The sequence below is a fragment of the Dipodomys merriami genome, unplaced genomic scaffold (assembly GCF_024711535.1).
Source record: "Dipodomys merriami isolate MVZ:Mamm:240054 unplaced genomic scaffold, mDipMer1.0.p SCAF_45, whole genome shotgun sequence".
Taxonomy (NCBI): domain Eukaryota; kingdom Metazoa; phylum Chordata; class Mammalia; order Rodentia; family Heteromyidae; genus Dipodomys; species Dipodomys merriami.
Genome location: NW_027206013.1, coordinates 12,017,873 through 12,306,230, shown reverse-complemented (window position 1 = coordinate 12,306,230; position 288,358 = coordinate 12,017,873). Strand labels below are relative to the sequence as shown.

The 288,358-nt window shown below is 44.2% G+C and overlaps 3 protein-coding genes across 4 annotated transcripts; 2 read left to right on the top strand and 1 right to left on the bottom strand.

The window, feature by feature from the left end:
- Positions 1-27,346: 27,346 nt before the first annotated feature.
- LOC138808258 (transmembrane protein 233-like) lies at positions 27,347-45,377 on the top strand. Its single transcript, XM_069994236.1, has 2 exons — positions 27,347-27,613; positions 45,237-45,377. Exons 1-2 carry the CDS (start codon positions 27,347-27,349, stop codon positions 45,375-45,377), a joined length of 408 nt encoding a protein of 135 aa, XP_069850337.1.
- A 19,882-nt stretch (positions 45,378-65,259) lies between these two features.
- On the top strand, positions 65,260-77,812 carry LOC138808476 (5'-AMP-activated protein kinase subunit beta-1). The gene is made up of 7 exons (XM_069994749.1): positions 65,260-65,607; positions 68,411-68,574; positions 69,870-69,963; positions 70,245-70,359; positions 72,548-72,681; positions 76,243-76,311; positions 76,566-77,812. The coding sequence occupies exons 1-7, from the start codon at positions 65,449-65,451 to the stop codon at positions 76,641-76,643; spliced, it is 813 nt and encodes a 270-aa protein (XP_069850850.1). The 5' UTR covers positions 65,260-65,448; the 3' UTR covers positions 76,644-77,812.
- Positions 77,813-82,327: 4,515 nt separating this feature from the next.
- LOC138808475 (citron Rho-interacting kinase) lies at positions 82,328-250,536 on the bottom strand. Of its 2 annotated transcripts, XM_069994746.1 has the most exons (47): positions 250,441-250,536; positions 245,484-245,625; positions 240,142-240,317; positions 233,113-233,214; positions 220,132-220,274; positions 218,178-218,268; positions 210,415-210,618; positions 208,050-208,203; positions 187,216-187,399; positions 171,244-171,349; positions 170,142-170,285; positions 168,602-168,721; positions 162,143-162,313; positions 161,864-161,914; positions 160,053-160,106; positions 158,325-158,465; positions 156,383-156,508; positions 152,858-152,953; positions 146,328-146,444; positions 145,484-145,593; positions 144,240-144,414; positions 139,382-139,579; positions 130,089-130,142; positions 122,552-122,749; positions 121,879-122,072; positions 119,250-119,385; positions 116,897-117,001; positions 109,799-109,939; positions 108,311-108,418; positions 106,509-106,671; positions 106,062-106,226; positions 103,702-103,839; positions 102,965-103,145; positions 101,972-102,063; positions 101,242-101,346; positions 100,841-101,010; positions 99,535-99,615; positions 99,251-99,386; positions 96,119-96,258; positions 94,841-94,933; positions 93,129-93,237; positions 92,912-93,040; positions 91,983-92,063; positions 89,142-89,220; positions 88,849-89,028; positions 86,387-86,696; positions 82,328-84,901 (listed from the first exon to the last, which is right to left on the bottom strand). In XM_069994746.1, the coding sequence occupies exons 1-47, from the start codon at positions 250,534-250,536 to the stop codon at positions 84,878-84,880; spliced, it is 6,213 nt and encodes a 2,070-aa protein (XP_069850847.1). In that variant the 3' UTR covers positions 82,328-84,877. The 2 variants fall into 2 exon arrangements, with proteins under 2 accessions (XP_069850847.1, XP_069850848.1); XM_069994747.1 differs by lacking the exon at positions 156,383-156,508.
- Positions 250,537-288,358: the final 37,822 nt, after the last annotated feature.

Genomic DNA, 288,358 nt, shown 5'->3' with positions numbered 1-288,358 from the left:
AAGAGCGTGGGTTTGCTGCTTTTAAAAACAAAACAAAACAACACCACAAAAAAAAAAAAAAAACTACTAGGCAAGCTAGTTTTCAGGGCACAAGAAAAGAATGAGGAAAAGGCCTTCCAGGCCTTACGCAGAAATGGGGAGTGCAACCAAGTTATAGGCCAGACCAGAATCATGGGAGGATGGAAAGCTCCCCAGTGAAAGCCAAGCAGATCCTATTTCTCCTCACCCTGGGCTACTTAGACACCTTGCTGCTGGTGGATGGAGGACAGATTTCACCGTGTCTCCTTGAGCAGGCCTTCCCTCTCATTGCCCACCTTCAACCAAGCTCTTATTCTCACAAAAGTGCTGCTATGATATTGGCTTTTAGGCATGTTATGCGGCAAGCCCTTGTTTAATGTAACCCTTGGGGTTATTTTTGTTTGGTTGGTGGGGTAGTTGATTTGGTTGATTTTTTTTTCAGCTCTGGAGTTGGAGCCCAGAGCATCTGGCACGCTAAGCAGGTTCTTCGCCTCAGAGCTCTGTCCCCAGCCACACAACTCCCAGTTTAGTGATCACATTGCCAAGGGCTGAGAGTCTCAGGAAGAACAATGGCCAAGCACACTGAAGAACAAGAAGCAATGTTCTAACCACATTCTGCTCATCTCCCCCAGCTGAGAGAATGAAGGACAGAACATGTGGGAATAAAAGGAAGCAGACTGTTGACCCCCAACCCACCATTCCTGGACACCGCCACCCAGTCCTTTCCAGACAGATGGCTTCCCTTGTAAGCAGTGCTGGCTGGGGAGCGAGGAAGCAAACTTGCAAAAAAATGATATATTCGACGCTCTGCATATAAACTTATTAGAGGATTCTTTTGGAAGGCAGCCTCGTTGGCAAAGATGTTCACTCATGAACCACCACTTGCATAAAACAGACCCCCTTTCCTTACCTCTCCTACAGGTTGGTCTTGTGCTGTTGTCTGCAGAGAACTCACTGATGAAGAGAAACCGAGAGGGACCAGACAGGCGGTGGGTCTCATGCTGACAGACTTAAATCCTCTTCTCTGCTGGGGTCCCAGTCTCCTCACCTGTAAATTGAGAGACCTAGGTGATGAGGGCTCCAAGCAGACACTTACCGAAGCCAAGTAAGGAATAAATAATGAAGTGGAGTGCAAATAAAATAATGGCATGGATTGACAAAGGCCCTATGAACTTCCGTTAGTCAGGAGTAATTAGTTCTGGTCTCTATTGAAAGCAGGGGTAGTCATCGTTAACCATATTATGTTGCCATAATTCAATACAACTAGGAGGATGGATATTCAATGTTCTCACCACAGAGAAGAGATAAATGTGTGAGGTGATGGATATGCTAAGCCTAGTGATTTGACCATTACACAGTATACTATGTACATCGATGCATATATGAATTGAAACATCACACTGTAATCCATACATGCATATTTAACTATTAAGTTCAATTAAAAACAAAACTTTAGAAATACACACACACTTGCGCACACACGCACACACACACACACACATTTTTTTGTTCCAGTACTGGAGCTTGAACTCAGAGATGGGCACTGTCTCTGAACATTTGTGCTCAAGGCTAGCGCTCTACCACTCGAGCCACAGATCTACATCTAGCTTTTCTGTGTTTAATTGGAGATAAGAGTCTCACTGGCTTTCCTGCCTGGGCTGGCTCTGAACCATATTCCTTAGAGTGCAGCCTCCTGAGCACAAGGATCACAGGTATGAGCTATCAGTGCCTGGCAACAGTGTATTTTTAAATAGTGCCTATTATTCACATTTATCAGGCAGATGCCACCTTAAAAACTTTATATTCATCATCTTTTTAAATGTCCACTACAATATGAGGAAGGGATCAGTTATCAACACTTCAAGATGAGGAAAACTCAGGCCTGGAGAAGTACTGCAATTGGGTTACAAGTAGCAGCGACATTTAGATTCATTTAGACTAAAGGAAGTAACGGTGAGTGAGAAGTGGCACCTCTTCATGGTTGTGGTTTTTACTTCCCTGCTAAGTCAGGGTAGTGAGCACCTTTTCACACAAGGCCTATTCAAGCCATGCTATCTTCTTGCTGCACAACCAAATCTCATGAGAAAGCTAAGACATTTGAGTTGGGTGGGGGAGGTAGGCAATAAAGAAGCAATTCTTTGAGGGTGACATGACCAGAAACATGCAGCCTAGGCAGAAGAGTGTGAGGTGGATCTGGAGAACCAGGTGAGAGCCTATTTCAATGGTCCTAGTAAGGGGTCATGCAAGCGTGAGCCCGGAAGGGGGCGGCGACATAAGACATAGTCCAGAGTCTTTCAACACCCAGGACGCCACTTCCCTCTAACCACTGCAGGCCCACTTTGCAAAGATGGTGCATCTTACAGAGTGACTTGCTCTGCATCCATAAATATAATGGTACAGAAGAATACATATGAAACATAATACTTTCAGTAGAAAATCTGGTTATAGAACAACATACATCATGATCCTTTTTTTTTTTTTTTTTGGTCAGTCATAGGGCTTGAACCCAGTGCCTAGGTGCTGTCCCTGAGCACTGAGCCCTTTTACTCAAGGTTAGTGCTCTACCACTTTGAGCCACAGCTCCACTTCTGGTTTTCTGGTGGTTAATTGGAGATAAAGAGTCTCATGGCCTTTCCTGGCTTTGAACCTCAGTCTTTAGATCTCAGCCTCCTGAGTAGCTAGGATTACAGGCATGAGCCACTGTTCTAGTGAAAAGAGGAGGACAGATATACAGAGGGAAAAGGATCTTGAAAAACACATACCTGCAAATGTAAATAATGATCCTCTCATGCTAAAATAACCTCCCTCAAAGTTACCAACTTCTTCCATTTTCTTCATTACCCTTCTGATTTGATTTGTTTTTTTGTTTGTTTGGTTGGTTTTTTTTTCCCTGTTGTGGGACCTGAACTCTGGGCCTGGGCGCTGTCCCTCAGTTCTTCAGCTCAAGGCTAGCGCTCTACCACTTGAGCCACAGCGCCACTTCCAGCTTTTTCTTTTTGCTTATATGGTGCTGAGGAATTGAACCCAGGGCCTCAGGCATGCAAGGCAAGCGCTCTACCACTGAGCCACCTTCCCAGCCCCTACCCTTCTGATTTGAAAACGTCAGATTTATTCTTTCATGTATTCATGAATTGCAGGAAGGAGAGCCTCTCTCTGCCCTTTTCTCCCTTTATTCTCAGGACTTACTACCCAGCCATGGAAGATGCCCTGCCCATATTCTTTGATGAAATCTCAGTGATAGGGTACAAACTGTCTTTTTGACTATATTTTTTTAACTGTGCAATATATTTGTGGCTCCTATAATATTAAAATAGCAAATAACAGAGACACAAATAGGTATTATTCTTAATCTCCACCTCCACCAGCATCATGGTTCTTTGGTTGTGACTTTTGCCCCTAGAAGAATCTTGAAGGCCAACACCGGACACCACTAGTACATCAAAGTGCATTTCTCATCCTGTGAGCCCACTTTGCCTGCCTCCAGCTTCCTGGGTGTCTACTTCCTTCAGCCGTGCCCAGTTGGCACAGGAAGGTGTCGGTAATACCATCACACCTCCATAGCCTCAGGATCCCAGAATAACCCACCCATGGTAGGGCTATGGTTGGAGGCCTTCTCCAAGAAGAGAAGGTCATCCATCAATACCCATACTTGGCTTTATCCTCACTCTTCGTCTCCCTTGTCCCTATTGTAGACTGTGAAGATCATCTTCAAACATCTGAGCTGGCTTACACTGGAGATTCCAATGTGGGGGGGGGGCGAAGGAGGGGAGATGGGAAGGGATGGGGAGGGGAAACAAAGGAGGAGGCAACAATGCTTGATAAGAAATGTACTCATTATCTTGCCCATGTAATTGTAACCCCTCTGTACGGTATTTCCACAATAAATTTTTTTTTAAATGAAGCCAAGTAGCCTACTCAAATCCTTCTGTAGCTTTGGGCTTTAGCACTTGGCTCTAAGATCAACAATTCTAAAGCAGAGAACCCTCAGCTCTGAATCACCCTGAGGCACATATAAAGTACCAACAGGTTCACATGATCTAATGTCCAAGAGTAACAACATATTACATATAGTAAATAAATTTTTCCTATGCTGTGCTATGTAAATATGTATTTAGATACTACATATTTATATGCTATATAAAATTATACAGATTATATTTTCCACATACACATGCACATGTGTGTATGAAAGAAATGTATTCAATCGTGCATGTAGGCTTTTGTGCTGTGAAATTGGACCCTGATGGTTTATGCCACTTTGCAGGCTCAAGTAGGGGACAAACACAGATTGTAAACTGCCAACATGTTTTTCCTCAGATCATGGTTGAGTTTGTCACAGGGAGTTCAAGAGAAAGACCTGTGCTTGGGTCTTAGAGGCCATCAAATTAAAAGAATAGCAAAGCCATCTTCTGGAAATTGCTTATGCTTTTTGTCACAAGGGGAAAAAATAGCCAAGAAGAGAGATTAAAAACAGGAGTTATTCTCACAACCACAATTACCCTTGGGAACAGAAATGCATCTCCCTAAGGAAGGTTTCTGTGTAACAGAGAGGAAAGAATTTTCCTCTCTCTTAAGCAAAGTAGGGGGTCAGAGGCACCCAACCCGACCTGGGGAGAAACAGTCCAAGAAGCCATTGAGATAGGAAGTGGGCAGATCCCACAACAGTGTAGCTGGAGAGGGCTCTCCAGTTAGGATTCCCATGAGCACAACATACAGCTCTGAAATACATGAAGCCCAGAATTCAGGGTCCAGGGTATTTTTTTCTATGATGCATTTTTCCTATGTAGACCACGAGTCCTTCAGTGAAAGGTCTGGAGCTGGGACAATGAGAGATGCCCAGCTAAGAGCTTAGGAGTGGGAGCCCACAGAAATACCCTCAGAGCAGATGTAAGCGGCTTGGAGGCATGCCACAGGGGGGCCCAGAAACAGCCCAGCACAAGACTACAATTCTACTGGTTCAAATTGGCAGCTCCAGCAATGATAATGTGATCATTCATGGCACATGACCACGAGAGCTAGAGGAGAATCTCAGACACCTGGGTTGTAAGGAACTCAACAGAACTTTGCTAAGTATCACTCCTGTATCCATCTTGGTGAGCAAGATGGACTTCACAGATCTGGAACTTTACAGACACAAGTACTGAACAAGGATGTACAGTGGATTGCAAGAAATGAGACAGTCAAGCAAGAGTGTTGGCGAATGGTTTTCTGTGAAGGGCCAGATAAATGTGTGTTCAAGGTTATAGGTCTCTGTTGGAACTACTTAACACTGCCCTTATACTGCAAAAGCAATCACAGACAACGCATGAGAAAGTAGACACTGTGTGTTCCAATATAACTTGCTTTATGGGTGCTGACATCTGGATTTATAGAATTTTTGCATGACAAAGAATGTTATTCTATTTGTCCCAACTACTTAAAAATGCAAAAACTATTCTTAGCTCAGAGGCTGTACAAAAACATGTGGCAGGCTAGATATGGGAATGTCATTTAGATAGCTCTGGTTGAAGCTTAAGCCTAATGTGTAAACAACAATAATTAAAAATAACCTATTTTGAGCACTTGCTGAGTGTCCACTGCTATGCTGTTGCTATGAGAATGATCTACAAAGAACAATTCGGCTTTCCAGTGGATTTTCTTGGGAGGGAAAGATGGGAGCCATATTGCCGCTAATGTTCCAAGAATTAAATACAAGTGAGGACAAGGTCACCTTGAGAGCACCATCCATCACACCTGTCTCTTTTGAAAGAAAGGGTTGATGTTCAGGTAACCTCACCAGAATTGCCTGGAACCTTGATCCTGGACTTCTAACCTCTAGAAACTTAAGACAATAAATTTCTGTTAAGATAAAGCAAGAAAGAGAAAGAGGAAAAGAGAGAGAGAGAGAGAGAGAGAGAGAGAGAGAGAGAGAGAGAGAGAGAGAGAAAGGAAGGAAGGGAGGAAGGGAGGGAGGGAAGAAGTAAGAGAGGAAGGGAAGAAGGAAGGAAGGAAGGAAGGAAGGAAGGAAGGAAGGAAGGAAGGAAGGAAGGAAGGAAGGAAGGGAGGGAGGGAGGGAGGGAGGGAGGGAAGAAGGAAGGAAGGAAGGAAGGAAGGAAGGAAGGAAGGAAGGAAGGAAGGAAGGAAGGAGGGAGGGAGGAAGGGAGGGAGGAAGGGAGGGAGGAAGGAGGGAGGGAGGGAAAGAGGGAGGAGGAGGAGAGGAAGGAAGATGCCAGAAAAGAGATCACAGTTCTATCTTGTCACTTGAAGAAAAAAAATGAGTCTTGGAGGGAGCCCTTAAAACATTGTCAGTGTCCTGCCACCTCTCCTGGCCCCTTTACCACCACTTCCCCACTTAGCATCCAATACTGCATCATCAACTAGCAACAGGGATTGCAGAAAACCAAGTGAGCGTCCCATCCAACATCTGGCTGAGGGACTCGATGTTGAGGGAAGACATAAATTTAACAGGCATCTGGGCAGCAAGACAGCCCTGTTTATTGATGCCCTGTTTGTTTACCAGAGTAAGGGCTCTTTGGGGACCTTTGAAGATTTTGGCAAGTCCCAGCCCCAAAGGCTGCTGTGTGCTAAGAAAGGACTCGTGGGGCTCTGGAAATGGCAGCTAAAAGGCTAGCTCCCCAGACTCATGTTACGGGAGCAGCTGGAGATGTTCTTCTTCTAAGGAGGGTACGCAGGGTGAGCTACCATATCTCTCTTTGAGAAACACCCTTCTTCGGTGTTACAGTTTGCATCTGGGATGTTTCCCCGTGGCTCGTGTGTGGTTCTGAGTGTGAAAATCCTCCCAAAGGCTTGGACCTCAGTTGATGGTGAGTTAGGAAGAAGAGCCCCCTTGGAGGAATGCCCTTGAAGGGTGTCTGAGGGCCCTGCCTCTTCTCCCCCTCTCTTTGCTTTCTATCCACCCTAGAGTGAGCACCACCCCCAGGCTCCCCGCCTTGATGTTTTGCCTGGCCACAGGCCTGGAATCAAAGAAGCCAGGTGATCATGGCCTGAAACCTTTGAACTGTGAGCTGAAACAAAGTTTGCCTCTTTTAAGCTGGTTTTCTTGGGTGTTTAGTCAGGTGATGGAAAGCATTCTAACAGCCCCTGGGAGAAGTCAAACCTTCCACCCCAACTTGTAACTTCTGCTTTTGTAGCAATAAGCACAACTGTTACCAACCCTTTGTGTGCGTGCTGTACCCACAAAGCTCCTCACTCGACAAGTGTGTGCTCTGTGTTTCCTAGCACTGTGCTAGGAAACATGATAAAAACGTATTCAACACAGAGAGGTATCATCAATGCTTAGGGATATTGTGAATAAAGAAAATGGAAAATGAAGCTGGGCTCATGCCTGTAATCCTAGCTCCTCAGGAGGCTGAGATCTGAGGATCACAGTTCAAAGCCAGCCTGGGCAGGAAAGTCCATGAGATTCATACATCCAATAAAAAAAACTATCCCCCCCAAAAAAAAAATTTTTTTTTTAAATTTAAAAATTAACTGGAAGTGGTGCTGTGGCTCAAAGGGGTAGAGCACTACCCATGAGCAGAAGAGCTCAAGGACAGCACCCAGGCCTTGAGTTCAAACCTCACAACCAACAACAACAAAAAAAAAATGAGAAAAAATAGTTTAAAACTGATTTTTTTTTTTTGGTCCGGTCGTGAGGCCTGAACTCTGGGCCTGGGCGCTGTCCCTCAGCTCTTCAGCTCAAGGCTAGCGCTCTACCACTTGAGACACAGCGCTACTTCCGGCTTTTTTCTTTTTGCTTATGTGGTGCTGAGGAATCGAACCCAGGGCCTCAGGCATGCAAGGCAAGCACTCTACCACTGAGCCACCTTCCCAGCCCCCTTAAACTGATTTTTTTAAAAAAAGGACGGAGAACTGTAGGTTAAAAAGAACAAATTCTAACCAGAACAAATTAAAATATTAGTATATGCATCAGAATAAATTATAAATAGCTAAACAAGGATCTTAAAGGTAGCAAGAAAGAAAACAAAAACACATCAGTTATAAGGAAATGTCCAACAGACTGCACACATCTAATAGCAACACTGAAAGCCAGCTGCAAGTAGAATCGTATTTATAAAATATGAAGCAAAAATAACGATCACAGGATTGTGTACTCAGAAAAGCCATCTTTCAAGAATATAGGCTACATAAAAATACTCTCCCCAAAGCAAAATATAGCATCATTTATTGCCCCTCTAACTTAACTTCTAAAAGGTGATTTCAAAAAGAAGAAAAATGCGTCCATAAACAAAATCTAAAATATGAGAAAAATAGTATCAAAGACATTGTAAACAGGTGAATACCAGCCAATTAAGAAAAACCCCACTAATAATGAGATCTATTTAAGGAACAGATAGACTTAAAATATCAAAAAGAAAAAATTGTATCCACTAGCAAGGCAAGAGGACATATCTGGAATCTCAGCACTTGGGAAGCATAGAAAGGAGGATCACAAGTTGAAGGCCAAACTGTGCTACATGACCCTGTGTGAAGGAAAAATTATATTTCCAAGAGAACTATTGCACAACAGAGTGACTGGGTAATAACAGTGTGCAGCAAGGTTACCTGGTTCAAGAATTTAGTATCCTCAAGCAGAGTCAAAAAAAATAGTAACAAATTCGACAGAAATTTTTAAAACAAAAAATTTAAGTTCATGCACACAGGAGGAAGCTGCCAGTCAGTCTGATGTATTGTTCGTTGTGTTTAAGACACGGTGTGATCTGCTGTTTCCCTGCCCTTAATTTTGTGAAAATAGCCCTCCTCGAAAGCACAGGTTTCCCAAGTATCAAGGTAAACGAGTGCTTAATTATGTGAGAAAGTGAAATTTTTAGATTTGTTGAAAAAATGACATGGCTTTAGCAGAACTTGGGGAATACTGTGGAAAAAAAAACCAATCAAGGACAGTGCCCAGCCCAGCATTCTGTGTGCTTCTGGGCTTTCCTTCAGGTGATATCCTTGGAACCACATATGGTGCTGCAGGCACCAACAGTCTACTGCACTGTATTGTTGAGGTCTACGTACTTTAAAACAAGCTGTACGTGATAAATGTACGCATCTTTGTCAATAAGGTTAAGTGTGTGTGTGTGTGTGTGTGTGTGTGTGTGTGTGTGTGTGTGTGTATGTGCCTGAAAGAAGTGACCAAAGTTAAATCATCCTGAGATCCCAGCATTGCTCAGGTAGAAGATAACAGCGAACTTTATAGTTTATTGAGCCAAACATAAAATAGAAAATTTGGAAATCAAAAATAACCAAAATAGTTCATAAAACTTCCAGCTTCGAAAGGGAAAAAAATACACAAATAAAAAATAATATGAGAGAGGAGGAGTGTGGGAAACATGAAAGGAAGATCAAGATAGAAATCAGAATTTCAATTATACCAGTAATCAAAACATGGAACTAGATTGGTCTCACTAGTAAAAAGACAGAGGCTGTTTTGAATCAGCCATCAGCAGAGAAGGAGGAAGAAGAAGATGAGGAAAGGGATGGGAAGGGGAGAAGAAAGGAAAGAAAGAGAAGGGTAGAAGCAGGGAGGAGGGAGAAGAAGGAGAGGAAAGAGAAGAAGGAGGTGGTGGTGTAGGGGGGCTAGGACCCCACCTGTAATCCCAGAACTCCAGAAGCTGAGGCAGGAGGAGCTGAGGCCAGCCTAGGATATATAATGAGTTTGAGGGCAGCCTGTACAATATTGAGATTCTGTTTAAAAAGAAAAAAGGAGAGAGAAAGAAACTGCAAGGAGAAAGGTCTACAAACACAGTAGAAGATCTCAACTCCTATCTCTAAGTAACTTGAATCTTCGAACAACACAATTTAAAAGCTTAATAGATATCCTATAGAGAAGCAGTATCCAACAATTAGATTCTTCTAAATTATGCATGAAATATTTATAAAAAATGACCACATTCCAGGCAGCAAAGTATATTTCAACAAATTTCAAACAATCAATATCATATAGACTATGATCCCTAATCACAAGGCTATTAAGTCAATAACAAAAAGAAAACAAAAAGGTTGATATTTGAGAGCTTGCTCCTATATAATTGATGAGCCAAAGGAAAATCATAATGGAGGTTTCAAAATACTTTTGAATACAATTGAAGAATAATAAAATGCTATGAAATAAAATTTATGGGGTGCAATTAATGAAGTCCTTCAAGCAAATGTATACCATTAAATCCTTACGCTAGTATAAATTATAAAAAAGAAAAAAATTACTGAAAAGAGTATCTAACTTAAGAAGTTATAAATACATCAAAAGTAAGCTCAGAGAAAGAAGAAAGCAGTAACAAAACATACCTTAGGGGGAAATTAAATTGTAAAACAATTTTTTAAAACCCACATATTGATTTTTGAGAAAAACTAATAATATATGCAGTTCTGTAGTGAGATTAACCTAGTAACAAAAGAAATTAAGACAAATGAAGAACATGTCTAAAAATCTAGACACAAAAGATTTTTTTAATAATGGGATAACATAAAAAATGTCCAGCAAAGTGGACATTTGAGCTTCAGGGAAAACTATGTATTTTACCAATACTGACACAGAAAGAAAGAGAACATTAGTAGGACTAAAACAATTAAAGAAAGTCAGTAATTCAAACTATTCCCTTAAAAGAAAAAACCCAGAAAGAATTATAGACAACTTAGATAAACTTTCAAGAAACAGATTTCAATTTTATACAAACTTTTGTAAAGAATAGATGACAGAAAATGCATCCCAATATTTTTTTTTTAATTTAATTTTATTTTATTTGTGAACATACTGTACAGAGGGGTTACAATTACATGGGCAGGATAATGCGTACATTTCTTACCAAGCATTGCACCCTCCTCCTTTGGTTTACCCTTCACATCCCTTCCCAGCCTCCCCCCTCCCCCCCAATCCCAATCCTTCTCCTTGCCCCCCCTTCCCCCCCCGGCACCGACGCATCCCAAATATTTTTAAAGATAATGTAATCCTGCTATCAAAATCAGACAAAAATAACAGCAAATTGAATCTTATAGTATAATCTTGCAAATAAACATAGCTACAAAAAAATCCTAAATATTGGAAAGAAAAACTTGCCTATATTTATATGAAATATTTATATGTACACACACATACACATTTATATATACACATACCAGCATCATCAAGTTCATTTTATACCAAGAATACAAGATTATTTTAACCTTCAAAAATCTCTTAATATAATTTTCCACATCATCAGATTAAGGAATAAAAATTATATGATCATGTCAATAAATGAAGAAAAATCTAACACTTTTAACCAACTAAGGAACAAAAATTTGGCAAAAACCAACAACACAATTCTATGCAAATTGAATATTTAGAATTTATAACATAACATGGAATATTGTATACTTTTTGTGTGTGTGTGTTTGTTTGTTTGCTGGTCGGGGGGACTGAACTCTGGACCTGGGCATTGCCCCTCAGCTCTTCAGCTCAAGGCTAGCACTCTACCACTTGAGTCACAGCGCCCTTCCAGCTTTTTCTGCTTATGTGGTGCTGAGGAATCAAACCCAGGGCCTCATGCATGCAAGGCAAGTGCTCTACCACTGAGCCACCTTCCCCACCCAAGAATATTGTATACTTTTAAAGATTCATAGACGGGTGCTGGTGGCTCATGCCTGTAATCCTAGCTACTCAGGAGGCTGAGATCTGAGGATTACAGTTCAAAGCCAGCCCCAGCAAGAAAGTCCGTGAGACTCTTATCTCCAATGAACCACCAGAAAACTGGAAGTGGTGCTGTGGCTCAAATGGTAGAGGACTAGCTCAGAGTTCAAGAGCCACAACTGACAAAAAAAAGCTGGACCTGGTGGCTCATGCCTGTAATCCTAGCAATTCAGGAGGCTGGGATCTCAGGATCACAGTTCAAAGCCAGCCTGGGCAGGAAGCTCCATGAGACTCTTATCTCCAATAAACCACTAGAAAACCGGAAGTGGTGCTGTGGCTCAAGCGGTAGAGCACTCGCCTTGAGCTGAAGAGCACAGAGAAAGCACCCAAGCCCAGAGTTCAAGCCCCACAACCGACAAAAAAAAAAAAAAAAGATTCATAAACTGAATGTGAACACATATAAGTTAGGAATTTAATAACTCTCCATTCTACCATCTAAGTAGCTGGGGTTAAGGGCATATACCACTATACCTGGCAAGTTTTTCAACTTTACAGTAGGTTTGTTAGAATATTAAATATATATTCAACTTGAGGCGTTTTCACCTATGAGCTTATTAGAACATAACCCCATCATAAGTCAAAAAGCATCTATATAAAGTAAAACTAGAACCACTAAAAAACTACACAGAAAAGATACACTTCATAGAAGTAAATCAAGATAGAATCTGAAAAAGTATCAAGTAACATACTGAAAGGCAATACAAAAAGAGAAATAGAAAACAAACAACAGAACTGTACATCTCGGCTCTAGCATAGCAATAATTACCTTAAATCCAAATAAGTTCATTACAAAGCAGAAACTGATACCTTAGCCAACAGGATTCAACCATATACTGCTTACAAGAAACTCTACAAACTTGACTACATAGGTCAATTAATAGTAAAAGGATAAAACACAGATAAATCATGTAAACATTACTTTTTAAGCAGAAAAGGCTACATTAATTTCAGATCAAAACTTCAGATCAAAGAAAATTACTAGGCATGTTATATAATGATCAAAAGGATTGGTTCAGTAGGTAGACATCAACATTTGTTACATGTGTTCCAGACAGCAACAGCCTCAGAACACGTCAGCAAGCCTTTAAACCGTGTGAACACCACAGTCAACCAATCAGCTATCACTGACATAAAGAACACTCTACCCAACAACAGTTAAGATATATCTTTTTTTTATCATTATTATTCTAGTGCCCATGGAATGTCTGCTAAGACAGATGGTGTCCTGGTCCATCTAACAAACTTCAACATAAATTTCAAAAATTAAAATCACAAACTACATAGGAGGTGGACCTTTGGAGGATCATACTTTGGGGCCAGCTCTGGAAAATCAGTTAGCTAGTTCTCATGTCAATCACAGGATTATCACCAGTCACATTGCTGTAGGCCTGTGATCACAACTGTATGCGAGACTATATGTAGGAGGATCATGGTCTGAACCAGCCTAGAGAGAAAAAAAAAAGTGAGATCTTACCTGAAAAATAGCTACAGGATAAAAAGGACTCTGCACTCACTTCAAATAGTAGACATACCCAATAAGTTCAAGGTCCCAAGTTCAAACACCAGCACTACAAAGGAAAAAAACCATAAAATCTCTAAAGAATAAGAAAACTAGGGACACACTGAAAAACTAGTGTTGATGTCCAGATTGAAGGAAACTAAAAAGACTTGTTGATAAAATGCAGTGTGTTTCCAGACAGAACCAGCAAGTGGGACCAATGATGGTGTATCAGTACTGGTTTCCTTCCTCCCTCCCTCCCTCTCTCTCTTTCTTTCTTTTTTTGTCAGTTATGGGGCTTGAATTCAAGGGCCTAGGCACTGTCCTTGAGCTCTTTTTGCTCAAGGCTAACACTCTACCACTTTGAGACACAGCACCACTTCTGGTTTTCTGGTGGTTCATTGGAGATAAAAGTCTCATGCACTTTCCTGCTGGGGTTGACTTCAAACCATGATCCTCAGATCTCAGCCTCCTGAGTAGCTTGGATTACAGGCATGAGTCACCAGCACCCAGCTCTTGATTTCCTTTCTGAAAGAGCTAAATGGTGGTATGTGGGAAAGGGTTCTTGTTTAGAGAAAATTTCCACCAGAGAGTTTAGAGATAAGGAAGGAACACATGTATCTTATGGCCCAGGGGTTAAAACCACTAACAACAGTGATATTACACACACACACACAATCACACAATCACACACATACACAGGTGCACTGTGCATGAGTAGGAAAAGAGGGTTGTGAATCAATGCAGTAAAACCATAGAAATTCAGAACTCCTAAGGGAGATAAGGATGTTGTCTCCACTTGTAACTCGAAATTATTTCAGAGTAAATTATTCAGAAGCCAGAGGAAATGTGCACATATTCCAGCTAGAAAAACCTAGAAGAATCCACACCAGGAGCCCCAACAGACTCTAACAGACACATCACAGAGATTCCATTTGAGGAAAAGACTATCAGGAAGTTACAGAAATCATGAGGATGCTGAACTTCTCCCAGAAGAGATAACTAGATCCACGAACGGAACAGACCTACTTGTGTGTGGACATGGAATGGGTGACACGAATCATGGTACACAGTTCAATTGGGATTCTACACAGGAGACAGGAAAGGCGTATTTACTCCTCTCTTGCCCTATAAACTAAAAGTCGTTTTTACAGGGGGCTGTATAACATACGGATACAAAACTGGGGGACAAAGCCTCATCCTCCCACTTACCAAGCTATAGATAAACCTGTAGCCCTTCAGCCACTGGATGGATGGAGAAACTGAATTATTGAGAAACTGAAATGGGGTTTCAGGGTAAAAAGCATCAAATGAGGTCTTTGCAAATGGCTCCAAGACAGGAAACAGCCATCCATAGCAGACATTACAGTGTTTAAACACAAGGAACTTGTCACAAGCTATCAGTAAGTGTCTGTGGCACACCACCAGGGACTGCCATGTGGTAATGGGGACCCCTCGTGGGAGGCTGAAGGTATGGACCAGCAGATGACGGTGAGGGACAGCCAGCTGATGCTGCAAAGTGGCGCCATCTGAACTCAAGAGAAACACCCTTTGATGCACTCCTAGTGCATTAGTCTAGTGTGCGTTAGTCTTATCGGCCTCCCTGCCCTGAAAGTCTGCAGTGAGGTAGGTGTGTGGATGGGCCAGGGCTGCCATGGCAATCCGCCACAGTCTGAGTGAGGTAATCAGCAGAAACTCAATTTCTCCTGGTGCTGGATTGAAGAGGAGAAGTCTGAGAGCCAGGTGAGGACAGGATGCGTCTCTCCTGAGACCTCTCCCTTGTCTGTCTTTTCTCTGTGTTGTCTTCCCTGCTCATCCCTCTAGCGCGCTCTTCATGCCCTTTTCTTCTAAGGACACCTGTCATCCTGGAGTAAGGTTCATCCCACTGACCTCATCTTAACCTGATTACTTCTTTCAAGTCACATTCAAAGGAGTTAGGATTCCAATCTGTGGATTTTGAGGAGACACAAGTCAGCCCATCGCCATAGATTTTTGATGATTCTTTGCTAAATGGATGAGTGAACAGTTCAAGTCTCCTGTTTTGTTTTGTTTTGTTTTGTTGAAGTCTCCATTTTAACCCAACTTTTACAAAAAGAAGGTTTCAATCGCAGAATGCCTGAGCTGAGGGTATGTGGCGCGTATGAGATCTGAGATCATCCCCTTCGGCCAGTGATCAAAGTGCAGAGTGCAGTCATCTTAGCCAGACAGCGGGGCGTCAAGCTAAGTGCTTATTATTGCTACTGCTCTGGTATCTTCAATTTTCCAGCACTAAACATCGAGGCTAATTCTCCAAGAAGGCTTGGTGCTAGTCAGCCTTCAGTTGCCATGGAAAAAAAAAAAAAACTTGGGAAAAACAAGTTCTAAGAAGGAAGGATTTCTGTTGGGTCACAGAGGCCGGAGCTCCAGGCCATGGTTCCTTGGCCTATGGTGAGGCAGAGTGTCATGGTGAGAGCATGCAGCAGAGCAAAACTTAGCCAAGAAAGAGAGAAGAAGGTGTGTGTTTTTGAAAAATCATACCCCCAGCCGATAGGCCCCACCTCTAGATCACCTTTAACCTATGAACTTGTCAATGGATTGGTCCATTGATGGGGGCAGAACCCCCGATCACCTTTGAATGCAAGCCCCTGGAATGCAGGGCTCCACGTGGCTCTTTGGAGGACATTTTATATCCAAGCCATCGCAGGCTCCTTGAATCCCATTCAGTCATCTTTGAAATAAAATAAATAAATACCTACATATAGTAAGCAAATGAATTCTTTGAAGTAAATCTCCCCAATCGTTCAAGTCCTAAGAACTGCTTCTCTGTAGACATAGTAATTTCTTATATAGGTGTGTGCATGTGCGTGCATGTATGTGTGTACACACGCACACACACACACATATATATAATGGCTTTAATATCCATGTCTATTTATTCATTCCTTCATTAAATCAATATTTACTGAAGATTTACTATATATCAGGTACTGTTCTAAGACAGTGTCTTAAGATAACGACATTTCTATTTCAATTAAGATTATACACTTATGAGGGAAACATTCTAAAAAATGATGATGATGATCATGATCATGATGATGACTGAAAAAAAGGATTTCAAAAAGTGTTTGGTCTGGGAAGGTGGCTCAGTGGTAGAGTGCTTGCCTTGCATGCATGAAGCCCTGGGTTTGATTCCTCAGCATCACATAAACAGAAAAAGCCAGAAGCGAGGCTGTGGCTCAAGTGGTAGAGCACTATCCTTGAGCTGAAGAGCTGAGGGACAGTGACCAGGTGCAGAATTCAGGCCCCACAACCAGCAAAAAAATATAAATAAATAAATAAGTAATAAAATTGTTAAGCTAAATAGCAACTTAGGGGCTACATTAGCTCATACGCCAATGCTAAGAGGCTTTTCTGAGAAGGAGCAACCATGTGAAGATCAGATGACGGTATTTCTGATGGAGAAGACAGCATTTGAAAAGGTCCTGAGGTAGCCAAGTGTCTTTACAGGAACAGAAAAGATGCAGGCATGGCTCTTAGTATACAAGTTTGGTTAAGTGTCCAGTGCCACGTGACCCATCTTATGGCTCCAGCTGAGTTCTTCTACGTGGGAATTAGAAACAGGACATCTACTCTTATAAACACATTGCATCTCCATTACCCTCCCAGGAGTTTAGATTCCAATCACAACCACTCTCAAGCTTCCATCCTCTGGCTTAAAGCATCCTGATGTTTTTAGTTGATTTCTTTCCTCTTCAAAGTCTCTTGATAAACATCATTTTGTCCTTTCTGAGTCCCTGTATGGAGCACCTACCACCATGTCCCAGGCACCCTGCTAAGCACTTTACATGCATGTAAAAGACTATTGTGGTTGGAAATTGTCCCTCTTTTACAGGCAAGACACCCAAACTCTTAGAGAATGGATGACTTGTCCAAGGTCACCCAAGCAAAAATACAAGGGAACAGGAATTCTGACATCGTTTGTACCCTGACATTTCTTTTTTTTTTTTTTAATTGTGAAAATACCATACAGAGGGGTTACAATTACATGGGCAAGGTAATGAGTACAATTCTTATCAAGCACTGTTGCCTCCTCCTTTGTTTCCCCTTCCCATCCCTTCCCATCTCCGCCCCCCCCCCCACCCGTCCCAGCCAAAGTTGTAAAGTTCGTTTTTCGACATAACGACTTGTACATCTCATTGGTGCAATGGGTCCACCTGTGTCCCTATTTAAATGGTTTGTTTTTGCCCTTCCCACACCCACAAATTATACCAACTTCAAATACAGCCCTGTCATTTCTGACTGTGCTCTTATTGGTTCTGTCACCCCTCAAAGGATGTCTATGTTTCTTGGCCTAAACCAGTCCTAGAAATCACGGAGGGTACCTGGGAGTCTTCGGGCCCCTCTACAGTGTGTTACTATTCTGATCATTTTCTGCTTTCCCCAAACCTATTTGGCCCAGACCCAGGTAGGTTCCATCTCCATCTCCACAGAGGGCTTTTAATGAATAGAGATGCCAAGATTTGAATCCAAGGATAAAAATAGATGCAGTGCTGGCCTCTTTTGGAAGTTCCCCCAGGTGATTCTGCTGATCAGGCAGGAAGAGGAATGGCTGGTGCAACCCGACCTGCAGAACACACACCGCCTCTCAGGAAGCCGGTCAGACCCCAGGTGTCCATTTCTTCCCATTTTAATCCTAATCGTGACTTCTTTTTTGTTGTTGTTCTTATTGCCTAAACCCTTCTTTTCCCAAACTTTGGCTGCCTGGAGAAATAGAAGTGATCCAAGGCTGTGGGGGTTGGAAGGTCTTATCACTGATAATTCCACACCCTACAGAGCACTTCAGAGTTCAGCTAGCAAAACAGAAAAAAAGCACGTGTCATTCCCCATCGTATCCACTTCACAGACGATGGAGGCGAGAGAAAGGAGAGCCTGTGAGGGGGAGTGGGGAAAGATGGGGAACGAATGAGGCGGTGAGTGCCTGTGAGTTTGGAAAACCCACTTCTGAGATTACTCAAAAGAGCAATAAAGAGATGCTTCTCCTATTGGGAGAATGTCGTATCTTCCTCGGCCAAAGAGATCCATGGAAGTTCATCCTTAATGCAGAAGAATTCCCTAGGAGCCCAGGAAGAGCTTTCTGGCTGGATGGTGATAGAAAGCCCACTCCTTCGTGGATAATTGAAGACATTTGGGATGGCATTATAACCCTTCCTGCTCATACACAGATCAGCCTCCAGACCCTGGCTAATGCTCAGCTCCCTCAGGAAGCTCTCGGTAGCAATTAATAGTGGTGAATTCCAAGTCTGAGCCCATCCTGGCCTCGGTGTAGACGCTGCCACCACACTCTTCAGTCTACAAAGTTTGCTCAACTCGTTCAGTACAGAGGTGAGGCTTACTGTCTTTTTTCACAACTGTGATACACAGAGTCTCCAAAACTATGGAGGGGAAGGGTTGTTTGATTAGGCTGTGAGTTTGAGAGCAGTGTTTGTTATTTAATGTCTGGTATAGGCCATCAGCAGCCAAGAACTCTGCTTCAGGTCAGTGACACCCAGCAAGTGTGACTGTGCCCCTCTGAAGCCTGGTGATGGGCACAAGTGGAGGTGAAGGTGTGAGTGATAGGGTGAACAGAGATGCCCCAAGTGCTGATTCACATTCTGCAGAGCACCAGGACAAGCCCCTCAACGGATTCTCCTGCCGAAATCCAAGAGCTCACACTGAGAAGCTCTAATGAAGAGGAGAGCAGATTGGCAATCATGGGGTAGAGGCAAAGAGAGTAAAAACAAAAAAAAAGGAAAAGAAATTGTTTTGGAGGGAAACAGAAGAAAAGAACAGTGCAGAGGCGGCTCAAGCCTGAATCCTAATTGGAAGGGAGATCGAGAGGATGGTGGGCAGATGACAGTTCAAGGCGGCTAGCCAGGGCAAGAAGTTCTCAAGACCCTCATCTCAACAGAAAAGGTGAGCTAAGTTTCTCATTGAGAGTGAGGGATGGGACTGGGGTAATACAGTAGACAGCCTCTATAATGTCCCTACATTCAAGCTTCCTCTCTTTTGTAATACTCTTTCCTTCTACACGAGCTGGACTTAGAGGCCCACTCGGAAGCAACAGCAGTGCAGGCCACATCTGAAAGTAGGTTATAAATGTCTCTCTCAGCAGAGCACAAGTGGCTCACACCTGTAATCTTAGCAACTTAGGAAGCTGAGATCTGAGGATCACAGTTGGAAGCCAGCCCAAGCAGGAAACTCTGTGAGACTCTTATCTCTAATAAACTACTCCAAAAGCCAGAAGTGCCACTGTGGCTTAAGTGGTAAAATGCAAAAGCATCCCTGAGCAAAAGCAGCTCAGGGACCAGCAAAAAAAAGTCTGTCTCTCCTTCTCCTCCTCCCCTTACTCCTCCCCCTTCCCCTCCTCCTCTTCCTCCTCCTCTTCTTCTTCTTCCTTTTCCTCCTCCTCCCTTCCGTCTCCCCTCCCCCTCTCTCTCTCTCACACTCCTTCCCTCTACCCCTTGACATCACCAAGCAATTTTGCACATCAAAGCCTGTGTTTGTTCTATTCCTCCTCCTCAGAGGACTTGATCTTTACCTGCCTCCTCTCAGCTTACTGAGGCCTTCCTGGACCATTCCATCAAGACCCGTCACTAGTACCAGCCACAGAGTGTCAGTCCACCAGTCTTAACAGTACGCCAGGCACTGTTCAGTCTCTGGACATACAACTGGGATCAGATAAAAGGTCTCACCTTGAAAATAATTCTGAAATGAGTTGTTAGTATATTGTGAAGCTTTAAAAAAAAACCTGGGGGGCTCATTTACCACTAAAAATTCCTTGAGAGCACAAACAAGGAAATAGCTTGTTGTTATGACAGAAATCTGCCCAACACAGCACTCCACTCCCCCAAGCACCACCCCATGATAGAAGAGCTTCCTCGCTAGATCTCTTGCCTCTCACTCCACCAGTGGCATCCAAACACAGTGCCTGGCACATGATAGACAAATACACACTCTTCTTTTCCTTTTTGTAGGTCATGGGGCTTGAACTCAGGGCCTGGGCACTGTCCCTGAGCTTTGTGCTCAAGGCTAGTGTTCTACCACTGCCAGCCACAGCATCGCTTCTCATTTTCTGGTGGTTAATTGGAGACAGGAGTCTCACAGACTTTTCTGCCTGGGCTAGCTTCAAACCACAATCCTCAGAACTCAGCCTCTTGAGTAACTAGGATTACAGCCTCTTGAGTAACCAGCACCCAGCCAAATAAATATTTTTGAATGAACAATAAGACTTCGTTAATAGAAGATTATGACATAGTACTGACCTGAGTGTACCAGAGATTCTCTCCATACACAGAGACATAACTCTTCTTCGCTTTGCCACACCTAGTGCAGGTTTTGTTTGTTTCATTTCCCTCTCCCAGGTTCCTCCTCCAAACAAAGCCTGCCCATCCCATACCACAGGCTCTCCACCATCCACAGCCATACCACAGTGTCTCCACTGCATGTTACAAATCCCTGGGCCAACTTTCAGCCCTTTAGGCTCTAAGTAGGTTGGCATCCAGATGCTGTGAAAATAATTGTGCTTCGTGAGACCTCCCCCAATCCTCCCAGTGTGGCCAGTGAGAGGAAACCAGCCTTTCCTGTCTCCACTTTGCTGAAGAGAGCCGAGGCATTCTCTCGGGTAGGATAGTAAGAGAAGGAAGGAAGGGAATGGTGCTTGTGCATCTGTTCTTGCTGACAACACAAAGGATAACAGATCCTCAGCATCATCCAACAGAAGAAAGACTTCCATTATGGTAAAATCATCGGAGTCAGAGAATCTGGGTAAGAAGGATTTAGTAGAGGGTATCAACTTTAAAAAGAAATCAAGACACAAAATTGTGCATCTGCTTTTACTGCAAGTGTTTGAAAACTCCCATCTGGGTATGAGGACTTCAGAGAGCGTGAGGAATGTCAATGGCTAGTAAATTGGGGGCATTGGGGGAGGGAAGATGTGCAATTTCTTTCTGATCAGACTCCATTTAATTCTCTGGCTAGCTAGACAAGCAACTTAGACCTCCTTCAAATCCTAGCATCTCTACTTAGCTATCCACCTCATACATGTCTCTTTACCCATCGAATCCTAGATTGTTTTCATTTGTTTAAAAAAAAAGACTATCAGAGACAGTGCCCAGGCCCTGAGTTCAAGCCTCACAACCAACATTTAAAAGAAAAAGATCAGCCATATCATAAGAGTCAGGATGGAGATGTACTTAAGGGCTAGAGTCGTGGCTCAGTGGGTAGAGTGCTAGCCAATGAGGGACCAAGTTCAAATTTTAAGGCTTGGACAAAAAAAAAAGGAAACAAAGGAAATGCACTTGTAAAAGGATACAAAAATTCATGACAGGTCATGTCACTTCATGACAGAGAGTAGTGTGGAGAGTGAGGAAGAGGAGGATCCGGCCAATAAAGGAGCCGGGGATTGCATAAAATTGCAATTCTTGATTTATAGTCTAAAAAGTACAACTCAAGTGTTAATGTCCTGGGTGGTAGAAATAAAGGTGTTAGGGAATCCCTCCCCACTTTTGGTCAAAAAATAAATATGAAACAACAAACACAAGCTTTAAAAAAAATGATAAAGGAAACCTACCTGTAATCCTAGCTACTCGGGAGGCTGAGATCTGAGGATCATGGTTTGAAGCCAGTCTGGGCAGAGAAGTCCATGAGACTCTTATCTCCAATAAACCACTCAAAAACCTGAAGTGGTACTGTGGCTCAAAGTGGTAGAGCACTATGCTTGAACAAAAGAGCTCAGGGACTGCACCCAGGCCCTGAGTTCAAGCCCCATGACTGAGCAGAACAAAAACAAAAACCATGAGCAGCTACCTGAGGAAAGTTGCTGGAGGAGTTACGGGAGAGGGAGGGAGCATGTAGGAAGCAGAGTATGCACAGTGGATTCTGGAGTGCTGGACCAGTGCTAGACAGATGAGAAATCCCTTACTACTACCACACTGTGTGTACTTAGCACAAGTGATTCATCCTGCGCTGAGGAGTTATGACCCCAGACACAGAATACTACAGCATCTGATCTGCAAGAACAACAACAAAATAAACCCTTACATTTTTCCAGTTTTTATTAGCATACATTAATTGTGTAGAAGTAATGGGTTTCATGGTGATATTTCTACACATGGTAAGTAGGAAAGTAATGGAAAGAAAGGACTGCACTTTAAAACCAGGTTTATTCATGTACCTCTATCTTGAACTGGTTTCACTAGAGTACATTGTTTTCTGTTTCTCCTTTCTATTCCCTTCCCTTTATTTTGCTTTTTTTTCCTTGCAAGAGGACCAAAAATGTTGGAAACTGGAAAGGTAAATGGTTTTCTAATAATATTAGCCAAAAAGACACTGTTCTCTTGGAGAAAACCCCTGAGACCACAGCAGTTACTTTATAACTACTAAAGGCTGTGGCACTTGAGACTAATGTGAAATTTGGCAGCAAAACCATTCGACCTCTCATACCATTTCCTAAAGATCTGGGCTCTTTCTCTTGGCATCTCATGAATCAGCAGCTTTATATTCATTCCTCTCTCTCTCTCTCTCTCTCTCTCTCTCTCTCTCTCTCTCTCTCTCTCTCTCTCTCTCTCTCTTCTCTCTCTCTCTCCCTCTCTCCCTCCCTCTCTGGAATCCCAGAACTAAGATCTAAAAGCACAGATTTCCAGCATTCATTTAGCCCCAGTTAAAAAAAAATGTAGCCAGGTGCCAATGGCCCATGCCTGTAATCCTAGCTACTCAGGATCATGGCACAAGGCTAGCCCAGGCAGGAATGTCCATGAGACTCTTATCTCCAGTTAACCACCAAAACAGCCAGAAGTGGAGCGGTGGCTCAAGTGGTAAAGCTCTAGTCTTGAGCACAAAAACAAGCACAAAAGCTAAGGGATAGGGGCTGGGAAGGTGGCTCAGTGGCAGAGTGCTTGCCTTGCATGCATGAGGCCCTGGGTTCGATTCCTCAGCACCACATAAGCAGAAAAAGCTGGAAGTTGCACTGTGGCTCAAGTGGTAGAGCGCTATCCTTGAGCTGAAGAGCTGAGGGACAGCGCCCAGGCTGAGTTCAGGCCCCACGACTGGCAAAAAACAAAACAAAACAAAACTAAGGCACAATACCCTGGCCCTGAGTTCAAGCCCCAGGACCAACACACACAGAAGAAATTTTTAATAACTCCTTTTCAACAACAAAAGAAAAAGAAACACTAAAAGTAATCTATATTCCAATGATCAAGGTGATGTAAAAAATAACCCATATTACCAATAGAAAACCACGCAGATTACAAAAACATCAGCAAAGAGTAGAAGAAAAAAGGGGAAACAAAGCTCTAAAATCTCATTTGAGTGAAGAAAAACCTACACATGTGAAAAGAGGGCTAGAAGGAAATAGGACCTGTGGCACCATTGGTTGATACATCTTATTGTTCATTCTTTTCTTCATTATCCCCACTTGACTGAAATGATAATACAGATAATGAAGATACTATACAACTTTTTGCAAAGATCCAAAGGGCCAGTTGCTACAGTGAGATCCAGAAGACCATCGTAAGCTTTTCCCTTCTAGACTAACAGAAGTTGCTTCCTCCTCTATATCATTTTAAAGAGGGAAGGGAAGAAGGTATTGCCACTTACTAAGCAATCAGCCAATATGGTTCATCCAAGAACAATAAACTGGCCTCCAGAGAAAACCAGTGAAGCTCAGGAAATTAAGACCTGGAAATCCCAACTGAGTGCCCTAATGCATCCCTCAAGAGTTAGTGCCATATACATTACACTTTCTGGTGTAGGCACTTTCTTTTCAATTTAATTTTAAATCTTTCAAGTGATTGCAATTTCACTGCTACATTCAGGACCAAGCCAACAAGCTATTAATCCACCTTCCCTAAGCAGAAGATGATGGCTCCAGCAAACTTGAAGGGTGGCCATCCAACTTTTCTTCAAGGGCCGGATGGCTAACCAAGAGTCTTAGACCTAGTTCAAATCCTTGAATCTCTACTTCACAACTCCCCTTACGTATCTGACCCTAGATTTCCTCACTGTAAAAGGGACCTTACCACCTAGCTCATAAAAGCTGTTGTAGGAATTAAATTATATGATTCATGTAAAGGATGCTTGAGTGCATACATAGTAGCTGATCATTGAAAGCCTGATGGTTGAATAATCTACGCGGAGGTAACAGCTCCTTCCTTTGTATTTTCCTCTATGAACCTACTGGGTTAGAGTGGGCAGTACAGTCCATGGCTTTGAAAGGCAGAATTCTAGTTGGTACTCAAACCTGGGGCTTAGTTATACCAACTAAACTAGCCAGGCTTAGATCAAATAAATATGGCTCAGGGAATACTCACTGAATTGTTGATAACAGCTAATTGGAACACTGGCCATGAGGATGGAAAATGAAGATGGAATGAGGAGTCACATTTGAGATAGAATCAATAGGATTCGATAATAGTTTCTGAGAGAGGCTGAAAGAGAAGAATCATGCCCCCAGTGTAAGACTGGGTTAGCTAAAGGTACAGCGTATTCATTCAATGAATCATTTATTGAGCGCCTCCTAAGGCGCAGGCACTGGTCTGTTTGGTGAAACAAACAGGGAAAACTGGGGAAATTCTTTCTAGTGATAGACAACAAATAAACAAAAAAAATGCCAGATTGTGACACAGGAAATACATGGGGCAGTGGAGTGAAGAACAAGATTTAGGGTGGCCAGGAAAGGCCTCTCTGATGCGGTAATACCTGAGGTGAAGGTGAGATGGGGCTGATAGATGGGAGGAAGGAAGTATTCTAAGAGGAAAGAAGAGACTCGGAGATGGAATGGGGCCATGACACTTACGTTCAAGAAGAGAGGAGAGGACTGGCAGAAGAGGAGGTTAAAAAAAGTGGGTAGGACCAGTTAGAGGAGGACGAGTAGGTTCTTGGGAAGAAAATCAGCTCACTTTCAATAGGTAGAATTTGAAGCACTCTCCAAACTAAATATCCCAGACTAGATCCTAAGAACTAGAGGCAGTATCATGGCTCCAGAAATTGTCTAGTTGAATAAGAATGGCCAGAGAATGTTCTGGACATACAGATTGCTTAGGCATTAAAAATATATGTTTCTTATATATAACCCTTTACCCTGTTGGTGAGAAGATAAATTCTTTTATCTACAATGGAAATCAGTATGAAGGTCCCTCAAAGATTGGGTGGGTAAATGTATGGATGGATGGACAGAGAGATGGACGGACAGACAGACAGATATCTGGGGTGTCTCCCTGGGAAATTCTAATACAATTAAATCTTTGTCAAGACCAGGAGATAATTTTTCAACACATCCTGATAATTCTTCCTGGTCCATTCGCTTAATAAATGAACTGTACCCATTTAATAAATGAACTGTGCCAGAACCAGGCTAAGTAGTAGCAATAAAGCTCTAACTGGTTAGGGAGCTTGCAGGAAACCAGTAAGTTTTAGATTGAAATTATGATTTATGCACACAAAAACAAGCTAGAAAAATATAGAACAGAGGCTGGGAAGGTGGCTCAGTGGTAGAGTGCTTGTCTTGCATGCATGAGGCCTGGGTTCAATTCCTCAGCACCAATAAGCAGAACGGGCCAAAAGTGATGCTGTGGCTCAAGTGGTAAAGCACTAGCCTTTGAGCTGAAGAGCTGAGGGACAGCGTCTAGTCCCAGAGTTCAGGCCCCACGAATGATAAAAAAAAAAAAAGAAAGAAAGAAAGAAAAATATAGAACAATTATAGGACCTATGCTAGATAAGGCTAGATAAGCCTAAAGACCTTCCTTTGAAGAAGTGAACCTAAACGGACAGATGAGGAATACAAAGGAAAAGCCATATGGCAGGCTGGGGGAACAGACAATGGAAAAGCTAAATCTAATCTTTTGCTTTATTCTAACTTGATTAAACCAACTGGAATGGGTAGGCATGCATGATAGGGAATACTGTTTCATCTTTCAGTGTTTACCCAGCAGTCTGAACATCCACAAACATGACTCACATGTCCCTGCTCTCAAGGAGTTTGCAGACAGATGTAGGAGACAGATAATCTAAGGACAGCCCCTGAGTAAATGAAAACCTATCAGAGCATCATTCATGGTCTGAGAAAGCCAAGCAGATAGTTAATACAAATGTGATGACGTGAGCAACTGGGCTTTGTTTTGTTGGTTGGTTGGTTTTTATGGTCCCACTATCTCAGTGAAAGTTTTCAGGGAAATATTTTCAACAGTGACTATCCAGTAGACACTGTGCAACTGACGGATACTGGAGAAAATAGCATGCTATTAACATCCACTGAGCACATAGATTTGACAGGCCTAATGGACAATCCTGCAGAGTTACTCACAATGGCCCAGGGAATAATGGACTATTATTATCCCCCCTTTTCAGAGGAAAAACTTGGGGCCCAGCATGGTGAAGAGGGTATTTTACTGAAGTCATTGGTCTCTGATGTGGTCATTTCCCAGCCTTGAATTCAGAGCCTCGGTTCTGGTCCTTCACCAACGGCTTAGCTACTAATGCAGTTGTTTATCTTGGCGCCCGTTCCCAACGTGGATGGCTCTCGCTTATCCCAGTGATACCCCCGCAGTGGTCAGCGCCAGGGCTCCGCCTGCGTGTCTCTCTGAGGTCCTGTAAGGTAGAAAAGCTGAAAGGAGCAGATTGCTCTTGTTCCCACGTTGAGGGGAAGTAGAAGGCTGCAGGGCAAAGCTGCGTGCTGCCTCCCGAGGACCGTGGGAAGAACAGGAAGTCCATGGCTAGCTGGACAGTGGATTCTTTCCCCTTGAATATATTTCAGTTCTGTGGGTTTTTTGTGGCTTCTTGTGACGGAGCTGACCCTCTTCAGCCTGCAGGCTGGCCGCTCTGGCAATGAAAGCGCTTCACATCCCCACTCCTGAACCTCTTCCCGCAGGCTGCGCTCTGGGCGGCTGGGCGCCTGTCCCTGTCCCGTAGTCTCTGGCTGGGCCACCCAGACGGCAGTGTCTGCTCTCTCTTTTCCTCCCTTCCTCTGGCTTTCTCTCTCTCTCTCTCTCTCTCTCTCTCTCTCTCCTCCCTTCCCTCTCTTCCCTCCCTCCCCCTCCTTCCCAGTGGGGAGGCTCTTGGCTGGGGTCCCTGAGCCTGGCCGGTGCTGCGGGTGGAGGACGCAGGACGGGGTGAGGTCACATCTCCCCTGAGCCCCGAGCGGCTAGCTTTTCAGAGCGTTGGTCGTCATGGACCGACAGCCGGAGGCAGGGAAGGCTCGGACAGCGCGATCGGCTTCCCTCCCCGCCTCCCCGACTGCGCCCATGTCCCAGTACGCCCCCGGCTCGGGCCTCGTCAAGGGGGCTCTGGGCGGCAGCAGTCCCGAGGCCAACACGGAGGATGACAAGACCGAGGAGGACCCTCCCATGCCCAAGAACTACCTGTGGCTCACCATCATCTCGTGCTTTTGCCCCGCGTACCCCATCAACATCGTGGCCCTGGTCTTCTCCATCATGGTAAGTGGGCTGGCGACCCTGGAGCCTGAGCTCCCTTTCCTGGGCCCCGCGCCGCGTCCTGGCTTTCTGGGGCTCTGAGGGCTCTCCCGCTAGCTAGCAGCACCTCCGCGGGCGCGGGCGCTCCTAGCGGGGCTCAGGGCGCTGGCCAAGCCTCCCGGCCGCTAACTTTCCCTTCATTTCAATAATCCGCCACCGTAAACTCAACTTCCAAAGTGCGGCCTTGGGCCTCCCCTGTCCTGGCGCGCGCGCCCTGGCAGGCAGCGGTGCGCCCCGCTCTCGGAGCGCCGCGCGGGCTCTCCCCGTCCCCCTGGTGCCCCTCGCCGCCGCCGGGCACTCTGCCCCACTGCCAGGGCATTCTTGGGAGGGTCCCCAGGAGACTCCCGGCACCCCCTCAGGCCGAAACGCAGCACGCTCCCTCCCGGGCGCTTTCCTTTCCTTCCCTCGCCTCCGTGCGCACCTGAGGCTGCGTCGCTCCTCCCCAGGACTTTCTTGGGCTCTCTGGCCTTTTCCTTTCTCCCGGTGGCTACCCCCCACCTTTACCCCCACCCCGTGTACAGCCTGGAAAGCCTGGCCCGTTCCTAGGCACCCCTTTGCCTGTCTGTCCTGTGCCCAGGCCGTCCAGGGCGCTCTGGTGACTGCGTCCCAGGGACGTCCCAGTGCGGGCCTCCGAGCTGCGCGCAGCCCCAGTAGGAAGGAGGTCCTGGCCTTACTGAGTGGAACAGCTGGTCGGGGTGGCTGGTGGGTCGCTGGGGTGAGCTTCGGACTGGCTCTGTCCCCGACAACCCTGGCAGCTGCGCCACCCCCGCCCCCACCAAGATCTACCTTGCCTGCAGGAAGAAGTCAGAACTTCCCACCAGAGACAGCAGGAATCCTGCTTGGTGATGGTGGTCAAGGTGGCGGCCACCTAACACGTGTCCAGGAGTAGAACCCAATTTGTCTCCTGGGTACCTATGGAGATTCATTTTTGCACCTGCAAATTGTCCTCCCCTCCCCGCTTTCACCAGCCTGGCTGTGTAAACTAACGTTCAAATGCACAGCAGCTGAAGTTCAGGCTGTGGTGAGCAGGAAATATTTGTAAAGCGCTTAGAACAGAACCCAGCAAGGCATCATCATTATCGCCATCACCATCACCATCACCACCATCATCATCATGTCTTCCTTTAAATATCACTACATGAGACCTGATCACTATTCAAAATCAAAGCCCCCTGCAAGCTCTCTCCTCCTTCCCTCTTGCTTTTGTTCCCAAACAATTCTCTCCTTGCCACATGCCTCTTTATTTAGTGTGTTCAAGATCTCTGAACCCTGTTAGAATGTAAGCCAAATGAGGACAGGGGATTTGGCGGTTCTGTTTGTGGATGTTTGTGCAGTGCCCAGAAGAGAAAGTGGCATGTGGTAGGACTTACTAGATACTGTGACACTTGCCTGCATGCAGGAAGGACAGAATGGTGTTAATGGCGCTCAGTCATGAGTGGCTCCTGTTATTTCCCCTCCTGGGTGCTGGAGTAGTGGAAAGCGGAAGCCACTGAATCAGGTTCCTTAGGACCAACTGGCCAACTTCCTCCCTTCCTTCCTCCCTCAGTATCTGGCCTTGGGTTTTCTGCAGAGGCTAGGAGACTTGTGGCAGCCAAGAAGCTCTGGCTGGCACTGGTGCTCACTCTCTGTCCTGGCTCATTCATGAAGCTTTAACCTCCATGTGGTAGGGGCAAGTTGGACATTAATATTGCCCACCCCATGCACCCTGGGATGAGGTTGGTACACTTTTCTCATAGAAACCTCTTTTTCTAATTCCTTCATCACCTAGTCTTTGTTCAATAGTTTCACAGAAAGAGACCCAAAACGGAAATAGAAAATTGACTCTGGAAAGTTTCAGACCCTTTTTTTCCCAGAGCTTTTGTGTCTTCATCTGTAAAGTGGAAATGGGAGTATTGTTTTGGTTTTGTTTTGTTGAGATAAGGTCTTACTATGTTACTTTGGCCTTGAACTCACTATGTCACCCAGATTGGCCTCAAATTCACAACCAACTTGCCTCGGCCTCCAGAGTATGACACAGCACCCTGTTTGTGAGCATTAGCAAAACAGTTACAAGATGCAGTACAAGATGCCCTGTGCTAGGCAGGTGCAATACCTGTCAGATACAGGGGTAGATTCAGAACCAGAAGACACCATCTGTCATGCATGAAAACAAGCAGAACAGTAGACAGCTGGAAACTACACTCTAAGCTTCACTCTCCTCAGTGAAGCAGTGCAGGGGGAAGGCTGTCTTCTCCATTTTCTGTTGCTAGTAGTCTAATAGCAGATCTGAAAACATTAATATTAAAAAGAAGGAGGTCTTATTTGGTCCAAAGTCAAGGGGTCACACCTAGTGATGAACTTGCTGGTGAAGTCCTGATAAAACAAAGCATTACATACCCAGAAATGGGAAGCATGCCAGAAACCTAGCCACTGCTGGGCATGGTGACACACACCTGTAATACCAGCACTTGGGAGGCTGAAACAGGAAGATCTTGAGGTTAAGGCTAGCTAGACTATACAATAAGACCCTGGGCAGGCAGGGCAGGGCGGGGGAGAAGAGAGAGAGAAAGAGAGAGACAGAGAGAGAGAGAGAGAGAGAGAGAGAGAGACAGAGAGAGACAGAGAGAGACAGAGAGAGACAGAGAGAGACAGAGAGAGAGACAGAGAGAGAGAAAGAGACAGAGAGAGAGACAGAGAGAGAAACAAACTAGCTTTATAATAGAGCTACTCTCAGAATAACTCATCAGTGCATAAATGGACTTATCTATTCATGAGGGCAGAGCACTGATCACCTCTTAAAGACCCTCCCCCAGCTCCAGTCCTACCTCTTAACGTCTCAGTGATATTCAACTTCAATTTGAGTGGGGAGGGTTCACTCTGTATTCAAACCAGACCAGCACCTGTCCAATCCCTAGGTATGCTCTTTTGCTAAAGTGTCTGTGATGTTCTGTCTTGGCTAATTGCAAATTTCAGGGCAAGTTCAGGTACAGCAATGATGATTGGGGGGGGGTCTTGAATGGGGGTAGCACTATTCCCTATGGAAAAGTTTGGAATGTCTGAGGAGCCAGTGGTAGCCTCAATGATCTGAGCCAGTCGTGGCATTTGGTCCAAAGAGCCAACATACTAACATCCTGTAGGGCTAAAGATTTCTCCCAATGAAGAACTGAAAATACCAGTTTAAAAATACTATAAGATAGGGGCTGGGAAGGTGGCTCAGTGGTACAGTGCTTGCCTTGCATGCATGAGGCCCTGGGTTCGATTCCTCAGTACCACATAAGCAAAAAGAAAAAAGCCAGAAGTGGTGCTGTGGCTCAAGTGGTAGAGCGCTAGCCTTGAGCTGAAGAGCTGAGGGACAGCGCCCAGGCCCAGAGTTCAGGCCCCATGACCGGACCAAAAAAAAAAATACTATAAGATAATGAAAACTGAGGGAAACATGGATGTGTTGAAAATATGGACAAGGCTGAAAATACTTCCCAGAATGGCAACAAAAAAAAAGAGGCAGCAGAAGCCCAAAGCTCCTTCTATAAACTTACAAAGTTGAAATCGATGCCACAGTATAAAACTACTTGGAAAAACACAATGAGAAGCATTGCTCATGCAGAGGAAATCTGTGTCCTTCCTGCTACCTCATGAAGAGCAAGGCATCCCAGGCCAATAGTGCAGCGCCCCACAGATAAGTTCCAGCGTACGCACATCAGTGAGTCCAGAATTCGACCCATGTTCACCCAGAGGGCTACATATCTCCCACACTGGGCGATTACTGACCCATATTGCACCTGCAAAGCAGAGCACAGGCTGGCTTTCAGAGGTCATCCCATCCTTTAGAAGCCAGCTAATGATCTCCTCCCTAACTGGACAGAGACAGACTTGCTCTCCGGTGAGGTTACGTAGAATGACCCCAGCCTGCACTGACAGACTGGAGTTGCAATGCTGGAAATGGGATCCATGGAAAGTCAACATGTGCTGAGCAGGAAGCTGATTGGATCCATTTCTCTAGAATTCAAACAGGAGATTGGGGAATTTCTCTCTGGCTGGTGACCAGTTCAAAAGAGTCCTCCAGAGAACTAAAGAAATACACATCCAATTGTCCTACGGCCTTGCCAGCAGTGACAAGCTCCATCCTCATGCGCAACGCTTTGCAGCATCCCACATCTGATATGAAGCAGCAACCAGCGATGATCAAACCTTTGAAAAGTTCTAAACTGAAGTGTAAAAAGAAAACAAGTTAATTCTAGATATTGAAGAGAGTTTAAGCAGAGATGATGGGCATGTTCAGAGAGACAGGAAACTAGCCATATCCACAAGATGGGACAATCAGAGAGGTAAAACAGAGTGCTCAGGAAATAAAAAACTACACAATAGATTTTTTAAAAATAGAGTTTAAGTTTAACTTGAGAGAACTTCACAAAGTCATGCAAAACTTGAAAATATGGAAACAATCTAAGTATCCATCACTTGGATGATGAATTTCTAAAATTGTGACATATACAGACAATGAAATATTATTCAGCCAATAAAAGGAAAGAAATTCCAACACAAGCTACAAACTGGATGTGTCTTAAATACATTATTCATAAGCCAAAGAAGTCAGTCATAAAATAGCAGATATTATATGGTTCCACTTGTATGAGTAGTCCAATTCACAGACAGAAAGCAAGACAGTCATCACCAGGGACTGGGGAGTGGAGGCATGGGGGATTGTTTAATGAAGAATTGTTTAATGAGTAAATTTCAATTCTGTATAGCTCTGGAGTGGATGGTGATAATGCATACAGTACCGTGAATGTACTTAATGCCACTGAATTAAACGCTTAGAAACTGTTTAAATGAGAAGTCTTTTGCTCCAGTTTTCTGTGTAGAAAATGGAAAATATTTCTATCTCTTCTCCCTTTCTCTCTACTCTAACCTATAATACTAAAATCCTTGCTAAAAACATGAAAACAAAAAAAATAACTTGCTTAAGTGATAAATTATATATTACCACAATGAAAAACAGAGAAAGGAAATGGGCTCCCCAGCAGATATAGTCAAGAAAATAAATTAAAATTTGAGACTAATCCCCAGAAATGTAACATTTCAGGATAGTTTCAGAAACAAAGGAAAAGAAGAAAAAATGTAGAAATTATCAAATAACTAATACCCAATAAAATGGAAGACACAAGATGGACACTAAGACATACCATGGAGACTTTCATATATTCAGGGATAAGATTTCTCCTAATCCTATAAACCTCCCAAGAAAAGAAATACACCACATAAAGGTTCAGGATTTCAGAATTCTTACCAGTAATGCGGGAAACTGAACAACAGTGGGAAGAAAACCACCTTGGAATCCTAAAGGGACATCATTTCCAACTTTGACCCATCCACATAATCATCAAAGAGACAGCAAAAAACAAAGACATATTTAGACATTCAAGATCTCAAAGAATTGTCTCCCACCTATCATTTCTCAGGCAGTTATAGGAGTGAACCAAGGTAGTGAGCCGAGACAGAGGAAGACATGGGCTCCAGAACATTTATCCAATATAGAAAAGAGGCATAGAGAAACACGCCTCAGAACAAGGCAATCACGCCCACAGACCCATGGAAGATTTGACTGACACTGGGTGGCTGGCCCAAAGACACTGTGTCATACTCCATTCTCTGGGCCAGGGCTGGCCTGGCAAGTCACAGACTGGCTCTGAGCCCGACCACACCTGCTCTGGAAGATATAGCTTAGGTCACATAGAAAGTAAATGCCCACAGGATGCAAGACAAACCAATCTAGGTGTCTTTCCATCAGACCCGCGCTCCATCAGGGACTGACCTTCCCTCAAAGCCAGATTTCAGGCAGCCCACAGCTAAGTTTAGAGGAGAGACTCTCCCTATCTTTGGTAGTGAGAGCAAAACATAGAAGGAACAGGTCTTGGCCCAGACAGCTGGCTCAGAGCTCCACGCTGTCTAGATAACCTGGGAGTCTGAGTGCTGAGAATTATTTGCCTGGTCTCTCCACGGAACTTCTCTCAACTATCCCTGGTTCTGGTAGTGAAAGTATGAATCATAATCCATGTGACTGACTTATTAATTTCTGCGCTTGAAGCGCTAAAGAACATTCAGATGATAAAGGCTTTGAGTGAAGGGTGGCCTCATTTCAAAACTCTCTTCTAAGTACCCAAGATCCAAGAGCTCCCCTTTCCCCCCACCCCCAGGGAGAACAGGCATTGGGTAACATGGGAGCCACAGAAGGAGTGGTGGGAGTCCTTTCAGTCCTATGCCACTAGAGGAACATCTCACCTCTACTTTGAGATGTTCGTCTAGGTGTTTGTATCAAAGAACATAACTGACAATCACATGTGGATTTGCTGATAGAATGCTACAGTGGCTGGATCTGTCATAACATAGGGTGGGTGGTTTTGAATAAATTAACAAGATTGCCACTAATGGATGTTTCATGAAGCTGGGTTATAGGAACATGGGAATCCATTATGTTACCCCATCCGTTTACATATTCCTTCAAAGTTTCTATAATGGAAAAGAGGAGGAAAGGAAAGGAGAGGAGAGAAGAGAGGAGAAGAGAGGAAAGGGGAAGGGAGGAGAAGAGAGGAGAGAGGAAAGAAATGAACACATAAAGCCTTTCTCCTAAAATCATTAAATGCTGCTCAGATAAATGACAAAAGGAAAAGAAAAGAAAAAGCAATTACCAAGCTGGGCACTGATGGTTCACACCTGTAATCCTAGCTACTCAGGCTGATATCTGAGGAGTGTAGTTCAAAGTCAGCCTGGGCAGAAACATCCCTGTGAGATTCTTACCTCCAAATAACCACTCAAAAACCAGAAATGGAGCTGTGGCTCAAGATGGATGAGCACTAGTCTTGAGCAAAAAGAGCTTAAGGACAGAACCCAGGCCCTGAGTTCAAGCCCCATAAATGACAAAAAAAATGCTTCCAAACTTTATAATCTCCTGAAAATCTTATTCAATATAAGATAAAATAGCAAAATTCAGGAACTTCTCTTTGTGTCCTTTACAGATCTCCTATTCATCAAACTGCAGGAGAGACTTCATACATTTAACTCCTTTTAATGTGTTTCCTTATTCTGTATATTTCTTAGAGTGATGTAGTATGGCTGTTAGAACAGTTACTGTTATTATAACTCATTACATGTGTTGTTAGAACACTTCCACATGGGCACAATTCTTACTTATTCCTCATAAAGTCTTTGTGAGGCACACAAGAAAGCTACTGTCTGTATGTACCCAGGAAAAGATGGAGACTAGGAAAGATGAAAGTAGTGGAGAAATCAAACATGACAGTCCTTCCTCCATGTAGCTTACAGTCTACACTCAGACAGCCTATGACAAACACACAGCTCCGAGGCTCCTCATATGCACACATACACTTAAAGTTTTTTTCTTTTAATATATTTGCCCATCTCTGTAGGAGGATCATGTAATGTCCTCAATCAAACCTGGCAGAATTCCTCCAAGCTCTCAGCTTTAATGATACAGGCAAAAGGACAGCTCTCATTTGTCCTTGATTATATTTATGGAAAGAAAACAACCAAAATGGAGCACTACAATTCAGGACACTAAAGACACTTGCACACCCATGTTCATTGCTGCACCATAGCCAAGTTATGGAAACTGCCCAGATGCCCTCCAATAGATGAACAGATCAAAAAAATGTGGTACATATACACAATGGAATTTTACTCATCCATTAGAAAGAATAATATTATGTCATTTGCATGAAAGGGACAGAGCTAGAGAAAATCAGCTTGAGTGAAGTAAGCCAGGGTCAGAGAGACAATGGTACATGTTCTCTCTCATATGGGGAAGCTAGTTATCTAAAATACAACTATGCATGATAATATACACAGAGCTCGATGCATTTACAAACAATTGAAAGGAGGGTATACTTAGGAGAGAGTCCAAAGTCAGAACTCCTCTGAACAAAATGAATACTGGGAAGTGGAAATCTGTTTTAGGGGTGTGGAGGGCCACACAGGAATGGAGGAGGAAAGGGTGAGCAAATACAGTCATTATATTCAATGTACACTATGTAAAGAAGTGAACTATGTTAACTTGAGAGTAAGGATGGGAGAGGGAAAAATGGGGGAGAATAAAGGAAAGAGTGACATTGACTAAGAAGCACTGTACACATCACCTGAATTATGGAATAGTAACCACTTTGTACAACTTCATTAATAATAGTAATGATAATAATAATGATGAAAGAATAGTCAAGTGAACCCAAAATAAGAAAACAACCAACAGCAATGGATGAGCACAAATGAGTTAATAGCAATGGAGAGGGAATGCACTCTGCCACCCGGAAGCCGCTGTCCAAATTCCCAGCAGTACCTTTTAGGCACAGAAACGTAGGAACAAGCAGAATCTAAACAAGAAATCTCCAAGTCATCTGAAAGTTTAGGCATTTTGTTGCTAAAAAAAGAAAAAAGGAAAAAAAAAGCACCAAGTGCTGACATACAGCAGCTATTTTGATAGGAGCTTGCTCTCCAGGAGTCTAGAATCTAAAACACAACTGAGCTATATAAAGAAATTGCACCTACACAAAAGGACCTCTGACTATGTTCAGGCACTGACATTGTTCTACAGGCTTGTGAGGAAGGAAGAAGGAGAAAGACAGAGGGAGAGAGACAAATGAGAAGATAGTCAGACAGACAGACAGACAGATGAAAAGAATAAATCTCACTTCTCTCTGAAGTAAAGGAATAAAGCAAATGAGGACATCTTGGGAAAGACAGAAGAAATGGAGTAGGTAAAAGGAGACACTTTCTAAAAATTAGGATTTCAGTACTGCAACTCAACAGATCAGAATATTGGCATATTCACAATAGCCAATAGAAGAATTTTAAATGCCAGTGACATATTTAGGACATGTAAGATCAATACAAAGAAGGTTTCGCCAAGAGATTAAAATAGAAAAATATCAGTTCTAAATGGACGGGCATAATATCACAGAATAGATGTTCGCTCCGGCATTAGTTCTGAAGTAATTTCTAAAGCAAAGCGAGTGAACATGACAGCATGGCGCTCAGCACTGAGCAACAGCTTAATTAACATTTGTTGTTGTCGTTAAAAACATGAAAAAAAATGGAGACAGCCATAAATATTGATTCCAATTTAGAAGATAGACTAAGTAAACTATAACACATCTGTGTACAACACAGAATGTTATACCACTCTCAGAACCATGCTTTTGGAGGACTTCATGATATCAGGAAATGCTCATTATAAAGGATCAATGGGAAAATAGGACACAAAGCCGAATCATAGACTCTGTGAATTTCTACTTGCTTATCAATCAAAAGTCTCCACATACCTGTATATAGATACTCATTACTTGAATATGCATGGAAGAAGTAATGGCTAGAAATATTCCAAAGGGCCTGTAGACCATGCATAAGTTAGCAAGTAAACAAGATCCTTTTGAGAAAGTGGTAAACAGTGAGAAGAGAATAAGCAGGAGGTATGAGAGGAAAGGACCAGGAGAGATGAGGAACAGAGCAAAAGAAATGTGATGTTCGAAAGGGTGGTGGGAGCTGGGCACCTGTGGCTCATGCCTGTAATCCTAGTTACTCAGGAGGCTGAGATCTGAGGATTGCAGTTCAAAGCCAGCCCAGGCAGGACAAGTCCGTGAGACTCTTATCTCCAATAAACCACAGGAAACGGGAAGTGGCCTTGTGGCTCAAGTGATGGAATACTTGCCTTGAGCTGAAGAGCTGAGGGACAGCACCCAGGCCCAGAGTTCAAGAAAAAGAAAGAAAGAAAAAGAAAAAAAGAAAGGGTGGTGGGTAAAGGCCAAGGAGGAGAAACCAGTCATAGGAAGGTCTGGGCAAAGCCAGTTAAGTGCAAAGGCCCTGGTGCAGCAAGAAGCTTTCCAGCATGTATGTTATGCCAGGTGATCTGCTTAAAATGAGTCAGGAAGCACAGGGTAGAGCAAGGCCACACAACCAAGAGCTAGGCCTTCTGTCACTCAGTGAGGCACAGACCTTCCTGCTCTGGTCTCAAACCAACCTGCTCCCACATCTAGTGCCAATTTACAATTTTCTCTTTCTCCCACCCTGGAACAATGTCTTAAGTTAGCTGAATCTTTGCAGAACGGGGGTTCTTTTTTGGCCTGGGTCCCAGCTTCTCTAGGCATTCATGATCTACTGGTTTAACCAGGGCTTAATCAACAATCACCCAGGTCTGGCTAGTTCTCATCTTTCATTGTAAATTTAGTTCCCTGACAAACGTCCAGCTATACTTCAAAGGGATGTGTTTCTCGGGTGCTCTCACAAAGCTTAATCTGCATGGCTGAGTGCTCCTTCCGGTGAATATGGGGTGACCATCAGACCTCCCCAGGGTGTATCTACCTCTTGTCACTCCGTCTTGCCAGGCACACAGATTTCTCTGGGAGCTACTATTTGTCCCCTGGGGCCCTCGAGGAGCAAAAGCTCCATCTCAACAAACAAATTATAACAATGTACCCCTCAATGTGGTTTGTTTCTGGGGTTTTGTTTAAAATTATACTCAGAAGGGTGTACAGCCGTCACCACTACTCAATTCTGGTAAATTTGTATCATTCCAAAAAGAGATTTTTACATTGTAAGAGCTAAGTGTGGTGACACACACCACTCAGGAAGCAGAGATACAGGTATCAAGGTCCAAGGCTCGCCTGGGGAAAAGCGAGAGGCCCCATCTGAAAAGCGTCACAGTTTAAGTGGTAGCGAGCTTGCCTAGCAAGTTTGAAGCCCTAGTTTCAATCCCCAGAACACCAAAGGAGGGGGAGCAAGAAATCTCATGCCTGCCAGCAGTCACTCTGCACCCCTCACCCAACCCTCTCCCCACTAGCAGCCAGTTTGCTCTGTGGTTTTACAGATTTTACTACTTTCGATATTCCATGTCAATAGAGCCAAACACTACAGAACCTTTCATGTCTCGCATGACGCTTTCAAGGATGACCCACGCTTTGCCAGGTATCAGCACTTCCTTCTGTCTCCTCCAGGGATGCACATACACAAATCAGGGCAAAGAAGAAAAGAGAGTCTGGGAGGAATCTATTCAGCATATAGTGGGTCACAACTTAGGGGTGTGAGAGAGGAAGGAGAAATCAAGAGAGACTTGAATCCTATCTGAAAAAAAAATCATGATAATACCAAAGCCAAAAGAGCTAAGGGCCTGGTTCAAGCAGGTGAATACCTGCCTGGCAAACACAAGACCCTGAGTTCAATCCACAGCACTGGCAAATAAACCAAAAAGAATGTCTCTCAGAAGCAATGAGGGGTCACTTGGGGGGGGGGGAGGTTCCCCTGCCCATCCCCCTACCCAAGTGGCCTATAACTCAGTTCCCACAGGGCATTATCAGATATCAAGAATGTTCCAGAAAAGCTACTTCACACTAAGGTGCCATTGCCTGCTCAGCCTTCACTCTGTCATCTGTCCCATGTCACAAAAAAGATGCCTGTTGTCTGTACCAAAGAAGAGAATTTAATGACAGAACTCTTAATTTTTTAAATTGAACTCTTTTGTTCTTTACACTGGGGAACGTCATTGGGGAACAACTGAGCAAGCAGGGTTTAGAAGACAAGAAGTATATTTAATAGCTATTTTGCTTTGGTCCCCAAAAAACAGCTATGTAGTAAAGTCAAGTAAGCACTAATTTTTCTTGCTGAGTTCACCAGCCGCTGCTCTAACTCATTTAACCCAGAATGACCAGGAGGTGGAAATAAAAACTCACTAGTAACATCTCCCATCAGGAGTATTTGACATCTGGAGGCCCATTTTGTGTGAGAGTGAGTGCAGGAATCTTGCCCAAAGGAATGAATGAACTGTCTGCAGTGACATTTGTTCCAATCCTCAGGGATACATTTCCTGGTTGTTGTTGGGTCTTTTTGGTTTTTTATTTTTGTCAATGGCCAAAATGTTACTGAGTTAGAATCATGCCAGCTATCTAGTGCTGGGCTATCAAATAGTACATGAAACCTAGTTCTGAGGTTCCTTTAGACCCATTCAAGCATTGCTTTTGTAAGGGCATTTGCTTATGTTTGTAACACCACAGCAAGTTGCCTTTGAAAGTGGTAACATTTGCTTCTGGCTAAGTCTCAGAGGGACTCAGAGTCTCTCAGAGAAAAAGAGAGTTCGCTGATTGTAACCTGGGGGACAAAGTTGCTGATAGTTCTACAAAGCAGCTATTCCAGTGCCTGCCACAGAATACATACTTGATAAACACTATTCCATTAGTACGATTACTACTGTAATATAGCTCCTGGCTCCTTTCTCTCCAGCCTCATGTCTGTCTGTCTGTCCATCTGTCTGTCTATCTGCCTCTGCATCCCTACCTCCCTTCTCCCTTTCTCTCTCTCTCTCATGTGGGTATAACTGTTATTCTCCCCTCTTCTCTAGCCCTGTTCAGGCCTTGCTCCTTCTGAGTTTTTCTTCTTTCCATTTTCCTTGTCTTAATAATATTCTGAAATCATCTTTTTTATGTGCATGTTTACTTCTTTATTTTCAGTCTTTAACAGAATTTGAGCTCCATGAGGGCAGCGAGCAGTGTCTGGCACATAGATGACAGTAAATAATGACTGAGTTAATTAATTATGAACAAGGGAGTAAATGGACGAGTGGATCGATGAATGTGTACAAATTAATGAATGGGTGTCTGGATGAATGAAGGTGTGAATGAAAGAACAAGTGAATGAATGAACAAATGCTTGGCCATCTAAGACAGCAGTTCTAAACCCAGCCACTCCTCAAACTCACCTGAGAAACTTGCAAACCAGAACTGGATCCTACCCACAAAGACCCTGATTAACTTGTTCTGGTATGAGCCTTGGGCATAGGAAGATTTTAAAACCCTGCCCCCAAGTGATTCAAAGGCATATCCAGGGTTAGAAGCTCCCAGCGCTGGGGTGTACACACTGCAGAGCTCCGGGGAGTCCCCCTCTGCCCCACACTAACAGCAACCTCTGGTCACACTTCCCCCCACCCCACCCCCAGGGTATCATGTGGGAATGTAGCAAGAGCTCTGTGCTAAAGAGCAGAGGCAGAGTACTTTCCACATTTTCCTGGCTCAGGACAGCCGTGTATCTTTGCCATTCGGTGTAACGTGTCACGAATGGCAATGATGTTGGATCCACCCTCTGGGCATTCAGATCCAGTTATCAGAACATACAGGATTACTGTGGTGTCTCTCTCTTTGGGCTGTGGGTTCCAGGAGCTTGCTGGACCCACCAGCAGGAAATGAGCCACTGCTTCCTGCTGCAGCCTTCTTGGGGCTCAGGTCAGAAAACTGCAGCTTCACACCTGGCTGCTGAACAACTTTCCTCCTGTGGGTATTGAGTATCATGTGTCCATCCAGGGAAGGTTGTATAAATAAGCTAAAAGGGATGCAGGGGCCATGGCGTCATGAGATTTCTATAGGAGAGGGCACTGGCCCACTTTCCTGTTGGAATGTGACCTTTACTGGCTGAAGACCTGACGCTCTTAGAGGGTTTGTGCTAACAGATCCATGTTGCCAACAGGAGCCCAGGGTTACAGCAAAGGGAAAAGGCGTTGCAGGTGAATCCTGGGTACCTCACAACAAATGTGCGATGGGAACTCATTTGCTGTATATTCTGGTAAAGGTTCGTTTCCATCGCAGAGGAAAACAGGAACTGAGAAGAAAGGAAAGGCCCTTCTCTTTAACATCCAACTAGCTGTTGGGTGTCTTGGAATACGAGTGTTTTATGAAGCTATGAGGTCAGAAAGAAACTCCAGGCCAGATCCAAGGGCCATCATTTCAGTTAAAGGACAGTGATGTGGAAGAAGGGTGACTCAGAAGGAACTTTGGAGGAGGGATGTCTTGGTGGTAATGGAGAACATATGAATCCAGTTGTAGTCTAGATACATAACCGGGTACTTCTGTGTGTCCATGATGGTCAAGGTTTCTCAGCGAAGACCGTCGACTTAAAAAGAGGAGAGGCTTGTTCCAGCTCGCGCTGGCGGAGGGTTCCAGCCATGGTGGTCTGAGTGTGTGGCGAGGCAGCGCACCACAGCATGCCATGTGGGAGTGCTGACGCTCCACTTGCAGAAGTGGGGGGCAGGGGCGCGTGAGTAAAAGTGAGGCCAAGAGCAGGGTCCCCTGCGCAGACACACCTCTGGCGGCCTGACTTCCTCACGCTAGGACCCACCTCTGTTTGTTTTAGCAGTACTTGGGTTTGAACTAAAGGCCTTGTGCTAACTAGACAGGCAGCTGTCACTGGACCCTGCACGCCCCCCCTCCACTAGCCCTTTCCAATTTCACTGTTTTTCGAACAGAGTTCCACTTTCATGCCCAGTGCGGACCACGAACTTCCTGTTTATGTAGCCCATGTGGCTCACACCACAGTGCCCAGCCTTTTATTTTATTGGTCACTAATCTTCGCCTGGACTGGCCTCAAACGTATCCTCCGTGTCTGCCACCCTCTCTGTTTCCCCATCTTTGTGCCCATTAAGACACCACCTCTCAAAGGTTCCAGCACGATCTAATAATGCCAAGGGATGTGGACCAGACATTTAAAACATGGGCCTCTGGGGAACATTCCAGATCCACATGATAACAGAGATCAAAATGTTTAGAAAAGGAAAGGAAAGGTTTTACTTGTAAGGTAACTTCAAAGGGGCCAGCTAGCTAAATGAAAAGCACAACGTGAGTATTTAAAGAAAAGAAAATGCAAATTTGTGAGGGTTACCAAGTTTTACATTGGTCTGCTTATGGCTAAGACACAAAGCAGGATCTTTCTCAAGAGTTTATCGCATCCCAAAGGAAGCAGCCTACCATGAAACATCAGCATCGCCCAAGCAGGGATGGCGCTGCCTTTGTGAGGATTTGTAGGAAGTACGTAGGTTTTAATGCATAAGGGATAAGGATTAGACGGGCTGACTCCATTATTCTTGATGTATCTCAGGTGCAAATGGTTTCTTTCTCCTAACCACGATGTGTGTGCTTGGTCATTACCAGGGAAGGTGTCTTTGCTTGGGATTCATAGAGGAAAGCGTGTAGAAGCAAATGCACTGAAGTGCTAAAACTGGGTAATAAGATTAAGGAAAGAGCTTTCCTATTTACTCTATATGTCTCTACAGCACTAAAAAAGGCTTTTCATGTTCACAAATTGTATGAGTATTTTTTTTAAAAATAAATAAGGTCACAACAACTTTGAATATCTAAAGCCAGCATAATTCTCCCCATGCCAGATGGGATAGCTTACATGCTAAGCCCTTCAGGGGGGAAAATTTAAAAAACAGATTTATACGACATGCATTTTTCCCTAAAACCCATGTCTACCACTTTAGTCTGTCCCATCTGCCAAATTCCCTTGGTGGTGTGACATCCCGATTAGAGAAGAAAAGAAATGGCAGTCAAGGTTGGAGCCTGTAGCTCAATGGTAGAGCACTTGCTGGCAGGCTGGAGGCCCGAGTGCCTGAGAAGAGAAAGGCATTTTCATTTTTTTTTTTTTTTTTGGGTCCGGTCGTGGGGCCTGAACTCTGGGCCTGGGCGCTGTCCCTCAGCTCTTCAGCTCAAGGCTAGCGCTCTACCACTTGAGCCACAGTGCCACTTCCGGCTTTTTTCTTTTTGCTTATGTGGTGCTGAGGAATCAAACCCAGGGCCTCGAGCATGCAAGGCAAGCGCTCTACCACTGAACCACCTTCCCAGCCCCGAGAAAGGCATTTTCATACCAGGGAATTGTCATGCAAATGTTCTGGACAGAGATGGTGGTGATGGCCACACAATGATTATGTCAATGTTCTTAGTGCCACTGAACTGTACACTCCAAATGGTGAAAGTGATTAGTTTTTATATGTAATCCATCACCACAATAAAACTGCCAACACACACACACACACACACACACACACACACACACACACACACACACACACACACACACACAGAAGGTGCCTTGTCCATACATCAGCCAAATCAAAATCTCTCCAGGGAGGAGCGGGCTGGGGAGGGGGGGAGATATCTTAATGTTTTTAGCTACCCAGATAGTTCTAATGGGTTCCAGGGTTGAGAACTCCAAGATCGGGGCCTCAGAATTCTAGATCTCGCCTTGTTATAAGTCCTGAATCTCATCTGTACACAAGACCCCTAAAATCGCATCCCCCTGGCTGCTGAGTCTCAAGACTATTGCCGACAAAGGCAGCCCAGCTCCAAGAATTCAGAAAGGGTTCCAGAAGCAGACGGCTCTGGCTTGAAGAAACAGACTGGCTGTTTCTCTGGCTTGAAGTCTATCTTCCTAATAGTCTGAGGACAGTTATTCCTGAAATGACATCAGAGTCAAGAACAGAGGCTCCTGATGAAATCCACAGTTCTCATCATTAGCGCAGTGTCTCTGCACACTGGGCAGCAGTACAATTTGGGGAGGGGGTGCGAGGGGTGTATTACAGAGAGGACTTACTATAAGGGAGATTGGCAGCTCCTGGTCTGCCCGTCAGCAGCAGGAATTCTGTGAACACTTGATGCTGCTATACCAGCTTGGGAAGCTACAAGAAGCCCTCAGCAAACCCATGTTTCATAGGGAACCAGGCACGGTCATTCACCCATTCAGTCTACGCATACCTCCTGAGTTCCTGCAATGTGCCAGACATGACTCAAAGCTCTAGCAACAAAGGCAACATGGAAATACTTGAGTTTGGCCTGGATGCAGAATCAGAAAGGACACTCTGCTGAGTCGAGTAATAGAGAAATGTGAGGGGAGAGAGAGGGAGAAACAGGATGGCTGGAGATGGAGGAGGGAAGAGGAGCCCTGGGGGTACCTGCTGTTATTCACCAGCGCCACATGTTGACAACTGAGAAAGCCATATCTGTGGGCACCAGATGACAGCCTGGGCTTGGGCAAGAGCCAGGCAAGCTGTACACTGTAAACACTGCCCCGACTCCCTTCAGTCTGTCACTATAGCATGAAAGTAGCCATAGTCAATAGTAAACTAACCACTGTGGCTATGTTCCAAGGGGACTTTACGAAAGCAGGTAAAGCCAGACACCAGTGGCTCAGACCTGTAATTGTAGCTACTCGGGAGGCTGAGATCTGGGGATCATGGTTTGAAGCCAGCCTGGGCAGGAAAGTAAGTCTGTGAGACGCTTTTATCTCCAGTTAACTACCAAAAACAATGTTGGAAGCAGAGCTGTGGCTTAAGTGGTAGAACGCTTGCCTTGAGCACAAAAGCTTAGGGAGAGCACCTAGCCCTGAGTTCAAGCCCCAGAAATAAAAAGGTAAGGGCTGAACTGGACTCATGGGTTATAGCTAGCAAAGCCTGCACAGCTTGTTCTACAGAAAAAGACAAATCCTTTCATTCTGCAAATGGGTTCTGAGCATCATCTATTGACTGCACTACTAAGCACTGTACCCTTCTTAATATGCTATGATAAACGATAAGGTAAAAAGAATCAGGAAATACACAGAAGGCAGGGTCAGCCTAGCACTTAGGGGACAGCCTCTCAGAGGTAAGAATACCCATGGCGCTTACCCAGTATCCTGGCACTGGGGTAAGCAGTTGCCTGAGTCCTCTTGGAGCCATTCTGTCGGGACAGCCAAATTCCTCACCCCTATCCTTAGGCATCGTCTGTGGTCACCAGCTCTTTCTTTGTGTCCCCTCCAGTCTCTGAACAGCTACAACGATGGGGATTACGAAGGAGCCAGGCGGCTGGGGCGGAACGCCAAGTGGGTGGCCGTGGCTTCCATCATCATCGGCCTCCTCATCATCACCATCTCCTGCGTAGTGCACTTCACAAGGAAGTAAGTCGCCAACACTCCAAAACCAAAGGGGCAGCGTGTCTCCCTCACACGGCGGTGGGCCACGTGGGCGGGTGGACATTCTCCCTCCACGGGATCCCAGGCTGTCCAACACTCTACCAAGCCTGCAGCTGTTCTAGGTGGAATAGGGGCGTGGGCTCAACTCGTGAGCGCAAACGTCTTGAGTTGTAACTACTATGATTTTGCCCAGAATAACCCTCATTGGCTTTTCTCAGCAAACTACAAATAGAAAAAAAAAACATTCAAGTACTATTTGGAGGCTTCACAGTGAGATGCTGGTCCAGAGTTCACCTGTCTCTTGGATGTTATCTTAAGTTAAATCAGGTACATGGCAGACAAAGTGTACTTATATCCTAATCCATAAATATATCCCTCTTTCTGATCCAAATTGTGGGGAATCCACTGCACTGATGTTGCTGCCACTTAAGAGGACACTTCTATTAGTAAGTCTCCAATAAATGTCTGTGCCTAGATGTCTGTTTCTAGTGTTCCAATAAAACTTTATTTACAAAAGGGTATCTCTGTCTGCAGGTAGTAATTTGCCAGCTTCTGATCTAGAATGGGAAGTATCTTCAGGCTAATTCTGGAAAATGGAAGATCAGATAATACCAGATGGGCTGAAGTCTCAAATGTCACTTACGCATGAAATTAAGTGACCAACACTGGTCACATAGTTCCATCTAAGTGCCAGAGGGTGGGTAAGACAGGAGAGTAAAGATGGTTAAAGTTGTGCTTTGTCCTACCCTGTATCTGCAAAATGATTTCCCGCGTGACTTTGCATTAAAGTAGCCTAACAGTTCTTAGTCTAAGGACAGAAAAGTCACCACATGCTTTTGGTATCACCATGATCTTTCATAAAGAGATGGATACTATTGATATTCCTCTCTGGACTTGGATACATTGCTTCTGACTCTCTAATTAGCTAAGATGAGCTCCGTCTGCTAGAATCAATGACACTTTGACAAAGGACAAGGCGACATGATGACAACCCAGCCCCGGAAATGTCAAGCCCACATCCATCACCATCTTGCTGTGTAAATCAGGCAAGAGAAGAATGCTAAGTAGTTCTTCAGCTTTTCTTCCAGAGCAGCACAGCATTTCCTATGCCCCTGACCCAAGCAGTGTGCTCACCAAACTGAGAGAGAGAATCCCTTTTGGGGCTTGGTTGACCAAAGAGGCTTACCTGGGTGGATGAGAGAAGCGGCAGGCATCCTGCATCCTCCCAGATCAGCCAGCCCCGCCTTGGCAACCAAGAGGGCAGCAGGTGTCACAGACCAACTTCCTGTTGGACAAGCCACACCCAGGAACAACCAGTAGCAGGTGAATGGAGCAGCTTATGTCCTGACAGGAAATGACCCAAGGGGAAAAACAGGCAGCTGTGTTCAAAGAAGGGAGGGAAGGACAGTGAAACATCAAAGGATCCCAGGGTTTCTTGCATGGATGATAGTGATATTAGCATCATCAAACTGATTAATATTTGATGATACTGTTCCATGAAGAGGAAGACAGGGGATTGATGTTCAACGCACCTGACTTCATCCTTTAAAAGAATTCATGATGTAGGCGTGGCTAGCAAGCACAAGGCCCTGAGTTCCAACTCCAGTGTTGCCAGGAAAAAAATGTATATGTGTGTGCACATAAGTGTGTATAGTTAATGCTAAAGTTTGGTAAGAGGTTGCCTGGGCCAGATACTCCATCCTTTAGGACTTACTCATCTTTAGCCAATTATTTAACCCAAATTTTGGTTTCCTCGGCTGAGAAGTGGAGACTGATTCCATAAAGCCAGTGTAAATAATAAGTGGAGGAGCACATCACACACACACAGTTTAGTGGCTGTCCCTTTGATACCCCTGAGGATGCATGGACCAAGCCTGTGATCATTCCTATTATCAGTATCACCAGGAGAGGATCCAAGTTCCTCCTCGAAAGATCCCAGCTCACTAAAATCAGAGGTGAGCCCTAGGAATCTGCACTTTTCAGCTTCCACTCTACGGACTCACATCCTGGTGCCAAGCAGAGTCCTCACCGTCCCACCCTGCTAAGTTGTCTCCCTCCCAAGTCCCAGAGGAAGAGGATATGGACGCTCACTGTGAGCAGAGTGGTCAGTTTTCATTTACATCAGCAAACAACTCATCCCAGTTTGGTGTGCCCAAGCCAGTGCCAAGGAGGGGAGTAGGGTTACTGCCCAGGAGATGTACCAGCCCAAGGCTATGTCCTAACAACCTAGAAGGCAGTGAGAACTTCTGCAGAGGGCCAGGCAAATCTGACTAGGAAGGACAGCAAGCTTGGAGATGGGACAGAAGCCAGGAATGTGAGACTTTTCTGGGTTTCATCCCCAAATGCAGTTTGAAGCAAACTATTGCCATTTAGAAAGGTTGTGAAGCCTGTCATTAAAAAATAAAGGCTGGGAATCGCTGAGCCAAAATGTCCAATAGCTTTGGATAGGATGCTGTGTTGAGTCAGGAGTTGTGTTCTGAGCCCAACAGTCTCCGTCTACAGGTGTGGCTCAGGTGGGAAGAGAGCCTGTCTGACAAGCACAAGGCAATGAATTCAAATGCCAGTATGAGAGAGAGAGAGAGGAGAGAGAGAGAGAGAGAGAGAGAGAGAGAGAGAGAGAGAGAGAGAGAGAGAGAGAGAGAGAGAGAGAGAGAATGAGTGAATAAGTGTACAATTTCCAAGTGCATATTTATGGATATTTATCTCTACATTTTTTGGCAATGCTGGGGTTTGAACTCAGAGCCTTGTGCTGGCAAGGCAGGCATTCTACCACTGAGCCACACCCCAGCCTATATTTATGGATTTAAATGCAGAAAGAAATGCCTGGAGAATGCATACAAGCTGTGCTAGCCTTATTGCTAAACATTGGGAAGGAAAATGAGATTTAGAAGTGCTCTGGGCATTTTGGTGCATCTGTGCTATTCTGGTTTTCTTATGGGCCACGTGTAGAATAAAATAGAGAATGTTTCTCAAAATAAGCCAGGCTTTGACTTAAAAGTGTTCAGGCCTACTAGCCATCCAGCCTTTGAGTCACCTCCAAAATCCAAGAAAAGCCACTGTGGGGCTGGGTCCCCCATCCTTCTCTTTCTCATTCTGTCTGTCTCTGTGCCACACAGCTCCTGAAGAACCAGCAGCCTACTGCAAACACTGGAGACAGGCTTCATTCGCACAACACTGCAAAGAAGTTTCTGAGGAACAGATACATTGACTTTAGACTATGAGACCTTTTCCTCCAGGACTCTCCAGAGGCAGGTCCCTGGCAAATGAGCAGCAGCAGCAACGAAGAGTCCCATCAGCCCCGTCAGCCCAAGTCACTGGACCATCACGATAGAAGAAGGCTCGCTGTCTCCTCCAAGTGAGGTTCTGCATCCATTCCTCTTCTCCAGAGACAAACTCCAGACACCGCATGACTCTTCCCAGGGCTGGAGGTCAGGATCTGGGGAAGCAGGAGGCTTCCCAGGGAAGCAGTGGATGCTGCTGTTTACAATGTCAAGTTCAAACCTCTGCAGCATGGTTAGAGTTGTATAATGCAGTTGAATCATGGATATTTCTTCTATTTTTTTTCATGTTGCAGGTGCATTTCAATCTTCGGTACCCCTAACTGCAACCTTCTATCAGCACCCCCAGAATTCACCAAAGACTGGAAGACTTTCTGGGCTTTTGTCTTGATCCTTGTTTTCTTCCATGAGCCTCCTTCTTTTGCTTGCTCTCTACCCAAGCAGAGCGAGGGCATGCTTGGTGGCTGCGCTCATGCACAGATGCACCGCACACCCTGTCCAGCCCAAACCTGGGAAGAAGCCCGCTGTGTTTATGGAATGCGTTTGCTTTCCTTGTTTTTTTGTTTGATTGTTTTTTTCTAGTCTCAGGCTAGAATTTTGACTTTCTGGGATGCCACACAGGAACCATCTCCGCACCACACTTCTGTATCAAATGCCAACTTAGGAGAGAGTGTCCTGGTTTCAGGACACGGCGGCTCTGCCATGAGGTCCCCAACGCACGGTCCTGCAGGTACAGCATCTGTGGCTAGAGACTTCTGAGCAGTTCCGCAGGCACAATGTGAAGTCATTCTGAGTCACCAAGAATGCTTTCCTTTTTCAATTCTTTTTCCCATTGTGATGACACAAAGGAGAAAGTCTCTGTTCAGAACTTTAGAACTCTGTTTAGAACCAGTGGGTCCTTCATACCTTTCTGTGGCTCTGCCCACTTTAACAAAGAAAGAACAGCCTGAGTTTGTGGTGGTCCGTGGAGACAGAATTCAGGGTTATGTTTTGTTTTCATGGTGTTATCTTGCTACATTCTACTGATGGCTTTCCACAAGTAGATGTGCTCCACCATTTCTGTTCAAATGAATTTTCGTATGTAAGTGGAGTTAGAAACAAATACCAAGTTACTAGCATAATGGGTGATATGTATATACAGATAGGGTGAAAAAGACTTCGCCAACTCATGTTAGAAACCCAGTGCTAAGGCATTCTCGTGAATGAGAGAGGTGGCTGCTTATTTTCACTGAACAAGAAGAGGCTGAGTCAAAAACACCTGTTCCAATGCCCTATTCCTTTTTCGCCAGTTACTAGCTATGCAAATTGATTGTAGGCAAGTTTTTTTTTAGGTTCTTTGTGCCTGTGGAAAATGGAGATAAGAATGCCTGCCTACTTACCTCACACTGTTAGGAAAATTAATTGCCATAATCGATGTGCCCCTGGAGGGAAATTCTAAGTGCTATTCAAACACAATGCATGGTTCTTGGATGACTGTGACTCTCAGGCATTTGTGAAAATACTGGACCTTCACCGAAAACGTATTTTAAAAGAAAGTTGATGGACACCAGACTGTACCTGTTATGTCACCCAGACATCCTTCATGAACCAGACATCCCAGGAGGACCCTGAGTCAGGGACACGAATGCTCGGCATTTAGGGATGCTGGTGCCATCCCAGTCTATCAGATCCTGACTTCCACCTTCTTGTCTGTCACTATGTATCTGGGTCCCTGGCCTTTTACTCAAACCAAGTGAAAAGTGTTGCTGAGCGGCAGAATAAAAATGGTTTTTGTAAGGTCCTCTCCTGGATGGCGAGCAGACTCCACCCTCCTCGCAGCAAAGTCTCCACCCAGTACCTGCGTTACCTAGGCAACTGGGACACCTGGAAGAGGTCACATCTGCATCCGCTGATGTCACATCTGAATTTGATGTGGCCACACCTTTCCCCACCCATACCCTACATAAGGGCTAGCCCAGGCCCAGACACTCTCTCTTTTTTCTCTCTCTGTTCGTTTCTAGCTCTTGCTGCTCTTTTCTTGCTCTCTTGCTCTCTCTCTTTCCCAGCCACGTGGAGTGCCAACCTTGCCTGGTCCCAGCAGGTCTACTACCCCTTAACCTGAATACCACGTGAGTGCTACATTTCTTACCCCTCTCTCTGCTCTTTTCTCTCTTTCCTCTCTTCCCAGCTCTCTCTCATTCCCAGGCCTTTCCCAGCCACGTGGAGTGCCACCCTTGCCTGGTCCCAGCAGGTCTACTGAATAAACCTACCCCTTACCTGAATACCACGTGCGTGCTGGTGCTGTTCTAACTCGGTCACCTCTTTTTAAAAACCTAACATAAATGGTGCCGTGACTCGGATAAAGGCTTAAAGTCAGGATAGCTGGGATTTCTCTGTTTTTTTTCCCTCGTTTTTCTTTTTTTTTTTTTTTGTTCTTCCCTTTTTGCTCTGAGGAATACCCGCAGTTCTTACGGCCTTTTGCGAACCAGTCTCTGCGGCGGAATCAACGCATCGATACCATTGCTGCCTTCACATCCACGTCCACACCACTTCTCTACTCTGGTGAGTGAAACTACTCTACGGCTCTCTGTCGCTCAGTCTCTGTCCAGACGTGGCGCCACGCCAGAGAGCTCCTACGGCCTTTAGCTGAAAGGCGGTCACCTCTGAAGCCGAGGACGCTTGGCTTTGGGGGCTTGGCCATTTCTCTCTAGAGGGCTCTGGGGGAATTCGGGACGCCGCTTCTGCCTGGTCAGCTCTCCTTCACTCACCAGACTGACTCTACTCATTTAATGGGGTGCTGTGAATCACGCCTGAGCCGTGAAACCCCTTTGAAATGTCTCCCGCGCTCCCTGGAAAGCCAGAGAGCCTCATTTTTATGCCATTCTCAGAAGTACACAGTTTTTGCTACTGCAATGGTAAATGATCAGAAGTCTGTTTACTTTCGGGCTCTCTTTGCTTCTCTCTCTGCCATTCATGTCCAACTTTCCCTATCTCTCCCTTTCTCTTTTCTACAACTTTTTGGCTTGTGCCTTGAAGAGTGCGACGCAGGCTGGGTCCCAGGGACCCCCCTCTAGGTTCCCTCTCAAAGGCTAGCCAATGTTGGCTTAAATCTATTCAGGCTTTCTTTGCATTCTTTCAGAAATTCTCCATCTTGAATCCGCCATCTTGGCCACGTGGTGGGTTAAGGGTTTGGCCCCATCTGACCCTTAACCTTCCACTAAGTTTACTACTCCATCTATTCTAAGGTGCCTTGCTAACAAGTTGCTGTTTTCACAGGCCCTAGTAACTGAGGCCCAACCATCTGATGTGCTTTGTTAGCAAAGATGTCTAAATGTTGTCAAAATTTTAGGTTTTGAGTTTTGCCTTTTTTGTTTTGTGTTGTGTATTCTACTACTGACTACATGGTTCTAAAATACTGGGCATATTTATGCTAAAATTTTCATCACATCTAATGAGTTTTGTCATTTCAGAATATTTGTTGGCAATTCTTGATAAGAACCAGGTAAGCTCTACTTATTCTACTTGATCTCCTTGTTGCTTTAATTGAAAATAATAAAGGGCTTTTGTGGCAAAGATTTCAGTTCAAAGCCAGCTCGGGCTAAAAAATCCCTAAGACTCCGTCTCCCAGCTAAACTCTGCAAGTGATACTATAACTCAGTGTGGTAGAGTGCTAGCCTTGAGCAGAAGTGCTCAAGGACAGTGCCCAAGCCTTGAGTTCAAACCTCCTTGAACACTGGAAGTGCTATTGTAACTCAACGTGGTTCAGTGCTAGCCTTGAGCGGAAGCGCTCAGGGACAGTGCCCAGGCCTTGAGTTCAAATCTTGAATACCAACTGGGACAAGCCATCCCAGCAACGAGCACCTAGACTCAGCCAGTCTAGGGAACAAGGGAACGTGGAAAGGAGTAAGGGGAGATGATGTCACATCAGCTACTTTGTGCCTGCCCTTTCAAAATTAACCTGAGCCGGGAGGTCAGTAGAAGTAAGAAGCCTGCCCATCCAATGTCTATACCTGTCTACCTATTAACTGAACAGGGATTTATATTCTTGCCTTTGTCACCTGAATTCTCTACCTAGTCGCCAGATGTCAGAAGTAACTAGGGACATTTCTACCAACATTTTTCAGCCCCAAGTCCTTCCTCTTGCCATTTATTTGCTCTCTAGTATTTTTTTTCCAGCCCCTCAATGCTCATGAGACTTCTCCAGATTTCATCTAAGGACTCACGCCACCAAGGGACAGCTGCTGCTCACTGCCTTCTCTGGGAGGAGACCAAATTCCAGCCTTTTACCCCTATTGTCGACGCCCCTTGTCAGCAGGAAGTAGCCAGAGAGAATCCTCGCCCTATTTCATGATTATTAAAAGGCTGGAATGTAAGGTCCTCTCCTGGATGGCGAGCAGACTCCACCCTCCTCGCAGCAAAGTCTCCACCCAGTACCTGCGTTACCTAGGCAACTGGGACACCTGGAAGAGGTCACATCTGCATCCGCTGATGTCACATCTGAATTTGATGTGGCCACACCTTTCCCCACCCATACCCTACATAAGGGCTAGCCCAGGCCCAGACACTCTCTCTTTTTTCTCTCTCTGTTCGTTTCTAGCTCTTGCTGCTCTTTTCTTGCTCTCTTGCTCTCTCTCTTTCCCAGCCACGTGGAGTGCCAACCTTGCCTGGTCCCAGCAGGTCTACTACCCCTTAACCTGAATACCACGTGAGTGCTACATTTCTTACCCCTCTCTCTGCTCTTTTCTCTCTTTCCTCTCTTCCCAGCTCTCTCTCATTCCCAGGCCTTTCCCAGCCACGTGGAGTGCCACCCTTGCCTGGTCCCAGCAGGTCTACTGAATAAACCTACCCCTTACCTGAATACCACGTGCGTGCTGGTGCTGTTCTTACTCGGCTACCTCCTTTTTAAAAACCTAACAGTTTTAAGCAATCCTGTCTATCATGGTATGTCAATCATCCATCCTTCTAGACACCCCCAGAACTAAATTGTGCTCAACTACCCCAGCCTCCTTCCATAGAGAAGACCACACAGAGGCCAGGCTTGGGGCCAAAGAGCCATCCACACTGCACTTACGATCTAAACTTCCCTTTTAGGGACATTTAAAATGTTGGTCCCACTAAAGTCAAAATAAAATAAGAAAAATCCTGTCACCATGTAGGGCCTACACAGCTAGGCAGGGGTTAAGGACCCATGGCTCTGACAGCAACCAAGGGAGCTGGCCCCAGGGCATTCTGAGCCGCTGAGACCACCCCATCTCCATTCCCATTTAGGAAAAGATCGAGTTGGCCCATAAGCCAAGAGACTCTTTCCTTCAGCCAGTAACTGGTTAGAGTCAAATAAGTGGAGATTTTATTGTCCATATAACTGAAAGCTCCAAGATAGCTTCAGGTATGACTGGATCTTGATGCTCAATATTGTAAAGAACTTACCCCTCTCCATTCCTCAGTCCCAACCTACTGGATTTGCTTTAGTTTCATAGTGGTAAGATGGCTTCTGACAGCTTTGAACTTCTTCCTACCAGCTTAAAAACACCTGGGAAAAGTCTTCCTTAATAGCTCCAAGGATAGAAGAAGGGGGGCGGGGGAGTAGAGAGGTTCGCTTCCAACTAATGCACAACTGATTGAAGATGGGAACCAGCCCATCAGAACGCATACTGGCCATTAACTCACAGGTCTGACCAATGACCACTGTACTGGAATAGATGGACGCTGTGGTCAGAGGTGGGTGTGGGCGAAGCCCTGAAGTCAGTATTCAAACACTGGAACTGAGTATGAAATGAACTCTATACAACTATTCTAGATTCAGGATGAGGGGAGGGTGGTTCCCCAAAGGAAAACCGGAGTGTTTTTTTTACCAGAAGGAAAGACAGATGTTGGGCAGAAAAGAAAAAAAAAATCACTGTCCATGTTAAGCATTCTTCATCTAACTCCACCTGAAGTAATCAAAGAGTTTTCCATTAGCTTCCGGGCCTGGCCACTGTTCATACAGCACCTGCACAACTGCAGACACCAGGCTGGGCTTTGGAAATTACAATGGGATTGAGGGACACCCTCAGGAAGGGTGCTCGCCGTCTAAGGGGAAACAGGTCCACATTTAAGAAAGAGCTAGAAGGAAGCCTGAGAGGACCCAGGCAGAGGCATGTACCAGAGGCCGCAGCAAATGACTTTGCCAGAGGCTGCGTGTGAGAAAGCAAGCAAATGTCCCTGATCCTGCCGCTCTTTGCCCGGCTCTGGCTGAAGTGACACAGCTCTTGAAGTCGCCGTCTTCACTACCGTTATGGGCAGAAGCAGTTGCGGACATTAAAAAAACTCGCTGGCCTCAGCTCCCGGATCAGCAAATTATCCAGCAGGACAGCTGCATTCAGCAAAACAGCACCATGCATGTATCTTGATACGTGTAACCCTAGACCCAGGCTTCTAAATATAAGAGACAGTTTTGGGCCAGTGGTTACAAAAGAAAAAAAGGAAAAGGAAAGGAAATCTCCTAAAATAGTATCCACCTTAATGTGGTTACTATAAATGCTGGGGGAAAAAAATACTCCTGGAGGTTGAATATTGGTCCATGGAAAGTTAATTTATTTAAAAAAAAGTCCTGAATCCAAATATTTTTAATTCCAGTTTTGACCAACACAAAATGAGGCATCAGTGCTACACAAACAATACCGTCATTCCTGGGAAAGCTACAGTAGAAAGGAATTCCCTTTCCAAATCGATGGCTAGAGGTCAGGATAGAGCAAGGCTTTCTTGGGGCTCTGTTTGGTTGACCCTCTGAGTTTCCTCTGGATCAGATCTTCAGGGGCTGGGCTGCAAGGGTCCCCTCTCTAGACTACCCAAGATGATGCTTTCCCAGTGTTCCCACACCCACACCCTGGTTCATGGTGTGTCCCTACCATTTCACTTTTCCCAAGTTGTTTGCACCTGACGCTGCCACCAAGACTGATTCCTCCAGACTGACATGGAATCCCTCGAATGGGAACTGGCTGTGCGCTGGTATGGGTCTGAGTACTGGGAAGAAGTTATAAAAGGTCAAATCCCACTTACAGAGAAGTAACAAAGAGCCTGCTGACTGGCACAAAAGGGGAGCTAACACGAACCCCACACTTAGAGAAGGTAAAGAAATATTTCTTGCTCCATTACCAATGTTCATCTAAGCCATTACAGGCGCCTCCTTATAGGCTCCTCTGTGTGTCTTAAGATTCTGGTGTGCCCTGTAACAAATATTCCAAAAACAGAGAAATTTACTGTTTTAACTTACCCATTATCTTAATGGCTCTGGAGGTCACAGCCTGAAATGGGTCTGAGTCAAAAATCAAGATGGTGCGGGGAAAGCTGGGAGGCCTAACCCAAGTGGTAAAGTGCCAGCCTACCAAGTTAAAACCCCGGGACTGCCAACAAACAAAAACAAATTTAAAATAAAAATAGCATAGGGTTGAGTTCCTTTCTAGGGGCTCTTAAGGAGACTCCCTTTGTTGTACGGGAATTCAGTCACAAGAAACAGAGAAGCCACATTTGAAGAGAAGCCACATTTAGACAGCCTGCAGCTGGAGGTGGAATCGTGTCACAAAGACCCACAGCATCTCGAATACACTGTTACAAAGCTGAGCCATGACAGTAGTAAAGCAAAGAAAGAGCAGAAAAATAAGACCAACAAACCAGATCAACTCAAGTGGGACGCCATGGTGACCGGAGGAGAGCCGGGAGACAAAGAGACACAAGGCATGGCATACTGGTGTCTGAGCTGGTCCAGGCCCAAACAGCATGAGAGTCAGGGGGCAGGGTCACAGGGAGCTCCCAAGTTCAAGGCACAGGACTGAAAGATCCAGGAACCTAGCATCCAAGTCCCCACCCCTGCCTCTAGGAATTCAGGCATACCTATCACCTGGGGGTGGAGCTTCCCTGCCACTTCCATGAAGACAGGATGGCACCAGTTAAACCCATTTCCCTATGATCCATCACATGGCCAAGACGGCGACAGTTAGACCACTATCTTGATTTCACCTTTTCTCGCCTTCCCACCTTCGCCATGCCCCTCAGGCTCCCTTCAATCTTCAGGGTCAGCAGTGACCACTCAGCTCTTCCTTACTGCATTTCTTGTTCTGGCTTCTTTCCTCATTGTCTCTATTCAAATGGGCCCTGATTGTCACATTGTGACCACTGGATAATGTGAGATAAACTCCATATTTTAAGGTCAGCCGATTATTGACAGTTCCAAAGGCTCCCTCAATCTTCCCTTGCCATGTGGCCTATTCATAGCTTCCAGAAATGGGTATGAGGACATCCTTGGGAGACCATTATTCTGCCTACCATCCTCTACTTTCACATCCTTGTGCGCACGCACGTGCGCACGCACACACGCACACAGGCATACACACACATACATCCAAGGTGACCATAGGACCTAAACTAAAATCCATCATTCCTTTGTTGAAATTCAACACACCAACTCAACAGAATAAAAACCCACACTTCCACTTTCAGCCTTCATGGCTTCCCCACAAGTCCCCCATCCCCTGTCCCCCACCTCCCCCCTTTCCCCCAATCCCCCTCCCCCTCCTCCCAGGCCCTCTAGCCACACCCTGGCCTTCTCCCTATGTCTCCAAACAAGTTGAGATGGTTCCTGCCTCACAGCCCTTGCATCTGCTGTGTCCTCCCGTCTCCAGACAGATCTTCACATAGCTGGCTCTTCCTCATGGCCCAGGTCTCCACTGCTCAGGGAGAGGCGGGACTGACTCTGCGTTCTTTCCTCCGTCTCATCACCTGTAATTTTCTTACTTGTTCAACGATTTATTTATTCTTTAGGTTGTTTTCTTGGTTGCCGTCTATGGATTCCCTGAGGATATCAACATGCTGAGCCCTGTTCGTGGCAGATACACGAGAGTGAGAAGTTCTTCCTCTCATCACCTCTTTTCCCAGCTATGATCCATTCCTCAGTCTTAGATTACATGCCTCTTATTGTCTTATATTGGACTATGCACGGGGCCACTACAGAATAGGCTGGAAACTTTAGGAGGTAGAAGCTGGCTGGAGGAAGTAGGTCACTGGGGGCGTGTCCTTGGGGGGCACATCCTGTCTGGATCCCCTCTGGCTGTCTCTGTGCCCGTCCGCAGTCAGGGGAGCTGCTCTGGCATGCATTCCCACGCCCATGATGTTCTGTCTCACCCCAAAGCCCAGAATCAACTGAACCAGAGACATGGAGGACTGAATCCATGAGCCAAAATAAATAATCCCTCCCCTAACTTGCTTCTCTCCGGTATCTGGCCACAATGATAAAAATCTGACCAATACACTTTTCTCCTTCAGAGAAGCCTTCAACTTCAACAACGTCGGGTCTCCCTTTTGCATACTCGATTAGCTATGTAATGAAACTTCAGGGTCTTGCCACAGTGGCAGATACAGTTGGTGTAATGGTCACTTCATGTCTATTTCCCCAACATATTCCAAGCCTTCATGAAGGCAGAGTTCATCTTGTTCGCCTCTGCTTCCTGGAGACTCACTCCATATACCCAATACACAGAACAGAAAAGATGAGTGGATGAGTGAATGAACAAAGGTTTAAAAGATTGAGAAATGGAAGAAGACAACAGAATTCAATGAGTTCTCTATCGTCTTGACTCGGTTTTTACATTTCTATGTGGCATTGCAACTGGAATTTTAAATCAAAATGAAGCTAAGCAAGGTATTAGGTGAAAAATCCATCCCAAGGCATCCTCATATGTTCCTTTTATCACTTATGATAGTCAAGCCGAAGGGAAAGATTAGCATGTGCCTATTATTCCAAGATAGGGACCCAAATGAAGCCCATGAGTTAAGGTTGTGGATCCCCCGAGCCTCTCTTGAGTCTAGGATGCCCTCTAGTGGGAACAATAGAGAAATGCACCCTAGGGTGTGGCCTTTCAGGAAGAGCACTGTTTTTTCTTTTTCGTTTTCTTTTTTTGCGTCAATCTTGGGGCTTGAAGTTAGGGCCTGGATGCTGTCCCTGAGCTTTTCTGATCAAGGCTGGTGCTCTTCTACTTTGAGCCACAGAGTCACTTCCAGTTTTCTGGTGGTTAGCTGGAGATGAGTGTCTCACTGAGTTTCCTACCTGAGCAAGTTTGCAATGTGATTCTCAGATCGTGAGTAGCTAGGATGACAGGCGTGAGCCACAGGCGCCTGGCAACAGCACTGTCTTTTGCTTTAAATGCCTTGTTTTTGGAATGAGATCTAGAAACAAATTTCTTTTCTCCAATAAAGAAAAGAAGCAAGTCAGGTGCCGGTGGCTCATGCCTGTCATCCTAGCTACTCAGGAGGCTGAGTAGCTAGCCCAGCCCAGGCAGGAAACTCCATGAGACTTATCTCCAAGTTAACCATCAAAACATCGATAGTGGAATTGTGGCTCAAGTGGTAGAGTACTTGCTTTGAGCTGAAGAGCTCAGGGACAGCACCCAGGCCCAGAGTTCAAGCCCCACGACCGACAAAAAAAGAAAAAAGAAAAGGAAAAGAAAAAGAAAAGGAACAGCTTCTGGAAATGATGGCCAATCATTAGAAACAGAGATAAAGGAGATGATAGTCAATCTATAATAATGGTTAAGAGTGTAGCCTTAGGAACAAAATGCTCCAAAGGATGGAAGATGTAAGCAAAGATGCTTACATTTTCATACACACACACACATACATACACACACACACACACATATGTACACATATATATATATATTTCCAAAAACTAGGAGAGATCAAGGGGAGGGGTGACATTGTCCAAAAAGAAATGTATACAACTTAATAATAACAATAAACAATTTAAAATTTGAAAAGAAAAACAAAGAAAATATACCTCCTCTACCTTCCTCCAGCCAGTTATACAAAGTTCTCAGTGAGTTATCTGGGGAGAATGGAATCTGAGGTGTAAGCGGTGGGAAAGAACCTGAAGGCTTTATTCCATATCTTCTACACTGCTTAAAATTTCCACCTTGTTCACTCATCCTTTGAAACACAAGCATATCATTTTCTGAAGACCATGAAAATATTTGCCATTGCTCTTTACCACCACCTAGAGGATGCTAGGAACATTGTCTGGTAATCATTGCTGATCACAACCCTTCAGCAAATGATCCCACCTTTTATGTTGCTGCTGTTGTGGTTGTTTGTGTTTTGAGACAGGGTCTCACTATGGCCCAGAATGCAGCACCCTCCTACCTCAACCTCCCCAGGTCTGAGATTACATCAGTGTACGGTTGCACTGAACCCACCTTTCTGATTTAGTATGTTACATCAAGCAATTTATAATCTCCAACTTTCAGGGCTTTATTCAATTTGGTAACAATAAGAAACAGTTAAGACACTGTAGGAAAGGAAATGTACTCATTACCTGACATATGTAACTGTAATCCTTCTGTACATCACCTTTAAAGTAGTAATGAAATAAATAAATTTAAAAAAAATTAAACAAGAAACAGAACCTGAATCCACCCTAAGGGACTACTTAGGTAGAGAATGGAGAAGGAAGTAGGGGAAAAAGAGAGATAGAGATTGAATAACTTTGTAATAAATTACAAGTATGTATGGAAATGGCATAAGCCCAATGAAAGCTATCGATTAACGAGGAGTTGGGGGTGTATAGCAGGAAGGGATTAGGCTAAAAAGGAAGAGGAAAGAGGTTGAGTATGGTTGAAATGGATTGTAACTATGAAAATAGAACAACGAAACTTGTTGAAATTGTTCTGGGCAGCTGTTTGGGAAGCAAGGAGTGACAGGGAGTTTGAGACTGATTGGAATATGTTATAAAAATGTGGAAAGGTAACAATGAAATCCTCCCCATAGCTAATGTAATTTTTTTTAATTTCATCTCATTCCAGTCACAGTGACTATCAAAGAAAGCAACAAATGCTGGTGGAAATGCAGGGGGAAAAGGAAGCCTTACATACTGCTAGATTGACTATAAATTAGTCCAGCCACCATGGAAATCAGTATGCAGCTTCCTCAAAAGTCCCAGGATGGAGTGATTGTACACTTACATCTGCAGAGAAGCAAAGAATAGGCAAGTCAGATGCTTGGAAGGATCCTGAACCCTTGTTACATGAAAATAAGGAATGCAGCCAGGCATGGTGGTACATGATTTGTCATCCCAGCAACTTGGGAGGTAGAAACAGGAATAATGAGGTCCAAGGCAAGCCTGGATAAAGCGAGTGAGATGCTATCTCAAAAGTGAAATAAGAGCCAGGTACCAAAGCTCACACCTCTAATTCTAGCTGCTTGGGAGGCTGAGATCTGAAGATCACAGTTTGAAGCCAGCCCAGGAAGTCCATGACACTCTTATTTCCAATTAATTATATGCACACACACACACACACACACACACACACACACACACACACACACACACACACACACACACACACACACACACACACACATCCCAGAAATAAAGATGTAGTTCAAGTGGTAGAACTCTAGCCTTGAATGAAAAAGTTCAAGGACACGGCTGACAAAAAAGAAAAGAAAGGAAAGCAAAAAGCTCAGGGACAGCACCTAGGCCTTGAGTTCAAGCCCCAGATTTGGCACCAATAAATAAATTAATAAACAAATGAAGCAATAAGTGAGACAAAAAGGCTGAGGGCCCTTTTGTTGTATGTTAGGGTGGTAGAGTTGGGAGGGTGGTAGTATTTGCCTAGCCAAGTATGAGGGTCAATGTTCATTTTAAAACACACACACACACACACACCACAGAAAAAAGAGACCTCAACAGAGACAAGACACTTGCAAATGGAAGTCCACCATGCCTGTGATTTTCAACCTATGTCTAGTACCTGATAATGATGCTATTTTCTCTGTCCAGAAGGCAAGATGCTCCCATCAGTAGTTACCCAGACCTCATCTTTATCACTCTGGTATCTTCTGAATGTTAGTCATGTTGAGGTATAATATACAATTACAAATCAGACAATCACAAATTCATCTACATTTGGTGAGAATCCATATCTGCCCCACATGATGCAATAGACAAAATATTTTTCAAAACTAAGATGCCTGAGCTCCACAAAGACTAAAATATCTGAAATTTCAGTGTGATTTTCCAAATCTGATTGTGTATAGTATGTATTCTATATGAAAGTCACCTCTGGTTCTTAGGATCCACTGTTTCCACTGGAAAGGAGCCAGGGCCATTGCCAGTCCCTGTGGTACATTTGTGCAAAGTAGCATGAGCTGTGTAGACAACACAGTCTGGTACTCAGGTGAAATCCCAGGACCTACCTGCTGTGGCAGGCATCCCTGTGCAGGGCATACCTGTACAGGTCCAGTGAGTGGAAATGATGCAGGACCTCTTCCAGATATTGAAACGGGAGTGAAATACCAGCCTCTGAGGCCCCAGAGGTCACAAAATGTCATCAAGCGAGGGTTTTTGAGTTTTCCACCCACATAAGGATAAAGGAAGGCTTTATTCTAGTCTAAGGTGGGTAAACAGATAGTTTTCAAAGCATGTTTAACTTGCCTACACAGGCCAGGGAAACCAACACCAAGAGCTCAAGTGTTAATTCAGTAAACCTCCCTCATCCCTGGGATGACGGCTTGCACCATTGGGACTTAATGCTCCTGAGCCATTCACTTTGCAGCCATCGAGGAAGCCAGTAAGGGCGGGACCACTGAACACCGGCCAGGTGTTAGGGATTCTTATTGCAGCAAAGCTCCTGACCAATCCTGAGATAACTGGACGATCAGACCATCTGCCTACCATCTGCCTCCACTTCTGAACCAGCCTATGACCTGGACTGTTTTAATTATGCAGGGCTTCTCTTGCCCTGCCAATCTCAGTAATCCCCCCCAAAGACAGTGTGAGATGCTTGAGAGTGGCCACGCTTCTTTTCTAACAAACTTTCCTATCATCTTGACTATATTCATGTCTTGCCTGGATTCTCCTCTTGCCAAATTCAAGGATCTATGGTCAACTTTGCAGTCTTAAACTTCTAGTAGCACTATCTCCAGTATTGTTTGGCATCAAAGAGTCATGCTTTTATTGTTATTTTATCTGAGTCAGAGCAGAAGTCTTGACATTTTTCTCACACAACAAAGCACCTGCAAAACCCAGATAGCATCCACAGTGTGTGAGTTTTTCCTTGTCTCTCAGTCTTTTGAAGACTTTTTTGTTATCTATTATGAGCAAGTCAGGCTACTATCAAAAAAACAATTCCAAGAATAGATTCTGAGTTGTCCAGAATCTATCATCTGCCTGTTATCCAGTTTGGCAAGGGCATTCAACATGTCTGATTATGTTGAGTAAACTCAGAATGTCAGTCATCAGTTCCAGGAAACCCTTCTTTGCTCTGATCCCGTTTCCTGGCCTGCCTCTAAGTCCCTTCTGGACTCCTGTGTGTACATGTTAGAATTAATGCATTAATTAGATTCTTGGAAAGAATCTCCCATATGCATATTTCTAGAAGAAATAAAAGAAGCAAAACTACCTATGAAAATAAAGGTTCATTTTTATATGGTGATAGAAAATGTCAGCTTCCCCCCCAGGTGAATGTGTTAGTCATCTGTGTTCCGCATTTACTTAGCATTGAGTTACCTGTTACATTGTAGGTATTAAATAAACATCCAGTGAATGATATGCATGATGTGGTCTAGCATATGTAATGTATTTTTGATGCACATATAAGCAAAACTAAACAAAACTATGCTAATGACCAACAGGGAGGAAGATTACAATATTTTGGTATCATAAGGGTATGTACTTCGTACAGAAGTACTGGCCAAAGTGAAGAAGAGTAGATAGATAAGGACTAAATGTATATATGTATATGTGTACATGTGTGTGTGTGTGTGTGTGTAATATATATAAATATATATATATATATATGCACTTTGGCACTGGCCAAAGTGAAGGACAGATGAGAAGATAAGGAAAAATATATATACATAATATATACATTTTTTTAACAAATATCAACAGCCAGAATAAAAAGTTAACACCAGGAAGCAACTAAAGAGTCTGTCAAGCTTCCCTCCTACTACACCTCCTCTTTTTTGTTTTCTTTTTTTCCAGTCCTGGGGCTTGAACTCTGGGCTTAGGCACTGTCCATGGGCTCCTTTTGCTCAAGGATAGCACTCTACCATTCGAGCCACATTCCAGCTTTTTCTGTGATTAATTGGAGATAAGAGTCTCAGAGACTTTTCCTGCCTGGGCTGGCTTCTAACAATGATCCTCAGATCTCAGCTAGGATTACAGGTGTGACTCTCAGGTACTCACCTCATTCTTCCTCTTTGATGTTAAGTTACAAGGATTAGCACATCTAAAAGGGACTACCTAAATCTTCCCTCTCCTTGGAAATGGCAAAAGCATGCCAACTTTGGGTAAAAGTGACAAGCCTATCTGGAAAAAGAAAACCCTAAAACTCACTTATTGTCCTTGTGCTTTGGTTAGACCCAGACACATCTCCATTTTTTAAAAATTCCATCAATTGCTTGGAGTTTATGAAAAGCAGTCTGTGAATCATTTTTTTTAGAATAATAAATAGCACTCTTCATAGCTGCCCAGAATCATAGTTTAAGATTTTGGAGTTGCTGTTTTCCCCCAGGTCAGAAAGATCAAAAGGCAGTAGTTAACAGCATGGAGAGCAGGAAATATTTCTCTCATTTCTATTTCTCTGTACTTTAACCCTGTTATACTAAAATAAAAATCCTCGTTCACCTATTCATCTCATTTGTGTGTGTGTGTGTGTGTGGGTGGGTGGGTGGGTGGGTGTGTTCATGAGAGAGAGATAGAGAGACTGAGATGCTTTTCACGTGGGAATCTCAAGGACCTGTAAGTCTGTATGGAGCTGGGAAGCTATAGGAAGCCCCCATGCACTCCTGGGTGACAAAAAGCAAAGCGCAAACGCTCATACATCTTTGCATAGAATTGCATGTCCAAAGTGATTCTGACATATCTTGAACTATAACCACCCACATGTGTGCTTGGTGTGCTTTAAAACACACACAAGTTAACTCCCGCGTTTAAAGTCCACCTGCACGTTACCTGAATTCTCCACCAATGCTCAGACTTGGGGATTCCACAGGTCCTGGAGTAGGGTTGCATTTTAAACAATGCATGGCAGGGTGGGGTTTTTCGTGGGTCCTTGTTTTTTAATGTGCTTTTTCCTTTTAATTTTTGTGGTTTCCTTTTGGTTTAGGTGGCACTGAGGACTGGAACCCAGGGCCTCACGCGTGCTAGGCAGGCGCTCTACCACCAGGCCGCCTTCCCAGCCCCACGACGGGGTTCCAAGGGGCCGTGCCGTCGACTTGCACCCGGCACTAAGGGGTCTCAGGCTGAACCTTGCACCGTCAGCTGGAGGCCGGTGGGCTGCGCTGACGTCATCACGTCGTCACCGCTCCCGGGTCCAGCGCGGGAAAAGCTGTCAAGATGGCCGGCGCGCGCGAGCGCCTCCTGCCGCTCAAGGCGCTCAAGGAATTTGGTCTTGGGCGCGGCCCCACTTCAACCGACTGCGACGGCGCCAACACCCAGACCAGACCGGAAACGGAAGTGACGGAAGTGGGGGGGGTGCCGCGGCTACCCCTCCGCTTCCTCCTCCGCTTCAGCTCCTCTCCCTACTCCTACCCTCCCCCGCCCCGCCCCGCTCCTCCGCCGGAGTCGCCGGAAGCGGAAGTTACCGAGGGGGTGGGGCGTGCCGGGAAAGTGTCAGGTTACCTTCCCGCTGCTTGAGTCCGAGCCGCGATCGCCTGGAGCAGGTAAAGTCGCCGCCGAAAGCGGCCTGCACCGGAGGGGCGTGGTACCCCGGGCTTCCTCCACGACCCCCCCCCCCCGCTAGCCGGTGTCCCCGCCGACAGACCCCCGCCATGGGCAACACGAGCAGCGAGCGCGCGGCGCTGGAGCGCCAGGGCGGGCACAAGGCGCACCGCCGGGACAGCTCGGGGGGCGCCAAGGACGGGGACCGGCCCAAGATCCTGATGGACAGCCCCGAGGACGCCGACCTCTTCCACTCGGAGGAGATCAAGGTACGAGGGCCGGCGGGGGAGGGGGACCGGGCTCCCCACGGGGAAGGGGGGGGTGCGGGACCCGTGCAGCAGATTCCCGCCACATCCCCTCCGACGGCCATCCCCATCCCAGCCAGCCCCGCGAGCGACCCCCCCCGCCCCCCCCCGCTCCCCTCCCGCCACCGGGGAACCCGAGTCTGGATTACCGATGGTGAGCGTGTCACCCAGAGGGAGCTGGAGCGCATCATTAACGAGAAAGGCAGTTCTGGGACCGAATTCCGAATGCTTAATTAATGATCAGGAGTCGCGCTAGCGGTAATTGAGCACCAGTGCCTTTGCCTTTCTCCTAGGCGTAATTAATTCCACAGCTTGGAGACAGTCTTCCCTCGGCTTAGTGCAGGCTGGTGTGTCTGTCTTTGTTTTTGTTTTTTAAAAGAAAAGGACTGTCCGTTTTGGAGTCCAAGTCAAAGTCGCTATGAATAGTTTGGACATCACAAGGGATTGGGGGTGCCTCCTTCTGATACTTTGGGTGCTCCCCCCCCTTTTCTTTTAGAGCACATCAGGGAAAAGTTAATGCTACTTGTGAAGGCCTGTTGGTGTCAAGTCTGAAGGAAGCAGCAAACAGCCACTCAGCTCCTCTTGTGTTAGTTAAAACAGGACTTAACTTTTTCAGTAGACCAAAGCACCTTATTTTCTACGAGTGGAGATCGGACTTCCTAATACACTCTGCTTTGTGAAACAGGAAGATGACTCCAGCTTTACCCACATTTACTCACCTTGTTTGTGCATATGTGTGTTTCCAGTTACAGGGCTCCTTATTCCTACAGGTGCAGAACTAAATCCTTGAACCTCACTGTCTCCCTTAGCTTTCTCACACCAAACTAGAGCACAACTTGAGCCACTCCTCCACTTCCAGCATTTTGCTGGTTAATTAGAGATGATTTGTTTGCCCAGGCTGGCTTCCAACTCCAATCCTCAGATCTCAGCTAGGCTTACAGGTCTGAGCCACTGGCACCCAGCAAAGAGCTAAGTCCTTAAAGGAATAAAGCAGGTTTAGGAGGAATGAAAGTATCTTCCCACCCCCCCCCCCAGTCTGTTACTATTCAATTACATGTTAATCATCATTGTTCAGATGGGCTAATTCCCTGACAACTCATTTCACCTTTACTCATACTTTTTTCCCCTTAGATATTAGACTAGGTGATTATAGTCTCACATTCTCACTTGTGTCTTGGTTCTAAGTCTAACTTTAAATTAGAGCCTGCTTTTACTTGGCCTTACAGCCAGTGATGTGAATTTGTTTTCTGAGCTCCTTCCATTCCTAGAGTGTGCCATGAACTTTGGAATCAGGCCTCCCCAATGATTTGACAGGCCTTCCCTCCCCTAAGTACTTTTGGCCCCAACACTGTTAAATAAAACACCATAAAAATGGGAATTACTTTCTTCAAGAAGCATACGTTGTTGCTGTTACAAAACTCCTACAGGTTTGGGGGGAAAGGGAAGGAAGGAGTGACATTGTCCCCCCCCAAAAAAAGAAATATACCTGATTTACGATGGTCACCCCTCCATACAATATTTTAATAACAACAATGTTATATATATATTTTTTAAAACTACAAGAAATATTTAACATGCAGAGGATCTGTGGAGATTAAATGTGAGTAACATCCATTCTCAATTCACCCAAAGTTACTGAGGTGACATACACACGCACGCACGCACGCACTGGGTTGAATGCCTAGATAGCAAACCCCTCAGTTCTTTTGACTATCCCACTTCACCATAGTTACCACACCCACCTAAAGCAACTCTGGGCTTTTATTCTTTATAATCTGTGGACCTTGTTAGAACTCTAGGAATGCAGGCATCTTTTAGATAAGTTCTGCTTAGTGTTTGAGAGGAAGGTGCCAGAAGCCTGCTGCACCCCTTTAAGGGTTCTCCCAACTCTAGAATTCCAGCTGTTAAAATACTCTACTTCTTACTAAGCAAGATGTGAAAGATCCACAACCAAATACATTTCACCTAGACAGGATTAAATGTGGTCCTGTTTCATGCTGGAGTACACGTTTAGTACAGACAGTCTTGTTTGTCCTCGGTAACCCACTCGGCAGCACTCAGAGTAGTATTCTTCCACACAGTATGGACTTGCCAATCGTCAAGTTGACAGCTCTGGAATTGTCCCTCATAACTGCTAATGTACTCTTGAATTTTTTGTGTGTGTTGATAGGACTTGAACTCAAGACCTTACACTCTTACTAGTCTTGGGTTCACTGTAGTCTTCCAAGCAAGTTTTTTTGGCTTCCTTTGGAATTTATGAAGCCCTCCTTTCTTTCTTTCTTTCCTTGTTTCTGTCTGTCTTTTTTTTTTTTTTGGTCAGTCCTGGGGCTTGAACTTAGGGCCCGGGCACTGTCCTTGAGCTTCTTTTGCTCAAGGCTAGCACTTTACCACTTAAGCCACAGTGCCACTTCCGGCTTTTTCTGTTTATATGGTACTGAGGAATTGAACCCAGGGCTTCACGCATGCTAAGCAAACACTCTGTCACTAAGCCACATTCCCCATAGCCCTCTTTATCACCACAATAAGAGCTAAGAATCATTAAGTACTCACTATGTATCAACAATGCTTCAGATCATTTCACAGAAACGCAGTCCTTGCATAAACCTTATAAAGTAGTTATTTTTATTACCCCACATTGTAATTGGGGAAACAAAACCAGCAAGGGCGGGCTGCCTCTTTAGAATGAACTGTCAATATTAGTTGAGTAGTCAGTTGTAGGGTGCTTACTTATGGCTTCCTGTTTCTGAGTAAACTGCTCTGTTTCTAGGCTCCAGAGAAGGAGGAGTTCCTGGCCTGGCAGCATGATCTTGAAGTGAATGATAAGGCTCCCACCCAGGCTCGGCCAACTGTATTTCGATGGACAGGTGGTGGAAAGGAAGTTTACTTATCTGGGTCCTTCAATAACTGGAGTAAACTTCCCCTCACAAGAAGGTAATTGCATGGGGAGTGCTCACATATTTATATTTGCCTAAACCCTTATAGAGTTCTTCTTTCTAAAAGATCTCTGTAGGTGAATAGAAACAAAGCATGCTTTTGGACAAGAGATGCTGAAATAATTTTGCTTAATAAGTGAAAGAGATTCAAATCTCACACCTGAGAAACTTCTGGGTTTAAAGCACACCTTTTTTTTTTTTTAAGACAGAAACAACATGTCTCAGTGGAAAGTATTTGTGGGTCATGGATATCTCCCAGTTCAGGTCCTTAGGTAGATGATTCGCCTGAGAAAGAGACTATTCCCAGGGCACTAGAGAGGGCACTGAGCTAAGAATCTTAAGACTACCTACACAGTCATTTTGCAGCTGAGCCTCAGTTTTCCCATCTGTTAAAAAGAGACTATCGGGGCTGGGAAGGTAGCTCAGTAGTAGAGTGCTTGCCTAGCGTGCATGAAGCCCTGGGTCCGATTCCTCAGTACCACATAAACAGAAAAAGCTGGAAGTAGCGCTGTGGCTTAAGTGGTAGAGCGCCAGCCTTGAGCACAGAGAGGCTCAGGGTCAGTGCCCAGGCCCTGAGTCCAAGCTCCAGGACTGGCAAAAAAAAAAGACAAGAGACTATTGAGGTTCGTTCTAATTTGTGCATCACTTCTATTCTGGAGATACTTGCTGTGTAGGTATCATTAGCAGGGTTGGAGTAAGACGTTTTATTAAAAATGCTGACAGGAACTCATGTCTCAAATTGTCCAGGAGAAAATGCCTTCGCCAGTTAAGTGCCTTGATGAAGCAAGAGACAGGGCCTGCATGCCAGGGGCTGCCTGCATCCCCAGCAGTAACACCGGAGAAGGAAGAAGCCAGTTGGCATAGTACTCAAAGTCAGTCCAAGTCAGAAGAACAAAACAACCAGATGAAAGCAGTTCCCGGAATAGTGGCACAAGTTTCTTTAGAGATAGTTTGTGCCTCCCGTTACATAGATCCCTGCCTCCGCCCAAAGTAAACTGACAAAAGGGGAAAACTAGGCAGCTGGTGTTTGTCTTGTATTGTTCTCCTTGGCACCCACGACTGCTAAGTGATATTTTGCATGCAGACTTGAAAAGCACCGATGCCCGTGTGGTGACCTTTCCATGTGAGGAGTGTAGATTCTTCGTATTTAAAACTCATGCACTTTGGTTTCCTTAGGTAGCTTTTCTGGGTTGAGATCATTCTCCCAGATTGTGTTTTGTTTTTCCCTGACTGGTTAGAGCTGAGCAGACAAGATCACCCAAAAGACATGCTCTCCTTCCTTTCTCCTTGCAGCCACAACAACTTTGTAGCCATCCTGGACCTGCCAGAAGGAGAGCATCAGTACAAGTTCTTCGTGGATGGTCAGTGGACACATGACCCTTCCGAGGTACTCTTCCTCTCGCCCTTAGTTCTCCACGTATCTGCAGAGTTCATGTCAATCATCTGACCTTCCCCTTGTGGCTTGTCGCCCTGCTGGTACAAATCCCCATGTGTGGCTGGGTGAGGTAGTACCAGTTGTCAGATCACTGGCATAACTCCACCAGAACAAAGTAGGGTAGCTTCCAGGGCCAGGAAGTGACACGTTCTAGCCAGGAATTCCAAGTCCTCTAAAGAATGCTCTCCCTAGACCTTCCATGTTATGATTTCTGCCTGTCTGTCTTTTCCCAGCCGATAGTAACCAGCCAGCTTGGCACAGTTAACAACATCATTCAAGTGAAGAAAACTGACTTTGAAGTGTTTGATGCTTTAATGGTGGATTCCCAAAAGTGCTCCGATGTGTCTGGTATGAACACAGTTCATTTTATCCCCATGTGTGCAGGCGGGGGCTGCGCAGTCCAGCAGTGCTCTCATTCTCTTGCCTCTCGCTTTTGAGCAAAAGCTGCCCAATAAGGTGGACACTGGTGTCTCCTCGAGGGGCTACAACATTCATTCCTTCCTCTGTCAGGCCCCCTGTGCCATCCTTGTCTTCTTCAGTACTCGGTAGTTCTGCTTGGCCATGGGGATAGAACCAGAGCTTGTCAAGCCAGAGTCAGGGCCAAAAAGGGCCCTCGAGGGCTCCGTTGGATTGGTAGTGAACCAGCGTGGGGGAAGCTGCCAGCTTGCTTCCCACTCATGTCTGAAGAACTGGAGGCAGAGAGGGGTAAACAGACACCTCAGTGACCTTGGCCAGCACTCGTGTCCCCTTAGGACCTTGTCACATTCCCTGACAAGGAGAGAAGGCAGCTGGCCATAAGCAGCGGGCTACACAGCACACCCTTCCTTTCTGGGAACCTGCTCAATGTAGTGCTAGCAAACTTGCCCATGAGTCCTTCCTCTTGTCAGGTCTGGTTGTTGATGCCCAGGATTCTTCTGATCACAGAAGCTTCCATTAATTGCCCGCCCCTGCTTCCCCCACCCCCAACCAAAGCCAGCAGAATGACATGTGTACAGTGCAGTGGGTAGGACATGTAATCTGGAGTGCCAGCTGTCTGTCTGCTCTTGCTGGCCTCAGCAGCGGTTTAAGCAGTTCCTGGCCCCATGGGACGTCCAGCAGTGTAACGACATGGCTTCTGTTGAATTTCCAGGTTGATGTTTTTCCTTCCTCACCTGGCTGGGCTGGAGGTTCCACCACCAGGGTTCTTTAGCTATTCTAAAATCACAATGGTGAACTGACAGGCTTGCTGTGACATCAGATCAGGTTGTTCAGTGGGACTTAGAAACCCCTAAGTAGTTTTCTTCTTCTGGGATGGCTAACTCTCCTTTAGAAATACCCTAAGGTAAGGGAACAGGAAAAACTACCCACATATCCGCCTCTGGTGGATAAATGTGTTTATTTGTTGAATACCAGAACTTTTAGTTAGGTTTCTACAGTACAGAGCATCCAGGAGAGAAAGTGAGCCTCTCACCGTTTGCTGATAATCTGACTTCAAGCTCTCCACTTCTCCAGCTTTCTTACAGTATCACCCGTTTGCCCTTCATGGCTGTCTTCTACCTTTAAGGCTTTTCTCAGTCCCCTGCTGCCATGTGCTTGAGTCCTCTGAAGGGAGTCTGCCCTTAGAGAATGGCACCAAGGGACTTGCCAGAGCTCGAGCCTGTCAGATGTGTTGGGGACTAGTGTGGGGACCAGGTGACCGGAGTTTGGATAGTGGCTCAGTACCTTCTGCAGCTCAGACATTGGCTGCTTCTGACATCAAGCACTGTGCTTCCAGACGCTTCCTAATATATCTCTTTGATCAAGGGACTCACGGAACCTGAGGGTGATGGAGTCCAACAAGTAGGTTTTTAACTTTTTGAAAAAATAACATGGGATGCCTTGTATAACCTGTTTCACGCTGGCTGGTCATGTTCACAGGACGCTTGTGCTCAGCCACTTAATCCTCACAGGAAGGCTTGAGCTCCTGTCTGGTTTTGGCCAGCTCAGCCCGCAGTGAGAAGGGAGCCTTGTTCTGCTGACACGTGAGGTTGGCTGATTGGGATCGGCCTGCTTGTTAGCCTGACCCATATTCCCTGGCTTTGCTGCAACTCCTGTCTTCCACCAGCACATCTGAGTTCAGCGCTGATTTTTATCCATGTACCCACCTTCCAAAAGGGCTTTCTCGGTGCTCTGCTCTGTTCCTTTGGAGCCTACACCTTTCCTTTTTTTTTTTTTTTTTTTGTGATCAGAACTGGGGCCTCACTCTCTCAGCTTTTTCACTCAAGTCTCTGGTGCTCTACCACTTGAGCCACACCTCCACTTTTGGCTTCTTGCTGATTAATTGGAGATACAAACTCTCACAATCTTTTCTGCCAAAGCTGACTTCAAACTATGATCCTCGGATCATAGTTGCTAGGATTATAGGCATGAGTCACAGGCGCCTGGCTCAGTACTCTATATGTCTTTTAAGAGACTATAAATCTGTATTGATGGAACAAGAGGCCAAAAAAAAAAAGCTAGAGAAGAGAGTACTCCTGAAGCTCATAATTTTCAGAATGTTGTCGCCATCTCCCAACAGAGCTGTCCAGTTCTCCCCCGGGACCCTACCACCAGGAGCCCTATGTCTCCAAACCGGAAGAGCGATTTAAGGCTCCGCCCATCCTCCCTCCACACCTGCTACAGGTCATCCTGAACAAGGACACAGGGATTTCGGTGAGTGCTGGCATCTGTCCAGACCTTCCTCCACAGTCCTGTCCACCTGCCCAGTCGCTAGTGGACAAGCGCAGTGTCCCCCATAGAAATCCTCAATATGCACGTGCTGTCTCCCCTCCCACAAAGCAGTTCTGAGCTTTCCCTCCTGCCCTGCCCCGTTCCATCATGATTCATGACCACCCCGTAAACCTTAGCCAGCCCCGAATTCCTCAATTCTTCCTCAGGCCCCCACATGTCAGACCCTCGTTTTAATCACTAAGTTGCTTTAGAAACATCAGTCAGTACTTGTCAATCAAGATTTGAAGTATCGCTCACACTCGTCCTCCAGGAAACTGGCTTTGCATCTAAGAAAGGAGTGTAGCCTGGATCCTGGAGCGTAGCCAGCTGTTCTTGTGGCTCCTTTTCTGTTCGGTTTACCCTGAATTGTTCCTCCTGCCTGCTTCTGGAATTAAGAGTTGGTCCCAGTCATCACCTAAAAGGCACATGTGTATGAGGAGCTGTCGTAGTCCATTCCTGCCGCTACAGTAGAATGCTGGAGACTGGAGCACTTAGACCAGAATATATTTAGTGTCTGGGTCTGCAGGCGGCACGTCTGAAACCTGTCCCCAGCATGTGGCAGGGGGCCTCCATGCTGAATTATCCCACAGGAGGAGGAGGAAAGGCTAGAGAGCTGAATTCGCTTTAGTAACGATCCACTTTTGAAATGGCTGGTCCTCTCCTGACTGTCCACACTCCATGCGCATGACCTGCTTCCCTCTTACTATCCCCCTCTACCTGTCATCGCTCATGGGGGTGGGGGGCACACTTCCAACACATGGACTTGGGAGTACACATTCGAACAATAGCAGGAGCTAACGTAACTGCCACCAAAGAGCCTCCCAGAGCTGGCGACCCGTGCCCGGATGAGCCACATGTCTGTGCGGAGCCATCAGGCAGAGGCCGGGCATTTGCTATCCGATCCAGGTTCCCCTCTCTGCCAAGAGTGCCCCGAGCACGTGGGCTGCAGAGGAGTTGGCCATTCTGTGAGCCAAAAAAGAGGGCAGAAGGTAAGGACCAGCATGGCTCAGAACCCCCAGGGCCAAGAGGTTTCCAGGCAGGTGGAGGACTGCAAGGACATTTTAACATCTGTCTTAAAAGCACTTGAATGGGGCTGCTTCCCATCCCTCCTTCCTTCCCCACCCCAGCCAGTCCCGGGGCTTGAACTCCGCCTGGGCTCTATCCCTGAGCTGCTTTTGCACTCTACAACTTGAGCCACAGTTCCACTACTGGCTTTCTTGCATAGTTTAAAGGACATTAGAATCTCTTGGACTTTCCTGCCTGGGCTGGCTTCTCAAACCACAATCCTTAGATCTTAGCCTCCTGAAAAGCTAGAATTACAGGCATGAGCCCACTCATGTGTCTCCCTGTCCTTTTACAAAACATTTTTAAGTTAGAAATTCAAGCCGAGGTAGAGACACACACTGTGGTCCCAGCCACTTGGGAGGAAAGGTTGGAAGGTCAGAGTTTTGGCTTGCCTGGATAAAAATAACAGAAGATAAGGTCTGTGGGGTAGCTCAAGAGGTAGTCTAGGTGTTTCTCGTGGGTTCTTACTGAAGCCTCACAACTTCCCTGTGACGTAGACACTGTAGTGGCCTATACTTGATGGAAGAGAAGTAGAGCATCATCTTGCTAACACTTAAAACACTAGCCCATGACGTCAGCATGCTGTACAGCCGCTCCTCCATGCACGCTCCCAAGCCAGCCTGTGGCAACCACCATTCTACTTCCTCCTGCCACAGCTCAGCGCTTTCAGAGTCTCAATAATAAGATGATGCAGTTTTGTCTTTCTGTGCCTGGCTTACTTATATTAAGTCCTCTGAATTTACCCATGTTGTTACAAATGACAGGATTTCTTAAGGCTAGTAGGGTTTTTTGTTGTTGTTTTGCAGGTACTGAGGTTTGAACTCAGGACCTAGTCGTTTCTCAGCTTGCTTGCTAAATCTGGCACTCTACTACTTGAGCCATGCCCCCAGCTTGGCCTTTTTGCCAGTTGATTTGAGATGGAATCTTAGACTTTTCAGCCTGGGCTGGCTTCAAACTGCAGTCCACCCCTCAGTCTCTCAAGTAGCTAGAATTATAAGCGTGAGCAGCTGGCACCTGGCTCCATTGTGTGTAGATTTGTTTTTAATCCATCCATCAGCAGACTCTCAGGTTGTTTATTCCCTGTCTTTGCTGGTGTACATAGTGTTGTGGTAAACACAAAGTCAGATGTTCCTTCCTCCAGACACACAACTAGCTTATGTTTTGAAGAACTTAATACCATTTTCCATCAGCCATACCAGTCTACACACCAAGCTTGTACACAGTGTATGTTAAGTTTTAACCACAAAATGTGATGTGTGTGAAGTAATGCATGTTAATGGCTTGGGGTGGCCATTCCACAGTATCCACATGTCATTTTTTAAAATTAATTCTTTTCAGCCCTTCCGGGTGGGGGCAGGAGGGGGGGAGTACGGGGGTCACACAGTAAGCTCCAGCATTCAGAGGAGCAGGTGGGGCCAGCGCTTCACACAGCCTCTGGTCAGACCCACTGAGCACTGGGAGCCTTTGCCATCCCAAGCCCAGAGTGAGGTCGAGTGTGTGGCCTGAAAACCCTGGCTGATCCTCATCGGCAGAGCTGAAACCAGGACCTGGCTTTCTCTGTACCCACCTACCTTTCTGAGAGAGCCAGCACACATGGCTTTTGTGGGACTGCAGACTCTTCTGTCCCATACATGCCTGAACTTGAACCCCCCGGCAGGGTTCCCCAGGTTTTGCGGCCTAGGCCAGAGCCTCTCAAGATAACCAGGCCTGTTTATGGTAAACGCACCATCTTCATCCAGGAGGATGTGGTCACACCTCAGCAGGGAACCACACCATCCACTTGGGGGGGGGGCCAGGAAGCCCCAGGCTTGTGAGGTCATGAGGCACTTCAGGATTGGGGTATCCCTAGCGTTGAAGGCCCCCCTTCTCTTAAAGCAAGCACAGAATATACCACCCACTGGTTACCTGGTTTGTTGTTGTTGTTTTAATTTGAATTAGCATTTATAAAAGGGGAGAGTGTCCAATGAAAAGGAGTCTTAATTTGAGGCTTCTGTTAAAAGACCAGGAGAGTCTAGCAGGTCTAAGTTCCAGTCCTGTGTGAACTCCTGCAGGGTTGCGCCATCTCTCACCCTTAGTCATTGCGCCCTGAGTGCCTGGCGTGAGTCTCAGAGACCTGAGTTTGAAATCCGGCCACTCATGAGTGCTGTATGTAAATCGGATCTTCTTGGTTTCTCTCAAAGTACTTGCAACCAATGTCTGTCTTCTTCCTGCCCCTTCTATGAGAACCCATCCATGGCCCATGCTTGGCAGGCGGGGTAAAAACCTGGCCAGAAACCACACCCCAGGGCACCCAGCGGCCTCATCTGTACCCTTGGCCTGACCTTGGAAGGGAGGGTGGCGGGAGAGCCCACCTCCTCGGCATTCATACCTGGGGCTGGAAGCGGGGAGAAGCAGCTTGCTTTCCATGTCCTCCATGCTCACATCTTCGTCTCTCCGCAGTGTGACCCGGCGCTGCTCCCGGAGCCCAATCACGTCATGCTGAACCACCTCTACGCACTGTCCATCAAGGTAACGGCCTCACCAGAGCACCCTTAGCGGTGCTCCAGGACCCCCAGCAGCAGTCCTGCCTGGGCCTGCTGGGTTTAGGGGCAGCTTCTAGGGTCTGAGGCCAACTTTGGCTCAGGTTCTTGGGGATTGAGGGGCTGGGGGGGCAGTGAACAGGAATTGATATCTTTCTTAAGTTCCATGAAGAGTCTCCTGCACTTTGAAGTCTGAGCCCCTAACCTAGCCCTGCTCCCCGTCATTTCTACCCTCTTCCTCAGGACGGAGTGATGGTGCTCAGCGCGACCCACCGGTACAAGAAGAAGTATGTCACCACCCTGCTCTACAAGCCCATATGAGGGCCCGGAGCCGCAAGGGCCCGGGACGGCCGCCCCCAGCGCCCTGCGTGCATGCTTTCCACTAGAGGAATGGACCGAGTCTCACATTTCACATTTCCTAAGATACTTCACCCCCGCCCAAGTCCTGCTCGAAAGTCTGTCCAGGCCCTGGAGCTCCGGACAGCCTGGTCTGCACCCGTCCAAGAGGCAGAAGGGAAGGCAGAGGTGCTGCAAGCCTGGAGGCTCACCATCTCCAGGGGTGCACGCTTCCCAGCCCGCATCCTCCCCGGCTGTGGGGGACATTCTTAAACCCCAGCTGAGGGCCAAGCCACCCTGCTAGTAAGACTCCAGGAAGCGGGGACAGAGGCCACCCGAAATGTCTCACCATCTGCGCGTCTCTCAGGCCAGCAGCCCCATCTCTCCTGTGGCCTGTCCCCGCTGAGGCCTGGCTATGGAGCCTGCCCTTCCAATCAAAGCAATAGATTTCCTCCCCTTCTCTACTTCAGCGAGGGCTAATTTCTGTCGAAATTAATAGCTGTCTGATTTCCAGGTGAAGTCTTGCAATAGTTTCCTACACTGTCTGCACTCCGTACTTTTCTGACCACAGGTGGCTGGCTCTCCAGCCTTCCAGCAATAAGTCACCACAACTAGAACACTCGCCCTGTGACTGTGCTCAGCAACGCATCTTAGCCTGTTCTTAGATCAGGCTGCAAAACCCACTGCCGATTTCTCCATGGAGCTGGACGATCCTGAGGACTGCCACTGCTAGCTCCTTATTCCAGACTTAATGAAGTGACGCCCGGGCTGCATCACCCACCCTCCTGCAGGGCACCTGTACCCTAGAAATCAAAGAGGACCCCAGCAATGACGGCTGCCTGTTCAGAAGGGAACCTTCAGTCCTGCAGCAGCCTGCCTGACAGCCGCTGCACGGAAGTCCTGTGCACCAGTGGACGGACAGCTCGCCTTCCAGAGGGCCACTGCACGCGTGTCCACCCACACTGCGGAAGGTGTCAGACCTTTCGTTCTGGCTGGGAGAGGCAGAAACAAGTTCGCTGGTGTCCAGTATTTATTTTGTAAACCTGAGTTTGGGTACTTTTTTTTTTTTTCCTTTTTTTTTACTGGTTTCAAAACACTGAATTGCTGTCACCTTGACATACAGGTTTCAATAAAGCTTTATAAAAATACCTGGACCCGCATCTGGAGGAAGTTCTGATTCTGTTCAGGTATTTGGATAGAACCACTCCCAGCTTAGAGACTAGACTGTTCTCCAGGAGACTAGACACTTGCCAGGCGGTTTGGGGTCGCCTTTGGGCAGTTGGAGTGGGCTGGACTCCACAGCCGCCTCAGGGGCATTGCCTTCATCAACCTCTCACCACAGTTTGGAATTTAACCACTCAGCCCCGGATGCAGCTTCCTGACTCAGACAGGTAGACAGCACCCTCACACCAAAGGATTTTCCTCCTACATGAGGCCGATGGAGCAGAGCCTGGGCTCAGGACTTGACGCCATTAAACGGACACCGTTATCAGCTAGAAGAGGCTCTGTCCTCCCAAAGGCATGGAAAAGTCCCAGTGTTCTAGAGTTTGGTTTTGTCCTCAGCTTTCTGCTAGCAAGAAGTCTCCAGCTTGAGCTATTCCCTTAGTCCCGGTTAGTTCTTCAGGTAGTCTCACTAACTTAGCCCAGGCTGGCCTTAAAACAGCAATCCTGTCAAAGCTAACCGAGCAGTTTGGATTACAGCCCTGCACCACAATGCCCAGCCCTGCTAGTGTTCTTTGAGCCTTTTCTTGGACATCATGAAACACTAAAGCTTAGGAAAGGGAAGCTCTTCCATGTTCTAGTCTGTGCTTCCTAGGCTGGATAATTAAACCATCTTATCCTGAAAGCCCTCTTGGGACTTCCGGGACTATTAAACAACCTGTTTCCAAAAGTGGATGTTTGAAAATAGTTTTGAGGGCTGGGAATATGGCTTAGTGGCAGAGTGCTTGCCTAGCATGCGTGAAGCCCTGGATTTGATTCCTCAGTACCACATAAACAGAAAAGGCCAGAAGTAGCACAGTGGTTCAAGTGGTAGAGTACTAGCCTTGAGCAAAAGAAGCTCAGGGACAGTGCCTAGGCCCTGAGCTTAAACCCCAAGACTGGGGGGGGGGGGGGAGTTTTGAAAATGCATAGCTAACCAAGCTCAATAATACCAAAAAATGTTCAGACACGGCACTAGCATTGAATTCCTATTGATGAGCTGAGCCCAGCACCTCTGCCCCTGGCAGCTGAAGGACAGGGCTCAATGGCTGGGGACCCAGCTCCGGACTCCAGGACACCCAGGGCCCGGGACAGGAGCTCCCTACCCGAGTAAGCACAGCACCACCACCCTTTCTGTAACCAACTGGAAGATCTGTCAGCTAGAGTCAGCTGCTCAGAGAGCTCCAAGAAAACACAGCATGCAAATGAGCTCTGCCCACAAAGGGGAGAAACATCCAAGGTGAAAGTGCAAGGTAAACACTCGCTTACAGCTAGTCACCCTAGAAATGTCTGGGCCCTGATACTCTGAGGACTCATGAAGTGGCCATGGAAGTGTGAAATAGCCCTCTACAGCATTCTCCACATCTACTTATAAAAGATCTCGTGGCTCTTAAAAAGCACATAAGGAAGACAGTTGTAGTGGAGAGGAAGGCTGCTTCAGATGTGCATGTTCCGGGTCAGCCTCATTTGCCCTGTTTTGTGGCTCTGAAAGAGCCAGAGTTACGTACAGTAGCAAAGTCATTTTCAAAGTCCTTTCCTCTACCTCCAATAACCCGTTCCAGGCAAACAGACTTTCATTAATCATTGACAGGCTCAAGGAAAATGCTACTCGCTGCTGAACAATTTCCACTACCCAACATTCCCCACCTTAAGGAATGTATCAACATCTGATTAAACAAATGACGGTTTTTTTTCTTCTAAATACTGTGCCTAGAGCCACAATCCCCATACTCCAGATAGCATCAGGAGTATGAAAACCACCAAGAAAGAAACGTGACTGGGACAAGTGCAATAGCACAAGACTCCTTTCTCAATCTTGGCACTGCTGACATTTGGGGCCTGGTCATTCTCTGTGATGAGGATGTTTAGCAGCATCCCTAGTTCCCATCCCCTGGGTACCAGTAGCTACCACCACCACCACCACAGTTATGAGAATCAAGACATCTCCAGACATCACCAAATAGTTTCTAAGGCAGCATACTCTCCCATGCTGAGAACCACAGGAACAAAGCACCTTAACTGCTTGGATTGGCAGAAAGTTCCCAGGCCTCAGCCCTGGAAGGCCAGCCTTAACCTAAATCCCCAGGAATGGCCTTCTAAAACCAACCATATTTAAAAGGCCCAATTCTGCAGATAGATTAGCTTGTCAGTCTTATTAAGCAAAACATCTCTTTGGGGCCGAATGGTTCAAGTTCCTGGTTATGCAGTTTGCTGTGGACTCCATCTTTAGTTTTGTGAAAATTAAGTTGGAAGCACAGAAAACCTGACACTGGATTTCAGGTTCATTAAGGAACAGGAGTAGCAGCAAAGAAGGACAGCCTCTTTCTATGGTGCAATTGGTAATTTGGTGGTCGTTTCTTTGTGGTTGATCTTTAGGATCCAAAGATCCTTTCTTGGCATATTCCTTTTGGAACTAACTCATGTTCACTTAGCTTTTGAAGTCATTCAGGCCATCAAGAATCCTAAGGAATCCAGGTGCTGGTGGCTCACACCTGTGATCCTAGCTACTCAGGAGGCTGAGATCTGAGAATCACAGTTCAAAGCCAGCCACGCAGGTAAGTCTGTGAGACTCATCTCCAACTAACCATCAGAAAATTGGAAGTGGCATTTTGGCTCAAGTAGTAAGTGCTTGCCTTGAGCTGAAGAGCTCAGCGACAGCGCCTAGGCCCAGAGTTCAAGCCCCACAACCGACCAAAAAAAAAAAAAAAAAAGAATCTAAGGACAATGGCCAAAATGACTGGTTGGAATTTTCTAATGTTCTAAGGAAAGAAAGGTTCTGACATTTCACTTCATCCCTGAATTCTTTTCATCCTTGTAATCCTACGTCAGGTTTTTATGGCCAACAGTCAAATACAAAAGAGGACTAGAATTCTCTTTGGCTCCCATCACAAGCCATGCCAGATAGAGGACCTTGCAGGCTAAATTTTGGTCACAGTCAGATTACCTTATTGAAAAACTTGAGTGAGGCCCTGGTGGTTGGTACTTGTAATCCTACTCTAGAGGCTGAGAACAGTGGATCATAGTTTGAGGCCAGCCTCAGCATACATACAAGACCCCTTCTCAACCAATAGCTAAGCACGTGGTGGGAACTTCTCATCCCAGTTTCCAAGTCTGAGAGGCTTGTGGTTCTGGGATAACCTAAGTAATAAAGTTTATGAGACTCCATCTCAATGGAAAGAAGCTAGGCATGGTGGCACATGCTTTGTCATTTCAGCTAGCACAGGAAGCCCAAAAGGGGCGGGGGGGGGGGGGGGGAAGCAGACCATGGTTCATGAAGAGGCCTGGGCAAAAAGCAAGACCTTGGCGCTGGGAATGTAGTTTAGTGGTAGAGTGCTTGCCTAGCATGCATGAAACACTGAGTTCAATTCCTCAGTATCACATAAACAGAAAAAACGCAAGTGGTGCTATGACTCAAGTGGTAGAGTGCTAGCCTTGAGCAAAAGAAGTCAGGGACAGTACCCAGGCCCTGAGTTCAAGACCCCAGGACTGGCCAAAAAAAGGAAAAAGCAAAACAAAACCTTTCCTAAAAGGGTAAGTGCAAAAGAAAGACCTGGAGGCAGCCAGGCACTGTTTGGCTCATGCCTGTGATCCTAGCTACTCAGGAGGCTGAGATCTGAGAATCGCATTTCAAATCCAGACCAAGCAGGTAGGTCCATGAAACTCTTATCTCCAATTAACCCCCAGAAAAATCAGAAGAGCTGTGGCTTAAAGAGGTAGAGCACTAGCCTTGAGCAAAAGAGCACAGGGACAGCACCCAGACCCTAACCTAACTTCAAGCTCCATGTCCAACATCAATAACAAAAAAAAAAAAAAAAAAAAACTGGAGGTATGGCTCAGCACTAAAGTGCCTACTAGCAATCACAAGGTCAAAGACCCAAGTATAGCTATAAATAAATAAACAATCCCACCATTTGCCAAAACTAATGTTTTATCTTGACCTAGCTAGTTAATATAACAAAATGGTAGTGAAAATTTAACTTGCAGGCTATAAAAATCCATCCACTTAAAAACAGAAGTGCTCACTTTTTTGGTTACCTTGAGCAGAGTGCTCTCTCTGAAGGAATGCATATTATTAAATTTTCAATGACCCCATCCTAAGGGGATGGGAGAAATCTTCCCTCAACCTGCTTTCCTGGGTAGCTGCAGCGTAGGTAATCTATTCTTGAGTAATCCTTTCTAAATGGCCTACTTGACTACTTTAAGCAGCTTTCCTGGTTCCAGACCTCTAAAATGGCCTTAATAACCCATTCATAGTTCCCTGGGAATATTTACCAGCCAAACCAATGGTGTCACACTTGTGGAAGTGAATGTCACCAAGCTCTTGATTTCAGGATAGTAGCATCATTGCATGCTGTAACCATGCCTCCCACAGAGTAAAGGTCTCGCCAGATTGTATGACCCCAGACCGACGCTCACGGCATGTTCTTCATGGTCTCTGCCAAGCAAAGAGATCACTGCACCAAAGCAAATGTTTTTAGATCATTGCTTTATTTCACTATTCTGCAACAACCAAGTGCATTCCTCTCAAGGTGGATCTTCAATTATTCCTTATGTTCTCTTTCTCACTCTGAATAAAAAAGGTAATGAAGAAAAAGCCTGTACTTTTGGAGACCTAGAATCTGATTTATGCTAATAAGCTTTTGACTGCAATTTTGTGTTTTCGGTATTTCCTGCTGGCATCTTGGTGGTCACACGGAGTTCACCACCCTCCAGTGAAGATGGCTGGCCACCACTACCACCATTGAAACCAAAAGTAAGTGTTGAAAAATGCACCTTGTACAATAAAAAAGTAGAAACCAATTCAATTTCCTTTTTTTTTTTACGAATATAAAGTTTCTTGTAAATATGTACAGTCTTTTGAGCTAGTTCTATATAGCAGGAAGCATTTCACAAATGAGACACACGATATACATTTTCAGGGCTCAAGACGCCCGTTTCTCATGGAGATCCTAAATGAAATGCCAAGACTGAAAGACCAATTATCAATGACCTTTCCAAATACTTATGGACCAAGAGACAAAAACTTCAGCAAACATTCAGTCAGATCTGCCCTGGGGGGTGGGGGGAAGAGCATAATGACCCCCCCAAAAATCCAAGCAACACATAAAACACAACAGCAGGACACGTTGCCAAAGGGGCTAAGACATGGAGGTGCATGGGCGTTTCAAACAAGAAAGCACTTAGGTTAAAGAGACGAGCAGGAAGGAGCCGGTATTTAGGCCAGGTTGCAATCTGGAAAGTGACCTGAACTGTGGACACATGGGTTTGAACACACAGTCACGGTCACCTGCTCCCAGGGGAACAAGTCTATCTACCTTTCAGCCTACCTAGGATGTGCCTCGGTGGTCAGGAGGTGCCTAAGAGTGGTGACGAATTCACAGCAGGAGAGGCCTCGAGGGAGATTGAAGGCAGAAATAAGGCCGCTAGTTAGCTTGCCAACTGCAAAGCCTCCAGGAACTCTACACTCGAGAGAGGGCAGAGAGAATGAGGGTGAGCCGCACCGCACCGGAGGGGGGACCTGCCAACCCCACAGAGTTGAGCTGGAAGAGCTGAGATGCGGCTTTCTCTCTCCAACATCCGGGTCTTAGGTCTAGCCCTAGGGAAAGGCTCTTTTGGGCAAAGTCACAGTTTCGTGGGATAGAACCGTGCTGGGTTTTGTGTGAACAGAGTCATCTCAAGGAAGTCGGCAGGGAAGCGTGAAGGTCAAGGGAAAAGAGAAAGAGAGAGAGAGAGAGAGAGAGAGAGGTGTGGTTTGCTGAAATCCTTCTCTGGTCGTAAGGCTTGAGCGTTTTGTGGTTGGTTGGTTTGTTTAGTGCTACAGGCTGTAGCTTGATGTTGCCATTAGTTGGCAAGTGGTCAGAGGGTCTCGATTCGGCGGGAGCTATGGGATGGCATCAATACATTGGCAGAGCAACCCAAGGGGTGGGGTGGGTGGGTGAGGCAGCCCGGTCAGGGGGCAGCACATGCAGTGAACCGCCATGCAGAGCTCCCGGACAGGTCTCTTCCCCATCCCAAAGTGGGGAGCAACACACCATGGGGGGACAGGAGGTGGGTGACCCCAGGCCCCTGCTCAACCCCAAGACCCATGAATGCTGGGCTCCGAGCAAGTCTATTGCATGCTTTCCTGGCCAAAGCTACAGGGAGAGCAGGGACAGCAGGCTGGGGGGGGAGATGAGACGCTGAGGGGCAGAGAGGGAAAGCTCAGTGAGGTCCCTTGGCCCCAGGTTACTGCCTCCAAGGAGGCCTGATGACCTCCGTACATTCTCAGCTGGTGGGAGGGGAAATCGTCAAGGCCATAAAAGGCAATGAGAACAGTAAACATTTGGCTACGATGTCACCCTGGATAAAACAGGGCCATCTATGAGAATGAATTGGGACAAAGAATGCAGCTACATGAAGGCGGGAGTTAGCCAACTGGCAGACGGACTTTTCTATACTATATTTCAGGGGCAAAGACCTGATGATGTGATCTAGCTAAAAATGACTACAACAGGAAATACATTGCTATTCAAATCTATTAAGAATTCCGTTCTCTTTAAAAAAAAAAAAAGAAGAGGAGGTGGAGAAGGAAGAGGAAGAAGAAGAGGAGGAAGAAGAGGAGGAAGAGAACACAAAAGAAACAAAGGAAGAAAAAACCAAAAACAACAACAAAAGAAAACCAACCAACCCTAAGATCTTCAATAGCTAAGTAGTATTCTAAGCACAGTTAGGGTCTGGGTTGGTTTCCGGTGATGAACTGGTACAGGCCACAGCTAGGTACCAAAGTCTGTGAATGCTGAGGGAGTAACAAAGTGCAAAGAGAAAGACTGCAGGAAGGTGCCTGGAGGAGGCGCCCAAGGGCCTCAGCCACCCTCATCCCCTGGAGACAGGGGTGTCTATGCGGGAATGGGGCTGGGCCTAGCTGGGCCAGGGGCTGGCCAGGCAGGCAGGCGCTAGGGTCCCCCACAGTGGGCATCCATAGTGTATTTGGTGTTTTCCTGCAGACTGAGATGAGTAGTTGTTGGTTTTCTGGCTGGGATTTATACTGAAGACTGGTCCCAGACCTAGGAAGCAAAGTACAAATAAGGAAGAAGTCAGATGAAGCTGGGAACTGCTGGTCTATAGCACAGAATCTGTCCTTTAGTGGTTGACAGGGATGCTGTGCAGGGCAGGGGCAAATCACAGCGCCAACCCTCAAAGCCTGGGGCAGTCTGAGAAGTAAAGTCACTGAAAATGCTCCAACCTGAATTCCTCCTTTGTATGTGCTCATGTATGCACACAAGCATGCATGTGCACGTAAGAGTTTTATGGGGAAAAAACCCACAACAATCTATATTGATCCCTTTCTTTGCAACAAAAGGGCTGACAGTAGGTAATTTTAGAAGGAAAATACCATGCAGAAAATCAGCCTCTGGGGGCTTAACAGAGGCCCATCAAAGATCAAGAAGCACCGGAGCCTAGCTGTCTCACTGAGCCAGCTGCCTCATTCCAGGCCAACACCCCCGTCCTCGATCTCAAACCTCTAATCTCTAAGAAATCTAACCTCTCTAATCTCTATATATTCACCCAGGTGAATATATGCACATGGTTAAAAACTTTCAAAAAGTTCTTCAAGTTCTTGCTGGGCACTAGTGGCTTATACCTGTAATCCTAGCTACTCAAGAGACTGAGAACTAAGGATTGCAATTTTGAAGCCAGCCGTGCAAGACAAATCCAAGAAATCCTTATCTCCAATTAAACACCAGCACCCCCCCCCCAAAAAAAAAGGAAGAAAGAAAGAAAAAAGAATAGCCACCAACTGTAAGTGTGGCTCAAGTAGTATGGAGTAACCAGCCTTGAGCAAAAAAGCTAAGCATGAGCTGGCTTTTCACAGACATACACATTAAAAAAGAAAAAAGTTCTTCTAAAAGGTGATGTCTTTCACAAGTTTTTGTAGCCTTTGTGGGGGGGGGGGGCGGAGGGGAAGGAATCCAACATGTACATGTGTATCTGTGGGAAAGCATGATGCTCACGGCACTGCATGGAAGAATTGGTGGTGTGTTTAAACTAGGGGATCACACATACTGTAATAACTGAGACAACCCAGACGCCGCTAACAGCGGCCTCTAGGCAGAAAACAACATTCCCCGTAGCTCTTCCGCAGTATGTCCACGTCATCACAAATACCTGCTCTTGTTTGTTCAGGAAGCCTTTCGGAAATAAAGGAAGCCTTTTCTTCCTAAACTCACATGTATTCCCCCTCAATCCCAGCTAGGCCTTGAATTTCAGCGACAGTGTCCTATTTCTTTTGTCGGTCGTGGGGCCTGAACTCTGGGCTTGGGTACTGTCCTTCAGCTCTTCAGCTCAAGGCTAGCACCCTACCACTTGAGACACAGTACCACTTCTGGCTTTTTCTGCTTACGGGGTGCTGAGGAATCGAACCCAGGGCCTCATGCATGCAAGGCAAGCACTCTACCATTGAACCACCTTCCCAACCCTTATTTATTTATTACACAACAGTGACCCCGAGGCCTCCTCCCGCCTCCACGAGGGTTGTGCACAGGCCTTACCTTGTTCACCTGGGACAGGGGGGTCCGCACGGCCCCCGCCGGCAGCCGGCCTCTGCTGCTGTCATCAAACAGCCTGCCCGGGGAGCGCTCCCGGCGCGTGCTGAGCATGCGGCCAGGGGACTTTTCCCGCTCCAGGGGCCGGCCAGGAGACTTGTCCCTGCGCAGCTCGGCCCGGCCCTCTCGGTCGCGGTAGCGGTGGGGTGTGCTTGGCTCACGGGGGTGGCTGGGGCCTTCAGGGGGTGCCGGGCTGGAGGCCACGCGCTTGGTGATGTGCTCGTTGTACGTGGGCGGGCCTCGCTTGTTGGGGCTACTGGCAAGGAGAGAGGGGCAGGCTGAGGAGGGTGGCTCCTTCTCATCCAAGGAAATGAGCAACACAATGAAGACTTAAGTGTATTTTACTCTGGGCATTGAGTCGCAAAGAGGGCAGGATGCTTGGCTTCCTTTTCCTGCTCTTAGTACCGGCTTTTAATCTATTGCAAGCTCACAGTACAAGAGTAGAGGCCTCGTAGGTGGGGTGGGGTGGTGTCTCTAGGCATCACCACAGACAAGAAGACAGGGATGGAGGGGTAGGGGCAAGCTGGGATTCCCATACAGTATCCTTCTGCCATTTTCCAGAGCTGAGAAGGGGCAGAAGGATGCCTTGCAGTTAAGTCTGCTACCCACCCAGGAGACAGAAGGCTCACCATGAGCCTGATGCCAGGGAGTGTTTCTGAGAAAGCCTGTATTCATCACAGGTGACACAGATGCCACAATCGTCACCTCTCCCGCTAGGTGACTTCCTCAGTCTTTGTGGCATTTGTGCATGGTCAGAAAGTTAACGGTCCTCAGCCATGGCTGAGATGATGAAAGCTACAGCTAGGAAACTGAGCAGGGCAACACAACAGTCCAGCTGGCTAAAAAGAAGAAGGAAAAAAAAGGTCCTGGTCCTAGAAGATGATGGTAAATAATGAATTGGGTGAAAATACTTGGGGCTCCTTTGCTCCCCACAACAGAGCTTCATGCATGTGAGGCAGGAACTCTACCACTGAGCTACCTGCCAGCTCCACTGGGGACTTTTTGTTGGTCTGAAACACCTGCCACCCAGTCCTGGTGAAGACTGTTCCAGACCCATGGCTCTAATCACCTCTCTGAAGAAGCTAGATCTAGAACACAGAGAGGACAGTGCCTGGAGACCATTCCGTGAGTGGTCAGTTCACTGAGGAGCTAAAGGCCCTTTCCACCCCCTTACCACATAGGCGAACTGTGGAGATTCAGGTTCCAGCTTGGAAGACAGCATTGAATATGGAAGACAAAACAAATCCAGCTAGGGGCTGGGAAGGTGGCTCAGCGGTACAGTGCTTGCCTTGCATGCATGAGGCCCTGGGTTCAATTCCTTAGTACCACATAAGCAGAAAAAGCTGGAAGTGGCACTATGGCTCAAGTGGTAGAGCACTACTAGCCTTGAGCTGAAGAGCTCAGGGACAGCGTCCAGCCCCATGACTGATAAAAAAACAAAACAACAACAAAACAAATCCAACTAAAACAGCACTTAGCCTCTTTGTAATGGAAGAGAAATGACAGCATGTGTCCACAGGGACAGATTAAGGCAGACAGGGGAGGAGGGAAGGGGTTCCCTGCCTGGGAAGCAGGCTGGCTCAGGATGTCAGTCCAGATGAACCAAAGGAAAGATAACAGTCCTCCTTCAAGGCCTTGAGGCCACGTGGCCAGCCTTCATCTCCATATCCCTTCACAATCAGTGATCTATCACCTCCATGTTATGGTTCTTGCAGAAAGATGAATTTGCTTCTCTGCTAAACTGCAGGAAAAGGAGGCCTGCGGTGAACCACACCCCAGGTGTCTCCGCTCTGCCAAAGATCATCCCCCAAGCCAAGCGAAAATGGAGGATGAACTGCTGATGTCAGACCCACCCAGCAGCGGCAGGAAAGCAAACCCATCGTCTCTGCCTCTATTCACTGAGACTGGAACCATGTTCCACCACAGGCAGTAAAAGCAGCTCCTCACAGTGAAGCCCTCCTTCCCAGCCATCCCAGCCTTATGGTCCTCTCTGGCCACCACATTCAGGCTGTGGGCCTCTGCTTCCTCCCCACTACCTTCAGCAGCTCTGGCGGGTCTGTGACCCCTAATCGCTCCTGTGTCTCTCACCTGGGGCTTCGAGCATCATTAGCATATGGGACTGCACTAGCATATCGTCTCCCCCCAGAAGCACACGCAACCCCTGCTCTGCTCCTATCAGAGCCACTGAAAATTCCTGAAAAGGGAGAGAACCTTCCACTTTTCCAAGTCTCCTCCCGTTCCCTCCCACAGGCACATACCACTCCACGGCCAAAGATCTCAAAATCCTAGTGGTTTGTACGTGATTATAAAGGAAAGAGAAACATCCTGCCTGTTTAGCCAGGTTTCCTTGTGCTCCTCAGCCCAGCCCTTGCCCCCGGGAAAGAGGGAGCGGTAGGGGGGTCCCATACCTGCGGGAGGTGGAGGGCACCCGGTGGTGGTCAGTGCCAGACTCCTTCACGAGGTTTCCTTTGCAGCAAATGACCCTTAGTTTATCCTGGTATGAGGAAGCCAGGTAAATGGCTCCCGAGGAAATCGCAGGGCCCAGGTAACGTGGGTTTGGGATTTCCAAATAGGCTCGGGCAGGGGTCCTGGGGAGGGACAGACAAAGAGTTATGTTCCCTGAAGGTCACTTCCATTGCTGGGCAGGCCCCAACACCTTGCTCTGTAGCCGCCCACCGAAGCAGGGCAGAGCAGTGCTTACCCCAGAGAGGAGCGCGCCTGGATCTCAATGACTTCAAGTGAGTTGAAGTGGGTCACAAACAAGTAGGGTTCTCGGTAGGCTGCGTGGCCACCATGGAGGAAGAGTGTGAGGCAAAGAAGGGTTGAGAGAGAGCAAATCAAAACCTGGCTGCATCACATTCTGTGACCCAGCACTCCCAGGTAGGTGGATTTATCCCACAAATATTTCCACACGCCAGGATAACCGCGCATGCCCGTGCTCAGGCATTGCTGGTTACAGCAGAAGATGGGAAATCAATTCAGTTGTACATTATACAGGGTCACCTATGGAGTTCTGCACAGCTGAAGAGATATGTGTAGGACCTCGAAGCAATGTGTAAAGTGCACGACTTTATTGGTAATAAAAACATTTTTTGTCAGTCACAGGCTTGAACTCTGGGCCTGGGCACTGTCCCTGCACTCCAGCTCAAGGCGAGCACTCTACCACTTGAGCCACAGCACCACTCCCTGGTAATAAAAACTTTTTAAAAGATGGTGATAAGAATCTAAATTTTTGTCGGGTGTAGGGGTGCAGGTTTGGAATCCCAGTACTCGGGAGGCTGAGGCAGGAAGGATCAGAAGTTCAAAGTCAGTCTGAGCTACACACTGAGACTCCCATTTCAATAAAAACAAAACAAGCAGGGTGCCGGTGGTTCATGCTTATAATCCTAGCTACTCAGGAAGCTGAGATCTGAGGATAGCAGTTCCGAGCTAGCCTGAGCAGGAAACCCCATGAGACTCTAATCTCTAGTAATACTCAAAAAAGCCAGAAGTAGCATTGCAGCTCAAGTGGTAGAGCAAAGGAAGCTCAGGGAGAGCATACAGGCCCAGAGTTCAAGCCCCAAGACCGGCAAAAAACAAACAAACAAACAGCAACAACAAATAATAGAACCAGAAAATAATATACTGTCTTATATCCCTGTATTTGCATAAAGTGCTAGAAGGATGAGGAGACAAGAGAATGCCCACCTATTTACCTCAGATGTATCCAGTGTAGCTTCAAAACCGTCAATTAAAAAAAGAGGCTGGTATCCAGGTGCCAGTGGCTCACGCCTATAATCCTAGCTACTCAGGAAACTGAGATCTGAGAATCACGGTTCAAAGCCAGCCTGGGCTAGAAAAGTCCGTGAGACTCTTATCTCCAACTAACCACCAGAAAACCAGAAGTGGCACTGTGGTTCAAGTTTCAGAGCACTCGCCTTGAGCTGAAGAGCTCTGGGACAGTGCCCAGGCCCAGAGTGCAAGCTCTATGAGAGAGAGAGAGAGAGAAAGAGAGAGAGAGAGAGAGAGAGAGAGAGAGAGAGAGAGAGAGAGAGAGAGAGAGAGAGAGAGAGAGAGAGAGAGAGAGAGAGAGAGAGAGAGGAGAGAATAGCACTGAAAACAACGGATTTTTTTTAATGTCAATTTTAACCAAAAAAGAAAAAAAGAAAGACTGATGGGCTGGGATGTAGCTCAGTGGCAAAGCACTTGCCTAGCAAGTACAACATCCTAGGTTTGATCCCCAAGACAAGGGGAAGATGACGGGCCAACTGGGGCCCCTAGAGGGAAAAGGCCATTGTCACTACATTCCTGGTGGCAAGTTATTACTTTGCTCCTCCTCTGTCACTCCAGGCTCCAGTGCTTGAGCCTCGGATAGGCTCCCTGCTTTGCATGTGGCCTGAGGGAGCCAACTGGACATGTGGAGGCAAGGACTCCTCCAGGAGGAAGCGTGGCCTCCTGACACCAGCCCCTACTGAGCTCCCAAGGGTTGCCTGCCTTGTGTTGAAGCTGTGTTGGCTTCTTCACTGTCCCGGTGCCCCTGCTCTCACCACACGGAGCAGGGCTGTCCAATCAAAACACAGGATCCTCAGCTGCAGTAAGTTGTACCAGTAGATAAATACATAAAATAGTCTTGAAGGGTATTTTGGCCATAGTAGTATTTTAGAATTTCCACATAGGTACAAGTTTATGTATTTGTGTACACATGCATATACATGTGCATTTGCATGTGTATGTGCGTGCATACATGTGTGTGTGTGTGTGTGTGTGTGTGTGTGTGTGTGTGTGTCTGTCCTTTGAACCAGAAGCTCTATATTTTTGGGATTTGTGATCAGAGGATACTACTTGACAAGTGTACAAAGATCAATATAGAGGTGTTCACTGCAGTGTAGTTTACAGTTACATAAAGAATCAGCATGGCCAGCCAGATGAAATGGGTGAAACAGGCCTATGATCCTAGTTATTTGGAGCTGGAGATTGGGAGGATTGTGGTTCAATACAGCCCATGGAAAAAAATGAGTGAGACCTCCATCTCAATAAATAAGCACACACCCATGGTCCCAGCTGAGGGAGGCATAGCTAGGAAGATCACAATTAGAAGCCAGCCCCATACAAAAAATGGGAAATCCTACCTGAAAAATAACTAAAGGCTAAGAGTTGGGGTGGCTCAACTGACAGCACATCTGCCTAGCAAACACAAGGCCAAACCCCAGCACAAAAGGCATGGCTTAACTGTCCTGCTTAATTAGAGTGAACGGGGTAAATTAATTCATGTTTAGTTATACAGATGGGTACTATGGGGCCTCTGAAAGTGACTTAAACCCACAGGGAACATTTCCCCTTCTCCTGCTTTGATCACGAAAATTTAACAGTCTTCGCAGTTGGCCTGGGGACTGGTAGCTGATCAACTTTTCAGCGAGCCTCAGAATCTTCTCGCAAATGTCTTTGGGGAACTATTATGCACGGCCCTTGGTCTCAGGGATTCCATGAGCACTGTGCTTAGGCCAACAAGAATTCCCAGGTCACCAGTGCTAGTGAAAGGAGCCCCCACCCATGACTCACGTACCAAAGGCCAAAGGTAAGCGACTCCACTTGAGATCATCTGTGCGGCTACGCCTTCCATAAGAATCCACGAACACCCCAAATTCTGCAAGGTGTAAAGAACACAGGGGTGTCAGCAGAGATGGAAGATGTGTATGTGTGTGTATGCGTGCATGTACATGTGTGTGTGTGTGTGTGAGAGAGAGAGAGAGAAAGAGAGAGAGAGAGATACACACTGTGACAACAGAACAAGGAAGAGCCTGGGGGACCACCTGCCAGATTGAACTGGATTGTGACAGCCCGAGGATCTCTGCAGAGCCATCTCCCAGTTTTATTAACTGAGGATTTTAAAATTAATTTTTAAATGTATTAAAGATGCTTCATGTGAAAAGGAGGGGAGCAGGAAAAGGAGGGGGAGGGGGAAGAAAGAAGAGACAAAACAGACAGGGAGGAAATAAGGCGACGAGGAAGAAAGGGGGAAAGAGAGCCAGAGAGCCAGAGATAGGGAAGGAGAGACTAAAAACTAAAAAATAAAAGAGGAAAGTATTAAGAAAAAACCTAAAGAGAAGGAGGGAGAGAGGGAGAGGGAGAGGGAGAGGGAGAGGGAGAGGGAGAGGGAGAGGGAGAGGGAGAGGGAGAGGGAGAGGGAGGAAGTCCATAATCCCAGCACTTGGTTGAGTTGAGGCAGGAAGATCATGAATTCAAGATCAGGAGGAGCTACATAGTAAGATGCAGGAGGGATGGGGGAAATGGAGGGTTGAGTATCTGTCCTTTGGAGAACATGTTAGCTGGGATAGGGTAGGGCTCTGGTTGGGGAGAGGACACCTACAGAGGGCCCTGGAGGTGAACTGATTGTCTCCATACCCCTGTGAAACTCACCCTGCCCCAGAGCCACGATGACCTGGCCAGGCCCCACCCCCCAGCCCCCACAGGACCGCAGCAGGGATTCCTCACCGTGGAAGCACAGCAGGTACTCCTCTCGCTGTCCCGCGCCATTCACCTGCACGATGGACACAGGGAAGCTGTTGGACGACGAGGCAAACACAGCCGGAGCCAAGGAGTGGTCATTCTTGTCCAGGAACTCTGTGAAGACAGGCAAGAAGCAGCTTTAGAAATGCCTTCCAAGCAGCCCCAAGCCTGACAGGGGGTGGGAGGAGGACCCCTGCCCTACCCTCGAGTGTGTACTGCTTCATGTCGATTTCGTAGAACTTGTTGGTTCCAATGAGGATACTGTAATTGGTGAAGTGGATACAGCTGCAGGGCTCGGAGGTCTCTATCTCCTGAGGATGAAGAAGAGGAGAGGACGTGAGAGGTGACATGGATGCACCATTCCCACTGCTGTCCTAGTCCTAGCCCCAAGCATCTCAACGAGCCTGGCAGATAGTCACCAGCAGACCCGCTCCTGCCTCTAATGATGACCTCCCAGGCCAGGCGCTGGTGGCTCATGCCTGTAATCCTAGATACTCAGGAGGCTGAGATCTAAGGATCATGGTTCAAAGCCAGCCTGGGCAGGAAAATCTGTGAGATTCTGATCTCCAATTAACCACCAGAAAGCCAGAAGTGGTGCTGTATCAAGTGGTAAAGCCTTGAGGTGAAGAGCTCAGGGACAGTGCCCAAGCCCAGATATCAAGCCCCACGACCAACACACAAACAAAAAAGATGACCTCTCGGGATGACCTCCCAGGTGACCTCTCAGGTGACCTGTCTGCTACCCTATTATGTTGTTTCACACAACCCCAGACTTTTAGGAAACAAGGCAAAACTATATCCAAAAAGGGTTAAGAAACACCAATTCAGCCAAAAGGCAGAACTTAATGCATTTTTATCAGGGAGGGAGACACCATGAAAAAATATACCAACTTATTGGTGCTTGGAATGCATGGCTTTAGTATATTTCCTGATAGCGTCTAAGTTTCTAATTTGAACTCTATTACACAATTATCGGCATCATCATTATTGCATTCCTGTCTTAATTACTTCCTAATTATTTGTACCCGCTTGTGGGCCAATCCTAATGCCATCAAACAAAACACAACAACCCCACAGGCAGGCTTATTCCGAGCTGCTACTCGGGCATCATAAAGATACAATGGTTTCTGGACTTTTCCAGAAGCAAACAGTTCAAACTTTAATCAGCAGCAGCAGCAGCACTGAATATGTATCAGTCACTTGCCAGGAGGGGGAAATTCTGAGGTCGTATGAAGTGAAAAGATCAGGAAAATCAAACTAAGGCCTCAATTTTGTCATTCCTAAGGATTGGGGAAGAATTATGAAGAGCGGGCAGGTCAGCTACTGCTTCCCCACTGGGTATTCAATAACACCCAAACTAGGCTAACAACTTCCTTCCCAGAAGCAGACTTTTTCTGTACTTAGCCACTATGCATCATTCATTTCCTCCTTTCACTTTTGGGACAATCCATAAAAACCTCTGAAATAAACCAGGCTAATGATGGCCGATATCTGGGGACAGCAGACACCTTCTCTGAAAGCAAGAAAAATTCCAAGGACTGAGCATACCTCGTCTGCCTTGCAGACAACCCTCACCGAACACTCTGCTCTTGGGAGACCCAACCTCCTAATCACAAGTCAAACAGAGGCAGCACTGGCTTGTCCCTTCACAGAAATCCTCTGGGTGCTGAGAAGATACTAGCTCATGATCCCTATAAGGACCACAAAAGGCTGAATTCCTTGGCTGGATGGAGAGGCCATTCCCAAACAGAAGTGAACCAAGAGCAGCTGCTAGGATCTCTAACAGCTCTGGGCTCTGTAGAGCTAGGGAGGTCACCCCAGGCTGAAGGACGGCAGAGGGGAGGGGGTCCCGGAGATGCTTCACACACTGGCTCCCCTTCCTGGGAGAGCAGAATGGCCCAGACCACGACACACCTTCCGAATGCAGTACTTGCTGAGGTTTTCGTTGTAGCGGAGGATGACGACTTTGCTGGGCATGGCTGCACAGATGCAGAGCCCATTCTCAATCTGAAAGGCATGAGGGAAAAGAAAGATAAGAGAGGGCTGGGAAGGTGGCTCAGTGGTAAAGTGTTTGCTTTTCATGCATGAGGCCCTGGGTTTGATTCCTCAGCACCACATAAGCAGAAAAAGCCGGAAGTGGCATTGTGGCTCAAGTGGTAGAGCGCTTGCCTTGAGCTGAAAAGCTGAGGGACAGTGCCCAGGCCCAGAGTTCAGGCCCCATAAGAGGGTCACCAGGGTAATCCTTAGTGACTCAGAGTGGATTCTCTCAACCTTGGCACTCCTGATGTCTGACAGACTACATGGTTCTTTGTGCTGAGGGACAGAGCATTACAGGGGGATAGGCAGCATTGTGGCCATGTCTCACTAAAGGCCAGCAACACCTTCAGTTGGATAATCTGAATGTCTCTAGACATTACCAAATGTCCCCAGAAAGGCAGAATCACCTGTGTGTGGCTCATGCCTGTAATCCAGGCTACCCAGGAGACTGAGACTTGGAGTATGACAATGTGTGAGAGACTCCATCTCCAAAATAATGAGCAAAAAGTGTAACTGGAGGCATGACTCAAGAGGGCCAGTTCAGTAAATGAAAGGCCCTGAATTCAAGACCCAAGTGCCAGCAAAAGAAAAAGAAAAAGGAGGAGGAGAAGAAAGGAGGAGAAAGAAAAAGAAGAAAGAAGGAAGGAAGGAAGAAAGGAAGGAAGGAAGGAAGGAAGGAAGGAAGGAAGGAAGGAAGGAAGGAAGGAAGGAAGGAAGGAAGGAAGGAAAGAAAGGAGGAAAGGAGGAAAGGAAGGAAGGAAAGAAGGAAAGAAGGAAAGAAGGAAAGAGAAGAAATTTTTTTTTTGTTGGTTGTGAGGCTTGAACTCAAGGTCTGAGTGTTGTGAGCCTCTTCCTGCTCAAAGCTAGAGCTCTTCCAATTGATCCACAGCACCACTTCCAGTTCTTGAATGGTTAATTGGAGATAAGGGTCTCATAGGGACTTTTTGCTGGGGCTGGCTTTGAACTGTGATCCTCAGATCTCAGCCTCCTAAGTAGCTAGGATTTCAGGCGTGAGCCACTGGCACCCAGAAGAAGAAATTTAAGCTAGTCTCATAACACCAAGTTTTCAAGGTTAAATCAGTAAGTTCGACAAGGGAGGAGGGGCTGTGCAACTTTCAAGAACATTCCACCAGCAGAGGCCAGAGGAGAACTTACCTTGCCTGCACCAAACAAGTGGCAGCCCTTGACAGCTTCGAACACATTGGGCGAGATGTCGGGCTGGGCAGGAAGGTGCGACTGCGCTAGGGACTGCTTTACCTTCTTCACGTCCACCAGACACAGGGCTCGCTCTTCACCTGGGGGCCACGCAGGGTCACAGAGAGAGCCATGGAGCCACGGGACAGACAGAATCCCTCACTATCCCCCTACAGCACGCTGAGCGTCCCCCATCCCCAGTGTGTGGGACTACGAGGGCTTTACTTTCAGGTTTTGGAATTTTTGTGTCTACATAAATGAGGTAGTGTGGGATGAAATCCAAGTCTAGGCACCAAAACGCATTTGTGCAGTGTAGATACTTCCTAGTGTTATTCACCTAGCCCAAAGGTAATTTTATCAGTATGTTTAGCACACCTGTGGTTTGAACTGTGCTCCAGCACATGAGGGCAGGTGTGGAAAGGTCCACCTGTGGCTTCACGTGGGCATTCAAAAAGGTTTAGGTTTTGGATCATTCTGTGTTTTCTACTTAGGGATGTTCAATCTGTGAGCATATTTTAGGCCTGTGCTTTAGATCTAAGATTTAAACATTTTTTTGACCTTTTAAACTCATTTGTGGATGCTTGATTTAAAGGACATGCATATTCATGGGCAAAGGAAGTATACACACACATGCATGATGCACATGCATGCATACATACATACATACATACATACATACATACATACATACATACATACATAGAATGTGATTCTAGCTATGCGTCTGTTGAGGGGAATGAGAGCAAGGGTAGAGGAAAAAAGAAAGATGGAGAATAATCGCCTCCTGTCTACTAATCCTAGCTACTCAGGAGGCTGAGAGCTAAAGCTCACAATTCAAAGCCAGCACAGACAGGATACTATAGCTCCAATTCACTAGCAAAATGCCAGACTGGAGGTGTGGCTCAAGTGGTAGAGTGCCAGCCCTTAGGGAAAAAGCTGAGCACATGCCCCTGAGTTCAAGTCCAGGAACCAGCACCCCCCAATAAAACAATCAATTAAAACACACACATGAAGAAGGAAGAAGGAAAAGAAGGAGAAGGAAGAAGGAAGAGGAGGAGGAAGAGGAAGAGGAGGAAAAGAAAAAGGAGAAGGAGAGTTGGACTTTTAGTCAAGATTCTGGGAGAAAGAACCTGCAGCTATAAAATTGGAGAATGTGAGCTGAACTTTCAAATATGCTCCTAGGCACAGGAACAAAAAAAATGAGGATACATGCTATAAAGCAACAGGCCTGAATTATGCAAATATGTGATGTAAAGGAAGAAAAGGATGGAACCATTCCATATTAAAGAATGCTTGCAATATATGTTTAAATGCAATTACTCTTAGGCCTAGATCATGAACTGGGGGGAGGGGCACTATAACAAAGCATTACTGGAGTCACAGGTAAAATCTGACAAGAGATAAAATAGCAGATAATTACATCAGAACAAGGGTTAAAGCTCCTGAATGCAAACACTGTACCATATGAAATTATTCTCTATGTTACAATATGACACACATCACCATACATTGGTCAGAACCCATACAATTTATGAGAGTAGACGTAGCGTAAGCTATGGACTTCGTGAGATAATGATGTGTCAGTGAAGTCCACAGATAGTAACAAATGCACCGCTGGATGGGCATGCTGACAGTGCAAAGGCCATGTGCAATGTGGAGGGCGGGGTGGAGGGGAAATCTCCAGACCTTCCTCTCGGTTTGCTGTGTATGTAAAACTGCTCTATAATTTGAGGGGATGAGTAAGGTTGGTAGAGGTGGAGAGAACGATGGAAGATGATATTGATCAAGACGCACCAATGTTGATCAAAACACATCGCATTTGTAAACTGCCTTGTTACATGGCAATTCCTTTGTCCAAGTACTTTAAAATAATTTAAAAAATAAAAGCTCTTAAAGATAAAAATTTTTAAACTTCTCTTAAACACAATCAGGGGAGGAGGGAAAGAGGGAGAAGTGGGAGAGAAGAGGAAGCAAAGAGCTGAGTGATTGAGAAAAGATACCTCCTGATCCTATTATTTCAGTCACTGAATCCAGCCATGCCTGAAACATAGTCTAACTAACAGATGTCTTAAATACTGAGGTGACAAATTATTGGTTGCTCTTAAAAGGAAAAAAAAAAAAAAAGTACTGCCAAAGAAGAGAAAAGCAGATTGTGTCATATTCATGTAAAAGAATGCCCTTACTCTTGGGTTGAAATGCTGAAGAACATTCCTAAAATTAACTCAAATAAGTCATGGGGGGGGGGGGGGGAGGAGGAGGAAGAGAGAGAAAAAACCCCGTAAAGTATTAGTGAGTGGTGAATCTGGACGAAAGGTCTAAGAGAGGTCCTAGACTAAGAGAGATCACATGTCATGGGGAAGCGCTCGTGGGGCATGATGTATCGTGGTACAGATGAAATCAGAACAAAGGGCTGGACTTCAATGAGTCTTTGAGGCCTGTCCCTTCCTGTGGTTAGACATGGTTGGGAAATGGTCCCTAGGGTGGTCCTTTTGGAAGACCCTGTGGAGTCTTTGAGAGGCAGGGCCAAGTACAGAGTTCATAGATCACAGGGTGATGCATTCTCAGAAGATGGTTGCCGAGAGTTAAAGGGAGAAATCCCCAGTCCCACCTGGCCATCCACCCAGCAATCCACCTAGCCATCCTGAATGGAGATGTGATCTGCTTGCTCCTGCCCACATTCCTGGACGTTCTATTTACATGGTGATGAAGCCACCAGGTGGCTCTCACCCAGCCGGCTGTGCCCTCTGCACTTTGAACCTCCAGAACTGTGAGCCAAATACACTTTTCTTCATCATTAGTAGCTTGCCTCTGGTATTTCATTCTAGAGAGGAAAGTGGACTAATACAACCTCCTCCACTTGGGAAAATGATGAGTTACTCCTTGGGGCTGTAAGGCTAGGCTAGATTGGATGCTACGAGGAAAGCAAATGTAGAGAGAGGCTTGGAATCAATAGACACACAGAGCAAAGAACCACCACTGAGCCAATGGCTGCCAGGAGGGCCAGCCTTCGACTATCACCAGCACGAAATACAGCCCTCAAACTGTTTCCTTCCAGACTAAACTAAAAGACCAAAGGCGTCCTGGACCTCAGACCTGCTATCATGAGTAGCTTCTCCAGGTCCTTGATGATGTAAATTTGGAAGACGGCTCCAATTCCTGGGACGTGGGTTAAGGAGTTTTTCAAGACATTCAGTGCATACAGCCCTTCCTCGGTGCCCACAAGCACCACCTGTGAAGGTAGAAGAATTCCAGAGACAGAACATAAGCACAGGAAGGTCTTCAGGACCATCCCAGAGCAGAAGCAACAAAGCCTTCTCAACCCTCTCTTTCTTAATATGAGAGGCTCGAACCCCCTGCCAGCTGACGGGACACATTACCTGGTCACTGAAGGGCAGGGTGCAGTTCATGTCTAGGCGGTCATCCCCTTCCAGTTTCAGCAGGGAGTTTCCAAGCAATTTCTTTCCATATGCAAAAGAAAAAGAAAATAATGACGACATAGATTCATCTGTTCATAATCAACCCATCCAGAGAAACAATAAGAAATTTAAAGTGAAGGTCAGAAACACACATCTGCTCTTAGATTGCACCTCTGCACACCACCACCACCCCAACCCATTTTGGTTTTTTGGCAGTGCTGGGGACTGAACCCAGAGCCTCACATATGCTAGGCAAGCACTCTACCATTGAGCCATATCCGAAATCTCTGGCTCCAAGAGGCTGCAAAGTAAGACATGGTATTAACTGGTATCTCTGGGACAGGTTCTAATGAGACGAGTTACAACTTGGAGGCAGAAGGCACTGAATGTCCCGGGCACAGGAAGTTCTTCTATGATAGGAAATAAGCTGAAACTACAGAGATGTCACCTGCAATAGATTAATAAGCCACATGGAAGGTTCTTCCCCACTAAGCTGCAGCAAAGGTGCAAAGCACAGCATCAGCAGCAAACAAGCCCTGGGCTCTCTTTACCTGAACCCATGCAGGCAGAAGCTTGTAGCAAGTACAGCCACGGGCCTATTGTGCACATATTAATGTGGATTTCAGTCAAAGGCTCACACAGTTCACCCAAACAAACCAGCAAAAGCTCTTTTCTGGATGCCCACGGTGAAGAATTCCCCCATTGCTAAGATTTGAAGCATTTATTAGAAGCTAAGTATCTGGTCTTTGGTGGGGCAAACGCCAATGAGAGACAAGTGATGTTTGCATCTTAGAATGTTTTAGGGGGAGTGATGTCAATCAAGGCACCTACACTTCTCACATCTTATGGAAAAGGAGGATTCCAAACCTGCCTACAGAAGGGTGAATAACTGTACTGCAAAAGCAGCCAGGAAGGTTTTGAAAACCCTCCTGAAGTGGACGTGGTTGTTGGGAAACTATTGTGCAGCCCTGTGGCTTACAATGCAAGCCTTCCAATCAAACGAATGAACCAGAGTAAACAGGAGGCAGGACCATAAGCACACTGGCATGGCTCACCGTGCCGCTCCTGAGCTGACTGCTGCCGCCCCACTGTGGCCTTGGAGTCTGTGCCTTCAACTCCACCACTAACTGACCAGGCCAGTCTGCAGCCATTGCCCCTCAGAGAGAGGGAAACTGAGCCAGCTAATGGCATCACCAGTGTTGGGATCGGTTACCCAAGGTCAACCCACTCAACAAAGCAAGCTCCAGGGCTCCAGGTTTATACTCACAGCATCAGCTTCTGCTTTTTCTCTTGAAACTCGCCCACCTGCGACCACTGATTCTAAGGCAGCAACCCAGCGCTGTTTGTCAGGAAAGCTGGGAGCCAGCAGGTAGAGGGATCTCCCTGGCCAGCAGGTGGTATGTGGGTGAGACTCCATCTTCAGTATGTATGGGACATCTAGGAGATTTCAGAAAGTATGGGATTGGGGGTGTGCATTGCCTCCAATCTACTGGCACAGATGGCCCTGAGATAGGAGAGACCCTGCTAGAGTCTTCATATTCCAGGGACAGCTAAGCCGCAGAGCAGAGGAAGGTGGGCCTCCTCCGCAAAGCCAACCCTCCGTGTCCCCTTCCTGATCTGCCACACCCAGCCCACCTCCACAATGGGGATCCTCCGGCTCTACCTCACCTGCTTTGGCTGTGTTTGCGAGTTCAGAAGCACCAACGGCACCATGAATAGATACGTCCCCGTCGGGAAGGCACAGCTCAAATTCTTCCACCGGCCTCTGTCCAGCTTGGTACAAAGAGGAAAGGCAGAAAGAAAAACAAAAGAACGGGAACAAGAAGAACAAGGGGAGAGAGAAGAGAAAAGAGAAGAGAAGAGAAGAGAAGAGAAGAGAAGAGAAGAGAAGAGAAGAGAAGAGAAGAGAAGAGAAGAGAAGAGAAGAGAAGAGAAGGAGGGAGAGAGACAGGGTACGCGTGTAGGAAGGTGCACGAGGACAAGGGTGGGGGAAAGGTGTGCAGAGGAGGCAGAGAGGGAAGATAAAAAAAATAAAGTGTGTCAGATGAGAGGCACCGTCAAATTTCTGATGACGATGCGGATTTATGGGTTAGTTGGCTGAGGCGGAAGTTCTCTGAAGGTGTATTAGCAGGTGGAATCTTCGGGACGGCACCCTGCGGGTCCTTCGGGGGGAAGACCTATAGATGTGAGTATCGCACCAATAACCTTTAGAGAAGTCATCTGGCTTTTTAACTTGCAAAATGGGAAAGCGCAGAAGGCTCGCGAGGCAGTCCAAAACAAAAAAAATCAATCAATAACCAAAAACAAAACAGAAAACGAAGCCTTCCAAGGCCAACACTGGGAGTCTCGGGTGAAGCCGCACGTGCAATGAAATTCCCCCCCTGAATTATTAATTTACCTTCTCGGGCTTCATTGTCATAAATGAGAACTTTGGATCCTTCCAGGACAATGTACTTCCTGTCCCAGCCTTGCTGTCCTCGTTTGTTATTCCTAGAAAAAAGAAAGAAGCCCAGGGAAATGCCTGGACTCAGAAACTGAGTCAGACTGCAGTTGGGGGTGAGAGGGTTAGTGAACCTCAAAAAGTTATTTCTTCAGCCAGGTACTGGTGGCTCAGGCTTGTGATCCTAGCTGTTAATGAGGCCTGGATCTGAGGATCATGGTTTAAAATCAGCCTGGACAGGAAAGTCCATGAGACTCTTATCTCCATCAGCCACCAGAAAACCAGAAGTGGTGCTATGGCTCAAAGCGGTAGAGCAGTATCCTTGAGCTCAGGGACAGAGCTTGGCCCTGAGTCCAAGCCCCACTATCAACACACACACACACACACACACACACACACACACACACACACACACACACACACACACACACACACACACACACACACACACACACACACACACACACACACACACACACACACACACACACACACACACTTTTCTAGAAACCATCAAGGAATGGACAGGGTCTGAGGCAGCACTTGCCCGAGCACACACGACCCTGTATTAGTACCTGGGCACTTTCATCCACCCCTCAAGGTGCAGGCTGCCACTAGGCTCCTTGCTCTGGAGGCCTGGGGAGTTCATTTTGTCCCGGCAGAAGGCCTCAGTGAAGTGCGTGGCGTACTCGGCAGGGACAGAGCTTGGCCCTGAGTCCAAGCCCCACTATCAACACACACACACACACACACACACACACACACACACACACACACACACACACACACACACACACACACACACACACACACACACACACACACACACACACACACACACACACACACACACACACACACACACACACACACACTTTTCTAGAAACCATCAAGGAATGGACAGGGTCTGAGGCAGCACTTGCCCGAGCACACACGACCCTGTATTAGTACCTGGGCACTTTCATCCACCCCTCAAGGTGCAGGCTGCCACTAGGCTCCTTGCTCTGGAGGCCTGGGGAGTTCATTTTGTCCCGGCAGAAGGCCTCAGTGAAGTGCGTGGCGTACTCGGCAGGCAGGCCGCAGGTGGCTGGCAAGCAGGTGGAGCACTTGGGATGACACATCACCTGACATTCTAGGGGAATGAAAACAAGCCCAACTGAGCTTGGATAGCTCCCTTCCTCTGCCTGCCAAACCCAGGTGTCCTCTATCCCCAGCCAGGCTCCTGTCAGTGAGGCTGGGCCTCCAGGCAACCACTCTGCTGTCCTGAGTACCAGGCTCCAGGGAAAAGAGGACTCAAGAGAGCCACACACTAGATTCAGTTTTCCTGGCTTCAATCCTGTCTGTTCAAGCCCCAAGACTAGGGAAAAAAAAATAGTTGGGTACTGGTGGCTTATGCCTGTAAATACTAGCTACTCAGGTGGCTGACATCTGAGGATCACAGCTCAAAGCCAGCCCAAGAAAGGAAGTCCACGAGACTCTTATTTCTAGAAAACCAGAAGTAGTGCTGTAGCTCAAAGTGGTAGAGCACTAGCCTTGAGCAAAAGAAGCTCAGAGACAGCATCCAGGCCCTGAATTCAAGCCCCACAACCAACCAAAAAGCAAACAAACAAATGTACACTTCCCTGATGGATTTTTTTCAGACGGAGGTATGCAGGTGCCCACCACAGATGTGTGACCACAACTCTTACCAAGACATTTGGATGCCTGGCGTCCAAAATGCACAGTGTCCAGACACACAGCACACTTGGTGGCTCGCATGTTCAGTCCCACATTAAATCGGTGAGGAATGTTGTGGTGCATGCGCTCCTTAAGACGCCGGCTGAATTCTGGAGGGGAAAAAAAATTAAGTGAAGACAACTCAGAGAATGGGAACATAAGCATTTGCAAATCACATCTCTGATTAGGGATTCACATCCTGAATGAATTAAAAACCCCAACAGCTGGGGACAGGTGGCTCACACTTGTAATCCTAGCTACTCAGGAGGCTGAGATCTGAGGATCGTGGGTCAAAGCTAGCCTGGGCAGATAAGTCCCCATGAGGCTCTTATCTCCAATTAACTTCTCAAAAACTAGAAGTGGCACTGTGGCACAAGTGGTAGAACACTAGCTTTGAGTACAAAGAGGTTCAGGGACAGTGCCCAGGCCTTGAGTTCAAGCCCCACAACTGAAAAAATAAAATAAAATAAAGCAAAAGCACCTGGCTATTAGGAATTAGCTTTTAATTAAGAACACATTCCCAGGGGAAGACTATCATGATGGCATGGATGTGTGTGAAGGCAAATATATAAGGTGTTAAATATTTTAGTCACAAAGTCTTTGCTTTCCAGATGAAATAGGATATCTAAGAGCTTGGCAGAACCCAATTTAAATTTATATTATTAAGGAATTTCTCATTATTACATGTAAAAACTAACTGGAGAATTCTTTAAAGGCATTTTTTTTTCATGATTAGCCTTTTGTCCAAAACTTAACTTTTTTAGTCTCAAAGTACTGATTTTGCTTTTAGATTCAAGTCTGTTAAAATTAAAAGGGCCGATCCCTTTGTTCCCACCATGGAGCAGGCTCTGCAGCCTGGGTGACCTAGCTAATTAGAGGCAACTTCGAAAAGAGGAAAGCTCAGGATGCAAACCTCTGAATCCCATTCTGGTAAGTTCTCCGTGTAACACCACCTGGTTCCCAACAGACACAATAAAATGCCATCAAGATTCACAACTGAAGTAGGGCAGGATAAAGACACCGTGATGCTCAAGCATAGTTCCACTCTTATTTTCCAGCCACTTTCTATGGCCTTTTTAAAGTTCACTTCATGTCTAGGTGACAGAGCACTTTTGAGACGACAAAGAAAACTCCTTAACCTGGTGGAAGTCATCTATACAGTGGCACATACTACCAAAACTTGACATGCACAGAACCTTTAACCCAATGGTCCATTTCCCCCAAGGATTTATGGCACAGCCATGAAACACACAGTGGTATAGGATGTTATTTATGTGCAATAAGAGACTGTAACCACATACAACCACAGTACCCACCGACAAAGGCCTGTTTCAGTATGCGAAGATAGGACCATAACATGAATTCTAAACATGAATAGGAAATGTTCTAAGGTAACTTTGAAAGGTTTTTGCAGTATATAGCATAGTATGCTATGATATTTAAACAGGGCTAAGAAAAATATTCTCATAGTCTTAGATTCATGTAACACTCATGAATTAATACAGATGTGGTTGCATGCATGAACCATCACTGGAAGACTGAAATGGCTGACCTCTGAGTAAGGAATGCAGAAGGAAGGCTTACTGTACTTCTTACTCTCTTATTTCTTTAGAATTACCTGCTATGTTTGTTTGTTTTTTTTAGCCAAAAGCTTGCATTTATTAGAAAGTTTAAAACAAAGTCTGGATGACTCCAACCCTTAAGCACAGATATGGTTTGAGTGAGTTCCGCAAAAGTTTTTTCTTTTCAGTCGGTCATGGGGCTTGAACTCAGAGCCTAGGCACTGTCCCTGAGCTTTTTCACTCAAGGCTAATGTTCTACCACTTTGAGCCACAGTAACGCTTCTGGTTTTTGTTGTTTTTTGTTGTTTTCTAACTTATTGGAGATAAGAGTCTCATGGACTTTCCTGTCCAGGCTGGCTTCAAACCATGATCCTAAGATCTCAGCTTCCTGAGTAGCTCTGATTAGAGCCACCAGCACCCAGCTTCTGCAAATTCCTGTGTTGAAAATATAACCTCCACATTGGCATGTTGATAGCTTAAGGTAAGTTTAAGGTAAGGCCCTGGGAACTAATTAGAGCTAAATGTGGTCATCACCCCCATAGGGGGAGGATATGTTTTCATATGAAGAAGGGACAGCTGAGCTAGGCACTTCTGTTCCTCATCCTTGCCATGCTGAAATGCAGTCCCAGGCCCCATCTGATGCTGGTGTACACACACACATGGACTTCCCAGCCTCTGGAACCAGGAGCCAAATAAACTTATTAGCCACCCAGTCTCAGAGAGTTTTGTCATAGCTAGCCACAGGAAACAGAGTTAAGACAAATACATACCCTCTGGAGTTGAAGACTCCTTCCTACGACTGGAGGGCGGGGCAAGCAGACTCATGGCACTGGGCTGATGCTCGGGTGACCGCACAATGGCAGACATGGCAATCTGCTGCCTTGCAGTGGCTGGCGTAGACGGGTGTGGGTGGTCCGTGGCTTTGCGGTGGGCAGCTGCGGAGACACCAGTACAACGCCTGTCGGTTAACCGAACTGCCAAAAGGGCCCAAACCAAGCAGATTGCCCCAGGTTGCCTTTCGAGTTACCCCAAGACCAAAAGGCCATGCACCACACCACCTTGGCCACCCCAGAGAGTAGAAATCTGTCTGATTTGGACTGTAAGCGCATAGACCGTAACCAAGTTGCAGAACTAGTCTTGACCAACCTCACTGAAAACAAACCATCTGATCTTGCCCATCATAGATTTAGAACATTTGACAGAAACAGAGCCCCTACCTTCCTCCCGGGCGGACCGGAGCTCAATGCGGGTCTTCTGAAGAGCTTCCTCTAGCTCTGCACAGCGAGCTTTCTCCTTCTCCAGGGCCAGCTTCAGCTCATTGTACTGCAGAGGAACCTGTGTGGGCAAAGCAGGGTCCTCTTTCCGTCGACTAAATAAACCCTAGCAATGGAAACAGAGATATCTCCTAACTCCTTGAAACTGGCACTGTGCGCTAGCTAGAGGAAAGCTGACTCGGGAGGAACAACCCACCAAGGCCAGGCGCATACTCACTGTAAGTGTGTTTAGTAAAAATGGCATGTGAAGGGGGGAAGGGGGAGGCTGAGCCTCAGCCCGTTCCTGACAGCTGAAAAAAAATGTAAGTGTGGGAGGGGGAGAGGGAGGGGAGGGTGGAAGTTTTCGCCAAGAGGTTTAAAGATGCTTGAACGGCCTCCACCTCTTCCTTTAGCATTCCCAGGACAGGAGAGTCATTTCCCGAGAGTCTTTCCCCCTCAAAAAAATGGAACCAGGAGAGATGGAGTATGGAGCCAGGAGGGCTGGTTCAGAGGTTACTCTTGCCTTTGAACTTGTCTCATGGTGCTTCGTTACAAGACACAGAGAAAGATGTTTGGGGGAGGGGAAAAAAATACAACACAAAAAATTTAAAATGATAATCAAAATAAGGGAGCTTACTAAAATAGACAAAATGAAAACATTGAATGGACATGGAAGGGAAAAAAATGCATGACAATAAAAATGGAAAGAAAAAGAAATGGACACCCCAACAACATTGAGTGACATGACCAGACAACAGTCCGCTGCTAAAATAAAGAAGATTAAATTATCGTGAGTATAAGATACGGCCACTCAAAACGCAAGAAAATCCTTCCGTGAGGTCCATACTCAGCAGGAGGCAACCCGTGAAATGCTGTGCTCACCCCTTACAGGACAGAGAGCACCAGAATCACGGGGACCAACCAGGGACACCCCCTCTCCCCACCCCCCAGCCTCTACACCTTTCTCCTAAGGATTCCAGGTATTCAAACCCTTTCCCATAGAAACAGTGGCAGCAGAATGGTACAGCACCAGAGAGGAGGGATCAGCTCTTAGGCCGGTCATTTCAACTTCTTGGGTCTTTGTTAGCCAATTAAAGGCATTAGACTAGCTAGGGTATGAGGTATACACCTGTGATCCCAGAACTCAGGAGGCTAAGGATGAAAGGTAGTGAGTTCCAGGGAAGCCAAGGCTACACAGTAAGTTACAAGCCAGCCTGGGCTTACACAACAAGACTGTCTTGAAATTAAACTAAATAACTAAATGAGACTAGATCATTCTAAGCCCATCCTCAAGTCCCACACAGATGACCTAAGAACTACACACAAGAGTCTCTGGCCTATGCCCTACTTGTCTCTTGGAAGCCTGTCTCTAGGAAGCCCTATACACATGACCTGCCAATCCCGTCAGAGTCCAGTACATATGACCTTCAAACCTGTTTGGAGTCGAGCATCTATCACTTGTGTATTAACCTCTCTCTGTGTACACCACTCCCACCATGCCCTAACCACTTCGTGGGAGGAAAAAACAAAAATCACTCCCTTAGAGAAAGGCAGGATGATTCTGATGGCATAAACCATTTGTTGGATGTGATCAGTGACACCCATTGATAAAGACTATTCTAATTACATCTATACCTATTTTCCCACCCACCCCCCAAAAAAAAGATGCAAATTTTTCTTCTATATACCTTTGATTAATATGTCTGCTGACTCATAATGGATGGAATTGAACTAACAATTGCCCTATGTCAAACACGTTGACCCACCTTTTTCTTTTTAGCAGGTTGGTCCATTTTGGCTTGGAGAAAATCAATGAGTTTGGTTTGTTGAGAAATAGTGCCTTCCATTTTCACCTTTTCGTGAGAATAGAGAACCTAAAATTCATGGGGGGAGGAAAAACACCTCAGAGTCTAGACAGAAGAAGGCTTTTAAATTTGGTACGTTTAAGAAAAAAGCTGGGGCTGTAGCTCAGTGGTAGAGTGCTTGCTTAGCATACACAAGGATCTGAGTTCAATCCCCAGTAACACACAGATAAAGATAGATACACACACACACACACACACACACACACAGATGGGGATGGGAACAATGATTCATGAGGGATCATGATTTGAGGCCAGCTATGGAAAAAAGTTAGTAAAACCCTATCTCAGCCAAATACTGGACATATTGGTTGATGGCAAGTGCCTGTCATCCCAGCTATACAAGAAATATAAAAAGGCAAATGGCAGCCCAGGCCAGACTGGGGAAAAAAAAATAAGACTCTGTTCAAAAAATAACAAGCAAAAAATGCTAGAGGTGTAGCTCAATGGTAGAGCATCTGACTAGAAAGAACAAGGCCCCGAGTTCAACCCCAGTACTGCTAAAACAAAGTAGGTTTCAAGCTACTAGGCAGAGGAAATTCAACACCAACAGCACTGGGCTAATACATATTTTGTCCTGATTTCATTACAAGGTTTTTTAAAAAAAAGGATAAATGAAAAGTTAGATGAAAAAGCAAAAAAAAAAAAAGTCAATGACTAATTTTAGGATCCAATGCTGGGGTAACAAAATGTGTCATACAACATTATACAACATGAAGATACTTACCATCATGTCTTGCCTCTGAACACAATTGTTTTGGAGGCAGAGGGTACAAGGTGAGCACGTTGCTCATGCTAAGCACATGCTCTATCACTGAGCTACTTCCCCAGCCCTTCATTCAGGTTTTTAAATATATATACTTGTTATTATCATTAAGTGGTTGTCCAAAGGAGCTGCCATTCAACATAGCAGTTTATGAATACAGTCCATTCTCCTCCCTCCCTCCCAACCCACTACTTTCCTTACTTTTCTTAATTTTGTAGGATATGTATTGAATTATTTTGCAATTTAACAAACGAGCTTGTGCATACAATGCATCTTGATCTGTATCACCCCTTCAACATTTTCACACCCATGATACACTCCTCCTCTTATTTCTCTTAATTTTGTGGCATATACAATGAATTCTTCATTACATCTTCCCCTTTCTCCCTTCATTCATCTACTCTCCTCTCACCCTCCTCCCTTTCCCACCTCCTTGCAAGTACCCATTTCCCAGTGCTTATTTTGTTGAGCTTTAACTTTGTCCTTCTAAAGAATTATACTATTTGAACTCTCCATAGACTCTTTTATACTTCAGTTAATTCATCTGAAATCACTTGCATATCATCCAGTGTGTTTACTTACAGCATTGCATTTTTTTAAAACAGATTTCCCCTGCCACTCCTCACCTGAATGTTTTCCAGCTGGTATTCCAGATCACTTCTTTCTGTCTTCAGCAGGTCAGCCCGATCAAGGGCTTCTTGTAGGCCTTGAGTCAGACGGAAAATGTGGTTCTTCTGCAGGTCCATCTGCTGCTGTAACTTGGCTTGCTAAGTGGGGAGAAGAGCCAGAGAAAGGTTTAATACCTCACAGAACACACATGGCTCCCTACTTGTCCTCTTCCCAGCTCATGTCCAGCATGATACCAGTTGCGCTTTTGAAAGCATCTCCTTCCAGAATTACCATTTGTCTGCTAAGATGAGATGTACCACAGCTAAAAAAGAATTTGAGAGCCAGGCATTATGAGTGGCTCACATCTATAATCCTAGCTACTCAAGAGGCTGAGATCTTGAGCCAGGCGCTGGTGGCTCACGCCTGTAATCCTAGCTACTCAGGAGGCTGAGATCTGAGGATCATGGTTCAAAGCCAGCCCAGGCAGGGATAAGTCTGTGAGACTCTTATCTCCAATAAACCACTCAGAAAACTGGAAGTGGCACTGTGGCTCAAGTGGTAGAGCACTAGCCTTGAGCTGAAGAGCTGACACAGCAACCAAGCACAGAGTTCAAGCCCCACGACCGACCCAAAAAAAAAAAGAGGCTGAGATCTGAAGACTGAGGTTCTGTTCAAAGTCAGCAAGGACAGGCAAATTGGAAAATTCTCATCTTCCAATTCACCAGCAAAAAAGAAAAGAAAAATCCAGAAGTGTAGCCAGGTTGGTGGCTCATGTCTGTAATTCAAGCTACTCAGGAGGCTGAGATTTAAGGTTAGCAGTTTGAAATCAGCATGGGCAGAAAAGTCTGTGAGGCTCTTATCTCCAATTAACTACCAAAAACTATGGCTCAAATGGTAGAGTGCCAGCCTTAGGTAAACAAACTCTCTCTCTCTCTCTCTCTTGCACGCGCATGTGCGTGCGCGCGCCTCCCCCCTCCCTTCTCAGAATTTGCAAAGAAAACTTGGATGGCCATAGCCACAGGATCTACAAGTCTGACTTCCCAATGGCTATGACCACTCAGTTCCATTTGTTCCTTTTTTTTTTCTCTCCTAGGATCTCAATGTTTGTTTGGAAAAATCACTGTACAGGCAGTGTGGGGTGCACAGAAGGGATCACACCACCCCGAACCTCACGACTGCCCACAGGAACAGAAAGCCACAATTCTAGGGCATATACCTGCAATGTGAGGAGAAAGGAAGAGCAAGATCCAGATTCAACACAGGAGTTGGCAATAATTGGGGGGGGGGGGGGGCGGCGGAATCAGTTACTTGTACTGGAAGTAGTTTTGTGCTGAAAATCTCTTGCAATTTTTACAATGGAAGTCAACCAGAAAATAGGGCAGACTATAGAGATACTGGTTTTATGGCTCACTTTCCTAAAATGTGTGTATCTTTTCCTAAATGTGTTCCATCTCAACGGGATACTGCTTGATTTCATCCAAAAACTGGGTTATCATCTAACCATCCTGGCTGGGACCCAAACAATCTCTTTCCTACTGCCTCAGACTCCCTGGAGATTTAGAGAAAGAGAGAGCCAGGAAAGAACGATTTACATCCTTAAGGGAATTTTCAAATGACCAGAATTTGCTGGTAGTCTTCCTCTTAATTCACTTCTCTCTGTCTGTGTTTTGCTTCCTATTTCTTCTTCTTTCTCTTAAGAGGTAACTGATTCCCTGGGACATTGTGTTGGAAGAAGAACCTGGACTCTGGAATCTTCCAGGCCCTAGTTTAAATCCTGGCAGAAATATGATCTTGGGCAGGCATCTCAGATTACCTCTTAGAGCTTCATTCTCTTCATCTGAGGGTTGGGTATACCCTGCCTTTCTGGAAGATAGACTGAACACAGTGCATAGCAGACAGTAGGTGCTTAATGAATGTTGGTATGCTCCATTACCTATATTCCTCTTTTTTCCTTCCACCCAATTCAATGTTCCCCTTATGTTCCCCACTGCCTCTTCCCAACAACTCATCTATAACAAGAGATACTAAAGATCACTGGGCCCGGGTGCATAAATTGGAACTTAATCAAACCCTTAAGAAAAAAATTAAAAAAAAAAAAAAAAACAGCTAAGATGCCCTCTGAAAAGGAGGTATCGCTCCCCACCCCCAGCACACGCATACACAAGTACAAGATGGTTTCTTCCATAAATTATCCTCTTTAGTTTCTTCCCACTATTTTAAGATAACATTAATTAGTAGTCAGGAACCAGACAAACAAGTGATAGGAACAAGGATCTATTTGGTGACAGCTGGGCTCCAAACATCTTTCTGGAATAAACACATCAACTGTCCATTGGCTTTCCAAGAAATAGGCTGGTTATTTACTATAATAAAAAGAAAGAGTGACATTTACATCTATGAAATAACCTTCCTGCCTGCCTTCCTCTCTCTCCCTTCTCGCCTCTCTCTAAGAAGAGCTGAGCAGGGTATGGAGGTGATCTTCAGGACAATGAGCCCTTCAAGGAGAATCAGACCATGATGAAATGCTTTTCAAAGTCATTTAAGCTGCTGTTCTGGGAGACAAATGAAGGCATGTTCATAGTCATTGTTAGACTGAGAGGTGGGTCCTACTGATGTGTTTAAACTTGTCCAACACTCTGTGTGTGTGTGTGTGTGTGTGTGTGTGTGTGTGTGTGTGTGTGTGTGTGTGTGTGTGTGTGTGTGTGTGTGTGTGTGTGTGTGCGCGCGCAACAAGAAACTAAGCAGGTGCACCAAGTTGCTGGGCGATGCCTGGAAACTTGTCCAACACTCTGTGTGTGTGTGTGTGTGTGTGTGTGTGTGTGTGTGTGTGTGTGTGTGTGTGTGTGTGTGTGTGTGTGTGTGTGTGTGTGTGTGTGTGTGTGTGTGTGTGTGTGTGTGTGTGTGTGTGTGTGTGTGTGTGTGTGTGTGTGTGTGTGTGTGTGTGTGTGCGCAACAAGAAACTAAGCAGGTGCACCAAGTTGCTGGGCGATGCCTGGTGCATGAAACCATTCCAGTGAGCAGGATGGATGAAGCAATCAACAAGAAGTTTAATAGGACAGATTTGTTTTTAAGCAACAGAGTAAATGTAGATCATAATTTTTTTAAATTTTGTGAAATAGATCAGATATAATAGGTCAATAACTGTCAATGGTATAATTAAACTACCTAACAAAGCCCAGGTAAAGCCAAGCTCCAGTGGCTCATGCTTGTAAACCTAGCTACTCAGGAGACTGAGATCTGAGGATCATGGTTTGAAGACCTACCAGGCAGAAAAATCTGTGACACTCTAATCTCCAATTAACCACCCCCCCAAAAAAAAGCTGGAAATGGCACTGTGGCAGAGTGCTAGCTTTGGGGAGGGGGGGGGAAGGTGACAGGGGAAGCTCAGGGACAGCAACTTGGCCCTGAGTTCAAGCCCTAGGACCCGCATTAAAAAAAAAAAATTCAGGTAATTGGCAGATGTATTTAGAGTCCAGTTGAGAAATGGAAATATCCCACTTGGACCACATACAGACTACACGGACTTTGAAAGATTCTCTTTGATTTGCCAGACAAGTTTGGGGGAGTGGGGAGGGATTCCACTTAGGAAAAAAAAAAAAAGTCATTTGAACTGGGAGAGATATTTGGTTATCTGACTCACAGAGATAAGAAAAATAAGTTATCTCACGGGATTGTTGGAAGAACAGTATTTAATTCATATAAAGTACACGGGTATCTTGCATATAGTAAGAGCTAATTAGGTATTATTTGGGATTTTTGTTTGTTGTGTTTTATTTTTGCGGTGCTGGGATTAGATCTTTATGTATGCTAGGGAGGTACTCTACCACTGAGCTACCTCCCTGTCCCTTATTTATTCTGATCATTAAACAAGGCACTTTTGGTTGTTTATTAATCAATATAAATCTCTGGTTTGGGTTAACTCTACCCATACTATTCTCCAATTTCATGGGTTTCAATATAATAGAATCAATGGGTAGAGGCTGTAGATTCTACCTCAAAATTAGAAAGAACTTCCTAAGAATTAGAGTTGCTAAAAAACAATGGGTTGTGATATCCATATTCACTGTAAATATTTGGTGGCTCAACAAGGCCTGCTTGGGAGAAATATTGGGGAAGGGATTTTCTACCTTGACTGGAGGCATTTGACACAAATTAGTAATGGATATTTTTTTCCTCTGGTGTTACTTCCAGTGGACCAGTAGTGATTCTAAAGTATGGTGTCAAAAGAGCTGCAAAGGCCACTTCAGGTCTCAGAGCACTGAGTTAGGAGAATGGCCCATTAGTAAAGTTTATCAGAGGCAGGTCTAAAGAGAAGAATGGTTGGAATTTGGACTAGATAACATAGCAGTTTCTCCTACTCTGAGAAGTTTAGGCCCAAAGGGTAAAGCACTTGCCTAGCAAGCACAGGCCCTGTGTTTACACGCCAGTTCTGCCGAAATAAAAGTCTCTGCACCTATGTTGAGGACATTTAGATTTGAGCTCTGGGTTGGTGTTTATCAAGTGTACACTATAACCAAAGGATCTCAAACACCACATACTTTCAACGGTCTGCAAATTCTGTCAACCAGATGTCTGTGCTCAAATATCTATCTGTGAGGTACAAACTGGGAAGCTGGAAATGTTCCTATGTAGGTTAGAAGTGAGAACAAGGGGACTGAGTCAGGCTCCTAGTGTTCTATTCCTGGCATGGGCACTGACTCACCATTTAACCTTGGACCAAATTAGTGAACTATCAGGGCCAGCTGCACCCCCTGGGTGGGGGAGAGAGACCAGGACAAGCAGGAACATGGATTATTTCTGTTCTGTTGCTAGAATAATGGGCAACAGCACTGATTATTTCTGTTCTGTTGCTAGCATGTGCCCAAAGTGGGAACATTGCTTATTCATTCCAGATAGAAGGCTGTCATTCTCCATTTGACCACATGGTACTTTGGAAAGTTCAATTACTGGTTGAGAATCTGTAATCCAAAACTCCCAAATCTGAAATGCTTCAAAACTTTTGGAGTGTCTCATGAGTACAAAATTCTATGCCCAAGTGGGTGCCGGTGGCTCATACCTGCAATCCAAGCTACTAAGGATGCTAAGATCTGAAGATTGTGGTTTGATGCCAGCTTAGGCAAAGAAGTCTTTTTTTTTTTTTTTTTTTGGGTCCAGTTGTGGGGCCTGAACTCTGGGCCTGGGCACTGTCCCTCAGCTCTTCAGCTCAAGGCTAGCGCTCTACCACTTGAGCTACAGCGCCACTTCCGGCTTTTTTCTTTTTGCATATGTGGAGCTGGGGAATCGAACCCAGGGCCTCAGGCATGCAAGGCAAGCACACTACCACTGAGCCACCTTCCCAGCCCGGCAAAGAAGTCTTAATCTCCAATTAACCACCAGAAATCTGGAAGTAGAGGTGTAGTTCAAGTGGTAGGACACCAGCCTTGAGTGAAAAAGGTTAAAGAACAGTTCCCAGGCCTTGGATTCAAGTACTGGAGCCAAAAGAAAAAGAAAAATTCCATATCCGATCTCACAGTCAAAATGCAGATGCACTGAAAAGGTATAAAATTATTTTCAGTTTGCACGTGTTTTTAGTCTAAGCTGTATACTGGAGTATAAATGAACTTTGTGTTGTGGGTTCTATCCCTGAGATGGCTCATTCTACACATGCAGATCTCTCAACTAAATAAAAATCTGAAATCCAAAATACTCTGACTCAACTATGTTGGATAAAGGACTCAATCTGAATGTTGTTCTTGGGGCAATTTGGTGGATTTCATTCATATGTGTTTGTGTGCACAAAACTTTCATTCATTTTTTTACCATGGCAAATAACATATAACATAAAATCAATCATTTTTACAATTTTTTTTCTCTCCTGCTTTTGTGTGTGTGTGTGTGTATGTGTGTGTGTGTGTGGTTCTAAGAATCAAGTCCAAGGCCTCCTGCATGCTAGGCCATCTTAACCATTTGTAAGTGTATAATTCAGTGATATTAAAAAATGTTGATTTTATTGTACAACCACCTCCAGAACTTTCTCAGACTCCCACCTAAGCTTCATGTTGTAAAGTATTTTATAAGACACTTTTACAATCACCTGCAATATGTTCACTACTTTGCCAACTTAACAGCATGGCAGTTACTTCTATCTGCAGAGCTTCTTAGGATCTATGAGTGGGATAAATATAACAGGGAATTCTGGGTAACTGAACTGCCAGGCTCACTAGATAGTTCAAACAGAACCCTCTTTGGAGTTCAACTTTTCATTAAATAGCTTCATGAAGTGCATTTGTAATTCAATGTATGGGTTTTAGGTTGGGGATGGGATCAATTTAATTAGTAATTTCCAGAGTTGTGGGAAAAGACACATGAAATAACATGGAGGGGGGGTAATTCAGAGATCACTTTGAACTTTTTATATGTCAAACACAGAGCATAATTTTTTTAATTGAATTGAGCACATGTTCAAAAGCCCTCATGAAATGGAGTGCTCAGCAAATCTGATCAAATCTCAGACCAATGTAGGAAGCTAATTGGCATAAATGTTCTAGCAGCATGAAAACTTAATATACTTTGAATATTAATTTCAAACAACAATTAAACTCAATATCTATTCAGCCATGTGCTTGATAAGCCTCTTTTCAACACAGCCTTACTGCCAGCTTGACACTTTGTTCAACACCATGGAGGATATAAACGACAGAGAGACCCGTTGCCTTTCAAGGCATATTATTTTCATGGGTTAAATATCTTCCAGAAAGCCGGGTGCCGGTGGCTCACGCCTATAATCCTAGCTCCTCAGGAGGCTGAGATCTGAGGGTCAAGGTTTAAAGCCAGTCTGGGCAGGAAAGTTCCTGAGACTCTTATCTCCAATAAACCACTAGAAAACCGGAAGTGGCGCTGTGGCTCATGCAGTAGAGCGCTCTCCTTGAACTGAAGAGTGCAAGGACAGCGCCCAAGCCCAGAGTTCAAGCCTCATGAAGGACCAAAACAACAACAACAACAAAAAAATATCTTCCAGAAAGTATTCTATGATCATCTGATTTTGCTTTTCAATTTCAAAATCTGACCACCTAAACAGACCAAATTTTCATGTTCAAGCTCTACCTGGCTCTAATTCCCAAGTGGGTTTCACTCACCTCTTCCAGAAGCCTTTGCTTGAGCTCTCGTTCAGTCTCGAGCTTCTGCTGTAAGCTTCGGGCGTTCATTTCTAGCATGGCATGCTTCTTCTCCAGGTCATTGAGCTGAGCATTCGAAAAAATTGGCCATGATGCCACAAGTGCATATGTGAGATTGGGGGGAGGGAAGGGGACGGTGTTAGTATGGATTTTTTTTTCTCAACATCCATAAACCTTCACATAGGAATGATAACCAAATTCAAAAGGTCAGAACATAAGCATCACATTTGGAAAAAATGCAAGTCCACATTGCAAGTTAAACCTCCCTCAGGAGAAGAGGAAGTCTCTATGGGACTGGCCAAATGTGTGCCTGTCACAAGGCTGAGTGCTCAACAATCTGTTCCTCCGACATGTTTTAACTGAATTTAATTAAATAACCATTTGCTGGGTGCTTACCACATGTATGGCATTATGGTGAGTAGAAAAAAAGGCTGGCCAAGGATTTTCAAGGATCTTTATATCAGGTCAAGAGGGCAGGGGGATGCCTATAACTACACAGGTACACTTATCACAATTGCTTGTCAGATGACCACTTGATAAGTGAAGTATGAAAAAGAGAAATTTATCCCAAATCCCATCAAGCAAGTACGGTATCAAAATGTCTGGAACCATGTAGGGCTTGGCTACTGAATACTTCAAGGATAGTCAACTAACAGGCACTGGTGGCTGACACCTGTAACTCTAGCTACTTAGGAAGCTGAGATCTGGTAAGACATACTTACTTCCAACTAACTAGCAAAAAGCAGCAAATGTGGCTCAAGTGGTAGAGCCAAAAAGCTAAATAAGTGCACCAGGTTCTGAGTTTAAGCTCTAGTACCAGCCTCCCAACTCACCCCGCCCCTCTCTGCATAAAAAGGAACCAACAAGAAAAAAATTTTCCCCATTAAACATATAAGAGTTTACTTATCTCCAAATAACAAATGTTCTCTCCTCATGGTTAAAAAAAAAACCAAAGCAAAACAAAAAAACATGAGGCCAATCTCAAAACTCAAGTGTTTCTAAAGGATGAGCTGTAGCCTTGAATCCTATAATTCTGTCTCTATGAATTTCCAGTAAGAAATAATCACAGATGTTTGAAAAGATTTATGTTCATCACAGTATTATTTATATGGCAAAAAAAAATTGGAAGAAACCCAAATTTCCACTATAAGACAAATGCTTAAATTAGGTACTTACATACAATTTTATTTTCTCAGAATTACATGTTCAAAAAATATTTAATAACTCAGGGAAAGCCTCCAGTTATATTATGTTTTTAAAAAATAGAGAGCTATAGATATAGTAAGTACCTAGGTTTATAAATATGTGTTACGCATATGTGCACAACTACAAATAAATTCGCCACATAAGAAGGGAATGGGTTTTTAGTCAATTTTTTTCTTCTACTCTTCTGTGATTTCTCTATTTCCCACAATGATACTAAACAATTCCTCTTGTAAACACACAATAACAAAATTACATGACATATTAAAATTCAAACTGCTACTTTATATGTGTATAACATTTCTCAGATCTTCACTTATGTCACCTATAACATGGAAGTTACCTGTTCTACATCTCTTTCGAGACTATTAGATAATATCTCCAAAACACTAGTACATCACTTTGTAAACTATAACATGGGATGGTTCATGGACAGAACACATGTATTTCTGGTGTGAAATTAAATTCCTTAAATTCACATGTTAATAGTATATGGAGGTGAAGTCTTCCGGATTAGGTTTAGATGAGGTCAGAAGAATGGGGGTCCCCACAATGGCATTCGGGGCTTCATAAGAAGAGACATTTGAGCAAACACACTTTGTCTCACCATGTTATGACACAGCATCAAGGTACTCCTCAGGTGCCTGCCCTGTGTTCCTGGACTGCCCAACTCCAGATAAACTCCCAGTTCTGCAGAAATCACCTTGTCCAAGTGTTTTGTTATAGTGACAGAACATGAACTAATACAGAATTATATCCCTGGTCTGTAACAGGTGGAAGCTGAGATGCCAACAACTGCCTCAGTAGAATTAGCGTTAGTCACAACTGCCATGTGCTTTCCCATGATGCTCAGCATCAGATCCATAAAGACTTGTAGAAATAAGATGCTGAAGACAACAGAGATATTCATCCAGATAAAAATTTAGACTTTTGGGGCACAGACAGATAGAACTGAAAACATTACTGACCAGCCATGATAATGCTCACCCACTATACCTATCTATGCTATGAGCTACCCAAATACATTTGCCACAGATTGCATGTGAGTTTCTGCATACCTTTAAAAGATGGAAACGTGTATTTTTAAAAGGCAGAAGGCATGGGTGCTGACCTTATCAGAGAGGCTCTCCGCTTTCAGCTTCTGTTCTTTGAGTGCCTGCTGCAGAGCAAGAATCTCAGCCTTGTGCTCCTTCACTGCCAACTCCACCACCTGGCGAGACTCAGTGATGCGCTGATCAGCTCTTGCCCTGCCAGGAAAACACAAGGCCTGCTTTCAGAAGCCCCACTACCACATGCCTGAAGGCCGGAGGCTCATCCATGTCTATGCCTGATGAGCAAGTAAACAGGCTGGACGTCAGACAGATGCCCAACCCCGAGTCTTACCTTCAAATTACATCTTCCTTTCTGACAGCTTACAGAGCAAAAATGTGACCCAGTTCAGACTCTGAGTAAAATTGCCTTTAAGCAGTAAAGTTGGATGAGTACTTCAGTCTGAAATCATTTCTAAATGCAACCAGGCTGAATAAAAGTATGTGGAGGGTGTCACACATTCCCATGGATGCAAAATGAGGCGCTCTCTCTCTCTCCTCTCTCTCTCTCTCTCTCTCTCTCTCTCTCTCTCTCTCTCTCTCTCTCTCTCTCTCTCTCTCTCCCCTCTCTCTCTCTCTCTCTCTCTCTCTCCCTCTCTCCCTCTCACTCTCCATTCAGGCGAATATTCACTGTCTTTAAGTCATCTGAAAGGGCTCTGGCTGCTCATCGGGAAAACAAACTGAAATGTGACTCTGGTGAATGTATATATAAACAACACCAGTTAATACAAAAATCAGCAGGCACTGGTAGCTGACACCTATTGTCCTAGCTACTTAGGAAGTGGAGATCTGAGGATTTGAAGCCAGTTCAGGTCCCAAATTAACTAGCAAAAATCTAGAACCAGAGACATGGCTTGAGTACCAGTAGTGAGATGGTCATGAGCTGGAGGCCTTCAATTCAAGCTCTAGTACTGGCAAACAAAAGAAAATATACCAAAATCAAAGCAAACAGGAAAAGCCACTTCCCTTCCCCAGATATGTATCATTTTTCCCTCTTCTACATGTTGACCTGTGTGCCTTCTCCACCTCTACTTCCTACTCTATAAACTTAAATCCCACAAGCCTTCAAGAATAAACTCAAACATAACCTCCATAAATGTGTCCCCAGTTCGCTCAAAAGCAATGTCTCCTCATCCTGTCACATAAGCATTGATGGGTTTTGCTTCCAGCATGTATCACAACCAACTTTAGGGGATAAGTAGTTAACTGCATGGTTTATCTTCACCACTAGACTCTTAGTCTCATAAGAACAAAAATTAAGAATTTTATATTTTATTCATCTCCGTATTCCACACAACACTAAAAAAGAAAAAAGTGTATGTGTGTAGTGGGGAGCCAAGGTCTTTCACGATGACTCCAAAAACAGACATGAAATGGAAGTAGGCTAATGTTAGTCTTTCTAAGTGCAGTCCATAATTACAATTTCCATGTGTGGCTGGTTATTCCTTGATGTGGAAGTCAGATCTGACCCACAAAATTTTCTCTAAGGGACCCAAGAAATAGCTCAAAGAGGGTTTGATTGTGGGTAGGAAGGAAAGGAACATGGCTACAGCTTGCAATGAGCTGGGAAGAACTCAAGGGTATGGAGAAAAAGCAGAGCCAGCATCTTAAATCAACAGCCCCTCATATCAGCAAACTTGCTGATAAAATCCAGAAAAGCATTATTTCTACCAGCTCCTCTTACAACTTTAAGGGTTCTTACCCTATACCTCCAATCTTTTTTCTCTTTCTCTTTTTCTTTTCTTTTTTTTTTTTTTAAATGCCATTACTGGGGCTTGAACTCAGGGCCTTATGTTCTCGCTTGGCTTTTTCAACTCAACGCTGACACTTACGACTTGAGTTACACCTCCACTTCCAGCTTTTTGGTTGTTAACTGGAGATAAGAGTCTCTTGGACTTTGCTGCCGGGGCTGGCTTTGAACTTTTGATCTTCAGATCTCAGCCTCTTGAGTAGCTAGGATTACAAGCAACTTTGCCCTACCTCAGAGGACATCAGACAATGTCTAGGGTCACTCTGGACTGTGACCATTGGAGAAGGGGATTGCTACTGGCACCTAATGAGTAGAGATTAAGGGTGATGCTCAAAATCCCACAATGCAGAACACAGCCCTCCACAACAAAGAATTACCCAGTCCAAAATGTCACAGGGCTGCAGATGGGGAGGCTTGGAGTAGTAGGAAGAACATGGCAAGTACAGGACAATAGGACTAAAAGGGCAATGGTCCTGTGACATGGCCACGTGGTCACGATGATAAACCTGATGGACATGTTTCTACAAAGAAAGCACTGTAGCACTGGAGGCATGACTCAAGTAGTAGAATGCCTGCCTACCTATCATCAGGCCCCAAAGTCCAAATCCCCAGCACTGCCTTATAAACAGATAAATAAAATACAAAGGAAGCACTGAGATATTTACCTTGACTACCAGGTGAATGGAAATCAGCCCCTGCACAGAATTCAAGTGATATATCACCAGGACAACCCATATACCATGGTCCACCTGAATCTCCTGGTCTTAACCCTGAAAGATTGGCATCCTGGGAAACTTTTTACTCCAGGGCAACTGGGAGCACTGGTCAACCTGCTCAACATTCTGACGGAACTCCAGTGGCAGTCACCTGCCCCCTAGCCTTCTGCAAACAGGAAATCCCACCTGCTCTGCTTCTCAGTGTCCAGCATCCTCTGTAACTCTCGAACCCGGCACTCAAACTGGGACTTCTCGTCACCAAGGACACTCCTCCAGGCCTCCCACTGGCGCTCTTTCTCCAGCAGCTCATCGTTGAGGGCCTCCAGATCCATGACCTGTTCTTCCAGCATTGTACACGTGGTCTTCAGAGCCTCCATCGTCTGCAAATCAGTACCACTCAGTTGTGCCTTGTATCAAACGAGGATTTCCTGGAGGTTACTTTTTGGGGATCAGTTTCAGAAAAGCACAAGTTCCTAACTACACAGTCTAAAATACAGCCTGTTTTTCATCTTACCGCTCAAGGGGGAAGGACAATGTAATGAATGGACGAAAGGCCATTTGTGCTGCCATCTTAAGAGGCAAACCCAGAGCCAAGAGGGAAGGAGAATGGGAGGGAGGAAAAGGGACCAAGTTTTAAAATCAAGTGGTTCACACTGGACTCCCAAAGCATTCAATATTATGCTTAGTTATTTTAAAACAAATGAAGAAGAACACTGTACACTTCTCAAAACATAGTTTTCAAAACCCCAAAGTCTTGGCAACAAGAGATTATTGAAAAGGAGCCCATTTACCAATGAGGGTTAAAGTCTCTGCAGAAGGCACATAAGCTTTCCTTTCCAACCCTGTGTGCCCTCCTTACTTGCTTCTGGCTGGTGAGCTGCATTTCCCTCTCCGTGATCTCCCGGCGCAGGTGATCCACTTCACTTCGCAGCTGTACTATCTCATCATTGGCCCCGGAGGCCTCATCGAGTTGTTTGGACAAGTAGAAGTTTTGGTTGTTGAGTTCGGCATTATCTTCGGTCAACTGGTTTAGCTGCTCTTCCAGGTCTGTGATTACCTAGAGGGAGAAGAGAGTCCAGCCACACATCAGACAAGTTCATTGTGAGCAAGGGGCAGTTTCTAGAAACGTCAAGCTACATGACAATGAGCAGCTGTCTAACATAGGAGTCAGATCTAAACCCTGACTTCAATTCAGTTCTAAGATGCATGCCTTAGGAGGAGGGAGGGGGGGAGAGAGAGAGAGAGAGAGAGAGAGAGAGAGAGAGAGAGAGAGAGAGAGAGGGAGGGAGAGGGAGAGGGAGAGGGAGAGGGAGAGAGAGAGAGAGAGAAGTCCTAGAGCCAGGCACTGGCTATTGAGGAAGCTGAGTGAGATGTGGAGGTACCCAGTTCAAAGCTAGCCCTCAAGATTCCATCCGCAATTAACCAGCAAAAAGCTGGCCTGGAGGCATGGTTCAAGTGGTAGAATGCCAGTCATGAGTTTTTAAAAAAGCATAGAGTGTGAGACTGTGAATTTAAGCCCTGGTCTGGCATTGACACAAAAAAAGGAGGGAGGGGGTAGAGAAAATTTTGATTGTATGCAAAGGACAAGTTCAAATGAGGTCAAGTTAATATTGGGGACGGTATCACAAGCTTAGGAGAGAGGAAAGTCTGGCTCCATAATTGCCTAATTAAATAAAAATGACCTTGACACCACCTGTAAGAGACTGTCATTGAAAATGGTTACACTCTTAGAAAATGAAGCTTTTATCAAGAAAAACTGACATTGAAGGACACCAAGAGTTAGTTGAATAAAATCACAAGCAATGAATTTAATTTCATGTAACAAAGAGGAAAAACAAATCTTAAAGGACAATAGGAATGATTCTGAAACTACAAAACTGCATTATAGCACCACCATAATGGATTTCACTATACAGTTGGCTCTCAGCATACATGAAATTGCCATTTTACTGAGAGATCTAATCTGCTTGTACTAAATTATTTCCCTGCTCAATGGCAGAATGACTTCCGTTTCAGTGCGTTTAAGCTTTTCTATTCTCTTCGCCAAGGTTTAGTATCGAAGCTTGCAGAGAGCTTTTATATAAAAATACTTTAGAAGTTTAAGGGCAATTTTCTAATAATAGTCAGAATGAGGTGCACAGGCCATAAATTAAATTTTATGCAACAAAAAGAAGTAAATTAAAAGGAATATGCCTTTAAGCCTACGGTTATTAATTGCTTCCTATTTCCAAGCCTTGAACAGACTTAACTTGTGAGATCTTACCATTGTTTCCATGACAAATTCCTTATTGTAACTCCCTCTGATTATCAATTTAAAATAAAAATCTTCCCAGACACACGGAAATAGAGAACATCAATTAAGCTCATTTGTTCATTGTGGCTCAGAAAATGCAGCTTTTCATTTTGTTAACTGAACTGATAACCTTTTAACATAGTAAGTGGTCCAGTAATTTGCTTTTTCAAGTCAAAACCTACAGTCATTCCTAATGTACTGCTTTGAGATATGCTGTGACCTACAAGAGGGGAATAAAAAAGTTATCTGGTCAGGTTTTCAGGTGAAGCACTAAGGTTGTGCGTGCGTGCGTGCGTGCGTGCGTGTGTGCGTGTGTGTGTGTGTGTGTGTGTGTGTGTGTGTGTGTGTGTGTGTGTGTGTGTGTGTGTGTGTGTGTGTGTGTGTACATACTAGCGCTTGAACTCAGTTTCTCTCACTTTTGCTTAGCTTTCTTGGTCAAGGCTAGTGTTCTACCACTTGAGCAACAGCTCCACTTTGAGTCTTATGGACTTCCCTGCTTAGCTTGCTTCAAACTTGATCCTCAGATTTCCATCTCTTTAATAGCTAGGATTACAGAAATGAGTCACTAGCACCCAGTTGTGTCACCCTTTCAGTGACATGGTTATATCTCCTAAAATCCAAGACAATAAACAAACAGTGCCCATTGGTTCAACAGGTCTTCCAGCTGGAACAGAGTGAAGCCATTCCTTCAGATACTCTTCCTACTAAATTGAATGAATGTCCCATTCACTTCTGTGCTTCCTTCTATGTTTCCCACCAAAAAACACCAGTAAGAATGAGGCAAGACAGCTACCTATACAATGGATTCTGGAACCCCCAAGAAGCCACCTTGAAGTTGGCTGTGTTCATTTCTCCATGTATGACAGGGAAGTGAATAGCATGTCTATTCTTCTGTTTGTTCTTTTGAATTTTCTTATATACCATTTGGTCCCATTCTTCATGAAATATCAAGAAAAAAAATTGCAGCCAGGTGCTGGTGGTTCATGCCTATAATCCTAGTTACTAGGAGGCTGAGAACTGAGGATTAGGGTTCAAAGCCAGCCCTCACAGGAAAGTGCGTGAGACTCTTAGCTCCAATTAAACACCAAAAAAATGCCAGAACTAGAGCTATGGCTCAAGTAGTAGAGTGCTGGACTTGAGCACAAAAGTTCAGGGACAGAGCCCAGACTCTGAGTTTAAGCCCCTGGTCTAGCACAAAAAGAAAAAAACAAAGAACAACAACAACAAAAAGAATAAAAACGGATACTGACTGAGGTGGTGCCTCCATTTTTAAAACTTCTTGGAAACAGACAAGACTACAGCAAACCTAGTCATCTAAGATTATGCAATTTACCTGCCATTCAAAATTATATTTAAGCCTTTAGGTACCTACTTCTTTTCATTAATTCAGTTAAAAAATTATGATGAGGCCACTTGTGCTATCTCTTCTCTTTCTTGGAAAATTAGATTGTAAAAGAGTAAACAGGAAACATTTCAAAGCCAGAGAGGGCTGCACTGCATGAGAAGAACCCTTCTGTTCCCTGTTGTCAATTTTTCAAGGGTCTTGGATCTCTGACTTTATTCCTGGTATGTGGTGGTTCTCCATTTATTTGGTCACTGCCTCTAGTTTGCTTATTTGTCTACTTGAGGCCTGTGTGTCTTTGAGAAGCGCTGTGCAGGGATTGGAAACAATTCAACTCACTGTTCCCAAATCACAAAGTATCACCTTGTGACCCTACTTCAAATGGCTGTGGAGTTGTGGTTACATGTTAGACATGTCTATACACACATATATTGAGTTGGCAAATACTAAACTGACTTTAAACCCAGTAAGGAGTAAGTTAATGGTCTCCATGGTTACAATGAAAGGCAGAAGCAATCTCTAAAACTGCTCATTAAAGTAGGCATTAGTCATGCTTGTTGTTTTATAGATGGGGAAATTGGGGTAGCCTGGGCTAAGTAATTCCCCAAGAGCATGAGCTACTAGATGACAAAGCTAGAATTTGAACCCGGCACTGAAATCCAACCATCTGTGCTCATGGTCCCACCCTGTGTACCCTCTAACACAGGGAGGTGTTTAACTCAATATTTTGTTTGATTTGTCTTCTGGGTCTTTGTAACAGAGAAGCTTTCTTAGGTCTACATGGTGGCCATGAGTATATTCCCATGAGTATATTCTTTTATGAGTCAGTTAACCTTTAAGACCCAAAGACAGAGGGTATTAAAAAAAAAATCTGAAGGATGATTCCATCTTTACCAAAAAAAAAAAAAAAAAAATATATATATATATATATATATATATATATATATCAAAAGTCATAAGGGCAGTAGCTTCAGGGGTGAGCACAGCTTTTCTTACAGGCTGTGTTTGCAGATAAAAGATTTTAGTGTCAGCCATTCTAAAAGAGAGGAAGGAGGGCATACACACACACACACACACACACACACACACACACACACACACACACACACACACACACACACACACACACACACACACACACACACACACACACACACACACACACACACACACACACATATTATCTACTCTCAGTGTCAAAAAAAGAAGAAGAAGAAGAAGAAGGAAGTACCCAAGATCTCTGTTTGAGCTTTATCTTTTCCTTCTCAAGGCTAAGGCATAAACCTCACAGGGCTGGAAGATAAATGTTGACCCCTTTCATCGAATGATGAGTTAAAGAGAGGGAGGGGCCAGGAAAGGTGTCCAGCAGCACATCAGGGGTGAAGAAAACAAACAACAAGCACCAGGCTAACAAGACTCAGGAATGGAATCCTATTTTTCATGCCTAGTTCTTTCCTGAAGGCAATGATTTGCATATTATTTATTTTTAATCTTATAGCTGACAGATTGATTCATAATTAAAGCTGTGTCATATGCTTGCCCACCAACTCCCTCTAAAACAGACTTAGGTAGGGTTTTAGGTGCCAGATTGAATCAAATCCTTTTATAAATCCCTTCGAAATATAGAAATGGTAGGGAAAAAAAATTCTTATTGCTCTCTGGCTTTGTGGAAACTGCCAACTGGGTGCTCCTAGCAATTGAGTGATTACAGACAGTTCTTGCCAATGACCAAGAGAAATGTCATTGGACCATGCCAGAAAAGAATGAAACACCTTCATGTAACTGTAACCCCTCTGTACAGTATTTTTACAATAAAAAACGTAAAAAAAAAAAAGAAAGAAACATCTATCACCCTCCCCTAAATTATTTTAAAGCAGCCTTGAACTTGCAAAAGTTATCACTGTACTTGTACTATGGTGGCCAAAGGTCCCAAAGCAGTGGATTCTAGGCTTTTTAAAAGTCACAGAGGCATTTTTCCAGATAAAAGATTATGCTATAAAGCCCAGTATGATAAAGAAAAATAATAAGAATAACCAAAATTACTTAGTCCTTTCTATAAGCCAAATCCTGTGTGAGCCCTCTGAATGCATCACATAATTTAATTATTGCAAGAAATCTACCACAGAGGTACCAATTTCTATGGCTCTGATTCATAAGTCTTGCTGTTTCTGGCACTCGAATGTACATGGGAACTACAGAAGCTACCTCTCTTTCCTCACCCAGCATCCAAATAGCAGTTATTAAAATGACTATATATCAAATAGCTAATGTGGGGAATGGGGAGGGTATAGTGGACACGAGTGACTCACACCGGTAATCCTAACTACTCAGGAAGCTGAGACCTAAGGATCACAGTTCAAAGCCAGATCAGGCAAAAAGTCCCTGAGATTTGATCTCCACTTAACCAGCATAAGTGCTGAACTGGAGGTGTGGCTCAAGTGGTAGAGTGGCAGCCATGAGAGACAAAGCTAAGTGAGCATGTGAGACCCTGAGTTTAAGCTCTGGTACCAGTAAAAATAAAAGGGGCATGAATAAAATTACAAAAGAGCAATGGGACTTTTAAGGGTAATGGATATGTTCTTTCCTTTTTTCCTATTGTTTTGGTTTCTTAGGTGTATACATATGTCATAGCTCATCAGTTTATGACACACCAATTATATGCCCATAAAACTATAAGAATTTCTTCATTTTCATACGTCAAAAACTTTAAAAAGTAGAAAAGATAACTTCAGATAAATGGAACAAGATTACAGGTGAACACATTGTTTAAAAAATACAAGTTTAAAGAAACGTTAGTACAAGGAAAAGAATCACAGGCTAGGTGTGGTGCTACGTACCTATAATCCCAGTACATGAAGACTTGAAGCAGGAAGATCTCAAGTTAGAGGCCAACCTGTGCTACACACTAACTATCACAAAAATAAAAGAGCAGGAGGGAAGAATCACAGTGATAAAATTATCTGTATTTTACACTGTGATCGCTATTAAACATGTATGTATTTGATAGCAAATAAATCTGACACAAAAATAAGAAACCAAAGAAAGGAACTTTAAAAAAAAAAACTAGGCAGAAGAGTACAGGAACAGAATTTTCCCCAGCAGCTCTTGAAGGAAGGGAGAAGAGATGGGAGCAATCTATCTGATGACATACTAAAGCAGACCTGTTCAGATCCAATATCAGATCTGGAAACACAGGCCAAAAGCCTGTCTGCCAAAAAGTGGCATATCTCCTGACCTAGCAATTCCACTCTTGGGTATCTGTTCACCAGAATGAAGTGTTTGCAGCCACCAGAGGACTTGTACCAAATGCTTCCTGGCGGCTTTATTCATCCCAGAAACAATCCAAATGCCTATCAACAAGAGAACGGATTACAATATGTTTTGATTCACTACACAGTAATGAAAAAGAATAAATGGTTGACAAATACAACCATAAGGAAGAACTTCACAACTTAAAAAACAAAAAGGAAAAAATGAAAAAAGAAAATGCTTAGCCCCAAAGTGTATATACTCTTTGAATTCCATTTATATGAAGTAAAAAATCAGACAAAATTAATGTATCACAGGTCAGAATAACAGAAACTGGCTCCAAAGAAGAAGTTGTGTAAGAACCTTCTAGGAACTGGAACCTTCTAGGATCTGTATTTTGTTGCACCACTGTCTGTATATGCAAAAGTTTTCCTGCATGCACTAAGATCAGTGCATTTATGTGCTTTATTAAGTGCATTCTGTACCTAAATTAAGAATGTCCCAGTTATAGTAGCTAAACAGCTGTGTGTGTGCATGCATATGTGCGTGAAATTCTAAAAATTCACAGATGCAAATAGCACAAAGACACCATCACATAGGACTAATCAGATAAGTTGATGAAAAGATTGAATAAAAAAAGAGAGCTGGAAGCATGAATTGGGACACCATCCCCCTCTTCTGGCAGGGACCTATTTCAGTCCCTCCTTTGTTTTTCCATGGACTTTATTATATAACCTCTGAATGATGCTTATCTGCTAATAGAATTCGCATCTCTCAATAAATGGAACATAGCCCAAAGGGTCTGAGATTTTGAAATTGCAGAGTAGGAGAGCAAATTCCTTCTGTGAGGGAGTTAACATTTCCATTTCCTCTGAGTAGTAGTCACAGACCAGAGAAGCTTTGAAAACCCACCTGTCTATCACATTTGGAGTCTTTGACCAAGGCTTTGGGGAACGGTTTTGATTTTCTAAATCAAATGAATATCTAAGACCCAAAATTTACAAATAAGTTTGGCCCTAATATCTGCCTCAAGCTACAGTTCATATCAAAACTCAGCCACTAGGTGTGGGAGCTGATGTTTGACTTCCTAGTTACTCAGGAGATCGAGGCTAGGAAGACTGGAATTCAAGGCCCATCCAGGTAAAAAGTTCACAAGACCCCATTTCAGCTAGTTATAAACTGCTGCATGCCTGTTATCCCAGCTTTGCAGGCATTGTAAATAGGAGGATGGAGGTTCAGGTCAGCCCAGACATTAACTGTAAGGCTCTATTTGAAAAATATCTAAAGCAAAAAGGGCTGAGGCCATGGCTCAAGTAGTAGAGTGCCTGCCTAGAAAAATGAGGTCCTGATTTCAAACCCCAGTACCACCAAAACAAGACAAAATGAAAGCAAAAACAAACAACAACAATGACAAAACCCACCAGCCACTCATGCTATAAAGAAAATAGCCCCTTTTCTTTTGCTGTTTTAGTTTCCTGGTATCTTAGTTGACTTTGACTATTTGATACTCACAGTGCAGCTGTTACGAAGGGCATCAAATTTGCGCTGGATTTCATCTCTATGTGCCTAGAAGGTAAGAAGTGAACTATAAATTTTTCACAGGGGAGAATACCATTCTACATTCGAAGAATCAAACACACAAAACAAGGTGTGGTTCAGTGTTGAGGCACTGGGCTCAAAACCCACTACTGCCTAAATAAACAAACCAATACCCTTCAAATACAGAGAACGGGCCAGGAAAACTATTATAGCAGCCCCAGCATTTCTTAAAAGTAAAAAAGAAAGAATTAATCAAGTCATCAGCCACATCAAAATAAGTTAAAGAAGCATATGGATACCGTGTTAATAATAATATTTAGGCCATATATCCATACCTTGAACAAATATTTTTTATTTATAACATAATACTTTGGCACTACTGATAGACAAAGGAAAAGCAATTAACGATATAGTTTTATTCACCTACATTTGTCCTAATCCCTCATTCTGAAAAGATTCCAGAAAGATTAGTAACTTAGTGATGGGCAGTCTTCTCTCCAACTGACCCCTTACACATAGGACTCATTTATGGTATATATGTGCATGTACACACACACACAGACACACAGACACACAGACACACAGACACAGACACACAGACACAGACACAGACACAGACACAGACACACACACAGACACACAGACACACAGACACACACAGACACACACAGACACACAGACACACAGACACACAGACACACAGACACAGACACAGACACACACACACACAGACACACACACACACACACACACACACACACACACACACACACACACACACACACACACACACACACACACACACACACACACACACACACACACACACACACACACACACACACTCCCCCCAAGAAAAAGTAGTGGCCTTCTGAGAGTCCAGCTCAGTGATTTACCCCTATAATCCCAGCACTCAGGAGGCAGAAGGATCAATTCAAGGACAGTCTGAATGACATACACAGTACAACTCTGTCTCAAAGAAGAAAAAAAAAAAGAGAGGGAGAGAAAAACCAACAATAGAAGCTGCTGAAGTTCACAAAACCACACATTGACCTGGAAGTAAACAAATGGGTTTTCTCTGAGGCAATGCTGCCCTAAAACCATAGTGTTCCTGCTATGGTAGATCCTACGTGTCCCCCAGAGGTTCTCACATTATAGGCTTGGTAGCAGCCTGTGGCACTACTGGGAGGGAGTAGACTCTTTAAGATGAGGATGTTGCCTAGACAGAGGATGCTTGATCAGGGGGCATGCCCTTGATGAAGATATGAGGTACCCTGGCCCCTTCCTGTCACTCTTTCTGCATCCCAGCTTTTAAGAGGTGAACAGGTTTCCTCTGCCTGCTGTGCACTCCCACCAGGAAACCACTTGGCCACAGGCTCTAAGCCAAGTGTCTGCAGACAAGAACCTCAGAAACTATGAGCCCCAAGTAGACCTTTAATGTCTGTCTGTCTTTATTTACTTATTTATTTTTGCCAGTCCTGGAGCCTGAACTCAGGGCCTGGTCACTGTCCTTGAGCTTCTTTTGCTCAAGACTAGCACTCTACCGCTTGAGCCATAGTGCCACTTCTAGCTTTTTCTGTGTATGTGGTACTGAGGAATTAAACCCAGGGCTTCATGCATGCAAGACAAGCACTCTACCACTGAGCTACACTCCCAGCCGACCTTTCCTCTATTTTTTTTTTTTTTAGGTTGGTCATGGGGGTTAAACTCTGAGCATGGGGGCTTGTACTCTGGGCCTGGGCACTGTCCCTGAGTTCTTCAGCTCAAGGCAAGTGCTCTACCACTTGGGCCACAGGGCCACTTCCAGTTTTCTGGTGGACTGGAGATAAGAGTCTCATGGACTTTCCTGCCAGGACTGGCTTTGAACCGTGATCCTCAGATCTCAGGCTCCCGAGTCGCTAGGATTACAGGCATGAGCCACTGGCACCTGACCCTTTCCTTCTTTTAAGTTGATTTGTCTCAGGGCCTCTGTCACAGTGACAGAAAGCTATCTAACACAAGTGCCATCAGCTGCTAAAAATCTTCAGTGCACACTCTATACCTGACACCGTATGTAGTCAGATACAGTACATGCAGCTGATGCTGGCATTCTTGGTGAAGACAGAAACTAACTGCATGATGGAAGACTATAACAAATGCCAGGAAGAGACAATGAGGGGACTGGAAGACAGGGGGAAAGGAGAACAGACAGGGACTAAGACGAGGTGGTCCACTGCAGCTTGGCTGCAGCAATGACATTTAAACTGAAACCCACAGGATAGGGAAGAGCCAGCCATGCAAAGCACAGGAAAGGGCAGAAGAGTCCTCAAGACTGCAGCTAAAACGTGAGACTGAGACACAGCTCAGTGATCAAGAAACTGAGTGAAAGAGCCCGTCCCCAGTATCGGCACACAGAAATTGTCTTTTGTCCTTATTCCCTAAGCAAAAGAACAGAACAGGGATCTGCCCACTGTTTACACTGTGTCGGGTACCATCTTGTCTTCTGGAGGTGCCTGGGAGTACAGAAGTCAAGGTGCTAATGTGACACCATTTTATACACTGGGTTTTTATTCTTTTCTGAGTTACAGTCCGTTTTTGTGGTTGTTGTTTTTGCCAGTACTAGGGTTTGAACTCAGGGCCTTGCACCTGCTCAGCCTATTTACCTAGCTGGCACTCTACCATTTGAACCACACCTCTAGTCCTGCTTTTTACTAGTTAACTAGACATGAGAGGTTCATGGGCTTTTCTTTCTAGGTTGGCTTGGATCCTGCAGATCTCTCAGCCTGTTGAGTAGCTAGGATTTCAGGCATGTGGCCCTAGTGTCCGGCTGCTGCTGCACTTTCTCATTCTGCTCTATTTTCTCATTAATAGGAAAGTTTTCAAGTAACTTATACCATGAAAAACTCACTGAACTGTAGCACTGGAGTCTGAAATTTTCAATCACTAATACTGATTTATGTTGATTACAATTAGCCATTATGGAGCCTTTGGATAATTTGAACACATGAAATGGCAATCCTCTCTGAAGATGCAAATCATGACCTACAGCCTTTAGGGCCATTAATTTTATTAATGATTTGGAAGCATACATATAAAATGTGAAAGTGACTCTGCTATGAATGCTATGACATTCATAACATTCAATAACATTTAACTATTCAGCGATCTAAGAAAATGGTAAGAAGTATGTTATTATGTTTCTTAGAGAGAGAGAAAAGAAGGAAGGAAGGAAGGAAGGAAGGAAGGAAGGAAGGAAGGAAGGAAGGAAGGAAGGAAGGAAGGAAGGAAGGAAGGAAGGGAGGGAGGGAGGGAGGAGGGAGGGAGGGAGGGAGGGAGGGAGGGAGGGAGGGAGGGAGGGAGGGAGGGAGGAACAGAAGGAAGGAGGGAAGGAAGGAGGGAGGAAGAGAGGAGGAAGGGTAGGAGGGAGGAAAAAAGGAGAGAATGAGGGAAGGAAGGAAGGATAAACACAGGTCATGGAATATACAAGGATATAGTATACCCAGGCATCAGTGGCTAGCTACTGGCAGAAAAATCTAGAAGATTCCTATCTTCAAGTAACCAGCAAAAAAAGCTAGACTGTAGAGATTGGAGATGTGGCTCAAGTAGTAGAGCACTAGCCATAGAAGGAAAAGGCTGAGTGAGCATATGAAGCCTTGAGTTCAAGCCCTAGTATCAGTAAAAAATAAATAAAGAGCAGGGAGGGGGAAGAGAGTATATACAATGATAGTAAAATAGATAAGACAAGCTTTGGGTTCTCTCAATGAAATATTACAGGGCTCCTTACATATTAAGTACTATGGGGAATTGATAGTTATTCTCTTTTAATTTATAAAGGACCCCCAGAAGGTACAAGTGTTAACCTAGTATAAATTTAAGCAAACATTAACAGAGTGAATAACATCAAATGACAACTTTGAGACTGTTATAAAAATAGTATGCCTGGGAGCAACTGGGGTCCAAGGACCCACTTGGGAAACAGTGACCTGGAAGCTGGGTGGCACTGAGACAGATTGAGGACCAAGGATGCTCTTCGTGGGGTGTCTCTACATTTGCACTAATATGAAGGGAAGTTAAGAGGAAAAAAGGGGGTGAATTACAAATACAGCCCTGATTCAAAGCCCAGGCCTGCAGAACTGAAAGGAAGCTAGTTCTGACTTGTGACGGCTTTCTGCGATTCATGGTCATGTTCTAGAACTCTTGGGCTTCCGGTGCAGCCCACCCACCCCTTCTCCTTGTGAAAGCAACACCAAACAAGACTCAGTTTACATGCCCCAATTTCACAGCTTGGTTATCACGCAGAGAGCTTAAGTAACTAGATATGAGGCTTGGTGTTTATGTAAAGGAATCAGCCCGTGCATCGATTCATAATTCTCACAGATCAGAGGATGGATGAGTTTGGAAGGCCATAGCCACACTTTGCAGGAGGAAGGATCTCCTCATGAGGATCTCTAGCTTCCCCTCACCATTTGACCAGTTAAAGAACATGGGAACAGAAACCCAGAGCGTGTTTGCAAGGCCCTGTTGATGCCTACAAAGCAAACACCGTGTGCCTACAAGGCTATTCAGAGTCATACTTGGTCACACGACACAATTGAATGCTGCTATCAAGTATGCAGACTCCAGTCTTACATAATATCATGTCAAGCCCCCCCCAAAAAAATTTTCTTCTCTTCCAGTGACAAATGAAGTATCTTCCCATCACCTCCCCTGCCCACTCCCAAGTCCTGGGGCTTGAACTCAGGGCCTGGGCACTGTCCCTGAGCTCCTTTTGCTCTACTACTTGAGCCACAGTGCCACTTCCTGTTTATGTGGTACTGAGCAATCAAACTCAGGTCTTAATGAATGCTAGGCAAGCACTCTACCACTAAGCCACATTCCCAGCCCCTAAATGAAGTATCTTAAAAGCAGTTTTCTGTTCCAAGTTGACTTTGCTGCTGTCAATCTTAGCTTTCCAATGAATTTCAATGCAAATGCAGTTAACAGGGCTGATACAGTGTGTGGGAAGGAAGGAAGCAGTTAAGAAGGCCAACAATGGCCTGCCAGTTGCCCCTGCAGGTTCCTTTAATGGAAAGCCCTAATTTAACTGTGCTCCATCTAATGTGTCCAGAAGCGGGGGCCAAATCAGGTAACTGCTCCCTTCCTAAGCTGAGATGGACGTCTGTTAGAATTAAGCAATAACAGTCCATTTGTCTGTTCCTATTTATTGATAAAACACTATGCTGTGAAGCTCACAGGAGATCATTTTAGATCTAGCTCACTTAATTTGATTGATGTTTGTGTTGGGTCTGGACGTGGGCCTCAAAGAGAGAGAGAGAGAGAGAGAGAGAGAGAGAGAGAGAGAGAGAGAGAGAGGAGAAGGAAAGGAAAGGAAAGGAAAGGAAACGAAACGAAACGAAACGAAACGAAAGGGAAAGGGGAAAGCAAAAGCAAAGTAAGCAAGCAGTATATTCTTCAAAATAAAGTCAAGCAAGCCATTCAGGAAGAGAGGAAGGAAAAAAGCCCACAGTCTCAAAACTGAACCAAAGCATACTGTCTTTACTGATTTGCTTAAAAGAGTTGCATATGATAGGCTTACAAACAACTATTTGTAAGAAAGCATTTGTTTTTTTTCCTTGAGATAGGCTACATAGAGCCTAAGCTGGCTTCAAATTTGCAATCGTCCTACCTCGGCCTCCTGAGGGCTGGAATTATAGGCATGCAACACAATGCCCAGCTTTCTTGCCATCAGTTTGAACAAGCCCTATTTCCCATGACACCTTCATGTATACAAGTGACAGAGCCCTAGTTTCTAGACCTAGGAAGCTTTTTTGTTTTGTTTTGTATTTTTTAAGATGCTCTAAGGCAGTGATCTCATCCAGCTAAATTAAGTCGTGACTTGCTGCTGTGCTAGGTTTCTAGCAGCCGCTAGTCAGAGCACATTCCAACCCGCAGTCAGGCAGGATTTAAAGGACTAATTTCCCCACAGATAAGAAGCAGCGATACACATTCTATTCTATTTTATATTTTTCCCCTTCCAAATGGGTGGGGGAAAGGACAAAACATACAGCTACCACCTGCCTTTTCAATTCCAACTGAGGAGCAAAATAAACTGTCATTCTTGGTTGCTTCAAAGGAAAATGATTGGAGGAATTACAGGCCAATGCCTGGGGGCAGAGAGGGGGGACAACTCAAGACACAGCATTAGGCACAAGCAAGTGCTCATTAAATTTAGATTAAATCACTATTGTCTCATTTTCATTCGGGAGAGGGGCACAGGATACTCATATGCAATACACTAAATAGCAGTGGTTCAAATTTAGGTGTCTTCCTAGAGCAGCTAGGAAATGTGTATCAGCTAAGCACATAAGTTCAAGCCTGTAATCCTAGAGACTTGGGGAGGCAGAGACTAGGAGATCACTATTTGAGGCCAGCTCAGGCAAAGAAATAAATATGAGAGACTCCATCATATCAATGATGGAGGTGGTGCACACCTGCTACCCCAGCTCTGAGGGAAAGCACATTGGCAGGTGCAGGGGCATGGACCTGTCATCCCCAGAGATCTGGGGGAAGTACAAATAGGAGGACTGTGCCCCAGGCCAGCTGGGGCATAAAGGGAGATCCTACCTTGAAATAACCAAGGTAAAAGGGGCTGGAGCCCTGAATTCAATCCTCAGTTCTTTCCTCACCAAATTCCGCCCTTCCCCCCAATAAAAAAAAAAAAAAAGAAATTCTACCTATATCTCCCTACCCACTTACCTCTAGCAAGTGCATAATAAGCCATCTTGGCAGATCAATTTACTGCCTCACTCCATTTTTTTTCTCCTCTGCACATATTTTCTCTTTGCCTTTTCATTCTTTGTGTCCTGTTCTTTGTTTTGTGTTGTTTTTTATATAATCTTTCCAAACTGCTTTCAATCCATTTAAAAGCAAAGCAGAATATAAACAAAACCGTGTCATGACAATTTTTTCCCAAACAAAATATTGGAGCACATGGCATTGTTGAATGAGTGTTCTCATGGAGATGATGAGACTTAAAAGTCTCGATCAATATCCACACTTGGCGTAAGTCCCAGAAAAAAAAAAATCTAACCTGCATAAGCATCTTCCTTATAGGAGTTATTCTGTACCATTAGGGCCATTATGATCCTAATCAGTCCCAAAGGAAGCTGGCATCAAAGATCACATCCTCAACTTGGTACAGATCATAGGAGGTAACTTCTAAAGAATAAAACTAGTTCAAAGAGATACACACACACACACACACACACACACACACACACACACACACACACACACACACACACACACACACACTTTTAAACAACTTGAATTATAAACCAATAAATGGATATGGCCACTCCTAGTGCTATCAGCTGATGGAGATAGGGCCAGAATCCAAGTTGAATGGGAATGAATAGGGTACCCATTTAAAACATGATGAATCCAATCAGCCACACTGTGTCCAGACCCACAGGACAGGGCATCCTGACCAGCAGGCATGAGTGTGCCCATCCACCTGGCAGTTATAGTATGTCACAATGAGAAACCATGCTTAGCTATGTTTAGTTGATATTAGTCATTCAAACCCATGCAGCTTTCTAGACTCAGAGTCCAGGCCCACCAAATAGTCTTAGAGGAATGACAGGGTTTGCTGGGAGCTGGTGGCTCACACTAGAATCCTAGCTACTCTGGAGGGCTGACATCTGAGGATTACAGTTCAAAGCCAGCCTGGACAAGACAGTCCATGAGACTTTTATCTCCAATTAACCATCAGATAACCAGAAGTGGAGCTGTGGTTCAAGGTGGTAGAATGCTAGCCTTGATGAGTCAAAGAGCTTAGGGACAGCACCCAGGCCAGAAGTTTAAGCCCCACAACTGACAAAACAAACAAACAAAATGAGTGTTTTCCAAGGGGCACCCCTGAAAGGTAAGGAAAGTATGAAGTCTGGCACCCAAAGTGACCTAGTCTACTTGGCAGTCACATCTCCTTCTTGGACTTCCAGAAAAAAAACTAAGAACTCTCTAGCTGAGCAGCCCAGTCTCTCAAAAAGAGCAGGGAAGCCAGATCTCCTTCAGAAAAAAAAAAATCAAAACTCTCAATTATTCTCATTCAGATCATAAAAGATGCATAGAAAATACACAAAACATGTAGGGTGTGGTGGTGCACACTTGTAATCCCAGCCCTTGTGAGATGGAGAAAGATGAGTTTGAAGTGAATGTGGACTACATAGAGAGACCCCACCACAAAAATTTAAAAAGTGTACCAGATACACATGTGAAATTGTCACAGTGATACCCCATTGGTACAAATAATGCCCATTACTAAAAAGTAAAAGTAAAAGCCAGGTGCCAGTGGCTCACAATTTTAATCCTAGATACTCAGGAGGCTGAGATTTGAGGATCAGAGTTCACAGCCAGCCCAGGCAGAAAAATCCCCATGAAACTCTTATCTTCAATTAACCACTCAAAAAAACAGAAGTGGAACTATGGCTCAAGTGGTAGAGTGCTAGCCTTGAGCACAAAGAGGCTCAGGGACAGCACCCAGGGCCTCAGTTAAGCACCATGACCAACAAAAAATAAAATAAAAATGAAGACATAAAGCAGGATCCACAGCTTTAAAAATAACACAAACAAAACAAAACAAAAAAACAGAAATATGGTAGCAAGAATATTGCAAGATGGCTCAAGCCTGTAATCCTAACTACTTGGAGGTGGAGATGAAGGAGGATAGCAGTTCAAAGCAAGCCTGGGCAAAAAAAAAAAAATGGATGCCAGTCCAATTCAACCAATGGTTGGGTGCAGTGGCTTATTCCTGCTCTCTCCAACAAGGAAGCCTAAGGAGGAGGAGGATCATAGTTCAGGCTGGTCCAGACAAAATGAGACCCTACCTCAAAAAGTAGAATCCTGCCACCAGTATAAGGCCTTGAATTAAATCCCCAGTATTAGGGGTGGAGAGGAACCCTACTGTAAAATATAAGAATATTGTTATTTTTATGACTATTAAAAACTAAAGTTTTCAATTAAAAATTTAATTTTTTTAAAAATTGAAAATATAAACTAAAAGACCAGGTAAGCAAAATTTGAAACATAATTGTTTATAAAGAAGGAGGATACATAAAGGAAGAATTTTGAGCTCACATACTAACTCCAATGAAGGAGAAGTCTATAAAGCCCACTTTCTGCCAATTAACTCTCTCTGTGGATCTCTTTTTCCCTACTAGGATCTGCAAGGGTAAAGAAAGATCCTCGTACCATGCTCCTTCTAGCTGAGACCATAGCCTGATGGTGCTCCTCCCAGACAGACCTACCGTGAGAGCCTGGATCTCCTCTTCTGCTTCGGCAGTCGTCTCCTCCAGCTCTGTCTTTGCCTGGTGAAGCTGGCTTTCCAAGGCAGCCCGGGCGGCCTGCAGGGCCGTCAGCTGTGACTCGCGCTCCTGCAGGGACAGCTGCAGCTCTGTGAGCTGGCGCTTCAGCTCCAGCTTCTGTTCCTCATGCTCCAGGCTGACCTGAGAGAGACAGAGATAGAAACAGACAAAAAGAGAGAGACAGAGAGAGAGACAGAGAAAGAGACAGAGAGAGAGAGAGAAAGAGAGAGAGAGAGAGAGTGAGAGAGAGAGAGAGAAAGAGAGAGAGAAAGAGAAAGAGAGAGAGAGAGAGAGATGCTTGGTGACCCTCAAAGGAAGAGAAAATGCAGACAGGACCTGAAAATCAACCTGCAGCTTAAACCTGGTCTAAGACTCAACTTCTCAGTACTCATCAGTTTCTAAGATCAATATGAAAGGACCCACAGGAAGACATCAGCCTTAGTTCTATAATCCTGGATTCAACCAACCATGGCTTGAAAATATCCAGAGAAAATAAGAAAACTACATCTGGATTGAACATGCCTGAAGATGTACAGACTTGGCATTGTTCCCTAAGCAATAAAGTGTAACTATTTGCCTATGTTTACATTGTAACATATATCTGAGTAATCTAGAGATATAAAGTATACATAAGGATGTGTGTAGGTTACATGCAAATGCTTCTCCATTTTACATAATAGAGCTGAGCATCCAGATTTTGGTATCACAGGAGAGACCAGGAACCCATTCCCAATGGACTATAAGACTGTATAATCTAACCATCTCTTGCTTACAAATATCCAAATGCCTGGGCAAGCTTTAAAAGAAAAGTTACACAGCAAGAATCATGAAAGAAAATTATGACAGTTATCCTTATTAGAAAGGCATTTAAAGGTAAGTGGATATAAATAACATCATATTAGTTAGAGACACCTTTATAATTAGAACGTAAAATGGAACAACAGGCTGAATTCTATTTCTTCCAAACAGTCTCGCTCTGCTCTGACTGATTCTCATGAGATATCATGCATTAATATCATAGTTTGAGGTAATCTCTCCCTCCATCTGCCCACCCATCCAACTCAATGTTTCATGCACTCAAGCAAAATTTACTTCGCCATTCTCTGTGCAAATATGAAAATAGAAAATGAAAGACAGTCTCTGCCTTCAAGTTGGGGGAAAAGGAAAGTTAAAACCAAGCATCCCCAAGTGCAATGGTCAGAACAAGTAAGGATGGTATAGGAAATGACTCTGATCTGTTCAGTTCTGTTGAAGAATCCATAAGGACATGCAAAGGTAAGGTGGTAATGGAGACTGAGGCATGTCTACTAACCTAACTGGGGCTGACAAGGTTGCTCCATGGACCAATGCCAAGTGTAAAAGATGCTGCCCATGGGGAGCTCATTCACTATCTAAGGGGACTGCCAGTAGGGATGTGGGGTAGGAACTTGGCTCACTAGGCTAGGGGATACAGAGGAGATATCAAATGGTCCTCAGGGTGAAGAGAAGGAGGAACTGCCAAAGGCCCAAACCAACAAGACTTGGTGGTTAATTGGGATGGGACAGGAAACAAAGGGCAGAGGGGAAGAGTCAAAAGTTATCTCCTGTGTTTCTAAGCAGGTGTTAAAAACCACTGGCCACCAGGGGGAAGAGAAGAGGAAAAGCCAGAGTCATAAGTAAAATAAAAGGTGCTAGGTGCTAGTGACTCAATCCTAGCTACTCAGGAGGCTGAGATCTGAGGATAGCAGTTCAAAGCCAGCCAGGACAGAAAAGTCCATGAGACTCTTATCTCCCAATGAACCACCAGAAAACTGGAAGTGAAGCTGTGGTTCAAGTGGTAGAACACTAGTCTTGAGCGAAAAAATTCAGGGACAGAGCCCATGCTCTGAGTTCAAGCCCCATAACTGAAAAAAAAAAAAATAAAATAAAATAAAGTGTCAATTAAATGTTGAACTTGAACTTGATTAGAATAATGCAGTAACTAATGTCTGCTCCATTAGTCTGCAGTAGTAATGTCGATGTTGCCATGTAATTACTATGTAATGTAGACATTACCGTAACAGCAATGTCTACTACCACAAAAACTGGCAGATTTTTGTTAGATCCGGAAGTCCTTAACAAATCCAACTCTAAAGTCACAGCTCTAAGGTCTGGATGATGATGACCACAGGGATGGCACCAGAATATCCCATAGCCCTTAGAACACACTAGGCATTGTATTCATCTTCATAACAACCACAGTGTATGTGGGGGGGGGGGGGCTACCATCACCTCCACTTTACAGACAAGCAAACTGTGCCATTGAGAGAGTAAGCAAGTGAGCAAACATCACCTAGGTAAATAAGCATAATTTTTTTTTAAATCCCAACAACTATGGCAGGGCTTGCATTCAAACCCAGGAGTCTGGCTCCAGTCCTTGCTTGCCAATACTTATAATATCAGCCATCAGAGCAGGCTGGGACTCTACCAGTAAGCCTGCACAATCCTGATTATCCCTTTACAAAACCCTGAGAGACAGGTGACGGGGTGAAGGATAGATCAGGAGCAGGACACTGGGCAGTGGAAGGCGAACCCAGGAGCCTTTCACCTTGAAGACTCCACATGCTTTGCTAGAGAAAAGCTACAGCTGTACCCACAGGGAAAGGGGAAAGGATTGGGCCCTTTCATGTGGATCAGATCTGAGGCCGACGCCTCTGCTCTTAATCTCAATAACAGCATGTTGCCAGAGAGAAGATGGACGGGCCTTGTTATATTTAGAGCTAAACTGTAAAACTCCCAGGGAGAATATAGAGCCCTGAGCCTCTTATGAAACATTTTAAGTTTCTCCTACCATCCTGGGGGATAGAGGGGAAGAGTTGCTAGACTGATTCAAGGAAGAAAGAAAAAAAAAAAAAAAAGCAACAAGCTTCCTTGGGGACACTGTAATTGCCCAGATGAGCTACTGCTGCAGGGCAGGCTCGGGAAGACAGACATATTTGGAAAGGGAAGGCAAAAGACAGCCAGCTGATGCTCCCAAGCTAAAGAAATCTGTCTGGATTATTTACACTCACTTCCTTAAGGCTGACTCCACCAGCAAGAATAAAAATATAGCCTGAACTGTAGTGGTGAGGGCGCCATCGAAGGCTTTTAGACAACTAGGTTGACAATTCTCAAACTCCAGGGGAGAGACAAATCGCCAGGGGATCTTGTTGAAAATAAAAATTTCTTTCCCCATTTCCGGTGATTTTTTTTCTAAACCTCAAAATGCTGTGCAAGGGGGTTACAACTGAACATCCACTTTCGGGTCCACTGCTTCGTGATCATCCCTTCTATCATTCTCCCCCTTCCTGTCTGCTCTTGACTCATTTCACATTTCCTACTTCCTTTATCACTTATATAATCAAAACAACAAATCAAAACAATACTGCCATTCCACTACAGTCCATTAAGGATTAGCCACCATCAAGAATACAAACAAAAGTGTTGGTGAGGAGGCCAGGAAGAAGGGACCCTAACACAACTGTTGGTAAGAATGTAAATTAGTGCAACCATTATGGAAATCAGTATGGAGATTCTTTTTTTGGGGGGGGAGGGAGGGGGAGGTCCGGTCGTGGGGCCTGAACTCTGGGCCTGGGTGCTGTCCCTCAGCTCTTCAGCTCAAGGCTAGCACTCTACTACTTGAGCCACAGCGCCACTTCTGGCTTTTTTCTTTTTGCTTATGTGGTGCTGAGGAATCAAACCCAAGGCGTCATGCATGCGAGGCAAACGCTCTACTACTGAGACACCTTCCCAGCCCTGATTCTTAAAAAACTAAAACATCAAGCTATCCCATGATTTCCAAGACAAAACTTCCAGGGCATTAGCCGAAATTTTATATGACAGGACATCACAAAGGCATCTGTACCTTAGCTAAGTTATGCAAACAGTCCCAATGCCCTACAAGAGATGAATGGATAAAAAAAGAATGTGGAAGACTGGGATTGTGGCTTAGTAGCAGAGTGCTTGCCTAGCATGCATGAGGCTCTGGGTTCAATTCCTCAGTACCACATTAAAAATATATGTATAAAGAATGTAGTATATAAAACAATTCTATTTTTTAAAAGCTGAAGGCCTCTATACACATCTATATCTATGAAATCAACATAATGAAACCCTCTTAATACTATTAATGTAGGCTAATTTAAAACTAAAAGAATTTTTTTAAAAAGAGGCAATACCAGGGAGTCTACATTGTAAAACACTCCAGGTGATCCTAATGGAAGGGACCCATACCTTGGAAACTCCAGGAAACATGAGATCGCAGTTTTTCTGTCTTTTGGGGGACGTGCCTTTATTATAAATATTCCAATACAAATAAAGACATGACCAAACATGAGTGTTCCCCAAGGGTAGGTAACTCTCAGACCCATCTATTGAAGTCTTTTCCTTAGAAAGATCATCTGGCTGGACATCAGTAGTTCACATGTGTAATCCCAGCTACTCAGGAGACTTAGATCTGCGAATCATGGTTTGAAGCCAGCCTGGATAGCAAAGTTCGTTAGACTCCTATCTCCAATTAACCACCAGAAAGCCAGAAGTGGCGCTGTGGCTCAAGTGGTAGAGCATTTGCCTTGAGCTGAAGAGCTCATGGACAGCTCCGAGGCCTAGAGTTCAAGTTCTACAACCACCAAAAAAAAAAAAAGAATGCTAATCGAGAATCATGTGGCCCAACTATACTCTTAGTCACCATGCTCAAGGCCACTGCCTGAACAAGGCTTCCTGGGTACATGTTTTCTGAAACCTGGTTGGTTGAGGGCCTAAATTCCCCCAATGAAAGCTCTCAGAAGATGACCCAGCATCTCACCTCCCTGAGCCTTGTCTCCAGCTCCAGCAACCGATTCTTGTCACTGTGATCTTGGTGGCTGATTTTCTCCAGCTGCTCTTCCAGCTTTCGGTTCTGAGCCTCCAATTTCCCAGCCTGTGTCTCCAAATAAAATTTCTGTTGCCTGAGTTCTGAAATCATCTCTTCTTGGGCCTTCCTAGTGGGGGTGGTGGAAAGATCCAAATCAAATTAAAAGTCAGGTCAGAGGTGAACAGGTCTCCACAGGACAACAGACAGAACTGAGCCAAGGTAGGAGTCCTCATCAAGGGCACTATGGATATTCCTGATGTGACCTCATAGGCAGGACCACAGCCTGGGAACCTGGGAACCAATCAGTCATCACTGCTCAGCATCCCTCACTATGGGGTTGAGTATGGTCAATGAGGGCATAGAGATGCTCACATTTCATTCCTTTGGTCGACTTTTATTTCTTATCGTCTTTGAGAGTCTATACAGGAGAGCAGGAAAGGGCCTCCTTAGAGTATAGGAATGGTCCCGACAGCTCACCAGTACAGACTCTGGGAAAAAGTTGCAATAAAGGAGAGATGATGTTATTCCTTCTAGTTCTCTGCAGGGCTTCCTCACCACTTCACCCAACTGTTTACAAGTATCAAAATCTAGGATAACTCCAAATCCTCCAAGTCTGAAAAGTAATCAATCAAACTAGTTTAGATTAAGGGGAAGATGTTTTTCTCTGAAGGGAAAAATCGGGGGTTGGGGGGGAGCGGTAAAATTCTTGGACAGTATAATTCTTCAGGCAAAAAAAACAAAAAAAGTTATAATCAGAGTGCTCCTGGCTACAGACAAGTCCTTGCTGAACTACAGCCGTCCACCCCCCAGGGGGTAGCTAGCTAACTACAGCAGAATGGATGGCCCAATTGGGTGCACACAAGATCACCTCTTACTGATTACAGAAGGCACATCTGGGGAACAGGGGCAGCAGCTTTTTGAAAGCACACTATAAATAGTCTCATTAGACAGACCAAAGCACTCTGTAATCTGATGGTAATTTGAAGTACTTAAGAAAACCTGATTCAAAACAGAGGCCACAGTAGTAAGAGCATTTAAGAGAGGGCAAAATTATACAAGTATACAAGGACGGGGCCAAGGTACAGAAGTAATTAAATTTGCTGAAGCTCCACCAGAGAGAGGGAGAAAAGAGTCTGGATATCAAGAGGAAAAGACCAATGTATAGTTGTATACATAGTTCAACTCTAAACACTTACATGTTCCTTTGGGTAAAGAGACTGCTATTTGCCGCAAGTTTATTAGCTTCTGACAGTTCTACAATCCTCTGTTCCAGAGATCTGATCTTGGAATCCATCGCATTGATCATCTGAAACACACGGGATGCTTTGAAACCTCACCTGCTAGACCACACTGGGATGAATGTGGGCAACGTAAGCCAGGGTACACACTTCCTCTGAAATGCCAGCAGGCTGGCCAGAGACAACAAGGGACTCCATTACTCTCTACCCCAAAGCTCATGGGTGCCATTACTCAAATGGATGGCACTCAGTTGTTTTCTAACTGAAATTAAGTGTCTCCACACTGCCTAAATGGCTTGGCTTGCTCTATAAACACACAAGAGTGCCCATATGAGAACCTGACATGCCAGGTATAAGCAGGTTTCCTTACATTCCCCATGTCTCATGCATTTGACCTGGACCCGCAGGACCTTAAATTGAATCTGCAAGTTCAGAATGATCACATGTTTTTCTACACCACCATTTCACCCCCAACTTACTGAATAATAAGATCCAGGGATGGGGGAGGTTGGCTGCTAGTTAAAATTGAAAGAAAAAAAAATTCCCACAACCCTCCCTTAGAGATTCTGATATGGAAAGTCTTGAAGGGAGTCTGAGATAGTCAGAATATTGTATTTACACTGGCTATTCCTTTTTTTTTTTTTTTGTACAGGAAGCAGTTTCAGAGAAAGCTTCCTGTTACGTGTAAACTCTGCAAGATCACACAGAAAGAAGCCACCAAATGAGATGGATTTTCTCAAGTGAGTGATTCATGCCATATTTTCAGAACCCCTTCTTTGGAAAACGAGGCTCTTGTACTTACCGCCTTCTGCTCGCTGAGAATCTTGCCCTTCTCATGGGCCTCCTCTTCGTGTCTCTGCATCAGGTTCTCCAGGCTCTCCTTGTCAGCCAGGTCTTTCTTTATTTGACTGTCCAATACCTAGGAAAACAAAAGAAGTCAATGTCCTGTGTAGCCAAGACTGGGGGGCTGGGGTCTAAACGGAGCAACATGAGAAAAGAGGGAAAGAAGGAGAAAGCAGTAGAAAGGTTAAGGCCTCCAAAGCCAAGAGTAAAGAGAATGGAAAAATCAGGAATCTGTTTCTCAACTAAGATGGAGATGAAGAATTCATCAAACTATCAGATGGACTTGAACTAGTAACTAACTTTAAAATCAGCAGCCACAAAGACCAGAAAAGATAGTCAAGATGAAGCAGACTCCAGAATGAGAAGGGAGAAAAAGATCTCTCTAACTGATCTAGAACCAGGAGATAAAGTTCTTGTAACTTACAAGTATTAGTTGGGGATAACTTTTTCTTAGACAAGGCACCAGTAGTTTTCAGGACACTCCTTGCTCCTGATTTGTACAAAACCAGTGCTGGATGCTCCTACACGGCATGTGTGAAGGGAGAGACGCTGAAGCCAGAAGTCTGTGCAAAGGAGGCTGATGTTCAGAAACAGCCAGGGACGAGAGGATGCTGCCTACCAGTAATGTAGGTGGCACGGTCAATAGGTAGAAAAGACAACATGAAAGAAAAGGGGGAGAAAAAAAAAGTCTTTTCCTTCTACTCTTTAATCTACCTAGAGGGGGAAAAAAAAAGTCCCTGGAAAGAAAAAAAAAAAAAAAAAGCCTTTCCCAGGGGAAAAGAAATGCTATGGTCTAAGAACTGAGAATGGCCTTGTAAGCACCTACTGTTCCCAAGGGGAAAAAAATAAAACAGTAATGGTGTCACCAACCACCAGGCTGATCTAATGTTCTGTAAGGTACACACAGACCCAACCACTTGCCAAAACACCAAATGAGACAGAAAAGAAGAAAGAAGACATGATAAACTCACCCAAGCCTTTGACCAAGACCCTATGCCTCTCCTTCACAAAGAATCCCTCTGCCTTTGCCAATGACACCAACTACATCAAGCAGGACAAGAGGATGTTGGGGATGAAGTTGCAAGAATTGGGGTCACAGATGGCACTGAAATCTGCCTATTGTGGAGAGGTTGGCATAGCTCCCTGGGGACATCATCTCTAAAAGGAACTGGTCAGCAGGGAAAGGGTCCACATGATAAAGGAAAGAACAAACTTCAAAGAGGGCTTTCAACTAGAACTGACTGATGAAAAAAATAATAAAATGGGAGTCGGTGGAGAAGAGCAGAAGGTGGAGAGCAGGGTCATAAGAGGATGGGAGCCGCTCAACGGGGAAAGTGGCCCCCTCTCCTAGATGTCTGATAGTGATGCTAAAATTATGAGCAAGAACAGGGTGGAATCTGGGGTATGAGCCTAATTATTACTCAAATGGCCTTAGAAAAGAGGGAACAGGCAACACAAAGCAGACAAGGTTAAAAAGAAGTGGTTTAATACAGATTTCCAGCAGGGAAGATAGAAGCAAAAAAAGACCTTTCCCTAACATTCCCTGAGATCTATAAAAACAAAGTTCTTTCCGTCTAAAAGGCAGCAGAGACTACAGAATAGTGAGAGCGGATGTGCTCCTTTTTCGTGGGATGCTAACGTCCTGAAAGACATTTTCAGGACACCATTGTTCAAAATAAGACCTTGACTTTGGCAGTGATGGATACAAATAAGAGGTAACTGGACCAGAAGAGGCATCGCTCAGCTTTTGACAGGTGGCAGAAGGATGAACAAGAATATGTTTGGGTGGGGGAGGGGAAGAAAAGAGAAGAAGTATTTAGAAATTAAGGATCCCATTGAAGACACCTAAACTGACTTAAGACAGAATATGGCTGTGTGTGTGTGTGTGTGTGTGTGTGTGTGCACGCGCGCATGCACACACGCACGCCAATCCTGGGGCTTCGTTTTAGGACCTCTCATTCAGCTTTTTAGCTCTGAAGCTGAACTGTAAGGAAAAAGATGCCAGGCGCTAGTGACTCACAGCTGTAATCCTAGCTACTCAGGAGGCTGAGATCTGAGGATTAAGGTACAAAGCCAGCCCGGGCAGGAAAGTCCATGAGCCTCTTATCTCCACTAAACCACTAGAAAACTGGAAGTGGAGCTGTGGCTCAAGCAGTAGAGTGCTAGCCTTGAGCTGAAGAGCTGAGGGACAGCGCCTAGGTCCAGAGTTCAAGCTCCACGACAGACAAAAAAAAAAAAAAAAAGACTAAGCAAGAGTTAAGAGGTTGGAAGGCCACCTTGTCAGTACTCAGAAAGCTGAGAACGGAACCCTAGAAAGGTCAAAAGAGATAAAGTAGGATAGATGTCTAAGTTGTGTCTAAGTTGCAGTCTTCACCCCCAACACAATAAGGGAGCTGGTTATTCAATATTTACACAAACTCTGTTTCTTGTCAATGATTGTAATGACAGAATAAATTGATATCTTGTTTTCTGCATATACTTATGGTAACCTTCCCTGTACTAAACTAAGTAAACAGGCTTGCTTATAGGAAGTACTCAAGAGTCGGTAAGCTTTGACCCTCTTGATCCTGCTTTTTTACTCTCTTCTCTGTTCTAATTTCTTCAGTTCCAGGCTACAGGTAGCAACACACAGCTGGTCCTCTACCACTTAAACCATGCTTCCAGTCCTGGCTCTTTACAGTTAATTGGCAAGAATAGTCTCCTGGATCTCTTGGAGCTGTTTGCCCAGCCTGGATATGGACCCTGATCCTCAGATCTCAGACACCTAAGTAGTTAGGATTGTAGACATGAGCCACCAGCACCAAGTGGAACATGGTTTTTGAAGGGAACGTGGGTATAATCACTCAAATCACACAGTGGATTTTTCAAAGGATTACTGTCATCATGCAAAGGTGCTAGTGGACTACTGTATATAGTCTCATCGTTTTCTGAAAATCAGTTTCTTCTAAAGAGTCAGGAAGGGCTGGGAAGGTGGCTCAGTGGTAGAGCACTTGCCTTGCATGCATGAGGCCCTGGGTTCAATTCTTCAGCACCACATAAGAAAAAAGAAAAAAGCCGGAAATGGCGCTGTGGCTCAAGTGGTAGAGCGCTAGCCTTGAGCTGAAGAGCTGAGGGACAGCGCCCAGGCCCAGCGTTCAGGCCCCATGACCGACAAAAAACAAAATAAAATATTTAAAAAATAAAAAAATAAAGAGTCAGGAAACCAGTAAGAATTCTTTGAAACTAAAAATTGATATATAAAGTTGAAAAGCCATTAAGGCTGGGAGGGGGAGGGGTTGTCCTATAATAAGAACATTCTGAGATCACTTCTGAGTTATTCTCCTATATTCATCTTAATGAAAACTGAAAACTCACACCAAGGGTCAAAGAAAACAGGGGGGAAGATTGGGGGGAGGGAAAGGGGAACAGGGTGAGCATGTCCAAGATATCAACCAAAACTATTACCCAAAAAAACCTGACAATATCTGGTGTGAAAGGGGAGGAGATCGTATTTTAGATGTAATGACCATGCCTGCTTCTCAAGAACGTAGGAACGAGCTGAAAGCTTGGAGAGAGTCATTATGAAAACGTGATGTGATTTTCTTAAAAGGAAAGTGATCAGCAGACATCCATTTCAGAGAAAACAGTGGGCTAGATGAGTCAGGCCAGCCCTCCTACTGAAAACAATTTAAAATATTCTTGAGAAAATACAGAAACATTTCTTCACAAGCACTTAAAAGTGAGCAAGAGAGTTAAGAAGCAGGAAAAGATAAGAAAGAATAATACAAAGCCAGTTTTCTGTTTGGGTTTTTTGTTTGTTTTGTATTTGTTTACTCTTTTTCTAGTACCAGCGTTTCAACTTTGGGCTTCACATTTGTCCAGATGGCACTCTACCACTTGAGCCACATCTCCAGCCTTGCTTTTTTTTTTTTTAAGTTTTAGCAAGGATTTATTTTAGTAAACAGAGTTACAAGTAAGGAAAAATGGCCAGATGCCAGTGGGTATTGCTACTAACTACTTAGAAGACTGAGATCTGAGGATCGTTGTTCAAAGCCAGCTTGGGCAGAAAAGTCTGTAAGACTCTTATCTCCAGTAAACTACCAAAGAAAGCCAGAAGTGGACCTGTGGTTCAAGTGATAGAGTACCAGCCTTAAGCAAAAGAAAGTCAGGGATGGTACTCAGGCCCTGAGTTCAATGCTCAGGACCAGGAAAAAAAAAAGTAGGGAGAAATGAAAAAAGGACAAAAAACATTTTTTTCCTGCTCCCCTATGCAAAAAATAAAGTAGTTAAAGATTCAAAACCAGCCCAGCTTTTTAGTAGTTATTTTGGAAATATCTTGGAGTCAAGCTGACTTTAATGTCTGGGCTGGCTCTAAACTGAGATCCTCTGGATCTCAGCTTCCTGGATAACGAGGATTAAAGGTGTAAACCACTGACACCTGGCCAAAGCTGTTTTTAACAAGAGGCATTTGCTAAATCGAGATAGAAAAAGAAACTCAGGATTACACCCCCACACACACACCAAGACAGGTACACATTTTCATCCAATGTCCCAAAAAACTTCCCATTATCATTTTCCAAAGAAGGCCTGGGACATGGCTCAACTATAGAGCACCTGCCTGCCTAGTAAGTGTAAGGCACTAAATTCAAACCCGAGCACATTACAAAACAAAATTTTCAAGCCAGGCGTGGTGGCTCATGCCTGTAATCCTAGCCACGCAGGAGGCTGAGACCTGAGGATAGTGGTTCAAAGCCAGCCTGGGCAGGAAAGGCTATGAGATTCTTATCTCCAATAAACCACTCAGAAAACAGTAAGTGGCACCATGGCTCCAGTGGTAGAGCACTCACCTTGAGCTGAATAGCTGAGGAACAGCTCCCAGGCCCAGAGTTCAAGCCCCACCAAAAAAAAAAAATTCTCCCTACCATCCATCTCTCTCTCTCTCTCTCTCTCCCTCCCTCCCTCCCTCCCTCCCCCCCTCTCTCTCTCTATATATATATAAACATATGGTTTCCCAGTTTAGCCGAAAATATACAGACACACAGGCACACAAACACACACACACACACACACACACACACACACACACACACACACACACACACACACACACACACACACACACACACACACACACACACACACACACACACACACACACACACACACACACACACATATCCAGGCACACAAAAGGAAACCAGCCCTGCGGAAAAAAGAAAAACAACAAAATACTCATCAAAAATACCAATAATCAAACAACTGTGCTTAGCACTGCTTTTTAGGAAATGAAAGACTGACTTGAAAATAAATGCACAAAATTTAAAAATTATTGAGTTAATTAAGCAAGTGTATTTATGAATGAACCAAACAGCATGTCTGCCATTTATATATATATATATATATATATATATATATATATATATATATATATATATAATTACTGAAATTAAAAACTCAGTAGGCAAGTAAAACAGCAGATTAGACAGAGCTAGGAGAGTTACCAAACAGGAAAACAAGGCAGCAGAAATTACTCAGAATGGAGCACAAAGAAACAGAAAAATGGGAAATATAAAAAAAGAACAAGTAAATTAGAGGTGATCTCACAGATGTCTAATCGAGTTCTCAAATGGAAAGACAAAAAAGGAAGAGACCACTTGAGACAGAATGACCATTAATTTCCTACAGTAAAAAAAAAAAAAATGATGCCAACCTCTTTGAAATCTCTATATGGCTCCAAGAATATAAAATAAAATATAGATACCTCAGCAAAACTTCAAAAGAATTAAAGTCAAAGTAAAACTTTAAAGAAAAAGAACAGATTAGTTTCAAAGCAAGCCAGTAAGACTACTAACAGTTGACTTCACAACCTCAATCAGGGAGGGATGTAGGAAGGTAACAGCCAACAGAGATGCTATTCCCTGTCAAACTCTTCAAGAATGAGAGTACAAGAGCTACATTTTCAGAATAACAGCAAGAAAGCTTGATACAGATCTTCAGTGAAAAAAAGTTTTCAGGGATATTCTTGGAATTTTTTTATTTCCTTTTTTTAAAATAACCTCTCCCTATGTCACCCAGATTGGTCTAAAAACTGGTACATAGCCGAAGCTGGGCCTTGAACTCAAGATTCTCCTATCTTAGCCTCTCAAGTACTGGGATTACAAGCACAACCATCACACCCAACTCTAATGATGTATTTTAGAACAAATGAAAAGATCCTGAGGTCTGAGACACAGGAAGAAAAAGAAAGTAAAGCATGTATAAAAACATAGCTACATCTAAATTTTCATGACTGACAGTGAAATACTAAAAAAGAAAAAAAGATATAATTGAAATACTTAATAACATTTTTTTTTTACTTTAAACTTCAAAGCCACTCGTCAGGAAATAAAGACAGCATTTATACCAAACAGCCCTTTGGTATGGCAAGAAGCAGCCAGACATGCCTGGAAAGAGAGGAACCCCACACACAACTACAGGAGGTATGCCAGGGAAGATCAGAAGTGCCATTACCTTGATTTTCTCCTCGTAGTGCTGTTCTTTTTGTTTCAGGTGTACTTCTAGGTGCTGGGCGGAGACTTGAGCCTCTCGATGTTTCTCCTCCAGTTCCTGGACACAAAAGAATAGACAGTCAAACGTGCCAAGAGAAGAGCCCCAGAATGTTTGTTAGCCACTCAAAGGAAACAGGCACCACAGGTAACAAACAGCTGCTCCTCCGTTACTAGCTAAGACTGATGGGAAGGAAACCCCCACCAAGCTTGGCCCTGAGGTTTCTCTCTCTCACATACACATACATACACACACACACACACACACACACACACACACACACACCAACACACACATATACACACACAGTGGAAGGCTGTGAGGCTAGGATCAGAAGTATATCAGAAGTCAGACAGAAGGTAGCTGCTCAACTTGGCACAGAGAAACAAAGGAAAGAAGGTAACACTTCAGAGTTTAGTACAAGCACAAAGCCCCTGACCACTGTCTTGAGTCTCAGGCCTGTTTCACTGTTATGACAGCCTTAAATGAGAAAAGTAATTATGATAATAAACAGTATCTTGCATTTTCCTCATTCACAAAACTGTTGCTCAAGAACCCTAGCTAAGAGGGAATACTAACGTTAAGATTCAGGCACTTTGAGGTTCAAAGTTTTCACTGACTGCTATGTGTGGAATGTGAATGTTGCAAAAGACATGTGTGATACAACTTTTGTATGAACTAATGCTAATGCAAGCCAACAGGAACACAAAATCATCGTCATAAGAATGGGAAATCCATGCATACATATTAGAGATGGAAAGAGAATCTGGAGCAATATTAGTAGCTCAAATTTAAGGTTCTCTTTAGTTCTTTCATTGTTAAGTTTTCTGCTTTTTCAACAAAATTGGAATTCATTTGGAAATTATACCAATTCATTTGTCAGCATATTATAAACTGAACTTTTAAAAGACGCATTCCATTCACCAGAGCATGCTCTGAACACACAGATCGCTGCATCTAAATTAATTCTTATGAATCTGGACCCATTAGTTAATTACCGATATCAAAAGTCATTACTCCAAGTTTTCATCTCTTTGCACTATTATGAAATTTTTCTTTGAAGTAGAAGTAATTATGGGAATTTTGAAGAATGAGGAAATTATACAGGATATGTCCATGGAATGGAGGCAAAAAAAATACTTTAAAAAAAGGACGTTAAGAATCACGTGTACGTGAAATGTTAGTGATTAAGCTTTTGAAATTCTAGTCTGTAGACACAGGCTTTACTTGGGGTGGGGAGGGGGCGGAAATGGGACGAGATGGGACTAAAATGTTCAGTGTTAAGACCAGGTGCACAAAATCTACTGCAATCTATGTTTGGTCTTAAAACCAGAAGCACAAATCAACATCAATCTAACAGATGTGATATGGGAAAGTTGAATGTAAACAGGATTCTAATTAATAAAAACACTTTTTCAGGGCTTTATGTATGCTCACTAAAGGACTGCCTGCTTTGATTAACACCAAAGACTTGGGTATAATAAGAACCTCCAATTATCTGTTTGGAAAGTTCTTAGGAGAATAGCAAATATTTTCAGGGAAGTATCATTTGGGGGATCTGTTCCCCAGAATCATCATTATATAACAGTACTAAGGACCACTCTGCATCCTAAGCAAAGGGTTCTTGAGCAAAAGGCACCTTCAATTAGACAAAGTCACAACCACAAAGGCACTTGGGCAGTTGGCAAGATACATTCAGGCAAAGAAAGCACTTAATTTTCTTTTGGATTAAAAAAGAATCACTTGATATCATCTTTCCTTAGTTTCAGTCTTCATAAGATGGCACCAAAATGGAAATCAGAATCTAAAAATAGGTCCAAATAGCTGAGAAGCCTGAGATGGACAATTTCTGAAACCAAAATTTCTGGTCTATCTATGAATGGGAGTTTTAGAACACAGAAAAATCCAAGAATGTGGAAGTCTGGATTTCCACATTTTAATTACAAACAAACATTTGGAAAAGCAGATAGTCTAAAGTCTGACTGCTTGGTGGTTTGGCATTTTTTGTTGTTGTTGTCATTTTTTAAAAACATCTCTTTTTCTATATTGTGTTGGAACAACCCTGCAGTTGTGTTATGCAAATACCGCTGTTTGCTGCTACACTCCCAGCTCCTGGAACAGTGCCTGGCACATAGTAGAAGCTCATTAAATATTTGTTGAATGAATGAATGAACACATCACCGTTAAAACAGAGGAATACTTTGCAACCACAAGAGAGTTAACCACTTCGTTTGTATCAAGCAAGGGATAGACAGCAGTAGTGGGATCTAATTTTACTCATGATAAAAACTCCCATCCTTGACAACAGCCAAGAGAAACTTTGATGATAGAACAAGAGAACGGAGAGGGTAGACTAACAGTCATGCACTTGGCTTTGTGTGCAGACACATATACATATATAAAGACCAGGTACCAACGCAAAACATAACCAATTCCTCTTTTACCCATTTGTTCGAGACAATCCATATTCTTACTAGTCTACACAGAGAAATGCATCAAGGGTTGAACAATTCAGGTTGAGATGGGCTGGTTTAAACTGAGTAAGCGTAAAGTTGGCCATTCTTGAGTCATTCTTGAGGTTCTTGCCGGAACCCTGCTACTAAGAAGTGACGTGGAGAAAGAGATGGAGCAGCCTGTTCATTTCCTTACCTTCTTATATAATGGGGAGGAACAACTCAAAACTCTCCCAGGGATGGGACAAAAACGAGGTCATGCATGGACTTCAATCATCACTGAGTTTCTCAACCATGACAACAAAATTCTGACTTTAGGGCAGAGATCCAAGGAGACCCTTTCAAAGTTAACACCTTCCTTCCTAGTAGGTACAAAACTTGCAAGCAGTGTTTCCTTGATTACTTTGGTCATCAGAGCCTAAGAAGGTCTAGATGACTACAAACCTTAAAAAAAAAAAATACCCGCCACATCTAAGAAAAACTTTTTTTGTTTTAATTATAACAATAAAACCAACTGTAGCAGAGAGTGAGTGGGTGAACACAGATCTATGACAAATACTATTCTGAGAAAAACAATTCTGTCTGACTAATTCCTTTCTTCTCCAAAAGCAGGAATCTGGGGTTTGGGTCTAAAAATTCTAAACCTTTATGAGGTTGTAAATTGGTGACATGAAGTTACTCAGCCGTACAGAGCTCTGCTGAGAGAAAAATGTATATGCTCCTAAAAAATGTATAGAAAATGAAAAGATGCATGTTCTACTCAAAAAGAAAAAAGAAAGAAATGCCAGGTAGTAAGCAAAGAGAGCAAAAAAAAATTATATATATCTATATGATCGGATCTGTTACCAGTGCTGAAACAGCCAATATTTGGTCATTCATACTAGTCTACAACATGGCGCTCAACTGAAACCAGCTCTCTTAAACTCACCAACTCTGCAATAACTCCACCAGGAGTATTTACTTCTATCTCACCCCATTCCATTGGCAATCTCTAACCTGTTTATCTTTGGACTTTGCAACTTCTGTTCCTGCTCACCAGAATTTTATCAGCCATCTGCTGGATCTGTTGGGATTTTGTCTGGATGTCATCCTTCAGTCTGTTTTCTCTACGCTCCATGGTCTCTAGTCTCTTTACCTTGTTCTCCAGAGAATGGCGGCGTTCCTGTAGGTCGTGAATCAATCAGAGAGTTTTAATGGCGCAATACCACCTGCTTGGGAGGGAAAGAGCCCTCCAGAGGCATATGCTCAAATCGGGAAGAAAAGTTCTCGGCCACCTGAAGCAACAGTGAAGAAAAGAAGACTCTATAATTCAAGGGCTCAGCTGCGTCGATTCCGAGAGTGCATTCATTCATTCAAATATTTACCAAGCACCTACTATCTGCAAAGTACCATACTAGGCATCATGGGAAATAGAGGAAGATGACGTCATTCCCCAACCCTTGCAAAAGATAAGACAAATACAAAGAAAGACAACATATGTTAAAGGGCTGTAGGGGTGTGGACACGAAGAAAACAGGCGTGGGATGCTCTGGGAGGCAGAAAGGAGGACTTTCAAACAATAGCAGGGTGACACTGACGTGGGAGCATTGAAGAGGAAGGGTTTGGGAGAGTTTGGAGTGGGGAGGGTTGGAGAGGAGGGAGAAGAATGGTGTCCCACACAAAACAAAGCCCATTTGCAGAAAAAGGGTGTGGTCAAGAGCCAGCACAAGCCCCAGGTAAAGCCTAGATTCGCCACTGGATGGGTTAGGGAGGAACAGGTAAAAGGCAGCAATGACAGAGCTTGTGGGTGAGACGGTTAGAGTTTCATGTGCCAGGCTCAAAGGTGCCCTTAAGATATACAAAACCGCCTGAAGGCTTTAGGAAGGGGCAGGGATACCTGGGGGGATCCAGGAGTCTTACACTGTGAGAGTTGAGAGGAAGCAACGACCAAGAAACTGCTACATTTGCTGGACTGAAAAGGGCCTGCATTCTGAAGAAGGCTACAGAAGCAGCAAGGAGGGCGGAGGTAAGGGAATGAGGGGGAGAAACAGCATGTATTTATAGGACTGAGTGACTCACTGAGTGGCAGGGCCCAAGATCAAGGGGACGACGCCAAGGTCTCAAGCCCAGGGTGAGCAGAAGAAAGCTGGTGGCCCTGACCAATGTGAGGCACCAGAAGAGGGAGAAGACACCAAGGTCACCTGAAATCTGAAGCACCCAGGACTGTAGAGGAGCAGGGGAAACAGGGCCAGGAGTAGGGGGTAAGGACCGCTTTAAAGAGCCATGTGTGGGTAGAGTCACACCCAGACTTGTTGGAAAAAAATGAAAGACTCAGCACTAGAATGGTGGAAACGATGATGTCACATCTGCTCTATAGAACAAACATCCCAGGCCAGGGATTGGCAGAAACCCCTAAAGAAGTGTCACTTTTTTTTTTTTACTCTATATTCATCTACTCAGCTTAAGTTGTACAATAAAAAAGCACTCGTGCTATGTTCAGTGTAACTGTATAAAAGGTTTCAACAACAACAACAACAAAGAATCTGAGGGAGAGAAGAGGCCCCAAAATATGGATCTGAGAGTCACTGTCACGTGGGTAAAAGGTACTGCCTTGAAAAATTAAACATTATTCACATGGTAGGAGGGACAGCAAGGCAAAACAGAGAGGAGGAGAAGAAGAGAGACTCGGAGATGCAGTTATAGTGAGCCTAAAAATATAAATTCTCCCAGATTAGTGAGGAGGCCAGAGGGAAACAGACAGCAAAGCTTCTGCTGAGACGTCAGTGGGCTTGGAGCGGCTGAGACAGATCTTTCTTCCCTCTGGGGGTGGGTGGAAAAGTTTCCAAGCCTGTCAAGTTTCAAAGGGATCTTCAGAAGGGAAGAAGTTTGGTCAAGCTTCTTTAACTGATGGTTTTCCGTTCCTTTCCCTTGGCACAACCAAGGTCAATCACAAGGTCACTTGGGGTGAGTCCATGGCAGGCTGGAGGCCCCGTGCTCACCTCCGCTTCTACAAGCTTCTTTTTTATGCCTTCTGAAGAATCTTCCCGGTTCTGCAGCTTCTCCAGCTCCCTCTCAGCCCGTTCCTTGGCCTGGCGGATATTCTGCAGCAGCTCGGTGGCCTCGGTGCTAGCTTTTACAGCCTTATGGGGGGACAAGAAGGACAAGATGGTAACAACAGTGTGCATGGACAAAGTAGGTCACCCTCGGTGTAGACTGCATCCATTTTTCAAAATACATAGCAGGAAAAAAACCCCACATATAAGCCTTCTTTTTTGTTGTGAATTTCACCTATACGAAGGGGCACTTTTTTAACACCACTGAATCTGGCATGCATCCTGTCATTGTTTAATGTATTTCTCTTTGTTGGACTACAAAAAAAAAAAAAAAACCAGTGGCATCTCCACCACCATACAATATAGCTAATCAGACCAAAAAATTGTAGATGGATTGGTCCAACGACAAATTAATGTTGCTACCTCTGACCACTTACTTTCTTATTTGAATGATCTCATTTGCTAAGTTTCCTATGGAGAATATTCACAACTTTTACCAGAAGAAAACAAAATAAAAACCTACAGTTATAATTATTTTTAAGTAAAAACTTCGCATGGGAGCATTATAGTCATAGTTTGTGATCATTCACAAATCCACCATCACAGAAAAAAACAACCCAGCTAACCTGATGGACTTCAGAGTTACTCATTGGGTCTTAAGTACACTACCAGCTAATAGCACTGAAAGATCAGACTATGTGAGGCCACCAGCCTCACATGTATTTGCTTTCATTAAAATCTTAAAAAAGGTCTGAGAAGGTGGCTTAGTGGTAGAATGCTTGCCTAGCATGCATGCATGAAGCCCTGGATTCGGTTCCTTAGTACCACATACACAGAAAAAGCCGGAAGTGGCGCTGTGGCTCAAATGGTAGAGTACTAGCCTTGAGCAAAAGAAGGTCAGGGACAGTGTCCAGGCCCTGAGTTCAAGCTCCAGGACTGGCAAAACAAAAAACAAAAAACAAACAAACAAAAAAACAAGAATAAAATCTTAAAAAGGAGAAACTGTAAAAAAAAAAATAACAAAAAAAACTTTCAGTTCTTGTTATTTTGTCAATTGTATCTTAATAAAGCTGGGGAAGAAAAGTCAGGAAACAGTATTAAAAATAAAAATAGAAGCAGGGCCATTAGTAAAAAAATTTGCAAGAAATTGGATATCAAACCCACCCATCTTCTGCCATCATGACTCTGAGGGTCTCCCAACTATTCTCCGGGACTCCATGCGGGGACACCAGGTCCCCTGAAATACAAGGAACCACCTCTTGGGCTCTCTCATAGCATATTAGAACTTTTTACTTGGGAGTCTCACACAGCTTGGGTTTTAAAAAGGAAACACTGTGGACGTGTCTCAAAACACACACACACACACACACACACACACACACACACACACACACACACACACACCACACACCACACACACACACACACACACACACACACACACACACACACACACACACACACACACACACACACACACACACACACACACACACACACACACACACAGAACCCTGATATTTTCAGGTAATCACTCCCTCCCCCCCTCCATTTTCCTCAGCACTGAGGTGACTAATTCTGTTTCTCTCATTTTTGATGTTCCAGGAAAGAAGCAAAGAAAGGGATGTGGAAATAGGTGGGGGGTGGGTCCCCCCAAAATCACCTCAGGCTTACCTTCTCCAGCTTCTCCTGGAGCTCCTGGATTTTGAGCTGCTGCTCAGCATTCACCTATCATTGACACACCAGGAAATAAGGCGAAAGGCCAATCAGCATCACACCTCACATCTCGCTGCATTTACTGCAGTCCTACTTCTTACAAGTTCCCATGGGGGTCCTTGGGGTTTGTTTTCTAAACAACTAATGGCAAGAAAGAACCCAACTGGCCTACCAGAAGCTCTGACATCTCAGGGCAAAGCTCCATGTCAGTCTATTTTTTTTCTCTCCTAGAACCAGCAACACAGAAATTTCAAATACCCTGATAACAGTCAAAAATTTCAGGGAGAATAAAGGGTGAAGAAAAGTGAACACGGTCAAAACAGTTTATGGGCACGTGTGAAAAATGGAATAAGGGAATTTGATGAGACAGGTTTGGGAAGGGAGAGGGGGAAGAAGGAAATAAGAAAGAGAAGGGAAGAAGCAGAAGGATGGAGACACTGCTTATGAAGCACTGTATACAGAAATGGACATATTCAAATGAAATTTCCTTGTACCCAGCAAACTGATTTTAGAATTTCCATGTTTTAATTCGGAGCTACATACTACAACGGGGAGATATAACCACTGCATATACATGCTCTGAGGGGATGCAACCGAGAAAGAAGTATCTTAGTTCTCTTTCAGAACTATCACATGGAAAGGTGGACGATCACAGTAAAACTAAAAGTCAGGTGTCTCTGGCTCATGCCTGTAAGCCTAGCTTCACAGAAGGCTGAGACCTGGAGGATCAAGATTTGAGGCCATTTGGGGCAGAAAAGTTCACTAGATTCCATCTCACAAAATAATTAGCAAAAAAAAGCATGGCTAGAGGTGTGGTTCAGTGGTAGAGTCCGGCCCAAGACCCTAAGTTCAAACCTCAGTTCTGCAAATAGAAAAAAAAAATTAAGGAAAAAAAAATCTGGAAAGGCTGATGTTTGAGCTGGATTCAGTCCACAGCAAATAATAATAATAATAATAATAATAATAATAATAAATAATTTAATAAACCTAAAAGAGTTCTCAAGCCATTGTGAAAGACCTCTTAGTTAGACTCCCACTGATAGTAATACTTTAATATGCAGATGGGTGCAGTAGCTCAAGCCTATAATCCTAGCTACTTGGGAGACAGAGATCAGCAGATCACAGCTGAAGGCCAACCAGGGCTTAAAAGTTCATGAGACTCCATCTCAATCAATAGCTCCATGTAGTGGTGCTTGCCTGCCATTCCATATACAGCAGAAGCACAATGGCTTGGCACAGTGGTGCACGCCTGTCATCCTAGCTATGAGAAATAGGAGATATAGGACAGAAAATAGAAAATTTTATGCTCAAGCCAGCGTGGGCATAGAGTGAGACCTTATCTCAAATATTAACCAAGAAGAGGTAGAACACATGCCTCCCAAGAGTGAGGTCTTGAGTTCAAATCTCAGTATTACCCAAAAAAAGTTTATACTAGGATCAGGTGCAGCTACTTGGGAGAAGAAATAAAGAGGATTATGGTTCAAGCCCAGCTAGAGCTGAGAAAAAAAAAAAATGACATCAAGAACCTATTTCTTAACAAGCTAGTGAAATAGTCAAGGGAGGCAGAGGTAGGCTGACTGATCTGCCACTAACCTTGAGCAAAAGTAAGAACTTACCAGAAAAAAAATAACTAGAACAAAAGGCCGGGGGTGTAGCTCAAATGGGAGAATGCCTGCCTACAAGTGCAAAGCCCTGAGTTCAAACCCCAGAACCACACCTCCCCCTTCTAATCTATCTCAAAAACCAAAAACAATCAATGGGAAACATACCTTCTCCAGTTTGGAATATTCTCCTACTTCAGGCTTCCCTTGATCCTTTGCCTGTAAATAATAAAAGATATAATATTTAGAAAATGCCAACACCCCAGAAGTCTTACAGATATTTGTACTTTCTCTGTGTGACTGAAACAGTAACAATAGCAGTGAATGTTATTTTCTTGCCAGACACAAAGACCAGGAGCTTCCTATGACATCCCTAAAACCTACATTTATTTGTTAAGCTAGTGGGGCCCTGGCATCTTGGGAAGATGATCCGTACTTGTGCTCTACCTTTAACAGTTTATGCTGACATTCTGTTGCCTTCCGCTTGAATTCTTCAGCAGCGAGCCGAGATTCTCTGAGCTCAGATTCATAGAGATCACTCCGTCTTCTGGCGGAGACCAGGTCCTCTTCCAACTGGTTCATCATCAGCCTCATCTCTTCCACCTGAGCCTGGTACTCCTACAGGACAGGCAAAGGAAGCAGATGAGCTCTGCACCTCAGGGCAGACAGGGTGGTTAGGATGCATGGATAAGCAACCACAGGAAAAGAGGCATGCAGGGAGAAGATGGGTCAAGAGATCTGGAAAGAGACACCATGGTGGCAAAGGGGAAGGGGTGTCAGGGGACAAGAAGAAAGAATATTACATCTTTAAGTTGTTTCAATATAGAAGCTGGTTCTTAAGTCCACCTGGAGTGCACATGCAGAGAGGAAGATCCTCTGAGCAAATGCCAACACACACTATGCCTAAAGTCACAACACAGGAGCAGCCTGCGAGCTGCACTTTAAACACAGATAAACTGCTTACGTGTGCTCCTCCTCCTCCAAGGGTAATCATTTCTACAGATTTGTCCTTCGCAAGTCATGAGCTCCTAATACAATTAGATATGGTGCGAGTTTTGAAATTAACCTTTCAGACAGCGCTAGAGGGTAATTGGAAATCTCAGTGGAATGCATCCAGAGACAGTGGAACTCATCATTGTCAGTTTCTCACCATTAATTTTTCCGGGCCCCAAACTGAAGGATGAACTCCACATTGCTTCTGTAATTCAAGTCACCCTCAGATTTAGAAGAGCTACAGAACACTGGCTCAGGGCAACATAACTTGCAAGAAAAATTCCCAGAGAAGAATCTTGGCTCCTGGCAACAAACCCCTTAAATGTGAGACAAACCTCTTTTTTTTTTTTAATTCTTTTGCCCAAAATGAATGTCTAAAATCCAAACAGAACTCTGAATCAAGATTTTTTTTTTTTCCTCCTGAAGCAATTTACCAGCAGAAATGGGCAATGGCTTTGGAAGTGTTTGGACCAAAGGACAAATACATTCATCAATAGTAAAATCAAGGCCAGGTATGAGGAAGAATAAACAAATATTTATGTATTCAAGGTGACTAAATTGGAAGGGATGAAAAAAATCCAGTCAAGATTGCTTTGGGCATTCATAATACTCAATAACATCTCTAAAATCCGTTCCCCAAGGGATAACTAATAAGATATCAATTCAGCATTTTTATTATTTTTTTAGACAAGGTCTAAAGCCCAGGCTGGCCTTAGACTCACAATTCTCCTGCCTCTGCCCCGCCAAGTACTGGTATTATATGTATGAGCCACCACACTCAGAAAAGTAAGGATTTTTGTTTTGTTTTGTTTTGTTTTTTAGGCAGTAAGTTGAAGTTTAAGCTTTTTTAAAATAACAGGGTATCAGTAAAACATTCATCTCCTTGTAGCAGGTGCTATTCCAGCATGCACTAGTGGGGAGCTAGTCTTCTGACACAATGGTTTTCATGTAACCATGGACTCCCTGGATCATTGGTAGCTGGGAAAAGAAAAAAGGATGACCCTGAGATGGAGCTTACAAGTTCTCGTTTCACACCTCATGCCCAACCGCACACTGTCAGTAAAGGCCAACCTGAGGAAAATGGGCACAAAGGGTTCCCTGAGTGGTATACCCTTAAGCAGGTGATGTTAGATGAGAGACAAAGACCAAACATCTCCATAACTGTTCACGATCATCTGGACGTCTAGAGACTGAAAATACATCCCTCACTTGGGCTTACTCGAGACCCTCCTCAGCCAGGTCACAGTAAGACTTGCATAGATCATGGTACTGGGCCTTCCATACATACATACATACATGCATGCATGCATGCATACAAAATTTTTATTTTGTGGTTAGATTCATATAAATTAGCTATAAAAGCAATCTTTGACTGAACAGCTCAATTTTATACACTGGATATAAGAAAAACTTAAGCTGCATGTTTAATGGTGGTGCACACCTGCACTACCAGAAGAGGGGGAGAAGGGGCGGAGAGGCACAAGAATTACAAGTCTGAATCCAATCTAGACCTAGTGAAACCTTGTTTCCAAAAAAAAAAAAAGTTAAGCATTGGAGGTTTATGCATATAATCCTAGCTATTCATCAAGCTGAGATCCAAGGGATCATGGTTCAATATCAGCCAGGACAGAAAAGTCCACAAGACTCCATCTCCAAAATAACCAGCAAAAATCAGAGTTGGAAGCATGTCTCAAGTGGTACAGCACCAGCCACGCAAGCAAGGGCAAGGCCTTGAGTACAATCCCTGGTACGAGAGATGGAATGGGTGGGTGGGTAAAGAGACAGAAAACATTTTTTTTCAACTTTGTATCACCATAAAAATACACTGTTCCATTATCTCCAACACTGCTATGCCTAACAAAACAGCTAGCCATGCCCACTAGCATGATCCCCAAACTTGGGAAGGCAGCAAAGGGCCAAAAGAAGGTCTTGGGCATCTTTTATTCTCAAGTTCCTTTTTGTTCTTGAACTTACAACAAGAAGGAGGCTATGTAATTTTTGTGCTTTGTCAAGAGCAAGCATGGGGCATCTATCCCTTGCATCCTACCCTACCATCTCCCTATCGTGAACCATCACCACCCAAGCAGAAGAAGGTGAGCATCACTTAACATTCCTGTCAGTTCTCGGAGCTCCTGGGCACCCGGCCTGCTGTAGGCAGCAGAAAGAATTCTAACTCGTTTGCTGATCTGTTTGATGGAGACTTCAAGGAAATCCTTACAAAAAAAACTCAAAGCAAAGCAAATCCCTGCTTCAGAAGAAAGGTAAGTGAAGACGATCAGGTCTGTGTCCACACATAAGCTGAGAGAGAGCTGGTCTGTGTCAGCAGGGAATGACCTGTGGGCAGATTCTGAGAGGCAAGAAGGAGAAACCAGGGACCACTTTCCCATACATCGAAAGCAAGGCCGAATGCAGCTTCAGAAATAGGGGGAGGAAGAAGAAGGCAGAATCCTATTAACCCAGGAAACCCTAACACAGACATGACTTCTGAGTTACCTACAATCTGTTTCCTTTCCTGAGAAGAATCAACGAGGAAGTGGTGCTGTGGCTTAAGTGATAGACAGCGTGCCTTGAGCTGAAGAGCTCAGGACCGTGTCCAGGCCCAGAGTTCAAGCCCCACAACCAACAAAAAAGGAAGAAGGAGGAGGAGGAGGAGGAGGAAGAGGAGGAGGACGAGGAGGAGGACGAGGAGGACGAGGAGGAGGACAAGGAGGAGGAGGACGAGGAGGACGAGGAGGAGGAAGATGAGGAGGAGGAGGAGGAGGAAGAAGAAGAAGCATCAATGATTCTTCCGAGCGACAGATGAAGTTCACTATCCCAGGAGACCTAAAAGACTATTTTTCATTTTAAATCAAATCCAAACACTTGATGAGGAGTAGCTAGGTAAAAACAAAATATTAAAAAAATGCAAACAGTTGTACAAAAAAATAGCTTTGGAAAGGGAAGAAGAGAAATGAATCCCAAATCTGGGACAGATCAACATGCTGAAAACCAAAGACTACAAGTTCGCTGTGAGCATTAAAAGCTTTCTTCTGATCCACACACCTTCTGCTCCCACAAAATATGCCACAGGTCATTTATATAGACAGGTATATGTATAGCGAGGTATATTAACGTATACCTCTCTATATAAATATATCCTCCTTCCAAAGAAAAATAAAATCCCAAACAAAAATTACACCCCCGCCTACCCCCCACCAAAAGTGGAACTTTGATCAGTCATTAAATCTAAAAGTCCACATGCCTGCCAACTATGATATGAATCATAAAACACATCACTTTTGAATTTGACCATCGGCATCTATCTTTTTCAAAATGTCCTGTTAATTCTATTTTCCTGGAACTTCGTGGACACCAGCTGCTCCCTCTGGTGGCTGAACCAAGCTTTCTTTCATTTCCCTGAGCATCCCCCCCGAGGATGTCCCCGAAAAAGTAAATCTCCAAACACATTGAACTCAAGAGAGAAGGCGGCTCCCGCCTCCTGAAACTTTTAGGATGAAGAACTGTTGATAAAAAGGCACATGAGTCACCTGTCAAAGCAGATTGCTCAAAGCCTGCGCGTGCCCTTCGAAATCTCTCAATACTGTTCAGAGACCTGAGGATTTGTTTGCAAAGTTTCCTAGGCACATTTATTTATAATGCTCTTATCAAGAGAAAGCTTGAAGGATATTAACCCCTCAAGGATATTAACTTATCAAGCAGAAGGATATTAAACCCATTATTTTAAAATGATATGGTGATTCATTCAGTATACCAACAAGCCCTCCTTCTCTGTGAGAAAAATCACTCTTCTCTCTTTGAAAGAGTAACTAATGGAGTGCTATGTGCAGGAGTTCCTTGCTTTCAGGCCACCCAGATGGCTACGTCGGTGCTATCCAGAGAGAAACATGCTCATTTCCATCAACGTACCCATTAGATTTTCTGGAGTGAATGAGAGTTGCCTGGCAGCTGATAAATTCTGCTCTCCAATTACTCACTGCCATCTCTTCATTAAAGTTTCTATTTACAGTCTCTTCAAAAGACAGGAAAAAAAAAAGCCATACTAAAAAGGAAACAATGAGGCAATATACAAATGAGCCATCTAAAAAGAAAGCCGAGAGAGAGAGAGAGAGAGAGAGAGAGAGAGAGAGAGAGAGAGAGAGAGAGAGAGAATAAGAGTGGGACTTTGAAAGGTCTCGATTCTTTTTTCTGAATGCACAGGAGACAAGCTTTCTGTACTCATATATGCTGTGTTAATTCTGACTTGGCCTGAAAGGCTCAAACTTTTCTCCTAGGGTATTTTCTTTTTGTGCAGGTCCTAGGTCTTGAACTCAGGGTCGAAGCACTGTCTCTGAGCTTTTGTGCTTGCGACCAGTGCTCTAAACACTTTGAGCCACAGTGACACTTCCAGCTTTTTGGTAGTTAATTGGAGATGAGTCTCATGGACTTTCCTGCATGGGCTGGCTTTGAACAATGATCCTCACTCAGTCTTACCTTCCTGAGTAGCTAGGATTACAGGCATGAGCCACTGTTGCCCAGCTCTGGGGTATTTCTTCATAGACATAATGCTACGAATGAGCCTGGACTCTCTCAACATTTTTTTTTTCAGTTGGTCATGGGCCCTGAACTCTGGGCCTGGGCACTGTCCCTCAGCTCTTCAGTTCATGGCTAATGCTCTACCATTTGAGCTACAGCACCACTTCCAGCTTTTTCTGCTTATGCGGTACTGAGGAATGGAACCCAGGGACCCATGCATGCAAGGCAAGCGCTCTACCACTGAGCCACCTTCCCAGCCCCTCTCTCAACATTATAAAACTGCATCTGAAGAATTAGAATACTTAATTTTTGTGTGCCAATCTAAAGCAGGGCTTGACAACCTTTTTCTATAAAAAGCCAGAAAGTAAGCAGTCTCAGCTCTGCAGGCCATACCTGCTCAGTGACAAGCGTCCCCTTGTGCTTCCATAATGGGAAAGGGGCCATGAAAAATACAGTAATAAATAAACATGGCTGCACTCCGAGAGACCATTACCTATGCAAACTAAAATTGGAATTTTATATAATTTTCGCATCACAAAATAGCATTTTCCTCTTGATTTTCTGCAGCCATTAAAAAGATTTTTTTGAGGCATTCTTACAAGCCACAGAAAACAGGTGGTAAGCCAGATCTGTCCCACAGGCTGAAGCCTTCCCACCCTTGCTCTCTAAATTGACTTTGTTGTTGCTCTGGGGTTTGAACTCATGGCTTGATGCTTGCTAGACAGGCTCTCTACTACTTAAGCCATACCTCCAACCCTTTTGTGTTCTAATAGTTTTAAGAGAGGTTCCAATCTTCTGCCTGAGTCAGGCTGGACAGCAATCCTCCTGTTTATGCTTCCTGCCACAGGTGTGATGACAGATGTGTTACCAGCATGCCTAGCTTTTCTGTTGGAATGGTCTTGTGAACTTTCATTTCCTAGGTTGGTCTAAAAAATCACAATCTTGTCCAGCTCTGCCATGTAGCTGAGATGACAAGTAAGCACCACCATGTTCAGCTATTGGTTGAGATTGGGGGTTGGGGGAGGGGGAGAGACAGGGAGTATCTCATGAGCTTTTATCCCCAGGCTGACCTTGAACTACAATCATCCCAATCTCTACCTCCCATAAAGCTGGGATTATAGGAGGAAGGAGCCGCCTGTCCTCAGTCTCAATCAATGCCGTCGCTAACAAACAGAAGATATTACAGGGATGTGGATTTCAAAAGGAGCCGAGACAGACAATCTCTGTATGATGTAGATAAATGATGGAAATCTAAAGTTGCCAAATGACCAACATAGCTTTTTTGCTTCCCCTCCTCAGTCCCTGTCTTCCTTACCCTTACCCTTCTCTCTCCCAACCAGGCCTGAAATGAGAGGTCTGAGCTGGCTGCCTGGCTGCTCTGATTGGGACATGCTGTCATACCTGCTCTTTGATCTCCTGGAGCTTCCGGCTCTGCTCTCTGATGTCATGGAGGAGCTGCAGGGCTTTGTCATCCTCCTGGGACACCTCCATCCGTGCTTGCTCCAAACTTCGCTTTAAGCTCTGTAGAAAGCAAATGCATTTAATAGGGATGCACCGTGAATCCTGCTCTGGTTGAAAAGATTCATTAAGAGAGCTGCACGCTTCTTCGCAGACACCAGGATGGTTTCAGGTGACAGACCGAAGTTGACAACTTCCAGCTGGTTGCCGATTTCCAATTTTCATCCTGTAAAACCCCTTTGGTGCAAGCAAACGTCATCACAAGCTTTTTGTGACCTTATGGAGCCGGCCTGACGAGTCATCCATCCACCATCTCCCTGTCCTCCATGATACTTACTTGTATGATTAGGACCAAAAAAGTCATTAAGATCCATTAGCCATTTAGAATCTCCATCAGGATCACTATCTGGCCTTCCCTGGAAGATCAATAATTTAAGGACTCTCAAAGATATGTCCTCCTTTCAAAGTAGCCAACAACTTCATCTTCTAGATAGGTGCTACATAAAAGAGCCAAGTGGGCTATCTCTTATCTCCTGCCTTGTGTTTCCTGGACACCTATTCTCCATAAGCTTCCCTCAAGTGCTTCAATGGCACTGAAATATGTATCTGAAAAACACAGCTGAATAACTTCACCCACCACTGAAAGGCAGCCAAGTCTGGAATGGAAACATAGCAGTTATTCTTAATCAGCCCAGTTCTATAGATTTCTCTCTCCCTTGAGGAGAGAAAAGGAAAAAAGAAAAAAAAAAAAAAAAAACCTTCATAAATGTGTGATTCAACTTCTTAAGACGGTTTAATTGGGCACATTAAAAAAAAAACACCTGAATGAAAAATCTCACGAGACAATGGAGAAGACAGTCTACTCTTGTGAAGGAAAGAAAAAAAAATAAATAAATGAAAGTCACATGGTAAATAATGACAAGAGGGCCTTGGGTTTCAAGCCTGAGTTGTTCTTGTCACTACACTGGTTGTAGGGAATGAAAAAAATTGATTTCAGACAAATTTACATTATGTGTTCTTATACTAGGTTGGGAGTTTTGTTGCTAAGGCTGAATTGTCTTGGTGGACATGGTGCTTAAGTCTAGAGAGATTGAGGACGGGAGATGTCAGGACCTTTTGCAACCTGGAGCCATGATGGCTTACTCCCATCTCCAGTGCTCCATGAGCAGTCTGGCAGTACTCTGGGCTGAGTCTAGCCTCATTCTTCAGGGTTCTCATAGAAACCACAGATCTTGCTATTGTGATTCTCCTCTCTTTCTCTGTCTCTGTCTGCTCTTTGTCTCTTTCTGCCTCTCCGTCTTTCTCTCTGTCTTTCTGTCTCTTTCGGTCTTTCTGTCTCTGTGTCTCTATCTCTGTCTCTGTATCTCTCTCTCTCTGTATTGGCTGTGATGTGCCTCATGAAGGCTTCATTCATGAAACAGGATGAGACACACACAACAGGAAGTGCCACCTCCAAGGGAAGGGGGCTTTGGGGGAGGCTCACACTGCATTCTGTGATGTAGGTAGCAAGGTCCTGCTCCAGGAGGGATCTCTGAGTCTCAGAGGCCTTCAGCTCCACCTCCTTCTGACTAAGCACAGCCTCCACCTCTGATACTCTCCGATGTAACCGGGTCATTTCCTGCTCCATCTGAAATAGACACATGGACAGGTTAAAAAGGGTTCCCAGAGGTTAGTTAGGAGTAATTAAAATCTCAAGCAGCCCCTGAGACCATGTGGTGGTCTGGGCTACTGCAAATTCGCCAGGAGTTGGGATGGAAATACCATTGTTTCTTCGCCCAGGAGCACACAGTTCTTCGTAGGGACAGTCACCAAATGCTAGGTCACTCCTCTCATCCAAGTCCCGCTTCACACTTGGTCACTTCTCTAACCCAGTTAGCAAGGAAGCCACCATCATCATTTTTCACCTGTTTTGCCTTTTTTTTTTAATTTGGTTTGTTTTTGCTTTTGTTTTTTGTGTTTTTTTGTAGATGTCACTTTAATTTTTATCCCAAATCCATCTTGATCCCCCCCATCTCTCCTTGCAAAGATCTAGAGGACAAAATCCAGGACAGGGCAAGGAGACAATTATTCGTCTGTACGCTTAGTAGTCCCGGACAAGCAGTGACTTTTAATAAAGTTTTCCAGGGAGTTGCCTCTGGGCAGGAACAGTGAGCGTTAAGAGACGTTGAGCATAATCAAACACAGTGGCCGCAGTGATACAAGCAGGAGTTTTAAAAGACTAGGAAGAGAGACTTCTCATCACTCAAAGCAGATGGGCTGCAACTCAGCCACAGGTGAGGACCCGCGCCACCTGCCGGAAGAAGCAGACATGGGGCTGGGTCATGCTGAGAAACAGGGGGGCCGTTTTAAATCCAGGGCCTCCTCTGGTTAAGACTTAAAAGGATTTATGGCAACGTCAAGGCCCCGAATTCATCTCCCTCTGAGTTGCTGGAGGAGCGACTTCGGCGAGAGAGAGAGAGAGCGAGTGCGCACCGCCTGGATCAGGAGGCTCAGCGCCAGCAGCGGCCCCAGGCAGATCCCTTGGCATATATTGACGGGAAGATCCTGGACCGAGGAGGAGGGAGGCCGACTGCAGAGATAAATACCTTGTGACACTTGTCCTGAGAGTCTTGAAGCTCTTTGCTTTTGATGAGGAGTTTCTTTTCCATGGAGCTAGTCTTGGCAGGGGAGTCCAGACCCGACACAACAGACCTGGGGGCGGGGGGGAGGGAGGAACTAATGTCAAGTGGCAGTCTAGGCGAGGCCCAGGAGCTGCGGTCAGAAAACTGCAGCAGAATGGTGAGCCTGCCAGCACGCTGCAGCTACCGGCACCATGGATCCCAAGCAGCTTCAGAGGACTCAGGGAGCCGGTGGGCACAATGCAAATTCAGTCATCATTGTCATCATTGGGACAAGGACTCAGCCTTGGTTTCCACATCTGCAAGGTGGGACAACAAGAAAAAAATCTACCACCAGGCAAAGTTGAGCATTAACTCAACAGGACCATGCCTGGCAGGGTTCCACTCACTGACCCACTCAACCGCTACCTACTGTGCACCCACTCAGTTCCAGAAACCATTCGATGCACTTCCAACCAGCACTGAACAAGACACACAGGGTCCCCACCCTCCTGGTGCTGACGTTCTACAGAAGGCAGACAGACTGCACCAGGCAGATTCATAAACAAAAAAAGTTACAGATGAGAAAGACTTCAGTGAAAGAAGAAGCAGGATAATGGATAGGGAGGCTATGAAGGAATAAATGGGGTTGGGAGAGTCCCATGTTTAAGCAAAGGTGATCAGGGAGAGCTTCTCAGAGGAGGTGACATTTGACCTGAGACATGAAGGCTGAGAAGGTGTTGGCCATACAATGTTCCCGAAGAAGGGTCAGGAAGAGGAGAATAAGAGAGCTAACAGATACTTTTAAAAGGCCCAAGTCAGGACAGGGCTAACACGATGATCAGGGCTAACACAGATCGAAATATCATTTATTCCTTCCCCAAGCTAGTGAGTTGGAATCTGTTTCATTTTATTTAAAAATAAATAAAATAAAATATCCCAGGTTTGGGAAGGTGGCTCAGTGGTAGAGTGTTGACCTCACATGCATGAGGCCCTGGGTTCTATTCCCCAGCACCACATAAACAGAAAAGGCCAGAAGTGGTACTGTGGCTCAAGTGGTACAGTGCTGCCTTGAATTCAAGCCCCACAATGGAAAATAATAATAATAAATAAATAAAACAAATGGCTAATGCTTACGATGACTAGCCAAACTCATTCCCAAAAATGTCTAAGTTCTCCTCTCTACCACAATGAATAAGTCACCACACTTGGAAAGCAGACCACAGAGTTGAGGATCTTACTGAAGCGATCATCCTGGGTTATCTGAATGGGTCCAGTGTGATCACCGAGATTCTTAAAAGACAGAAGGTAAGGCAGGAAGGAGAGATGACCTGGGGTCAGTGCTGGCTTAGAAGATGGAAGAAGATTAAAAGAACCAACCGATGCAGACAGACTCTGGAAGCTGGGAAAGACAAGAAGATTGGTTCTCCCCTGGAGCCTCTGGTAAGAGGGCAGCCTCAGCTATATGAATCTCAGCCCAGCAAAACCGACCTCAGACTCCTGATGCCCAGAACTGCAAGACCATACTCTGGGGTGTTCTCTTATGCTGATTTGTTACAGCATCAACAGGGAACTCATATGGTGACTGAGCTCTGATCACACAGCTGGTTCTGTTGGAATGCTGGACAAGTCTTAACTCTTCTTTCCCTACAACTCTCTGAGGCAGACACAAGTTACAAGCTGAGGAAACAGGCCCATTGAGGTGATAAACAGTTTTGGTTGTTCTCCATAGGAGCCGAGAGAATGAGACTGAATGAACGTAACTCCGAGGAAATATCACAAAAATTTAACAGGCTGTCCGGGGAGTGAACAAGAAGGGTAGGATCCTTACCCATACAGAGTGACTGACATACATACCTCATCCTAGAACTATGGGTAGAGGAGAAAGCTCCCACTCAAGGCCATGTCCCTCAGTGGCTGGTTTCCTGGGTATAAACACTGGGACAGATGAAGGGCAGACACGGCCAGACAAACAACTGGCCAAGGTTCTTACTCATAAGACATGGCAGAGCCCAAGACTGCCCCATGATTCAGTATGTGTTGCCTTGGTTACAGGACTGTGGAGCTGGTTATCAATAAGCAAGCAGTGTGGGACTTACCAGCAGGTGGAAGTTCTGCTTTCTGCTGCCCTAAATGACTTCCTGCCTGAAAGAGGTCAATTTCCTACAGCCATGCAAAACACCTCTCTGCCCACCACTCCCAGCTCCAATGGCAAGGGTTGGGGTGGTAGTGCGGGCTTGCTGTAGCCCAGTGACAGCTCTCTGTGCTCACATCGTAGGGCAGCCAAGCGACCATACACAGACTTGTGCTACTCTGTTCAAAGTCGAAGCCCACTCCTCCAAGAGCTGTGTGAACCTTTCTGAGCCTCAGTCTCCTCGGCTGTAAAATGGAGATCAGTCTCATCTGCCTCAGAATCCTTGTGACCATTAGATTAGATGGGCCATGTACAGCCCCTCAGCATAGTGTGTGACACGATATGGAGATCAGATGAATGTTAATCATGATTGGTATCATTGGCGTCTCTATTATTGCTACTCCTGCAATTACGTAAATAGCATCTGATTCCTAGGCCTTTAACAATCACTTGAAATGGTAACTCAGCTGGGGGGGCGGGGGGGGGGGGCGGCACCTAAATGTGATCTGTGCTATTATTCACATTAAGACAAATGGTGGTTATTCACAGAAATGGGCAACAGGGAAGGCAATCCAGAAACAAATCTTTTCTAAAAATCTCACATTGGGCTAGAGATTTGAACACCCCTCACAAGCCTATTATCTAGCCCAAACCCATGCATACAACACAACACTTTCTTTTCATTTGAGATGAAATGGATGACATGGTAAGGGCCTTGAGTCTCCTTTAGTATTTCCTGATCGTATTTTGGTGGGTGACCTAGAGAGCAAGACCCAACACACCCAAATGGGGAAGAAAGGATTCCTGGTTTCTTAGTTACCAAGGGTCATCCACATGTCACGAAGCTACATGTGACAGAAGACCATACGGGCCGTGACTCCTTGTGCATTAGCACAGAACCGGTCCTTTTAGAGGAGCTTATGATGGTAAGATGGGGTGTGGTTTGTAAAACTTAATGACATGTGGAGCACCAGCTCCCTTGTGCTTCATGTTGAACAGTGCATTGCTTTTTGTAGCAAGCGGATAGCTTATTCAAACACACACACACACACACACACACACACACACACACACACACACACACACACACACACACACACACACACACACACACACACACACACACACACACACACACACACACACACACACACACACACACACACACACACACACACACACGTGTGCTTCTAGGTCACTCATTAATGGGACCCAGAATCCAGGAGATGCCCAGCCAGCACTCAAAGACAGTGCAACAATCCTTCTCATCAACTCCCCCCTCATTCTGTGATTTTGCTGCTCGACATAGGTCCACTGCTTAGTAGTTCTAAGTACAGCAATTAAGAGCTCTTCAGAATAAATATGCTAAAGAAAACATCTTTTACGAATAACTTTTTAAAAATCACATTTAAAAAAAAAAGCTTCAGTAAGGATGATGAGTCTAAACAAAGAGCAGAGTAACAACCACAAAAACATTAATGGGACTGGAGGGCCAGGCTGGGGGATGGAGGGGAAAGGTCACCACAGCTCCCTGTCCTCAGCCTAGTGGCTGCATCACAGCATCATCCCAAGCTGGTGGAGGTTTAACAAACACTACATGCAGGGTCCAATTAGATTAATTAAGTCTGAGACAGACAGAATGGCCTAGACTTCACTGTGCTTATTAAGCAACCAGTGATTCTAACCAGTGCTAATTAGAGACACTGCAATCAGACACCAGTGGCTCTCACTTATCATCCTAGCTACTCAGGAGGCTGAGATCTGAAGATCAAGGTTCGAAGCCAACCCAAGCAGGACTTACCTCCAATGAACCAGCAAAAAAAAACTGGAAGTGGAGCTATGGCTCATATGATAGACCACCAGTCTTGAGGGGGAAGAAAAAAAAAAAAAAGCTAATGGTCAGCTACTAGGTCCTGAATTCAAGCACTTAAAAAAAAAAATTAAAAAGAGAGTGTTCATGCTCAGGATTCAAAAAAACTGACTGTCTCTAAAAGATGATTCTATGTGGAATTCTGACCAGACTATTTGGTATAGGTGCTTTGCGGGGGCCCCATTTTAATGCAAATCCTTACGGGTTATAAATTTCAAGACAAGGTACAAGTAAATGTCTGGTCCTCAACTAAGGGCGATTTTGCGCATGTGCATGTGCCCACAAGTATCCTAGCCATTTGGCAATATCTACAGTGTTGGGGTTTTTTTTTTTGTCTGTTTTAATTTCAACAGCTTATGGTCAGAATGTTATTACCATCCAGGGGGGGTAGAAGCCAGAAATGCTGGTCTGTAAGAACCAATCCCATAATGAGAACCAGCCAGCCCAAAATGTCAATAGTGTCAAGAAGCCCTGCTAGAAAGGCTGCAAAGTAAAGGAAGCCATGAAACCTAGGCCCCAGAAAGGAACAATCCAGGAGAGAAAATGAATGTCACTACCCTCATAATCAATAGTGGCCATCTATCAAGTGGTTCCTGGCTGTGATTACACTTTACATATGACCTCAATGAATCTCCTGCCATCTGATGAGCAGAGGATTACTGTCCCTCCTGGAACTAGGGCTAAGGAAGAGCTAACCCCCTCTACAGCTCAAGATGATTTGCCTGCACGTGCAGGCCAGTAGAGCTGGAGGTTCAAAGTATGGACAGCTCAGCTCTCAACTCTGCTACTTCTTGTCTGAACAGACCTGGACAAACCCATGAGAAATACTGCAGATGGCTGCAAGGTAGAGAGGGGGAAGTCATGGAGGAAATGGAGACTGGGTCATGTGAGGTGACTGGTTGCACTGGATGCTAAACCTGAATCTTGGGACAACCTGGGGAACCAAGAACAGCCACAAGCCAGATCAGCCCACCACCACCCCCAGAAAAGAATTCAACCCACATACAGAAGCAACTCTCCCTCCTTCTAAGGGTGGCTCAGAGGGGGACAATTAAACAGGAAACAGGATAGATTGCTGGAAGCCCCTGACGATGAAGGCTCCCAGCTAGATGAGACGCAGTACAATGGGGATGCTAATAAAAGAACATGCAGCCTGCCCACACATTGCTTGCCTACTCCTCCTGGCCACATCTCGGATGCACAGCCAGCTATCCCCATGGAGAGGAGCGACACTTCTGAGCAGCGGGTGCATGCAGCCACCCGCCCACACACAGCAGTGCTGTCTCTCCCAGCGCCAAAGCCAAGTTTGGGTTTTCCCTCTTTCTTTCCAGCTTCTATTTTCTAGAAGAAAAGAAAAAAAAATTACTCTGAAATCAACATCTCTTCCTGATAAACACATCTGCCTTGTGAACAGAGAAGTCCTGAGGAGTGCTAAGAGAGGTGATGGTCAGGACACAGAGGACAAGGGAAGGCAGTATCAGGGCGACAGAAAGAAAATGTTTGCTTCCAGTGTATTAGACAGGACTTAAAAATTGCTTTACATGAAACCTCTACATTTAGAAGGATAAAAAAAGATAAAATGCAGTTTTATAAATATAAAATAGGCCTATAAATAATCTGTATTACTCAAGAAAATCCCTGGATAAAAGCTATTACCAGAATACTTCCTATCAAAAGAGAATATAGTGTGGACTCCCATCCTAACAGGAACACAGGCTAAGATCTAATGTCCACCCTAATGATTAGGATCATATGTCCATTCCCCTACGAAAAGAGCCCTATGCCTGTTTAATATGCCACCGAATCACAGATCGCAAGCCACAGACATTTTTGAGATAGCCAAGAGAGGATGCTAAGATGCTAATGTGAGAAAAATCAAAATCAGCTCAGCTGAAGGTCTCACCTCAATTGTGGCCAATGGCACTAAAAATACAGACAGCCACAAAAATGCAATGTGGTAGATGGGTTGGGGAGGGTACCATCAGCATTCTGCTTCTAAAAATACGCTCACTGGCTTTTAAGATTGTGCATTCTGAAATCTGTGAACTCACTTTATAAATCCATTATAAAATACTCAGCATTGTGAGCACTTGGAAATATGTATCAAAAGTGCTGATCTCCTACCGAGTTTCACTCTGTCTAGTTGTGGGGCCACACCCATAACACACACACACACACACACACACACACCACACACACCACACACACAATGCTATATATACACAAACTGCATACTCATACACTGACACACACGACCAGCAGTAGCATGTCTCCAGACACATTTGGGCATTTGCTTTAGAATGATTAATATGTCCCTCAAAGATCATTTATCAAAAATCACACTATTAATAAAAATATATCCATTCGTTCTTTAATACAACTCCCAGATTTTAAGCCATTGCTAATTTCATGGACAAATTTCCACCTCTTGCTTAGATACCTGCAAACAAACTCACTTAGCTCCTTAGATCTAACTCCTGTCCTGTTCATCTTATTATAAACCCACCTTCCAGCAATGGTCAGAGGGACCCTCTTTAAAAGGGTAACATAATCATCTATGTACTCCCTCAAAATCCTCCCCTGGGGTCCTGCTCGGTGTAATGCAAGCCAAGTCCAGCTCTGCTGACCTCACCTTGGACTGCATCCCCCATGGATTCTAAAAGCTGCAGCTGCTCAAATGGGCTTCTCTTGACTGGGCACAACAGATCAGTCCTGGCGTCCAGGCCTTTGCCCTTTTCCCTCTTCCTGGACTACCCTTTCCAGCTGTCTTTGAGAACAGCTCCATATTGTCATCTTGGGAGAACACACTCTAGGCAGGCAGAGATTTTTTTTTTTTTTGCCTCAGTGTTCATGTATATTCTCAGTTGCCTAGAGAGTTCTAGGCACCCAGCAGGCTATCAGACTGAACAAATGAATGAAGGTACAGCTGCTCCATCAGGATGGAAGCTCCACAGAGGCAGGGATTTTTGTCTGTCATGACTTCTACAATGGCACTTAGCCCCTTTTAGGTGCTGGGGGTGGACTTACATGCCACCTGTTAGGCACTCAGCTATGTCACCTTAGAAAGTAACCCTATCCTCCTAAACAAATACCCAGGGCTCTGTTCAGGAAGGTCCTCCCTGGGCACCTAAGTGGCCACCAGACACAGGGTCCAGGGCAGTTCTGATTTCTTCAGTCTGGTCACCATCTGAATCCATATCATGTATAGTGTGTTTTGGCCCTTCACCCCACCCCCCACTCCACCCCAAGACACTGACCTTCTTGAGGTCAAGGACCTCATTTCCTGTTCGGAGACAGGCCCTAGAACAATGGCTATGTTGAATGAGTGACCAAGTGAAGTGAGTGAATGAGTGATGTACCAGCCTGCGATGGCCCAAGTAGCTGGAGGTTAAAGGTCACAGGAGAGAGGAATCCCAATTGAGTCATGTTGCAATGCTGGCACCCCTTCAACTGCAGAAGACATACATAGTTCTGGGAAGCAACGTCACAATGACATGCATACTCTCTCACGGGGGGAAGGGAGTGGAGGGAGAGCTGGGCTCTCAATCACCCAGAGGAGGCTGGAAGCGTGTAGCATCTATGCTGGGCACTGCAAGAGTTGCCACCAGACCTGGATCCTGCCAGAAGCCTCCAGAGTATTTTCTGGAAAAGGCAGATCTAACCAATGCGCTGCAGACTCCATTCACAGTAAAACACTGGATGAAGATATTAGGACATCTGTCAGGCACCCCGTGTGGAGCCAGATTCTCTCAATGAGCAGAAACCAGTGAGATGTCTTTACCAAGTAGAAAAAGAGAAAGAAAGGAAAGCTGAAAGCACCCCCAGCCCCATCCTCACACCTGAATAACAATAAGCAACATGAACACCTGCTCTGCTACAAGAGCTAAGCTAAGTGCTCCACATGTCTCCGTGGGAAACCGATCATGTAGGCACTATTCCATTCCCCCATCACAGATGAGGGACTTGAAGCTTAAAGTGAAATACCTCATCCATACAACTGGCAAGATGACACCCAGATGGGAACCCAGGCCTATGTGATCCCAACTCCTGAACTTTGCCATCAGAGGGCTGCATCTTGTCTCCCCCACCCCTTCCCCACCCTTACCAATACCTCCCCCCAGCAAAAAAGTACAGGACACTTTTATTAGCCCTAAATCTAGAAGTTAAAAATGTAGGCCATCCTTTGGCATATGCAAGCTGTGTGAACTTCAGAGGTAACCAAGCTTCGTGATCATAAAATGATGAGTGTTGCTGGATGAAAAGAGAATGCTTGCTAAACACTTGGGATAAATAGGGACTGACTTCTCTGGAGAAATGGCCTCTTTCACTTTCATTAGTAAACAAGGGTATTGATTCTGCACAACCCAGCAAAATCATGACAATTTAGAGGAAAGGTAAGAGGTACAGAGTTCTCTGGGCAATGAGATTATCGGCCCAAGTCCTCGAGTCTCAGTGTTCTCATCTGCGAAATGAGGACACTACTAACCACCTCAGAGGACTACATTGAGACAGTAAGGACTTGACTGGGCAATGCGTGTGAAGGCCTGAACAACCAGATCTACACATACACCAGAAGTTCTCAGCAGATGATGGCCCCCATTCATTATTAACTGTATCTAAGTTGTGCAGAGGGGATTGCCATAATCCCTAGCCACTGTAGTCTAATTCAATTTGACAGATGTTAGACCTACCAGGGCAAAGCCCTATTGGCAGCAAAAGAAGAAAGACATGGTCTTGTCCTCAATGAACCTTGGGCAATTTGGCCAGACACAAGGGACAAGAAGTTGAGTACAAGTGAAAAGGCTGGAGAGGGGTCTGGCGTATAGGGCTTGAATGTCAAGTTCGAAAGAGGTCATTAATTCTGTGCACACTAGGACGCTGCTGAAGGCCTCAGCAGGACGATTACATCATCCAACCCTTGCTTTGGAAGACGTCCACCCTCTGTGGAGAATGGATTACAGCCAGGAAAACCAGAGGCAGAGGACTTAGGAGGCGACTGCAACAATCCAAGCCAAAGTCCATTATGGGTGACAGTGAGGACAAAACAGTGGGCACGAACGCAAGTGCCATCAGAGATACAACCAAGAGGTCTTGCCTAATGATGGGATGCAGGGGAGCAGGGGGAGTTGAGGATGACCCTGTTTCCTTGCCTAGAAGGGTCAGCGAAAGGGCTAATTCCTTAAACATGATTAGGAAGAAAGCTAGAAGAGGGTAAAGTCAAGAGTCAATGAGAGTACATACATTTAAAAGAGAAGGTAACCTCAAAAGGGTGGCAGTCAGAGGTGGGCATAAAACCAAGTACCCATAATCTAGACAGGAACAGAGAGACAGAGACAGAGAGAGACAGAAATAGGGAGCGAGCCGTCCATCCAGAAGAACAGCAGGAAATAACAGCACGTGGCTAGCCTGGTTGAGTGCAATGGAACATCTTCTCACACAGTCATTTCTGAAGCATCACAGGCATGAGAAAAGAGGCTATGATGGACATTATTCCTTTGGGAAGTTTGTCCCAGAGGGGCCAGGAGATGGAAAAAGCAAGTAAAGCCGACAGAATGCAGAGGAATTTACTTAGGCGAAGGAGGAGTTGCCAGCCCTGCGCTGCACTTGGGACCACGTAGCACTGTTGAGTCCATGACTGTCTTCTTAAGGGATCCAAGGCAACCATGCAAATGAGCGTGTGTAGGCCAACAAAACACAGGCTTGACGAATCCTCTGGAGCCTAATCTTTGAAGAACTGAGATAGGATGGTTTGCATTCCATTTCCTAAAGGTATCTTTAAAGGCAAGTGAGAAGGCGGTAGAATGGTCCTGCCAGGGCTGCCAGGCAGGCACGCACATTCTAAATAGAGAACAGATAAGACAAGGAGGAGAACAAGATGTGCTTGACTGGGAGAAAGAAGAAATTGAACGAACCAGAAGAGAAGAGAACCCAAACCGACACCCCAGAGACAAGTCACTAAACACGATCCAAATAACAGGGAAGGAGAAACACCACCAGACACTCGAGGGCAGTCGCCATGGGCAGAAGCTAGTTATGATTTGTTAACTTATTGGGGAGTTACAGTAGATGTATGCCTTGGAGGAGCGGAGAAGATGCTGTCATTGTTGCTGATTATTTTTTTAAAAATCAAATCACAGATGGGATTGTTTGCAGTAAGGATCTGGGTAGAAAGCACAATGTCAAAGAGCCTTTGGCGAAACATGGAAGGAAAGCAATTAGTAAGGGAAAATGCCCCAAGTACTATTTCAATAAAAAGGAAGTAGGACTGAAGGGAGAATTGAGGCCATCATCCTCAAGAATAAACCATAGAAGGCAACTGGAAGCGCAAAATGAAGATTTGAGGAGATGAGGATTACAGTCATCATCAAGAAAGCCATAAAAAGTGTTTTGGCACTGGGCATCGGTGGCTCACTCCTGTAATCTTAGCTACACAGGAGGCTGAGATCTGAGAATCACGGTTCAAAGCCAGCCCAGGCAGGAAAGGCTGTGAGACTCTTATCTCCAATAAACCACCAGAAAACCAGAAGTGGCACTGTGCCTCAAGTGGTAGAGTGCTAGCCTTGAGCTGAAGAGCTGAGGGATGGTGCTCAAGCCCAGAGTTCAAGCCCCACTACCGACAACAAAAAAATTGTTTTGGCAAGGCATGGTGGTATATGCCTGTAATCCCAGCACTTGGGAGGCTGAAGCAGGAGGATCAGAGGTTTGAGAACATATCCTCAACAACAACAACAAAAAATTAAAAAACAAAAAGAAATTTTTATCAGTTCACCAAGTGTTTACGACAATTAGCCTAACAAAATGGTGGAGAATATGGTCAGTGTAGTTTCCTGGCCTGACTGAGCTTCTACTCCGGCAAATAAGAACTCTCAAGGAGGGCTAGGAATGTGGCTTAGTGGTAGAGTGCTTGCCTAACATGTGTGAAGCCCTGGGTTCAATTCCTCAGTACCACATAAACAGAAAAAGGTGGAAGTGGTGCTGTGGCTCAAATGGTAGAGTACGAGCCTTGAGCAGAAGCAGCTCAGGGACAGTGCCCAGGCCCTAAGTTAAAGCCCTGAGACTGGCCAAAAAAAAAAAAAAAAAAAGCTCTCAAGGAAAGAAGACATAGGCATGCATGCATGCATACCGCACAAACGTGTGCGTGCGCACACCCCAGGTAAGAGTCTCTAAATGAGAAGAAAAAAAATCAGAGAACTCCAAGAACTGTTCAGTCTAGCTACTCAATAAACCCACAGAGATAAAAACAGAGCTCAGCATTTAGACCCGCCTGGCCCTCTCATCCCACCTGCATCTACCTTCGCTCCCCACAGTGACCTCCATTTCTGACAAGATGGGAACACTGCCTGGGCTCAAGACCTGGCTAAACCACTCAAAACTGCATCATTTGGGACTAGCTGCTACAAACAAACAAATAATATAAATAAATAATATAAATAAATAAAATCATTCCAGGTCTCAGTTTCCCTCACATGTAAAGTGAGACCAATGGTATCTTCCTTTGGGACAGTTCTGTAGTTAGTGAGTTAATCTGTGTAAAGTGCTTCGAATAAAGCCTGGTAGAGAACTGGTAACTGGTAACCTGTTAAGAAGGAGTAAGTTGTTAAGACTCTGTCCATGTGAAATGATCTCCATCTTTCTCTCCACTGACCCAAATCCATTTGTTTTACAAAGAGCTAAGCCAACTAGGTCCAGCCCTGGCCTTGGGATCCCAATCTCCATGAGGGAATAGATGGACATTTCCAGGAAAAATCACCACTGCCCTTCAGCATGAAGGGAACTCATGTGGACTGGCGGAATTCATGAAGTGCCTTTGGTTGACTCGAATGCCCAATGCCTGCCATACTGGTTCCACAGCAGAGGCATCTGCTCTGTGTTCTCTGAATGTTTCCACAAATCTGTCTAGATACAGCCTACCAGAGAGGGAGGTGCCCATGCTAGGAGAGAACCTCATTATTCTGTCTCTCCATCTACTCCTCCTTGATGACCACCTTCTAGCCACTGGTATCTGGTTCGTCTGGGACATTTAAGCACTTTTAGGAGAAAATCCCCAAGACCTTGGAAGCTGGGTTTTGGGGGCTGGCATGACTCTGAACTACTTGATTACTGGTAGATCCTTTTCATGCCTTCTTGGAAGCATAGAAAGAATACTTCACGGGTCCAGACCAGTGTATCAGTGACGTCAGTGAACACTGAGTGAGGTTTTCCCACATGATTTCAGTACACTGTATCTTCATAAAAAGACATCGATGTTCCCACATTCTGCACATGAGAAAACCAACGCACCAACGACTAGCCATCGAAAAATTTAGGCAAGCCATGGTAGCAGCCATACTTCATTCCTCCACCAGGTCTGAATGGCTGGTTCCATCACTACACATCCAAAAGGGAAGGAAAACACCCAGAGTCAAAAGGAAGACAGGGTCCCCTTCTTAAAATAAGCTTCTTGAGACCCTCCCCTTAGCCCACAGATCCAGATTCATCAAAATCACATTGTTCCTCCAACATTTCCAACTTCTCCAAAAGCAGAGACATAGCCAGTGCAGAAGTAGCACAAAGCACACATCCAACAGGTTTTTACTTTGTAGGGATGATCCAGGAGGCTTTGTGGAAATGCACTGTTTCAGCGAAAGCTTAAATGAGGCAGTGTCTCAAAATAGGAGGAAGGACCCAAAGACATGTACCCCATGCTGACAGGGGAGGTAAGAGGGCTGGGATCCAGTTTATTTTTAAACCTCATACACAGATATCTGTTACTACCCTACTATTGTAAGTTCCCATGAACAGAGGCTCAGAGGAACACCCTGGCAGTCAAAGCTTGGGGATATGGTTTGAGTCACTACTGGTTAAAAAGGAAAAGAGACCCCAGACCATCCAAAACGAAATGTACCATAGTCCTGTCCAATGACCCCAAACTTGGTTCTTGACATTCTCTCTGGTACTCCCCAACTCAAGTAGCAAGGAACAGCCCACTACATGTAAGCCACTATGGTGCTGAGATCAAGATTCTTGCTAAACCTAAAATAATGATGCATGCAGTGCTGGGCTTTAAAATAGTTTAGGGTCCCCCACAAGATAGATGTATGGATGGATGGGAAGGAGGAAGGGAAGAAGGGAGGGAATCCTGAGAAGCAAGATGCAACCACAGTCAGTTTCACAGCCAAGAGTCTCCATGAAAATCCCTGGCTCATTCAGCTCCAAGGCCACGTGTTTTATTCAATTCACTGGGAACAATCCGGGGTCAATTTCCTCAGCACAACAGAGCAGAATTTGCAGTTTCCTCAATGGTGGGAAGAGTGAGTAACAGCTTAGGTAAACCAACATGTGTAAATAAAAACCTGTGATGCTGAAACCAGGGAGGGTGGGGGAACTTAAGCAGGAGGTAGCTGGAGGGCAAAGGCGGCACTAAGAGCAGAAGCCTCCTCCTGCAAATTAATTCTCTAACTGCATATCCATAAAATTGCAGGAGCTGCTAAGTGATTTCATCACTGCATCTATATTACTGGCTTCCCAATTAGTCATAATCTAATATGCCCAGGGTCACCTATATCCAACAGGTGGGGTGAATTTCTAAAATGATGCAGTAGGTTTCGCCTACATATCTGTTCTGGCCAGAATAGGCAAGTCCCATGACAATGTCACATAAGAAAATAGAAGGGGGGGGGGGGGATCTTCCTGATTCCAAGCCACGGAAAAGACATTACCACATTCCCAAAGATAGGGATACTCTAATGCCATTTCCAAATAACAAATACGCGGTTTTGTTTCATATGGATGGATTTTTTTTAAATGAGACTCTTATTAAACATTTTGCTGGGGAAAGCACAGAAGCTTGTTTGATGCTCTAGAGATATTTTGAACCACCGCAGGTGAAATTGCAAAACGTTCAGATACAGTACGCAATATAAACACATTCTGGAGGAGGAAAAGGAATGGTGAGGAAATTAAATCAACCAATATTTATCCAGGGCCTGGGCCTTCATCTTAAGATGTCCCTGTCAGAGAGTATCCCTTAACTCAGCTTTCTGTGAGAAGCAGAAAGATGCAATTAGAGTCTTCCTGAAAAAAAAAAAAATAAGCAATTAATCACACACTGCTCCAGATTAATTGCATAGCCTCTGATGCTCAACATCATTCTTCCTTTGCCCCTGCAATCTGACTTCCCCGTGTCCTCCTTGGGTTTTTAGATCACTGATTAACACCCTACATTCTGACCCAGCCAGCCCACCACTAACCAGAACTACAACTCCTCCATCACACACACACACACACACACACACACACACACACACACACACACACACACACACACACACACACACACACACACACACACACACACACACACACACACACACACACACACACACACACACACCCTCTCCAATCCTCCTCCAATCCTATTGGTGACCTTCAGTGTCCTGTGCATGTCAAGGTTACACTGCCCACTAACCACACATCCTTCACCTCCAGGCCTCCACTCCTGCCCCGCTCCTTGATGCCTATGTAAAACCTCCCAGCCCTGCTGGGCCAACACAAATCCATCTGACGGCACATTCAACAGCTAGTTAGATCGCTGCTTCTCCTACCATCACCCAGGCTGCTTTGGGTGATGGAGCAAATCAACCAGAAAGGCACATCTAAACACCACCAAAATCCATCTGAATATTAAACCCAGACCTTGACCAAGGGGAAGAAAGACCACCTCAGCATCTTTCAATACAAAAAACCTCGCTTGAATTCAATCACAGCCCACAACCTTATCTCATAGCCATTGCCTGATTCCTCATTAATGATCTTGAGATCTTTTCAGGAACCTACTGTTAAAAATTGCACCCCATGGGGAGACAGACAATCATCCAGGAACCAGGATGACATCCCTCCAAATCGATCATCTAAGCTAACATATACAACAAATAGGTGATGAATGCTGCCAAGGAGAAAACCAAATTCTGCTCTTCTCCTCATTAATTAATTACCCAACCTTGCCCCCGAGAGCATTGGAGGGAAGGAGCCAGGGTATCTGGGGAACAGCAGAGCTGGTGCAAAACCCTCCTGGGAAAACTTGCTCTCCAAAAACAGAATGTCACCAAGCTCCTCCATCCAGAGGCTACTGCGTTTCACAGAAATTCTAGGAAGGCTGCAAGCCAAGACCCTCTAACTCAAGCACTGTGTTAATGCATGTTTCAATAGCTTTAAGAAGAATGGAGGGAAGACCTTCTAGGTCAAGAGGCTTGCAGTGATGAGTTCCATGTCCATTTTCTAGTTTCCTGGTAGGGGGTGGGTTAGACCCCCTCTGTGAAGCTGGGGGTCTGTGAATCAACGACATCACACTCCTAGCTCACAGGAACAGGGCTTTCTCTGGCTGCCCGAGCTCTCCTCCCAGCTCCCAGCTCTCTGATCTCACAGCATACTTGGAGAAGAGCCGAGCATCGTTTCTCTGTTAGAGCTCGGCTTCAGCCACTTGCAGCTCAGTTAAACCCCTCAGGAAACCCTTTAGCTTATGAGACGGGAGGGGGGTTAGAAGGCTTCCAACAGAGTCAAGATAGCAACCATCCACCCACTTGAGATAGACAGATGCACGGATGGACACAGAGATGGGCAATTCTGTTTAACTCCTGCACTGTTCCTCTTTGACCGAGGATTTGTACTGCTAGGAATCTCCCAGTCTCTCCTTTCCTCTGAAGAACACTAAAGACGGAAAAACTAACCCAAAGTGCCCAATTGGCAATGAGGATGGGGCATGAAGAGGCACAGGTTACCTTACATGCTGCAAGATGAGAAGATTAACCACCTAGCATCCCTCCCTCAATCCTAAACAGGTAGATAGACTGCTTTCCAAATGCAGATCAGCACTTCCCTCTGTGGCACTCCCCCAACCCTCCCCCCCACCACCACCACCTTTGGCACTGTATGGCAATGCATCAATGCAGGTCCCTCCGAAAGTCAAATTTTCACTTACTCAGATCTACCAAGAATCCCCAGTGCCTTGCTGTACGAAAACCCCACAAACGGCAGTTCTTCACCAGAGAAACCCGGGGGGCTCAACTGGCACGGAGTGGACGAAACCCACGAATTCTTCTCTGGTTCATCAAAATTGGAGGTGTCATCATCAGACTTGAGGGTGGGAACGAAGGGGGGAGGAGCTGGTTAAAGAGAAAAAAAAAAAACAAGAAGGGGGAGAGAGGAGAATTCAGATGGATTCCACACTGTTGCAGGAGAGAAGAAAAAAGCGTCTTACTCCTCGGGCGCCAGCGACAGCACTGCAGCGCCTGCTTTCAATCTAGCTCCTCACAGAGGCAGACCCAGCCTCAGCTCCTACAGCAACAAGAGATTAACCCCTTCCCTGCCAACATGGCCACCAACCCGCAGACAGCCTGAGCTTCCCCCCCCAAGATGGGGGGGGGGGGAAGCAAAGGATAAACTCAGACAGGTCACTTGGTCCGAAGAAAGCACTTGGGCAAGTCTGTGACTTCTTCTGCTTTTCTTCCTGATTATTTCCAGAGCATCAGCAGGTCAGTACCAGCATGCCAGATGAACCTAAACCTATTTAGTCCCTCTCTTCCAGACAGATCTAAATTATTAATAGTTAGTGCTCAGCGCTGAACTGAGGTGGAATGGCTACAGTGTTGGTAGACTAAAGGGAATGGAAGGATCTGGGAGGTTCTGGAACTCATGCTAAGGTACCACTGCAGTCTGGTTCATTCATTTCTACATGAGCCTACTCAGATCTTATTAACCACTTTTTGTTTGTTTGTTTGTTTTTAATTCATTCTCCCTCCTCCCTAACACATTCATGCCATCAAATCCACTGCAGTTTCATCAGCATAATGAAGTGCCAGCCAAATAAAGTTCCTCCCTTTGATCTCCAGCACCCCGTGCGCAGACAGTGGGTTGCACGCAGACATCTGCAGCGGGGTTCCTACCTCCTTATGGCATCACATCCTCTCCGTTTTCTGCCGACCTACTAAGCTCTCTTGGTCTAGGAGGTGGACACTGATCCATCCGTCACCAGAATGCTGCCCATCGCCAGGGGCTCCCAGGAGTGTCTCTGGCCACAAGCGTTGCCATGGCTGCAAGCTGGGGCGTCCGTGGTGGGCTGAGCCAGGGGAAGTTGGCCAGCGGGCATCACATTCCCCGCAGTGCAGGCTGCATGTTCCCCACTTGAGGGGGGTGCTGTTGCTGCTGCTGCTGCTGCTGCTGCTGCGTGCTCTGGCTGTAAACCCACCTGGCCGCTGCGTGGCAGGGACCAATGCCGATCTGAGTGGCAGAGCAGCATGAGTCACTGTCCGCCAGGGCTCGCTAGAGCTCCCCCTAAGGACAGTTGTCACAGCCCTTCATGGCCCAGACTTTTTTTTCTTCTTCTTTTTTAACTCTTCGTTTTCTGGACAAAGCTTGTGTGCTAGATATGAGCTGTACTCTGCTTACATGCTAAAGAAACTGGCTGTTTCCAAAGCTTTCTTCATGACAACCACCCAGAGGGCAGCGCTGAGAAATAGGGAGCCATGGAGGGATGCAGAGGAGAGAGGAAGCCAGAAGTCGGCCTGCCTCTGGGAAGTACAGAGAATATTCTCAGAGCTCCAGGTACACTGAGCTAAGGTGGGAAATGCAGGAAGAGCAACGATGTACAGTGTGCACTCCCAGAAAATTATTTAACACCCCCAAGCTCTCTCAAGGGAATGTAAATCTTCTCTGTGAGTGTCAGAATCTACCTGTTAATATTTGAAATTAGCTGATGGAGAGAAAATTTAGCTCACATCCCATGTCTACCTACAATGCAGGCTCAAATCCAATATAATTGCAATTACTCAATTCCTTCTTTAAAAAAAAGTAAATGCAAATTAAAATTTATAAGAATCAAAAAGAAGCCAGTGCCAGTGGCTCACACCCATAATCCTAGCTACTCAGGAGGCTGAGATCTGAGAACTGTGGTTCAAAGCCAGCCCAGGCAGGAAAGCCCAAGAGATTCTTATCTCCACCAGAAAACTGGAAGTGGACTATGGTTCAGTGGTAGAGTGCTAACATTGAGCCGAAAAGCTCAGGAACAGCTCCCAGGCCTGGAGTTCAAGCCTCACAACAAAACAAAACAAAACAAAACAAAAATACAAGCCGGGCACCAGTAGCTCACGTCTGTAATCCTAGCTACTCAGGTGGCTGAGATCTGAGGATTGTGGTTCAAAGCCACAGGCAGGAAAAGTCTGTGAGACTCTTATCTCTAATAAACCACCAGAAAACCAGAAGTGGTGCTATGGCTCAAGTGGTAGAGTGCTAGCCTTGAGCTGAAGAGCTGAAGGATAACACCCAGGCCCAGAGTTCAAGCCCCACGACCGACCAAAAAAAAAAAAAAAAAATACAAAAGAGAATTTTTCCTAACCCCAAATAAAGAAACTCAGATAAAGACATAAAATGTTGGAGAGAGATTTTCAGACTATGCTAAGATGGAAACACATGGGCTGGATCTCAGTTCCAATCCAACCTCTGACACTTGTCAGCTGTGTAACCCTGGGAAAGACACTTAACCTCTCTAAGCCTTGGGTACTATGTGAAAATAACTACCTCAGGAGGCTGTTGGAGCCAGGTGCTGGTAGCTCCTGCCTATAATCCTAGCTACTCAGGAGGCTGAAATTTGCGGATACAGGTTCAAAACCAGTCCAGGCAGACAAATCTAAAAGGTTCTTATATCCAATTAACTAACATAAAGCCAGAACTAGAGACATGGCTCAAGTAGTAGAGCACTAGGCTTGAGCAAAAAAACAAAAAACAACAACAACAACAACAAAAGAACAAGCAGGTGGAAGATCTTGAGTTCAAGCCCCAGTACAGGTGTGCAAATATCCACACATAAACAGGCTGTTGGAAGGAAATAATCTATATCAACACAGTTCTTAGCATGAGTAAACATCCCATAAAAATTACCTCTATTGTCATTATTATTATCATTACAATTATTGCTCACATAAGGTACATAATTATGGCAGATCTTGTAGTAATCAGAACCTATTGAGATACAGCAGAATCTATAGTGAATGTTCTTTCTTTGAGAAGCACAGACCCATCAAGGTGAATGTTTATGTTAATCCTATCGTATCATTTAATTCCAAGCAGAAGTTTAATTCCCTTTCCACTATATACTAATTTATCTTTTAGCGACTAAAATAGAATTTCATTTCTAAGTGAGGAATATGATTAATGGAGGGGTAGGAGCCACGTTCACTGAAATAATTATGATTTGAATTTCTGTAACTATAAAATGAGATTCATCTATAAAACTCCATCACGCTCAAGATCACTTTCGAGTTAAGAGGGAGGAGAAGTCAATGTGAAATACACCAGCTGGCTGACTCACATCTGTAATCCTGGCTGCTTGGGAGACTGAGAATGGGAGGACTGAGGTTCAAGGCCAGCCTGGGCAACAAAGTTCACAAGACCCCTTTCTCATCCCTCAGCTGGGAGCAGTGGCAAGTATCTGTCATCCCAAGCTACCTGGGAAGCAGTAGAGGACTCAGGTCCCAAGCTAGCCCAAGGAGGTTAAGTCTGTGAGATTTCCACAGAAAGGAGGCTGAGGCTGGGAAGGTGGCTCAGTGGTAGAGTGCTTGCCTAGCATGCATGAAGCCCTGGGTTCAATTCCTCAGTACCACATAAACAACAACAATAATAATAATAATTTAATTAAAGAAAAGAAAGGAAGCTGAACAGGTGGTCCTCATCTGTGATTCTAGTCACAGCAAGGACAGAGAGTCTAAAAGTAGGTGAATGAAGGCTCAGGTGCCTGCCTGGGCAGGAATCACGATCCTCCTAAAAATAACCAGTGAAAAACAGAGCTAGGAGGTGTGGCTCACCAAGATCCTTCCAACCTAGCAAACCCAAGGCTCTAAGTTCAAAAACCCTAGCACTGCCGGGCGCTGGTGGCTCACGCCTGTAATCCTAGCTACTCAGGAGGCTGAGATCTGAGGATCGCGGTTCAAAGCCAGCCCGGGCAGGAAAGACCATGAGACTCCTATCTCCAATAAACCACCAGAAAACCGGAAGTGGCGCTGTAGCTCAAGTGGTAGAGCACTCGCCTTGAGCTGAAGAGCTGAGGGACAGCGCCCAAGCCCAGAGTTCAAGCCCCACGACCGACAAAAAAAAAAAAAAACCCTAGCACTGCCAAAAGTAAAATATATTAAAATATATATATAAAAACAGGAGAGGGGGGGAGGGAGGGCGGAGCAACGGGTAACAAGTCAGGTAGTCAAGGAATAGATTTAAAGCTAAACAAGTGAAGTGAAGTACAAGAGGAACTCTGAAAAGGAAGGCCTCTGAGGGCCACCCATATGCAAGGGAAAAAAATACATCTTAAAGAGAAGTGAAGGAACTAGAAAACATCTACTCTCTACAAAGTGAGGAGATGCTCACTCTTGTCCCTTTAGTGGGAAAGGGATACAGCAGCCAGTAAAAAGCTGCAGCCTTGGGTAGGTGCTGACATTTACAACTGGGAAATTAACAAGGATCCTGGCTTAGGATCACTGAGCCCTTAGTACATCCGCAGCCATGAGTGGAGGATAACCACAAATACCTTCACAACCCAGGACACATAAAGTCCCTCTCCCTTCTCTCCCCTCTCTCCCTTCTCTCTTATCTCTCCCCTTTCTCCTCCTCTCCCTCTTCTCTCCCCACCCTCATACAAATACACATATAAATTCCTACCAGAAATTATTTCACAATATAAAAATAAAAACTACACTGATCACGGAAAATAAAACACCCAAGGTTAGAACCATGAAGGAGTACAGTATAAGAAATGGGAAATCAAGTGCAGGTGGCTCACACTTGTAATCCTAACCACTCAGGAGAGTGAGATCTGAGGATTGAAGTTCAAAGCCAGCCTGGGCAGAAAACTCCCCAAGAGATTCTTAGCACCAATAAACTACTCAAAATAAAAAGCCAGAAGTGCAATGTGGCTCAATGGTTGAGCACAAAGAGGCTCAGGAACAGGGCCCAGGCCCTGAGTTCAAGCCCTAGGACCAGCAAAAAAAGAAAGAAAAAAAAGAAATGGGAGAGTCAGCTCTCCAAAAACACGTGTGTGTGTGTGTGTGTGTGTGTGTGTGTGTGTGTGTGTGTGTGTGTGTGTGTGTGTGTGTGTGTGTGTGTGTGTGTGTGTGTGTGTGTGTGTGTGTGTGTGTGTGTGTGTGTGTGTGTGTGTAAAAATCTAAGTAAGGAGCATGGATGTATTCCTGTAGTCCCAGCAGGAAGATCACTGGAGCCCAAGAGATCAACCTGGGTAACAGAGCATGATCCTATCTCAATACATAAATTAATTAAAAAAAAACAAACAAACAGCAACCTAAAATGCACCATAATACAAACTTAATTTTAGCCTATTAGCAGAAATTCTAATCCAACAATAAGACACTCTGAAAAAGAACTAAACACATTTGAAAAGAAAAAAGAAAAAAACTTTCAGTGATAAAAAATATTGTGACTGAACTTAAAGTTTAAACCTCAGCAAATGGCTGGGCGCCAGTGGCTCAGGCCTGTAATCCTAGCTACTCAAGGGGTGGATGAGGGTGGGGGCTAGGAGGGGGACTCAGCAAAGATATTAAATAGCAGCAGATTAGGCATAGCTGAAGAGAAACTCAGCAAAACAGCAGTGAGATCCAAAGAAATCACACAGAACTTCAGTGCACCAAGCATGTTCTATAGACTACCAGTTGTCAACACTGCCTGTGAGCTGGCTTTTGTTGTTGTTGTTGTTGTTTGTTTTGGCAGTGGTGGGGCTTGAATTCTGGGTCTGGGTGCTATCCTTCAGCTCTTCAGCTCAAGGCTAGCGCTCTACCACTTGAGCCACAGCACCACTTCTGATTTTCTGGTGGTTTATTAGAGATAAGAGTCTCACAGACTTTTCCTGCCCGGACTGGCTTTGAACCACGATCCTCAGATCTCAGCCTCCTGAGTAGCTAGAATTACAGGCGTGAGCCCCCAGCTCCGACTCTCTCTCTTTTTTTTTTTGAGACAGTCTCATGATGTAGCCCAGGTTGGCCTCAAACTCTTGATTCCCCAACCTCAGCCTCCTAAAGGCTAGGATTTACAGGCATGTGTGAACATGCCCAGCTCAGTACACTTCTAAGTAAAAACATGACAATAGGAAATAGAAAACTACTTAAAATCTGTATGCCACATTTTAATTGCTTAAAAACTTGGTCATGTCTAAAACCTACTAAGCTGAAGACCACATCTATCTTAGGGGCTAATTCTTCTGTCCCTTTGTCTTACAGATGTTTCTTTTTTGATCCTCATAAAATGTGTATGGTGTATGTGTGTGTGCACGCACTATCTTACAAAAGGTATTGGGGCTGGGTCTGTAGCTCAGTGATAGAGTACAATCCCTAAAACAAAAAAGGAGGGAGGGAGGGAGGGAGGAAGGAAGAAGGGAAGAAAAATGAAGGAAGGGAGGAGGGAGGAAGAGAAAGAGAGAGGGAAAAGGAAGAGAAGGAAAAAGGGGAAAAGAGGAATAGGTCACTGAAATTCAAATCATACTGAAAAGGCTTGAATCTACACTGATGTAGGTACATGTGGTACTCCACCATATAATACAGTGCCAGGTACATAATAGGTATACTATACATATATAGTTGGGAGGGCAGGGGGCAGTCCTGGGGCTTGAACTCTAGGCCTGAGCACTCTACCATTTGAGCCATAGCACCACTTGTAGCTTTTTCTATAATTAACTGGAGATAAGAATCCCACAGATTTTCCTGCCCAGGCTGGCTTTGAACTGCAATCCTCAGATCTCAGCCTCCCAGGTAGCTAGGATTACAGGCGTGAGTCACTTGCACCAGGCTGGTATACAAAACTTAATGAGAAAATATATAATGAAATGGACTGAACACAAGTCTTGTAAAGAGAATGCCTAACATAATACAAGCCATAAAGAAAGCTCTTGGTGATTGAGTTAAATGGAGAGTCTTTAAAAGTCAAGATTATTCTGTCTGAAAATTATGTTAATGAGTACCTATATTTATATTTTTGATATAATATTATGAAATCAGCTTCCCTCATTACCACATACCCACCACATTCATTAATAACAATGAGAAGCCATATATTAAGCTCTTTTGCTCATTGGTAAACATCACTAAGAAAAATAGAAAAAAAAATCCCTGTATATATTTTTTTTAAGAAATCAACCTATTTTGGGTGGCATCGGGGAATATTCTCTTTCGTGGCACAGGCGGCACAAGTCACTTTTTGGCTTTCTTTTGTCGTTTTCTAAAGGTAGACAGCAGAACAAGGCTTTCAGCAACAAAGAGCTATTTTAAGAACTGTAGTTAATTTCTCTTCTATAAATTCCCTCTCATTTTTTTAAAAATCCTGACATTCATTAAAAAGCATTGAGGGGAAAATTTATCGTCTTCAAAAATATTTTTTCCAAAAAAAAAACGCAAACCAAACTAAATGGATTTGTCCTCTTGGCCCTGCTTCTAATTAATATGTGTCCCATTGAGCGCCAGTTACTCTTGTTCAGACAAATGTTAAGATTAAAACCATAAAAGATTTTCTGATTTGGGTCTAGTGTTTATTGCCTTTCTGCACTGAAGCACAAAGCCCATAATGAGAAGGACATTACTGAGTTCTCTATGATAGACCTAAAACAGAGAACAATGCCTGGCTGTCCTTATTCGATGTTTAATGTCTATTTCATCAACCAAATGAGTGAATAACAAGAACCTTCCATGTGAGGTCATTTCTTAGCCCTGATGTACAACTCCATGCAATATGCCACTGTGAGGAAACCTAAGGATTGATGTACCTCAGAGCATCCAATGAGTCATGAAGAAATGACATTATTTATAAAGAAAAAAAAAAAAAAAAAAGCCCAGGCATGGTGATAGATGTCTATAATCATGGCTCTCGGGAAGCTGAGGCAGCCTGGGCTACAAAAGCAAGACATTATCTCAAAAACAAGAAGGAAACAAGGAAAAGAGCAAAAAAGGAAGGGAAAGAAAGAGGGTGGGAGGAAAGAGAAAAAGGAAAGGGAGAGCAAGCGAAGCCTAATAAAATTCTTATATGTTGAACCATCAATGTAGGATACAGACAATATAGGTAACAAAGCTGCATATGACAGTAGACATGACTTAACAGCCAAGCACAGTGTCATAAGCACAAGGCACGTCGATACACACTGTATAGTGATGCAGTGAATCAGGACTGTGCCTTGAACCTGGCGGACAGTCAATACTATGAAACCAGAGACATTTTCGACTTCATTCCAGCTCCCAGCTCTTTAACTGACAAATGCAATGCTATGAAAATGAGGTAGGATGGAGAGAGCCAGGAAATAAGTGAAGAAGCTACAGATGTCATTAGAGGTGAGCATGTGGGCGTGAAAAGCGAAGCACACAGAAAATGAACAGTGGCAAGTGGCCAATGGGCAGGCAGGCAGTGAGTTTTCTGTACGTTCCTGCAGGACAGTCATGGAAGGTGATTGAATCTCAAGAGTTGATTAAAAGGAATCTTTGAGAAACTGAAGTGGAGAAGAGAGCTACTTTAGAAAAGCCACAGTAGCCAGCCAAGAGAGCTGTGGGTAACCAGGCTGGGGAGAAGCTAAATCTTTGGGGATGATGGACATATTTGTTAATTTGCGTCTGATGATGACTTCACAGTTTATACACGTGTCACTGCATTTAAACCATAACTTAAAATATCTGTAGCTCATCTGTGTCTATTATTCTTCAATAAAGCTGTTTCCAATTGTTGGGAGGGACCTTTTTTTATCCTTGCTCCTTTCTTGGTCAAGAGCTACTATTCAGTCCCCTTTATCTCATAAGCATGACATATCTTGTCTTCCTTTTAGTCACTTCCCCCACATGGAAGAGGAACACAGAGCTTTTGTTGTTGTTTGTTTGTTTGTTTGGTCAGTCCTGCGTCTTGAACTCTGGGCTTTGGCACTGTCCCTGTGCTCTTCAGCTCAAGGCTAGTGTTCTACCAATTGAGCCGTGGCACCACTTCCGGTTTTCTGGTGATTAATTGGAAATAAGAGTCTTAAGGACTTCCCTGCCGGGGCTGGCTTTGAACCGTGATCCTCAGATCTCAGCCTCCTGAGTAGCTAGGATTACAGGCATGAGCCACTGGCATCCAGCTTTGGAGTTGTTTTTACTAGAAGGTCAGGCTTCTACTATCCCTCAAATGTAAGACCCAAGCTCTACATGCCCTCTCTTACTACCGACATCCAGAGTTGGCAGGCATTTGGCCAATTGACCAGTCCTGCCCTCCTTTCTCCCAGCAGCCTCTGACGGGGCTGGAGAAAGGACAAATTTGCCTCCACCAAAAGTTGTGTCGCCCCTTGCTAAGTGCAACATGGGGCTATCCATTCTTTGCATATATCCTTTATAAGGGAGAATTTTCAAGGACAGGAAAGGTCAACTTAAATCCCAAACTGCCAGTACTAGAACTGAATGTTCCTCCACCAGATATGAGCAGACCGGGCCAAGTTTATTTCCTGTGAAGTGAGACACAGCAGAGAATTGTTTCCAAACTCTCTGTCATGAACCACCTAGTCCCCCTACTCTGTCCCCAGGCTTTCGTCTCCGTGACTCCCGCCAGCCATTCCCCTTCAGTTCTACCCCACCTCCACCCTCAGAAAATGAGCGTAAATGCAATCAGCACACTTCATAGAATTGATTAGAAAGTTGGCTGCTGAACAGAGGCCCAGATGTTTAATATAATTTTGAACCATTGGCCAAATCATTTCCGCATTTGCTTATTTGTGAAGTGAGAATTTAAGGGTAGAGGACTCCAATTTATGGACTCTCTCACAAACCTATTCCCCATTTTCCTACCTTCTGCTGGGAAGATTACCTTGTTTAGAACTGATTTACCAGCTGGAATGTAGGTCAGTGGTAAAGTGCCTGGCAAGCAAGCACGAAGACTTGAGTTCAAACTTCCCAGTACAGATTTATCCTCCAGTGGCTTATGCCTTTAGTCCTACCTACTCAGGAAGCTGAGATCTGAGGATTAAACCTGGAAGCCCCCCTAAGACACAAGACATAAGAGTTTCTTATCTCCAATTAAAAAGCTAGAAGTAGAGCTGTGGCTCAAGTGGTAGAGTGCCAGCTGGGAGCAAACCTGCCAACCAAGAATATGAAGTGCTGAGTTCAAGCCTCAGATGTGGCAGACACATACAGAATTGATCTACCAAAACTGTAATCTGACACTGCACCACTGGCTTCTGCTGGGAGGCATGGAAATTCGGGGCCCACCACATCAGGGCAGCTCACAGATGAGAATCCCAATGGTGAAATTCCCTGAACCTCACTATTCAGAAAATGGAGTCTTTCCTGAACAAACCATTATTGACTTTTTCTTCAAGGGATAATCCCAAATCATTCTACCTCTAGCAACATGATAAGAACTCCATTGATTTCACTTTTTTGGGGGAGGGGGGGAGGGAGCTGTTACTGGGTTTTAAACTCAGCATCTTGCACTTTTAGGTTGTTTTTTCTGCTCAAGACTGGTGCCCTACCACTTAAGTCACACTTCTACTTCCAGATTTTTGCTAGTTAATTGGAGGTAAAATCTTTGTTTTATCTGCCCTGGCTGGTTTTGAACCTTGATCCTCAGATTCCCGAGTAGCCAGGATTACAGGCCTGAGCCACCAGTGCCTAACTTCATTACTTTTTTTTTTTTTTTTTTTGGTGCCAATGCTGGGGCTTGACCTCAGGGCCTATACTCTGTCCCTGAGCATTTTTACTCAAGACTAACGCTCTACCACTTGAGCCGCAGCTCTACCTCTGGCTGTTTCAGTGTCTAAACGGAATCGACAGACTTTCCTGCCCAGGCCAGCTTCCAACTGAGATCCTCAGATCTCAACCTCCTGAACAGCTAAGATTACAGGTGTGAGCCACTGGTACTTGGTTTGATTTCACTTTTAACTCAGACTTTATTTCCCTACTTTTGCTCAGACTTCTATACTTATTTATTTTTATTTCTTGATATTGCAACTATCTCTAGCATGAGCTATATCCATTTATAGTGGAATAAAGGAGAATATATATTTTAAACATCTCTGAACTCCGTGTTTAAATTTAGACAGGGGGAAAATCCTATAATCCTAATTCATAAGAATTTAGCTCTTTTGAGCATATCTTCTCCTCTTAAATAACTTACCTCCTAAAACCAGAATGGTCCCCAAGAGACACATAAATATTCCCTGCATATTCCATTAAGTCCATAAGAGGTACTGGCTCTATCTCCTTGTTAGTCCTTTTCATATTCCAGCAGGTGGTACCCACAGATTCTGGGTCCTGCACGTTGAGTTTCTCCCGTCACTACTGTAATATCCTCCCAGCGATTCCTGATTCCCCTCCTCCATCCTGGCACCCCAGTGGATTTAGCTTCTCACTTCTTCCTGCCCCTGAACTGAGTGTCCTGTCTGACAGGGTGACGCATTTCAAGGTCAAACCAAGCCTAGCAGGGAAGTCCATCTTCATCCTTCTCTAAATAGCTTAGTAAATACAAGATGGCCAAACACTTGCTCAAATGATGAGACCTCCAAGATAAGCAGACCTTTAACAACAACAAAAAAAAAAAAGCTCAAAATAAAGGAGGAAACACACAAGGTACATCAGTCATTGAGGTAATGCTATTCTATAGGCAGAATTCTAAAATGCACACATGGAATACTCACGTTAAAAACCAGAAAAGGGCTCATTTGGAAAGAAAAGAATATTGCTCATCAGAAATCAATGGCGAAACAGTGAAGCCAAAGGCTACCTGTGTTAGGTAGTTTTGCGAAGATGAGCCCTTCCTTCCAGTGAACAATGCAGGGAAATAACCCTCCTGAATTCTTGGGAATACAAGGCATACTGGTGTTTATACTAGCACAGAGTCATCTGGAGAGTTATATGTCATGGAAGGTAGGGATTTGCTTTTAAAGATGGACTGGGAATGGGGTGGGAAACATTTTTCACTGCATAATCTTCTATTTTTTTTTCTTTTTTATTTCTGGTCGTGGGGCCTGAACTCTGGGCCTGGGCACTGTCCCTCAGCTCTTCAGCTCAAGGCTAGCGCTCTACCACTTGAGCCACAGCGCCACTTCCGGCTTTTTTCTTTCTGTTTATGTGGTGCTGAGGAATCGAACCCAGGGCCTCGAGCATGCAAGGCAAGCACTCTACCACTGAGCCACCTTCCCAGCCCTGCATAATCTTCAAGATCACTGAGTTTTTTTGCTTTTTTTGGTTTTTTGGGAGGGTCCAATCGTGGGGCCTGAACTCTGGGCCTGGGCGCTGTCCCTCAGCTCTTCAGCTCAAGGCTAGCACTCTACCACTTGAGCCATAGCGCCACTTCCAGCTTTTTTTTTCATTCTGCTTATGTGGTGTTGAGGAATCGAATCCAGGGTCGCATGCATGCAAGGCAAGCGCTCTACCACTGAGTCACCTTCCCAGCCCTGAGTTGTTTTTTTTTGTTGTTGTTGTTGTTGTTGTTTTTTTACCATGGATTGCATCACCTTTTCAAAAAAATAAAAGCAAATGATAATAACATTTGATAAAGAATGACTTTCTGGAAGAAAAAAAGAAAAAAAATGACTTTCTGATCTAAGCCTGGTGACATGGGCTTAAAAATCCCAGCACTCAGAAGGAAGAGGCAGAAGGACCTCAAGTTTGAGGCCATCCTGGACTATATAGTAAAGCCTTATCTCAAGAAGAAAAAATTCCCCCCCACACACACACACAAAATACATACATACATACATACATACATACATACATACATACAAAGGAAATTTGGAATCACGAAGCCCTGAGTTCAGCTCCTACAATACCAACTATTGGCTCCATTACCTTTGTTGTGACACTATAATACTATCAATGAACAACAATCCAGCCTTAATTAAAAGTGACTATGAGACAATAGTAAAGTGGGTGTTAAAGAAAAGAAAATGTCATTTTGCTATCAGACAGTACAGAATAGGTTAAATCATCATCCTGAAGGATAGGAAGGATATAATGTCTAAGAGAAAAGCTTTAAATTCCTCAAAAGCAGAGCATAAAACCCAACAATTCTAAGCAGTCCCATCTACTCATGGGAGTCCTTGGCCCAAAAGCAGACTCCTCTCACCCAGAGCCTACAAAACAAAACGAGGAAGGTCCACAAAGATGAGTGAGAAACTCTAAGCCTGACAGATCCAATTTCTTCCTTCATCTTTGCGTCCTAAATTGTAATGTGCCTGGGCATCACCTGGGGATCTCATTAAGATGCAGCTTCTGACTTAGCAGGACCGAATCTATGCATCTCTAACAAGCTCCCAGGCGATGCTGATGCTGTTGGTCCATGGACCACAGCCTGAGCAGCAAGGTCCCACTCATCCCAGATAATAGTGCCACTGTCTGATAGCACAGCCATCTTGAAAAATTCAGAGAGTCAGAGAGGACTAAAAATTAATAGAGGACTGGGAGTATGTGGCTCAAGTGGTAGAACACCTGCTTAGTAAGTATGAGGCCCCAAAGTCACACACACACACACACACACACACACACACACACACACACACACACACACACACACACACACACACACACACACACACACACACACACACACACACACACACACACACACACAAAGACAAAAAAACAGATGACTAGAACATTCTCTTTTCCTGGTAACTACAACCCAGACAGTTCAAAATAAATGGTTCCTGGCTAGGGACAATAATTATGCCCTCTTCCAAGGGACATGGGGCAATGTCTATAGACATCTCCGGTTGTCACAACCACAGGTGGGGGATGCTGCTGACAGCTGTGGGTATAAGCCAGGGACACTGCTAAGCTTCCTGCCATTCACTCAATAACCCCAGAACAGAGAATCACCCGGCCCCAAATGTCAAACAGTGCTGAAGTTGACAGCCTCTGTTCAAAATAACAGACAATTGGGCACATTCTAGGTTCTTTCAATTCATTCTGAGACTATAAATCCTCTGATTCTAGGCCATCCATCCAACAATGTCTTTCCCAGGATACATCTGAGAGACAGAGAGGATAACGAGGAAGCAGGATGCTGTATGTGGAGAAGGGATGACAGGGTCACAGTCTACCATTTGCTTTGTTTAACATCAAGCATCAGCAGTAAGCCTACAAAGCATGTAATTTCCCACCACTCTGAAGGATAGTAACTGGACAGAACCACACAGCTCTTTTAAGCACAGGACCAGTTAGTACCTACTGTAAGCTCCATTCAAAAGCTAGTGTAAGCCAGGAACCGGTATCTCACACCCGTAAAAATCCTAGCTACTCGGTAGACTGAGATCTGAAAATCAAGGTGCAAGGCCAGCCCAGGCAGCAAAGTCCATAAGATTCTTCTCTCCAGTTAACCACCAAAAAGCCCAGAAGTGGAGTTGTGGCTTAGTGGTAGAGCAACAGCCTTGATCAAAAGAAATAAGGACAAGGCTGGGAATGTGGCTTAGTGGTAGAGTGCCTAGCATGCATGAAGCTCTGGATTCAATTCCTCAGTACCACATAAACAGAAAAAGCTGGAAGTGGCACAGTGATCCAAGTGGTAGACTGCTAGCCTTGAGCAAAAGAAGCTCCAGGACAGTGCCCAGGCCTTGAGTTCAAGCCTCAAGACTGGAAAAAATAAAAAATTTTTTAAAATTTAAAAAACATTAAAGAGATAAGGACAGGGCCAGACCCTTAGTTCAAGGCCCAGTACCAAAAAAAAAAAAGTAGTTACCAACTCCAAATCCATAAATTAACCTACTCTCTAACATGATATGATTTATACTTTACCATCATCACAAACTTTATCACTACTGACAAGTGCTTAAGCTAAAAAATATATACTTCAGGATAAGCACAGGTTTGAATCCAGACTCCTGTCATTCACTTGCCTTATAACCATAGACAAGTTACCACAGTATCCACATTTGTGACAGGCAGACAGACAGACAGACAGATAGATAGAGATATAAAATATATATAATTACATCATATTATGATATAATACATATTACATTATATTTATACATATAATCTTTGTACTGCCAAGTAAATTGACTCATACCTATAATCCTAGATTCTTGAAGCAGAGATGTGGAGGATTGCAGTTCAAGACTGGCTTAGCCCAAAAGGTACTAAGATTCCATTTCAACATGACAAGTTTGAGTGTGGTGATATATGCCTACAACCCCAGCTATACAGAGGCAGAGTTAGAAAGATCAAAGTATGAAGCCATCCCTAACAAAAAGTAGAACCCTATCTGAAAAAATAACTAAGGCAAAAAAAAAAAAAGGGCTGAAGGCAAGACTAAGTGATAGAGTGACTGCTTATCAAGGGCAAGGTCCTGAGTTCAAACCCCAGTTCCAAACACACACACACACACACACACACACACACACACACACACACACACACACACACACACACACATTCAATTTTTCTGAAATGATACTGTGCAATATTCTTGAATACCTAGTGATAGGCACAGAATAAGTGTTCCATAAACAATATCACATATCCTGTGAAGTTACTCAGAGCTTGGTAAAACACAGAATCCTTCCTCCTTTAAGCCAAACCCTGTGATCCCTCGGGCTTAACCGGCAACCACAAGACTTCAGGCCTGATCATTGCCCCTGGGGCAAATAATAAAATCAAGCCCTGTTTAGACATGGAACATCTCCAGTGTCACAGGCATTGGGTCCTCACTGACTCACAAAGACACCAAAATGAAGTGTACTCTCCACCAGCAAACGCGAAGGACAGAAGAGCAGCAGCATCATTTGTCAAGAACTGTATCTTTCAGAAAATAATGCAAGGGCCGGGCGCTGGTGGCTCACGCCTGTAATCCTAGCTACTCAGGAGGCTGAGATCTGAGGATCGCGGTTCAAAGCCAGCCCGGGCAGGAGAGACCGTGAGACTCCTATCTCCAATAAAACCACCAGAAAACTGGAAGTGGCGCTGTAGCTCAAGTGGTAGAGCGCTCGCCTTGAGCTGAAGAGCTGAGGGACAGCGCCCAGGCCCAGAGTTCAAGCCCCACGGCCAACAAAAAAAAAAAAAAAAAAGAAAATAATGCAAGGAGGATGACTCTTTTGAGTCATCCCCCCCGCCTAACATCCCAAGTAACAGACAATTCAAGTCCTCCAGGATTTCTATAAATGTCCAAGAAAACAGCCCGCACTCAACCCTGGCATTCTGCCCTCCTCACTATGGAGACAAGGCGGGCCTGGATGAGAGCTACAGGTACCCAGATTCTATGGACCTCACTCTACCTCTGCAGAACGATGTTGAGAAGAAAAAAAAAGGGATGGAAGAGAGCATCAAACAATAAAATGGTCACACAGACAGAAGCAGGTAGGATATACCACGTAAGAAATGTATAGCCTCAAATGATGAGCTTTTTCCAGACACTCAGAAAAATTGAGTTGGCTAGAAGAGGAATCCTGCTCAGTCTCTGAAACATCATTGAACTGCATGACAGCCCCCGGGGCAGCTGCTTAAGAAATCCCCCCACAGAAACTTGGATGACAGCCTTGAAATGACGATGGTGGTGATGATGATAATCAACTGAACACATGAGTTTGCGTGAGAGTGAGAATAATAGATCAGAGTAAAGGGCACTTGGTTGATCCATGAATGTGGGGCAAAGTCATCAGAGTTTGAGACTTGCTGGGAGAGTAAAGTTTCCCCAAACTGGGTCAAACCCACAGTTCATGGGGTATTTTCCAGAGCAGCCCCCACAAAACCGGGACCCAAAACCGGGACCTCAGGGTCAAAGCCTTCCACTTAGTTCCTCTTAGTACTGCCATTCATAAATTTGCTCAGCCCCTTCTTACAATGTATTCCTCCACCCTACCAGGCCCACCTCTTGAGATAATAAGTTTGAGAAGATTATTATCTGCTGTGTTAAGCAGTACTTCCTTTCATTGGTTACAACTACAAAAAGAAGAATTCCAGGTGAAACAGCTGAGCGGCTAATATGTTGCTTTCATCAAGGGACAATCTTGGATGGGGGAAAGCAGAAATATTCAAGAGCCGAGAACCACAAGGCACTGAAGCAGCAACCATGAACTTGGTGATTTCGAGTGCTTTGGCTGATGAGAGTCATTCCACATGTGTTCACAGAAAATAGGATTGGACAAAGACATCATTTATGTCGGAGTCACGTAGTTAGAAAACAGCTCAAATAGCAGCAGAGTTCAGCAATGTTCTCAATCCCAAAGCCCTGAGCTGATTGCAAATGTGCAAAGGGATACAGAAAACTCCTGACATTAACACCATACCTCTGATTGGTCAGGAAAGCCTCAGTACCACCAATAAAGTTATTGCCAAATCCTGAGAGGGCAGGAACCTGCCAGCCCCTGGCTGAGTTACACTGAAGTAGGATTTGCCCCATCAATATAAACATCTTAATTGCAGTATTGTACTCTGGATTGATTTCTAGAGCAAAATGGATACGTGAATAAGAAATCTGATGAGTTCTGAATAAAAAAAAAAGGCTGAAGTTTTGTTAAGAGTATCATAAAAATACCAATCTTAGTTTTGACAAATGAGATGCTGTTTTGTAAGAGGTTAGCATTGACCAGGTGAAGGGTATGTGAGGACTTTTTTTTTTTTTTTTGTCGGTTCTGGGGCTTGAACTCTGGGCTTGGGCATTGTCCCTGAACTCTTCAGCTCAAGGCAAGCACTCTGCTGCTTAAGCCACTGTGCCACTTCCGGTTTTCTAGTGGTTTATTGGAGATAAGAGTCTCACGGACTTTCTTGCCTAGGCTGGCTTTGAACCATGATCCTCAGCTCTCAGCTTCCTAAGTAGCTACAATTACAGGTGTGAGCCACCATCACCAGGCTACGTAGGAACTTTTGTACTATCTTTACAACTTTTTTATGGACCTAACAGTCCATAATAAAATATTTGTTAAAAGGAAGAGAATTAAAAAATAAAGAAGCCAGGTGCTACTCAGGAGGCTGAGATCTGAGGATCATGATTCAAAGCCAGCCCAGGCAGAAAAGGCCAGGAGGCTCTTACTTCTAATAAACCACTCAGAAAACCATAAGTGGCTCAGTGGCTCAAGTGGTAAAACACTAACTAGCCTGGAGCTGAAGAGCTGAGGGACAGTATTCAGGTCCAGAGTTCAAACCTCATGACAGACAGAAAAGAAAAGAAAAGCAGAAAAGAAAAGCAGAAAAGAAAAGAAAAGGGAAGGGAAGGGAAGGGGAGGAAATTTAGTTGATATCCACAGAGGAATGGCATGTCAAATTCAAAAACAATGAATATGAATAAGTCTGTAGTGACTCATCACAAAGTTATCATATTCCAAAGTTGACCATGGCCTTCCAAAGATGGCCCTTGGGGATGTAGCTCAGTAGTAGAGCATGATCTCAGCAGTACTAAGGACTGGGGCTTACCTAGTTCCCAGGTTCCATCCCCACCACCCCAAAAAAACATGGATAGCATAAGCCACATTCAACACTGATTTATCTCTCCATCTCCTTTCTATAAAAATAAACATGCTTCTGAATCCAACAAGCTTTAAAGCCTACAAACAGCCTGAAAGGAAAAGACTAGAACAAAACCTGGTCATTCTAATATACACTCAGACCTCCAAATCCTCAGTTCCAGGTCTTTAGATTCAACCAACTGGGATCATGGAGAATTAAAAAAAAAAAAAAAAAAAACACAACTTATATCTGTGCTGAACCCATAGACTTCTTTGTCACTATTTACTAGACAATATAGAATAATAATTTGCGTAGCAATTATATCATATCAGATATTACAAGTAATCTGGGAATAAAGTATACTGAAGGTGTGAGTAGTTATAGGCAAATATTACACTACTTTTTTTTTTTACAACTAAGAACCTGAGCATGCTCAGATTTTGGTATGCATGGTAGGTTCTGGAACCAATCCCTCTCAGATACCACCAGAGAAAACTCCAATACTAAACATAACATCAAGGTTTACCAAAACACAAAGTTATTCACTGACTGGCTTACTTGGAGATGTGTCCTTAGGCACAATCAGCACATTCGTGCATAAGCAATTAATTGCTCATTCAAGAGGATAAGCGATAAAAAGGTAAAATAGGAGATTAAGTACTTGAATAGTATCTAAAGGAAATTCTATCAAATCTTGTAAAAAGCATTAAGAGGAATGCACTGAAAATATATTACCAGTTAAGAAGACTCAACCTTAAGAGATTTGGAGCTATTGTCTAAAGATTAGAAAAATCTAATTAATGAAAACTCTGTATCTACCAGTCATGTTGAGGCCAAAAAAACATGTGGGTAAAACTGGTTCCCACCCTGTGAGGCTACCGGAAGGCCTCACTGGAGGAAATGAATTCACTGGGGTTTGACCTTGAAGATGACATTGGGACGTGGGCCATTTCTGGTCTCTCTTTGACTTGCCAGCTGCCATGGCCACAATAAGGTGAATAGTTCTCCTCAGCTGTATTCCCGACATGGTGTCCTATGCCACCACAGGTCCCAAGTAACCATGGACTAAAAACCATAAGCCCAAATAAACCCTTCCTCCTTTTAAATATATTTTCCCAGGTATTTTATCACAGCAACATGAAGCTCATTATACAGAAGCAAAAAGTTGACCTAGCAAGATTTATGGAGGTGAGGAAAAGAAAAAAAAAAAAAAAGCACATCAAAATGGCCTTCACCTGGGCAGCAGTCGATCCTAACCATGTCCCAGCTGAAAGTTCAGGCTGAGGGTCCCTCATCCAGAGTATTTTAGGTTTTAGATTTTTTTTTTTTTCCTGCATCTTAGATAATGAGCTATGCTTGGGAATGGACTCAGGTCTAAACATAAAACTCATTTGCATCTCCTGTACACATATGCTAATGGCGGTTATATATCATGTTTTTAATGAAACCCCTTCACAAGTTCAGGTGTGGAATTTTCCACTTGTGGCATTAGGTTGGCACTTCAGAAGGTTCACATTTGGAAACATTTTGGATTGTTTGATTAGGGATGCTCAACCTGTAATTACAACATGGCTCCAATTAGAAGTCAGGTTTCCACACCTAAAAACAGGTTCCACTTTCCCACCTCCCCTCAACACCAAAAATAAATGCACTCAAGCTGGCCAACTGCATTCCTGCTGGCTCTCCTCTAGGTCAGGTCTCATCTGATGACATGCAATCAACAAAACACTTAAAAATAAACAAGGTCTTTAAAAAAAATCACTACTTTGTGAGAAAAACAAAAAACAAGGCTTTTGGTTTTGTTGATAATCAGTCAGGTCTTTGTTTCAAAGAATTAATTCCATTTGCCTTAGCTGATTATAAAGCAATGTGTGAATGAATACACCATACATATGCATTATAGATTTTACATGCTTGTGAGCAAAGACAAATATTACAGAGAAAACAAATGAACGCAGAGAGGTGTTTATGGTTTCATTGCAGGTTCCAACCATTAGCAGGGCAGCCGGGCAGGTTGCCTAATCTCAGAGTCTTTTTCCTCATCTATGAATGAAATAATTAGGTTCCTTTCTTCTTCTGGGAAGAACTGTCAAGCCAAGGGACAACCTTCAAACTCTACCAAATCTGTGCCTCGAGCTTCCTCCAAGGAATGCTAAAGACTACAAAAATCAGAATTTTGATAAATGACCCAGTATGCAAACAATTTTAAAGCAGAACTATTACTCTATTACTCAAAACCAGCTTATAGTGCTTGCTTTTTCTACTTCCGTAAATAATTAAAATCCTTATGTAATTTACAGCAGCTTTTAGGCCACACAGTCATCTCAGATCACTCTTAAAGGTTTTCTCAGTCCCAAGAACCAAATTCACGGAACACCACTCTACTTACAGTTGCGAATGTTATTCCAGTCTATTTTGGAGAAAAAGGGATGGCAGCAAAGGCCCTCAAACTTCAGTCTCTCTTTCTGCCCACACAACAGGCTCTGAATCAGATCAAGGAATTCACTGCTAACTTTGGGGTCATCAGGAAACTTCAAAAACCGCTGTTCCCAAAAAAAAAAAAATAATAATAATAATCCAATAGTTATTTCCTTAGCAGTGGTTCAATATCACATGTCCCAAAGTTAAGAATGCATTCTCATATATGCAAGTTTCTTTTCTATTAACAAAGAAAGTTTCATGGCCTCTTCACTTTGGACCAAAGGCATGTTCCCAAAATAAGCAGCCTGTTCACATCAATAGACCTGCTTTTCCTTGTCGGGGTTCAATACCTCTCATGGCCTGACCTCTGCTCCCCACTCCTCTCTCATCTCACACGCTCCTCATTTGTCCCTTTGCTGCCCAACAATGATGAGTTATTTAAAGCTGCCTGGACACATCATGCTGTTCCCATAGCCTAGAACTCCCTTCCCCACCTACCAAGCCCTCTTGGTTCCCTTTCCGGCCCCCTTGCTGTCTCTCTCCACCCCCACATGTTCTTTCTGTATGCAGTCCACTTCTGCACTGACACTGTGGTTCTGAGCAATGACAGGCCGAGGCAGAGAAGGCCTCCTTCTTGCCCACCACTTTTTCTAATCTGGTACCCAATAGTACCAGGGGCAATTCACGAGCGAATGACAAAATGAGTGAACTGAAAGGAAAGGATAAATCAGCTCCAAGAGCCATCTAAGGGGAAATTTCAACTCAAGAACAACAATGTAAAAAAAAAAACAAAAACAAAAAAGAACAACAACAACAATGTAAGTCAGGTATGGTGGCACAAACCTGTAATCCTACATATTTAGAAGAGATCAGAGGACCATAGTTTGAGGCCAGCCTGAGTAAAAAAAAAAAAAAAGAAGTTCGAGGAACTGCCATCTTAATCAATATCTTGGTGTGGTGGTGTGCATCTGTCATCCTAGATGGCTAGGCAGAGTGATGCCATCCTTCCAGGCACATGGAGAACAGTAGGAGGATCAAAGCCAAGGCTGGCCTGGGCATAAAACAAGACCCTACCTCAAAAATAACCAATGCAAAAAAGGGTTGGAAGTGTGGCTCAAGTAGCAGAGGAAGAACCTAGCTAGTGGGAAGCCCCAAGTTCAATCTCCAGTATGGCCACAAAAACAAAACAAAGAAAATGTATATACATAAGAAAGACATATTCATCTGCGTGCAGGAGCATGTACCTGTCATCCCAGCTACAGTGGGAAGCCTAAAATAGGAAGATCAAGGTCCGAGCCCAGGCCTGGCCAAAAGCAAAATACTATCTTAAAATGAGAGCAAAGAAAGACTGGGGGCAAGGCTCAGCAGTGAAGCGAATACCTGTCTAGCAAGCATAAGACCTTAGTTCAAATCCCAAAACCACCACCAAATGAAAAAAAAAAATGGAAATTAGACGAAATACTCAAAGCAAAGGAATGAATTCTCTTTTTCCCTGTAGTTGATTCTAAAAAGAAATTTTATTATATCCTTAGGGAATGGGTTTAAGTGCGATGGAAAATGTAGTTATTAGAAAAAAAAGTTTTCTACTGGGAGTTGGAGTATTGTTCAGTGATAGAATACATGCCTAGCATGTTCAAGGTCCTGGGTTCAATCCTCAGAATGACAACCTTGAAAATGAAATAGGTTGTCTTTTTCAGAAATAGTTTTAATTTTTTTAGTTTTATACGTATATAGTAAAATGTATATAGAGTAAAATTATAGTATATTAAAAGGTGTGTACTATATAAAAATGGATTATATATTACTATAATTCTAATTCATTTTCTCACTCATATTTGATAGAACTAAGAAGTATAACCTGAAATTAAGAACTCAGACTTTAGTGTCAGACAGGTAAGTTTTGGGCAAATACTTATTTTAACACTACTTTGGTTTCCTCATCTGACAATAATAACAACAACAGTAGTAGTAATAATAATACCTATATCTCAGGGTTGGTTTGAAGATGAACTGAGCTAACACAGTATTTCATCAGCTCTAAGAGACTCACATTTATGAACATTTAACAACAGTAAGATTGAGATGCATTATACTTCCAATAAAAATAACACAGATTAATTAGCAGCAGATTTTCTATTTTAGTGGTACACGACATAATGACACCGTTTTACAATTACTGGCAGCTGCAGTTCAATGGGACTACAATTAATAAAATGTTTAGGACAGCTTTTGGCACAAAGTGAATGCTATGCTCATTTATACATGAACATCCATTCACACAGTTTTTAAATGGCATGTCTCAATAGTACTTCCCCTATCTGACTTCCCTTTACCTGGAAATTCATGATGTTATTGAAGGTCCTGGCGGAGGTCCCCTCTGTGAATGGGGTTCTCCCATAAATCATCTCATAAGCAATCACTCCCACGGACCACCAGTCACAGTCCAAGCTGTAGGTGCCTCTGCCATCCCCGTTCAGCACGGTCAACACTTCAGGGGCCATGTAATCTGGGGTCCCGATCGGGAGTTTAGCATTCACCTAGAAACACATAAATAAAAAGGCATACAGCAACCCTTCAATTATCTTCAAGTACACAGCCAACAGCCACATCATCTACAAGCTGACTTGCTCTGATTACAATTCTCCCAGGCACTTCAACCCTCATCAAGTGGCAACGCTATCAGGAAATACAAGCGCTTTACTAATTAAAAGAAAAGTGCACACCACAACCCAAAGGCAAAGGGAGAAGATTTGTGGATGACATTCACTCTTTGGTTATAGAAATGAGAGCTGGGGAGACATCGCTGGAATGGAAGCTGCTTCCTGATGCAAGTTGCTGATCTTTCTTTTTCTTTAGAACACAGCAAAATGATGGGTTAAGATGTGGCTCCAGTGTCTGCCTAACATGCACAAGGCCCTAAGTTCAAACCCCAGCACCACAAAATTTTAAATAATAATAATAATAATACAGCAAAATAGCAAATCCTAAAGTTGAATCTGTGAGATTAACCTAAGCATGACCAGAAAACTGGCAGCTAGCTGGCAAGACAATTCACAAATTGTTACTGAAAGTCTTAGCATATTATATTTAACTAATGATCTTACAGACATATACCAATGTGCCTGATCTTTAAACACTGTTTTATAATCCACCTTCCTACTTCATACCACCTCAGGGTACAATGATAAATAACTTCCACCCAGGACCAGATGTTAGTTTATATTCCACACTCTTGACTCCTCCTGTTCCAGCAATCTCTCACCGCTGTTCAGAAACCCAGGGCCTCCAATCCAATAGTGCCGAAGTACTAACCTTGGTAAAAAGACAGTAGGACAGTGTACCAGGTTTCTTAAACATTACAATTATTATTACTCTCATCTCCAATTCACCAGAAAAAAGGTCAAGAAGTAGAGCTGTGGCTCAAGTGGTAGAGTGCCAGCCTTGAGAAAAAAAAAAAGGCTAAGGGACGAAGACCAGGCCCTGAATTTAAACTCTAGTACCAACACAAAAATAATAATAATAATAATAAATTAAAAAGCAGAGGCCCTGCCTTGAGTCATATACTATTGCTGATCTGCTGGCCTACCACCTAACACAGTAAATGGGCTTCTCTCAGGTCAACAGTTAAAAGATGCCGAAGAACATCTCCTCATGAAAGGAAGGTTAAGACTCCCCTGAGTAAACCAGAAGACCTAGGGCACAGGGCCACAGAACTTGAAGACTAGACTTTAAATCAAGAGAGCCAGTTTTCTTTGCTTTGTTCTAAAGGGGTAATGAGAGAAAACAGGAAGTTTAGAGAGTGTACTATGAGGTCAGTTTTCCCTAGTGATAAAGTAGGGTGACTGTGCCAGCCTAGAACTTTAAATTTGTCCATTCCACTGCCCAAGACCTTCTCATTACAGAAAATAAGATTTTCTATTTCTCTCCCAACCCCCTCTCTTAGAGTGAGTGTGCATGCATGCATGCATGCGTGCATGCATGTGTGCGTGTGTGTGTGTGTGTGTGTGTGTGTGTGTGTGTGTGTGTGTGTGTACACGCCCGCAGCAGTGTGATGCTGTTAGGAACGGATCATGCATTGCTTTGGGAAAGAGTCTTACTACAGCAAGAATCCACTGAAGAAAGCTGGATGATTGCTTCACCCAAGAAACCAATAGGGGGCTGGGAAGGTGGCTCAGTGGTAGAGCGCTTGCCTTACATGCATAAGGCCCTGGGTTCGATTCCCCAGCACCACATAAGCAAAAAGAAAAAAAGCCAGAAGTGGTGCTACAGCTCAAGTGGTAGAGCACTAGCCTTGAGCTGAAGAGCTGCGGGACAGCGCCCAGGCCCAGAGTACAGGCCCCACAACTGGACCCAAAGAAAAAAAAAGAAAAGAAAAGAAAAGAAACCAATAGGCAGTCAGTGCTGAAGGACGTCAAAGCAAAGAGGGAAATATTTGGTCTAGTCAGAACCACAACATGACTTAAGCTGGAGAAACTCAAAGCAGTTTAAGTTCAGAGGCAGGCTTGATGTCTGAAGGCAGGGCCAAAACTTCAGTCTTTTAATGAGTATGCAAGTGTTAGTGAGCTCAAGACAGGATTAAGATTGTGCTACAGGGCCTTGACAATGAGTAACAGATATTCTTTAAATACCAAAACCAGAGAAGAAAAACTCTTAACATCTTGGTTTGGCTAAATGAGGATAATGTGTCTGTGTTGTTCATTAAATGAGTCCTCTTGTTGACTCGATTTTTCATTACCTTGCAGAACGAGAACTACACAGTTGTCATGCACGCATCTTGGCAGTTGTTGGATTTTATTTTACTGCCACATAGCCTGTTTTCAAATATTCAGTTCTCCTTGTTTGAAGCATACTGGGCATTCAAAGTGCACTGCGATTTAAAGAGTTGATTCTAATTGGGTCAAGTGTGTCAAGGTGATCCAGCCAAAGACTATATGTTGTCAATGTATTGTTTCTCAGCTAATGATTTGGCTTTTTTTGTGTATGTGCAGGTACTGGGACTTGAACTCAGAACCTTACTCAACACTCTCTCTCTCTCTCTCTCTCTCTCTCTCTCTCTCTCTCTCTCTCTCTCTCTCTCTCTCTCTCTCTCTCTCATTTTTGTTTTGTTTTCCTCACAGCTACCACTCTACTACTTGGATCATACAAGTCCAGCTTTTTGCTGGCTATTTGGAGATGAGATCTCAGGGACTTTTTTGCTCAGGCTGGCTTTGAATCATCATCCTTAGATCTCAGCCTCCCAAGTAGCCAAAATTACAAGCATAAACCTCTGGCACTGAGATATTGTTAGACTTATTAAAGTGAACCAGATAACTCCCCAACTAACTCTTACCCTTTAATAGATATATGTGATTACATATATTTATATCTAATAATTTCCTAACTTTCTAAAGCTCAATATTAATTTGCACATGAAAGTTATGAGAGAAAAAATTACCCACAGGCTTACTCTCTGTACAACTCCTTATTATTGCTTATTAGCAATTAGCAAAGGTTTTTAATGACTACCTATTTTCCATCCATCACTGACCTCTAAGCACATTAAATGTAGCTTTCAACATATAATCTCTTATGTCCTGATAAGCATTTTACAACATGTTTATTGTCCTCCCGTGGCTACTGAGCCAGCTAATCTTGGAGAGATATTAAAAGTAAGCCTGAAGTAGGAGCCCCACCTGCCCGCTGCATGCTATCTGAAAGGAGCCCGGAAATAACGAAATGGTAATTACTTTTCACTGCATTGATAGGAAAAATAAACCAGCTCAGTAAGGAGACAATAAAGGAATGACTAGGAGACAGAACAATCTGCAATATTTAGGGAAATGGAAAATGGAAGGGAGTAGAAAAAAAATGAACAGAATTAACTTAGTCAATCATTTTACCAAAAAAAAGCAAATGAGGAAGTAAGTAAGACTCTTCTTTGCCCACCTCTTTTCTATAAAATGCTTAAACATAAAATCATTAAAACCTAGTTTTTCCCATCTAGCTGCCCAAGGCATAAACATACACCTGCAGAAGTAAGAGAAACAATTCTCACAATGTTTTTCCTCTTGGGGAAAAGAAATCTTTTCACTCCTACATAAATCAAAAAAGGTTGTCACCTTTGAGTTTCCAATTGCTAAGCAGAGCTGATTAACACTTACAAATAACATTTTTGTTTTTGTTTTACTACTGGCTTCAAGAGAGACAAATGGACCTGGCTGGAAATATCAGATGTTTGCCACACTTTCAGATAAAAATAGCAAATCACTTAATAAGGCAAAGTGGCTGATCCAAATCACACACCACAGGTCATAAGGTCACTATACCTCAGTTCCTATTGAATAAAGGTTCTTACTTACCAAAGCTACACTCTTCAGTAAGAAGCTGGAAGTAAAGGTGATGGACAGTAGAAAAATTCAATACATCTAAGCTTCACAAATACAGAGGAAAGGTGGGAGAAATGATGAGCTGATTCTTGGGTAACACATAGTAATGTCAATAATGTAGGTTCTAATTTTCATTTACATTTGAATACAGAAAACACATAGAACCTACATTAGGCCCCTAAGGCATTTCGAAGGAAATGTTTAATCCTCCACCAGTGATCCAAAATGTAAAGCAAAATATTTCTAGTCCTAACCCTACACCTACACCTACATATGATCCAGTCTGCAAATTATTATATCTCTATAACCAGATGTTTCTTTAAAAAAAAATTCCTTCTTATCTGATGGACACATTCTGGCGCTTAAAGCACAGGGAGAAAAGAGGAACAATATTCTCAAGTATATGCACTGAATGCTCTATCTCCAAGATAAAATCAGAGGCTGAGCCTGGACCTGCCCAAATCCTGAGTGGCCCCAGGAGATTCCCCCTGGAATGAAGGCTACCACAATTAGAACTGAAAGTTAAAGAAAAATCTCTTTGAGAGGGTTGGAAGCACTGAAAAATAGCTACTTAAATGAATGGCAGCCCTGCCTCTCGACCAAGAGCTGGAAAGTGAGCCGACTCCAGATGCAGAGACAAGGCCTTTTATATTCCTAACTCTCACTTATTTACCAAGCAGTGGCTGTGGCTCTTAATCTAGTTTCCTGAGTAGCTTTTCTTATTGCAAGCACATACTGCTGGCTCTAATTAATTAGCGTTCTGATGCTTCTCAACCTACTGCAGGCATTCTCAATGGAGGTGATTTATGTTCCATTCTCCCCCACCACCACCACCACTCCACTTCCCCAGGGGATAGTTGGCAGTGTCTGGAGACACTGCAGGAAGAGATCAGGGATGAGGCTCAACATCCTGTAACACACAGCATACCTCCCCACAACATGGAATTATCCAGACCAAAATGGCCCTGTTGCAGCCCATGTACCTGTGCTGCTGTTTATTTCTAAATGCACGAATTTCATCACCTATGTCATATATACATTCTTAAATCTTGAGCAGTAAAAATTCTGTATTACTTTTTTTCCTGTGCCTTGCTATAATAAATTTAACACCTATGCTTTACATCTGTTGCAAAATTACACATTAATTTGGGGTGGGGGGTGAGAGTACTAGGGATTAAACTCAGGATTTCATTCATGCTCTACCACTGAGCTACACCCCCAGCACATATGTTTAAAACATGAAATGCTTTGGTTCTATAACTCTCTCTCTTCTGTGCCAGTACTGGGGCTTGAACTCAAGACCTTCAGGTCTCACCTGACTTTTTTATTTATTTATTTATGTTTTGGGTCCGGTCGTGGGGCCTGAACTCTGGGCCTGGGCACTGTCCCTCAGCTCTTCAGTTCAAGACTAGCACTCTACCACTTGAGCCACAGTGCCACTTCTGGCTTTTTTCTTTTTTGCTTATGTGGTGCTGAGGAATCGAACCCAGGGCCTCATGCATGCAAGGCAAGCACTCTACCACTGAGCCACCTTTCCAGCCCTCACCTGCCTTTTTCACTCAAGGGTGGCACTCTACCAATTGAGCCACACCTCGACTTCCAGCTTTTTTGCTGGTTAACTGGAGATGAGAGTTTCTGGATTTAGCTGCCTGGGCTGGCTTTGATTCTATCCTCAGATCTCAGCCCCCTGAGTAACTAAGATTATAGGCCTGAGCTACCTGCACTCAGCCCTATCATCTGCTAAGTAAGTAGACTGTTAGAATGTAATCTGAGGTTCAAAAGTGCTGAATTTGGGTCGCACAGGGAGCCTGTTTTTTCAAGGGCCTGAAGAGAGTAAATGATCTCAAGTAGGGCTCAAGCCTGTAGAACCCTTATTGAAGAGGCTGAGGTGCAAAGATTTAAATAACTCTAAGCTTTCTCCTAATATCCCCTAACAATGTCCACCTCTCCTCAAAAGAATTTGACCTGGAGTGGAGTGGGGGGGGGGGGAGCCTTACATATTCTACTTTATGTAAAGGACTTAACTCTCAGACCTGAGAGGCATTTTAAAAGCTGCTTCTCTCACTTCTTTAAACTGTGCATTTTAACTAGAATTCGTTTTTTTCCAGAAAGAAAAAAAAACCAACTTCTTCAGGATTTGTCTAAGTCACCAAGTGGCTCAGTTATGAAATTCATCTTAAAACATAAGTCAATTTTCTCTTTGACCTAATCTCTTTTTTTTCTGCATAGCTGACCTCAAAATTCACATTTCAATGTGAACCAATTTTATTAGAGGATATTTTAACTAATTTTTTTTTTTTTTACTTTTTCATCTTTTTCTTAAAAGTATTCTTGCTCTTGATCTCAATAGCTCATCTCCGTCTTTCTAATTAGTATGGAGAAGACAGTTTAATTTTTGCCAAAAGTCCAAGACATTAAAATGACATTCTGAGCACTGGTCCTTGACCCTTAAGAATATTTAATTCAAAAATTAATATAACTATTATATAACAACTCTAACAGCTGCCTATGACATTTGTTTCCTTTTATAAATAACGTACATGTTTTCTTCTAATAAGCATTTATGTTTGAGTATGACAGAAATTAAACCTTAGAGGAGTGAGACAAGTCATTGATATCTACCAAAAAAAAAAAAAAAAAAGAATAATTAGTTCAAATGCACTAGGGATTCATTTCCTCTTTCTAACAAAGGAAATGGAGGATTTGAAAAAAACTGGTTATATTTCATCAACTAAATATATTTCCAAGTAAATCAAGATAATGTAACCAGATAATTTGTAGGACACAAGACAAACAAAAGGGAAACAAACATCTTTAACTCAGGGACCAGGCGCTGTCCCTGAGTTTTTTTGTTCCAACACTGGCACTCTACTACTGAGCCACAGCACCACTTCCAACTTTCTACTGGTTTGAGTTAAGAGTTCTCATGAATTTTTCTGCCCTGGATGACTTCAAATCATAACTCTCAGACCTCAGACTCCTGACTAGTTAGTATGACAGGTGTGAACAAGCCATCAGCACACAGCTTACAGTTGTTTTAGAAAGAAGTCAGTTTGTGATCTGTGGTTGAGCTACCACTGCATTCCCACAGGATCCTCAAAGTCACATAAAACATCACATTTTATGGGTTTTAGCTGTGCAGAACCACCAACTGAAGATTTCTTTTTTCTTTCTTCTTCTTCTTTTTTTTTTTTTTTTTTTGTCATAAGGTTTGAACTCAGAGCCTGAGAGCTTTCTCTGGGCTCCTCTGCTCAAGGCTAGCTACCACTTTGAGCCACAGTGACACTTCTGGTTTTCTGGTGGTTAACTGGAGATACAAGTCTGACCAACTTTCCTGCCTGAGCTGGCTTTGAACAAGCTGGCTTGAACCATGTTCCTCAAATCTCAGCTTCCTGTGTAGACGGGATTACAAGCTTGAGCCACCAGCACCCTGCACCAATTGAGGATTTCATGGAACTCCTTTGTAAATGACTCACAGGGGCAATTAGAAATGTGCTCTGATTTGGAACTTGAATGTTCCTGGAAGGCCCGTGTGTGAGAAGCCTGGCTCCCAGCAGGGTACTCTGTGTCCCCATCTACACCCCACAACCCTCAAGGACTCATACACGGCAGATCACAGTTCTAAAATGTGGTTCCCCACTATATTCCAATACTTCCCAAACTTATGAGAGCCACAGAATGCTTTTCAAATATAATTCTTGCTAAGCAGTCTTACTCTATGTTATTATCACCTTATTTAAATTTATTCTGGCAGCCGATCCAAAATCCACCAGTTTGATATGTCCAGTTCGGTCAATGAGAACGTTCTCAGGCTTGATGTCTCTGGAAGAAAATCAGGACCCTGAATCAGTGTTATCTTGTCCATGGTATTCAGCAAGCAAGTAGTAACTTAGCATCTAATTTCAGCCAAGAACCATAATGTATTCTGCTAAAGAACCATAATTGGGGGGATGGGGGAGTATAGTTGTGTTAAGTGGGAGGGAAGGGATGGTAGGGGAAATACAAAGGAGGAGGCAACAATGCTTGGCAAGAAATGTACTCATGGGGCTGGGAAGGTGGCTCAGTGGTAGAGTGCTTGCCTCCCATGCATGAGGCCCTGGGTCCAATTCCACCTTAGCACCACATAAGCAGAAAAAAGCCTGAAGTGGGCACTGTGGCTCAAATGATAGAGCACTAGCCTTGAGCTGAAGAGCTAAGGGACAGCACCCAGGCCCTGAGTTCAAGCCCCATGACTGACCAAAAGAAATGGACTCATTACCTTGCTCATGTAACTGTAACCACTCTGTACAGTATTTTCACAATAAAAAAAAAAACTTATTTAAAAAAAAAGAACCATAATGTGTTCTGCTACACAGGCCTTCCCTATTGATGAATATGAATGATTGACACACAGGTCAGAAAACAATTTTTTTTTAATTTTTAAAGGAAGGAAGAGAGGGGAAGGGAGGAGAGGGGAAGGAGTAAATACACATATCCAATGGTCTATTTCTGTTAGAGATAGCCATTTACATTATAAGAACCAAGTTTGTGTGGCTAATCAACAGGATGACTGAGTTTTTACTCCAGATCTTGTAATTCCTGTTCTAGTCATCCTTGAATTTCCACAATGTTCCCAGACATACATAAAACACCACAATAAGGATGTACAGAGGTGCACTTAACCTCTGAGGAGTTTGTGAAACATTTTTGTTCATTAATAACAGGTGCTATTCAAAGTATGCTATGCTTTGCATCTCCAGTGCCTCCCAAGGGCTCACATGTTAAAAGCTTAGTCCTGGCATGGCACTCCTTGGAAGTGATGGAACCTTTGCTGTGGGGGGTGGCGGGGGGGGGGGGGGGGGAAGGGAGGGGGAGAATGCCTCCTCTGCTTTGGGCACATGAGTTAAGGCAAAATGAGGACCAGAGCATGGTAGAGTAAAGGGATTTGCTCCATGTCTGCCACTTCTTCCGACCACTCATCTCCCAATAATGCATCTATTAATGGATTAAGCCACTGACTATGTCAGGGCCTTCATGATCCAACCACTTCCCAAAAGCCTCATCAGATGGCAGCCAAGTCTTCAACTCAAGAGCTTGTGGGGGCCATTGCAGATTCAAACCACAGCTACCATCCAGAGAGGACTGTGGAACCCCTGGCTCTTCTTATCTTTTCATTTCCCAACCATGAAATAAGGGGTTTTGCTTACCATGAAGTACTGCCTTGCCACAGGCCCAAAGAAACAGGGCCAAGCATAATCATGAACTAAAGCCTGCACAACTATAGGCCAAAACAAACTTTTTCTCTTGTATGTTGGTGAGCTCATGTATTTGATAGAGTAATGGAAAGCTAACATAGAATCCAGCTCTATGATCTTCTGCTCTTATACAGTACACCAGCTCCTCTTGCAAATCAAAGCCTGTTTTTCTACCATGGAACTCAAAGAGCTCATTCAAGGCCTCCCAATCCTATGAGCTTACATCTGTTAACTAGCAAACGGAAGGACATTAGCATATTTGATAGCTACTTAGGGGTTAAATGGGCATGCTGAAACAATTGATGTATTGGAAAGTTTACATTGAGTGAATTAGAAGTAACACTGGATAATGCATCTATCTTGATCCTGGAGTCATTCATCACATTTCCATGCAGGAACTCTTACATGATTCAGGCAAATTCTCAGAATGATACTCAAGAGTCTCACTTACCGATGTACATATCCCATCTGATGAATGCTGTGAACCGCCAAAATCAGTTCAGCTAAGTAAAACTGAATCATATTTTCATCTAATTGGTCCTCATATCTATTCAAAAGTGACAGCAAGTCCCCTCCAGGCTGATATTCCATGACCTGCATAGAATGCCAAAGTGATTAATTTTTCACACACTCAAAAAATAAAAGCGGGGGAGGGGTAGAAGAATGTTTTAATTAGATCCTCAAATACCACCTGACATGTTATAATTACAGTCTCCAACAAGCAAGGAAGACGCATGAGACGTATTGTAAGACATAGGATGAGGTCCCTGCCCCACAAAAATTACATCTTTTACCCCAGGGAATCAATATAATGAAAGACAAAGCCCAGACACCATGCATGATATTTGCAAGGCAAGTTTGAAAAGGTAAATTAAATCCACCACTTCCTCCACCCACCCAAGGTGACACCCCAGACATTCCCCAGGTTTACATAGACAGCACAGATGTATGTTCCTTGGGAGGAAGGGGTGTGCGGGGAGGAGGGGGGAACAAAACTCTCTTACATCCCTTTTGTATTCTCCCCAGCACCCAGCAGAAACTGGGAGATGTGTAATAAGTATGATACAATCTTTTCCTTTCATTCAGGGTTGAAGGCAACAACAATCTCTATGAAAAATTTAACTATGAATATATATCCTTTGACCTAGTAATTCCACTCTAGTGATTTATGTCACAGGTGTTCACAATAGCTTACAGATAAATAAGCTAACAGATTCATCACAGCATGGTTTATAACAGGGAAAAATTAAATCTTGGTAATCCTCCAAATATCCTTCCTAAGAGACCAACTAAACTATGACAATGATGAAGTATGAGATGGATGTTAAAAAACAAATGGCAATAGATAAGCATCCAGTTGCAGTTTTCCGCATGTAGATATCCAATTTTCTTGTGACCATTTGTCTTTCTTCCAGCTTATGGTTTCGGTTCCCTCATTGAATATTGGATGGCTATAGGTCTATTTCTAGGTCTTCTGCGGCACTGGTCCTCAGGCCTGTTTTTGTGCCAGTACCAAGCTGTTTTCATTACTATAGCTCTGTAATAGAGTTTGAAGTTTGATACTGTTATACTTCCAGCACTACTTTTTCTGGTCAAGGTTGCTTTCTCCATTTGGGGCCTTCTGTGGTTTCCTAAGTATTTTTGATTGTTTTCTCTACCTCAGTGAAGAATGATGTTAGGATTTTGATGAGTATTGCATCGAAATTGTAGATTGCTTTGGGCAGTATTGCCATTTTCACAATAATAATTAGACTAATCCAGGAGCATGGAAGGTCTTTCCACTTCTTTGTGTCTTCTTCTATTTCCTTCTTTAAATTTTTGTTGTTTTCACTGTAGAAGAATTTCACTTCCTTGGCAGTTTGAAACTATTGCAAATGGAGTGGCTTTACTTATTTCCGTCTCAATCTTCTCATTGTTGGCAAACAGAAAAAGCCACCTATTTTGTGTGTTGATCTTATACCTTATTACTTTACCAGAGTTATGGAGGGGGTTTGTTCCAGTCCTGGGTTTGAACTCAAGGCCTGTGGCACTGTCCCTGAGCTTTTGGGCTCCAGGCTAGTGCTCTACTACTTGAGTCACAGCTCCACTAATGGCATTTTTGGGGTAGTTTATTAGAGATAAGAGTCTCCTGGGGGGCTGGGAAGGTGGCTCAGTGGTAGAGTGCTTGCCTTGCATGCATGAGGCCCTGGGTTCGATTCCTCAGCACCACATAAGCAAAGAAAAAAGAAAAAAAAAGCTGGAAGTGGTGCTGTGGCTCAAGTGGTAGAGTGCTAGCTTTGAGCTGAAGAGCTGAGGGACAGCACCCAGGCCCCACGACAGGACCCAAAAAAAAAGAGTCTCATGGACTTTCCTGCCCCAGCTGATTTCAAACATCAATCCTGAGAGCTTGGCCTTCTGAGGAGCTAGGATACAGGTGTGAGCCACCAGTGCCCTGCTTTTTATCTAAGTTTTTAATCAGCTCTAGTAGCTTGAGAAAGGGGTCTATAGGATTCTTTAAATATAGGATAATGTCATCTGCTAAAAGGGATAGTTTTACGTTTTCCTTCCCTATTTGGATCCCCTTTACGACTTTCTCTTGCTTTATTATTCTTGCTAGGAAACAATTCCACTCCTGGGCATTCATCCAAAAGATGACAATCCAAGAAAGCTACCAGCACAACTATGTTCATTGAGGCACTATTCACCATAGTCAAGGTATGGAAACCAGCCCAGAAGCCCCTCAATGGACAAATGGATCAAGAAAATGTAGTACATATACACAATGGAATTTTACTCATCCATTAGAAAGAACAATATTGCATCATTCGCAAAGAAATGGTAAGAACTGAAAAAAAAAGGAAAGTGACGTTAAGTTAGGCCCAGAGAAACAAAGGTTGCATTTTTAACCCTCATTGGGAAGGAGGCCAGAATTACTTTATAAACACATAAGTAAATATATTAGGGGGTAGGTAAGTAGACACAAATGTATTAACCGAAATATGGTAGATTCAAAAGAAAACTCAAATACTGTAATTCCTTAGAAAGGCAAAGAAAGAATTTAACAAAATAAACACCAGGAAACTCGTACTTGAAAGAATGGAATGGAGTCAAGGGGAGAGGGCTAGATGAATGAAGAGGAGAAGGGGAGAAAAAGCAGTCAAGAATTCAATGTATAGGGCTGGGAAGGTGGCTCAGTGGTAGAGTGCTTGCCTTGCATGCCTGAGGCCCTGGGTTCGATTCCTCAGTACCACATGAGCAAAAAGAAAAAAGCTGGAAGTGGCTCTGTGGCTCACGTGGTAGAGTGCTAGCCTTGAGCTGAAGAGCTGAGGGACAGCGCCCAGGCCCAGAGTTCAGGCCCCACGACCGGACCCAAAAAAAAAAAAAAAGAATTCAATGTATATTGAACTGACACTGATCAAGATACATTGTATACATAAACTGCTTTAATGCAAAAATAATTCAATACAAAATTAAGAAAAGGGAAGGAATAGGTAGGTAGGAAGGGATAGCTGAGAATGGTGAAAGGAATGACAACACTGTATTCATAAACCACTTTGTTAAGTGGCAACTCCTTTGTTCAACTTTTTAAAGATAATTAAAAATAAAAATACAAACAAATGGATTCCACCTGTTCAAACTACCATGGAAAGCTGTCCATAATATAAAGTGGTGTCCTGTAAAATATAACCTCCCTTTTGTGAGAAAAAATAATTTTTATTTATGAGTATATGTAGGGGGAAAAATAGAAGAAGTATATGAAGTCTCAGGTAAAATGATTAACTTGGTCACATCTGTAATCATAGCTACTTGGAAGGCTGAGAGTGGGAGGATTCCCACTCAAGGCCAGTCCAGGCAGAAAAGTTACAAGACAATTTCTCATCAGAGAGCCAGACACAGTGGTGCACACCTGTTACCCTATATACAAAAGAACACCTAAAATAGATGGAACTTGGCCTAGGCTCATACCTGAGCAAGAAGTAAGACCCTAGTTTAAAAATAACCAGCACAAAAAAGATGGAGGCAAGGCTCAGCAGTAGAGTGCCACCCTAGCAACTGTGAGGCCCTGAGTTCAAACACCAGTACAAAAAAAAAAAAAAAAAAAAAAATACCACCTCTACCCCAAAGAGCTGAAACCCTTCTTCTTGAGTCAACGCCCTACCTAGAGAGAGGCCAGTTAGCCTGAGTGGCTTCAGTTTCCCTCTGGTGACTTCACCACTCTTGCTTTGGGTTTTACCCTCTGCAAAATCAGGATTGGATTAATCCCCTTGCAGCATTGCATGAGGATACGGCCAGACAAGGATCTCAGAGGCCTCAACGCAATGCCTGGTACCCACAGGAGAGCCTCAGCGATCATTCCATCCCCATCTCCTCCTGTACTGAGTGGTCTCCCTGTGCCTAGAGAGACGCTGGGACCCTTCTGACCATTGCTGCAACTGTTAACCTTTAAGGCATTCTCTGTCCTTAGCTCTGATTTCCCATTTTATTGCCCATGCTACAAATGTCTTTTAAGCTGTCTCCAGTCTTTCTAGAAAAAAAGGTAAGACTCAAATATACTTCTTTAAAAAAAAAAAAAACTGCCACATATTATATTCCAGCAGTCAATGCTGCAATGTGAAGTCTTAATATTATACTCTCAACTCCTGTTTGCCTTTAGAAAAAAATTAGAAGAAAAAAACCAGGCACTGAGCATCTGCCCCAGGCTGGCCTAGTAGACACAGCAGGAAGTTTGGCTAGCACCAAATCAATCCTGAACCAAATTTCCCATCCTTCCCATGGACTACTTATAACCATGGAATCCACTCCATTCCATGACTTCTTACATTCTAAAGCCACTGGAAAAATTGCATTTGAAGAGTAATATCCATTTGCACTGCAAATTGCTAAAAACAAATTTTAGAACTAAGAAGAAGAGCAACACTCAGATGGTGCAGCACCTAAGAGGCATACTTTACTTCCCCCAAATTCCTGGCAGATGTATGCCACACACACCCCTTCTCTCAAAGAGAGCTTATGGAAGCCACCTGGCTGCCTATAGCTCACCCACTTCCCAACCTGGTTCTCCGCAGGCCCTGAGTATGTGGGTGAATGCTAATTTGTACGTCTGCTTTAAATATATTGCCATTAAAAAGGGCTTTAAACATCAAAAGAAATTCACCGATAATAACAGGCATATTCATACTTTTAGAACTCAAATGTCTCAAAGTAAGGACAATGCATATTTATGACAACACAAGGCAGTTATAAATTTCCTACAGCTCTATTAAAGATGTGAAAAGCAAATCAGCTTGTCAGTCTGAGGTTCAAAAACCAAAAATACAGCATTCACTGGCAACTCTTAAGACCACTACTTGGTACCTCGTGTCCACCTAGCCCTTATGCTCCAAACATGAAAAGCATCTCTTACAGAAGCATCTCTTACAAAAGATATGTATTCTTCACTCCCACTCAGAAGAGACCCACCCAAACTACATTAGTCTTTTCTATCTGGGTCAAACATCTTCCCACATCTTCACAAACCAAGACAAAATGATAAGAGCTGCTAGCCAAAAGTAGACAAAGCTAAATGACAAATGCCTAAACCAACTGCATTCTTACCAGAACACCCAGTTAAACATAATTCCATACAAGAAGTCCAACTGTGCACCCTAGGTGAACCGATTCTGGACACTATGGCTATCCCTGGATGGTATCCACATTCCAAAACTATACTACCATGGGGAGGTGGGGAAGGGAAGGGGTAGTAGGAGAGAAACAAAGGAGGGGATAACAATGCTCCACAAGAAATGTACTCATTACCTTACTCATGTAACTGTAACACCTCTATACAGCATCCTTACAATAAAATAAAATTAAAAATAAAAACTCTATTACCATGTATATTGCTCATTGTGGTATACACAAAGCCCAGAGGGAAGGCAGCCATAGGAAGTCAATCCAGGCTATGGAGCTACAAAGTAGAAGCCAGACACCAGTGGCTCACACTTGTAATCCTTGCTACTCAGGAAACTGAGAGCAGGAGGATTGCAGCTCAAGATCAAGCCAGGAAAAAAAAAAAAGTTCACAAGACCCAGGCTTGGTGCAGTGACAGCAAGTTACTTGGAAAATATAAACAGGAGAATCACACTCTAGATCAAAAAAAAACCAAAAACAAAAATGAAAGCAAAAAGGGTTGGAGGTGTGGCTCAAGTGGCACATGACATGCCTAGCAAGCATGAGGCCCTGGATTCTAATCCCCAGAATCCACCCATCCCCCCCAAAATGACAAACTAAAATTCTGTAAGTCTTTCTACCAGATGACTCACTATAAACCAAAGACAAAGGTCATCAGGACTTGACCTAATGAAAGACAAAGTTACCACTCAGGTATGCCAGTCAGTCCACACACAGATCTGGTTTTGTCTAAAACTGGTTTTGTCTAAAAAAAATTCTGTCTCGGACCTTTATTACTCAAGATAAAGATACCCAGTGAGACACTGATCCCTTCTCCTCACCCCCCCCCCAAAAAATGTGGCTTCAAATGCAAGAGGAGAGTTAAGTCATCTAAAGCAGGGTTTCCCAGGCCTGCCTACCCACCAGGACAGAAGTGCTTTTAAAAAAAATCAGGCGCACTCAGCCAGGCATGGTGGTACAAGCACATAATCCCAGCTACTCAGGAGGCAGAGGCAGGAGGACAATGGGTTGAGGCCATTCTTGGCAAAGTTAGCCATGAGATCCTTTCCCAAAAATAAAATAGAAACCAAACAGACTCAAGATGTAGCTCAGTGGTAAAGTGTTTGCCTAGCATGTGCAAGGATCTGGGCTCAGTCTCTAGCACTACAGGGAGGGGCAGGAAGAAAAAACACCCAAATAAACAGCAGAGTGTCCACTAAATACCAGAAAATAGCAATGAATAAGTAAGACAAAACACCTTGACCTCATCAAGCTGGCATTCTAGAAAAGGAAAATAATAAAAATATAATATTAATAATAAGAAGAATAAGGGTTAAAAAGACTATAATATATCTCCTTCCCATTCCAACTCCTTAGTGAGCTTATCAAAAATATATATTCAGGAAACTAAGTGACTCCCCAGACTTTGTGGCAAGGATCCATGGATAAAGTCCAGAAATGTTTTTTTGTTGTTGTTTTTTGAGAGTCTCCCTCCGTAACCCAAGATGTCCTCAATCTCCTAATCTTCCTGCTCTTTCCAAGGGCTAAGATTACAGGCCAGCATTACCATGCCCAGCTTTGGAATCTGCATTTTTTTTTTAAAGGAGCCGCTGGGGCAGTTCTGATGTGGTTAGCCCACTGCTGGGGGAGAAGGGGGAGATGCCTCCAATCCCATCATCTCAGCAGAGCCCTTGAATGGACCTTATCTTGAATGTAACCATTACTTCTGCTTCTTTTTTTTTTTTGGTCAATAACTACCTGGAGCCTTTCTGAATATGGAGACAAGATCACTGACAACAAAGAACTACAGGTCCATGAGCACTGAAGCTGTGATCTTCCACCCTTGTAAGGACTGCAGGCATCTGCTACACGCAGTGAACAGCTTTGGGTCACATAAATGGGGATCACCAAGGCACAATAATCAAAAGCAGGGGAGATGGAATCAGGGAGGGAAGAGCCCGTCAGTGAAACACTCCTAAACTAGATAGCCACCCTGCCGACCACTGAGAAAGCGTATCAGCTGACAGGCAAGCCTGGCTTGGAGCTATAATGGACTTGCTCTTTTAATGTAAAGACTTTGGGGCCAACAGAGACAGACCCTTCTGAGGGCAGCAGCTGCAGATGCTAATTAAAGGGCGAATCTTACATGTGTTCAGTTTGGAAAGAGAGGACGTTTCTCTGTTGGGGTTTGCAGCTATCCTCTAGGTACTGTAATGGCAATTTCCATTCATTGTGCTGAATTTAAAATGAAGGGCAAATGTGCACATGGCAATGAGCATATGGGAATGCAAGTATTTAATGGTTCTTCAGAATTTCTGTGCTCTGAATGTGTCATGTGTTGTCCAACACATGTAGAATTATGGTATTTGCAAGTGGGGCCTGTGGGAGGTTATTAGAGTCAGATGAGGTCAGGTGGATGGGGATCCAGAATGGTATTAGGGGCTTTACAGGAAGGGGACCAGAAACCAGGCTCATATGCTTGCTCTGTCTCGGCCACCACATGACATTCCTTTGCCATGTCCCGTTGCGGCACAAGGCCCTCACTAGATGCTGAGCAGGTCCTGGTGCCACTTTCATGGACTTCCCAGCATGGCAAGGCTAAGCTACTTCTATTCTTTGTAAGTTCTCCTGTCTTAGGGTATGTTTGTTATAGCACCAGAAGCTGACTATTTCCAATTTCCCCAGGGAATTGTTATTGGCATTCTGTGCTAGTCCCCCCTTAGAAGTGTCACCTTGAAAATGCTGGCCCTTTCAGCATGACTGAAAGCACCATGAGAGCATCGGTATCTGCTCTGCCCAATGCTCCTGTCCTTTGGTATAGAGGAAGAAGAAGGGATCCTCTGAGCCTGATAGAGACCCTATATTATTCTTCATGAAGGGCAAGGTGACCTTGAGAGACACAGAAGGCCCTTTATCTCTGAAAATAGGAATTCCAGCTTGATTCATCTATCTATTCAAAAAATTGTGAATGAATACTGAATCTCACAGGATCTTGGCAAGAAACAGACGGCACATTCAAACTAGGTAGCTGAGGGCATTAGTTTAATGAAGAGACTATTTACAAAGGTGAGGGTTAGTTTAAAGGAAAGAAACAGGGGGGTCTGGGCCTCAAAAAACAAGGAATGGGATTTCAGACATACACCTAAACGATTATTGATGGGACAAAAGGAGGAAGCATTAGCCAGAAACTAGAACTGCAGCTATAAAGCAATTTGTGTAAAAGTGAGGTCCCCGCCTCCCCCAACACACACACACACACACACACACACACACACACACACACACACACACACACACACACACACACACACACACACACACACACACACACACACACACACACACACACACACACACACACCAGCAGCAGCATCACCAGGAACTTTGGAAATGCAAACTAGGAGGCACCACCCCCAGACCTGCTGGGTCAGAAAGACTGAGGGTAGGATCAGACAACCTGAGACAATGTGATTGAATTGTGGCTCCTAAAATGGCAAAACTATAAATGCAGTCACTTGAAATAACACAAAATAACTACTTCCAAGGCACAGAAAATGCAAAGAACCCCCCAAGGCAAAAACAAACTCAGCAACTGAATTGGGGTCAAGAAGAGGGATTAATATCTCATTCACCAATGAGAAAATTGAAACTGAAAAGGCCAATGACTCTGGAGAGAGAGAGACCAAACAAGAAACAGCAATCAAACAAGAATGATATTCTAAATAACAGTTCCTTTCTGATGGGCAGCTGGCTTCTAAAACCCTGGCTTCTGAAGCAACAACACGTGAACGCACGCCTGGTGCTTTTTCAGACATGCCTCAAAATTCAGATAATCTCAGCCAAGAGATCAAAACAGCACATGTCTCGTTGTCAAAACGATCATAAGCTGCTACACTTCACTAGTGTAAATAATGAGTTACATTCACTAACTCTTAGCTCATAATGATAACACAGGCTGGTATTCACAAAGGCCCTGGGGTCAGTGCCTAGCCACAGCCTGTGTCCAGCCTGTTTCTATATAGGAAGAAAACTGCATACAACTATATAGGTATAGGTTGAAAGAAAGAGAAAAAAATTTTTTAATGAAATCTAAACCAGGCACTGGTAGCTTACACCTGTAATCTTAGCTACACAGGAGGCTGAGATCTGAGGAGTGTGGTTCAAAGCCAGCTCTGGCAGGAAAGTCCATGAGACTCTTATCTCCAATTAACCACCAGAAAACTGGAAGTGGCGCTGTGACTCAAAGTGAAAGATAGAAAGAAGAAAGCTAATTTAAACAGCATATCAAAATAGAGCATACCTCTGTGTGTATCCATGAAGGGTTTTCAGAGACAACTGAATAAGGGGAAGACCTGCATGGAACATGTGCAGCATCCTTATCATCTAGGCTCTCAGATGAAATCAGAAGGGAAAAGGGAACCAGGAGCTGGTATGCCTATAATCTTAGCTATTCAGGATACTGAGCTATGAGGATCTTGGTTTGGAGCCAGCCCAGAAACAAAAATTCCCAAGACTCTTATCTCCAATTAACCAGCCAAAAGCTGGAAGTGCCATAAGCTGGAAGTAGATAGAGGCCATGTCTCAAGAAGTAGTGCATCATGAGTAGAAAAACCACCACAAAAAAAAAAACAAGAGTATGACAGCTTCTCAGCTCAAGTCCCAGTAACAGCAAAATATGAGGGGGATGGAAGGGAAAAGAATGCCTAAAAACACATGCTTGCTTGCTTTCTGCTTCCTGGTCATCACCATTATGTGAGCTGCCCTGCTCTGCTATCCCCTCCCTACCATGATGGTCTGAAACTGGCACAAGAGAAATCCTTCCTCCTTTAAAATGTTACTCTCTCTTTGTGGGGGAGAACAATGGAAGAAAGGGGCAATCAAGATTTGCTAGATGTACTATATTCAAACCAATATATTGAGAAGAAACTGCTTAGTACAATTACTAGAAGAAAATTTTAAGTTTTGAATAAATAAATAGTTCCTCTCCAGTATTTGTCACAGCAATGAAAAAACTAACACACAAATAAGAGGAAATTCAGCCAAGCATAGGCTACACAGCTAGAGAATGTATGTCCAAGTCTCCCAAACAGACAGATACAGTCATGGGACTAAGTCCTAGCCAACACAACACAGGAGGAAATGATGGGTCCAGCTTGCAGGTCATTCTGTGTAGGCAGGACTTTGCTTGCTCTGAATTTTTGCTTTTTTTTTTTTCCTCTTACCTATCAGTTGGAACAAAGACCCAAAATGGCCCTGTAACAACCACATGAAAGAGGGCAGTATCCTAGATTGAGGAGCCACCAGACAGAAAGAACCTGAGCTCCTGAATTATCACATATAACTGAGCTGCTCTACCAACTTTAAGCATCTAAGCCTACAGCACAACTAATACCATTCTATATGTGATTGTAGGGGGAGGATGAACAAGAAAAGACAATGCAAGGAAGAAAGAATGGATAGACAGATAAACACATACATACATAGAAATAGAGATATAAGTAGGTAGATACATATGTTCATACATTCGTACACACACAGAAATAGATACATAGGTAGAGAGAGAGAGAGAGACAGAGAAACAAAGAGACAGACAGGGAGGAAGTTCTTGGGGTCAATGACAAGCTGAGGGCTAGGACGGTCTGAAGAGCCCCTCAGCATGAAAATTACCAATACAAAGTATTTCCCAGAGAATTCAAATGCAATACTGCTACAAGTGGTGAATTGTAGAGCATTTTCTTTGTGAAGATCAGCTCCTTCACGGAAGGACACTGATGCAGGCATCTGTTCTATAGAAAGGAACAGATTTCTTCATGAACCAGAACAACAAAGTGCTGTTTTCGTGGGCCACCTGCCAGAATTAAGGACTAGCCTCGTTATATAGAACCAGATGTCACAATGGAATTTGCTACCATTTTCTGGTACATAGAAAATGACCGGCCACATTCTTTGCTACCTCTTAGTGCAAATGGGAACTTTCTAGCCACCAAACTTCAAAAGGACCCAAGTATACTTTCCTCAACACTACACTCCAATTTTTTTTTTTTTGAAACTCTTACTGGGTCTATCTTGAATTACATACTTTAGAGAGCAAAACTCCCCTGCTGCTAACATAATGTGATTTCTGCAACACAGTAAGTGAATTTGTATGTAAATCAGATTTCTATGAAGTTAATCATGCATTCCATCCAATAAATAGTTCTTAGGGGTTTACTTGGTAACGCTCCACCTGAAGCAAGAGAAACATAATTGCTCTCCTCAGGAAGGAAGAGACGGACACCCACTCATGTGAGGAGGAGTGCAGGTAGCTGTGAGCATTCAGCAGAAGGGCGTCCATCCCAGCCATCCCAGAGGTACAGGGCCAAGGAGGGTTTCCAGAAGTGACATCTAACCCAACCCCAGAAAGAGAAGCAGTAGTGAGTCAAGTAGACAGAGACGGAATAGACAACATGCAGGAAGATCAAAGACAAAGGACAGGATGGGCACAGAAAGAAAGAAATGGAAGCTGACAAGAGTCCTTGGAGACACAGGTGAGAAAGGCTTGTCAACCACATGACAAGGTTTGGACTTTCTCCAGAGAACATCAGAGAATCTTGAAGGGTTTTGACAGTGGGTTTTGAATCAGCTGTAGTATGTAAAATACCTTCAAGGTACAGGGAAAGATGGACAGCAGGGAGAACATTCCAGAGGCCATATAGAAAAGCAGGCAAAAGGAAACTGAGGCCAGGAATCACACAACAGAGAAAGGAATGGATGTAAGAAATAGCCAGGAAAGATGTATAGGAGGCAGATGCTATTTTGATGTTCATTCATTTAAAATGTTTATTCTAGATCTGGTGCTCAAGATGCAAATGGCTCACACCTGTAATTCTAGTTACTCAGGAGGCCAAAATCTGGGGATCGTAGTTCAGCCCAGGCAGGAAAGTCTGTGAGACCTGTACCTCCAATTAACCAGCAAAAAGCCAGAAGTAGAGCTATGGCTCAAGTGGTAGAGTACTAACTTTGAGCAAAGCCATGGGACAGCACCCTGTCTGAGTTGAAGCTCCATGAATGGCACACATAAAAAAAAAGAAAGAAAAAAGGTATAGGATATTCTCTTGTACTTCATACCTCTGCAGTGCAAGCATCTTTGAACTGACACATGGTAAGTGCAGATGTCCATGAGGTACAGTGATATTTAAACACACGTAAGCAGCATGCAATGATTACATTAGGGTAACTAGTATATGTTATCATCTGTGTGTCAGGAACATTCAAAATCCTTCTAGCTACTTTAAAATATGCAATAAGTTATGATTAGCTCAGGTTGCCCTCTTGTGCTAGAGGATACCAAAGACAATCCTACTATCTAACTCGACTTTTAGAACAATTAACTAGCCTTTCTCTCTTCCCCTCAACTCTCAACCTTTCCCAGCCTCTGGTAACCATGACTCTTATTTCTAGGAGATAAACTCTTTTTAGTTTTTACATGGTGAGAATAGGCTGCATCTTCTTATAACGACTATGGATTATTTGAACTTTAAAACAAGTAAAGCAAGATTCTATTAAAGGTAGAGACCATTCCTTTTTATTGCCCTATAAACCACGGATCCAGAGCCCAACTGGTCAGCAAGCCTTTGCTAAATGGCTGACTCCTAAACTTTAGAAGGAAAGGGACAAGGGAGACCCGGAAGTCACAGGAGGGACTGACTGAATGAGTCAGTCAGACATGGGTCGTGTTGGCAAGAACCATCATCCCATTCTGTAATGGTGGTATCTGTGATCAGAGTATGCGGCTTGCTCCACAGAGAGGGATAAGAAGACTCACCAGGTAGAGGTGATTTCTGTCCTGAAAGGCACAGTGTAATTGGGGAATCCAAGGGCTTGTGCTTTGAGACAATATATTCCGTTCTTCCTCAAAAAATGAGACCTATAGGGAAAAAGAAACTCTTTAGACAAATTATAATAGAAAGAAAGAAATGTAAAGGAAAAACTTCCTTTATCTGCCTTTAAGCCAAAAGGGATGATTCTGGGGTTTAAGTCATCACTTAGCTTAGCATTACACAACTTGGCTCAGTTATGCACTTATTTTGTTCAGTTTGTGCCAGATCCATATATTATCCATCCAATTATTTACTTAACATCTCTCTTTAACTTTAGCTCACTTCCTTGCAACCCAAGTGTCTTTCTTTTCCTGTTCACCTGTGCTCTCTGAACAGTTCATGCTCAAAGACTTTAGGTGGAACAAAACAAGATAAGAGCACAGGCCAGGTGGGAGAGACAGCACCATGGTACCTAGAACAGGGTGCATGGTACAAGTAGAGTGGCTACCAGATATGGGGGCACAAAGGCATCACACAGAGAGGAGATTTTAGAGCAGGTTATTTGGGCCCACCAAAAGGACAGAGAATAACTACAAAGATAGTCAACAGAATGCATAAAGATACAGAAAACAAGCACTGCTGGACATGGTGGCACATACCTGTAATCCCAACTCCCTGGGAGATGGAGATTACAGGGATAGCCCTGGACAAAAATGCAAGTCTCTAATTGAAAAACTAAAGCAAAAAAGGCTGGGAGCATAGTTCAAATGGTACAGCACAGCATCTGTCTAGGAAGAATGAGGCCAAGTCTAAACCTGAGTACTTTAAAAAAAAGTGAAAATAGTATGGGCATAATGTTACAGCTGAGAATTACCACTATAGTTTGAATAAGTGTTGCCCTAATGGACCATGGATTAAAGTCTTGGTCCTAAGCCCACTCTACTATGCTCTACTTTTTTTTTTTTTTGGTCAGTCGTGGGGCTTGAACTTGGAGCTTGGGCGCTGTCCCTGGGCTCTTCAGCTCAAGGTGAGCGCTCTATCGCTTGAGCCACAGTGCTACTTCCGGTTTTCAAGTGGTTTATTGGAGATCAGAGTCTCACAGACTTTCCTGTCCAGGCTGGCTTTGAACCATGATCCTCAGATCTCAGCCTTCTGAGTAGCTAGGATTACAGGCGTGAGCCACCAGCACCCAGCAGCTCTACTTCTTAATAAGAGAACCATTAAGAAGTAGAGACTGAGCCCAGCACTGGTGGCTCATGCCTGTCATCTTACCTACTCAGGAGGCTGAGATCTGAGAATCAGAGCTCAAAGCCAGCCCAGGCAAGAATGTCCATGAGACTCTTACCTCCAATGAACTACCAGAAAATCCAAAGTAGAGCTGTAGTTCAAAGTAATAGAGCTCTAACCTTGAGTGGAAAAAGCTCAGGAACAGCACTCAGACGCTGAGTTCAAGCCCAACAACCAACCAAAAATAAATAAATAAATAAAAGGAAGTGGAGCCTAGTAGGAGGTCTTTGGGCCATGCCTTTAAAAAGGATACTGCAACTCCATGTTATCTTTCTCTCTTTTACATGCCAGCCATGAGACAAACAGTTTTATCATGAACTACTTCATCCAAAAACAATGGAGCCCACCAACCCTGAACTGAAATCTCTGAACTATAAATCAAAACAAACCTCAAGTATTTGTTACAGTAACAGAAAGCTGACTAACACATATAGAAACACAGAAAAGGCAAAAACTAAAATGATGGGGCTGGGAAGGTGGCTCAATGGTAGAGTGCTTGCCTTGCATGCTCGAGGCCCTGGGTTCGATTCCTCAGCACCACATAAGCAAAAAGAAAAAAAGCCGGAAGTGGCGCTGTGGCTCATAGTGGTAGAGCGCTAGCCTTGAGCTGAAGAGCTGAGGGACAGCGCCCAGGCCCAGAGTTCAGGCCCCACGACTGGACCCAAAAAAAAAAAAAAAAACTAAAATGATCCTTGTGAATTGTAGGAATTGACATGAACTTAGAATTTTATTTTTTGCTTCTTTTTTTTGGCTGTTTTTATTATTATTTGTTGTTGTTTGTTGCTTGGTTTAGAGGGTTTTTTTGCGGGGGGGGGGGGAAGTTGGCAGTACTTGGGTTTAAACTCAGGACCTTGACCTTGCCAAGCAAGTGCTCTACTGCTTGAGACATGACCCCACTCTTGTAGTCTTGGTAATTTTTTGACCTGGGTTGGACTGAATAGTAATCCTATTTATCGCTCCCCTGTAGCTGGAATGAAAGGTATGCACCACCTTCATACTGCCACCACGGCCAGCTTTCTATTAAGTGAGGTGGGATCTTGTGAACTTTTAGCCAGGGCTGGCTTTGTATCACAACCTTCCCCATCTTGACCTCCTAAGTAGCTAGTATTACAGAGTGAGCCAAAGTCACCAGCTTGGCCTTCTGTTTTTTGTTGTTTTTTGTTGTTGTTGTTTTGGGGGATTTTTGGCGTTTGTTTTTTTTGTCAGTCATGGGACTTGAACTCTGGGCCTGGGCGCTGTCCCTGCACTCTTCAGCTCATGGCGAGCGCTCTACCACTTGAGCTACAGAGTCATTTCCAGTTTTCTAGTGGTTTATTGGAGATAAGAGTCTCACAGACTTTCTTGCCCGGGCTGGCTTTGAACCATGATCCTCAGATCTCAGCCTCCTGAGTAGCTAGGATTACAAGCGTGAGCCACCGGCGCCCGGCGGCCTTTTGTTTTTTTAAGACAGGGTCTTGCTATGTAGCCTAGTCTGGCCTCAAACTTGTGATTCTCCTGCCCAGCTGCAGACTTGGAGTTTTCAAGATACAGATATATACTGAATTATATAGACATATATAACAATAGGGAGGTAATATGTACATGTACATGTGCGCCAGTATGTGTAGATTTGTATACATATGGGGGAGTATATAAGTAGGTATATGGCACACATGTTTTTCTGATACTTGTCTTATGATAGTGTTGTGAAGTCCTTGTGATAGCCACTACACAGTGAAGTATTTTCAAGTGGTTCCAGAGGGCGGGAAAGTTGTACTGTCTGATAGGTAATTCTATGTGTCAACCTTGCCAGGCCATAACACCCAGTTATTCAGACATTAAGAATTGCTGTAAAGGTATTGTGGAGATGTTTTTGTCTACAATCAGTTGACTTTAAGTTACAGCTTTTCTTCAGTTATCTGTGTGGGCCTCTTCCAATCAGTTCAAAGACCTTAAGAGAAAGCCAGTGCTTTCTCTAAAGATCAAGAAATTGTGCTTTAAGAGTGCATCATCCTTTCCTCTCCCTCAAATTTCCAAAATTTCCAGCCTGTTGTCCTGCCTACAGCCTTCAGACTTTCCAGTTGGCACCACCACTGAAACCACCTGCTTGGCATAAGTCAATTCTGCACATATGTGTATATGGGTATAGATGTGTATGTACCTATAAACATGCATATGCATTCTATGTGGATATCTTATATGTAGATATAGTCTATGATCCATGTATATACAACAATGGCATATGTATATTCTGTGTGCGTGTATGTCTGTTTGTCTATGGTAGATTGGTTCAAGAACACCTATGAGGCCGGGCGCTGGTGGCTCACGCCTGTAATCCTAGCTACTCAGGAGGCTGAGATCTGAGGATCGCGGTTCAAAGCCAGCCCGGGCAGGAGAGACCATGAGACTCCTATCTCCAATAAACCACCAGAAAACCGGAAGTGGCGCTATAGCTCAAGTGGTAGAGCGCTCGCCTTGAGCTGAAGAGCTGAGGGACAGCGCCCAAGCCCAGAGTTCAAGCCCCACGACCGACAAAAAAAAAAAAAAAAAAAAAGAACACCTATGAGTAGCAAATCACACAGAAGCTCAAGTCATTTATATAAAATAGCACAGTATTTGCACAGAACCTATATAGATCTTCTGTACAGTTCTAATCACCTCCTGCAATACTTAATACAATGTGAATGCTACACAAATAGCAATACTGAATTCGTTAGGAATTAGTGACAAGAAAAATGTCTACCATTTGGTGCACACACACACCATCTTTTCTTTCTTCCTATTTTCAGTTTGTAGTTGGGTAAATCCATAGAGGCAGAAGCTATGAGAATGCTTCAGGAAAACTGTGTGTGAGGGTTAGCTTTGTATATTAACTTACTGGTTCATTTCCCCTAAGAACCCTGACTGATCATGGAACTCTTCTATAAATCTGTGATTGTTTCAGTCAGTTTAACTTGAAGTATACCTTGTTCCATATCAGTTCCTACAACAGCATCTGTGGAAGCTGCAGGTTTTGATAAGCTAATGAGTACAAAACTATTTTTTTTTTTTTTGGTCGGCTGGGGGGCTTGAACTCTGGGCCTGGGCGCTGTCCCTCAGCTCTTCAGCTCAAGGCGAGCACTCTACCACTTGAGCTACAGCGCCACTTCCTGTGAGTACAAAACTATTAAGTGGGGCTGGGATGTAGCTCAGTGGCAAAGCGCTTGCCTAGCAAGTACAACATCCTGGGTTCAATCCCCAGTACCAAAAGAGACAAAAAAAAAAAAAAAAAAAGATACAGTTAAAAAAAAACTATTAAGTGTTTTTACATAGTTCGTCCTCACACTGCCTAAAACTCACCTAGCACACCACCTCTAGTGCTAAATGTCAGCCTTTTGGAAAACAACAACCCAGCTCCAGTCATTTACTGCCCCAAGGGGCTGGTTCTTCTTCATGATGGCATATAAAAGCTGTTCAGAGGAGGTCACTGAACTGAACAGCCTCCACCTTCACTTGCTCACCACTAACTGACCCCTGAAGTGTCCATTAAAGTAAGTGGTCTCTGGGGACCTCTTCCAGTTGTCACAGTATTTCAGGCATGTGTGCTGGCCTCCCCTGGGTGACAGGCTTTGCCTGCAGGATACCACCTCTCCAACGCTTCCTTTCTTCAGCTTCTTCCTTGGTGGCTTTTCTCTTCTCAGGTCCTTAAGTTCCAACTCCTGACAGAGATTCCATTAAGATACCTATTTTTCTGTTATATGCACTCTCTTGAGGAATGGACACACACTTAAGGAAGAGTCCACACTTCTTACATGCTCCTTTCAAACTATTCATACAGGCAAACCTGTAACACCTCTATGGTCTGCCTGCAGTGTGGCGTGCTGGATTCTTTTTTTTTTTTTTTTCTTACATGTGCTATTTCCCATCCACAATGTATGCATCACAAGGTCAGACTACATCAAATGCCTCTCCTCAAGGACCTAGAAACACAAATGCTCAGGAAGTATGTGATGATGATAGATTAGTTCTGACTCAGATGTAGGAGACCTAGTAAGTACCTTCGCCTCTGGTCTTCCAAGTTATTTGCAACATCGTGTCATTTTTCCTGTCTGTGAAGTTGCTCACATTTTCTTCCCCAAACAAATATTCAATGTGCAGAGACAGTCTATTGGACCTGGTATACATCTGTCATTCTTGGGATCTGACAAGCAGCTTCCTGCCCTCTGCTGTTTCTCTGCCTGGAAGCCACAAAATGTCACTGAAGTCCTCAGGGACCCAAGCAATCACAACCTCCGCATTCTGAAAGCCTAAATGATCCCCAACTGTTTCACAAAGTAGAAATGCCATTCCAAAAATGGTCTAGGGCAACAGGAACAAATGATGTAAATCTGCAAACTACTGGAAGGGTATAGAATTTTGCCATTGAACCTGTTGCCATAGAAATACAGGACGGTTTTGCTTTGTTTAAAATCTTGGGAGGGTGGGATGGGTACAGAGACTCTGTTTGGGATGATGACTAAGCTCTAGATACAGATGATGGTTACAGTTGTACATGATGGTTCTGTATTAATACCACTATAGATGGTTGTACATTAATACTACTAGTTACACACTAAAAGTAGTTGAAATGGTAAAGTTTATGATTAAGTACAGCTTGTGACATTTCCCTCCAATTCCCCAACCCACTCAAATGTCCTCAGTTTGCCCTAGTTCACAATGTGTTTATACTGAACCACTAAACAGACACACACACACAGACACACACACAGACACACAAACAGCACCATAGTTCTCATCCATGGCTACCTCCTATCACTTCTGTGCCCAGGCTCCATTCCCTCTCATCAGAGAGGACAAATTGTCTCTGGCTCACTCATGACATCTCCCATCACCGCTAATGAGTTTAATTGTTCTCTCCCCTCTGTGATGCTTTCTCTGGTAAGCACCTGTTTTATAGATCTGCATTTTTCCTCCTCTTCCCAAGGCTGTGGTTAAACCCTGAAAGTAACAGCTATGGAACTTCAATCCCTTCCGCCAGCTCCCCACAGAGCTAGGTACATTATTAGAACCATGATGTGCACTACGATGTCTGTAACTAATAAATTACTCTCTGAACTCCAAGGCTGGCAGCTCTCACTCTCTTTAAAACACAACAAATGAATCAATATGTCTAGAGATACACCAGCCCTACTTAAAGAAAGAAGAATATCACAATGGAAAAGCAACTCCCCAGCTATACAACACGATTCTATTTAACTTCTACAAAGGCTCATTATAAAATCAAATACATGTGCCTGCCATAGAAATTATCTACAGCCTGTACTAAAGCAAATGCTACCTAATTCACCAATTGTATGCATGTTCCCAAATATCCAGCTAATGGTCAGGAAAGAACATATATATGCATGTATGTTGCACATATACATATATGTGCAACATATACACATAAATATACACACAAATAAATATACACATATACACATAAATTCCTTAATTAGGAGGTCAACTTGGTTCTGACATAAAATTAAAGTATAGAATCAGGATAAAGAAATCGATGGAAGTTTGTGAACCTTCTAAATTAACCCACAGCAGCTCGACAAGAGCTAAGCAACACCACAGGTTTGTTTTTTGGTTTTTGGGGTTTTTTTTTTCTTTTTGATCTTTCAAGAATAATTAGCGACCAAGTCAGAGAACTTGCTGAATTCTAGATGCCAAACCAGCAGGTGATTGTCTCTGCAATGAACATTCCAGTCCAGAAAGAGAAAGACCTGATGTGAAAATGCTCCTACCTGCTCCTGAGCCAACAAGGCCTTCTTCTTCATAATTTTCATGGCATAGATGTCCCCGGTTGCTTTCTCTCTGACCACCTGTACTTCCGCAAAGTGACCACAACCTACAAGACTTCGAACTTCAAAGTCCTTTGCCGAAGGCTGAAGCTCCTGTAGCTCAGCTACAATGTCAGAATCTGCAAAGAAATGGAAGTGTAATACCCAGGTAAATAAAGCACTCCAAATATATGCATCTTTATGAAAGGAAAGAAGAAAAATGTGCTTATGACTTCCTTCACTGTCAAAAGACATTTAGTCATTTTCTCATCCATCACGAATAATTATAAAATCAGCACAAAAGTGTTTTTATATGTTAAGTTAAAATTAAGGGCTTCAGAAATTCCAAAGTACAGTTTCCATGGTAGCTATAATTTGAATCCTGTAGACTAAGAAAATAGGGAGGGAGGATACAACCCAGGTTTTTTCTCCTTCCTCTGAAGGCTGCAGGACAGTGTTAGGTCAAATATGCTTTTCAGCATGTACACAACTGCCTCATAATGTGAAAAAGCAACATGGTTCCCATTTTCCAAATCTATCCATTAGACCTACACATGCTTTCCTCAGTTTTATCCTATTAGGCCAGGTTTTATCTCCCTTCCGTTGTGTCAAAGTCTTCCTTACCTTACTATGTGACAATCTTTCAAAGAAGATAAAGAAGCTAGTAGCCTGAAGGATCGCTACAGGGTTCACATGCTGCCCATCTTCATGGACTTTTCCATAACATAGTTTTATTCCTTTTCCAAACCCAATGTCTCAATGTACACAGTGTAGGCTAAACACATGACTCTTGGATGCACTTATTAATATTGGAATGGACTAAGCAGAGACATTGCTAAAAGGACATGCTGGCTTCTAAGAACGGAGGAAAGCAATCATGACTGGCCTAAAAGCTGGATCCTGTGAATAACAGAAAAACCATATCACACACATGGAAAGAGGGTAAAAGATCCCTGAAGTTACAATTATCCTGGGCTTGGTATGTAGCTCCATAGTAGAGCATGTGCTTAATATTCATGAAGCCCTGGATTCGATCTTCAGCACACATACAATATATTTAAAGATACAGATGTAGGGCTGGGAAGATGGCTCAGTGGTAGAGTGCTTGCCTTGCATGCATGAGGCCCTGTGTTCAATTCCTCAGCACCCCATAAGCAAAAAGAAAAAAGCCGGAAGTGGCGCTGTGGCTCAAGTGGTAGAGTGCTAGCCTTGAGCTGAAGAGCTGAGGTACAGTGCCCAGGCCCAGAGTTCAGGCCCCATGACTGGACCCAAAAAAAAAAAAAAAAAAAAAGATACAGATGTAGATAATATACACACCTACATAACATATACACATATACATATATGTGCCGCATACATGTATACATACATAAACACTCATATTTACATATACATTATCCCAGAGAATCCTATCTTCCCTCTTTTTTTTTCTTACAAGGGTGGAGCTGCAAAGGGTGGGGTCAAAGGCATTATGGGATGAGCCCCACAGACACACTCTCACTTCAGAAAGACATCCCATGATCCTTTTGGGAATCAGGCAAGGGGTGGGTAGATCCATAGGAGTTCACTATGACCACTATGAAATAGAAATCCAGAGCTCCCACCATGGAGAACAAAATGTGGAAGAAACCTGAAAGCGGCATAGCATTTTCTTTTTCCCTGAAAATGCAGTGCTGGGCCCTGTTCTCCCTTCCCCATCCCTGTCCAAGTATCTCTCGTATCAAGTATTTGAGTGCTGAACTATCATTCACCAATGCACTGGCTTGCAACTTTTTAGGTTAAATCTTGTTTCATGATCACTAGTACACAGAGCCAATCTCTCTTAACCTTCTATGGGGCCTTGGGCTCCAATGTTGCTGATGGTGTTGCCCAACTTTAATAACTCTGGGTCTGTTATGGGAGTCAACCAGGCATCTCAATCACAAGTAGACAAACTGCTTTGTAGGCAAAAATACCACACTACTCGCAGACTTTTAAGAAACCATTCCAAACTGTCTTTTTACCCAAAAGGCTTCTGGATTATTATTAAGGTGAATAGAGGAGAAACCCTTAATGTCTTCTCTCCATATCAGCTGCTTCTATGACCCCTCAAACATCCGGAATGCATCAATCCTTTATCCCTGTGCTGTAGTATTAACAGGTCCAGTGAGTACAAAATATTGAGGTCAAGACAAAGACCCAAAACACTGTAATGGAAACACAGTGGAGGCATGGCGTTGTCACCCAAGGAGCAATGCCAATACAGCTGAGTCTATTGCTTCCTTTCTTGAAACTCAGGAAACCAACATTTCAACTTCTAGGAATCCAATCCTTCATCAGAAGCCCCAGCACATATGCTCAGAAAATCTACATATGAAGATGCTCATGAGGAAAAGAACAAAAATAATCCGAAACAACCCAAGGGCCCTTCAGCAGAAGTGGGAACTTTCTAAATGTGCGCCACATTCAGGACCATGAGGCACATGTTGAAAAGTATGAGGAAATCCAGCCTACATCAGAACGCAGTAGTCTTCCCACAGGCAGAAAGTTATTTGCTTTTAATTATGTTCAGCATTTTACATCAAGTTCTTCTTGGGAAAAGTGCATGTGTACATGCGTACACACACAACAAGCACACACTTTTGTATGAAATGACTGAGTCTTGCAGGACCCTTGAAGTATTCAGAAACTTGCAAAAAGTTTCCAGATCCCACATTTGGAATTGTGTTGAGCATCTGAGTGTGGCTGGGAAAGATCTGGGAGAATGATGGAATGGGGTTACATTGCAGTGTGCTCATAATCGGAGTTGGTGGAATTGGAACCCCTTTAACCAACTACTTAAAAACAATATAAATACTAATCTAAAAAAAAAAAAGAATTGCTTTGGATAATCCTATTGTAACATGTAGCAAAGGTAGTAACACCATTTTAGAGTCCTACTTACAAAAAAAAAAAAAAATAGCTGGGAATATGGGTTAGTGGTAGTGCTTGCCTAGCATGCATGAAGCCCTGTTCAATTCCTTAGTACCACATAAACAGAAAAAGCCAGAAGTAACTCAAGTGGTAGAGTGTTAGTTAGCCTTGAGCAAAAGAAGCTCAGGGACAGTGCCCAGGCCTTGAGCTCAAGCCCTAGGACTGGAAAAAAAAAAAAAAAGTATGGTAAGTTACACCAGCACCATCTTCATAAAGCGCCTAAGGAATTGAGAGCTTTGAACATTCCCAAAACAAGGAAATGATACATGTTCAAAGTGATGCACATACCAATGACTCTGACCTGATCACTACATATTAAAGATAAGCATGCGTATGGAATTGAAACCTCTTTGTTTTACTAATTTTTAAAATAAGCATGTATTGAGACAACCATACTGCACCCCAAATATGTACAATTATTATGCATCGGTTAATTTTTTAAAGATATATTAAAAATTGAACTTTTTTTTTTAGGGAAAAAAAAAATGCCACAGCCAGGTACCAGTGGCTCCCACCTGTAATCCTAGCTACTCAGGAGGCAGAGATCTAAGGATCGCAGTTCAAAGCCAGCCTGGCAGGAAAGTCCATGAGACCTTATTTCCAATAAATTACACAGAAAAAGCCAGAAATGACACTGTGGTAGAGTGTTAGCCTTGAACAAAAGAAGCTCAGGGACAGAGCCCATGCCTAGAGTTCAAGCAAGGCCCAGGACGGGCAAAAAAAAAGATGCCATATTGAATGACTGACCTACCCCATGTAGATCTGTCTAAATATTCTCTATGATATCTTCACAATGACACATTTCACTTAATGACACATTTCTCAGACCATATACCCTGATCAAGTGATGCATGACTATAGTCAGTGAAGAAAATCCCTTCTTTGGTTTCCAGATGCCCATTTGCTGCCGTCCTTTGGCCCAAAGTCAGGGGCATCTCTATTAGAGGCACTACTTCAGAGTTACCCTCGCTGTCCCAAAGGAAATTTCCATTTCTGCAGGGTGCTGGTGGCTCACAATGTAATCCTAGCTACTACTCAGGAGGCTAACATCTGAGGCCAGCCCTGGTAGATAAATCTGAGACTCTTATCTCCAATTAACCAACAAAGAGTCCTAAGGAGAGATATGGCTCATATGGTAGTGCACCATCCTTGAGCAAAAAGCTGAGAGAGCAACAGTCCCCAAGTTCAAGCCCCAGTACTGGCAGAGACAGAAAAAGAGAGATGGTCAGAGAGAGAGAGAGAGAGAGAGAGAGACTATTCCTATGGAAGACCCAAGAAACTTGGCAGTAGCAGCTGATAGCCCCTTCTCCACATGGAAAAGCAAAGCTTACATTCCGTAGCAGAAGGCTTAAAAGGGAGTGTGGGGGGTGGGGGGTGAATCATACAACTGTAATCACTAGATTTCAATCATGGCCTCTTCACAGTTCTCCCCAGGAAGCCTCTTCAAAAATGTGAAGCAATTCCCCGGAAGAGAGTTCTACTTGAAAAAGTCTACCTTCCACTAAAGCAAGCCCCCTGACTGCTGAATGGTTCTTGATGATAGGATGCTTTTAACGTAACCAGGGGGGAGGCTTAAGACTAAGGAAGGGGCCTGAAGATGGTTCAGTAAGCTCATCTTGTCATGCCATTTCCTTCCCCTCCCACTCCCTACTTCAGAATTTAAAGAAAGTGGAATCATAATCAAATAAATACAGAATGAGGAACAAACACCTCAAGTACATTTTAAAGATACACAATGTCTTAAACATCATCAAGGTTTATGGTTATCACTGCTGGTCAACATGTATTATCTATGATATGCCAGGAACATAAAGCTAGTCTGTATTAACTCATTCATGATCTAATTTTACATACATTCCCCCAATTTCTGCACAAGAAGAAACTGTAAAATATTGAAGGTCACAATAGTCAACCTATGTCAATTTTGCTTAATCAGTACCCTCCAACTCTTTAGGGTAATTAATTATACATTCCCATTCCACAAAGCCCTCATAATAATCAGTGTCCTGACCCCTCTCAATTCTATGAGTAAAGAAATTCACTCTGTGAGTTAAGCTCCTATCCCTTGTGACTAAGGAGCTCGCTTATCTAGTTTCCCAGCTAAAAAAGAACGTGAACCTTGAGTCAGCCTTGTTTAGACCAGAGTTTTCACCTACTAGCGTCAACCATTACTACCTTACTCCACCCTCCAGCGGCCTCTGGTTATCCCTATCAGGATGGTGTTCAAGAAACATTTCCCCACAAGGCTGAGAGTGTGACTCAAGAAACAGAGTCTGCCTCAAAGGGTAAGGTCCAACCCCAGTACCACTATCATCATCATCAAAGAAAAAAAGAAAAAAATTCTCCAAACTTACACTTCCGGACAAAGTTGCTCACATGCTTAATCTTCATCAGAGCAGGCTGACTGCATTCTTCAAAGAGAACAAAGAGGGCATCTAATATCCCTTCTCGGGAAAGAGCAGACATCTGCTGTTGAGTCATAAAGGGTGCTTTCCCCTGAAAACAGCAAACAGCAGATGGAGAAACTGTCAATAATGAAAAGCTTTAATCGATAATATCTACACCAAGTATACGGCAAGCCACCAACTCAACTAACTGCCCACAGCATGGGAAGAGCACAGTGGTGTGACTTGATTCCTTAAAGCCATGGTCAATTGGTAGTCATAAAGTGATGGCTCTTCTGATCCCATCACTGTATGTGTCTTTGCCCAGTGCCTGGGAAATAAGCATGTCGTTCCTAAGAAAAGGTCCCACGCAGATCTGAGGCTGGTGGGAAGACTTACTCTGAGCCCTGTTATTTCTGACATATTCCCATGTCTTTAAAATAGGAAATGATGATTGGCACCTCTTTCATGGGTGCCCAGGAGTTTGTGACTGTAATGTCAATGTCCTTAAATCATTTGGAGAAGCATGATTGGAGTTAACTACCAAAGTTGAATTTATTCATGGTCTGGAGGAACAGTTAAAAAACTGACAGAATGTGTCTAGAACACAGACATGTTTTGTTTGGCCCATAGTGTGCAAAATAATTGAAATTATCTGCCAATACTTAAAATTACCAGGAGATTTCATATATACAAGAGAGACAGAGAAAGAAACAAAAAAGGAAATGTTTGGTCAGGTGCCAGTGGCGGCTCATGCCTACAAACCTAGCTACTCAGGAGGCTGAGATCTAAAAACTGTGGTTCAAAGCCAACCTGGGCAAGAAAGCCTATGAGATTCTTATCTCTAACTAACCAGCAAAGAGCTGGAAGTAGAGCTGTGGCTCAAGTGGTAGAGCACGAGACTTGAGCAAAAAAGGCTAAGGGACAGTGTCCAGGCAATGAGTTCAAGTCCCAGTACTGACAGAAAAGGAGTGGAAGGAGGTGAGGGAAGAAGAGAGGAGGGAAAAGAAGAGGAGGAGAGGGGAAGAGGACTGTCTCGCTTTTCTTGAAACACTGGCAGACCCAGCAATGTTACCCCCACATTCCTGGTGACATGGAGCTAAGAGGTGCTACCCTTCTTGTCAGTCTATATGTTCTGGAATTCCCACAAATTGATTCACACATACCCACTGTCTGTCTCTCTCAAGACACAAGTCTGTAACCTCGAGTCTAGAGCAATGATTTCTATATGCCTGGTCTTAGGTTATGCAGTGGTCCTCCCCACAAAATGACAAGAATTCCTGCAACTCTCTCAGCACACGCCAAGCCTCTTTTTCAAGACTTGGGGTCTTGTCTGAAACTCACTTCAAACAAAAGAAAGTGACTCAAGTGACACACAGCCAGTCAGCATCAATGGAACTCTTAAGAAACCTGGTAATTTCTGCTTTGCTGTTTTGGGAAGCCAAGTTCAGAAACTTAGGCTAGATCAGTAATCACCAAACGTACAGCCTATGGGCCAAATATGGTCTACTGCTTCTCTGTAGGAATAAAGTTTTATTAGAACACAGCCATGCCCACTCATTTACATGTTGTCTGAGGCTATTTTGTGCTACAATGACAATGTTCAGCAATGGCAACAGAGATTCTTTTTTTTTTTTTTGGGGGGGGGGTTCGGTCCTGGGGCTTAAACTCTGGGCCTGGGCACTGTCCCTGAGCTCTTCAGCTCAAGGCTAGCACTCTATCACTTGAGCCACAGCGCCACTTCCGGATTTTTTCTTTTTGCTTATGTGGTGCTGAGGAATCGAACCCAGGGCCTCGAGCATGTAAGGCAAGTGCTCTACCACTGAGCCACCTTCCCAGCCCCTGCAACAGAGATTCTATGACTCTAAAAATGTAAAATGTTTATTATTTAGTGGAAAATAATTAGCCAGGTGCTGGTGGCTCATGTCTGTAATACTAGCTACTCAAGAGGCTGAGATCTGAGATCACAGTTTAAAAGCCAGCCCAGGCAAGAAAGTCCATAAGACTTTTTTCTTTTTTTTTTGCCAGTCCTGGGGCTTGAACTCAGGGCCTAGGCACTGTCCCTGAGCTGCTTTTGCTCAAAGCTAGCACTCTACCACTTGAGCCACAGCGCCGTTTCCAGCTTTTTATGTGGTAATAAGGAACTGAACCCAGGGCTTCGTGCCTGCAAGACAAATACTCTACCACTTAAGCAATCTTCTCAGCCCTCTAAGACTCTTATCTCTAATAAACTCCACAGAAAAAGCCAGAAGTAATGCTGTAGCTCAAGTGGTAGAATGCTGGCCTTGAGCACAAAGAGGTTCAGGAACAGGGCTCAAGCCTTGAGTTCAAGCCCCAGGACCAGCAAAAAAAAGTGAAGAGCCCTGGACTAGACCACTGACTGATGAAAAATATGGAGCAATGAGATCCCTTAGAGGAACAGAGGGGTGCTAGCCAGCAGTCAGTACCCAGATGCTCCAATCCCAGAGGCAACAGATGATGTCATAGGGTAAAGCAAAGAGTTACCTAGTTGACTATAGCCAACCTGAAAAATCCTAAGGAGGAAGAAAAAAAAAATCAGTCTTTTAACTTTGGGAATCAATCTTTTAACTTGTGACACAGTAGCTTGAATAACCTAAAGGCTGATTACATGTGAACTGGGGTTGGTGGGGGAGGGGAGGAACCTAACTAAAAATCAAACAGATTCTCTGTCCCTATCCCTAACCTCCTAAATTAAAATCTTCTACATTATAGCTTAAAATTTGTTTTATGAGCAATTTATTTTTTCCCAGGAGATTCAGAGCTCAATCAGGGATTGGCTAGCCCTGGGTCACAAGGCCGCCTGAGCTGTCACTGTAGCTGCAGTTGCCCCCTAATTCATAAAAATGAGATTCTTTGTTTGTTTGCTCGTTGGTGAGCTTAGACCAACTAGGGGCTCTCCGATTCTAAGTTTTCAACAGCCCACAGGGAACTGAGAAAGAAACAAATGCTCCATGATGCCTCTTTTCATAAAGCTGAGTATATTCAGATTGAAAATCAGGCCTGTATTCTGAGATGCTATTCTTCCTCTCTTGGTGTTTTCTTAAAATGCCCTTTCTTTAGGAAAGAAAAAAAAAAAGGCCAGGAGGTAATAGGTTTTTCTTTGTATTTGTTTTCTACCTCCTTACTTGGCAAAATAAAAAGCTCACAGAGCCACGGCCTCCTAGTGACTTGTGATATTTCTCTGGCTCTGGAAGTCTGCCAACCATTGACCTAGAACACTGCTGCCAAGGGCTGCTGGGTGGGAAGGAAGAAGACTGGGATCAGTCTCAAATATTTACCTGAATGGGAAACAAATTCGATAATGTATCCAAACCTCCCTGGAACAGCCTAGATAGAAACAGCTTTGCCAGTCACAGGAGATCAACAGAAGGTGTATGTTACCCTTGCATTAACAGCTTCTCTAGACCAGGCAGCGGCTGGTTTGTCCTTAGGTTCACTTTCTGGAGGTTTCGTCCCCAGAGCAACAATGTGAAGTTGGTAGAGTTGATACAGTGGGAGGCAATCTAGTCTTGAAGTAGAGGGTTTTTTTTTTTTTTTCCTTTCAGGATGGGTGAGTGGTAATGGGACTTGAACTCAGGACCTGACACTTGCCAGGCAGATACTTTAAATGTTAATATTTCTTTTTTTTGTTGGTGGTGATGGTCATGGGGCTTGAACTCTGGGTCTGGGTGCTGTCCCTGAGCTCTTTAGCTCAAGTCTAGAGCTCTACCACTTGAGCCACAGTGCCATTTCCAGTTTTCTGAGTGGTTTATTGGAGATAAGAGTCTCACAGTTTCTTGCCCAGGCTGGCTTTGAACCACCATCCTCAGAGCTCAGCCTCCTGAGTAGCTAGGATTACAGGCGTGAGCCACAGGCACCCGGCTTTAAATATTAATATTTCTAAGATCAAGGAAATGTTATTTATTGTGAGAGTGTTCTGAGTGGCACAGGTGCTATCAAATTATTGTCTTTAATCTAAAAAAGTAAATATCCCTTGAATGAACAAGTGAACTAAAATTATGTTTACAGAAGTTTTAGGTGGTTTCTTTTTTTAAGTGTCTCTGTTCATTTGTTTTGCTTTGTCCAAAAAAGGAAAATTTTAGAATAAAAGTATAATAAGGAAGTGGCACTATAGCTCAAGTGGTAGAGGGCTCGCCTTGAGCTGAAGAGCTGAGGGACAACGCCCAAGCCCAGAGTTCAAGCCCCACAACCGACAAAAAAAAAGTATAAGGAATAAGAAAGCGTTAACATCTCCCAGGGCAAGTTCAGGTGCCTTCATAGTGGCTCCCTTTCCAAATACATTCAGTACCTTTAAAACATCAAATACAGCCAGGTGGCAGGGTGCCAGTGGCTCACGCCTGTAATCTTAGCTATTCAGGAGGCTGAGATATGAGGATCGGTTCAAAGCCAGCCCAGGCAGGAAAAGTCCGTGAAACTCTTATCCCCAATAAACCACCAGAAAACTGGAAGTGGCATTGTGGCTCAAGTGGTAGAACTCTCACCTTGAGCTGAAAAGCTGAGGGACAGTGCTCGGGCCCAGAGTTCAAGCCCCACGACCGACCAAAAAGAAAAAAAAATACAGTTGTGGTAAATGCCTGTAATCCTACTACTCAGGAAGCTGAGATCTAGAGGATCATGGTTCAAAGCTAGCTTGGGCAGAAAAGTCTACAAGATTTCATCTCCAATTAACCAGCAAAAAGCTGACCTGGAAGTGTAGCTCAAGTGGTAGAGCACCAGCTGTGAGCAAGAAAGCCAACCAAGCAAGAGCTCAAGGCCCTAAGTTCAAGCCCAGGTACTGGGGGGAGGGAAGAGAAGGGGGGAAGGTTAAGATTTCACCTAGAGTATTAGCCTTGGTCCTAGAATACAAAGAAGAGTAAATGACAAGAAATTAAACACAGGTGATGATCACAGGCAGCAAACTTATTACCTGGAAGAAGAGATTCAGCCTGGAGGCCCGGCTGGCAATGGGCTCAGCAGTACCAGCATCCTGCAGATTCCTGGCTCCATACTTGAACTTCAGCATCTCCCTGCTGGAGCTGAATGATATGGAAGAAAGGTCAAGTGAGTGGTATTGATGTTTTGAGCAGGAAGGGTTTAACAGATCTGATCTCCCATGAGCTTCAAGGATAGGGAGGTGAAAACCAGCTACCCTCACACCAGTTTTAGGAAGCTCTCAGTCTGGCCATGGAGATGAAAACCTAGAAATTTTACTCCCTGAAGCCAGGAAGTAAACCCATTTGGCAAACTTGCTATCTACCACCACCACCAAAAATAAAATTCAGAATGTAAAGACAAGTATCAATGGCTCACACCTGTAATCCTAGCTACTCAGGATGCTGAGATGTGAGGATCAGGGTTCCAAACCAGCCTAGCCAGGAAAAGCCCATGAGATTCTTGTATCCAATGAACCAGCAAAAAGCCAGAAGTGGAGCTGTGGCTGAAATAGAACACCAGCAAGTACTAAGGCCCTGAGTTCAAGCCCCAGGACCAACATCAAAATTAATTCTTAGTTAATAAGAATGTAAGCTCCAGAAAGCTGAGGACTTCCGCCTCCACATAGCCCTGCACATGGTAACTGTAACTAGTTACTGAGTTGGATGACTGAACTAAGCCAACTATATAAAGTATGTCGCAAGGGGATACTGTGGAATGTTCAAAAGAAATAAAGCCAGGTCAGTGCAAAGAAGGGCTGGGCAGCCTGGGAGATGCAATATCTCAGTGTGATCAGAGTAAACTTCCCTAACTTCCCTGAGAACAAACCTCGTTAATACGGGGGGGGAAGGAGGGGGATGGAGAAAGGGGAAGGAATAATATCCCTGCCAGCAAGAACAGCCAGGGCAAGGGCAGAGGTCCAGAGGCAGGTGCAGGCCTCTCTAACAACAGCCAGATCACAGGGGCTGGAGCACTTTGGTTGGGGGGGGGGGGGGTGAGGGGGGAAGGCGGTGCGAAGGGGGGAATGGAAGGGGTCTGAGGTGGTGCTGAGGTGAACACCCGGAGTCTGAGGACACCAGAACAGAGGGGTTGAGTTGATGGCTAAGGTCACACAGGTAGTGAGGAACTAGCAGCCAGGCTCCAACTGAAAACACAAAGGTCAAGCTGACAGGAGACTGAAGGGGAAGCCCAGGTGTCGCCCGGCCTCCGGCGCCGCCCCGTAGACCTCCAGCTCCCCGGCAGGGCGGGGACGCGGGAAGATTTTCCCCACCAACGCCCCCGCCCCCCGACACACACACCGCGGCCCGGGGACGGAACTGGTGGGGGGACGAAGGCCACCCTTTCCCCCAGGCCTAGCAGGGAACTGAAGGCGTGGAGGGAGCCGAACTCACAGTCTACAGACGGGCCTAGCTTGCGCCTCGCGTTCCCCGGGCCTCCCGCCGCGGCGTTTGAACCCGGGAACGGGAGTGGGCGGGTCTTAACTGTATCTACGCCAATCATCGTTCCGGAAATCTATGATGGACCGCTTACGTCGCAAACCAGGCCGTACCCAAGTCCTTAAAGGGACTAGGGGAAGTGGAGGGGAAAGCCAATCAAATTGTTTCTTCCTTAGGTTGGTGGCCAATAGGAGGAAGGGAGAGGCAGGCCCGGCCTGGCAGGTCTTGTGAGTTTGAAATTGGCGGTTGTGGGGAGTGCCGTGTTTAGGGACGCGTCTGTTTGAGCGGATCCCTCGGGAAGGTCCCCCGGCGCTGCCCTTTGCTGACAGCGGGCGCCTGCGGAGGAGCAAAGCCTCTCTGCCCGCAAAATATCTTGACCCTCCTACGTGGCGAAGTGCTCGTTACTATGGTGACCATTCGTTTTTCCCCCCCACCCCACGTCCCTCGGAGGCAGCAGAGGTTTTGCATTTAACCTTCAGGCGATCTCGGTGACAGCATCTCCGATTGTCAAGCCACAGGTTGGTGAAGGGCTCCTGAGGCCGCCTGCAAGGACGCTGAAAGACAAACCAAAGCCCGGCGCCAGTGTCTCATACTTGTAATCCTGTCGACCCAGGAGGCTGGGATCAGAGGATCCCACAGTTCAAAGCCAGCCCCCGACAAGAAAGTGAGTCTCTTATCTCCAATTAACCACCAAAAAGCCGGAAGTGGCGCTGTGGCTCAAGTGGTAGAGCACTAGCCTTGAGCTGAAGAGCTGAGGGACAGTGCCCAGACCCAGAGTTCAGGCCCCACGACCCACAAAAAATAATAACAACAATAATAGTAAGTACTGTTTATGAAGCCCTCTCCCCTTTTTTATCAAATATCTTGGCTCCTTTAATCCTTACCATAGCCCTGGGAGGAAGGAAAACATTCCACATTATATGGGTAGGAGTCTGATATTTAGAGAAATGGGGTGACTACTAAAAGATCTTGCCATTATGGGGGGGGGGGCGGTCAGGATAGATCTGAAACTCCTGGACTGATTCCCAGATTCTTTCTGCTACATAAAATGCGTGTCAGAAGGCGTTAGAGCATCTCTTAGCCTCTGCTTTTGTTGTAAAGGCTGTTCTAGTCCAGGAAAAAAAATGCATAAAAATGAGACATGCATCTAAACATTTAGGAGGTTAAACCAGGGCTTGAGATTGGCAAGGTGAGAGGAAAGTCTCATCCATAGAGACAAGCTCCAAAGAAGGCACTATGGTCCGCCCCCTTACATGACCTTCAGAGAACTTTAACCTTCAAGAAGTTCAAGTCACACACCTTCACATATCCTGGAGACCAGAATTGTAGCTCCAAGACCATTTTCTTTTATCACTTAATTATGGCTTCTCTCTAATTTGAAATGCTGAGCAGAAGGAAGAAAACAGAAACCTTTCCCATACATGTAGATGAGGGAAAAAATGTTGCTTTTAAAGATGAACTGAATGGTGGTAAAATTAGATAGCACATTATAGTTGTCATCTTCTGCTATTAGTTTATTTTGTGGTACTGGGGTTTGAACTTGGGGCCTTAAGCTTGCTAGGTGAATGCTATATCACTGAGCTACTGCCCCAGACTTGATTAGGGGACTTTTGCATGGTGTGTCTCCTGCTGTCCCTTTCGTACCTAAAATAGTGCAGCGAATAGCAGGCACTCAATAAATGATAGTTGAGTGGGTGAGTGAATGAATGAAAGACATTTGATGAGGTCTTCTAAGTTTAATCAAGTTATTTTAATCCCCATATTTTTGTTCTCTCTGTCTGTCTCTGTCTGTCTATATCTCTGCCTCTGTCTATCTCTCTCTCCATCTCTTCAGGCCAGCCTCAAACTCTTTGTGTGTGTGTGTGTGTGTGTGTGTGTGTGTGTGTGTGTGTGTGTGTGTGTGTGTGTGTGTGTGTGTTTGTGTATGTGCGCACGCGTGCACACATGTATTCTTGTGTCAGTACTGAGGCTTGAATTTAGGCCCTTCTTGCTCTCTTTTGGCTTTCCTGCTCAGGGTGGCACCCTACCACTTCAGCCACACCTGGTGGCTAATTGGAGATAAGAGTGTCTTGGATCTGTCTACCCCAGCTGGCTTAGAACCTCAGATTCAGACTCCTGAGTTGGGAGGATTATAGGCATGAGACACCCATGCCTGATTTAACCTCAAACTCTTGATCCTCCTGCTCTCTGCTCCTGAATGCTGAGAGCACAGCCACTCCTCAGTGGCTTTTATCAGTCATCCATAGTTCAGAAAATACATGTATTGGGGGTTCATCAAAGCCAGGCACTGTGAACAATCTGGAGGGTTGTTGCTTGGAGTAATATGTATGTAACTCCCAGTTCAAGAAATGAGAGGGTGGGTGGGGATAGGTGAGGGATTTAAAAAAAAAATAAATGTTAGTTTGACAAGAAGGGTAGAATCAACTCGATTTAAAATGTATTATTACCTGCAGACCTAAGATAAACCCAAGTGAAAGACAGGGAGCACACATCTAATCCTATTCCCAGGACAAGACCTTTGTCTTCTTGGAGTTCAGCCAAGGTGCAAGACAAGTCTATAATAAGGATATGCTTTTCATCAATTTTGAGAGACTGCCATTCATCTAATCTCTCTAAAGCAGGGTTTTCTAAGTCAGCATCAGGAATTATGATGTTGAATATCCAGAGAAAGGAGAATTGGACTGCTGTAGTTTTTTTATGATATATTTTTCTTACTTTTGTTTTTATTAGTTTCTTACTCTGATAGAACAGTTGATGTAAATCAGGTGCCCGAGTTTCTTGTATTAAAAATGCACTGAAGATTATCAAACTCTCCTAAAGTTGTTGGGCTGACAGGCAATATATTTTATAGCTCATAGCTCTGTGTGTGTGCACGCGCACATGCGTGCACACAAGCTTTCGTACTAGATCTTGAGCTCAGGGCCTACCTTGGTGCAAGCCTTTTGGTTGTTTATTGAAGATAAAAGTCTGCCCAGGGGGCTGGGAAGGTGGCTCAGTTGTAGTGTGCTTGCCTTGCATGCCTGAGGCCCTGAGTTTGATTCCTCTGCACCATATAAGCAGAAAAGGCCAGAAGTGGTGCTGTGGCTCAAGTTGTAGAATACTAGCCTTGAGCTGAAGAGCTGAGGGACAGTGTCCAGGCTCAGAGTTCAGGCCTCACTATCGACAAAAAAAAAAAAAAAAAAAAGTCTGCCCAGGCTGGTCTTCAACCATGATCCTCAGCTCTCAGCCTCCTGAGTAACTAGGATTATAGGCATGAGACCTGACACTGGCACCAAGTGAGACATTTACTGTTTGTTGTCAAATTGTAAATATTCCTTTTTTTTTTTTTGTCAGTCATGGAGCTTGAACTCTGGGCCTGGGTGCTGTTCCTCAGCTCTTCAGTTCAAGGCAAGCGCTCTACCACTTGGCCACAGCACCACTTCCAGTTTTTCTGATGGTTAATTGGAGAGAAGAGTCTCACGGACTTTCCTGCCTGGGATGGCTTTGAACTGTGATCCTCAGATCTCAGCCTCCTGAGTAGCTAGGATTACAGGCATGATCCACCAACACACAGCTCCTGTTAGTATTCTTTATACATTCTGCATATCAGTTCTTATTGCACGCATTATTTTGGAATATTTTCTCCTAGTCTTTGTGTTGCTGCCTTTAGATTTTACAAAGCACCTTCACACCTCTTGATTCTTAAATCTCAAATAACTAGGCATACGTTTAGACTCAAAAGAGGTTAAATGATGTGTGTAGAATCAGAAGTTAGCCCACAGATGAATTCAATAAACAAAGCCTACAAAGTCAATTTTTTGGAAGGCTAAAGAGAAGTAGAACCGTGTCTAGAATTTAATTTCTGTTTGAGTTTAAAACCTGTTCTTTACCTTTAGAAATAAAAGAGAAGAGGAGAAAAGGAGGGAAGAAAGCCTTTTGTGTATATCATGTATATTGCCTGGGAATCTTTTCCTTTTGACAACTTATCTTCATGTGACACTCCCGTATAAGAATATGACACATGTATGTTCAAGTCCAATCCTTAATCCTACCAGTTTCCCACCATCTCCATCAACACTTATTAATTTCCATATTTCTAAACATGTAATAGCCAGTGGGTACCAAATGATATGCCATTGTGTTGATTTTGTTGCAGCTTTTTTTTTTTTTTTTTTTTGGGTCCGGTTGTGGGGCCTGAACTCTGGGCTTGGGCACTGTCCCTCAGCTCTTCAGCTCAAGGCTAGTGCTCTACCACTTGAGCCACAGCACCACTTCTGGCTTTTCTCTTTTTTCTTATGTGGTGCTGAGGAATTGAACCCAGGGCCTCAGGCATGCAAGGCAAGTGCTCTACCACTGAGCCAACTTCCCAGCCCATGTTACAGCTTATTTTTGTTGTTTTTTTCTTTTTCCTCCCTCTCTTGTCTATTTTAATTTTCTTGTTTAGTAGTAAAAACATATGAAAACAGGCTGTTTCTCCAGACTACATTCATCCCAACACTGCCTAGTGAGCACCTATACTTCTCTTCCAATAACCATTAAGCTCAAGCCTTCAGAATTTCTTCCACCTGCTGCTTGGTCTGCATTTGCCTCCCCGAAGCTGAAGCGCTATCTAGTGGCAGAATCCAGTAACTGCAGGGGCAGCTCCATTTTTCTCTTCTTTAGGTCCTGACAGTGTTGAGTATATTTTATTTACCTAACAATACATGGTGTTGACAGAAAGGCAAGGTTCAGGTCTAGTTCATAAAAAGGGCTGTTTCTACAAATATAATATAGATGAGCTTTCACCCCAAAAGGCAATGACCCCTTTATTGTACCCCTCCTAAAAGAGAAAGCTTAGAAAATAATCTGATCTTTCCAATGCAACTGGTTTGTTAAGCACTCTGTCCAAGAAATTGTTTTCCTTTCTTTCAATCTCTTCCTTCAATCACTATGTATTAGATTTCTCTTTTCTGGCCTTAAAAAATACCCCAGAGTGGAGTGCTGGTGGCTCATGCCTGTAATCCTAGCTAGTTAGGAGGCTAAGATATGAAGATGGTGGTTCAAAGCCAGCCTGAGAAGCAAAGTCCATGAGACTCTTATCTCCAATTAAGCCTGAAATGGCTAGAGAGCTAGCCTTGAGCAAAAGAATTCAGGGACAGTGCCTAGGATCTGAGTTCAAGCCCCACAAACTACAACAAAAAATGAAATACAAAAGAGGAACAAATATCACTCCTTGGAAAAAAAGAGATAAATGTTGTCATTGTTTATAAAGAATGGGTCTATAAACCTAAAATCTCCAAGAGACTGAACTAAAAGTACATTAAAATGAACCAGAGTCCCAAGAGATAGCGCAGTATAATGAACATATAAAAAAGTCAATAGCTTTCCATTGCACAAGCACTATCCACTGAGTTCAGATTAAGGAGAAATGATTCTGTTCAACCCTCTAGCTCCTATAAATAAATGGAACAAGGTGCCTGGTGCCAGTGGCTCACAGCTGTAATCCTAGCTACTCTGGTGGCTGAAATCTGAGGATCAAGGTTCAAAACAACTGTGGGCAATAAGGTTTGTGAGACTCTTGTCTCTCCAATTAACCACCAAATAAAAAGTGGAGGTGTGGTTCAAGTGATAGATGCCAGCCTTGAGCAACAAAGCTAAAGAAGTGTGCCCAGGATCTGATGTCAAGCTCCAGTACCAGCCAAAAAGGGGGAAAAAGAACCTATAAAATTTAACTACAGGGGCTGGGAAGGTGGTTCAGTGGTAGAGCGCTTGCCTTGCATGCATGAGGCCCTGGGTTCAATTCCTCAGCACCACATAAGCAAAAAGAAAAAAGCCGGAAGTGGCGCTGTGGCTCAAGTGGTAGAGTGCTAGCCTTGAGCTGAAGAGCTGAGGGACAGCACCCAGGCCCAGAGTTCAGGCCCCACAACCGGACCCAAAAAAAAATTTTTTTTTTAAATTTAACTACAGTCATCAAAAAAGACCCAAAAATAAAAATGAAATGAGCCAGGCACCAGTGGCTTAGGCCTATAGTCCTAGCTACTCAGGAGGCTGAGATCTGAGAATTGTGGTTTAAAGCCAGCTCTGGCAGGAAAGTCCATGAGACCCTTCTCTCCAATTAACCACCAGAAAACTGGAAGTGGCGCTGTGACTCAGAGAGAGAGAGAGAGAGAGAGAGAGAGAGAGAAAGAAAGAAAGGGAAAGAAGAAGAGAAAGAAGGAAAGATGGAATGATTTGGCTTGTTCCTAAATAAGAAGTATCTGCATTGCAATAGCAATTTTTTTTTTTTTGTCAGTTGTGGGGCTTGAACTCTAGGCCTGGGTGCGGCCCCTCAGCTCTTCAGCTGAAGGCGAGCACTCTACCCCTTGAGCCACAGCACCACTTCTGGTTTTCTGAGTGGTTTATTGGAGATAAGAGTCTCATAAACTTTCCTGCCTAGGCTGGCTTCAAATCACAATTCTCACATCTCAGCCTCCTGAGTAGCTGGGATTACAGGAGTGAATCCCCAACACCCAGACCTCCTAGGTACTTTTTTTTTTGGCATATAAAGGCAGGCCACCTACAAACTCAAATAAATGTTAGAGATTTAAGAGGGGGAAATGTACAAGCATCAAATGGGGACTGTAGGCAGGAAATAGGAGACCAGCTATGTATTTGTGAACTCCCACAGTTTGTTGTTACTTAAGAAGACACTCGAAAACTGAGAACAAATGGATGTGATAGATCAACACACATTGTGCTCACTAAGATAAAAGCAAGACAGCAGCCTGAATATGATCAATTTCTCAGGGCATAAAGATTTTCCCATCATCATTAAAGCATTGCTCTTTCAGTGGGTATGCTTGGTGGAGTATTTTTAGCATTTGAAATTTCTCATTAAGGGATGGTGTGGTTTGAGGATGTTTGTTCTTCCAAAACATTTTTCTCCTCTTCACCCATCAGCAGGGTCCAAAAAGTAGCCTTTGGAAATCTACAAGAGCACAATTCCAAGCTCAGTTGCTTTTGCCAAAAAAAGAAAAAGGAAGAGGAAAAGGAAAAAAAAATTTTTTTCTGCACCAAGAGAAAGGTAATAGAGCTGAGAATCTCCACTGGTTTCCTCACTCTGTGTAACGAAAGCACTTCAAGGAATGAGAGATCAGGAGTTCCCATTTCTCTCTCTCCATGGTATTTTAATGGAGGTCATCTTCTCTTCTGAGCTATTCCAGTGTTTATTTAGTCAATGATAATAGTAGTCCATAAAATGACAACAACCTGGATGAAAACAACATAACAACAATGCTGGATACCTGCCTTAAGCAGAGCCTGTCACTGTGTGTTGGTTATTTTTGCCTAACAATATCACCAAGGGTTTAGTAACATAAAACAGTGTCCGCATGTCCAGTGCAGACACAGCTTAGCTGGGGTGCTCCGTAAGTCTGCACAGTGTTGGCTAGGGCCCCAGGGTTCCATATTAAGATCTGACTGGAGGAGGATCTGCTATGAAGCCCATGTGGCTGCTGGCAGCATCCTCTTCCTTGAAAGCTTACAGCGACTGCTTGTTTCTGGCTTTCAGAGGAGGCTACCTTCATTTCCTTACCCCGTGGCCCTATCTGTGGAGTGGCATCTGTACGCAAGGCAGGCATGCTGACCGCACATGATAAAATCACAGAAGTGGCAACTTTTGCTGAATCTCCTTGTTAGAAGGGAGTCCCATGCTCGAAGAAAGGGATCACACAAGGACAGAAACAACCTGGAGATCAAGCTCATGAGAGTTACCCTAGATTCTGTCCTCCATGTTGTCTACCCTGGTTGTCAAGGTGACCTTTGCTGTCTCTCCTCCTGACTGATAGATGTAGCATCTTGTGGCAGGAATCCTTTCATACAAAAAAGGCTTCTACCATGCAACTGAGGATGCTATTGGATGATTTTCCTACCTGTTCTTTCCTTCCTGCCTGCCTTCTCTGTCTCTCTGTTTCTCTCTCACTCTGTCTGTCTCTCTCTTGTCTCTCTCTCTCTCTCTCTTTCTGCCTTCCCTTGAGAAACAGTCATGTGTCACACTGTGAATGTTTCAATCATCCATGGAGTTGGTAGCTGACAAATGGAACTGAGGTTTTCCCATCCCTGAGTGATGCTGTAGCATGCTGTTATTCACAGGTTTGTGGTGACGTTGGTATGAACAACCATCGCCAGCCAGGTGTATGAAAATAGATCATGTGCAACTATGTGTGGTGCAGAATACTTGATAATGAAAATTCACTAGGGTGTACTTTCATTGTTATTCAAGACTCTATTCCTTCCACTTGTTAAAAAATAAATAAAAGTTGCCAGGCATTGATGGCTCATACCTGTAATCCTAGCTACTCAGGAAGCTGAGATCTGAGGATTGTGGTTCAAAGCCAGCCCGGGCAGAATAGTCTGTGAGACTCTTATCTCCAATTGACCACCTAAAAATCAAAAATGGGGATGTGGTTCAAAGTAGTAGAGTGCTAGCCGTGAGCAAAATAGCTCAGGGACAGCTCCCAGGCCCTGAGTTCAAGCCTCACGACTGACTAATAAAACAAATTGCTGAGTGAGATGGCACATGCCTGTAGCCCCAACTATTCAGAAAGCAGTGGTAGGAGAATCACATTCCAAGTGGGCCCTAAGCAAAAGGGCAACACCATATCTGAAAAACAAACTAAAGCACAAAGGACTGAATGCATGGCTATGCTAAAAGTCCAAGATGCATCTCGCTGAGCATGTTGCTAGGATACACCCAGTGGGAGGCACCAGAAACAGAGGTCCTTGCTATCACCATCATCACCACCACAATGGCCCAGGGGTTGCACTGGACAAAGCTTAGATATGAATGGAGACACACAAATAGGGAGGTGTAGGGCTAAAGATGAGTCCAGTCAAACACTGGTCTTCAGTAGTGCCCAAGAGAGGGACAGGGCTATCTGCTTACACAGCATAGTGGACCTGAATTCTTAAGTATGATGGGCATATGTCTGGCATTGGCCAATCAATTTTTTTTTTTTTTTTTGGTCGGCCGTGGGGCTTGAACTCTGGGCCTGGGCACTGTCCCTCAGCTCTTCAGCTCAAGGCAAGTGCTCTACCACTTGAGCTACAGCGCCACTTTCGGTTTTCTGGTGGTTTATTGGAGATAGGAGTCTCACGGTCTCTCCTGCCCGGGCTGGCTTTGAACCGCGATCCTCAGATCTCAGCCTCCTGAGTAGCTAGGATTACAGGCGTGAGCCACCAGCGCCCGGCTTGGCCAATCAATTTATCCACACCTTTCCCTGCTGGTTGTATCTACCCTTAAGCAAATTGTTTGGGGCTAGGGATTCAAACTCCAGGGCCTTCTACATGCTAGATAGCATTTCTATACCACAGAGCTATATCTCAGTCGTGTGTGTGTGTGTGTGTGTGTGTGTGTGTGTGTGTGTGTGTGTGTGTGTGTGTGTGTGTGTGTGTGTGTGTGTGTGTGTGTTTTGATCCTAGGGCTTGATCTCAGGACCCAGGTACTGGCCCTGAGCTTTATTGCTCAAGGATAGTATTCTACCACTTGTGCCACAGAACCACTTCTGGCTTTTTCTGAATAGTTTATTGGACATAAGAGTCTCACAGACTTTCCTGCCCAGGCTCGCTTTGAATCCCATTCCTCAGACCTCAGCCTCCTGATTAGCTAGGATTATAGGTATGAGCCACCAGCAGCCAACTCTAGATAATGCCTTTTTACTTTCACTCTTTTTCACCTCTTCTCTCTCTCCCCCTCCACTCTTTCTCCTCCCCCTTCTTTTCTTCCTTCCTCCTGCTTTTCTTTTCTTTTTTTCTTTTCTTTTTTTTTTTTTTTTGCTGGTCCTGTGGCTTGAACTCAGGGCCTGGGTGCTATCCTTGAGCATCTTTGTTCACAAGAATAGTGCTCTACCACTTGAGCCATAGAGCCACTTCCAGATTTTTCTGAGTAGTTTATTGCAGATAAAAGCCTCATGAACTTTCCAGTCCAGGCTGGCTTTGAACCGTGATTCTCAGATCTCAGCCTCCTAAGTAGCTAGGATTACACATGTGAGCCACCAGTGCCAGGCTTCTCTCTCCCTCCTTTCTTTGTAGGATAAGGAATCAAACCCAAGGCCATGCATAATCAAAGCATGTGCTCTACCACTGAACTACACATCCATCTACAAAGCCAGATAATTCTTTATCATAAGAGGATGCCCTGGGTCTTGGATATTATGGGATGTTGAAGAAATCCTTGGCCTCAACCAAGTGCCTATCAGAAGCATCTCCAGGGAATAAAATGGCCCAGGCAGGCAAATCACTGAGTCAGTGTTTCCTCAATCATTGGAAATTGAGCCAGCCTTGCCTGCCACCTAGGAGAGCATAGTGCTGCTCATCCTGTCTTCCTTACACACAGGCATGCACTCGGAGGAGGTATGCCAGTCCTGTCTTGGAATGCTCAGCCATGACATCCTACATGTTGCTTTATTTAATGTGTTCTAAATCAGTAGTTCTCTTTGTGGTTCGGTGTGTATGTGTTTGTTCTCAAACTGGGCCAAGAGAAGACATGGAGGCCCACAGATGGTGTGGGCTGCCGTCTCTGTCTATTTCATTTGGAGCAGCCCATCGGATGATATTTTTATTTATTTCAAACGTAGGAGTTTAAAACAACATGTGATAGGTACTTGGGTGGGGGAGGGGTGTTTATCCAGCACTTCTTTATAGACACAACGCAAAAATAGGGAGTAGATACTTGTGGTTTTTCAAACACCGGGTATATATTTATGCATTCCATAGCACCTATTTACATTTTGAAGACCTATTTCTTCGCTTGGCCTCTGAATTCCACTTACATAATGAGAACTTTATAAGGCCACAGGATCTGAAGGCAACAATCTAGCCAGACACTGGTGGTTTATGCCTAGCTACTGAGAAGTTGAGATCTGAGGATTACAATTCAAAGCCAGCCTAGACAGAAAAACCTGTGAGACTCTTTTCTCCAATTGACCAGCAAAAAAAAAAAAAAAAAAAAAACAACTAGGAGATGTGGCCCCAATGATAAAGCACCAACCTTGGTGAAAAAGCTAAGGGACAGGGGCTGGGAAGGTGGCTCAGTGGTAGAGTGCTTGCCTTGCATGCATGAGGCCGAGGCCCTGGGTTTGATTCCTCAGTACCACATAAGCAGAAAAAGCCAGAAGTGGCATTGTGATTCAAGTGGTGGAGCACTCACCTTGAGCTGAAGAGCTGAGGGACAGCACCCGGGCCCAGAGTTCAGGCTCATGACTGACAAAAGAAAAGAAAAGAAAAGAAAAGAAAAAGCTAGGGGACAGTGCCCAGGCCCTGAGTTCAAGCCCCAGGACCAATTGAAGGGGGGGAAAAGGGAAAGAAAAATCCTATACTTATCCTAAATGCCCATTCCCATGACCATTATCAGCTCTCCATTTCATGCAGTGTAAACTGACTTCCTTACCTGAGATAATCACAAAATAGCCTTGAGACACTCCCTTGAATTTTGCTGCCTTGTTTTCCTCTCATGACCTGAACAGGATGAGGCTGTTTAACAAGTTAAAGAATGTCCTTGCCAGGCACGGGTGTCTCATGCCTGTCATCCTAGCTACTCAGGAAGCTGAGATCTGAGGATCATGGTACAGCCTGAGGGGAAGGAAAGTTTATATTATTCTTATCTCCAATAAACTACTGAAAAAAAGCCAGAAGTGGAGCTGTGGTTCAAGTGTAGAATGCTAGCCTTGAACAAAAAATGATCAGGGACAGCACTCAGGCTCTGAGTTCAAGCCCCGAGACACACACACACACAAGTGCTTTAAATCAATAGCTCTCAATCCTGACTATAAAACAGAATCACCTAGGGAGATGTTTAAAAATACAGCATGCTTGGGGGTTGGGGCCTGGTAGAGCTCATGCCTAGCGTTTGCCAAGCCCACAGTTTGCTCCTTAGCAATGCGCATACACACACACACACACACCTGGTTTAAGGTCCTTTTTATAAAAAAAGAAATCAGCCTGATCATATTTTGTAACAGAGCTACAAAAGAAAAAGAATTGACATTGAAACCTCTTGGTTTTGTAGATAGCCCAAAGCCTATTCAAGAAACTAGATGAAAGTATTGATTAAAAAGAGAGGTGGGGTGTGCACAACAGCTTAAGCCTGTAATCCTAGTTACTTGGGAGTTGGAGATCAAGGGTCTGAGGCTTGGAGCCAGCCTGAGAATAAAAGTTTAAAAGATTTTATGGCAACCTATGGCTGGGCATGGTGGTGCACACCTATCATTCCAAATTACTCAGGAAACATGATAGCTGGGCACAGTGGCACTCGAGATGGGCCAGACATGGTGGCACATACCTATAATCCCAGAAATTGGGAGTCAGAGAAAAGAGAATTATGAATTCTACATTCATTTGGGCTACCTAGTGAGTTGAAGGCCATCCTGGGCTTCATAGTGAGACCCTATCTCAAAAACAAAACAAAACAAAGGCTGAACCAGGAGTAATAGTGCACACATGTAATTCCAACATTCAGAAGTCTCAGTCTGAGCTACATAGTGAGTCCTGGGGAGGGGGGGGGGGACAGACATGAGAAACATAAAATAAACTCCGAAGGCTAGGGATGTGGCTCAGTGGTTATACACTAGAATAGTTAATAATATTAATAATAATATGCAAGCAATATGTCAAAGGCCTAACATCTACTATATAGGGAACTCAAGAAACCAATCCCTAATGGGCAAGGGTGCTAAAAAGAGACTTCTCAGAAAAAAGAGATAAAAATGGCAAAGAAACACATGAGGAAATGTTCATCATCCCTGGCTGTAAAGGAAATGCAAATAAAAACAACCCTGAGATACCACCTTACCCCAGTCAGAATGGCCCACATCCTAAATTCAGTCAATGATAAATACTGGCAGGGATATGGAGCCCTACTGCATTGCTGGTGGGAATGTAAACTAATACAACCACTCTGGAAAGAAGTCTGGAGGTACCTCAGGAAGCTAAATATAGACCTCCCCTAAGACCCAGACATACCACTCCTAGGTATCTACTCTGAGCAACAGGAACCAGGATACAAGGACACATGTACCTCCATGTTCATTGCTGCACTGTTTGCAATAGCCAAGATATGGAAACAACCCAGATGCCACACTACAGATGAATGGATCCAAAAATTGTGGTACCTATGTACAATGGAATATTACACAGCCATTAGAAAGGACAAATGAATGGAACTAGAACAAATTATGTTGAGTGAAATAAGCCAAGATCAGATAGATAAATGTATGTGGTCTCCCTGACATGCGGATGTTAAGTTCAAAACACAACAAGATATGACAAAGTAAACAGGATTCAAGAAACAGGGCCTCTTCTTAATTTGTCGCATTGTTTTTAGATGACTATGTTCTTGGCCTCACATATGGTATATACAAATGCACATCTGAGGGAAGCTAGGAAGAGGGCATAGAATCAGAGGGAAATGGTGGGAAAATACAGCCAAGGGGCCCATCAGTTGCACTGGACATTGATGAAAATGAACTAAACAACTCAAGGGCAGCGACGGGAGGGAGGGAATGAGAGGATAGAGGAAACAGCTGACACTAAGCAAAAGGAAAGAAATGTATATATCACCCAGTTTGGAAGAAATATCAGTAGTGTCAAAGTTTGTAGAGTTCATAAGTTTTATAGACCATGATAATAACAATTCGCCTTGTGAAGGTTAAAATGTGTTTGTGACTTCAGCTAAGTATCACTATCCCACAATACTGTGAATTTTATGTAATCACTTAATCTCAATAAAGAAATAAAAAAGCCAGGCACCGGTGGCTCACACCTATAATCCTAGCCATGCAGGAGGCTGAGATCTGAGGATCGCAGTTCAAAGCCAGCCTGGTCAGGAAAGTCTGTGAGACTCATCTCCAGCTAACCACCAGAAGACCGAAGGTGGTGCTGTGGCTCAAGTGGTAGAGCACTCGCCTTGAGCTGAAGAGATCAGGGACAGCGCTCAGGCCCAGAGTTCAAACCCCTCGAAGGACAAAAAAGAAAAAAGAAAAAGAAATCCACTTATCACAGACAGCTAGTATTAGTGCCAGGTCTGTTCAGTGGCTGTTGTCAGTGGGTTTGGCCAGAGTTTGGACCCACCTCGTAAGCTTCCAAATGAAGGGTTGACCTCTGGCTTAGAGTTGTTTTTGAGGTTTGATGAAATAATAATTAGGAAAGAAAGGTTTGGAACTAAAAGAAACCACAGCCTAGCTCCATAGCAATAAGGTGCATTGTTAGTCCCATGCATTAAAAAAAAAATGATCAAAGCCGATGATGATGATGATGATGATGATGATGAGCTGGGGGTAGAGATCTGAGTGTCAGACACAGATAAGGGTTGAGGAAATGGTGATAGATAGGTTCACTCCAGGCCAAATTCTCCACCAGGCAAGGCAGAGGCCAAGAGACCACAAAAAAAAAAAAAAAAAAATGCTTTAATTGGTTTTGAGAGCAAAAGAAAACAACTAAATAGAATGACAGTGACTCTAGCCAGAATGTTCTTTGCCTTTTCTTTCAACACAGTCATAAAATAAATATAATTTTCAATATCTGGTATGGAGGAGAGGACCACAGAGGCTCCATCACGTGGTCACAAGTCCACCCAGGACCCCAGAGGTCGGAGCCCAGCTCAAGACAAGCTTGCGTTTCATAGTTTTCTCCATTTTCCTCGGCATGGATTTTTGGCCCATCTTGTGAAGCTGAAGAACACTCTTGCACCATGAAATGAAACAAGGGTACAAAGGAACTGGTCACTCTGGGATATAATTATCAATATACTGTTCAATTAGAATCAGGCAGTGGTGGCTCATGCCTGTCATCCTAGCTACTCAGGAGGCTGAGATCTAAAAATTGTAATTCAAAGCCAACCTGGGTAGCAAAGTCCATGAGACTCTTATCTCTGATTACCCACCAAAAAATCTGGAAGTAGAGCCGTAGCTCAGGTGGTAGGACATCAGCCTTGAGTGAATTAAAAAAATAAAATAAAAAGGAACAGTGCCCAGGCTCTGAGTTCAAGTGCCACCAAAAAGGAAAAGGAAAAAGCCAGGTGCCGGTGGCTCATGCCTGTAATCCTAGCTACTCAGGAGGCTGAGATCTAAGGATCATTGTTCAAAGCCAGCCTGGTCAGAAAAGTCCCTGTGAGTTCAAGCCCCACAACCAACAGAGAGAAAGAGAGAGAGAGAGAGAGAGAGAGAGAGAGAGAGAGAGAGAGAGAGAGAGAGAGAGAGAGAGAGAGAGAGAGAGAGAGAGAAAGGAAAAATGGGACAAGCAATCACTGTTTCCCCAAAATCCCTGAAGACAGGGATAATGCCGTTGTGATCCAGGTGTGAGGTGGTCAAACATGAGAAGAGCTATGCACTCAATGCAACCTTTCACCATATAGACTGAATAAATGCTGCCTCCACATTCACGCTTGAAAGTGGTTGGTTGGTTTTTTGTTTTTCAAAACCTGTGTAGATGATGTTATAACAAAGTTAAAACCAATTAAGTGTCCTTGAATCCCAGTAGCTTTTAGTTATTCTGTATGTTTTCAATCGGGGTGATCTAAAATTCCACGGAAATCATTTGGCCATCAAGGGCCCTGTTTCCCATATTCTAGGTAGGATCCGTATTCACTCCCCCGTACTGCTAATTCTTGTTCATCCTTGAGTCTCTCTTGGAGCAACATTTTCCTGAGGGAGACCTGTCCTGAATCCCCCTCTAAAAACTAAGTCACCCTGGATGTAACATAGCTCCATTGTTTCCTTATATCTTAGTTAATATCACATGCACAATTAATTATTGTCCAATGTTCTCTCCTTTCTCCATAAGGATTGGAAATGTAGCTGTATTCCCAGTCCAGGAATAAATGATGGTTTGAGGGGATGATGGGTAACCCAGTCTGAGACAGAGCATTAGAGGACAAGTAATCTACTGAAATATTTTCCCCATTGCTTCATCAATTTTCACTTATATTATCCCCTGAAATGTGTTTCATAAATCCTCTGTGTTTAATCTCCATTGCCAATCATATTACCCTTCGCCTCTGAACACAGCAATTGTTGTCATTTTCAATTTGCCCCTCAAGGCATTTTTAAAATAATTCCTGAGCTGGGCCCTGGTGACTCATGCCTATAATCCTAGCTGCTCAGCATGTTGAGATCTAAGCATCTAAGTTCAAAGCCAGCCCAGGCAAGAAAGTCTGAGAGACCTTGTTTTTCTTTTGGTGGCTAATTGGAGATAAGGGTCTCATGGAGACTTTTCAATCTGGGCTGGCTTTGAACCGTGATCCTCAGATCTCAACCTCCTGAGTAGCTAGGATTACAGGCATGAACCACCAGCACCTGGCTCCAAGAGACTATTAACCATCAAAAAGCCGGAAGTCAATCCAGGTGCCGATGGCTCACACGTGTAATCCTAGCTACTCAGGAGGCTGAGATCTGAGGGTTCCAGTTTGAAGCCAGCCCCTGCAGGAAAATCTATCAGACTCTTATCTCCACTAACCTACCAAAAAAGCCAGACGTGGAGCTGTGGCTCAAGTGATAGAGTGCTAGCCTTGAGCAAAAGAAACTCAGGGACAGAACCCAGGCCCTGAGTTCAAGCCCTAGGACCAGCACCAGAAAAGAAAAGCTAGAAGTGGATCGGTAGCTGGAAGTGGAGTGCAACCTTAAGTGAAAAAGCCAAGTGAGAGCATGAGGCCTTGAGTTCAAGTTCCAGTACTGTTGCATACACACATGCACGCATGCACACACGCGCGTGCGCGCGTGTACACACACACACATCATTCCCATGGAAGAAATTAAGAGAGAAAGACTTGTGGATAAGTTTTGAGGTAGAGGAGTGTTGGTAGGAGCAGTAGATATGTGAAGGCAAATCAACTTAAATCAGGGAGAACCATCAACCAATTTTCCCCTCTCGGGAGCATTTAAGAAGAAACTTTGCTCTTTGCTGCCATCTGGTGGTGGTGATTGGAGCAGGTCCCACAGGGGAAAAAGAAATCTTGCCATCAATTATGTGTCGCCTGCTGAATTCAAAGTTCTGAGCCCTGTAGCCATAATCCTCAGATCTGATGCTCCTGAGTAGCTAGAATTACATGTAACTAGAGTTAAAAACTGGAATTAAAAATGTCTGGGTGCATCACTTAGGTGGTAGGGTGCCTACCAAAGTAATGTGAAGCCCCGAGTTCAAACGCCAGTACCGGAAAAAAAACAAAAATAAAAAACAAACCACTCTTTACAAAAGGTAACCATCAACAGTCTCCAAGAGTCTCCTAAGAGTTTCCTAAGTAGTTCAGCTGGGCACCTTGAAAACTTTAACCTGCCATGTTCAATGCTCTTCTCCCAAACTGGGAAAACAGGAATTCAAGTGTACCTCTATATCCCAAGGCGAGCGTATGATAGATCTGCTTCCAGTCTTCCTGGGGAGACAAGTCATCATCGTTGACGTCATCGTCATTGTCCTCCTCCTCCTTCTCCTCCTCCTCTTCCTCCTCCTCCTCCTCTTATTCTGTTTTTTTTTTGGGGGGGGGGTGTTTTGCCAGTCCTGGGGCTTCATCTCAAGGCCTGGGCACTGTCCCTGAACTTCTTTTTTTCAAGGCTAGTACTCTACCACTTGCACCACAGCACCACTTCCAGCTTTATCTGTGTATGTGGTACTGAGGCATCAAACCCAGGGCTTCATGCATGCTAGGCAAGCACTCTACCACTAGGCCACATTTCCAGACTCATATTATTTTTGTATTACAAAAAATAGGAGCCAATGCCAGGCACCGGTGGCTCACACCTGTAATCCTAGCTACTCAGGAGGCTGAGATCTGAGGATCTCGGTTCAAAGCCAGACCAGGCAGGGAAGTCCATGAGACTCTTATCTCCAATGAACTATCAGAAAGTGGGAAGTGGCACTGTGGCTCAGAGTGGTAGAGCAGTAGCCTTGAGCAAAAAGAATTCAGGGATAACACCTGGGCTCTGGGTTCAAGCCCAGTGACTGATATAAATAAATAAATAAATAAGCCATATCTGTTCGTGCCAATCAAAGTTTCTCAACATCAGCTCCATTGGCGTCCTTTGGGGCCAGGTAATTCTTTGTGTTGGAGCTGTTCTATATGTTGAGTGATGTCCAACCAATGCAAACCATTAGCGTCATCCCAGCTGTGACAATGAATGATGTCCTAACCATTGCCATTATCTCCTAGAAGAAGAAGAGGGGAAACTACCCTCAGCTGAGAACCCCCAGCATAGATTTGTAGAATATTTGTAGGATGCCCACTGCCATCTGTTTGTGGGAGTTTACATTGGCACAAACCTTGGAATAGTACTTTTTTTTTCTGAAAGTAGACTTTGGAAAGCAATCATTAAAATATTCAAAATATTTGCACTGGAAAGGACGGAAAAAGGATTTATTATTTATAGCCCTAAAATTTTAATAGCTTCATTAGGAATGAAGATTTGACAACGTATAAGACTGGAGAGAGTCAATGATGAGTTGTGTACACGAGAGAGCTCCTGGGTAATTAATTGACTTAATTCAACTGTGAACGTGGACCTAAGAGGCTAGCTTAGTCCTCCAGAACATAGTGGTGGGTCCAAGGATTCTATGGTTTGAGTGTCTGTGTTTTAAGTGATAATAATGCAACATAGGATCTTTGGGAAGTGGTACATCCTGAAGGCAGAGACCTCATGAATGGGGTCAGTGCCCCCTATAAAAAGAGGCTGGAGGACCAGGCACCGGTGGCTCACACCTATAACCCTAGCTGCTCAGGAGGCTGAGATCTGAAGATCACAGTTTGAAGCCAGCCCAGGCAGGAAAGTCTGTGAGACTCTGATCTTTAATTCACTACCAAAAATAAAGCCAAAAGAGGAACTGTGGCTCAAGTGGTAGAGTGCTAGCCATGAGCAAAAAAGCTCAAGGACAGTGCCGGGGCCCTGAGTTCAAGCCCCAGGACCAGCATGTGCATGCTCGCAGAACAAAGAATCTGGAGGGAGCTTCTCTGCCTTTCTGCACTGAGCAGACATCATTTGTGAGCAACAAGCTCTAACCAGACACGGTGTCAGCTGGGACTTTGATCTTGGACTTCCCAGCCTCCAGAACCGAGAGCAATGAATTCTGCTATTTATCAATTACCCAGTTTAAGATATTTTGTTACAGCAGCCCAAATAGACTAACATATTATATAAGCTAAGAACATGACTTCATCTGGAGTTTTCCTAACCAATCTAGATTGGGTGGTGGAAGATAGGAGAAAAGGGTATCTTTTCTCCCCCACAGCAAGGCTAACCTTGGCCAACAACCATATTCCTGGCTGCTAAAGAAGTTATTCTGAGAAAACCAAGCCAATAAGCAGAGCACAGCGTGGGAAGAGGCCCAGAGAATCCTCACAATGTTTGTAGGAGTCCAACATGGTTTGACTACAACCATCTTGGTTCTAACCTCCATTTTGCCCTCCATGTGACGCTGACACACATTTCGAAATCATGTAGGATAAGTGAAGTCGTTAGGAGAAATGGAGTTGTGGCTCAAAATAGTAGAGCACTAGCCTTGAGCAAAACAGCTTAGGGACAGCACCCAGGCCCTGAGTTCAAGTCCCACAACCAACAAAAAACAAACAAACAAACAGGCATTAGTTTTGCCAAGCACTGGTGGCTCATGCCTGTAATCCTAGCTACTCAGGAGGCTGAGATCTGAGGATCTTGGTTCAAAGCCAGCCCAGGCAGGAAAGTTGATGAGACTCTTATCTCCAGTTAACCACCAGAAAACTGGAAGTGGCACTGTAGCTCAAAGTGGTAGAACACTATCTTTGAGCAAAAGAGCTTAGGGCCAGCACTCAGGCCCCGAGTTTAAGCCCCACAACCCACAAAAACAAAACAAAACAAAAAAATCATCAGGATGGTTAAGACAAACATTTTGCCTTGGTTTCTGATGCCTTCACTGGTACTATACATGTCAGTCCAGTTATCTATGGGCTACTCTGCCCAGTTTAACACTTAAATGAAACCCTTCTTTCTGCCTTGGAGTATAGGGAATACTCCTGTCTTGCTGCTACAAAGAATGCACTTCCAGACATGTCTCTAACAATTTGCACTTTGCAATCCTCAATTTTCTCACTTCTTTTTTATTTCTTTCTTTTTTTGGGGGGCGGGGGAGGTCCAGTCGTGGGGCCTGAACTCTGGGCCTGGGCGCTGTCCCTCAGCTCTTCAGCTCAAGGCTAGTGCTCTACCACTTGAGCCACAGCACCACTTCCAGCTTTTTTCTTTTTGCTTATATGTGGTGCTGAGGAATCGAACCCAGGGCCTCATGCATGCAAGGCAGGCGCTCTACCACTGAGCCACCTTCCCAGCCCCTTTTTAAAAAATTTCTCTAGACACTTTTATGTTGGGTGACTAGTTTTCCTATACGAGGTGTTTCTAAAGCAATGTCAAGTCTGGAGGTCTGGGCTTTTCCACGGCCAACTCAAACCAAGACATTCCCATCGTTTCCTACTGTGAGCCAGTAAATCCTCTTTTTCTTCCAACCAGTTCATGTTGGATTTCTGTCCCTTGCTACCATGGGGTTCTAACATACCTTGACAAAGATGGAAGAGAGAATTCACAGCATTCTTTGAGGGCAAAAAAAAGTTTGTCTCATCAATGTGCTAAGAATCCTTGAGCAAACTCAACGGCTGACAATTCACTTACGGGCCTTATTTTTTAATCCGGAGGTGGCTGTGACAATTCTTAGCAGGTAAGTTTGCTATACAGATAGCTAATGAGACAGCACCTATTTGTGGAAGATTTTATACTTCCCGAAGCTTCCACATTTATCGTGGCCTTTACCCCCTCTACCACAACTCAACCAGGCAGAGGAGATTTTTTTTTTAATCCTCTCATTTCCAGGTGAGAAAATACAGACACAGTGAGGCTAAGTGGCTTTTTCATGTAATCCAGAAGTTTGGCAGGAGAACGGCAACTCTCCAGTTCAATCAGTCATGAACTATGTCATCATTGATCTAAGGCTGATGGTTAAAGAACTGAAACCTGAGAATGAGTCATCTTATTTTTAAAATGACAATATATTATCCCTGTAACAACCTAATTCTCCCCAGTGTTTTAATATGCTTTCCTGAGTAGGGGAAAGCGCAGGAGGCACAGCCGACACACTGGGACATCTCTTGGGAGGATGTTGGATGTGGAAGCTCAGCTTGTGCATCCGAGCAGACAAAAAAGGTTGCAAGTCAACGGACTAGCCAGCCCCTCAAAAAATCTTCCAGCCTGAAAAACTGATGATTTGCCCAACATAATCAGAGTTGCTTGTGTCCCAGAGAAATGCTTACCACTCTCCCTTGGCCACTCCCTGTATCTTATTAAAAGATCACTCCAAACATGGTAGGATTACTGTAAATTGTATTTTCTTAGCCAGAACTTTTGGAGGGTACTAAGATTTTAATTTAAGGCCTCATACTTGCTAGGCAAGTGCTCTACCACTTGAGCCACACCCCCTAACACTTTTTTGCTTTGGTTGTCTTTCGGATAGGCTCTCATGCTTCTGTCCAAGACCCACCTCAGACCCAAATCCTCCTCCTTCCTCCTCACAAGTAGCTAGAATTACATGTCTCTGTCACACACTCAGCTTCTCTGAGATAGGGTCTTGCTGACTTTGGGCCAGAAATGCAATCCTCTTATCTCTGACTCCCAAGTATGTGGGATTACAGGCATGAACTACCATGGCTGACCAAACCAGAAAAGGGGCACACACAGAACAGAACGTTTAGAGATAGATTAAACAGAAATTGTAAGCTGGGAATGTGGCTTAGTGGTAGAGTGTATGCCTAGCATGCATGAAGCCCTGGGTTTAATTCCTCAGTATCACATACACAAAGTCGGAAGTGGCACTGTGGCTCAGGTGGTAGAGTGCTGGCCTTGAGCAAAAGAAGCTCAGGGACAGTGCCCAGGCCCTGAATTCAAGCCCCAGGACTGGCAAAAAAAAAATTTTAGAAGCCAAACAAATAAATAGAAAATTTACTGAGTAACCCAAGACTTAAAATACCCTAAGTACATATAACTCATGAAAGCAAATTTACAAACTCAGGCCTTGCCAAACTTGGCTGTAAGTGAGTCAGATAACAAGTTTAGTTCCCCCCAAACACACCCTAGGACTGGACTTATGTTCAAGTGGTTTCTTTGGGTAGTGAACATTGAAAACATGCTAAGTGAAAGAAGTCAGGCACAAATTAGTACAAATAGTGTAATTCATTTATTAAAACATGTCCAGGTCAGGAACCAAAAACCACAGTGGAGCTGTGGTTCAAAGTGGTAAAGCACTAGCCTTGAGCAAAAGAACTCAAGGACAGTACCCAGGCCCTGACCTCAAGCCCCACAACTGACAATAAAAAAAAGTAGATTAGTGGTTGCTGAAGATGGGAAGAGGAAAGAATGAAGTGTAGCTGCTAATGGTACAGGTGTTGGGGGGGGGGGAGAGGAAAGGGGAGGGGGGTGATAGAATGTTCTGGAATTAGATGATGGTTGTGTAACATGGTGAAGATACTAAAAGCCACTAGATTATACACTTTAAAAAGATAGATTTTATATTAAGTGAACTATCTCAATTTAAGGCGCATGACACATAAGCCTGTAATCCAAGCTACTCAGGAGACTTGAGATCTGAGGACCATGGTTCAAAGCCAGCCCAGGCAGGAAAGCTTGTGAGTCTCTTATCCCCAATTAACTACCAAAAAGCCAGAGTGGATCTGTAGCTCAAGTGGTAGAACACTAGCTTTGAGCATAAAAACTAAGTGACATTGCCCAGGCCCCAAGTTCAAACCTCATAAATAAAGGGGGGAAAAAGCATGACAAAAATTCGAACCCATGGGCTGGGAAGGTGGCTTAGTGGTAGAGCGCTTGCCTTGCATGCATGAGTCCCTGGGTTCGATTCCTCAGCACCACATAAGCAAAAAGAAAGAAAAGCTGGAAGTGGTGCTATGGCTCAAGTGGTAGAGCACTAGCCTTGAGCTGAAGAGCTGGGGGACAACGCCCAGGCCCAGAGTTCAGGCCCCATGACTGGACCAAAAAAAGAAAAGAAAAGAGGGGCTGGGAAGGTGGCTCAGTGGTAGAGCGCTTGCCTTGCATGCCTGAGGCCCTGGGTTTGATTCCTCAGCACCACATAAACAAGAAAAAAGCCGGAAGTGGTGCTGTGGCTCAAGTGGTAGAGCGCTAGCCTTGAGCTGAAGAGCTGAGGGACAGCACCCAGGCCCAGAGTTCAGGCCCCACGACCGGACCAAAAAACAAAAAACAAAAAAAAAAAAAAGGAAAGAAAAGAAAAGAAATTCAAACCCATGTCTCTCTCCCTCTGCACAAACATGGAGCTTCCTGAAGCCCCACTGTGAGTAGGCCAGGCTGATCTACTGAGCCCTGAGAATTTGTCCTTCAAAGGCGACAATAATGATTGGTTTCTAGGTAGTGGTTTTATTCAACAAAACAACTATGTTTGCCTCTTATTACAGCACAATTCCCCAGACACCCACACTCACGAGACCTACCACTTAGGAAATAGTTCCTTTCCGATTCCTGCAGTGAGAAACAGTCCCTCTGTTTCTGGCATCCGAGACTCCCAGGGAGCCTGGGTTCCAACATTGCCGGCAATTCTTTGCTCAATAGGGGTGTTATTAAGAACGGTTTTCCAGGACACATAGGAGCAAAGATTAGGCTCATAAACAGACTGCATTTGAATTGCCATTGGGTGTTTTAAGTTGCACATAGCCTGCTGGGTAAACATTTTTACAAAACGCTATCTCCAGACCTATCTTTAGTCCCTACCTCTCAGCTTGTGCTCATGAGATTAAGTACACCCACACAATAGGAATTTCAAGGGCAACCATGACCTTATAAAAAACCCAAGTCCTGTATGTTCCTCATTCTGAATGGGCATCTATGAGAAGCTTTATCATAGGTACATCTTGTAAGTCTAATATCATTCAATGTATATTGACTGAGCATCTATTATGTGTCAGGTACTGGAGCAGGGTCCCTGGAGAGGACTTAGTACCTCTATGAATGCCTTGGTCACAATAAGTTTGTTTTTTTTTGGGGGGGGGGGCGGGTATCCAAGTCCGGTCGTGGGGCCTGAACTCTGGGCTGGGCACTGTCCCTCAGCTCTTCAGCTCAAGGCTAGCGCTCTACCACTTGAGCCAGCTTTTTTCTTTTTGCTTATGTGGTGCTGAGGAATCGAACCCAGGGCCTCATGCATGCAAGGCAAGCGCTCTACCACTGAGCCACCTTCCCAGCCCGCACAATAAGTTTATGTTTGTTTGTTTTTTGTTGGTCCTGGAGCTTGAACTCAGGGCCTGGGCACTGTCCCTGAACCTCTTTGTGCTCAAGGCTAGCACTCTACTACTTAAGCTACAACACCACTTCAAGCTTTTTTGGGTAGTTTATTGCAGATAAGAGTTTCACAGGAACTTTTCTGCCCAGGCTGGCTTTGAGTGGAGATCCTTAGATCTCAGCCTCCTGAGTAACTAGGATTACAGGTGTGAGCCACTGGCGTCTGCCCCACAAAAATTTATAAGTAGCCCTTGTGCTATGTATCATTCCACAGAGCAATAATCAAATGCTTTGTACTTGACACAGTGCTAGGCCCAGGTGAAAAAGGATGTGTTCTGAGAAGATTACAGACTAGGGAAAACAATTATCAAAAATAAATTCCAGATCCTATTATTATTATTTTTGTAGCTTCTTGTCTTCTAGAAAAGATTGAAAGTACCTACATATTCTTATTGAAGACTCTATATTCTTGTTTAAGACTATATATAAAACACAGCAGGGGGGGCGGGGGGGACCCAAGATGAGGACTGAATGGGGCCAGCTCGGTGCCTGCTCTCTGGAGGCTCTTGCCTCCTCTGCTACCTTTCAACTTGTGCCAGAGGTCAGAGCTACTGGAAAGATCAGTCAGTTTGAAAAGCACAAACCACAGCTTCCAGATCCTTCACAACCTTATGAAAACATCCTTGGCTCATGCCTATAATCCTAGCTACTCAGGAGGCTGAGATCTGAGTTTAAAGATTCTTACTTCCAATTAACCACCAAAAAGCCAGAAGTAGAGCTGTGGCTCAAGTGGTAGAGCACCAGCCTTGAACAAGAAGGCTCAGGGACAGTGCCCAGGCCCTGAGTTCAAGCCTCAGGACACACACAAGAAGGAGGAGGAAGAGGAGGAGGAGGAGGAGGAGGAGGAGGAGGAGTAGGAGGAGGAGGAAGAGGAGGAAGAGGAGTCCAACATGCTCAAACCCCAGTACTGACAAAAATAAAAATTAAAAACAAAAAAATTTTCAAAGGTTATGAACAAATGTGATGGTATTATACTAAAGAATTATCCCACCGGGCGCTGGTGGCTCACGCCTGTAATCCTAGCTACTCAGGAGGCTGAGATCTGAGGATCGCGGTTCAAAGCCAGCCCGGGCAGAAAGACTGTGAAACTCCTATCTCCAATAAACCACCAGAAAACCGGAAGTGGCGCTGTAGCTCAAGTGGTAGAGTGCTTGCCTTGAGCTGAAGAGCTGAGGGATAGTGCCCAGGCCCAGAGTTCAAGCCCCACGACCGACAAAAAAAAAAAAAAAAAAAAAAGAATTATCCCTTATTTATCCAAAATTCAAAGTTAAATGTCTTGTGTTTTTGTTGGCTAAGTCTGGCACCCAGAGCTAGGTCTCTATTATTCACTCTTTCTTCTTCCTTTCAGCAATTGTACCAAGAGTGGCAGTCCAAATAGAAACCACAATTCTCTGCCTTGCACTAGACATAGTTAGTCATGTGGCCAGGGCCTCATCAATAGAAAGAGAAGCAGGAATGAAGCCAGCCAAAGAGGAGCGAGTCTCTGCCACATCCCCGTGGGTTCAAAGGCTGCTTTCACAGCTGGCTTGTAGTCTACTGATGAAGACAGTGTCTGCCCCACCCCCTCCAAAAAAAAATGACAGAGCAACAATGAAGAAAGAATCTGGGTCCCCACCCAGCTTCAAGGCCTTGATGACTTTCCTTAAAGCCAATGCTTTATCTAGGGACTAGAACACAAAATGGAAAGACATTTCTAACCTGGTTGGTCCCCCTGTGATTTGGGGGACAGAATGTCATTGTAGCTTCTCCATGAAATAATACATCTGCCATTGACTCTGAAGAGCCTTAGGGTTCCTGCCAGGAACACAGTCATTTGGAAACCCAACAGGATCCAGTTTTGATACACCATGGAAGGGTGAATTGGACACCTTGACCTGCAGTCTCATGAGGCTTTTGACATCCCTGCCTGCCTTATTTTCATCAGTGTCCTGGTAGTAACAGAACACCATCTGTTCTTTGGCACCAAGAACTCCTCCAACAAAAATCTCCTCTTACCTCCCACACCTCTCATTTTGATGTGTCCTTTCTGTGTTCCCCACAAAGCGGTGAGCTCCACTGGAGACGTGCTAGGATCATTATCTGTCTTTCCATTGCTATATTCTTGCCAGCATCTCACTCAGGAGGCCCTTGATGAGTAGAATGTGGATGGGTAGATAGATGGATGTGTGGGTGCGAGAACTCCAGATTGTAGCTAAGAGTCTATGTCTGGGTGTAGGGGGATGTGGGTGTGTGGGTGTGTAATTAGGGTTTGAATTTAAGGCCTTGTTCTTTATTGTTGTTGTTGGTGGTTGTGGGGCTTGAACTCTGGGCCTGGGCGCTGTCCCTCGGCTCTTCAGCTCAAAGCTAGCACTACCACTTGAGCTACAGCGCCACTTCTGGTGGTTGATTGGAGATAAGAGTTTCACGGACTTTGCTGCCCAGGCTGGCTTTGAACCATGATCCTCAGATCTCACCCTCCAGAGTAGCTAGGTTCACAGGCATGAGCCATGGGCACCTGGCCTAGGGCCTTGTTCTTGTTAGGCAAGTGCTCTACCACTTTGAGCCATGCCTCCAGCCCCAGATTGCAGCTTCTAGGAAAGGAAGACTTGGTACAGGTGCTACCCCAAGCCAGAAGTGGAACTGTGGCTCAAGTGCTAGAGCATCACCCTTGAGTAAAAAAGCCAAGCAAGAGTGCAAAGCTGAGTACAAGCCCTAGTATTGGCACACCACACACATGCATGTGCACACACACACACACACACACACACACACACACACACACACACACACACACCCTATATCCTAACCCATGCAACCTATGATTGTCTTGTAAAAGGAGTTTTGCATACATGATGAAGATTAAGGTCTTTGAAAAAGGGGGGTGAATTCTGGATCATCCAAGTGGGTCTAGTGTTGATTGCACAAGTTCCTAAAGTCAGAGAACCTTTCTGACAGAGGTCAGAAAAAGATGAAAAGACACAAGTGTCAGAGTGATGTTTAGTTGCTGGTGCTGCAGATGAAGAAGGGGCCACTGGTCAAGGAATGTGGATGGCTTCTAGAAGCTGAAAAAGGAAAGGAAACAAATACTTCACTGGAGTAGTCTATAAAATGGAATATAGCCAGGCACTGGTGGCTCACACCTGTAATCCTAGCAACTCAGGAGGCTGAGATTTGAGGATCACGGTTCAAACCCAGCCTGGGCAGAAAAGGCTATGAGACTCTTATCGTCAGTGAATCACCAGAAAAAATGTGGAGCTGTGGCTCAAAGTGTTAGAGTGCTAGCCTTGAGCAAGAGAAGTCAGGGACAGCGCCCAAGCACTGAGTTCAACCCCACAACCGACATAAACAAACAGGTGTGTGTAGCTGGTTGCAGTGATGCATGCCTACTCAGGTGATTAAAGCAAGAGGACCGGTCAAATCCTGGAGCTCAGGGCTACCTTCCAAAACACCTAATACTGGATGCTTTCTAAAGAAGTTCATTTAGCTCAGAATCCTAGTGGCTGCAAGGTCCAAATGATAGAGCAACTCAGCAGGGGAATCCAGCGATTGCAGAAGGGGCCACACAGCAAGGAAAAAGAAAGAGACCCAGGAGGGGTCAGCCTTGCTCTTTTAGAACAACTCATAGGAAGTCCAGTGAACACAAGAATGCACTCTCACTAGGAAAGCTCTAATCTGTCTGAAGGACCTAATCAGCAACCACTTCCCAGAGTGATTGAAAGGCCTTACCTCCTTTCAACATCACCACACCCGAGACCAAGGCTTTGTGGGAACAAGATTTAGGTCGATCATAGCACCCTGCTTTCCATTCTTCTTATATGACAACGGTCTCTTCCAAAATGGAGTTGTGTCTCACTGGTGTAAATACTGCTAGAGCCAGAGAGAAGTGAGAAGTGCCAGTGCGAGCCAGTCGATGGTGGCTCTCGCCCGTAATACAAGCTACTAAGGAAACCAAGATCTGAGGTTTAAAGCCATGGTTTAAAGCCAACCTGGGCAAGAAAGTCTGTGAGACTTTTATCTCCAATGAACCACCAGAAAACTGGAAGTGGGGCTGTGGCTCAAAGTGGTAGAGCACTAGCCTTGAGCAGAAGAGCTCAGGGACAATGCCCAGGGCCTGAGTTCAAGCCCCACAACCAGCCAAAAGAAAGAAAGAAAGAAAGAAAGAAAGAAAGAGAGAGAGAGAGGGGGGGGGAGGGAGGGAGGGAGGGAGGGAGGGAGGGAAGGAAGGAAGGAAGAAGGAAGGAGGGAGGGAGGGAAAGAAGGAAGGGAGGGGGGAAGGAAGGAAGGAAGGAAAGAAAGAAAGAAAGAAAGAGAAAGGAAAGAAAGGAAGAAAGAAAGAAAGAAAGAAAGAAAGTAGGCTGTCTATTCTGTGTGTGTGCACGCATGCATGTGCACCAGTAGTAGGGCTTGAACTCAGGGCCTCAGTGCAATCCCCTAGTTTTTTCCTTCAAGGCTAGAACTCTACCACTTGAACCACATTCTCACTTCTAGCATTTTGATGGTTAATTAGAGATACTAGTGTCGCAGATTTTCCTGTCCTGGATGGCTTTGAATCACAACTCTCAGATCCTCAGCCTCCTAAGTAGCTAGGATTACAGATACTCCAGAAAACCTCTCTCTGTCTCTCTCTCTCTCTGTCTCTGTCTCTCTCTGTCTCTCTGTCTCTGTCTCCGTCTCCGTCTCTGTCTGTCTCTGTCTCCCTGTCTCCCTCTCTGTCTCTCTCTCCTCCCTGCTCTCTCTTCTCTCTCTTTTTTCCTCACCTTCTCCCTTTTTTGTGTTGGTCTTAGGGCTTGACATCAGGTCCTGGGCACTGTCCTTTAACTTTTGCACTCAAGAGTGCTCTACCCCTTGAGCCACAGCCCCACTTCTAGCATTTTTTGGTGGTCAACTGGAGAGGAGATAGGAGTCTCACAGACTTTCCTGCCCAGGCTGGCTTTGAATTGTGATCCTCAAACCTCACCCTCCTGAGTAGCTAGGATTACTGCCATGAACACTGGCACCTGGCTTTACTGTCTCTTTACAAAGGCAAATAGCTTCATTCAGAGCACCCTACTTCAATCAGGTTGGAAGACATTAAACCAGGTTTATGATTAATTTTTAGCCAACATGGTTATGCCATTGATAGTTTCTGGGGTTTTTTCCACCAAAGAGAAAGAAAACATCTGTCAAGGAAATTTCCTACAACCTGTTTAACCTGACTCACCTTTCATTCCCCCAACCTTCAAGGTTAGTTAATTGCAAACAGGAGAAATAGTCTCCATAATGAAAGAATACAAGGCTAGGAGGCCAGCAGTGGAAGTGAATGGGGGTGGGTATTTCGTGCAACTAGGGGAACACAAGAGCAGCTGAAGAAAATTTTGCCAGGAATCCTAGTACATTATTCTGTGAGTTCGATTCCTCAGTACCACATAAGCAGAAAAAGCTGGCAGTGGCGCTGTGGTTCAAGTGGTAGAGTGCAGGCCTTAAGCCGAAGAGCTGAGGGCAGTGCCCAGGCCCAGAGTTCAGGCTCCACGACCGACAAAAAAAAAAAAAATCAGCTCTGACTTCTTGTCCGATTTAGAAATTAGAGTGAACACATACTTCAGGTTTAATTCTTCTGTTGTTTTGTTGTTGTTGTTTGTTTTATTTTGTTAAGGCTAAACCTAATCGGTATGACTCTACCCCAAAGTTAAAATTGGAATTTGCTCTTTGGAGCCTCAATTTCCCCTAGGCAGCCAACTACAATTAGAAAAGTGATCAAAGTCAGCTTAAAATTCCGAATGCATTTTCATAAGGGAATTCTCAACTTTAAAATTCACTCCCAGAGAGCTGTGCTGAAATAGAGAATTAATAGCAAGATTGCATGCGTGTTTCCTAAAATAAGTAGAACTCTGCCACAAGAAGCTAGCAAGGAGGCTCAAAAACAAGTAAATAACACTCTTTTTTTTCCTTCTTCTGTTTTTCAGGGCTGGGGATCAAACCTAAGACCTCATGATTGCAAAGCACACAGACTATCACGGAGCCACACCCGCATCTTACAAGGACTAATCTATTTTTTTTTTTTTGGGTCAGGTCGTGGGACCTGAACTCTGGGCCTGGGCACTGTCCCTCAGCTCTTCAGCTCAAGGCTAGCGCTCTACCACTTGAGCCACAGCACCACTTCTGGCTTTTTCTTTTTGCTTATGTGGTGCTGAGGAATCGAACCCAGGGCCTTGAGCATGCAAGGCAAGCGCTCTACCACTGAGCCACCTTCCCAGCCCCATAATCTATTCTTGATTAGCATAAATTAACTGCAAAAAAAAAGGCTTTTGAAGTGAAAGCTCATTGTGCAAAATAGAGTTGTTGTGAAATCTTCATACATATATACTGTATTTTCATCATATTTGTCCCGACCTATTACCCTTTCTATCTCTTTCAAGTCTTCTTCATTTTCCCAATAGTCACCCTTTTTTTTTTTTTTTTGGTGCCATTCTGGGTCTTGAATTTAGGGCCTGGGTGCTATCTCTGAGCTTTTCTGCTCAAGGCTAGTGCTCTACCACTTTAACCACAGTTCCACTGGCCTTTTGGTAGTTTATTGGAGATAAGAGTTTCACAGAATTTCCTGCCTGAGCTGGCTTCAAACTATGATCTTCAAATCTCAGCCTCCTGAATGGATAGAATTATAGGCATGAGCCACTGGTGCCTAGCAATAGTCATTCTTTCAACTTTCATGAGTAGTGCCTGTTCAGTTCATTTAACCATTTATTGATTGGATTGTTTTTCTTTTGGTGTTTTTTTTTAGTTCTTTATATAGTCTGTACATTAATCCTCTGTCATATGAACAACTGGCAAAGACTTTCTTCCATTCTGTGGATAATCTCACACTGGCAATTATTTCCTTTGCTGTGCAAAAGCTTTTGAACTTAATGCAGTCTCATTTGTCAATTCCTCCTATTATTTCCTAAGCCATTAGAGTCCTAGTCAGAAAGCTGTTGCCTCTGCCTTTATCTACAAGTATTTTCGCTTTTTATAGTCTAGTCATTTTAAAGTTTCAAGTCTTATGTAAAAGTCTTTGGTCCATTTTTGCAAGGCAAGAATCTAGTGTCAATCTTCTACATGTAGCTATCTACTCTTCTGAGTGCCACTTGTTAAACGGGTGGTCTTTTCTTCTACTGTATGTTCTTAGGACCTTTGTTGAGAATCAGATAGCTGTTGCTTATGTGGGTTTATTTTTGGGTCCTTTATTCTATTCTATTGGTTTGGGTGTCTCTGTTTTTGTTCCAGGACCATGCTGTTTTAGTTACTGTGACTCTGTCATATAAAATATGAATTTTGGGATTGTTTGTTCTATTCCTGTGAAGAATGTCATGGATATTTTGAAGGGGATTACAATTAGACCTGTAAATTTCTTTTGGCAATATGGCTATTTTATTATTTTTAAATCACTTCTTGAAGTCATATTAGGGAAGGGCACTGTAAAGACTGGCAGGCCTATGGTGCATTGCTGCAGTTCTGCTTTGAGCTATAGAACACCAGAGTTGCTAACTTTATCTTCTCAGGACAGACACTTTTTTGTGACAGCAGTTGTCTGTGACTTGTTGCGTAAATCTTCAGCTTCCTGTATAATTTCATGCCTTCAACGATTTGCCTGATGTTCATTTCAACAAGAAAAGAGAATTGGCAAAAACCAAAATGTCAAATGAAGAAAAACCCAGCACATCTCTCACTCTCTTCATAAACATCTGTCCTTCACACACCGGTCTAGACACAGACACATGCCTTGTTCCTTTAGCAAAGATGAGAGTCTCGCCAATTTTCAACAGGAGATTCACTAGTAAACAAAGGAAATGCTAGAAGCAAGAAAAGAAAAAAAAAAGTTCAAGAATACAGATTTCTGAGTCTTTCCTTTTGGGGAGAAGGCAGTATGATAGTCTGAACTCAGGGCCTCATGCTGGCTAGACAGGCACTCTACCACTGAGACCTATCTTCAGTCCTTTTTTTTTTTTTTTTTTGTACTGGTTATTTTGGAGTTAGAGTCTTATTTTTTTGCCCAGGCTATATCTACACTATTAATCCACCCATTTTACATTTGTCATTACATCTAGAATGACAGGTAGGTGCCACTGTGTCCAGATATTGGTTGAGAAGGGATGGCTTATGTGTATGCCTGGGATGCAATTCTCCCGTCAGCTTTCCAAGGCTGGGCATCTGGTATAAATTAAAGAGCCTGCTAACTCTTAAACTCAAACAATGTCCTTATTTAATGTTCTACCCATTCTCCTTGGGCTCCTATATTTCTTTCTTTCTTTCTTTCTTTCTTTTTTTGTCAGTTGTGAGGCTTGAACGCTGGGCTTGGGCACTGTCCCTGCGCTCCTCAGCTCAAGGCGAGCACTCTACCGCTAGAGCCACAGCGCCACTTCCAGTTTTCAAGTGATTTATTGGAGATAAGAGTCTCATGGACTTTCCTGCCCGGGCTGGCTTTGAACCATGATCCTCAGATCTCAGCCTCCTGAGTAGCTAGGATTACAGGCGTGAGCCACCAGTGTCCGACTTGGGCTCCTATATTTCTTCACACCAAGAAGAGAGTCCCAGTTACCCAGAACTCTGAGAGAAAAAGCGAATGGAAGGTTAGTGAGATTGGTGACCCAGACCAGTGTGAACTATGCATTCTTTACTCTTTTTTTTTTTTTCCAGGTAGGATACAATAGAAGAAAACTACTTTGGCTATAGGAAATGATCAAGGGTATATGTCTTTGGTCACAGTTTGTGGTCAGATAAAATTTGGACTATTACCCAAGAATCTAATGAACATTTACAACCTAGCTTGAGTGCTAATGAGTCGATCTTGGACTTGAAGTCAAATTCCATGTGGGTGAACAAGGAAAGTAATTTTTAACCATGGAATTCCCAGCTGTCTCTGATATAAAACTCTACCCTTCACCTCTTTCACTTTAGAAACTTCCCATAGCTGAAACAAACCACCAGTTCTGTTTTTAGACATTCCAAAGAACCCTAGATATCATAGCAACCTAAATGTTAAAAGTAAGCACAAGAGCTGGACACCAGTGGCTCAGGCCTCTACTCCCAGCTACTCAGGAGGTTGAGATTTGAGGATTGCAATTAAAAGTCCGTCCAGGCAGAAAAGTCCCCGTGAGACTTATTATCTCCAATAAACTACTCCAAAATAAGTAAGTAAATAAAATAACTGGAAGTAGTGCTGTGGTAGAGGGCTACCCTTGAGCACAAAGAAGCTCAGGGACAGCACCCAGGCCCTGAGTTCAAGCTCCAGGACTGGCAAAAAAAAAAAAAAAAAAAGCACAAGAACTTTTTAGAGATGATTGCTATTCTAGTTTGCTCTACATGACCACTGTAGTACATGAACTTGGATCAACATAGATTATGTTCAGTTTATGTGGTTAATTATAAAGGATAAGCTCATTTGTGTATCATTCATTCATATTTGGGTAATCAACACACAACCACACCCAAAGTCTTTTATTTTTAAATCACATTCTAGCCTTTCAATGTCAACTTGTAAGAGCACTTGAAAGTAGGTAATGCAAATGCTTCCAGAAGCAGGTGACCAGCATTTTCAGAAAGTGTCCTTGGAGGGTTGGGAATGTGGTATAGTGGTAATGTTTGCCTAGCATTCATGACCCTGGGTTCAATTCCTCAGTACCCCATAAACAGAAAAGGCAGGAATTAGTGTTGTGGCTCAAGTGGTAGAGTGCTAGCCTTGAGCAAAAGAAGCTCAGGGACAGTGTCCAGGCCCCGAGTTCAAGCCCCAGGACTGGCCAAAAAAAAAAAGATAGTGTCCTTGGATAATTAATCAAGTCCTTCAATGTAATTGTGGAGCAGCTGATTACCACCTGCTGTGAAATAATAGGGTGTGCTTATACTTTTGACAGGTTCAAGAGTTCCATTCACTGGCATTTGCTTTGTAAATTCTACTTACCAATTGCATAACCACATCTGGGAATTCTCTAAGCCAACAGCTAGTTTGTGTATCATATTATCACATATAGCTAACAGATAATGAGTTAAGGTGAACCCATGCATACTAACACATAATTAGAAAACAGCAAAGTAGAAGGTGACTAGTCTGGCTCCTTGCTTCAATTTCCTTCTGAGCTAAACCTGGCTTTGCTACAGAAGATTTGTTACATGTTATTTTTGTTATTTGTTATATGGCTCTCTGCTTGAAAAAAAATCCCCCTCCTGCCCCCCCCCCCCCCCGTGGGAATAGAGTTTCAGTCTGGTGAGACAAAGAGATGTGAGCATGGATGATGGTAGCAATGGATGCACATCACTGTGAACATACTTAATGTCACTGAACTGGACATTTAAAATATGTAAGATGGCCAAGCGATGGTAGCCCACAGCTCACACCTGTAATCCTAGCTACTCACAAGGCTGAGATCAGAGGATTGCAATTCAAAGCTAGGTAGACAGGAAAGTCTGTGAGATGCTTATCTCCAATTAAACACAGACACAGACACACACACAGACACACACATACTAGAAGTAGAGCTGAGGGCTCAAGTAGCTGAGTATTAGCCTTAGCTCAGGGACAGTGCTTAGACCCTGAGTGCCATCCTCAGGACCAGTACACATATTCATATTCTCTGTCTCTGTCTCTGTCTCTGTCTCTGTCTCTCTCAAACACACACACACACACAATGTAAGATGGCAAGTTTTATGTTATATGTCCTTTACCATACTGAAAAAAATAGCCTTTTTATGCTAACTCATAGCTTGTGCCTTTAAACCTGAGCTGTTTCCAGAAAACCCATCTATCAGCTTCTATGTTTATCCTTACATTGTGCTATAACAGGTTTGTCCTGTTGTCATTCTGTTTGAGACTTCCCAATATAAAGTGCCACCGGATTGGCTAAATCATAGAATTATATAACAGGAAATGCAGAACTTCAAAATAAATCCACAAACAATATTGTCACTACTTGCCAACAAAAGAGAAGGCTTTCAATTAAAATAAATACAGTCTTCATGACTGATAAAACAATGTGATGTGGGGTTGACATCAATGTTGCTGATTTTTAACATACTGTGTGGGATTTTTTTTTAGATCTGTAAGAAATAAATTACCAGCTGAATGTAGTTGAACAGAAATCATTACAGGATTAGCAGTTTCCTGACCCACTTACTTAAAGAAAAAAAAAAAGCTGAATCACTCACTGGAGACCCTAGGGAAATGCAAATTTATATCTTTGATGTATTTCTTGGTTTCTCTTCAATTAAATCAAGTTATATAACCATGTGTTTGAAGCTCTGCCATTTCTTCTTTAAATTGGGTGATTTTTTTTGTCTTTTCCTTTTTGGGACTGGGGATCGAACCCAGACGTCGTACTTGCTAGGCAAGTACTTTGCCACTGAGCAACATCTCAGCATATTAATTAGGTGATTTTTTTTTATGTCTTCTTAAATATTTTTTTTTTTTTGGTCCGGTCGAGGGGCCTGAACTCTGGGCCTGGGCGCTGTCCCTCAGCTCTTCAGCTCAAGGCTAGCGTTAGCTCTACAACTTGAGCCACAGGGCCACTTCTGGCTTTTTTCTTTTTGCTTATGTGGTGCTGAGGAATCGAACCCAGCGCCTCATGCATGCAAGGCAAGCGCTCTACCACTGAGCCACCTTCCCAGCCCCATGTCTTCTTAAATATAAGCCTTCACAAATACTTGAGTATTGTAAATGCAAAGGTAGAATAAAGCATGCACACAGCTAGCTTTCTTCTGGGAAATTATTTTTCTGAACCCATGAGGAAGGATTGCTTCTCTCCCTAATCCATTTCTTTATTTGATTGGGAGTGGGTAGAGGGAGCAAATGTTAGAGAGAGGAGCCCAGTGCTATTTTGCTGCAAAGGGGAGTCTGAGAAGATGAGAAGAAATGGTCACATCACCTGTATTCACACTAGTCCAATACACTATCCCCATAGCCAGGAAAGCCATGTGTAGCTTTCTCTATCCAATGATATGAGCTATGAAAGAAGCAGGCCATAGTAAGATTGGTGACAGTTCAGATAAACCACATTCTCTCATATAAGCACAGCCAAAATGGAGGGATAAGTGATGAGGTGGAACTATGTCATCCCTGACATGGTCTACCATTGCCACAGCATGGTGGTGATTAAAAACAAAAACAAAAATAGGGGAACTGGTGACTCATTTCTGTAATCCTAGTTACTCAGAAAGCTGAGATCTGAGGATCTTGGTTTGAAGCCAACCTGGGGCAGCAAAGTCGAGA

Bases quoted from the DNA above. Each gene is read 5' to 3' on its own strand.
- LOC138808476 (XM_069994749.1), top strand. From the start codon at position 65,449: ATGGGCAACACGAGCAGCGAGCGCGCGGCGCTGGAGCGCCAGGGCGGG. The intron at 68,575-69,869 runs GTAATTGCATGG...TTCTCCTTGCAG, and splicing joins AAACTTCCCCTCACAAGAAG to CCACAACAACTTTGTAGCCA. The intron at 76,312-76,565 runs GTAACGGCCTCA...CCTCTTCCTCAG, and splicing joins TCTACGCACTGTCCATCAAG to GACGGAGTGATGGTGCTCAG.
- LOC138808475 (XM_069994746.1), bottom strand. From the start codon at position 250,536: ATGCTGAAGTTCAAGTATGGAGCCAGGAATCTGCAGGATGCTGGTACT. The intron at 218,269-220,131 runs GTAAGTGAGACT...ATTTTCTTCCAG, and splicing joins CAGATGGGATATGTACATCG to AGACATCAAGCCTGAGAACG. The intron at 93,041-93,128 runs GTAGGGCAGGGG...CTGTCTTCACAG, and splicing joins GAAGCAGTACACACTCGAGG to AGTTCCTGGACAAGAATGAC.
- LOC138808258 (XM_069994236.1), top strand. From the start codon at position 27,347: ATGGACCGACAGCCGGAGGCAGGGAAGGCTCGGACAGCGCGATCGGCT. The intron at 27,614-45,236 runs GTAAGTGGGCTG...TGTCCCCTCCAG, and splicing joins CCCTGGTCTTCTCCATCATG to TCTCTGAACAGCTACAACGA.